This window comes from Peromyscus californicus, unplaced genomic scaffold, assembly GCF_007827085.1.
Source record: "Peromyscus californicus insignis strain IS unplaced genomic scaffold, ASM782708v3 Scaffold_10__1_contigs__length_136768540, whole genome shotgun sequence".
NCBI classification, from domain to species: Eukaryota; Metazoa; Chordata; class Mammalia; order Rodentia; family Cricetidae; genus Peromyscus; species Peromyscus californicus.
In genome coordinates this window covers 75,925,859-76,214,216 of record NW_026294391.1, presented here as the reverse complement: position 1 = coordinate 76,214,216, position 288,358 = coordinate 75,925,859, and the positions used below count along the sequence as shown (strand labels likewise).

Here is a 288,358-nt window from a genome sequence, read left to right as displayed (position 1 = left end):
GATCGTAACTAGTAGGCTGTAAGGAGGAGTAGCTGGTAGGAGGATAGGATGGAGGTGCAGTGACTGGCTGCATGGGGTAGCTCCCAGGTACCTGGGGATAACTGTAGTTACTCTGTCCATATCCTAGGCTGGGCTGGTTATATCCCCCTGTGCTAGATTGAGGTTGACTAGTCTCAGCGGGCTTGTTACCATCCTGTGGTCTTGTAGGTGCAGTGGCTGCTGGCTGCTGGTCATAGGCTGGGTAGGCAGGCTGGGTGCCATATGCAGACTGAGCTGCATAAGAGGCCTGGGTTGTGGTGACTGTAGCAGTGGTGGTGTCATAAGCACCAGTGCCATATCCTTGGACAGGCTGGCTGTATGCCTGGGGGGCAGTTGGAGTGGTATAACCAGTGGGAGGCTGTCCATAAGAAGTCACATATGCAGTCTACCCATAGGTGGCAGTGGTCTGAGCCTGGGTATAGCTGACATCAGTAGGCTGTCCATAGGTTCCATAGCTTTGTTGCCCATGTGCCTGGGTGGTCTGTGCATATCCTTGAGTTGACTGGGCAGTGTAAGCACTATAGCCCTGCTGTGCTGCAGCTTGGCTGTAGGTACTGTAATTCGTGGACGCCATTTTCTCTCCTTCCTCCTCGTTCTCTCAACATCCGTCTCGGCTACGTGACTTTTTAATGTGAGCTTCCTTTACTAATCTCAGACTGTCCTTGAAATCAAACATTTATTCTGATTTTTTCTGATGAACTCTTCAAGTAAGAAACAATCAAAAGTAAATCTTTGGTGCTGTTGAGATGGCACTGGCACAGGGGTTAAGAGCACTTGGTGCTCTTGAGGAGGACCTGCTTCAGTTCTCAGCATGCACATGGTAGTTCACAGCAATCTATAATGTCAGTTCTGGGGTAACCGACTCCCTATTCTCACTTCTGCAGGAACTGTACTCATGCACTTACAGGCAAGTAAAACACTTATACACATAAAATAAAGAAAAGTACTGTTTTGGTTTTTTTTTTGGTTTTTCGAGACAGGGTTTCTCTGTGTAGCTTTGCGCCTCTCCTGGAACTCACTTGGTAGCCCAGGCTGGCCTCGAACTCACAGAGATCCGCCTGGCTCTGCCTCCCGAGTGCTGGGATTAAAGGCGTGCGCCACCACCGCCCGGCTAGAAAAATACTATTTTTAAAAGTTTAGAATGACAGTTAATAAATAAATAACTACAGGTTGAAACTATCAACAAATTCAACTTTAGTTCCCCATTAAAAAGTGGAAAAATTCCCAGAAAAAAATTAAAATATTTTTTGATAATTTTATGTAAGAGTATTATATTTCATTATTTTTATTGAAAATAATTTTCATACAATATATTCTGATCATGGTTTCCACTTCCTCCTTTCCTTCCAGATTGTTTTCTACCCATCCAACTCCATACCTTCTTGCTCTCTCTCTTTAGAAAGCAAACAGGCAAATAACAACAAAAAACCCCACTAAGAAACCAGAATTCAAAGCAATGCATGAAACACACACACACACACACACACACACACACACACACACACACACACACACACACACACACACATATATATATATATATATATATATATATATATATATATATATACACATACACACACACACAACACAAACATATATACTCCATAACAAACATAAAATCAGAACCCATAGTATACAAGCAAAAGAGCAGTAAGGATAAAATTGCTGAAGTAAAAAAATATGAAACAAACAAACAAAAAAACTAAACCAAAACAACAACAACAACAAGCCTCCAAAGATGCCACTGAGTTCATTTCGTGTTGGTCATCAATGAGTGGGTGTGGAGCCTGCACTTATGTGTGGTTTGTATACTGAGTGAGACTCCCTTGGAGAAAATTAATTTTTCCTCTGCAAGTAGTTGTCAATTGGAGATAGCTTCTCGATCATGTCCACTTCCCCATCTCCAGACTGGGATCCTAACTGTCTTGAACTTGTGTGTGGCATTTTTGTACTGCCATGGGCTTTGTAGTTCATAATGCACATCAGTCCTGTCGTGTCTGGAAAACAGATTTTTTGGTGCCATTCATGCCCTCTTTCCCTATTTTCATCATTTCTAATATAATGAACTACTGAGAACTTATGACTTTAAAGTTTAATCATTACACGACTAAAATTGGGGTCAAGGGAAGTTAGAGAATCACTGATATTAAAGCAATGAAAAAGTTAAAATGTCAATTAACCACTCTTTAATAAAGGGCCTGATAAACTTAAATCCAACGAAGCTTCTAGATTAATCTGTCATTTTACATGTAGTGCAGAGTATAGAAGACCACATTTTGAAAAATCCTATCAAGAAGAGAAGTTTTACTGGCTAGTTTTAGGTCAATGTCTCCAGCTAGAGTCATCATGGAGGAAGTAGCCTTAACTGAGACAATGCTTCCATAAGAAATGGCTATAAGGAATTTTTTCAAATAGTGGTCCACAGAAGAGAGCCTAGCAGGTGGTGCCATCCTTGGGCTGGTGGTCCTGGGCTCTATAAGAAAGCAGTCAGAGCGCAAGCCACTAAGCCACATCCCTCCATCATCTCTGCATCAGCTCCTACCTCCACTTTCTTTCCCTGTGTGAGTTCCAGCTCTCAATGCTTTTGGTGATTAACTATGATATGGAACTGTGAGTGAAACAAATCCTTTCCTCCTCAAGTTGCTTTGGTCATGGTGTTTCATCACAGCAATATTAACCCTAACTATACCAGATATGATCAGTAAAATCTAGAAAATGTATTTTGTTTTGTTTCATTTGTTATTTTTTGTGTTTTTAGAAAACTATAAGAAAAAATAATTTAAATGAATAAAGTAAATAGGTTTAAGAGATGTATAACATGAATTCAATATTTGAATAGAGTAATTTGGATATAGATTTTAATAAGCAATTGAAAAAAGGCTATCTGAGGAAATATGAATGTAAATCATATATTTAATATGAATTTATTTATTAATTTTACTTTTGCTTTGACAATTTTATTTTTGAATTTATTCATTTTATTCTTTTATCATTTAGTACATCTATAAATAAATGTATTATATTCTTTGATCAAATTTCCTCAGGTTATTCTCCTTTATTACCTTCATGTCACACCAAATCTCTTCTTTCCAGGTGCTTACTACTACTCCCGTGCCTTTTTTTTTTTTTAACTCAAGGTATTTCATTGAGGTTGCTTGAAAGGTTCTGGATGGGAGCTGTTTGAGGGGGAGAAACATACCAGTGGATACACCAATGAGAAATATGACTCCCACTCCTTCTGCAACGTTTAACTTTAGCTCTTCTGAGAAGGTTGGGGTCTTATAATACTTTCTTCTGTGGTGGAGTGCTAATGAGCTCAATCTTATGGCAGTATTATGCAAACTGCTGTGAGTTTATGGGTTCATCAGCCATGCCATGTCGAGTAGATAACATTTTATAGCATTATCTGGATAAATTGGTATGATAATTAGGATTTTCTTTGAAATAATCCAAAAAAATTGAAGCAGAATTATTTCTTGATTAATAATGGCTACTTAGTTGATTTATGCCAAGGAGTTCATTATATTATATTATCTGCTTTTGCATGTCTTTAATATTTCCAATGATTAAAAACATGTTTCCACTTTTAAGTTTCATCACTAGATCATAGGCTTCTGAGGGCAGTGAAGATAAGAAATGAGCACCAGGAAGCTTGGTATTCACATAGAAAATAAACATTGTTTATGAACAGAGAGAGAGGAGAGAAAGAGAGACAGGCAGAGACAGAGTGAGAGACACAGAGAGAGGCAGAGAGAGAGAGAGAGATTGAGATTAATTCAAGCACAGTGGCCTCAAAAGGTGTTTAGATTAGTTTTAAACTCTTACTTGGTGGATAATTTTAAAAAGCTTAGATGATAACACATTTAGGGTTTGATGATAAATGCAGGATTGCCTACACGTAAATCAGTCACCTGCTTCTAAAAGTCCATAAAGATACTTCTAAGGTTCAGAAACTATAATTTAAATGACATTATTTGATATAGGATAGCTATTATAAGAACAAATGGCAAATCTATAATGTTTTATAGATTTGAAAATCGGATTATTTTTAACTGAATGCATGCCTTTTTATATTACTTATTTTTCCTCTTTTGTTTTAATTAATCACCCTTTCTGGATATTTCAATACACTCCTGTGATTTAGACTATTATATTAAAAACTGAAATAAGTAGGAACATATTTATTAAATCTTAGCCCATTTACCAGATTCACCACTTTCCGAAGTTGTCCCTATCTGGTTTCTTTGATCCCGGTTTATATTTGATGGATATACAAAGTCAGGCAATAACCAAAGCCAGGAAATGACTGTCAGTGTCTGCGCTATGGTATATTAGAATTAATTTGAAACCTGGATGTATGACTCTCAACCTGAGCAGCAAGCAATAGTTGGCCTATGAAGGTAAGGAAAGAAGTGTTCTACGGCAGATGAGGGCAGTATATACCAAGCCTAACTTACGTCTGGCCAAGATTCCAAATAAGCAGAGGAAAAAATGAAAATTCACTTGGGTTTCACAGTGTGAAACATTCAGATATTTCAAACTCTCTGCAATTTTCACTTTGCAGGAGGATATTAGGTTTACTCAGCTATAACAATATGATTCTATAGATAAATCCAAGAGTCTATGATTTCATGCAATTTGTTTAGCTGTCATGACATGTATCTAAGTGACAGTTTTTATCACTAGAAATGGCTTGTGCCCATGATTATCTTTTGAAAGCAATGGAGCTTAGCAGGGTTTTACAAAGAAGTAAATGGTATCTTTTTGAAAAAAAAAAAGTAGACTCAGAACATGGATTAGGAGAAAGAACAATGAAACGGCAGTTCAGACTCTTGGAATTTCACTATAATTCAACTATTTGTTAGCTATGTGATCAAGGGCAAGTTACTTCACCTCTTAACAGATTGCTAAGACAATCTCTACTTATGTTAGATTACTTCTACAATATTTTCAGTTCTAATTCATTCATTGAGTATATAATTATTAAATACTCATTGAAAAGGCACAACATAATAGCTGAGTTCATGCTTCTGAAATTATACTCCTTAGCTTTTAAGTCATGTTTTTACTTACTGTATTTGTGTGCAAATAAACTACATATTTTAACTTCTCAATGCTTCATGGACCTCATTTAAATATTTTTTATTTGTATTGAAAATAGATTATTTTCTCATACAATACATCCTGACTACAGTTTCTTCTCTCTCCACTCATCCCAGCACACCCCCACTCTCCTCTCATTCAGATCCACTCCCTCTCAGTTTCCTCTTCAAAGAAAAGCAGGCCTCCAAGAAAGGACAGCCAAACAGAACAAAACAAGATACAGTAAGACAAGGCAAAAGCCCCCTTATCAAGGCTGAACAAGGCAATCCAATGGGACAAAAAAGTCTCAAGAGCAGGCAAAAGAGTCACAGCCAGACATGTAGGGAAAGAGTCTAAATGGAGGTTTCCATTGGTTCCCTCCACTAGGAAATCAGGGAACTCCACAGAAGACAGGCAAGAAATACTGTAGGAGTAAGAGGAGATGGGTCACCAGGAGAACATTGCTCACTGAGTCAACTAAGCAGGGCTCTCATGGGCTCATAGAGACTTGAAGCAGCAAGCACATGGCCTGCATGGAACTACATCAGGTCCTCTGTGTATACATGATGGGTGTTAGCTTGATATTATTGTGGGACTCCTAACAATGGGAACAGGTGTTTCTCTGACTCTTTTGCCTGCAGCACAAATCTTAAATGGTCTTATTAATAAAAACAAACCCAGAGCCAGGTATTGGGGTAAACACTGAAAGATCAGAGAAACAGAACCAGCCACAGCCACCTCACCTTACTGGTTCCTCAGCTGATCCTGTTACCTCAGACTGGAGGCCTCTCAGTCCTTATCTAAATGGATCTCAGCTGAACTGCTTCTCGAACGCCTGAAGCTTAACCAGCTCTAGTTCCTGGTTTTCATGCCTTATGTACTTTTCTGCTTTCGGCCATCACTTCCTGAGATTAAAGGCGTGAGTCACCATGCCTGGCTGTTTCCAGTGTGGCTTTGAACTCACAGAGATCCCCATGAATCTCTACCTCCAGAATGCTAGGATTAAAGATGTGTATGCCACCATTTTCTGGCCTCTGCATCTAGTGGCTGTTCTGTTCTCTGACTCCAGATAAGTTTATTAGGGTGCACAATATTTTGGGGAACACAGTATCACCACATTTGCCTGCTCAGGGTTCTCATTTATAAGGGAAGCTAATAATAGTACATAGCTCAGACACTTTTCTGAATCAAAAGAAGTACTGCATTTAATGAATGAGTTTAGAAAATTACCTGATATTCAATAATTTTTAACTAATATTATTATAAACTAAGCAAAGAGACACAATAAAGACTATGGTTGTTTGAATGAGAGTGGCATAGGTTCATGTGTGGTTATTTCGTCTCCAGCTTGTGAAACTCTTGGGAAAGGATTAGGAAGTGTGGCCTTATTAGAGGATAGATGTCACTATGGGTGGGATTTCAGGATTCAAAAGATTTGTGCAATTCCCAGTGTTCTCTCTTGCTCTCTCCTGCTTATGGATCAAGAATCAAGATATGAGCAATCAGCTGTTCCCACTTTCATGGATTTGAATTCTCTGAAATGGTAAATCCAATTAATTTTTTTCTTTTATAAGTTCTCTTGGTCATGGTATGTTGTCACAGCAATATAAAAGTAACTATGACCTACGTTGGTTCCAGTAGTGATAGATTATTGTGATAGGCCAGGTAATACTGTTTTTAGGGGGAATGTGGAAGACTTTGGGACTTGGAATAACAGAGTGCTTCAACATTGTAAGCAGAGGTTAAAAGGCCACCCTATCAGGAGTTTGGAAGATAATAGTGCTGGAGAGCTATGTGGACTGTGGAGTCCTAGCTAAAGAGTTTTCAGAAGAGAACAGTGTTAAGACGGAAAGATTGTTTTTTTTTTTTTAAGTTCTACTAGGTGTATTTTACATTATGATATGGCCATGAGCTTATGGAGGGCAGGAAGTGGATTATGGTGATTTTATTGGCAATTGAATCCTTATTCTCTAATGTTTAAATACTTCATTCCAAGTGGGTGGAACTCTTTGAGAAGGATCAATAACTATGGTCTTGTTGGAAGAAGTGAGTCACTGAGAGTGGGCTTTGAGGTTTCAAAAGACTCTTGCCATTCTCAGTGTGTTCCCTGTCTCTCTCCATCTTCTTTGTGGATCAAAATGTGAGTTTGCAACTAGTTATGCTGCCATGCATTTGTTATTTCATCAAGTACTCTAATCCTCTGAAACTGTAAGCCTAATTAAACACATTCTCCTAAAGATGTTTTAGCTATGGTGTTTTCTCATAGTATTAGATAAGTTTCTAGGACAGACACTAAGAGTGAGGAAACCTTTCTGGTCAGGGAGCATACAAAGAAAAACAGAAAATGAAATGGCATGGTGGATAAAATCATAATAGAAGGAGTATCTCTGGATAAAACAGAAAACTAAGCTAGGTTTGGGGAGGGGTGCAATATAAATTGTGAAGAATATATTCAAGCCAAAAGAAGAAAGATACATTCATACTACTTAAGGTGGAGTGGATTGATAAGTTTCAGGCACAACCTTAGTTTATCAATTATATAGAATAAAACACGGTATATCAATGAAACACAATCCATACAGCAACCATCATATGTGAATTCTGCATCATAGCCTTTTGTTTATCAAACCAAACCATGAAAGAAAAGAAAGGTAAACACTAAATTGGAAAAAAATATATATCCATACTTCTCAAAGTAATTCCTTACCCCATATTCCTGTAAATAACCTCAATAAACTCATTGTTTCACCAAGCTAGGCTTTAGAGGAATCATCACTTTGATCAATTGCTAGTTCCCTGTCTGGAGTTGCTAGATATTTTTCATTTTTTTTACAGGAAAAGTTACATAGTAAGTGTAACTTTGCCTGTGTAACACACTGAATTTAGCTCTGTAAAATTTATTTCACACTTTTCATCTCCCAAACAGTAAGAGACAAAAGTTCTTTGGGTCTAACTGTATAATTCATGCTGATTTGTTGTAGCAGTCACCAAAGACTAATATGCCACTCATAGACCAAAATGGGGAAATATACCATGTTATAAGTATGTGTGCATGTGAATGAGATAGATGGAAATAGACTCAGCATAGGCATATGGTTTACCTTTATTTTCTGCCCTCTATGAAAGCTATCAGCAATTGTCTAGTGATGATGGGATTGTAAACACCACCAGCTTCAATGAAACCCAATGCCTAAAGCAATACTTTATATAAACCAAATGTTTTTGAAGTGAATGAATGATCCAGATGTGATTTTTTTCTGACATTTGAAGGTACATTGATCTCTAATCTCTGTTAGAATTATATTCTGACACATGCAGTTTAAACATGTTTTTTATTAAACTTCATTTTTTGTCAACATTTAGGATGCAGACTAGAACACTGGAAACTATTGTGAATTTTTCAAAAATACAGCTTTATAGAGTTCACCTTGAATCTTCTGAGTCTGAATCATTTAAGAAAGTCTCCTAATTATTCCTAGGCACATTAGATTTGAGAATCACTAATATATGAGGAAATTTTGAAGACATTATTTGATAGTATTAAGGACTTAATGTTAACATTTTAGTATTAATGATGACATTGGGCTGAGTCCTTCTAAACATACATATAGAAATATTTATGGATAAAATTAATGTATTGAATTTTCTTCAAGGAATTCTAATAGTAATAATGGGAAGATAAGAACATGCAAAGAACAATTTTGCCCATCAAGTAATAATTTATTGAGGATACATAATATGCACACGGAGGTTAATTATATTACTCCCTCTATTGTTAGATATGGTTTTCTAAAAGTTCAAATAAAGTAAATTATTTCTACTGTATGTCTCATATATGTTCATCAGTATACTTTCCTGACCTTACATATTTTTTCTTCTGCTACAGCCACGACTTTTCTGGAACAGAGTTTTTGGGAGTGAGATGTGTAAAACTGACATAAAAGAAAGTGTTCATACAGGATTCCTGAGAATTATGTGGCCTTCCTGGTCTTAGGAACAGTCTTTCCAATGCTTATACAGGCCCTCTGAATAGACTTTCCAAATATTTTAGGTACTCAGAATGCTTGACTAGAGAATGCAGAGCTCTAACTGCACAAACATCATAGGATAGACAGAATGGATAGATGTCTAAAAGGGATTTTCTAGTATCCCTTTAAGGAACAGTGAAAGTGAAATCAAAGTATGTCAAACAGTAACAAGAGATGCATTATTGTAGCATTTCCTTAACATTATTATAGAGAAGTATTTTATTGATAAATGTGGTACATTAGCTGCTTTGCAGGCAGGATTCCAAAAATGTGTGTTCCAGGTTATTTACTTCCATTTCTATGAGGCGGCTTTGCAGCAGTGGTTGCTATTCTTCTCTCTGAAAGTCTGCCTCTGTCGCTACTGCAGGAAAGCTGCAGCAGTAGTTTCTCCAGCAGTGATTGGTAGTTAGAAACACTGGTATTCTATCCTGAAACAGCACACTAAGCCCTCTTTTACTAGGCAGCAATGTGATCATCATTGCTGAGGCTTTGGTTCATCTTTCAGTTATGATTCAAAACTTCACTGAATTATAATAAGCTTGCCCACAGAAAACCAGAAGATTTGATTCTTCTCCTTACCCCATCTTCCTTAATCCCTTATATAGGAATATTGAGGAGGCATAATTATGACAGTGCTTTCAAAATTGTGCTGAGGGTTTTCTGCCTGCTCAGGAGTCCCTATTATTTATAACTTATCAGGTCACATCTAGATTGGAAGCCTAAAATAATAATAATAATAATAATAAAAGATAAATTGGTTACAGCAATAAGATTCTGATAGAATTTGCATCCTTTTTAGCTGCTTTGGGAGTTTAGAAGTAGATGCATGTCGCGAGCAAGATATGGGTTTCTCAAAAATAATATAATTATACCATATAATACAAAATTCAATTATACTCATTTTGAGATCAATTTAATGATACCAACTTTGTAGTTCTTCAAATGTCAAATCCCCTTCTCTCTAAAAGGCACTATAGATACTAATCTTTGAACTCAGCATATGAGAACTTCAGATTTTAACTCTTTCTTATTTTAGTCTTTAGCTAAAGACAGAGATCAGTTACTGTGGAAGGAGACCTTTGGATCCAAAGGCTGATCTTTTAGAATATGAAGCTGTCAGGTTTAGATAAAATGAAATATTGTTGCCAAAAGCTTTGTATTATCTGTTGCTGCATAGAATCTATCCATAGAATCTAATGGATTCTTACTGTAATTTCAAACCCTATCTCCAAAACCCCAGGGCATTGCAATTCCCACAAAAAGACGTTAAGTTCAGACTAAATGTCCAACATATAGGAATAAAGAAAATATGGAGTGTATAAGCACAATGGAGTGTTTTAAATCCATATTAAAGAACAAAGGCATCTGCTGGAAAATCCATTTAACTGCAGATAAGCATATTAAGTGACTTAAGTCAGTCTCAGAATGACACATGTTTGTTTTCATGTGTTTGTTAGTTTTTAAATAGATATATAATATCAATCATTTATATAAAAACTAAAGAAGGTGTACTCAATCAGGATGATATTTTCAAGTTCCATCCATTTGCCAGCAAACCTCATGATGTTATTGTTTTTCTCTGCTGAGTAGTACTCCATTGTATATATGTACTACATTTTCTTTATCCATTCTTCAGTTGACGGGCATCTAGGTTGTTTCCAGGTTCTGGCTATTACAAATAATGCTGCTATGAACATAGTTGAGCATATGTCCTTGTGGTATGATTGAGCATTCCTTTGTTATATGCCCAAGAGTGGTATCATTGGGTCTTGAGGTAACTTGATTCTCAATTTTCTGAGAAACTGCCATACTGATTTCCAAAGTGGCTGTACAAGTTTGTGCTCCGACCAACAGTATAGGAGTGTTGAGCTTGCACCACATCCTCTCCAATAAAACACCATTAGCAAAGACACTGAGGGAAACAGTTAATAAACAGGACCTCTTGAAACTGAGGAGCTTCTGTAAGGCAAAGGTCATGGTAAATAAGAAAAAACGACAGCCTACAGAATGGGAAAAAAAATCTTCACCAACCCTACATTTGACAGAGGTCTGATCTTCAAAATATATAAAGAACTTAAGAAAGTAAACATCAAAATACAAAACAATCCAATTAAAAAATGGGCTATAGAGCTAAACAGAGAATTCTCAAAAGAAGACTCTCAAATGGCCTAAAGACATTAAGGAATTGCTCAACATCCTTAGTCATCAGGGAAATGCAAATCAAAACGATTCTGAGATACATTCTTATACCTGTCAAAATGGATAAGATCAAAAACACTGATGACAGCTTTGGTGGAGAGGATATGGAACAAACTTGATTTTTTAAGCAATAATATACGATGGTTTTAATATTTATAACATAAATCTTATTAGGAAATACTTAGTCACAGTGGGGACAATGAAAGTATATGGATGAAAATTAAAAATCACATGTAATCATAGCACCCAGAGAGACACATATATACCATTTCATACAGCTTAGTCTGTTTTGTCAAATTTTAAGAGATATAATAAATTCTGAATAGCTATAGAAAGAGATAACATTTTTGAAAATTAAGAAATAGAATCATTTGTGGGTTATACCATTGTATACGTTGAAAATGTAAGAACATCAATTAAAAGACTGTCGGGCTTAACATGAGAGTTTAGCAAGTTGAATATATATATACTCAAAATTAAAAATAAGCAAGCAAAATATTTCTCCCTATGTGCATTTACAGAATTATACTGAGAGGATAATTCTATTCACAAAATATTAGGGGTGTAGGATTTATTTGAATAAACATTATAATTAATTGGCAGTGATTAATGGAAAGAAAACTCATGTTTCCAAGTAAGAATTACCAACTTTCTGTCAAATGTGTCCAAACAACTTCTGCGTAAACTATTTCTGTCATGCTTTACAGAATTGCACTACCAATTTAAAATTTGTTGTTGGATTTTCCATAAAATGGAATAGTAATTGCTTCTCAATTTTCATTCTTTCTGTATTCAACATAAACTAACATTTATGGGCATCTATGGCAAACAATGCATTACCTTAGGAAATTTATATAAATTATATACTTTAATTCTGACACTATTTCAAATAAATACAGGAATCTAAGACTCTATTAAATCAAGTAAAAACTATCTATAATGTTTACTTTTAATTTTTATATTGATTCAAATAAAACATGGCTAGATATTATTGAAAAATACTTCTGCGTATGTCTTTGATAGACTATAGAGAGATAAGTAGATTATGAAGTCTCTGAACTAATCAACAGATGAATAATCATTGATATGTTCATAATATCATGACATTTTAGGGAAGTGGTAAAAAAAAAAAAAGGAGAGGTGTAATCTGAGGAAGTATGTCCCTGGGAGCATGCCTTTGAGACCTAGTTCTTGCCCTGAACCCTTACTCTATTCTCATTTTTTCCCATCCATTGTGATGTGAACAGATCTGCTGGAACATTCATTGCCCATAAGGATAGATCAATACTTCTGTAACTGTGGTCAAAATAACTCTCTCAGGTATTTTGGACATGGTTAGGAAGAAATTAACTAATACAGTATTCAAAATCTCATCAGTTCCAAATTGTAGACAGAACATCCAATCTCAAGTCATAGAAGAAAGTCATGCCTTCTTCCCTTTCTTAGTCTTTTTAAATGTTAGATTTATGAGGTTGGACATGCTAACTTGTGTCTCAGTTTCTTTAGAATGAAAAGAAGAGAATTATAGTACATATCTGCATTGAGTAGAGATATTGACATTATTTGATCCATGCAATTGTTGTACATAATTAGTGTCCAATGCAAAATTAACATCAATATTATTATTAAAGTTATAAATTAACAAATGTGGGGAGAGTTATTACCATTGGCTTACTTACAATATTTGTCACTGCTACAGTGTTGCTTTGGTTCTTAATAGCACTTTTTAAAGTAAATATAAACAAATTTTATTATGTATCAACAGAATTCTAGACATACACTGTACATAAAATATAGGCATGAAAAAGAAGTGGGGTAGACATAATTTGCCTAAATTAGTAATTACAGTACATAGTAACATATGAATGTTACATGAAATAATCACCCTATTCACAGGACCATATTCTCATGTGTATGTTTCAAAATAGCACATGAACTAAGAATTTCTGTTTTCCACTTCCAGTTAGTAACAATAATTTATTCACACATTTGAAATAATTCAGTATCTATTGCCTAATGAAATGTTCATCTAAGTGCCTTAATTTCCCATGTGGGAAATTGAAATTACTTGTGAATTTTCCCCCAAAATGAAGTGATATTTAATTAGTTTCATCATGTTTTCTTTGCTTTCTTTATGAACTGGCTTAGGAGAATATATCTTATGGGCATGAGAAAATTAGCTATGCATTTTAATTTTAATTAAGAATGTTTATGAATAAAATGGCAAAAGAAGAACTCATGTAAATGCTCTAGTGCCAACAAATCATGAAAAACAACAAATAAATCTGTAATATGTTGTAAAAAGAGTGAGTTCCACATACAGAATGAGAAATCCAATCACCCTGTGAAAAATTAAAGTGATATTTAGGGAAGTCTTGAACATTCACTTTCCCTAAATCTGATTTCAGTGCTCCCATTTGATCAGTATTAAATAACATCTCTTAGAGGAGTTCCAAAATATAGTATTAATAGAATTGTTGTGCTCCTTTTCAATTCCATAAAGAGACTTACTTTTGAAAACCCCATCATTTAGGACTTTCCTTATAAGAAATGGCTATGACTCTTTGGAAATCTCATCATTTACAGAGTTGTAAATAGTTTTATTACCATCTGAGAAAGAAAAGGTCATTATTCTATTTTATTTTTGTTTTTCGTAATTAGTATCTGTTCGTAAGCATCTCCCACATTCCTGACTTAGTCTCCATGAGAAGGGGGTTTGTGTATTCTAATGTGTCTGTTGAGATTTGAATAGGGCCTAGTAACAGTAAAAATCTCAATTATTGAAATAATTCTTTCTTCTTAATATGCTGTGAATTTTTCACTCTCTAAAATATATTTCCCCAATGCTTCTACTTAATCCCCGTAATTACTCTATGACCTATCTACAATTCAGTCTTTGAAAATGTTTGCCACCTTAGATTTTCCTTCATTAATTTTCACTATGTTTCTAATTTGGGAAGCTCTGAAAAAAATTCATATTGAAGTTTGACTTCAGTGGAAATATTACCAGACAGCAGTTCGCAAATCATGATGAGGGTTCTGATTCCACTGACTCTGCAAACTTTTGCCCAATAATTTAGAAGTTTGATAATCTGGAAAACCAGTAGAAAAACAATAGTTTCCTTTTCACCTTTGTGTAATGCTTTTGGAAATCAATGAAAATATGGCATAGCTTCTATGGCTAGCATTGTGTCAGATAATTAAAATGTCTTCAACTTTCTGCCATTCTTTTCTATGTAAAGCATTGTCATTACTTAATTTAGAACTCTAAATATTTTGATATTTAATAGGCATATGAAATAACTCAGTCATCTTTGTTACCTATTTTCAACTCATCAAACTGCCATGATCCACAGAAATACATATTTAATTCACAAGTAAATTTGAAGGAAGGTAAATATATACTTATTCCTTTGAAGCTATGAAAATATTGACATTAAGTACTGAACAAATAAAATAAAGCCTTGATTCCACTATCCTTCTGATTTACACAGCCTTCAGAAATGCACTACACTATAGTAAAACTGTGGACCAAGCGAAGATTCAGCAAATTGTCATTTGACATTAAGCTGCTATACAACAACAAATCTGACACTCTCTTAGTCTTAGTTACCTCTGAAAAATGGAAGTTTTCCTACCTGTTTACTAGGCCTTTCTCTCAAAGTATTTGACCAAAATCTCAAAAATAATATATGTGAAATTATTACTGTGTTGTATTGGTGAAAGATATTAACTATCTGGATATATCTGTTATAACTTGAAAGTAGAATATCTCCCAAGTTCATGTATTGTTCCCTAGTGGGTGGTACTGGTTTGAGACAATATGAGACCTTTAGGAGATATGGATTCCACGGAGAAAATACGTCAGTAAGAGGAAAATTTATGGGTTAGATGCTGTGGGATGTTCTGTATGGCAAATGTGTTGCTAATTAGTCAATAAATAAAACACTGATTGGCCATTGGCTAGGCAGGAAGTGTAGGCGGGACAAGGAGGAGAATAAAGCTGGGAAGTGGAAGGCTGAGTCAGAGAGACACTGCCAGCCGCCCTGATGACAAACAGCATGTGAAGATGCTGGTAAGCCACGAGCCACTTGGCAAGGTATAGATTAATAGAAATGGATTAATTTAAGCTGTAAGAACAGTTAGCAAGAAGCCTGCCATGGCCATACAGTTTGTAACCAATATAAGTCTCTGTGTTTACTTGGTCGGGTATGAGCGGCTGTGGGGCTGGCAGGTGAGAGCGATTTATCCTGACTGTGGGTCAGGCAGGAAAACTCTAGCAACAAATGGCGTCCAACGTGGTGGCAAGAGTTTCCACCTAAAAACTGAGAAAAAAGATTCTAAAACGGAGCTAAAAACAGTTCCTAATTGTCTCTCAAATGAGCAGCAGCTGCTGGTTTGAGCTCCTTGTGGGTTTCTGGTGTGCGCGCTCAACCTGCAGTTTGTCGGGAATGAGACCTCTGCAAGTGGCACATTAAGCTGTGTGGTGGATTTAGACTTTGCTAGTACAAAACAAAAAAAGAGGTTTCTGGGCTGTACGCTGCTTGGATAAAAGCATAGACCCACAATAGCTCCCAGAGCTGGTGGAAAACCACCGCCATGTTGGGAAGCTGAGGTGGGCAGAGCCAGCAGCCACAGCTGCTGCAGTTTAAAGCAAGAGATTCACAATAAGACAGATTCAGATGTAATAGTTTACAATGTGTGTAAAAGATACGTAGGCTTAAAAGAGACAAAAAAGATGATATATAGAGTTATAGAAACAAATACATAGTTTTAAAAAATAAAGTCTTTAAAGAGACAGTAAAATTAATATAGAAAATAAGCCACATAAAGATGAATATTACACAGAGAATCTGGATTGTGTTGTCTTTGGAATTCTTAACTGCAGAGAGATATTTGATTGTAAAGGAAACTGAGTTAAACCAATATGTATACTTTAAAGATACCTTGACTTCAAAATTTGGATGTAAGGATGTGTTGCTTTGGAAAGGAGACTCTGCTTTTGTTTCCACAGAAAGCCAGAGGCTATGGATTTGTTCAAGATTAAGATACATCAGGTTTGACCAGCCAAGACCCCCTGAAAGGTCTCCGATGACACCATGGCCCAGATGATCCAACATCCAGAACGATTTGAAGGCAACTGGCTCAGACGATACACCCTCATGGACTATTCCATAATTCTAAAATTTTCTTTGTATCCCCATAAGATACAGCGACCCCCTCCAGCAGGAAGTAGTAAGAGAAGCTACGCCCAAATTCCCAAATTGTATGTAATTTTATTTTGTTAAGGTTAAAACCTTCCTTTTAGAAAAAAAAATAGGGGAAGTGCTGTGGGATGTTCTGTATGGCAAATGTGTTGCTAATTAGTCAATAAATAAAACACTGATTGGCCATTGGCTAGGCAGGAAGTGTAGGCGGGACAAGGAGGAGAATAAAGCTGGGAAGTGGAAGGCTGAGTCAGAGAGACACTGCCAGCCGCCCTGATGACAAACAGCATGTGAAGATGCTGGTAAGCCACGAGCCACTTGGCAAGGTATAGATTAATAGAAATGGATTAATTTAAGCTGTAAGAACAGTTAGCAAGAAGCCTGCCATGGCCATACAGTTTGTAACCAATATAAGTCTCTGTGTTTACTTGGTCGGGTATGAGCGGCTGTGGGGCTGGCAGGTGAGAGCGATTTATCCTGACTGTGGGTCAGGCAGGAAAACTCTAGCAACAGAGTCCAGTCTGGTTCCAGCCTATGCCTTTTCTTCTCCCTATTTCCAGATACACTTAACCGTGAGCAAGTAGCATCATATTCCTGTCATTATTGACTGAGCCATTCTCTCCATGAACTGTATTCTCTCAGATTGAAAGGCAAAAATAAACCCTTCTTGCTTTAAGTTGCTTCTTTCAGGTGTTTTATTACACCGATGAGAAATGCAACTAATATGCATGTCTTTTAAGCTGTAGGTTCATAATGGTTTTATTGCATACTGGTTCTTTGGCTCTCATCACTGGGTACCTTTCATTTTTTTCCTTTGGTTTTTTGAGACAGGGTTTCTCTGTGTAATAATCTTGGCTATTGGGGAACTTGTTTTGTAGACCAGACTGTCTTTGGACTCATAAAGATCTGCTTGCCTCTACCCCGAAATGCTGGGATGAAAGGCTTGTGCCACCACTACTCAGCACATCTTTCTTAAATTTTACATTTTCCAATGGAAGGCTTTTGAACTTTGATAACATAAACTCACCATATAAAACTGCTGGAGTCCAGCTCCGGATGAGGGCAGGGTCTGAAGTTGGGTGGATGTAAGAGTGGAGACTGAGGAATCAGACATGAGATACTTCTTAGTTCGCAACGGAGGAATCAGACATGAGATACATACTTTTTAGTTTCATTTTAGGAGGGATAGACAAAAATCCTCAGGCCAAAGGTGCATATGGGAGTCATTCCCAGTGGGACAGGTCCCAGCAGAGGATGTAAGGAGTTGGAGGAGGAAGGAAGTGACCCAGACCACAGTGGTCAGGAGAACCTTGCAGTCTGACTGACTAGTAGCCAGAGTGTTTTTTTATACAGAATTTAGTAAGCAGGGATACATTCATGATGTTCCAAAACATAGATCTTATCATTTTTGTTTTTGGACATGTGTTTCACTTCCTTTTGTTCATCTTTTAGTAATCATTAATAAATTATGACAGAATAGAGTTATCAATTATGACAGAACAAAGTCATCATTTCCAATAATTTTCCCTCAAATTTTGACATCATTAATAAACAGAGTTATCATTCTTTCTCATTAACCCCATAACCAAATTTTTAAGAATCTAGAGGCATATGACAGCCTATTCTCAGGCTGGTAGCTTTGGTTGTTTCAAGGACACTAGAACAAAACAAAATCTTCAAGCCACCCTGGGCATTTTGCCATGTCCCAAGCAGTGTATTATTAACTCTTAGTGATCAGAGTGCCCAGGAAAAATCCTCAGGCCAAAGGTGCAGCTATTATTCAAATTCTGGCATAACACAATGTTTATATTTTATATCTTTATAGAATTTGTCTATATGTATAATCCTGGCATTCTGTTGTTCCTTGGTCATAAGACATTATAGTGGCTCTTCATGAGCTAACTTTTCGAAGAAAGGGAGGTCCTGACACCTCATACTTTTATCATCTTTCCACTCCATATTTTGCTCATCAATATGTCTCTATATAGGGCAGAGTTGTATGCCATGTAATTGTCTGAGTGTATAGTGGGAAGAGGTTTGTAATCTGAACTGTGGACAACTCCTTTAGCCCACCAAATCTTGTTGACCTTTTTTAGGTTTACTTTGTTTTGAATACCTTCTTCCTGTGTAAGTATAGGGATAGATGTATCAAGAATGTCTCACAGCTTCATTAAGAGACCTCTGGCTTCTTTATGTGTCACAACCTCCAAGGCATAAGGAAGACCTTCAAGTAGATAAAGATACCTCCCTAAAAGCAGGGGAATTAATATGTTCAGGACTTTCCCGGGTTATCTTAGAAGCAGCATTCCTGGGAGAAGGAATAAATGATTCATAAGAAAATTTCCACCAATCCAATATCCCCAAATTGTACAAATATTAAAAGTGCCCCAAGTATGTAACAGGTGGAGATGAATACCAAAGGTGGCATGGCAGCCATCATGTGGCTCAGCTCTGTTGGAACTTTGTCAAGCAGCTGTGCTGGCTTTATGACTTCTGCTATTCCCAACAGATATAGCTGTGCTGTAAAACTAATCGATTACCCTAGCAGTACCTCAAATAATTAACAATGTAGCTGCTCTATAATATGTATCATTCACTTTTCATTTTATCTGTAGAATTTTTAAAATTTGCAATGAGTATAGGTATTAATGCAGTTATATTAATATATAAAATATTGACAAACATAAAATATTTAGTGGTGAATTAAGCAAAGTAAATTTCATAGTATCTTCTCTGTTATAAATTTTAGATAACAATATTTCAGTATGTGACATTTTATATTAGAAAATATATTTTTGGTGATTTAAATGAGAACTTTCTCCCAGAGGCTCATGTGATTGAAATATTGGTCTCTAGTTAGTGGCACTGTGATGCAGCCTTGCTGGAAGATCTTCATTGTTTCAGGCAAGATTTCAGAGTTTATTGCTTCCCCTTACTTACACTTCATTCTCTCCATTCTCTTCTTCCTGTTTTTTTAAAGGTGTGATCTCTCAGCTTCCTTCTCCTCCCTCATTGCTTCCTGCTCACTGCAAGCACTACACACACCACACACACCATGATGGACGAATTCCTCTAACTATAAGTCAAATCATTTTTCGAAAAATTGCTTTTGGTTAAGCTGTTTTGTCACAGCAACAGAAAAGTAACTAATATAGAAGTTGGTTTGTTCTCCTGGCTTTTGGGCTTGCTTTGGATCAGTATTTCCAAATATGCCCACATCACTCTCTTTTGAAATGAGAAAGCATATTCTGTGCCATTTTACGAAGTTTGTAATTTGTGTTTTGATTTTATAGGGGGTTCACAATTAAGAGATTGCCTTAAAGGCTCAGGAAAGATTCTGGACTTTTCAAACAATGTTGAGAGCAGGAAAGACAATGGGACATTTTAACATTGTATAAACCAGACTTTTTGGGGGGGGCCACCAACCAGCTCCCAAATTATGATATAGAGACTTCTCTTACTAGTTATAAATGCTTGGCCTAGACTAGGCTCATTTCTGGCTAGCTTTTTTAACTTAACCTGTTTCTCTTTATCTACCTTTTGCCTTGGGGCTTTTTACTTTTCTTTCTGTATATCTTACTTTCACTGCTTCTCTATGTCTGGCTAGTGGCTGCCTGGCTTCTTGCCCGAGGAGTGTCCCTCATTCTCTCCTCCTTCTTCTCTCATTCTCCTTCAAGCCTATATTTCTACTTATTCTCTCTGCCTGCCAGCCTCACCTATCCTTTCTCTGCTGAGCTATTGGCCATTCAGCTCTTTATTAGACCAATCAGGTGCCTTAGGCAGCTAAGGTAAAACATGCAATACATCTTTATATAATTAAACACACATCCTTACATCATTGAACAAATGCAGCATGAACAAAAGTAACTTACCTTTACACAGTTAAAGTAATTCCTTGCAGTATAAACAAATGTAACATATCTTTGCCCAGTTAAAACAATATTCCATAACAAAGTGGAACTACATATATTTTGCCTTATGATACTGTTATGAGTCTAAGGGACACAAGCAATGAAATGGGGTGATTTGAAAGCATAGCCTCATAGATTTGAGTACTTGGTCCCCAGTTGGTGGCACTATTTAAAAAGGTTTAAGAGGTGTAGCTTTGCTAGAGGAAGTATATCTTTGGTAGTAGGCTTTGAGAATATATAGTCTTGCACCACTTCTAGCTTGTTCTCTCTGTTTCATGCTTGTGTTTAGTGATGTAATCTTGCAGCTTTCTGCTCTTCCCCCTTTGCCTGCCACTTGCTGCCATGCCTTCCCACCATGATAAGCACAACCTTTTGGAACTATAAGCCAAAATGAATTCTTAAATTAAGTTGCTTTTGGACATGTTTTGTCACAGAAAGAGAAGAATAATTAATACATTATTTTGAAAAACAAATGTTACCAAACTCTATATATCAGTTTTGTGTAATCCTAATGATAATGAAAGAAGCCATATTTCTATCAGAGAAAATAGACTTTAAATAAAAAATTAGAAATACAGTAAAAATTTGATGATTGTTCAATATATGCAGATCTAAAATGTAATATCATCACAATTAATAGAGGAAAGTTCATATGATCATATCAGAAGATTCGACAAAATTTAAAAAATACTTCATGATTTAAAAACATACTGAGCAAATTGTGTATAGAACAAATATACATCACAGTAATATGGATCAATACAAAGTTGTCACTGACAAGACAATAGCAAACATTATATTAACTGGGGAAAATTTGCTTTGTGTCAAAGATCTCTAAGATCTTTTAGTACTTTCATTCAACAAAGCTATCAGTAAGGAAAAGCAAATAAGGGACACACAATTATAAAAAATGAAAAGTCAAGTTTTCAGTGTTCATAGATGGGATCACTTTTGATATAAGGAAAAGTTGCTTTAAAATGTCATCACCACCAAAACTAATTATTGAATATAGCAGAAACAAGTAGCATTGCTATTTGACAGTAACCAATCAGATAAAATGAAAATCAAGATATAATCCCATTTTTAGTAGTTATAAAAAGAAAATTATTCAGCACATATTTAATTAGAGGTAAAAAATGATCTACAATGAAATTTATGAAGTATTGATGCAGGTAGTTGGAGACGACACAAAAAAGTTGAAAGACATCCTGTAAATATTGTTTAGAAGAATGAATGTAAACAGTCTTGGTCAAAGGAGCTTCTTTGTGAAGCGAGCAACAATGAAGTCAGAGACTCATAACAGATCAAAGTGATGAGAATAATTTTCATCTGCATGTTTAGTCCTAAATAAGACATTTATATCATCTCCTCTTAGGTTCAGGTAACATCAGAAGATGGTGTAGAAAGAATATAAGAGCCAGATTCGGGAGGAGTACAATGAAATGATATCTTCTGGATATGAACTCATAGCAGCTGTGATTACTTGCTCAAGACCTGCACAAGAATGGGCCTCTCAAAATCTATCACAGGAGAGGGCCTCATATAGCCCTACTCCTCCCTGAGGAACTACCAACAGTTAATACTTCCTTGGTGAGGGATTGTCATTTTCCTCAGAGATGGAGAATGGGGAATGGATATAATCAAAACATATGGTACACCTTTATGAAGATATCAAATACAAATAATATTAAAATATTAATAGTGATGATACCTCTAATCCCAGAACTCTGGAAATGGAAATAATAGAATTGGGAGTTCAAGGTTATCCTTGACTATGGAGCGATGGGATGCATGAGTTCTTGCCTCAAACCAAAATTATAATACTCAACTGATGAACTGTTATATGAAAAAGAATAAGAGGTTCTAGTGTACTTCTATTGCCTAGTAAGTTGGATAGAGAAAGCCATAGTATACTGCACATTTCAAGTAGCTAAAAAGAAAATCATTGAAAGCTTCAAGTATGAAAACTGAATTTAGAAAACATATATATGTGGGGTTTTTTTTGTAATATACTCAAATTTAAAATATGTTTGTGACATTTATTTTGGACAAAAGTTATAAATTAAACTTAATAGTATTTTATATCACCATAAATCAATTTGTTTGAAGGATGTCAAATACATTTAAAGTGAACAGCTATAGAACAAATAAAAAGTAAAATGCCTAGAAGTTTAGTTTAAAAAATCAGTCACATTTTGCTTAGGTTAGCAAGTCCATTTTTTTTAAATTATGGCAATTTCCTTCATTTAAATTGTAGGAGTCTCTGGGTCATTTTATTGCCATTTTGTAAATTTTGAGTTTATGAGCATACTGTCAAGCTGTCTTTGTACAAAAACAGGAATCTAAAATACTGGTTTGCAGTCTTTTATTTTCAATGAAATAATTATACAAATATTGCTACATCTTTCTAAGACAGTGAACAAGTATCACATGATTAATAATTCAATGGCAATCTATTCTTGCATTTGGATTTCAGAGAAAATTTTAAAAGTATATGAGGCACTATGTAATTATCTTACAGTAGAGAATAAGAAGCAAATGGGACTCCCCCCTCACACAGAATCTCTACTTTCTGATTTCAGCATGTATTATTGGTTTATTTTCCTGATAGCTTGCTAGCGCAAGAGACATTCAATTGTTAGCAATGTTTTTCATCATCAAAAAAGAAAAACTAAAAGAGACAATGGAAACATTTGGCATAGCTTTTAAATATAGGAAAATTTAATGTGATATATTATTGATTCACTTTGTCTTAACACTTTAATGACATATCTAAGTAATATTTAAAGCACAGTAATTATAATTATACTTCACAAATGTTTCAGAGAAATTGAGAAGGATGATGATTTGAAATAGTGCTGCCACACAGAAATTATCTTTTAATTCTACCTTTTTTAAAAAAAAAGTGTCCAGTTTAGTTTTTATGCCTAGATTCTTGAGCAACAATGTAATGTCAACTAGTTTAATTTCGGTCTAGTCTTAATTTCTATAGTATATTTCCTTTGCAGAGATAGCATATGATTAGTAAGAATGAGAAACAGAAGTACAGAAGGTGAACACACTAAGGTACTCTATAATTTAACCAATACTCTTTTGAACTCAATTGACATTGATGAGTGCATTATGAGAGACAATATGTCATTGTTGTTAGTAAGCCCCTGACTTGGGCAGTTTTATTTGCACAGGGAGCAGAAGACCATAGAACAACAAGGTTTTACATTCAAAGGCATAACTCACAGGCAGATAGAATAAAAAAAAAAACCCAGATAGGTGATGCAATAATTACACAAGCTTAATTCCTGCTGGCAATCATTACTCATTTCAGTTACTAATATAGCTACCTATTCATGGAAGAAAGCAAAAGTGGTAGAAAGTGCCTGTTTTCTTCCAGCAATAAAATTCTGTATTCAATTTCCAACTGAGAAGTACATAAATGATATATATTATAAATGAAACCTTAAGTATTTGAGATCCTCAATTGGTATTTGCTTCATTCCTTTGTTCTACCAATTAGTCATTTATTTATTAATCATAAACAGTCAAAAGAGATCATTAAAACTTAGCATGGTACAAAATTCCACCAGGAAAAGAAACCCAAGTAGTATTATATATAATAAAATAATTACTGAATTTTAAAATTCAGAAAGTAAGATCTATTATTAAAATCTTTTGCCCTAAGTGACTATTAAGCAAAATGGCACTTTACATCAATAATTCAGTTTTGTACACTGTTTTCAAAATTTAATAAATAGGTCTGCATTAAACACACATTACTATTAATAGCCTTTATATAAAGTTATATACTCAGAAAGTAGTAAAATATTTAAATTCATAAAGAAGAGTCTCAAAATAATGTGAAGGACAAAATAAAACATAAAATAGTGTAATGCTAAATCACCATCATGTCACTGTTCAATACAGCTTCACTAAAAACCAATCTGTCAGCATCCCTATTTTGTATATGATGTGTGTTTTCATATATTATTTATTTACCATGTGTACATGATCTTTATGATTCATTCATTTTTATTTTCAGTATATGAGTGTTTTGCGTGCATGTATGTATGTTTAACATATACATGCTTGGTACAAGTGGAGGAGAGAAGAAGGCTTTGAACCTCCTTTATCTAGGGTTTCAGCCGTCATTAGCTGGGAAACTAATCTGGGTCCTCTAATGGAACAGCAAATCCTCTTACCCACTAAGACATCTCCATTCTTGATATTTATAGTTTTATATTAATTAGCATCTAAGTAACCACATAGTACTGGCTGAATTAGGTTTAAACTTAAAGCTCATCTGCCTCCTTTACCCCAGTGCTGGGATCACAAGGAAGTGTCAATGCATCAATTTGTATATAATATTTTATTTCATCCAGCTCTCTGTTCCCTTCATTTTCTCTTTTTACTTCAGCATCAGCCTCATTTTAATGTTACCATTTTCTCTGTTCAACTTTAACTTGTTGATCCATTTCATCAATTACTGTCATATTAGTATCCCTTACTCTCCTGTCTGTAAAATTTGCACTGATGATAAATTGCAAATTAGAAAACTTGCAACCAATAAAACTACTAATTATTTTACTTCTGTTTTAGCAGATTGAAATTAGATATCTTCCTATAAACATGATTCTTGATAAATCAAAAACTTATAGATTCCACCCACAGCTTACCTCTTAGGAAAATAAGATAATTTGTCCCAGTGTCTCTTGAAGATCCTTTTTCTATTCCCTACAATGTATCTTTCAAATATTTTCCCTACTGTATTCATCTGATAGAAAAACTTTGTTCAGGTAAAAACTATTGTTTTTATGCTTCCAAACTTTACATTAATAGCCATCTATAATTAACCTTATTTCTGTTGGTTCGGTCTCTTTCTTTCCAATGTGCATAGGATTCCAATTCTTCTTATCTTCCTTGAAATCTTGCTCTAACTGTATGTTTCCTCTTTTACTAGATAGCTACCCTAACCTTCTCAACTTTTTGGCCAGTTCATATTGGTCTATAAACCTTTTAATATCTCCCATGTTAAAAATGCAAAACCCTTGATCTCTCCATGTCTACAGTGGTTGTTTGAATGAGAATATCCCCCATAGGCTAATGGAATTGCTTGGGAAAGATTAAGAAGTGTGGCTTCCACCATCACTATCCAGTCATGCTCTCCAGCACTGCCTTGGCTAGCTCTCCCAATGCAACTTGCACCAAGGAGTGATGCCATTTCTTCTGCTCTCAGGTCCTCAGATCCAGCTAACCCTTGCTCACATTGCCAGGGCCAGCTCTACTCCTTTGTTCCAGTGAGGTGCAGGGTCCTTTCTCCTGATTGTTGTAGGGTGGATAAGAGGGGTGGGGATGCAGGCTCAGCTCTCCTGCTCTCATCTGTACCCCCAACAACAGAGTCATCTCTAGTGTGCTGCCCAGGCAGTGTTCACGGCAGCCTGCTCTCCTGTGTGCTGCAGCTGATGAGGGGCTGGGCTAGTTCTCTTACTCTCATGACCCCTAGGACCAGCTCTCTTGCCACAGGTAGCAAGGGGCAGAAGGGGAAGGGCATCTTTTCCTCACTCATGCCATCACATGGCAGATGAGGTGAAGTAGGGTTAGCTCTGCTGCTGGCACACACTCAGGACTGGCTCACCTGCATCCCTGACACCAGAGTCACCTCTAGTGATGGTGCAAAGCCAGCTCTATGAGTACTGCATCTGATGACGGTCAGGTCTAGCTTTCCCACTCTCCTGACCTGTTGGCAGGCTGACCAACATAGGCCCAGAAACAGGGCTATGAGTTAACCCACTCCAGTATCTATCTCATCTACCAACTATTGGAGTATGTGAAGGGGATGAACCTACAGATCCAAATCAGCATGATCTCCACAACACAGGACAACAACAGGATATGCAAGAGGAGCCCCAGAGAGAGCCCATTATCGATGGTGTAGCAGAAGCCAGAGGCCTCCAGCCACACCAATGACTTGTGACAATGAACACTTGTAAGCAAAGATGAATGGATTAAAGGGTAAACTCCTCAGGCCACACTATAGCTTCTACAAGATTCTCCTTTTTTTGAAATTTTGTTTTGTTTATGCTTTTTCTTTTAAATTTTGTTTTGTTTTTGGGGAGAGGTTACAAACGCGGAGGGCAGATGCTAGGGGACTGGGAGATAAGTGGGATCAAAATGCTTGATGTGAAACCCACAAAAAAATCAATGAAAGTTAAAAGATTTTTTAAAAAATTAAAATAAAAACAGTAAGAAAAAAAGGTGGCCTTGGAGGAGGTGAGTCACTTGGGGTGGGCTTTAAAGTTTCAAAAGACTTGTGTCATTCCCAGTCTCTCTCTGTCTCTCTGTCTGTGTCTCTCTCTGTGTCTCTGTCTCTCTGTCTCTCTGTCTCTCTCTCTCTCTCTCTCTCTCTCTCTCCCTCACTCCCTCCCTGCTTTATGCTTGGGTATCAGGTGTAACATGCCTGCTGCTCTGGAGGTTGGTAGTACAAGCCTTTAATCCCAGCAATAAGGAGACAGAGGCCTGGTCTGCAGAGAAAGTTCTGAGACAGCCTGTTACATAGAGAAACCTTGTTTGAAAAAACCAAAAGAAAAAAAAGGGGGAGGGGAATCCCTGCTCCTGGTCCAGTGCTATCCTTCCTGTGTGCTGACATGCATGCTGCCATGATGGTCATAAACTCTAACCCATGGAAACAAGCACCCAATAAATGCTTTCTTCTGTAAGTTGCCTTGGTCCCAGTGTCTCACTGTAGCAATAGAGAAGTCATTATGACATCTCCTTTCAAGTCTTTTTCTTGCACTTTCCTTACCTGTTATAACCGTAGACAAGGGATTTCTAACTCTTTCCATCTCCTTTCTTTCTATTTATTTTTTCATTTCCATTTATTCTGATGCCTCTTTGCATCACATCAAAACTGCATTCATTGTACTAGTGAGAATACAATAGATGTCACCATAAAATTTTGTAGTTTTATGAAAATAAATATAAGGAAACAACTTCAGAAACAGTGCTGATAGGAGTAGGTCACTTTTTTCACATTTAAACCTAAAGGAGCAAGAACACAAAGTGTAAATCTGGAACACAAGCATAATGAATATCTAAACCTTGCTCTTCTCCTTTCTGTGGATCTCTTGCAAGTGCTCCCCAACAGTTAAACCTAAATAAAAGCCTGTTAATTAAGATGATACCTATATTACGTGGAGATCCAGCTACCATCTTTCATTGTGTTATTTATTTGATATCTGCAATATTTGACATGTTCTCTCTAACCATTTTAAATTGCTATTATTTTCTCTATCACAGTTGAGGAATGAAGTTGAATATCGTATCTGCTTACGTTACAAGGCTGGTGATTGGCAGATGAAAGATGTAATGCACAGCTTTCTGAACTGAAAATTTATGTATCTGCTAATATGCACAGGGCCTTAGGCCCTGAACTTAAAGCAAGATTACTTCAGTTTAGTTCTCATTTTAGAAGCTTACTAATGGTCATGAGGATTAAAAAGCCATATCTATGTTGAACACTTACAATAGTCCCTGACATTTAGTAAGTATTTCCAAAATGTTAGCTACTATTATTAGACACTAGGCTTTCAGGTTTTCTGAGACTTGAAAGAGTTAATTGCTTTCTAAAGCCTCTACATTGATTGCTCCTCTCCCTTGACCTGCAATTGCTTTTCTGTAGGAAACTGGAACAAGAAATGGTGCTGATCCTCATTCTGCATACAAGGCAGATTTTGCTTGAAAAAGAACTGCAGTGTATTCTCATTAGAAATTCAAGACCACATTCGCCTGCAGCCTCACAGCAAGAACTCATCTTTTTGAGCAATCACTTTGCAAGACAACTTGAAAGGCACAAGTCCAGATATAGCTTCTCATTCTGTAGCAGTGGGGGAAGGGATCTGCTGTAGATTTTGTTTGTCTATTTGTTTGTCATTGGGGAGAAGAGAAAAGAAGAACCAAACTGCCTTTAGGTGTGTTTGGAAAAAGTACAACACATCAATATTGAATCAATGTGTGGGGGTGTTATTGAATTTATAACACACACACACACACACACACACACACACACACACACACACACACACACTCTTTTCTTTCATTCTCTTACCATACTCTCTGTCCCCATAACATGAGTGAATCATCCAGCATCGTGACTACTTACACATTAAAGAAACAGCAGTAGCCTGTGTCCCTTTTGTCATTGCCAGCAGCTCTGGCCCCTAGTGTCCATTTTTACCTGCCACCTGCTGAGGAGGAAGCAGCTGAATGATGCAGACATTTGCTTTTCTCTATTTGTCACATGAACATACGTGTATGCTCCTTTTCAGAATCTAGAGCCTTGTGAAAAACAATACACTTTGGTTTATGCTGATAAAGACCAATAATAAATTATGTATTCTTTCATTTTTGTTATGAGCAAATTAAAATATTCCTCATTTTCTTGAAAATTTTTCCTCAAATAGTTTTATTCTCACTAAAATCTATGGCATTGATAAAAATTCACATTAGAATAATATTCTCTCTCTTCCACTGTTTCTCATTCTTCCTCCCTCCTTATCTACCTATTCATTTATTTCCTCATATAACCTAGTAAAAGAAAAATGTACTCAATTAAAAAAGTATTTGACCAGATCTACTCTCTACCTTGAAGAAACTCCCATTTAAAGAAAAAAAATTAAGCCGGGCGGTGGTGGCGCACGCCTTTAATCCCAGCACTCGGGAGGCAGAGCCAGGCGGATCTCTGTGAGTTTGAGGCCAGCCTGGGCTACAGAGCGAGATCCAGGAAAGGCGCAAAGCTACACAGAGAAACCCTGTCTCGAAAAACCAAAAAAAAAAAAAAAAAACCAAGAAAAAAAAAAAAAAGAAAAAAAATTAGTATATATTTACGAGGTAGCTTTATTAGTGAAAAAATATATTGTTAAAACACTCATTTTTTAGGTAATGCAGAGATGGCTACAAAGAGAACATACAACACACTACTTTTAATTCATGAGTAAAAATATTAGCTAAATCCAATAGCAATATAAAATATATCTTCACAAATTGAATCAGCACCACAATGAAATAAGCCACATACAATTGTTTGCTCTTACTAGGATTTCAAACTTATCACTGTAAGTACCATTTCCATTTATCTCAAGGAACCCAAAAAGAAGAGATTTGCTAAAATAATCCATCAGAAATTTTTGCCTCCACTTAATGTTCATTAATCAGAAATCTTGCTTCTCTTCTGGACTAGAAGCACTTTCTCTTTTGTGTATAAAGATGAAACTAAGAGCCATAGTTGAAGTGATTCATGTTTGAGTGGGGAGTTGGATTAAAGCATATGGACATACCATGTCTCTCGTGCCCAATATGCCTTGAAATTGAAATCAGATATTGCCAATTAAAGGGTTGTTTTTTAGGGCTGGTAAGATGGCTTAACAGTTAAGAGCACTGGCTGCTCTTCCAGAAGAGGTTAAATTGGGGTTCAATTCTTAGTGCTCAAAACATGCAGGAAAAGCACTGATATGCATAAAATAATAATTAAATATTGTATTAGCTACTTTTCCTGACATTGTGACAAGAGATTGGACAGAAGCAACTTAAGAGGGGAAAGGTTTACTTTTGCTCAATGTTTTAAAAAGATTTTAGTCCATTACAATGGAAAGGTATAGAGAAGTGGTCATTTTGTAGTGGTCAGAGCTTGCACTGGTCATTTGTCCACATAGTATAAACACAGAGGCAGAGAGAAAGACAGAAAGAAAACAGGAATAATATATTCCCAAGTATCTTTGCCCAGAAGTCTACATCCTCTTTCTAGATTCTACTTCCTAAATATCCCAGATTGTTCCAAAAGCAACACCATTAGCTAGGGAAAACTTCTCAAACATGAATTTGTTAAGGTCATTTAAAACTCAAACCAGGACAAAAACAAATTAGCTGTTGGGACTATAAGGCAAAACAAAGGTCTCCAGTCTCCTACTAGAAATACTGCATTTCAAAGGAAGACTTTTGAGAAAGTCAACTATTAGCTTAGTATTTATGTTTTAAATATGCAAAGAGACAATTGGCCTAATACTTATAATCTTTTGATTTCTGAATTCTGACCAAATGCTATTTAGGATGAAAAATGTCTTGGCAACTAGATTGCAAAGCTATAGCCCTAACTAACTAATCCCTAGTAGGATTGATTCAACAAGGATACAAATGAGTTTGGTATATGTAAGTTCTTCGGGCCATATTAGTTTCTCATAGAAGAAACTGTATATTTGATGGTCATGAAGTATGAATAGTTGGTTGAAATGAAGATATTTGAAATTCATATTTTCTACTTTCTAATTTTGCTGATGTTGGAAGGTGCCACATCAGTTGTACAGAGCCTGGTAAGCCATGAATGAATGTATAAAGAACGATGAAGTCCTGAGTGAATGTGTATTATTGGCATGGACACAGACACGTTAAGGACCAGTGTCTCAGACTCATGGGAATTTGGCAAAGTCTTCTCTATGGATAAGGAAGGCTGAGAGGGATGGCAAAGTGATACTTTACTCAGAGTATAAATATTAAAAATGTGTGCAAAACTACAAACTGCAGATATTTACAACCTAAGGCTGCCTAGATACAGAGACCTCCTACTGAGACTATCCCTGTGCTGTATATAATAAGTTCACCAGGATTCAGATTGTGTGGTAGTGCATTCAGCTACATTAGAGTGCTCACAGCCTACTTGACCCAGACTTTCTATGTATCTGTCCTTTCTTCATTCTCTCATTGACCTTAGCCAGGTTAAAGTCCCAAGTTGTGGAGGACACGGCAAGCAACATTCAAAATCTATTGCCATATATAGCACTGGCAGTCATTCTTTTAAACTGTTTTGACTTAAATTTATATAAGAAACATGTTTTCTGTTTTAGCTCATTACACATGCCTACATGCAACACATATATTTGTTTTTAATATATGTGTGTATGTGTGTGTGCATGTACAGACATGTACATACATATACATGAATCAAAATATCCAAGAAGCAAAACATTCTTTTGCTACTTGTCACACATTTTTGTATTTTCTATTGTGATTCATTCCCTTTTAAATGTTTTCAAAGTCATACTATAAAAATATACTTCATAAGTTCTGAATAAAACTCAACTCAGATCTGTAAAGGATAGTGCTGATATAAAGTGATTTGATGCCATACCACAGAAACCTGTTTTCTTGCTCTTTGTTACTAAGTCATAAAGCCTACACAACTTTGATCATTCCTACTAAACTATCCTGATTACAGATCAATGGTGTCTTCTTCTTACTGGTTTAAGTGTGGTGATATTTTAATTATACTGAAATGTGATTTTATTTGTATGTTAATAAAGTTTGCCTGGAGATCAGAGGTCATTAGTGAGCCAGGAATAGAAGTCAGGTGGTGGTAGCCCACACCCTTAATCTGATCACATGGCAGGCAGAGTCTCTGTGTGGTCAAGGACACAGCCAAGTGTGGTGACCTTTGAGTCTTTTATCCCAGTACCAACCATAGAGACCAGGAAGTCTGTATAGGCAGACACTGACGAGGAAGTGATGTGGCTGGGCTTAGAGCCAATGAGAAGGCAGAAAAGGAAAACAATAAAACTCAAGACACACAGGAAGAAGGTCTCTCTCAGGGGAAGGATAACAACGAGTGGTAAGCTAAAGGTAGTCGTGGCTCTTGCTCTGATCTCTTAGGCTTTAACTCTGTATTTGCTCTGTGTTTCTTATTTAATAAGACTGTTTAGAATTTCGTCTACAGCTTAAGTACTTTGTTGTTGGTGTTTTTTCTCTTTTGGGGGCCCCACCACCCAGCTCCCAATTAAATCACATGGAGGCTTATTATTACTTATAAATGCCCAGCCTTAGCTTGGCTTGTTGAGTGCCAGCTTTCCTTAATTTATATTATCCCATCTACCTTTTGCCTTGGGGCTTTCCCGTTCTCTTACTTCTGTAAATCTTACTCCTTGGCTTGCTCTGTAGCTGGGTGGCTGGCCCCTGGAGTCCTCCTCCTTCTCTGGCTACTTCCTCTCCTCCTCCCAGATTTCTCCTTCTATATATTCTCTCTGTCTGCCAGCCCCATCTGTCCTTTCTCCTGCCTTGCTATTGGCTGTTCACGTTTTTATTAGATTATCAGGTGTTTTAGATGTGCAAAGTAACACAGCTTTACAGAGTTAAACAAATGCAACATAAACAAAAGTAACACACCTTAAAATAATAATCCCCAACAGTACTTCACTTATACCAAGACAATGAAAGGAAAAACAAAAATGCAGAGAGGATTCTTTGGTGCAAGTCTGGTTGTCACAGGTTTTCTCTCCTCAAGTTTTTGGCAGTATCTGTATCTAATGGTTTAGGATCTCAAAGAGTTAGGAAATGCATTGTTTAGATATGTTGTCTTTCTTAATCTCATGGTATAATTCATCTGAAGTAGAATTTGTTCTTGTTAAAGTCTACAGTTAGATGAAATGTGGCAAATGTAACCAACTTTGTGATCAACATCAAAAGATATAGAATATTTCCTTTACTCATGATCTCATGAGGTTAGACACCTTCTAGTAGCTTCCAGGCTCTTAAAACTAGTGATATGCTTTTTTTATCCCTACAATTTGGGCTCTCTAGGTCTTCATTTTAAAGAATAATTCAATATTACATCTGTTTGCCTGGTGTCTTGCATTTAACATCATACCTCCAAGATTTATTTTTATTACCTTAAGTTTTTCATGACAGCCCAAAGTTTGGATATGTCAATTTTTGATATTTATCCATTTCCTACTAATGAACAATTGTATTGTTTCTAGATTGTGACTTTTCTCAATAGTGCTATGTATATTGATATAAGCCCTCAAGTGAAGAAGTATTTCTTTATCTATTTGCTCTTTATACATTCAGATCTTCCTCAGCTCCCCACATTTCCCACCAGAAATTAATGAAGGCTCCAAATGCTACTCATCTTCACTAAAACTTGGCATTTCTGGTTGTTAAATTTTCAGTTATTCTAATTTTGTATAATACAATCTCACTAAGATTTTATATTAATTTTATAGTATTTGAGAAACTAATTAAGGGAATTATTTGAAAAACTAATTAAGCATGTGTTACTATAATTGTTATATTTAAGTTCATTGTTAGACTCATATCAGAAAGTATAGTATCAGCACAGGAACTCCCCTGATGACAGTTCCCATTGCTAAATCATCCTTCTAAATCTCTCTCCCCATAGGGTACAATGTCTGCAATGCTTTAAGGAAACATAGAGTTCAATACACTTGTTTTGTATACTGCAGCACTATATTTTAAATATTTTACAGGTATAAAATTGAATGCATATATTTTTCATCTGAGACTGTAATTCTTCCCTGTTCTTTCAACGCAATGTCTAATTCAAGAAATTGAACAAAATTATAATAAAAACAGGAAGAAAAAATCATGAGTTGTCAAACAATTCTGTTTTCTGATGAAAATACTGTTTACACTTTAAAATTTGGGGATTTGGAGATAAGAAATTATATTGGAAAAAAATAAGACCACAGATGATGCTTAATCTTAAATGCTGCCAAAGGAACAAAATATGAAATGAATTTTCATTGTGTTCATGTATATGTATGCATTCAATTTCTTTTGCTCAAGTCCATTTATTTTCTTGCATCCTTATACATTTAAGAAGTATTTAGTAAAATCTAATGTTGAAAATTCTTCTACATCTCTGGGCTGGAGAAATGTTTTGGAGGTTAAGAAAGTTGGTTGCTCTCAATGAGTATTTATGTTGTGTTTCCAGCACCCACGTGGTGGCTCACAATCATCTGTAACTCCAGTTTCAGGGCATCCAACACCCTCTTCTGGCCTCCAGGAGCATCAGGAACACACATGGTGCTCCTACATACACGTGGACAAAAAAACTCATACACATAAAATAAATAAATATTTAAAAAAGAAAATTTTCTCAGGTGCCAGTGTATTCCAGGCTCTTTCCCACATTCCCTTCATCAGATTCAATATATCTGGTTTTATGTTGAAGGTCTTTGATGCACTCAGACTTGGGTTTTGTGCAGTGTGATAGATATGTTCTATTTACATTCTTCTACATGCTAACATCCAGTTCAGCCAGTGCCATTTGTTGAAGATGTTTTTATCTTATTCATTGTATATTTCTGTTTCCTTATCAAAATTTAGGTGTCTGTAGGTGTGTGGATTTATGTCTGGGTCTTCAATTCGATTCTGTTGATCAATTTGTCTGTTTTTATGCCATGACCATGTAATTTTTATTACCAAAACTCTGTATGACAGCTTGAAAGCAGGGATGGTGATAACTCTAGGAGTTATTTTATTGTATAGGATTGTTTTAGTTTTGCTGTGTTTTTTATTTTATTTATATGAAGTTCAGGATTGTTCTTTCAAGTTCTAATGGAATTTTGATGAGGATTGTGTTGAGTCTGTTGGTTGCATTTGGTAGGATGACCATTTTCACTGCGTTAACTCTACCAATCCATGAGCTTAGAAGATCTTAACATCTTCTGCTATCTTCCTCTAATTTTTTCTTCAAAGACTTAAAGATTTTATGATATAGGTCTTTCACTTTCTTGGTTAGATTTACTCCGGGATATTTTATATTATTTGTGGCTATTTTGAAGGATGTTGTTTTCTTTCTTAGCCTTTGTCCTTTGTATACAAGAGAGCTACTGATTTTTTTTTTAGTTCATCTCATATTCAAATGCTTCAGTGAAGGTGATGATCAGCTGTAGGACTTCCCTGGTTGAGCTTTTGGGGTCACTTATGGATAGTGTATATCATCTTGCACATTAAAAACTGTATCCACTAAGTTATCTCCCTAGTCCATATGAGTATATTTCTTCATTTCTGAAATGGGATTGTAGACCAAGTTGTTCTCTAAAATGTTATTTTATCTGTCGATAAGAGGTTCCATATGTTTTCTCAAACTTTGCCTTCTTTATTGGCTTTGTTTCTAGAGTTGATATTCTGTGAGTAGAAAAAAAAAACCTGATATTTATATTTGAACTAGTAAGAGGGCATTGTGAATATTTTTTCTCCCAGAGCATTTTGCTCAAATTTCATCTTTTATCTTGGCAATATTAGGACAACTTATTGGATTATCCAATATAAATACTGTTCCCTTAGTCTTCTTACCTGGCAATTTTTATTTTATACAATTCTTTATCGCTGCCATGAGGACCAGCCTTTAGCAGATTAGGGATTGAGGGGGAAACATAGATTTGGCAGACTAATCACTCAACTTGACTTTATTATCTGAGGGAGTAAAACTTAATTCTCTGGGGCCAGCAAGGGGGGCAAAACTTAACTCCCTAGGGCAGGCAAAAAGGGAAACACACACACACACACACACACACACACACACACACACACACACAAACACACACACACAAACACACTCACACATACATCTTCAAAATATCTGGAGCTCACATAGGGTGCTGATGAATGGCAAGCCTTCAGCAGGGCAGAGAAACTGAAGTGGAGATGCAGAGCAGATGAACTACTGGACAAACAGATACATGAGGACTTTTCTAAGACCAAAGCTCAGTTCTTCATTTTATTATTCTTAATGTTGTTTGTTCTACTCTATTTCTTTTCTGTTCTATTTTTCTACCCTGATATTTCCCTTCTTTCTCTCTTGATGTCTTCCTTCTAATTTTATTTTTCCTTGCAGATTATATATCTCAGAAAAATCTTTTAAGCAGTATAAAAATTACAGTGTGGTTACAATCTATTTTTAAGTGAATGATTACAATGATTACAAGTAAAAACAGCATGTTTTCCATATTCCTTACATGATTAAACACTTTATATATTACAGGTGAAAAACAAGTTGTCCCAAAAACCCACATGCATTCATACCCAAGCAACATCTGCCTATATGCTTACATAAATGTACACTCACAATCATAAACAAACACACGTATACACAAGAACACATGCACATAAAAAGTAGCTCCATATAATTTTATAATGGAGATCTGAACAATTTGAATGTTATATCATCAGACCTGTCTCAAAATTTCATATTTGATTTACCTTAGATCATATCTGCTTGGGAAATACAAATATGTTTCTCAATGGCATGTCTAATAAATTGTATTTATTAGCTTATGTATATTTTAAAAACTATGAAGATACTGTATTGTACACAATGGAAAAACTGAGACAGGCTAGATAGCACAGGAGAAAAGGCACCTGCATAGATGCTGAAGGCTGATAAACAGCAGAGTTACATTAAAGCAGAGTATCATGTCACATCTCAAAGAGCATGTGTTGGTCAGTTTTTCCTAAACTTGACACAAGCTAGAGTTACTTGAGAGAAGGAATTGTCAATTGAGAAAATGTTTCCATAAGATTGTTTTCTTGGTGTGTCTGTGGGAGCATTTTCTTGATTAATGATTGATGTGGGAAGGCCCAGCCTACTATGGGTGGTGCCACCCCTGAGCCGGTGGTCCAGAATTGTATATGAAAGCATGCTGAGCAAGCCATGAGGAACAAGCTAGTTAGCAGCAGTTTCCCAAGGTCTCTACATCAGTTCTTGCCTCTAGGTTCCTTCATTGAATTCCAGCCCTGCCTTCCTTCGGTGATAGAATGAGACCTGAAAGCTGTAAGATGAAATAAGCATTTTCCTTCGTAATTTGCTTTGGTGATGCTGTTTTATCCTAGCAATGAAACACTTACAGAAGAATATTAAGACCTCTTCTACCTTGCCAAAACCAATGCGGTGATTAAGATTACTACTGGCTTTTGTTTCATCACAATGACGTCTCCATATTATTAACATTACACAGTCAACCTATTCAAGAAATCCATGCTTGTATTCCTTCTCAGCTCATGAATCATCTTGCTCAAAAGGCAACCAGACAAAATCATGGCGGGCACAACTCACTCCAAGAGAGCTGGGACTCACTCTGTGAGATTGTACTCTCACTACACTAATACAACTTTCAATTACAAACTGTCTCACATGTGGAATTCTTTCAAGACAGTGACAGAAATATAAAAAATTAGGTAGAAGTACCTGGCTACCTTTCTGTTTCTCTTTCTTGAGACCTATCCAGCCTTCAGCATAGACAGCAAAATCAGAAGTAAAGGCTGACTCTGAGAAGAGGTAACAAAAATGAGGGACAGGTAGGAAAAACCAAGACATAGAGATCCACACAGAGGGTAGAGGAGTCTGAGTTTCAAGAATGCATGCTGTACCAATATCGATTTTCCCTACGGATAGTCCTACAGTCTCTCAATATAAGGATCATCTAACAACTTTTCCAGTATGCTGAAAAACCCTTTGAGCAAGACTGGTGTTTGAGCATCTTCAAAGTATATAGAGCTGCCTAAAAATGTCCTAGTTTTCTGTTATAATTAAGGTCCTATCTGACATCATTAGAACCAATTCCTTTGTTCACAATGAGGACCATTACCATTACCTAATAGGGAGCAGAGGACAACTACTTGGTTTAATTTATTTCTTAAAGATTGAAAATGTATTTTACTGTGTTTAGAAATTTTAAGTATTTTATTCAACTGTTAATTACTTCAGTTGAGTTTGAAAAGAAGTCCCAGAACTCTAGCCTTGAAATTGCAACCAATTTATGAACTATATTGAAAATTCACAACGAGAATTGATTACTTTTAGAATGCTTTAAGGAATCTCATTTTTCCTTCATTGAGTTCTATTCATTAAATTATCTACTTGGATGTCACTCAACACAGAGATAATCCATAAAAACAGTCTATAAAGGCACACTACTACATAACCTTAATCTATATTTTTTTTCCTTCATGGAGATTTTCAAACTTGATAATATTTTTGTTTGCCTATTTTCCCCAATATTCTATAATATCCGTGTGTATACAAATGTTATTTTTACCACTGCATTCCCAACACCAAGCATAAATAATGTATGTCATAAAGCTGAAAGAAACATTTTTGTTACTTTGTCCTAGTTTGATTCCAGTTGTGAGAAAACTCGGACTAAATTCAACTTGTGGCTAACAGGTTTATATACAGTTCACTGTCAAGTGAATTCAAGGAAGAATCTCATGCAGGATCAGAGGAAGGAACATCAATAACCAATTAAGAAAATGTCCTGCAAACTTACCTACAAGCCAAACTGATGGGGGCATTTTCTCAATTGAAGTTCCTCCTTCCCAGATAACTCTAGCTACTGTCAAGTTGACAATAAACTATCTAGTACATATGTCATTGATATACAAAGTGCTATCTCTGCTGCAGCAGCATCCACTGGCCACCACTGTTTTGAAACTCATGAAAATATAAATTATTAGTCTCCATCCAAGATTAACTGAAGAATAATAGTCTAAACACACATTGTGGAAAATTCTTATTCATGCTTAAATTGAAAAATCATTTAGGAAAAACTAAGGAGTTAATGAATTCAAGGTCTGATTATTTTGAATGTGAAGACATCTGTATAATGACTTTCATTTTTTCTTTAACTCACAGTTAATTAAGCTAGAGCACTATGCATATCCATATATGAACAAAGGCTATATATTAGGATGTATGGTCATGGACTATTTGAAATATCAAAGTGCATGAGATAGACTGTATAAAATAAGATTTGACAATTCTTTCTTTCTTTCTTTCTTTCTTTCTTCCTTCCTTCCTTCCTTCCTTCCTTTCTTTCTTTCTTTCTTTATTTTTGTGGTTGAGGAGGTTTATTACCGGTATGACGGAGAAAATAGCTAGAGGCATCTGGAAGGACCCAGAATGAACTGGTCCATGAGAAGTGAGAGAATGGGAGAGAGAAAAATGAAGAGAAGATGAGAGAGAGGTAGAGGCCAAGAGAGGCCAAAAGATCACCTAGCAAAAGAAAAATGTCTGCTTTGATATGTTAATGGGCACCTCAGGAGGCCATTTGTCATGAGTTTTTTGCTACCTGACAAGGTCCAGGCAAACCCAGTATTCATGCTGTGAGAAGATGTTATCATACCACACTATTTTTATAGATAGAAAACTCATTATAGATTAAAACATAATTAGAAATCACCTTTTGAATAATTCTGCTCGGACACCTACATCAGAAAAATGTCTCCTTGTTGAAGAAAGGCAGTCTGCCCATGCACATGTGGCCAAACTGTCGTATTTTTATTTCATGGTTTGTTGGCATTCAGTGCTGTGACTGTAGAGTTCTTGTAGGAGGAGTGGAAATGCCTAGACCCTGCTCTCAGGGATTTTTTCAGAGATCTTCTCTTGGAGAAGTGCAGCAGTCTGATTATGAGTGTCAGAATAATTTTCTGGCAGTCTCCCTTGCTCCCCTTCAGGGTTCCTGGACAGACTACTCTGTGTGTGTGTGGGCTGTGTGTGAATGAAATTCCACATCCCATAAAGTTATATCCTAAGAGAAAAAGAGACATTTTCTTTGATATTTTCTGTCTTCTTCATGTTTATCCTTTGGCAGCTGTTATCATCTTTCATTTTTGTTACATGAGAAGTTCCAGGTGCTTTCTGAAGAATCTCTTTCCCACATGCAAGTCTCACATTACTCAGTCAGTCCTGCTCACCTGTGAAGCAGAACAAAGAGCCCTGGATGGTGAAGAGAACGGGAGACAATAGCAAAGGATCCAGGTATGCTAGAAGGATTGAGGAAGGAGTGGGGTAGGTGAACAGGACATGAAATTGGCTTTTGGCAGATTCCATTTTATTAATGATTATGGAAATTTTCACTGAGAATAATCTTTGATGAGGTACTATGAATTTGCCATTGTTGACAGTGTAGAGAGCAGTCAATTGTTCTCAGTATTTGATGAGTTAGGCATCTCTAAAATACCTGTTGCCCACTGAAACCCAAGTTTCTTTGACCCAGGCTGAAAGCAGCACCCTGGAAAAGGCAGGTTGAGTATTGTAGATGTAGCAAATGTCGGTAGTGGTTCTCTGCCTAGAGTCTGTGATCTTCCTTATCATTGCTTTTGCCCAGGTTCCCAGTACATCTATGAATTTCCTTCTGTGGAGTCTGTGGAGTTGGATTTGATACTTCTTAACTACCAGAGAGTAACATTACTGAATATTACTAATTATCTTCACTCACTCAGTGCCTCTACTGTCTCCCAATCCCAATGTCACGAAAATGATCTAATATGTGAGATGGATATGACATACTTGGAGCTACTTATGTCATTCACCCATTCAACAAAAATTTGGTAAGAATTTTACTCCTCACCAAACACTGTTCTAGAACGCCAAAAAACAAAACAACACTAAACCTCTTCCTTCATGAAATTTACCTTTAAATGAACCTTGGCAAATTCTCTCTCTCTCCCTCCCTGCCTCCTTCTGTCCCCAGCCTTCTCGTGTTTGGTGGGGGGGTGTGGAGGGCAGGTTTTGTGTGTGTGTGTGTGTGTGTGTGTGTGTGTGTGTGATTTGAATTAGGATTTTTGTTTCATAGCTTATAGCATTCAGGACACTTTGAAAAAAGTCTCTAACTTACTTTACTTCAAAAAACACCATAAAGTCATGACTAATGTGGACTAAGTCCTATTGGTCTTATACTATGTAATAATTCCAGACTATCAGGCATGAGAAACAACAGCCTGTGTTCTGAAGACACACATTAGACCTAGTTTCTTGCTTGTGATTGTTGCTATCTGCAGTAGTAACAAATAGCATGATGCTTACTATGTACTAGGTATTAGTCTCTTAATCACACATAAAAACCCCGTTATTGGTAATAATCACGTGACAAGACAGTTACCAAATTCTCAACCTAACGATTATAAAACTAGCCGGGTGTAGTGGTGCATGCCTTTACTCCAAGCACAGAGGAGGCAGAGGCAGGTAGATTTATGTAAATTCTAGGTCAGTCTCATAAACACAGTGAGTTCCAGGCCAAACAGGGCTAAAAAGTAAGATCCTGTCTCAAGAAAACAAAACAGATCAAGAAGATCAGAAAAATAAATATATACAAGGTAAGTTACCAGACTTTTACAAATATGGTGGGAAATTAAGATTCAAATCTCCATTAAGAAGTTGTGTTTGTAACACACAGTGTTTCATTGTAGTCTCTCAGGGCATTATTATCAAACAATTGTAAAGAAATCCTGGAATATTCAGAAAAGCAGCAATTTTCCCTTATACTATTTAGGACAGTGACTCTTGTGCTTTCAATGAAAAATAGTTCCAATAGGCTCATGTGTTTGAATACTTGGTTCCCTTGTTGGTGGCACTGTAGAGGAAGATTATGGGAGCTCTCTTAAGTGGAGTCTCTCCAAAGGAAATCCATCTATGAGAACAATTTTTGAGGTTTGGAAACCTGATGAGGTTCCACTTGCTGTTCTCCCTCTCTGCTTCCTGTATGCAGACGCAAAGTGATCATCCAGCTACCTCCTACTGTGAACATGCACTACCTGCCTGTCATGTTTTCCCAGCCATGGTGGACTCTAAATATCTAGACCTGTAAGCAAAAATCTTTTTTCCTCTAAGTGCTTTTTTCCCCCAGGGTATTTTCTCACAGCAACAGGAAACAAATTACCTTTGTGAACTGTTGACAAATTAGCCATCACCACTGCCACTAATGCTTTCTCTAATAACTAAAGCCACTCACTTATCCTCGGCAAATTCCTCATAGAGTCATTCAGCTTCTCATCCTTTCCTTTCCATCTCATTCTTTCTCTCATTATTTTCCTTTATGAACTTTTACTTATATTTTTGGATATGTACTGTTTTCTTTCTAGTTGTCATTTGCTCCCAATATTTACGCTCAAACTCAAACAAATGACATTTTTTTTGGGAAATCATGAAATAAGGCTGTTAATATTACAGCAGTTTTCAGATATCTTTGATTTTCTTTTTCTTTTCTTTTTTCTTTTTGTGTAACTGGTTTGAAGATTTAAGTTCAATCATAAAATCACATTAACTATTACTTAATATGCTCAAAGAGCTTCATTATTCTAATTCTGATCAACTACTATTAATGAATTACATTCAGAGGACAATGTCAATTTTTTAATGCAATTCACTCTTCAAAATAGCATTATTGGCCATGTTTACTGAATTTCAAATTTTAATTGTCTTTTATTCTTTGCTTAAAATGGTATTGCTTATTTAAGGCCAGCAACAATATTCTGCATTTTATATATTTTAAATTATAATGCTACATAATGAAGGCACCTAATAAATACTTGGTTTTAAATTGAATAGTAGAGGGGCTAAGGAGATGGCACAGTGGTTAAAAATCTATGCTAGTCTTTCAGAGAATCCAAGTTTGCTTCCCTGTGTTCACAGTCATATCAGGTGACTGTAATTCCAGTTTCAGTGGTTTCTTAAAGGTATGGCCTTTGCAGATACCTTCACTTATGTACACATATTTATGCACACACATGTAATTTAAAATAAAATAAATCTTAAATCAAAAGAAAATAATTTAAGTAGTATGAAAATCAAAGATTAGAGCCCTAGTTTTATGTAAAATATCCTTTCTTGTTCACTTAAGACTCAAATATCTAGACAAGATATAAAAACTAACAGAAAGAAGATATAATTGTCTACCTTTTCCCATTAATTTACTTAAAGTGTTGTTGTAGATAGAATTATACCCCCTAAATGTTTATGTGCAAATCTCACAAACCTGTGAAGTTGTTATTAATAGCTGATATATAATTTTGTGGCTGGAGTCAAAAGAAAGCACTTTTAGAAAGAATCAAGGAATGTGAGGAATTTTACCTGTTCTTGCTAGAGTGGAATACATGGAAAATTTGTGAGGGAAGGTAAAAAGCAGAACTTGGAAATTAATCACTTAGCTGAGATTTTGAAGCATACTGACGAAAATTTAGGCTGGTTTCTTCCCAGTGCTTCTGTTAGTATATGAAAGAGGAGAGAGAAATTAAGGGAAGAACTGTAGAGCAAAAAGGGACCACTTCAGATGTCAAAAGTCGTACAAAATGTTCAGAGGAGAGATCAAGATCATGACTCACAGATTCTGTCAAGGAAATCAAGAAATCCCTTGTTGTATTAACAGCGAATCTACAAAGTTCTTGAGAAGTTTATATCAGTGACACACTGTCAGCATGGCTTGAAAAGAACAGAGGAGGTACATAATTCAAGAAGGCTGGCAAACCTTCAAAATGCTGCTGGAAGTAACCAGGCAGTTAAGCAGCAAGCACATGCAAGCTTCCATGAATAAAGACGGATGGCTGAAAGGGCTGTGTGAACATTCTAAAAAGTACAACAAGTATACTTCAGAGAATAGAGAACAAAGCTGAGAGACACAGGAAATAGTGAACCATAGTGTATCGGTGATTCCTTTTTTCTTCCCTATCCTTTTTGCCTTTTTGAAAATGTGGTGCCTACACTTGCTGTTGTACTTTGACATGAAGTATTAACCCAGGCTTGTGTGTTTAAATACTTCTTTCCCTTCTAATGGCACTGCTTTCAGAGGTTGAAGGCTTACCTGTCAGGTATACCATTACACATCATAGGGCAAAAGTCTAGTCCTGATTTTAATGTCGTTCTTTGCTTATCATCCTGTGAGGCTCTCTGTTGCATGTTCCTGCAAACAGGGAACTGCTAAACTATGTCTTTTCTGTCCAAATGAAATGGGTCTCCCTTAAATTCTTTGTGTCTGGCATTTGGAAACAGCAACACAAATTAACTCATAGTAAACTTTCTATTTTATGTCTATTCCAAAAATGTATATTAGGAGCAGATATGTTGATTCTTTAGATTTACAAGTTTATAAACAAGAAGAACTATGTCCATTCAATTGTGCATACTAGACTGTTCTGACTGGTGTTCTGTCTACTTGACATAAGCTAGAGTTATTGGAGAGGAGAGACCACTGATTGAGAAAATTCCTCCAAATGATTGGGCTGAAAGCAAGAATGTAGGGTATTTTCTTAAGAACTAATTGATGGAGGAGGCTGCCTGTTGTGGGTGAAACCACACCTGGGTCATGGTCCTGAGCTCTATAAAAAAGCAGGATGAGCAAGCAGTGGAGAGCACGTCAGTGAGCTGTCAGTGGAAATAATGAGATGCTGGTGTGCTAAAGGTAAAACAACAGCCTTGAAGTCTCAGAGATAAAGGACATATAATTCCTGGAAAAGCTAGATATTTTGTAGATCTAAATTTTAGATTATCTATACTCTAAAGAGACTGGAAATAATCAGTATATCACACATCCCTAGAAATTACTTCAGTAGTAGTCTACTAACTTGCTGATTGAGAATAAAGGTAGAAAAATCTGAATCGATTCAGAAGTCCAACTTGAGTTTCTATAATCTTGGCTTCTTCAGAGATCCAGTGTTAATCCAGTCAAGGCTTTTCAGTTGAGGGAGCAAAGTATAATCTCTGAGGAGTATCCAGAAATGTGGTCACAGGCTAATACCATAAAATTCTGGCAATAGTTTCTTAGTGAAATCTGCAGTTATTAATAACTGAATGTGCACCATACAAAGAAAAACTCTGACCTGAGAATAGCTATGTGCCTGGAATTTGAGTAGTTGCCTGAGATTTCAGACTGACACTGTGTTCCACTAGTCAAAGACTAGTCAAAGCAGGAGCTTAGTGAAATGACATCAGTGAGGTTCCTTTCACAACACATTCATTTGGACTCTAAATCCACTGTGAATCCCCACCCTACCTCCTCACATGGTAGCAGAATATGTAGTGCGAAGAAATATGTGAAGTAATTGACAGGGTTACAAGAACTGATCCTTGTCTGATGGAAAAATAGCTATTATGGCAGAGAAAGGGGAGTGGGAGCTTTTCATGATAGAAAACCAAAGCCTCTGAGGAATTTTTATGTAATCACCACCATCAAATATTTAGGAGAAACCAAAGAAAATTTTTTATAACATTTCCTTTATCACACTTGTCTGGATGGTGCAAAAGCAAGTTGGGTCAAGGAAAATAACAATAGGTCATCACAAACAACTTAATAGGGAATGCAATAACAGCCATTATATCAAATGTGAAATCTTTATGACAGGAAATCAACACAGACCCTGGAATCTAGTGTATAACTATAGATCTATCAAATTATTTTGTTTCATTTTCTCACCAGGTGGGTTACAAAAAAACTACTTTACATGTTCATGGACAACAATATAATATTGAGTGTATCACCTTAAGGCCATAAACTTACCTATTCTCAGTCAAAATATAGTTTGAACAGACTTTGAGCAAATTGATATCCTTCAGAATATCACTTTGGACTCACCATTAGATTGATAATAGTATGTAAACTGTATCTATTGAGTAGAAAACATCAACCATTCTACATTAGTTATTGTCAAATTTCACTAACACTGTATCATTTTTCCATATTTCCAATTTAACATATTTGGAAATTTTATGATTCATCAATGATTTCTGCTTTTATAAAATAAATGCAAAATTCAAGTCTGCAAAGTTTTTGGATAAGTGTGTACACATTTCAGTTTCTGAAGTTATATTCTATTAGACCAATGTTAAACATTTCAGGAACTGACAAAAGTCAGTAAAGTGAGTAGCATTCCCGTAGATACTTCAGTACGACCTACAAATGCCAGAGAGTAGAAAACAAATTATACAGAAATTCATAACTTGCAATATTAATGAATCTCTGTGTGCATTGTTCTTCAATATATGGGGAAAGTTCCCTCCAAAATGAGAGTCAAGGTGCAAAAGTTTTCACCACCAACCATGAAAAACAATTGCAGTGTTTAGTCTATTTCTCAGGATTTGGAAGGCATCATATTATACACTTGTTAGGCTGTTTTAGAACATCTCTTGATAACCTGTAAAGCCTCCAATTTTAACTTGATGCCAGGAAAGAATGGTCTTTTCACCAGCTCCAAGCAAAATCACAACTGTGCTTTATAAACTAAAGGTACTGAAGGTGTCAGAAGTTTGTGGGGCATAAAGATATATATTCAACCTCTAGCAAACCTTAATGAGAAGATAACAATATATTTCCCTTGGTTGTAGGATACAGGTCTTATTCTACTTCATTCTGGACATGAAAATTGTTATGGTGGATGAATGAACTCAAGACAACAGTATTGCTGATTATCAAATAGAATAGTTTTAAATAATCATAAATTTGAATGTGCACAGTAACATGCAATTATAAATCAGAATGTGTACATACCTGGCGTAAATAAATCTGGTGAGAATTGTAAAAATTAGAGCAGATGATCCAGCAGTCGCACTTCTTAGTATTTGGTATGATTTGGATATGAAGTGTACCACAAAAGTCCATGTCTTTTGTCCCTGGCTGTAGTTGTTTGTTATATTCTTGAAAGTTTAGCAGAAGGGATGCCACTAACACAAATAGAACACATGGGATGGTTCTTAGGAATACCTTCATTTCTCAGTCTCCTTCTCTCTGATTTCTGTCTGAAATGAAATAAATAAATAAGCTCCTCTGCTGCATGTTCCCACTCCCTTGATACCATGCCTAAATACTTAAGGTCAAATGCTTCTGGAATGAATATGAGCCAAAATAAATCTGCCTTCCTTATGTTGTTTATGTCAGAAATCTTGTCCATAATAGCACAATCCTAATACTATATTTATCTCTAAGTAACTGACAGCTTTTGGTCAGACAAAACTTTGCACAATGATGTTATAGCAGCTTTCTTCATAGTTTACAAATTGGGATAAAACAAAGATATGTTTTGATGGTGAATGGATTGATTGTAGTATACCTTGACAATAGAATGTTACTCGAGTTCCAAAAGAAGTGAGTTAATAAAGATGAAGGTCCAGACAGTACAATTAAATGAAAATTGCCAAGTCAAAGTAGTCACCATGCAAAGACTACATTTTGTGATCATAAATAAAAAAATATTCTGGAAAAAGAAAATCTATGAAGACAGTAAGAAAAAAATCTGTTTTTTAGTATTTAAGAAGACGGAGGGATGAAGAGATGGGACAAGGATTTTAAGGCTGAGAAAATATTCTATATAATAAAATCGTGGTGGATACAAATGATTATTCATGTGTTCAAATCCTACAGAATGTGAAATACCATGAACTAGCCAAATATATTCTATGGGCTTTGAATAATAATGTGGTATCAATGTAGGATCATAAATTCAATCATATATGTCATTATCAAACAGGATACTAATAGTGTGGGAAGGTGCACATGTTTAAGAAAGGGATATTTACAGGATATCTATATATTCTGCTTAATGTTCTGTGAGTATAAAACTGCTCTAAAAATAACACCTATTAAAATTGATAAGCACACATCTTGAACTGTATTGGTGTCTTACAGAACTTCTTCAAATTTACTACTTTATGAAATGAACATTAAAATGTTATGCTAATTGGATGGAAGAGAGGGTTACAAGGCCTGACACCTAGCAGAGAAGCTGTTGGCAGTTGATGGCTGTTGAAGGAGGGAGCATCAGTTTTCTTTGGGTGTGTGGCCACTGATAGGTTGCCCATGCTCCAGAGGATGGCTCTATAACCATATGTGTTACCTGGACTCAGTGGGCAATTTTTAAAAAATGAGGAAATGGAATTAGGAGGGACCATGTTGTAGGAGAGAGTCCAGGAAGAGTTAGGTGGAGGTGTTGGGGTACATATGATGAAAACAGATTGTACACATGTTTGAAATTTTCAAACAATAAATAAGTATTACTTTACAATCAGTAGAATGACATCTTAAAATGTCTGTAGAGACCAGGAAGCTAGAAAGAAGCCAGGGTGAAAAGGGGGTGTCTGGCATATATCCAAGGAATGCTCAATCATACCACATGGACACATGCTCAACTATGTTCATAGCAGCATTATTTGTAATAGCCAGAACCTGGAAACAACCTAGATGCTCCTCAATTGAAGAATGGATAAATAAAATGTGGTACATATACACAATGGAGTACTATTCAGCAGAGAAAAACAATGACACCATGAGGCAAATGGATAGAACTAAAAAAAAAAATCATGCTGAGTGAGGTAACCCAGACTCAAAAAGACAAACATGGTATGTACTCACGCATAAGTGGATATTAGATGTAAAGCAAAGGATAACCAGACTGCAATTCACAACTTCAGGGAGGCTACCTAGTAAAGAGGGCCCTAAGAAAGACACAGGGATTGCCCAACGACAGAGAAATGGATGAGATCTACATGAGCAAACTGGACGTGAGGGGGTGGTAATGAAGGGCAAGAGTCGAGGGAAAGAGAGCTTAGGGGAGCAAGAGGTCCCAGCTGAATCAGGAACAGAGTGGGAGAACAGGGAAAGAGATACCATGATAAATGAAGACCCCATGTGAATAGGAAGAAGCAGAGTGCTAGAGAAGTCCCCAGAAATCCACAAAGATACCTCCACAATAGACAACTGACAATGGTTGAGAGAAAGCCCAAGCTGACCTACTCTGGTGATCTGATGGCCAAACACCCTAACTGTCATGATAGAACTCTCATCCAGTGACCGATGGAAGCAGATGCAGAGATCCACAGCCAAGCCCCAGGAGGAGGGATTGTGTGAGCAAGAAATATTGAGACCATGATTGGAAAAAGCACAGGGACAAATAACCAAACTAGTGGAAACACATGAACTGTGAACCAATAGCTGAGGAGCCCCCATGGAATTGGATCAGGCCCTCTGGATAAGTGAGACAGTTGATTAGCTTGAACTATTTAGGAGGCCCCCAGGCAGTGGGACTGGGACCTGTCCTTAGTGCATGAGCTGGCTTTTTGGAACCTACGGCCTATGCTGAGACATTTTTCTCAGCCTTGGTGTAGAGAGGAGGGGACTGGACCTGCCTCAACTGAATCTACCAGGCTGAGCTGAATCCCCGGGGGAGACCTTGCCTTGGAGGAGGTGGGAATCAGGGGTGGATTGGTGGGGAAGGCTGAGGGGTGGGAAGAGGGAGGACAGGGGAACCTGTGACTGATATGTAAAATTAAATTAATTATAAAATAAAAGTATATATAAAAAAGTCAAGAAAATGTGCTATTCAGTCCTTTGCAGGAATAAACCTGTTATGGTGGTACATGCCTGTCATCTTAGCTTTCTACAGGCAGGATGATGAGAATTTCAAGGTTATTCTTGGGATACATGTTGAGTTTTAAGGCCTACCTGTGATACACAGTATTTTGCTTCAAAAAACATTTTTAAAAAAGATAGCACACATTGATAATACATAATGTCCTTTTTGCAGCTCAGGAAGGAATGAAAAAGTCATTTCACCTCAAGTACAATACAAGGATGTTTCTGAATGTCTGCCTAAAATGTACATAAGGCACAAATTAAGATAAATAATCATCTTAAATAATTTTGTGAAATATAGCTGAACAGAAATGACTACTAAGAGCTCTGGAAATTGTGTAATGGCAAAGTGTTTTTGATAAAAGCATGAGGACCTGAGTTTGGATCACAAGCATTACTTCAAAGGTGGTATATATCTGTAATCCCAGTGTTGCAAGTGGGGTAGGAGAATTCTAGCAGTTCATTGGTAGCCAGCTTAGCTGAATCGATGAGGTTACAGTTCAGTGAGAGACCCTGTATAACCCCACCCAAAGAAATGAAGGATAGATGTCAACCTCTGGCTTACAATCATGCTAACCCTCACACACAATTCCGTACATACACAAACAATACACACACACACACACACACACACACACACACACACACACACACACACACGACTATTGCAATATAATTAACAATTGTAATAAGTCAAAATAAATTTATGATTGTAAAGTTATCACTAAATGCAAAGCCAGGACACTTGATTTTATTCATTCTCGTATCTCAACTTTATCTTCAGCCTGAGATCTTTCAGATCCTTTATGTGCTTGAAATTAAATTCCTAATCTAGATTGTACTGATTTTTCCAATCTCTCTTCTTATTGATGCCCTTGCTGTTTCCCTTACAATAGTAAAAGTGAGTTGAATGTTATAGTTGAAGCTTTCTTATTAATTACATAAGAAAATCATTAAAAAAATTTCAGTGCTTGGCAGGTGGAGATAATGCTTCAATATGGAGACTACAAGTTAAACATTCACTTAATCTGCCTAGTCTATTAATCCCTACGTATTTCTAGAGCACTTTTTCTATCATAACATTTACTCATACCTAAAAACAGTATTCTTCCTCATCAAAAGTAATGAGTATTTTAAAATAATTTTCCTTCTCAAATTGGTTCCTGGGAATTTGTTTAGGCTGTAACCAGAGGAAGGAAATATGATATAAAATCAACCTATTTCAGAGTCTGTATGTGAAAATGAATGCAAATAAAATGAACATGTTTTTTCAATGTGAAATATACGATCTCTTTTGGGTTAATCAGCCATCTGTGGAAATGTCTGATAAAGGTATTTGAATTACTTTTTAAATGATAAACAGATGTAAAGTCCTCTGTTATTGTTCAAGTTAGGTTAGGTGGTGATACAAAAAGAAAGGACCCAACATCTAAGTGACTGAACACATAACAATTTATTTATTATTCTTAAAAAGTTCATGGCAACTTCATCAGTTTTCCAGGACAAAACCTTTCTAAAATGTGACATAAAGATACAGCTTGCATCATTCTTGCAGGTTGGCCTTTGCTTTCCAGTTATGATGGAATGTAGAGAGACAGCTGAAGTGTCATGCAGGAGTTGTTTCTGCTCAAGGATAGAAATGGCACATCACTTCTGTTTTCAAGTCCTCTGTTGTAAGTAGTTAAATGGGATCCCCTAACTACAAAGAGCAGGGAAGTGAATGGGAGCACAGAGCTATAGGATGAATTGTAAATGTTTTTGACATATTCTACAAATAATATAACTTTTAAAAACATTTAATGAATACTCTTGAAAAAACTCTATATGGATACAAAATACCCCTTAAATGCAATAGTTTTATCAGCAATATACATATAGATATATTTTAAGAAACAGTTGTATTTATGAAACTCCAAGGTGATCTAGTATGGCATTACTACATTACTCCAAGAACAATATTGAGAGAGTCTAATATTACCCCTGCGACATCCTTCAGAGGTATCAAGTCATTTATCTACTAGATCTTTTATATAATTTTGCTTTTGATTCAAAGAATCTGAGGTTAAATCACCTGTCTGAATGAAAGAAACACTGAGCCTCTCTCATCATGCCAAAATACTTTGTACATTATTAGTGTATCTACTGCAATAGGTGTTTTTGAAACATAAGCTTATAATTTATGCTACTCTGATATAGAAATGTAAAGTAAAAATATTTTTCAACACATTTTTAATATTACTGGTGAACACAAATCAGCAACAGACACAAGGCACCGGATCTTAGTAATATGTGGACACAGGAAGATAAATGATGTCATTATTACCTAAATTTAACTTTCATTATACTTCAGTACTAATGTTTAGGACAAGAAACTTTTAATGAACATACTAATATTTTGGCAGTAGTTTATGTAACAAGACACAGAGCATACTAGAAGTCTGGCCCTCAACTTGCTTATTAGTAAACCAGCATCAATATGAAGGCATTACAATTTTTTAAAGACCTTCTTTTTACATGCTAAATATTTTGGCAAATGTGAAATTTAAATGCACTAATGAGATGAAATTAATACCCAAAATTTAAGATATGAAAAACTTGAACTTTATATCTTCACCATAAAAATTATATTTAAAAGGATCAACACTCATCATAAAGAATATCACTGGATAATTAAAATGGCAATATAAAGTGTGCAAAATTCATGTTTATGAATAAAAACAAAGAAACAAAACCAGGGACAGTTTAAAATGATTCTCCTTCAAATAATAACAGTGAATTCAAATTATGTAGTAATCAAATGTTAAATAGCATTTAGTACTAGAGAGTGAATAGTGCTGAAATGGAGGTAAATGTCATAGCTTTGGGGGCTTTATGCTGTAAACTGCTTCCTTGTTCTTTTGATACAGTACACAACAACATTCTACAATTTCAGTATGTAAGAAATAAATGGTTGCTGCACTGGCAAAAACAGGATGTGTAAGGATTAAAGGCACACTATTCAGCTAACCAGAGTAGCAAACACACCCCCCTCCCACTCCCTGACGTGAACCCTTCCCCAATGTAAACAAAAACGTCTTGAAAGAAAATGCAACACCAACTAAACATAGCTAAAAAACAAATTTTTGAATAATAATGCTGTCATATCTTCAAAATGTCAACTGTAATTGTCACCATGTTTCTGACTGTATTTTAAAGATATGTAAAAATTACATACATTTAACGTTAGATATATTTTTGGTCAAAATTATTCATTACCCAAAACATTTTAATTGAACTCCAAACATTTTAACATTAGTATGACAACTGAATTTTGGTTCCCAGAAGAGTACCTATTAGGCATAATGACAGACATTAAACAAACAAAACTCTCTATATAAACTGCAGGCAACGAATACAGCCTTTTCTGGCACAGTGGCATTATACTGGCAACTTAGAGTTCAGAATAACTTTATTAACACAGAGAATCTCATGCATTTTGGTAAATATAACCTAGCTTTTCACAGTTGAAGTTTCCTTTAGATTTTGCTTCATTTTAAATATGGGAAGCCTGTTTGGTTTTCCTGTCTGTTACACTGACTTGTGACTTGAACTAGACTTCTTCTTCTTTTTCTTACTGTGTTTCTTGTGATGTTTCTTCTTTTTCTTCTTTTTCACCTTTTCCATTTCTCTTTCCTGCTCATCGTATTTTCTTTTCTTTTTTGCCTGCACCTCCTCTTCATAATCTGATTCGAATGAGGATTCTGAAGAGGATGGCTTTTCCTCAGGACAAGTCTTCTTTCTTTTCTTGCTGTAGCTTTTGGTATATTTTTCTTTTTCGGTTTCATCCTTTGCTTTTTTCTTCTTTGGGGCAAGCTCCTTGCTTGGCGATTCTGATTCAGAGGTGGAGTTTTCAGATGATTTGTGGGAACGGTTCTTCTTTTTCTTTCTCTTTTTCCCTTGTTTCTTGGGCTCATCCTCAGAATCTGAAGAACTGCTTGACGAATCAGAGCTTGATGAAGAGGATGTATACCGACAAGATTTTTTCTTTTTCTTTTTCTTTTTATCTTTTCTTTTGGATGAACTGACATTTCCACCTAATACTTTCTCTCTGCTTTTCTCAAGCTCCTTTTTCCAATTTTCATTCATTTTTTCTTCAAATTCAGCCAATGCCTTGGAGCCTTTCTTTTTATTCTCTAATTGTTTCTTTACTTCTTCCCAGGTAGGCCTTGGTCGATTCAGATAATCTTGAATAGTTGGGCCTGTAGACTGGCTTGCACTCCTCCATCTGGCCAGTGCTATAGGATTCATATATGCCACGCGGTTATCACGTTTCCCCATGGTATGCCAGGTGGTTCTCAGAGTAGACTACCAGTTGCCAAGGGGAAGAAGGTTAGGCACACTCCTCAAGATCTTCATCTGCTAGTTTACCAAGTAGTCTCCATTCTGTGATAGAAGCAGATCAAAGAATTACCAAACACCTTTAAGACAAAATAATATATGTCTAACTGTTCATTTAATCAATAACCATTATGGAAGAGGAGGGGGAAAGTTTTATAAATGAAAGGTAGGACTGGATTAGAGCAAACCAGCATTTTCTGAACATGCAAAGATTGCTGCACTCATGAAGTCATAGTAGCTCCTGGACAAGATCAAGCAGTCAACATTCTTGAACAGAGCTGGGAAGAGCTCCGAGCTTTACCTCTAATAGAGGAGCTATTGAATTGATGGATTCGAGGGAGGAACAGCCAGTTTTTTAAGGGTGTGGCTCCTGGTAAGATGACCATGCTCTAGTGGTGACTCCATACCCATGAGTACTTGAGCAGCACAAATTAAGATTGATAGTATTAGTTTAAAAAGAAAACTCAAAGTTTGGGGGTAGAGGATGGAAGAGTAGATCTGTGAGAAATTAAGAGGGGGTAAATATGATCAAATTACACTGTATGAAGTTCTCCAAGTATTAAAATATTATATTTAAAAAATTCAAAAATGTTACATTTTAGGAAAAAACTATATATCAATTTATTTTGCATAGCAAGACACTATTCTATGAATTGTTATAAAATTAAACACATTTTATATATTTCATGTAAGAGACTGACAGGTACCAGACGTGTTTAATAACCATTTTCTTTTACATAGCATTTTACATACCATCTTTTCTTTTCTTTCATTATTGCCTTACATGGTACAAACAGGAAAATTTACAACTAAAATATACCAGGCAGATAGATATTCTTTAACCTAGGTAAGTACAGAAAAATCTACTCCACTTCTTTTGACAGAAACCCAGGTGTCCACAGAGAAACCCTGTCTCGGAGGAAAAAAAGAAAAAAAAAAAAAGAAACCCAGGTGTCATACCTGGGAGGTCCTTATTTCTCATCTCTCATGTCCAAACCATTACTAGATTGGGCTGTTTAAACCTTCATGATAGTTTTCATTCTGTTCCCTTCTTTCCAAATGTGTTGTGCTCAGCTTTGTCCAGGCCACTATTACTTCCCATTTGATTTCAATCTTTAGTATTTATTAAATATTTATAACCATAGACTTCTTTAATCACTACAATGAATTATCGCATTCTTTTTTTTTTTTTTTTTTTTTTTTTTTTTTGGTTTTTCGAGACAGGGTTTCTCTGTGTAGCTTTGCGCCTTTCCTGGAACTGACTTGGTAGTCCAGGCTGGCCTTGAACTCACAGAGATCCGCCTGGCTCTGCCTCCCGAGTGCTGGGATTAAAGGCGTGCGCCACCACCGCCCGGCGAATTATCGCATTCTTATCTCAGCCTAAGACTATGAAAAATTGAGCCTGTTATTATACCCATTTAACAGATAAACTAAGGCTTAGAAAATTTGGGTATAACTTTCATGAAGAAACAGAGCTAAAATTAAGGCATAAATAGGACTTAAATCAAAGCTGCTTTATTTTCAACCCCTGAGCACATAACACATTGTATTTCTCCGTCATGACTACTTTTAAATTAGTTGCCTTATTTTACTTCCTATCTTCCATTACAGGCTCACAGTAATCTGAGAGATCATGAAAAAAATCTAGAAGCTTTACATTTTATGAGAATTCAATAAAATTGTTATAAGTGTATTATTTGAAATACCGTGTTTCTCACTCTTACTTTAATCTAGTCACTAACTCTTGTTCCCAGTTCTCTTGGTTCATGAAATATGCCAATTTCCAAGCTTGAGCATTACAGTTGAATTCATACATCCTTCAAGTTTCAGTTTAAGTATCAGTTCCTCAGTAAGAAAAACTGTAGAATGAATTATATAACATCTCCAAAGTTATAAGACACACTGTTATAACACCAACAATATTATATAACTCAATCTTATAATGAAGTAACTTGCCCCGCCTCCCCTTCATCCTCTTTTTCAACATGTCAGCACCTTTTCCTTAATTTATGGGACATGTTAAATCAATAGTCATTTTTTTTTGTGCATGTGTGTGGACTTCTAAACATACGGCCAAAAGGGATACAGAACATGTTTGACTTTTCATATTTCTCATGGTGTTCCCATGAGAATGGGAATATAACAACATAATCTGGCCTATACTAAATACTCAAAATATTTGCTCATTTATAAATACAAGAATTGATACATGGATTGACTATGAGAAAGGAACATTCAGAAGGAGATTCCCAGAGGCAGTCTTTTTTATTTATTTATTTTGAGACAGTTTTTCTTTATGTAGTCCTTGGTGGCCTAGAAATCCCAATGTCAAACAGATTTGCCTGAAACTCATAGAAGTCTGTCTGCCACTGCCTCAGAAGTGCTGGGATCAAAAGTGTGTGCCACCATGCTTAATCAGTGTTAGTTATTTTTTGTACAGAAATCTGGAGAATAAACAAATTCACCTTGGAAATGAAGTAATCAAGGACATGTCAAAAAGGGGAAACAGTATGTGAAAAACCACTGGGATTACAAAGCATACCATGCAATTACTGATGGCATAGGCTAAAGAGAAGATGGTACGAGGTGCGGGGAGGTATGGCTTCATAGGCAGTTAGAAGCTGAGGAGGCCCTTCTGACTCTCAAAATTCTTTGTTCTGTAGTTGCTAAGAAACCAGTGCAACCTTTTAAGCAGAAGATAATATAGATTTTTCTGTTGGTCACTATCTTTACTTCTGACCTGTTAAATCAACCTATAATACCTACCTATCACAATATGAACTGTAAAGACATGTCAGTGACTAGGTGATAGTTTCCTGTGTTTTATTTACTGTGTTCTTAGTCTTATTTTTATCCCACTCTGTTATGTCCAGCTCCTATCAGGTATTCTGTCGTTTTCATGCTTACTTCTACCCCAAAGACCTGTCCAACCTTATTTTCCTTCTGATATGAACACCAGAAGCCCATGAGTACTTTAGTTTATATTGGATTTAATGGTTCATTATGTTACTCTATGCATACAATAACAAAATCTATTCTAATTTTCACTCCTTTAGCTTTAGTTCTGACATCAGTTAGAAAATCAGTGTAAGGTCAGTTCAAAAAGGATGTGGACCTATGCTAAGGAGGTTAAGGTTAAGTTTATCTAGGGATACATACATTTAGGTAAGTTAACGGTTAGATGCTATTTTAAGCAAGAAAGTGGCATGTTCATATATGTGAGTGTTTAAGAGACCATTTTTTTTTTTACAGAATGAATGATGGGTTGAAATCAGGAAAAATTTAAGGCAATGAAAATATTTATGCAGTCATGTAATTGGGAATGAAATACTTTAAATAAAAATAATGATGCTATGAATTGTTGAAATGGCAAAATGCATGTAAATTATTTGAATATTTTCATACGGAATTAGTGGACAATTACATATAAGGGACAGAGAAGAGAAAAGAATTAAGGTGAGACTCCAGTTTGAGATACTACATAAAAGTAATAGCATTTATGAGGTAACATAAGAAATGAAATAGTGCAAAGGCTCAAGGCTCCATTTTAGACTTATGCTATCTGAAGTACTCCTAGATACCTAAATTAATTCATATGTAGAATATTGGATATATGAATATTGAACTCTGAAAATGAACTGAGTTAGAAGTATAGTATCAGCAATCAGTCAGTAGTGGCAGAGGCCATGAGAGAAAATTTAAGTATACTTTTCAGGAATATTTCAAAGTAAATTTTATAAGATTGAGTCTTAGAGTTGGCAAGATAAGGATTGGCAGAGAAAGAAAAGCCTATAAAGACTACTCTATAATATTAGCCAGACTATAAGAGCTAGACAAGAAAAAGAAAACAATGTAAGTGTCTTAGGGTTTCTATTGCTGTGAAGAGACAGCATAACCACTGCAACTCTTACAATGAAAAACTTTTAATTGTGTGGCTCACTTACAGTTCAGAGGTTTAGTCCATTATCATCATGACAGGAAGCAAGGTAGCATGCATGTAGACATGGTGCTAGAGCTGAGAGTCAATACATCTTGATCCAAAGGCAACAGAAAGCAAACTGTCTCACTGGGCATGGCTTGAGCACATATAAGCCCTCAAAGTCTACCTCCACAATGATAAACTTCTTCCAAGACCACACCTACTCCAATAGTGCCACACTTCCTAACAGTGCCTCTCTCTTTGGGGGCCATTTTCTTTCAAAACACCACAATCTACTCCCTGGTCCCCAAAGGCTTGTAGCTATATCATAATGCAAAAAAAAAAAAATGTATTCAGTCCAACTTCAAAAGTACTCATTCTATAACAATCTCAAACTTATTTAAAAATCAAAAGTTCAATTTCTCTTCTGAGATTCATGCAATCTCTTAACTGTAATCCTCTGTAAAATCAAAATCAAAAGGCAGATCACATGCTTCCAACATATAATGGCACCAGATATACATTACCATTCCAAAACATAGGGAAGGAAGCATAGTGAGGAAATACTGGATCAAAGCAAGACCTAAAATAAGATGGGCAAATTCCAAACTCTGCATCTCCATGTCTGGTGTCAAAATGCTCTTCAGATCTCTCCTTTCAGCTTTGTTGACTGCAACATACTTCTTTCTCGGGCTGATTCCACTCCCTGTTATCAGCTTTCCTTGGCAGGCATCACATAGCTCTGGCACCTCCAACATCTTGGGGTCTCCAAGGAAATCCAGGCTTCACCTTCACAGCTTCATGCAATGCCCTCTTTAGGCCTCCATTCAGGGTCATATCTGACACATGCCTGGCCTCAGCCATGTTCCTTAGTGATGGAGGAGGGTTCCATAATACCTTTCTTCTATTCTTGAAGCCAGAACCACGTGGCCAAAGCTGCCAAGTTCTGCTGCTCACTGGGACTGGTACATGGCCCCCCTCGTTCAATTACATCTTCAACAGCTTTCTGTTTCCGATAGTTTCCTTCACTGCCTAAACTTGACTGTCCTGAAACTGGATCTGTACACCAGATTGGCCTTGAACTCAGAGATTTTTTTAATTATAACTTCATCAGTTTTCTGTTTTCCATGATCTCCTTCATTGTCTAAGCTTGGCTGTTCTAGAACTTGCTCTGTAGACCAGACTGGCCTCAAACTCAGAGATCTGCCACCCTCTGCCTTCCCAGTGTTGGGATTATAGGCATTCACCACCACTCCTGACTCTATGCTTTTCTTTAATTCTCTTTCACAAGTTAGAAACTTAGCTGGGTGGGATCTTGCCCTGAGGTCACCACCCATTTTATTTCATTTCTTAATCTGTTTATGTCCTTGAATATAGGACATAACTCCATTCCACTTAACTCTATTTCTGGTGCTGCTTTTCTCCTCAAATTGTTCTACATCTTGTATATTTTTTTTCTTGCTCGGCTTGCTCCTTTTCATTATAAATCTTCATTAGAGTTACTACTAATAACCACATGGCAGCGTTTATACTAGGCTGTTTTGAGATTTCCTCTGCCAATGAATTAATCAAAAACTCCTCACTTTATCGTCAGGCAGACTCTTCAGACAAGGGCAAAAAGCAGCCACATTCTTCACCAAAATACCACAAGAATGTAGGCCACATATTAATATTGTTCTCCTCTTGATCTAGCTCCCCATAGTTCAAATAACCCTCAGCACAACTGTTTTCCATGCTTCTAGGATGCCACATTAAAGCATTCATCTGCTTTTCTAACCCATAGCCCCATGGTCCATATTCTTTAAAACCAAAAACACAGTCTGGCCTATCACAGCATTACCCAAGGACCTGGTACCAACTTCTGTCTTAGGGTTTATATTGCTGTACATAGACTCCATAACAACTGCAACTCTTACAAAGAAAAATATTTAATTGGGGTGGTCCACTGACATTTCAGATGTTTAGTACACTATCATCATGGCTGGAGGGAAGGCAGCATACAGGCAGACATGGTGCTAGAGGTATGAGTCCTTATATATTGATGCAAAGGCAACAGGAAGTAAACTGTCTCACTGAGCATGACTTGAGCATATATGAGATCACAAAGTCCACATCCACAGTGACACACTTCCTTCAAAAAGACCATACCTACTCCAGCAAGACCACACTTCCTAATAGTGCCTCTCCCTTTGGGGGCCTTTTTAAAAAAATCACCATAGTAAGCAACACAAAAAAGATAAATAATTTCATTTAGAAAAACAATCCTCACAACTGTGTCATATACAGTTTCAGTGATAAGCAAGTACTTTCTACCTTTAAATATTCAGGAAAAAACAAAGTCTTAAGAAAGAATATTAAGTGCAGTAGATGATCAAGTAAATTTACATATAAAACTACCCACTGAACTCTTAAGAAACCAAGAGCAACCTCTAATGCAATTCTATTAATTAATCCAAATAATAACATGTTTAAGTTCATTTACATGTTTTAATGTCTTATTTAATTTCAGTGAATTGACTTTATATATGATTTTTTAAAAAATTCTGTTTCCTGGGGGTTTTCTAGTCAATTTTGATTGAAGAACATTTCTATAGAACTAGTGGATTTTGAAGGGGACATATTGTCTTGATCTTGTGTTTTTGTGAGGTGACCTGGGAATGTGGACTTCTTTTCTTGGTTATGTGTCTGGTATGACTCTATTGACTTAAGTTTGGTTCTATTTTTGCTGTTTCTTTCTCTCTCTCTCTCTCTCTCTCTCTCTCTCTCTCTCTCTCTCTCTCTCTGGTTTTTCAAGACAGGGTTTCTCTATGCAGTTTTGGTGCCTGTCCTAGATCTCACTCTGTAGACCTGGCTGGCCTCCAACTCACAGAGATCCACCTGGCTCTGCCTCTCAAGTGCTGGGGTTAAAGGCGTGCACCACCATCACCCGGCTTGCTGTTTCTCAAGCTTGGTTGATTTTTGGACTTGATCTGAAATCCTTTGGATACTTCATGTTGATTTTTGCTTGGAAGAATGGGTAACCAAGAAAATGACTCTTGACTGGGTCTGTCTGAGCTGGTGTACTTGAGCATATTTACAGAATGTTTAGAACACAGCTTCTTAATAGAGTAGCAGAAATGAAGGTTGGATCACAAAACACCTGACAACAGTAAAACATTTCTGAACATGCAGCAAACAAATTTTAATTTGAAATCAAATATAATGAATACATGGTGTTTCTAGACATACTTATCTGTGTTAAATTTTGTGATTTTACTACCATCTTGGTTTGTAATGTACAATATGCCCACTTCATGCTGCATATACTATCATGTCATGCAATGCCATCAAAAGCTGCCTGGAACACTCCAGGTCAGATAAGAGACTATTGTACATACTATGTTTGGTGGTTACTACTGTACAGTCAAAATTGGCAAAGCATATAGAAACATAATGACTTAATTATCTTAAACAAAGACTTCTAATATTTTCCTACCATGATTCCTCAACATATATCTAGCCAATGTTTCGATTGTATTGCCCTAGAATGATTAATTTGCGGGGAGGGTTTCTCTGTGGGTAGCCCTAGCTGCCCTGGAATTCACTCTGTAGACCAGGTTAGTTTGAACTCATAGAGGTCTCCCTGCCTCTCCTTCCCAAGTCCTATGATTAGCCACCAACACCAGGCTAGAATGATTAATTTTAGTTGCTACTTGAATTGCCTACTTGGGTTTCATAAAACAATTATGCAGTGATTTTTTGTCTTGGGATTAAGACAAAATTTCCAATATTTTTTAAATGACTCAAAATATATTTCTGCAATGAAACACCATTCTCTGCATTGATAAATGTAATACAAAAATACCAATTAACTCTAAAAAATGTCAATGACACTCTATGTCCTAGTATCAGTCAGCTAATATTCCATTTTCCTTGGAAAAAAAGCACACATATCTCATTAATGAACAGACTTCCTTTCAGTTTTATAAATGGTAAAATTATATATATACCAAAACTATTTAAATATAATTTCCTTATGATTTATGGTGGGTAAATATTTCATTTATATACTAATTTTATTTAGCTATCTCAGGTCATGTAAAAATGAATTTAAATGTAAAAAAAGAGGGATCACAAGTGAAAATGTTTGAAAAATTAAAGCCTAGAAAAATGACTAGTTTTTATAAAAGAAGGTAAGATATGGGATAACATGTGTGAAACCAAAAAATAATAGAAAACCAACAAGCATGGTAGTACACACCTGTAATCCTAGTTTGGGGAGGTAGAAAACAAGACAATTAGGAGTTTAAGATAACCCTGTGTTACACAGGGAATTCAAAGGTATGCCAGGGCTATATGAGACCCTAAGTCAAAAAAGAAAAAAACTAAAGACTTGATTTCAAGGTACCAGAACACTCCCTGTAAGCTTCTAAAGGACAGGAGCAATCAATAGTTCTTCCCACCTAGCTATGACAACAAAAGCAGCATGGCCTAAAAACCTTAAAGGTGTAGTAATGGCACACACATAGTTTGTGTGTAACCTACAGATCTCTAATTGGACTTAAGAAGTGTTCAAAAAGAGCGGAATCATGCCTAGCACTGGAAACCTAGCCAGTTGCCCAGGGCTAGTGAAGTGATGGATCATAGAGGGAAACCTATAATTGCTACTTTACCAAATCAGCATAATCTGAACTATGTTCTAAATATATGTCATTTTACCCACATATAAGTGCAGAAAACCACAATCAATTGTTGCTGAAATTTTCTCCAGTCCTGCCTGGCCCATGGTCAGGACAAATCTCTCTCACCCGCCAGTCCCGCAGCCACTCAGACCCAACCAAGTAAACACACAAAGACTTATATTGCTTACAAATGGCAGGCTTCTTTTTATCTAGTTCCTCTATATTAAATTAACCCATTTCTGTTCATCTATACCTTGCAACATGGCTCGTGGCTTACCAGTATCTTACATGTTGGTACTCATGGGCGGTGGCTGGCAGCATCTCCTGACTCAGCCTTCCTGTTCCCAGAATTCTCTTCTCTGCTTGTCCCGCCTATACTTCCTGCCTGGCTACTGGCCAATCAGCATTTTATTTATACAGAGCGATATCTACAGCAACCAATCCAAATGCATAGTTGTAAATCCCAGTCCCAACTGATATGTCTACAACACAACTCCTATACATAAGGCTCCAGTATCATTGTTAAAGAGGTGGCAGAAAGATTACAGGAACCATAGGGTCAGGAATATTTTCTGAGTCTGTGTCTCCTAGGGATGTCATAAGCTACACCTATAAAGTCTCACTAACATGATTGCCTAAACAAACTGAACAAGGAGAATAATAATAGATATTTTAAAGTCAACTGGGGCAATCTCATGAGACCTCAATGCAAGACAAGGAATTGCAAGTAACTAAGAAGTAATGAGAGGTAGAGAAATAATCATTCCCTGTAAAGTGCACAGCAATTGATCATTCAGTATCAAATGGTAAGTCCTGAAAATATATAAACATCAGTAACAATATTCAGAATGAGAATGCTGTACTTATGCACTTAGGAATATATGTGTATATGTATGTAATAACAGTTAAAGACTAAGAGGCCATGAATTTTAGAGAGAGTAATAGGGAGTACATGGGAAGGTTGCAAGTTATGAGAGGGAGGGGAAATTGAAGTAATTACATTATAATCCTCAATATATTTTGAAAAGCATTTAAAATACTCAAAAAATCTCAAAAAAATAAATGGAATCAAACCCACAAGCAGAGGGAATCTTTCCTTGTAAGAACTTAGATGAAAAACAGAACATAAGGGAGGTTGATTGGAGATAAGTACTCATGAATACACAGTGATGTGAATAATTTAGTCAATAAAAAAATAAGGATGAAAAGAAGTCTTTCATAGGGACATATAATTTATATACTTCTTCATCAACAAAGTGGAATATATCTTCCCAATCATTAAGTGTGAATTGAATGTACTGACATCTCTCAGGAAAATATATTTTACATATTATGTTGTTATAAACATTGGCCTTTGCTTTTGCTCAAAGATATGTGTATTTTAAGAGCAGATACCATAGGAATTTTGGGGCCCACTAATCAAAATTTGAAATAAAGACAGGGAAATGGAAGGCAGCACTGAAATCAAGAAAACATGTAAAATATGTGAGAGATCATTGGACCTACAAAATAAATAATCCTTTTCTAAATGATAATGTACATTTTTTATTTTTCATTTATTTATTTATTTGTTTGTTTGTTTGTTTGTTTGTTTGTTTATTTATTTATTTGGTTTTTCGAGAGAGGGTTTCTCAATGTAGCTTTGCGCCTTTCCTGGAACTCACTTGGTAGCCCAGGATAGCCTCGAACTCACAGAGATCTGCCTGGCTCTGCCTCCCAAGTGCTGGGATTAAAGGAGTGCGCCACCACCGCCCGGCTGATAATGTACAATTAATAAGAAGAGTCACACTAACAGTCTCCTGGTCATATAGTACAATACGTAATTTTTCCCTATTAATTAGGTTTATTTTTAAAACAATTTTATATGTGTATACACTGCATTTTAATTATTCCTTGCCTTTTCTATACTCTTATTTCCCTTCTATCCCTTTCTCAGATTCACAGCCTTTGGTTTTGTTCTGTGACCCATGCAGTTTAACCATGAACACCTTTGTTGCTACTAGATCAGGACTATTCATTGCAGCCTGTTGGGGAATCACCGATGGATGCACAACCAAAGACATGGACTGCCCCTTTCCATGAGTCTATCTACAGGAAGTAATTAAGCAGTGGCGAATAGGGAAACTGCAGTCCCCCATCTTTGCCTGACTATTTCATGGGAACATTCTTATGTAGAGGCAGTGCAGTTGAGCAAACTTTAGTTGTTGAAAATTTGGGATGGCAGTTGCTGTCTATTGCTCAGGGATGGAATTTTGAAGCCTTTTCCACTATCTTCTGGCTATTTTGATCTGTCAGTCAGGTTTTCCTCAATTTTCCCTGAGGCTTAGAAAGGATGGTATAGATGTCCTTTTTCAGTTTTGAGCACTCAACTATTAGTTATTGTCTGCACTTTATATATGTGTTATTCTCTGCCTTCATCACAGCACACAGGAAAGAGCAGGTTCTCTGTTTAAGTCCAAGAGTGGTAATTGGGTTCGAGAATAAACATGTTTAGAAGGAATCCACACCATTTAAACACTGCACTGTTGTAGGGGTGGTTGTCTGTACCCTGAAGCACCGCCCCTAGTAAGCAGAAGGTAACTGCTAGGTTCCCCCCTCCCCAGGTGTGGCTGAGACTGGGACCCTTTAAGAACTGAGAGGAGTATATGCTCGCTCTCTCTTGGCTATCTTGTGGTCTTAGATGCTAGATGCTGGTGCTGCAGATCAAGGCAGAATTCTCCAGACAAACTGCATTGGTCAGCAGCTCCAGCATCCAGCATCCAGTATCCAAGACCAGGAGGTAGAGTTCAGTCTCGGCCATGCCCCCTGGGGGGCAGGTACCTAGCAGTTACCTGCTGCCTACTAGGGGCAGTGCTTCAGGGTACAGCAACCACCCCTACATACTATAGTTTGACTTGCTATTTCTACTTATCAGGCACATAATAGTATCTGTTCATTGTTTCTTATAATCCCATTGTGGCCATCTATTATGTGATAGAGACTATATTGTATGCCATGGAGAATGTGGTCTAATAAAATAGTCGTTTCACAGATATTAAGCAAATGAAAATACAATTATAATTGTAATTAGAAAGATGAAAGAAATATAATTGATGTTAAGATAGATATAATGAGGCTCCCGATTCACAAGAGAAGGTGAAATCTGAGATATTGACACATAATGTTATACCTAAGTTAGGCAGATGAATAGTACCTTAGAAATAAGAGCCCAAACTAACTGAATATCTAATCTGAAAGAATACACACGGTAAGATCCTGAGGTGGAAACAGAAAAGTTGATTATAGTGCAAATTACTCATACTTTTATACTGCAATAAAGTAATTCATCCCCATTTCTTCCTTCTTGAAAGTGATTATATGTATGTATGTCATTTGTCAGTGATCATGCTCAGGTAGAACTAAGGATAAATGCCAGCTTTTATTAAAAGCATATATTAACATTTCATAGTACAGTTCCTACTGTACTAAAGCTATGTACTTTATAGATCTCTAGTTTACAAATTGTTATGCTGAATTTTCAGTGATACTTATTACTTGCTCATGAAGCCTCACATATAAATGCACTTGAGTTGACTGCATTTTTTAAAATGGTTGTCAATTGCTCTGAAACTTAGCTTGAAGGATCCAATTCTTTTGAAAAGATTTGGACACTGAAAAACGCTTAATATTTTTTTGCTCACTCTAGCTCATGTAAGATTAAGTACCCTGCTACTACAACCTCTTGGAAAGCTACTTGAAGGATTTTAGATAGCAATGATTCTACTAAATTATTAAATGGCAATACTTTAGTCATATATATTAGCAGTCTTTCAACACACTGTGTTTTGCCAATTTCCATTTGTTGATAACAAAGAAACACCAAGATACAATATAATACACAGGTCAAATAAGAGATAATGATTATTTATGGGCAAATTTAATGATAACTTTGAAATTCTTGGGAATCTTTAGTTCTAGCAAGTATGTATGTATAATCAGATATATTTTCTATGAAATAAAACTCTAGAATAAACACACCCTATTTTGATTATTTACATGACTGCTCTGAAAGAGGATTTGGTGCTCTTATCTTGACTCAGATCAGTATACTAGACAAGTATACTGGTCTGAGTACTTAACATATAATTACTATGTTAAAACCATTTTACTCCAGTGAATTCGCTGTAGCATAGCTCTGACACTGAATATTTGTTAGTCAGGAAAAACAGTATAGAAATTGAAAATGCTACTTCTAATTTCTTACTTTCTCTGTAATTGTCAAATGCCAGAGGATAAATTTCTACAGTCCTGAAGGTAATACCAGAAAGATTATAGTAGCAATGAAAGATTGTAGATGAAAGAGATAAAATATAAAACAATGGCTGGAGAAGGCACCCAGGCATACATTTAAACAGTTGTTAGAATTAGATAAATGAGTAAAACACCCTCTGATGTTTTTGAAGAAATACATTGTAAATCTAATACTTGGAAGATAAGACACAGTATACTGTTTAAATGTTTAAATTTTATGCTAATGAAGCAATGTCATTTCAAATAGTTAATACAAAATTAGCAAATCATAGTTGCACATATAGGGCACAAAGTAATGTTATGACTTATGAATGTTTTGAAGAATAATTACATCAAGCTAATTAACATGTCCATCACCTCACGCCCAAAACCAACACTTTATTTTAGATAGTTTTAAATTCATAGAAAAGTTAAAGATAGTACAAGGAAGTTTGGTAGCCCCTATTCATAGTGTCCCTTATGGTTAAATATATTACAATGTCATGGAATATCTGCTAATATCTATTCTTCATTTAAAGTGTCTTTGTTGCAAGCTAATATCAGTTTTCCCCCAGAAATCCATATCCCATTCAATTTAGTTATGTTTCCCATCATACTCTAGTTAGTGAGTGTTTCTCAAAGTACGCTTTTGTTGACATGTATATTTTGAAGAGTAATGTTCAGACATTTAATTAGTAGAATTTTATTTCAATTTGGAATTTTATGATTTTTTGACCACAGTTAGGTTTGAGTTATATGTTATTACAAATAAGAACACAGGGAGAAAGTACTATTGCCATTATATCATATTCATGATTTATATTACTCATAGGACTTATCACTAATGTCTTTGATTGTCGGACAGGTATTATGCCAGTTTAATTCTAATGTATAATTACTCTTCCTCATTTTGAATATTGCATTATTTTCCTGAGAGATGTCAGTACATTCAATCCACACTTAATGATTGGGAATGTATATTCCACTTTGTTGATGAAGGAGTATATAAATTATATGTCCCTATGAAAGACTTCTTTTCATCCTTATTTATTGACTAAATTATTCACATCACTGTGTATTCATGAGTATTGATATTATCCTTTATGTAAATATTAACTTGTCATTCAAAATATATAAGCTTTGGCTGTTAACAGTTTTTTAACTTAGCTCCTTTATATCTTGTGAGCAGGTATTAATTTATTTTGTTGTTTATATAATTTAGCATTAGCCATTGTAAATATTTGTCTCCCTTTTACATATACAGATCATTTTGTGTTCTTCAGTATTCCTATACTTTCTGACTCTTAGCAGGCAGTGCAGAATATTTTGTCTATACCCTGAATTATCCCCAGAATCAGCCTCCTCTACAAAGAGTTCTGGCTCTTTCACTTACAATAAAATTACAACAAGACGACAAGGGTGCTGATCATGTGCTCACTGTCATTGTGTATTGTGAATTTCAGATTTATCAACTAGACACAATCAAGAAACACTTGGGGAGAGAATATCAACCAGGACTTGTTGGGTTTGTTTCTAAGCATATTTGTGGTGTAATATCTTAATAAACTCATATGGAAAGACCCAGGTAACTCTGGATACCAGAAATTCAGAGCATATAAATAGAGTTCAGTGCAAATAGGAAATTGAGCATGTATCCATTGATTTCTTTCAGCTCTTGACTGTGGAGATGATGTGAATTAGCTGTTTGAAGTTCCTGTATTGACTTTCTCACAATGATAAACTAACCTGGAGTTATAAACTAAAATAATACTTTTCTCCTCTAAATTGTTGTTTTCTTCAGAATATGTTTATCACAGAAATAGAAATCAAACTATGACACGTACTATTTCTCTCAGGCTCTCTCATATACTGAACTAAGAAATATGCAAACTGTTTCTAATAACATATTTTATGAGCTACAGATATAAATTATTTACAGATGCTATACATACAACTTTACTGCCTATAATGTAATATCTAAGTATCAAGATTGATTCATCTTAACTAGGCTTAATCTTTTAGTTATTACTGAGGTAGTGGGGAAAGATTTCTGCATACATTTCTGAAATTGCTTGAAAACGACAGGAGTATGGTCTGAAGAAAAGAGCAAATGATATCAGAAAAAAAACAAAATAACTAATGTTAACTTTTACTTTGTTTTATCTAAGAAACCACTGACAAAAATGACAATAGCCTATATAGTGCCAATATGAATATTCAAAGCTGGATGTACACAAGTCCCTAATTTAATTAAGCATTTCCCCAAATTTTTATTCTGTCAGAGAACTTCACAAATTTTCTATGTGCACATTTTCATTCTTTGACAAAATATATTTTTCTAGAGTAGTGTCTTTTATGAAGTGAGACACAGTAGCTATACATTATAGATGCAAAATATTCTGAAAATTCTAGTTATTCTTTTTAAGAGATTATTTAACATAAACCAAAACTAACTGAACACTAGTTATTTTTCATCCATGTGACAATACGACTAAAATAAATGTATATCTCAAACAAATATAGTTTTTACATATCCTCTCCCATAATCCCAGTTTCTATTTAACAAATACTTCACAGTATAAATTTTATAGAAGTCCTTAACCAGAACTCTTAAATTAAAAATTTAAGACAGTATATAGTTCAACTCTAAGCACCTACAAATTAATTTAATTCATGACCAGTATGCAAATAGGATATTTTCAAAGTAGATTGACTTACCTTTAATTTATTCCATATTTACACATATATATTATGGGTGTTTGTTAAATGGAAGTAATATATGTTATTGTAAAGGACCATGAGATACTTTTAGAAGCCCAACACTGAACATCCAAAGAGATTTATATTATAAAATGTGTCAACTCTTCCCTAGGATCCAGTTTTACCAAGATAAACTTGTCATCTCTTCTAATGACTTATAAAATATTATGGCCCTACACAGAGGAAGCAAAATACCTTGGGAACTATTCACTATTTTCCAAATAACGCAGATAATTTACAAATGATTTTCAATCCCTTTACTTGTTTTTTCATCTATCAGTGCCTCAATGCTACCTTCTGCAAACCACTCCCCCATATGAAGGTTTCCTTTTATAAATTTTTGAAAACAGAACAGAGTTTTGTGATGCACATGTTAATATTCTCACAGTGAAAGAGGTAAATGCAATATAATTATCATTGAAGCTATGGATATTTATATGTCACAGGGCTTCTGGTAGAAATGACAGCATATGCACATTTCCTTAAAATTCCAGGTCCACAACATATCAATGTGACAATGATTTAATTATAGATAGCTACTAAAAGTAATGGTACAGTATATTTATAAGCATCAGAAACTGAAATTTGTATTAACATCACTTCATTATGCCAGAAGCAAAAGGTACATCATTTGCATATCTAGTCTAGTTTGAAAAACTATGCAAAGAGATCATTCAGTGTTCATCCTCGGGGGGATGGGGGGAAGAAAGCTGAAAACTGAGAAGAACACTAAGCTAAATAAAGCATGTTAAGACAGACAGTTCACTTCATATGATGGCCTAGTTGTTCCATTTTTGCTGAATGCTCACAGCCAAACCGTATAACCTCTCTCCATTTTATTTTCTGAAAATGGAATTGGTATAGGATCATTATTTTTTACAGTCCTAGCTACTGTCCCTATTTTCAAATAGAATGCTCTTTAGGATTAGTTTGAAAATTGAAAATGTTTATGTAAATATAGAGATGATATACCTATGACAGTTATCATCAATCATAGATAATGGTAGCCGCTATCAACACTCATGGTGAGCAGGTACTGTTCTGAGTGGTTTGCATGTATTGTCTCATTTAACTTTCGATAATTCTATAGATTAGGTACAACTCTTTTCCTTAATTTACAAGAGAAGAAACAATCTCAGAAAGGTTAAGTATTGTGTCCAAATTCCCATAGCTAGTAAGGGATAAAATGAGATTAGTCCTTCAGCAGTGTGATTTAAAGTCTGTGCTGTATAGGAATGTTACAAATAGAAGAGTGCCTGTATTATTTGTAGCTGTATATTGCACTTGGTGTTCAGGTCAGAAGTCAAATATTTCTTTGAGAGGGTAGGACACAGTTTAATAAAAGTAAAATATAAATTATCTGACAAAATCCATTTTTATACACTATGACATCTTAAAGAAAATGTCTTGCAAATTTATCAAATAAATCTAAAAGTTTCAGAAATTCATAGCAAAAAATCTTAGTGGTATGGCAGGACAGAGATGAGACTCGAGGCTAGATTTAGTCAGTGGATTATTCTGCATTGTCATATGAGTACTTGGAACTTAACTTTCACAGTAGTCTAGATAATTTTGGGGGAAAGGAGATAGGTAAAATATCATTTATTACTTTAAGTCTTTCCTTCCTTATTCAACTTGATTATAAGTACTGTTAAACTTACACTGATTCAAGTTTTCACTTGTCTTTATACCCATGAGAAAACTGATGGTTAGTTAATAGAGTTATTTTAATCAACAAAAGGAAAAGAAGACTACCTAATTCTGTCTAAATAATCTATACACTCTACTAAATATTTCCTCCTTTTCTATTCCAGATTACTACTTATATCTATCATTCAGCAAAGCAACATGTTTCTCCATTTAATCTTTAGATTATTATTTGATTTTTTTCTTTTGCCTCACTAGATTGACAGTCCCTAAGGATCTAAAACCATAAGCCCCACATTGTTCCAGATACACATCGTGAAGTTCCAAAGTGAGATGGCATCTGTTTTACATATGCCTTGTAGTTATTTTTCATCCTTTGACTGATATTGAACTAACTTGCCTGTATAGTTGCTGGAATTATGGATATAAAGTTCTCAATGAATTCATGTTGTTTACCCTAAGCCAGGTAACTTCTTTTTCTTTATGCAATAATTTAAGAATTTAACTTTTTTCCTTTATGAAATTAAGTTTTAAATTCTAATTCAGCAACAACCATGAATGTGAGCACACAGATAAATTATTTATTACCCTAAGTATTCTAATAAGCACCTCTATAAACATCTTACACTTTATTTGCTACATGACTCCAAAATGTGTCAATACAAAATTCCTCATCAGAATAAAATCAATAATTACACAAAACAGACAAACATGTAGCAAAGTGTGGCAGTAGAAGCCTGTAATTTTAGCATGTGGGAGAAGAATTCCAGCTCAGTCTGCACTATATAGCAACAGATTTTCTCAAAAATCCAAAGGGGACAAATAGAGAAACACTTTAAAAGTTTATAAACAGCTCACATGGAGGGCATCTTGCTTTTCATCACCTTAGAAAATGAATCATGATTATGTAACTCGAATACAACCAAAATCATTTAAAAATGGGAAAAATTAATTGCCCAAAAGTTTATCCTGAATGGCAAAACAGGCAATCAGAATTTTGGGGCTTAACTTTTAAAGGAAGGAATAAAAATTAAAAAAATTGGGTTTTGCTTAAAATATGTCAAAAATGAGTGGAACCAGTACTCTGTCAGCAAATAATCAGGATGTGTCATGCAAAGTAGACAGAGGAACAAGTTAAATGATACAGTGAGGAAGTGTGAAAAATACAGAACATTGAGATATTCTGTGAAACAACTAGTTACACAGAAAAAAGAGGACTATTTCAGAAAGGAAATATTTAAATAGGTATAATTAAATGGCATGGTTTGTTTTAAATTTGGTTTGATAAAAATATATATGAGTAAAAATATTAATACTCTGTGACTTTAGATAGTGCAATATATAACTGTAATAGTATTTAAAATATTATGAGCTATGAAATATATTAAATTACAAGAGAGAAAAAGCCACTAGAGGATATTTAGTGGTTCCATAGTAATTTGTTACTTATCATCACCAGAAACCTGTTTATTGTGTGATTTGAGCAGTTATAAAATCTCTCAATTGCTTGCTAAATTCTAAAAGAAATAGTTCATCACAAAATAATTATGAAATTGCAGATCTTCTTGGTAAGACATTCATGACTGCAGCATCATGAATATTGGCCACACAGTTCACCTTTCAATCTTTCTTCCTAACTGTTCTACCTTTTACTTTTTAATTTTGGCTGCTTCACTTTTCATGAGCTCAACAAATAAAACCAGAGACCTTCATGGCTCTTAGCAAACAATCCAAAAACCTCAACTGAGTCTATAATATCCAGCCTGAACAACTTCATCACTGTGTTTCTCTTCTACATTACCTTTTAGCACACTCATCCTTTCCTTTCTCTGTACTTCCAACTCAATGGTCTTCCATCACTATTTCAGATACACCACATTCTTTCTATTCTGCGCCTTTGCACATAGTATTTCCTTCTGTAAGCATAACTCAATTGTGTTTATTTTAGCTTCATTATCAGCACCACATGAAAACACATCATTCATCATTCCTCAATTACTTACCTAATTTGGAATCTGGGATAGCACACACTTCTTTTTTCTTTCACCTCTCCAGAATTTCCCTTCCAAATTCCTTTTCAGATTCTTTCCCATTTAACATATATGAAAGAAATGAGATAGTTTATTAAAGTACTTGTGGTGACTTGGCAATAAGATTTAGGTTATAGAATGAAAACTTAAAGTAACAACAATTTCAACTAAAATTAATGAAGAATGCTAAGAAAAAAAATGTTCCTTTATTCAGAAAAACCCTCCGAAAAAAGTGGATGAGTATTTCTCAGTATTAGTCATTTATTCAGTTATTTATTTCCTACTATAAACCAATAGCAATTACCTCCCCCTCATGTTTTTGTACCCATACTAATCTATTTCTTCTTCTTGGCTCATAAAATTCCTCTATCATCAATCACACATATGTCCACATTAAATTTCTACAGTGCTTTAAAATTAAGAAAGTAATAAGATATATCTATTTTAAAGTTTGTACTAGCATAAACTAATCATACTTAATAACAGATTTCATTATTACATTTTCATGAACTCATTTTATGTATTTTGATTATATTCAACTCCCATTGCACATTCTTGCCCCCTTCTACTCCCTCTTATCTCTTTCCACTTCCCAACTAGTTCCTTTCTACTTTCAAGGCTTTTTGGTTTCGTTACCCAGTAAGTTTATTAAGGGTTTGCGTACGGGAGTGCGGTTGAAGGGTTATTTATAGAATGGGTAACTTACCAGGATATACTCCACTAGAGAAAATGTTTCATTTTCTCCTAGCAACTGTTAACTTACTACAAATTGTCAGGGGGTGGGGCCTCTTGAGCCCCTCCCCCTCTGTGATCTCATGAACAGGCAACTTAGCTGCTGAGAGTTCAAGAATGCCCTGCCATATCATGAGTATAATACAGTGGTTTACACTACTTTAAACTTCATGTTCTTATATTCATTCTGCCCTGCTGTGGGATGTCCTGTATGCTGTAAATATATGTTGCTATGATTGACTGATAAATAAAATGCTGATTGGCCAGTAGCCAGGCAGGAAGGATAGTGTAGGCAGGACAAGGAAGAGGAGAATTCTGGGAGGTGGAAGGCTGAGGCAGGGAGATGGGACCAGCCACTGTGAGGAGAAGCATGATGTAAGACATCAGTAAGCCATGAGCCACGTGGCAAGGTATAGATAGACTTATGGAAATAGGTTAATTTAAGATATAAGAACAGATAGCAAGAAGCCTGCCACGGCCATACAGTTTATAAGTAATATAAGTCTCTGTGTGTTTACTTGGGGGACGCTAGTTGGAGAGATTTGCCCCAACTGCTGGCAGGCTGGGACACAGGAAATCTTCAGCTACACTTGCCCCTCTTTTCCACAATGTTTATTGACCACTTGAGTGGTTGATAAAAACTTTACTTTATGGAGTAATTAATTTTCTATTTTCCATACTGTTCCTAAATTTTAATGTCCAATATAAATTGATTAATATAGAAATTTCTAGTAACAGTAACACATCTAAGACAGAACCTCAAAGTGTCATTGCAATATATATGTATCTTCAAGATTTTTCTCTTCCTAAAATGGTATGACAAATAAGGCTTGACTGCATTTATGTACTTCAGCTAAAATATACCTTACAAGAGACTACATGTAAAGAAGATATGAAAATTATTAAGTTGTATATTAAAGAAAATTGGAAAACATAAAGTGCTATTTTCTCAGCACTATTTTCATTTGGAAAATATGACATTTAAACAAAATTGTATCTAGATTGCACATAGTTTTGTGATTGTTATTTTAAGTGATTAAAATATGTATTTCAGTTTTAAAGCCACAAATTCCAATTGCAATGATATAGATCACAAACTATTTACCACATAAAGAGATGCCCCTTAAGGTCCTCAGTAATTTGTCAATAATGGAAAATAATCCTTATCTGGTAAAGATTAAGAGCCATGGCTTTGAAAAAAATTGCTTTTCAAATAATGTCCAGTGAACACCTGTACTAGAGTCACGTGGGACACTATAGATCTTGGAGCTCTGCATGATGACAGAAACCTGTCATCCCAGAACATAGTGTGGACAAAGGAAAATTACCCGCTTGATGGCAGCTTCAGGCACAGAACAAGATCTATGCCCACCTAGATTACACTGAGAGTTCCAGACAACAAGGACACTGTGTTGAAGTCATATTTCAAAAACAAAAACAAAAAATTATATATAATGAAACCAGCTCTGCATGCTTATAAACCTCAACATTATATTTCCCTTCTCTTATTTTCCCCTACCATAAATCCTGGGCTGTCTTTCACATACATACTCAATAAAAGACATATTTATTTAAGGAGGCTCAAAATGGTTTACTTATATCACACAAGCTTTAGAGACTGCAACACAGGCTTTGGGAAAGGCTAATTTTTATGTTTTTCTTTCCCTGTAGTCTCAGCCATCAAGGAAGCTGAACCAGGAGGAATGTTTAAGCCTTGAGGTGGAAACACAAGGAGACCCTGTGATAAACAAACTATGCTTTCCTTTTAGTTTCAGTGGCAGTAGGAAGATTTGGAAATTTCACAAGAGGCATGGGATATCATAAAAGTGTACAAGGTGGGATCATTCACTGTGGAAGAGAATTCCGCATACTAGAGAAATTCAAGCACTGAAAGAGCTCAGATTTCCAAGGATAGGAGAGATCTACCCATGGTGAGGTACAGAGTTACCAGAGCAGAAGGAATGCTCAGAATTTGAGGGCAGGGGTTTCAGAATCATTGGGTGCTACAGAATGTGTGAGCTGAAGGATTGAGGAGGAGGTTCTTTCCAGATGTAGGGGTTTATGGGGTGTGTGATGGGGGCATTCTGGAGGACAGGTGTCCAGGAGCGCAAATGTTTTTTGATGTGTGAAATTAAAAACATGAGGGGCACCCAGAAGTTAGAGGAACTGGAAATTTTGAGACTTAAGGCATTTCCACAGGAGGGTGGTTAGGGGATTCTGGAGGGTGAGGGCAGTGATCAGCGATTTCTAGCAGGGTGTTTTAAGGTGTACAGTGCTTCAGAAGTGACGGTGGCAGTATTACATATGTGGGAGAAGCCATTTTCAAGAAGGTATGTAGAGCAGATTGTATAACAGGAGTTGTACACTGTTAAGGAGTGAGAAAGGAAGTGGGAGAGCAAGGAAAGAGAGACCATGATAAATGAGGACACCATGGGAATAGGAAGAAGCAGAGTGCTAGAGAGGTCCCCAGAAATCCACAAAGATACCTCCACAATAGACTACTGGCAATGGTCGAGAGACAGCCCAAGCTGACCTACTCTGGTGATCTGATGGCCAAACACCCTAACTGTCATGATAGAACTCTCATCCAGTGACTGATGGAAGCAGATGCAGAGATCCACGGCCAAGCCCCAGGGGGAGCTCCAGAGAGGAGAGGTTATATGAGCAAGAGATATTGAGACCATGATTGGAAAAAGCACAGGGACAAATAGCCAAACTAGTGGAAACACATGAACTATGAACCAATAGCTGAGAAGCCCCCATGGAACTGGATCAGGCCCTCTGGATAAGTGAGACAGTTGATGAGCTTGAACTGTTTGGGAGGCTCCCACACAGCTGGAACTGGGACCTGTCCTTAGTGCATGGGCTGGCTTTTTGGAGCCTGGGGCCTATGCTGAGACGTTTTTATCAGCCTTGGTGTAAGGAGCAGGGGACTGGACCTGCCTCAACTGAATCTACCAGGCCGAGTTGACTCCCCAGGGGAGACCTTGCCTTGGAGGAAGTGGGAATGGGGGGAGTATGGGAGGGGAAGGCTGGGGGTGGGAGGAAGGAGGACAGGGGAATCTGTGGCTGATATGTAAAATTAAATTAATTATAAAGTAAAAAAAAATGTATATATAAAAAAAAGTAGTGAGAAAGGGAGCATAGGGTTTCAGAAAGTAGGGGACTAAAAAGGTGTTGTGTGTCAGGGAGTAATAGGAGAGGCAGGAATTCAATGGTCACATGGCCAGGTGTTTTGTGAAGTGAAATTGGAGAGGATGGAGTTGCCAAGGTGGTGGATTTTTCTTAGAGAGGTGTTCAGAAGTGCTTAATCCAGTTCCCTAAGATGGTAGTCTTTGAGAGTTGAAGAGGTAGTAGTGTATCCCTGGCAGATCCTGGGCACCTGCACTTATTGTTTACTTCTGCTAATGAATAGGGAAGGTCTGCACACACACAGAATCTTGGAAGAATTCCATCTAGGGATTATTATATAGTTTTGAGACTATTATCATATGGTAATATTTATTAAAATTATAAACAAAACAGAAAATAATATCCACTCACATCAAATAGTTCTTTTATTGCTTACATACAGCTGAATGTTGTCATATACATGATCATTCATCTAGACATAATGTTTACTTCCTTTCATGGAAATACTTATCTACCATCGTATCAGCATGCCAGTAGTAATCAGGAATATGAAGGCTAGTTCATGCTAGCTAGCATGACAAACTAAGATAGTATAAGTCAGAGTACTCTTTTTCAGCTTATAAATAAAAATTAGTGGAACACTGATGTAATCCTAACATGTGGAAGGCCAAAGCAGGTATATCATGTTCAAGGCTACTGCGAGCTACATAATGAATGTCAAGTCACCCTGGGCTGTATGTATAAGTATATGTATGTTTGCATGTGTATACAGGAAGAAAGAGAGAGGGGGAGAGGGGCGGGAGGGGAGAAGAGAAGAGAGGAGATTCTGGACAGCAACAAAGACCAGTTAATTCACATGAATAATTCAGCATAACCCACAGTGATTCCTTTTACTTTTGCTTTTCATTTCTCTGGTTTTTGTTTGGTTGGTTGGTTAGTTGGCTGGTTTTTCGGAAGCAGCATCTTCTTATTCAGTCAGACCAGCTGTGAACTTGAGCCTCCTTTGTCAGTCACCTCAGTGTTGGGATTATCAAACTGTCACCAAGCCTGCTCACTGTGATAATTTAATCATCACATTAAAGTCAGAAAAATCAACTAAATATGAATACTGTGAATCCTGATATGTTGAAACCATAGATCTTCCACAATTGTTAACATTAATACTGTTTAGCATCCTGAGTCTATGTTTTTAACTTCCTCTCTCCTCAAGAACAAATTCCATATACATTGTTAATAAATCAGTCATTTCTTAAGGAAGCTCAAACATTTCACATATCAGTGAACTTTCAGAGGCAGAAATATAGATCACAGGAAAAGGACTTTTCCTTTTCCTTCTATTCTCTGTTATTTTAAATACCATGTGCATATATATATATATATATATATATATATATATATATAATCATGTTTTATCACTGAATCGTATGTTAAAGTCTTTTTTCTAGATTTAAAAACCTCTATCACTGTTGATCACTGATTAGTGTTATTTTCTGTAAATGGACCAGTTTATTTAATTGGATTATTGCTGTTACCAAAAATTTTAAACTGGAAAAGGTTGCTTTACCTTTTTGCATTAAATCTAATTTTATAGTACTGTTATTAAAAATAATTTTCAATCCATATGTTCTACAATAACATTTTAGTATTTTCTAATTTTATCCTTTTATCTCAAAATTGCCAGTCAGCTGTACCTCAGATTTATCTATTTAAGCCTTGCTTTTAATATCATCTCAATAGCACCGATATATAAAATTTACACATGGCAGTCTTAACATATTTGAATAATGGATTTGCTGTACCTTGTGCTTTTAATTATTCTTTTCTAAATTCGATTGTAAGCCATTACTAAAGCAAATTTCAAGTTGGTTTTAATTCTGTACCTTCAAAGCAACTACTACATTGGTGAATATATAGTATGTGACCATTATATTAGTATTAAGTGTTGATTTAAATGAATGATTTACATTATTGTATTCAAGATTGTGAATGCATACCTTTTTATGAGCTTAACACTAGAATAAGTGCTATAAAGGTAAAACAGAGTATATGACATCTGATCATGTCTCTCCCGCTTATAAATCTAGCTATGAAAATTAAATCACATGAGTGGTTAAACAAGATTTTCATTCCAAAATATAATCTATGATTAAGAGAGAATGAAGAAAAAGCAAATCAGTGACTTAAGTACTGAAAAATGTGTATGTACTCTTGAGCCTTAAAATATATTCTGAGCCATTTTTAAGCAGGAGAAATATACTGAGTAACAAGGAAAGATGTGAAAACTTGGGGTTTATGCATAAAATTTGAGAGAAAGTTAAACTCCCAAATGCTGAGGCCAAAAAACAAATCACCATGAATGCCAAACAAAGGAGTCTATACTTCTTAATATAGCCAATTACTAAGCACTTACGTGAATTGTGCTTTTCATGCATAGTGGACATCTATTTTGTGATAGATTGTTGGACAAATTTTCTTATAACAGTCCAATGGCTCATGAGCAGAGGCTTACCCTACTGTCGCAATATACCAAGTAATTAAGTTGACAATAAATGAAGTTCTAGTGTATTTCAGATTTGACATTATGATTCTTTTATTTATTAAAAACTGATGATGTCCTCTACATGATTGTTTCATGTAGACATACTTAACTTCCTTCCATGGAGACACTATCTTATCAGATAAAAGGCAGAGAGAGGAAAATTAGCAAAAGCTGCTATCTAGCAATTAACAAAGTGAATGATGTATTAATATTTAGAAATTGGTTGCTAAAAGAATACCATAAACCTGAAATTTTAGTGCACTAATGTGATTTGTTGTGTGGCAGTAATAATTTTAAATTAGGCAAATTAAGTGGACAATTTATATACAAATTATGATGTGATTAAATGACAAAATAGCTTACTAAAAATAAGTATTTTCTTTTACAAAGAAATTCTGTGTGAGAATAAAGGTTAATACATGAGGAAATAGCTTGCTCTTTTCCTAGGGGAGCTGAACTGTATTAGAAAAGAACATAGGTGTGCAGGTATGAAAAATGACCTATGCAGTTCTGTTATAATGTTTAACACACACACACACACACACACACACACACAAACACACACACACACACACACACACACACACACACACACACACACACAACCTGCCATATAAAAACCCTGCCTCATTGTAGAAGCAAAGAACCAATTCCCAGAAGTTGTTCTGTGATCTCCACATATAGTGTGACACACATGCACATGTGTGCACATTACATACCTATCTCTCAACTCCCACAGACAATAAATACATAAATCATTAAAAACATGAATTAAGAAATATACCTATGATTATCACCAGATAAAAGAGATGGTTTATAACTAGGTCTTACTCTGGACAGTGAAGTATTGTTGGAAGTAGAAAATTAGATATGGCTGGAGACATGGCTTATCAGATAAGAGCACTGGCTTCTCTTCCAGAGGATGTGGGTTCAATTCCAAATGCTCATATGGTGTAACTCCAGTTCCAGCCTCTGCAGGTACTACACACATGTGGTACACACACATACATGTGAGCTAAATATTTAAACACATAAAACAAATAATGTTTTAGAAGAACACATAGAATTAGAGAACATATGAAATGTATTTTTAGGATGATTTTTTCAAAGAACTGCATACAGTATATGTAAAAACCTAGGGAACAACTTGGAAGCTTCAGTAACCATAGTGGTCAACTAGTTTAAAAATTTGTGTAATTTTATTCATAGCTAATATTTACTCCAAATTAAAAAGAAAGGTAGAGACACTCTCATGATGTCAGATAATGAAATAGTAATGATTGGAGTTTCTGGTTACTTGAAATCAGAGAACACTTCATTAACAGATAATGCTTATAAGAGCAGCACATTCAATATAATGATTTAAAATTGTTTATAACTGTCTTAAGATATTCATTTAAGAAGTAATATAATCAGAGAGATTTATGACTCTTTTTCCTGTTTCTTTCTCAACAATTAAGAGTTTTTTATGAGACTTGAAACAGTTAATGATTTATGAGACAACTTTCTTATTTAGTACTTGTATTCAATCATGGTGCACTCGCCCTTCTTCCTTCATTACTGAGTTAAAGAACAATAATGTATAAAGTAACTTCACATTGAATGCATTAATACTAGATTGCTGAAGCATTGCTATTCTCTACATGCAAGAATATAATTTAAGAGAAAAGCCTGCCAGAGGACAGAATAAGTGATCCAAAGACTCCAGTTGTCATCTAATAAAAAATATGACTTTCAGTTACAAGGAAAATTTTACCTATTCCCTAATTTTAAAGATGTGGCACACTTGTAAAATATACCAAATACAGATCAATTAAGTCCATTAGCCTTAATGCTGGATCATACATATTTAACTGAGATGAGAATTTCTACATATCCTTGCAAAAAGCATAATAGAGAATACTTATTGGTATGCAATTTACATAAACCATCAACATTTATTTTGAAATTAATTAATTAATTTTTGTGTATGGGTGTTTTGCTTGCATGTATGCCTATGTACCACATGTATGCCTGGTACCCACAGAAGCCATAAGAGGCATGAGATACATTGGAACTGGAGTTACAAATGTTGTGAAGCATCATGTGGAATCTGGCAACAGAACCCAGGTTCTCTGGAAAAGCAACAAGTGCTTTTCACCACTGAGCCATCTCTCTAGACTCCATTATTTTATTTCTTATGTAGTTACCAAATGGTACAATTTCTATATTTATTTACTTTTTGGATAAGAAAACTACTTTGGAGAAATGTGACTTATCTAGGGCCATAAAAGCAATAATATGGTAAGAATTAAATCCTGGCACTTTGTCTCCAGAGCTGTTCTAATGTGAAACTCACAGGGATATGGATCATTATAATGCACCTTTCTAAGTGAAAATCTTACACAGGACTAAGAAATTTGATTCCATATAACAATTAGTATTAACAAATTGTAGAAAATAGTTCCAATATTCAAAATAAAATTATATTTAACTGTGTAAATCTCAAAAGAGTTTCACATTTTTTATAGGAAGCCTCATTTGCTCAAAGGAAAGGGCCCTTCTGTTCCTAGGGATAATTACGTGCAAAAGTTTGGGGGGTATTTTTCACTTAATTTTGAATAAAATACTTTGGTATTACCTTTGAATGTATTAGAATTAATGAAACCTATCTTTTTCTCTAGGTAACTTTGTTTTGGTCTCCCTTGTTGGATCACTATACAACTTTTGTATAAATCTGAGAAACTTGAGGACTGCTGCTCCTAAAGCTGAAGGTAAATAAAAGGTATGAATGCAATAAAAGAGTGGCCATGACTGTAACATAATAATTTCAGTTCTAGTTCCAGGAGTCCACTTTTGTTTATTAAACTTAATTCTTTAATAGAACATATAGCCGGGCAGTGGTGGCACACGCCTTTAATCCCATCTCTCAGGAGGCAAAGCCAGGTGGATCTTTGTGAGTTCGAGGCCAGCCTAGTCTACAGAGTGAGATTCAGGACAGGCACCAAAACTACACAGAGAAACCCTGTCTCAAAAAACAAACAAAAAAAAATAGAACATACAATGCCAAACCATCTGTTTTTATATCAAGGTTGTTTTAATAATAAAATATAGGACTTTGAGAAGTTAGAATATCAAGGAACCCCTTATTGTGTTAACTAAAATGTTACAGTTAAAGGAATGCATTTAATCAAATACTACAGTAAAAATGATGAAGTTGGATATTATTGTTCAATCACAGCTATGACCACTTTCCACATAATGTTGATAATAAGTATTCACTATTAGTGCACTTGAAAGCTGGATTTATTCTATGATCTACTTCTAAACCGAAATCCTAATAACAATTATCTATTAGATACATAATAATAAAAATAAGTATAGTAACCCCCAAATTTTGTAGTGATGAGTACACAGAACCACCTAGAATGTCCATCCAAAGTTCACTCAGTGGACATTAGATTGAACTGGATAGCTCTCAAATACCGCCCACTTCTAAGGACAACTGATAACTCTGAAGTTCATATAATCAACAGAAAAACTTACTCTGCTGGGTGTGGTGGCACATGCCTTTAATCCCAGAACTTGGAAGGCAGAGGGAAGTGGATCTCTCTGAATTTCAGGCCAGTTTTGTCTACATAGAGTTTCAGGACAGCCAGGGCTACATAGACACCTTTTCTAAGAGAGAGAGAGAGAGAGAGAGAGAGAGAGAGAGAGAGAGAGAGAGAGAGGGAGGGAGGGAGGGAGGGAGGGAGGGAGGGAGGGGAGGGAGGGAGGGAGGGAGGGAGGGAGGGAGGGAGGGAGGAACTCCAAAAAAAAAAAAGCTAAATTTTAGTCATAGACGAAGTTAAAAAAAAAAAGAGGTCATCAATATCAAGAACAGAAGCTATTATTTCACAAATTTGGTGCTATTATATTTTAAGATATAGGTAATTGCAAACAAATTTAATTTTACATCTTTATAATGGAATAAAAAATATACAAAGCCTTGAGATCCTGTAAATTTGTATTAGATAAGATAGACCGTGTAGCCTAGAAGTAGGAAATTTTCACGATGAATGGGGACAAATTATAATGGGCAAATATTAAATGAATATTTATTTTTATTTAAAGTTACTTTATTATTATTTGTATGTTTCTTGTTTTGTTTTTGCCTGAATGTGTGTCTTTGCACCATATGTGTGTTTGGTGCCTGTAGAGATTAGAAGAGAACACAGATACCAAGGACTGCTGTTGCAGAATTTTGTGAGCATTTATGTGGGTGCTAGGAATCAAACTTGGGTCCTCTGGAAGAGCAGCCAGTGTTCTGAAACACTGAGACGGGCTGGAGAGATGGCTCAGTGGTAAAGAGCACTGGCTGCTCTTGCAGAGGACCCAGGTTCAATTCCCAGCACCCACATGGCACCTCACAACTGTCTGTACTCCAGTTCCAGAGCATCTGTCACCCTCACACAGATATACATACAGATAAAACACCGATGCACATAAAATAAATAAACTATTAGGGGCTGGGGAGATGGTCTCAGCAGTTAAAAACACTGACTGCTCTCCCAGAGGACCTGGGTTCAATTCTCAGCACCCACATGCCAGTTCACAACTGTCTGTAATGCCAGTGCCAGGGGATCTGACACCTTCACACCAATGTACATAAAATAAATTAAAAAAAACCACTTGGCCATTTCTCTAGTCTCAGATATTTTATTGTAAATGTGATTTTGGGGGGTGTTGAAATGAAAGAGGACATTCGATAAGTAAATATTAGACAGGCTAACTGTTTAATGACCTATAACTGTCTGGATCAAATAATGTTATAAATCAAGAGATTCTCACCATACATTGTATTTCTACCCTCAGTCAAATTACAGTTTGAAAGGATTTGTCTGTATATAGACAATTAGTGTATGTACAGGAGAAATTGCAAAGTGTTTAAAATCATAACAAGAAAGGTTTTGTACACAAATTAATGATAACAGACAAAATGCAAAATAGCAAATATCTCTATTTTATGATCCATTATTAACACTCTTTCAAAGATGGAGACAGATGCAGGAAAGTGAAATGAACTGTCCAATATTTAGAAGAGTTAGTAAAGGAAGAAAACAGAATCCAGCTCTGGGAACTATTTTTATGGAAATAAAATGTTTTTGTTGTAAATCTCTCTACTTTAACTCAAAGAAAAGTTTCTGTGTACTATATAATATATAATATATATATTATTCTGTAAGAAAATGAACAATGGAAAACATGCTGGTTTTTACTTGTAATAATTCACTTAAAAAATAGAATGTAACCACATTGTAAAACCAGAAAAAAAAATGAACAAGTTTGAATAGTAATGCATATGTATTTGTTTCTATCTGCAAGGATATCCGCACTACCATGAGACTATTTTTCCTTCAACAAAGCATAAAATGAAATTAACTATGTTTCTTTTATTCTGCCTTGAAGTTGACAGATAATATCAAGCCATTATGCTACTTCTATCCACATAAATAGTAATTTTTGAATAAGTTATTGGGGTTAAATACATATTAACACTATTCACTACTTAAATTCTTTGACATTTTCCTGTCTTCAATAAATTATATAAAATACAAATAAACTTATAATTTAAAATATACAATTTATTGGAATTATACTGAGAACACTTTAGATGGGTATTGTGAGAAAAAAATTTGAATACCCCTGTAAAAGTATCCCTCTGTGATATGATGTTACATCCTTTAACAGTGTATGCAGTTTTAATTTGAAAATTATCATTAGTAAAATTAAAAATAAATAAACAAAATAGACAAATGGGATTATAATAATCTGAAAAGCTATGATCGGCAAAAGAAACAATCAACACTGTAAAGAGTAAAACTGTAGAATGGAAAAATACGTTTGCAAACCATTGATCTCGTAAGTGACTAATACTCCAAATAGATAAAGCATTCAAGGAATCAAAAAAAAAACTAGTTGAAAAATGAATAAAGGAACTAAATACACATTTTCAGTGTAAAACATTCAAAGACAACAGATACATGAAAAACAATGTTGTATTTTATTTATCATTAAGGAATAAAAAATTAAAACCACAATGAAATATCATTTCACTCCTGTTGAAATGGTTATCATGAAAAAGAAAGACTACTAATCATTGTTAAGGATGTGGAGCAAAGGGAAACCTTTAACACTCTTGAAACAAGTACAAATTAATAAGCCATTACAAAAATGAGTATGCTGAAGAAACAATATCATCATGTCAGGAAAATAGCTGCTGCCTGTGTTCCCCATACCATTATTTGAAATGAGCAAGATATAGAATCATTCTAAGTGACTATAAACATAAGAAAAAATTTGAAATGCATATAAAGTTAAGAGTAGTTAGCATTTAAAAAAACAAAAAAACACTAGAGATCTTGTCATTTGTGAAAACACAGATGAGTATGGAGGACATTATGTAAGAGAAGTAACAGAAACATGCACCAAAAGCAGGCACAGAAACATGGACAGATGTTCTAGCAGTCTATGACCTAGCTAGCTAAAATGCTTATGTGCACATATATGCACACATATGTGTCATGTTATGTGCTATACACACAATTTTACTTGACAATTCTTTTAAATTATATCAATTATTCAAATCATTGATTTTTCTTTATCTGCTATTGCATTAACTATAACTTTAGTTTGTACACTTCACTGCACATTGACTAAAATGTAATTAATTCACAGGCAATTACTTTTAAAAAATCAAAACCCATGTCTATACACATTCTGTTCCTTTGTATATTTTACAAAGGAATGAGAATGAAGTATAACATACTGAAAATAATTTTGTGAAATAACGAACTATAGTTTTAATATTACTTTTCCATCACAATCTATATCATCTTAAAATTATTTGTATTTTAATTGTAGTAAACAGGTGTTTCTGCTGTAAGAAGGACAAAGGCATTATTTATGCTCCTGAAAAGTGCTAAATACTATTTCTATAGTTATACTGTATATATCTATACACTGACAACTCCATAAAATCAACTTCTCTTTTTGTTTTTACTTGTTCTCTATATTTATTCTGCTGTTGTGTATTCCTATATCTCAAAACTTTGGAGTAGAACTGAAAGATCAATGATGAAATTTTTGTAGCTTAATTGTATTGTAATGAAATTCTGTTATTCCACACTGTGGTTCTTATTCCCTACTGAATATATCTAATAAATGCATGCCTACCAATTAGGAGATTAAAACCAGTAGACACTGGAACATAATGGACTATCATAAACCAACACATATACAGTCAATTAATGTTTGACAACTGTGCAAAGTCAAATAAGTGAAGAAATGAAAGTCTCCTGACATTGAACCAACTGTATATCTTTATGAAAAATATTATATTGACTTCAACCCACATATTTCTGTCATACACCAAAACATCAGCTTTAGTATCACACTGAAAAGCATTAAATTTCTAGAAAAAATATGAAAAAGAAAAATATCTGTGAGTTTGGATGACACATGGTACCTGGAAGAAAATATTACATGGACTTCATAAATGTAAAAAAAAAACGTTCTGCTTTTTGAAAATTATGAAGGACAGTGTTGAGAGAGGATAAAATAAGTTCAGACTGGATTTGCTAATGTTTTAGTTGATGAAGGATTCATGCGAAAAGTATAAAAGACCACTCAAAGAATAACGGCAATGCAAATAACATGCATTTTTAGAAAGGGAAAATATGAGTACACACTTCATAGAACATATGTGATTGGCAAATCACCATATGAAAAGATGGTCAACATCAGTAGTCATTAGGGAAACGCAAATAAAACCACAAGACTATGCTACCACTTATCTATTAGGATGGTTACATTTAAAAACACTGACCATAACAAATATTTTTACTGTTGGTAGAGCTGAAAATAACAACTTATTTGAGAAATAGGTAATTTCTTTTAAAGGCAAACATGTACCTACCATGTGATCCAGCCATTCCACTTCTAGGAATGTTTTCTAAAAGAAATGAAAACATATGTCCATTCAGATACTTGTACACAAAGGGATCATAGCAAGTATATTCAAAAACTCAAAATCATGCAAATGAATGAGAATAAATTATTGTACTTACAGAACATATCACTACTCAGTTAAAAATAGGGAAAACACTCTTGGTACATACAAAGTGGATAAATTTCAAAACATTTGTGCTAGAGAAAGAATACAGGCAAAAAGTTGTGAATATCCAAAGATATTGTTTATTTAAAATTGTAAAAAATGAAAATTGATCTATAGGAACATAAAACAGATTAGTGGTTGCCAATGGACAGAGGGAGAAATCACAGATGCATAGATATATGAGAAAACTTTTGGTATGACAAAAAAGTCCATTATCTTAGTGGCAGAGATGATGTCATATTGTAGAGATTTATTAAAGTTTGTTGTGTATATTATATTTTAATAGTTTTTTAAAATAGGGAATGTGAGTTTAGTCAGATAAAACTGTCAAGATGATCCTTCATCCCCAACTGACACACCAATTAGGAAAAAAAAATGAACTAGTGTCTGTAGCATGGCTCATTGGGTAAAGATGCTTGCTATGCCAACTGAGACACATGGTAGAAAGAGAGAAGCAACTCCCAAATTTGTCCTCTGACTTCCATATGCACTCCTGGGTAGTACACACACAGACACACAGACACACACACACACACACACACACACACACACACACACACACACACACACACAATTTACACAATTTTAATTTAAAAGCTTAAAAGAATTAAGCTGCTTATGCATAGCTTCATAGATATTTGTAACTGAATACAACACTGCCATATTTGTCAGTGTGTGTGTGTGTGTGTGTGTGTGTGTGTGTGTGTGTGTGCACGTGCTCGTGCACATGTGTGAGAGAGAGATAACAATACAAGGGACTATGTATATGTTTATATCAGGAAAGCTCTAAACAGTTCTCAAAAAGCTATGTATGGCCTGAGTAACAAATTTTGTGACAAATATTATCTCCTGTAAAGAATGAGAATTTAGTATCTGCTAAAACATCACAAAATAATAGAATCGACACAGCATTCATTGGGCAAGAAGTTTATACATTATCTTTTGATGAAAAGCAGGCACATAATGTACTGGAACTAAATCATGTAAATATACTTACAGTAGAAAATATATGCTGTATATGGTGTAACATAAATTGCTTACATGAAGAAATGCCTATGGCTTTAAAATATATATATATGTATATATAATGTTATATAATATAAATAATAGACAAAAAATGTCACATAATAACTAAAGAAGAAGATATACACATTAAAGTATACTATGAATGGAAACTGTCATCTAATTTCAAAACTCACAGTTTATTGAAAAAATTCAAAAAATCATAAAAATTCATATTTTGTATGAGTTATTCATGGGTTTCTTTCTCATTTCTTATCAAAGAATTTCCAATATAAGTTTGTGAATATGAATTTATAATTTAAAGAGATAATTTTAAATTTAATCCTACAATAGAGTATTATATGGTATATTAGAGCAGTGATATTTTCTAAAATATTCATGGTTGCCTTAATTCAAGGCCCAAGTCACTTTACTTTTTGGATTTCAACACTGATTAATTCTTTTTTTCATTCCATTGGCGATAAGACGATAACAAATAATTGCTGAATAGAAAATAAAACTATGAAAAGATATTGAATCTTACTGCTAATCTATGAAATGGATGTTTATAGCATTGAGAAAATATTTAGGAAATATTAGTTAAACTGAGATTAGTAATAGTCTCTTGCAATATCTTGAGTTACATTTGATTTATTATTTGTATTTAATATACCAATTTATTTCAATCAGTTCATATAATTTCAAAAAATATAAATTGACCTGAAAAGTCCCTTACTGTTGAAGCAGATCTGCAATACACAGAAAGTTTTGAGGCCACTTGGGACTCTAAAAACAACAAAGATTTGCCCCATTCCATTATTTGCTGAAAATTTGTGTCCAATAAATCAAAAAAGAGAATGTAGAAATAGATCTAATCAATTCAACTTACATGGTAAATAAGTGGATTCAATATGAACAGAAGGAGAGACTACTAAATAAATATTTCACAAAGAAACAGGTAGCTACAAAAATAAAAATTTAAAATACCTATGGTTATAGGCATATCTCAGTGATAAAGCACCCTAACATGTGTGATTCCTGTATTCCAGACCCACCTCAGAAAAATAAACAAACAAATCTAGATCTTAACTCATAACTGACTCAAAAATAGTTAACATGTAAATTACACCATTAAAACAATATAAAATATAAGTACCTTTATTTAAAATATGTCTATTATTATAAGTACAGATAAGTGGTAGTACAATTTTTATCATGCAAGACCTCTGATTTGAATTATTGTTGACACAGTGTATGTTTACATTAAAATTACAAAACAAGAAGTGAAAGGTAAACACGTTCTATTTAGCATTATATTGTCATCCATTACTAGTGTGCCTGTCACAGGAAAGACACGGGCATTATTGGTTGAATGTTGGAATGGATGACTCTTATGTACTTTAAATTATAAGAACCTTCATGGACATTTGTGATAGGCACAAAATAACCATAAGACTTAGTTCATACTCCAATTTCCAGGAATTTATCCTATGTTAATGTTCTGAAGTGCATACTAATGCATGCTATAATTATTCAGGATATATATCTTCCCCACAACAGGACTCAGGTTAAATATGTCAAGGCAATTATTATAATGGAATATAGATCTATTTAAAAATAAGGAATTGATTATTTCCTATGAAACCATAGCCATAAATCAGCCAATTACAAACCATCATATGATGTCACACAGACAAAACAGTAGACATAAAGATGCAGGTGTATACAAGCATAAGGAAACTTCTAGAAGGAAATGCATAAAATGTTAAAAATGGTTATCATTTGGTTGTTAAAATTAAATGTTGACTATCATCAGAATCTTCTATACTGAATTTTAATCTTTAAAATGTACATATAATTTGACAGTTACAGATAAATACAAATTTATTTTCAAACTAAATGCATTTCTTAACTTAAAAATGTTACTAAATGAAAAGCACAAACTCTATAATGAAAAGTACTACGCAAAGGCTAGTCTCATTTTAATACATTTCTTAATTTGAAATTAATAATGGAGTATATTTTATATTTTAACATAGCACTTATAGTCTATGACCAAGTTTAGAGAGTGAATGTGGCTAAGTAGGTTATTTTCTCATTTGTATGCCAAGTCACCTCTGTGGATTTTTTTGCTTGTCTGGAAATATAAAGATATCTTCCAATCAAATCTTTAACAGATTATAGCCTGTGAATTTTTATTAAGTACAGATGGACAATTCTGGTCATTCATAAAAAAGGGGCTAATATGTCCTTACCTTTCAATGAAAAGTAAACACTGGTCTTTTTGGTTGTAGCAGAACTGAATCCTGTAAATAAAAATAGCAAATATCTGTTTTTAAACTTCATTTAGCAAAAGTTTGTTTACATATTACTGGACTTGTAAATCATTCTTTAATATGGATACAATTCAAAATTAGAAGGAAATTGGTAGCAGATGACACCTTAAACACTTACAGATGATGCACTTACAGATGATGCACTTGCGTTAGAACAAATCCCCCCTCCCATCCTGCTGTTCGTGGAATTGAAACCTGCTGCACAAAAGTCTGAAACAAATCCTCCGCTTTTAAAAAATATTACCTTACGTTTGAATACCCTTTTGTTTTATCTAAAATTTTGCTACAAGCATTGAAAAGGACTACGTGGCAATTTAGCAATAAGATTAGAGTACATTTTATGCCATCTTTAAAACAGAAATACGATTAAAAAAATGGTGTAACTGACTCACGGCAACATGGGTTCGCAAACCTTGTAGATGGATATAAACCAGGCTTGCCAAACATCACAGACAGCACTTATTAAATCTGCTACGTGGAATGCAATATGCCTGCTGTCTAGCCCCTCCCCCCTCTGCCAATAAACGACTCCCCCTTTTCCAGTGTGAAAACACATGCTCATAGAATATTTAGAGAAAATCATGTTTGTTTGCGTGTTTTCCCCACGTCAGTCATCCACAGTCACACTATCCAATGACGCCACTTAGAGCGTTTTCACTTTTTTTTTTTCTTTCCATTAACAGTTTGCGGTGCGGAAGCCCTGATGAACCAAATGGGAATTCAGAATGGGCAGTTGAGCTAAAGGGAGCGTTCTCTTCCGTTGCTAGGAACTATAGCTGGCGTTTTTAGCCTCATATCTACGCTTTCCCCCCACCCCCCTCTCTCCCTTTGAATTAAAAACCACATAGGGAGAGAATTTGGGGAGGGGGGAGTGACCCGACTTTCGGGGGTTTGTGCCTCAGCCACCAAGGCTCATCTGGGAAGGTGGGAGGAGCCGCGAGGAAGAGCGGCTGCCTTCGGCCATTTATTGGCTGTAACGCTAGTCGATCAAGGCTGTCCAACAAATGAGGAGCGAACTAACGGCATCCTGGGAACGAAATTAACGGGAGGGGTATCAGCAAGGGGAGGGGCTCGCCATCCTAACCCAGAAGACCATTCTGTATTCGGTACTTGCGCCATTCGACTGCGGCACGTCTCGGCCTCTGTCTATTGCGGCCTAAACAGGCCTTGTCGCCAAGGCTCCCGGCCGGCTTCCGCTACCGCGGCTTCCTGCGCGCGGCTGCCGTGGCCCCGCCCCAGCCGCACCACCGCCGCAGCCGCTGCAGTCCCTGCTGCTGTGGGTCGCCTGCCGCAGCCACCTCCACCACCGCCACCGCGACCGCCGCCGCCGCCGCCGCCGCACCCGGCTGGGCCTTCGCAGTCGTCTCCAGAGCATCCGTGAGTCATTTCCTGCCCATCTCTGGGTGAGCGATCTCTGTTGTCACCACTTTAAAGAGGTGTACGGGGCTAGCAGCATGGCAGAAGCGGATCCTAAAATGGTCACAGAACCTGCCGCCCATGGGGTTGCTGAAGAGGCGATGGCTAGCTCAGCTAGTGATTCTGGGGAAGAATCTGACAGCAATAGCTCTAGCAGTACCTCTAGTTGCAGCAGCAGCAGCAGCAGCAGCGGCAGCAGCAGCAGCAGTAGCAGCAGCAGCAGCAGCAGTAGCAGCAGCGGCAGCAGTAGCAGTGGGAGCAGCAGCCGTGGCAGTCAAGTATACCGAAAGAAGAGGGTACCTCAGCCTCCCAGAAGGGCCCAGCGGCCTCCCTCCGGGAAACATTTCCTGGATAACCTGCCTCAGGCAGTGAGAAATCGGGTGCAGGCACTCCGAAATATTCAGGATGAGTGTAACAAGGTAGACACCTTGTTCTTAAGGGCAATTCATGATCTTGAAAGAAAATATGCTGAGCTCAATAAGCCTCTATATGATAAGCGTTTTCAGATCATAAATGCAGAATATGAGCCTACAGAAGAAGAATGTGAGTGGAATTCAGAAGAAGAGTTCAGCGGTGATGAGGAAATGCAGGATGACACACCTGATGAAATGCCTCCCTTAGAGGGTGAGGAAGAAGAAGAAAGCTGTAAAGAAGAAGCTGGAGTAAAGGAAGAAGAAAAGGATGTTCCAAAAGAAGTACCTGAGGCAAAAGTTGAAGAAGACAAAGCTCCCAAAGAAATTCCTGAGGTGAAAACTGAAGAAGAAGAAATTCCAAAAGAAGTTCCTGAAGAAAAAGTTGAAGCAAAGGAGGCCTCTGAAGAAATTCCTGAGGTAAAGATGGAAGAAAAGGAAGCCTCTGAAGAAATTCCTGAGGTAAAGATGGAAGAAAAGGAAGCCTCTGAAGAAATTCCTGAGGTGAAGATGGAAGAAAAGGAAGCCTCTGAAGAAATTCCTGAGGTGAAGATGGAAGAAAAGGAAGCCTCTGAAGAAATTCCTGAGGTAAAGGTTGACGAAAAGGCAGACTCTACAGATTGTATAGAGATAACTCCTGCAGAAAAAGAAGACCCCAAAGACGTTCCCCAGGCAAATGCAGAAAATAAGGATCAGCCCACAGAAGAATCTAAAGCAAGGGCTCCAGTAAGAGAGGCTCAAAAAAGGGTTCCTGAGACAAGGCCTGAAGGAGGGAAAGTTAAAAGAGCTCGAAAGGGAAAACCTAAGAGAGAAGATCCTAAAGGTATTCCTGACTATTGGCTGACTGTTTTAAAGAATGTTGATAAGCTTGGGCCTATGATTCAGAAGTGTGATGAGCCCATTTTGAAGTTCTTGTCAGATGTTAGCCTGAAGTTCTCAAATCCTGGCCAGCCTGTAAGTTACACTTTTGAATTTCATTTCCTGCCTAACCCATACTTCAGAAATGAGCTCCTGATGAAGACATACATAATAAGGTCAAAACCAGATCACTATGACCCTTTCTTTGCTTGGGGATGGGAAATTGAAGAGTGCAAAGGCTGCAAAATAGACTGGAGACGAGGAAAAGATGTTACAGTGACAACCACCCGGAGTCGCCCAGCTGCTACTGGAGAAATTGAAGTCCAGCCAAGAGTGGTTCCTAATGCATCCTTCTTCAATTTCTTTAGTCCTCCTGAGATTCCTTTGATTGGGAAGCTGGAACCAAAAGAAGATGCTATCCTTGATGAGGACTTTGAAATTGGTCAAATCTTGCATGATAATGTCGTCTTGAAATCAATCTATTACTTCACAGGAGAAATCAATGATCCCTACTACCATGATGTCAGGGATTATGGAAACAGGAAGTACTACAAGTGAAAAAGGCAAGCTAAAAGATTTTTCAAGAATGTTAAAAAGTCAAGCAAGCAGAAGTGAAACAGATTCACCTAACCTTGTAAAAGATAAAACTTGCCCTATTACCTGAACACTATTACTCCTTATAGTCTGGTGTTTTCATTTTTCCTGGTAATGTCCTAAAAAGTGTCTTAAGCATCTGTTTATTCTACCTTGCCTGTTGTATTGTAATATTCTTCAAAATATGTAAACTGCTGTTAATTTTCCAAAGCATGGGTTTTTTTTGGTGCTACAGTGTTGGTTTTGTGAAGTCCTTTTGTCATGTTCCTAGTAGATTGTACCTGTGCAAATTGTCAGACTTGTTAGACAAATCTTTGCCTGAAAAAGCAAAACTTTAAATGCCAATGTATAAGTGTTTTCTCTTTCTTTTTTCAGCCCAGAAATTTAAGGACTTAAATCTGCTTGCACTAGTCGTGCCTTCATTACTTTGCCATAGAAATGTAGTAATAATACTAACTAAAACATTCTGTTGTGAAGTGTAGTTGCTCGAGAAAAAAAGAGAATATATTTAAAAATATCTGTCAGTGCCACATTAGAGTTTTGTGGGTTTGTTTGTGATGTATTGGTCTATAAACAAAAGTATTATTTACCACTAAGGTGTTAAATATGGTATAGTATTTTAAGAAGTTGCATCATTGTATATTGTGTAATTGAAAACTAAAGAAACTATTTTATTTGTAATGTGTTCTGCTTTGCCTTTCGTTGAAAATTAATACATTATTTGATACTTTTTCATGTTCTTTTATTGCACCCTAAAATAAATAAATGTCAAATAAATTGCCATGCTATAAAAACGTGCCATTTTCTCTTAATTATAAAAATGTGTTTATCATAAAAAGAATAGATTAATGAGTTTATGACTGTTCAATAAATATATGACTATTAACATTCTGATATATTTCCTAGATCATAATTCTTCAACTGGAGGATACCAATGGAGATATTGGAGAGGAATGGGACAGGAGAAGGAGGAGATCATGGGAGGTAGAAGAGGAAAGTGGAAGTAGATAAAGGGTGAGAAAGAAGTATATGGGGAAGAAGAGGGAGAAATCTGTGTATAGGGAAGGGGAAGGGAATGAAGTAGGGGAGGGAACAATTGGGAGGGGAGGAGGAGAGTATCTTACTCAGAAAGATATGAGCTGCTGGTTTCAAATGTCCAGGGCCTACCCTGTCCTTTGATCTGCAGGAGGTCACAATATCATGACTTTTGTTTTTTTTATAGGTGACATCATTTTTCATCTGTACATCACAGCTGGTCCCAAGGTAATCACATCCTAAAATTTGGGGTTGAGTCTAGCCAGAGGACTAGGCTCCTTAAATTCAGTTTTACTAAAGTGCTCTGTACTGGGTATTAAGACTATAAAGACATAATAAGCACTAGAAGTAATAAAGTACCGTATTTCACATTACTATTTCTCCATACAGATGTTTTCCATCAAGATGATATGAAATAACTGTGACAGCAAAAAGACAGGATTACAAGATTTCTGGGTCTTTGAGCATAAAATTTGGAAATAATCATCCCAGATCCCACCATGTTTCTGTGTATTTACCTTTTCGTTATGAAAAACAGAAAAGCTGCTAAACTTTAGTAAGAGTTCTAAGAAGGATGTTGCATGCCAGGTAAAAGTTTTAAAGGTTCTGCTATAAATGTTGCCTAGCAGCTACAAAATATATCCACTTTGGCAACCTATGCAGCCACAGAACAAGGCATATTATATAGTTCAGTGTCTTTCTTTTATTCTTGCTTAATAACAGTTTTCTATCCCATTTATGTAAAAAGAAAAATATGTATAACCCATGACATGTATACATAACTAGTCAAGTATACTTGGATCTTTAGGTTATGATATAAATGTCAAGAAACAAATTGTTTATTTTTACAGTACTGTTAGGCAGCCAAGAATGCCCCTTTTAATTGAGATTTTTGCACTCATCAAGAGTCCTTAGAACATAGGTGATCCATCTTCAGATGAGCACTCAGTTATTTATAATCAGCACTTAGACCAGTTATGGACCTCTAAATTAACTGTTATCCAATGCAGAAAGGAGCGTCTCTGACCAGAGTTGAAAGCAGTGTAAATCTATGAGAATAAACAAATATTTATAATGCAGTTTGTCGGCATGACCAGGTAGCATGTGCATATGGACAACACTAGCAGGACTCAGGGTTATAAATATCAAAGATATATAAAGATGGGAGGGAGATGGGGAGGAGAGATTTGGAGGGAATTGGAGGGTGGTAGTGGTGGATGGCTATGGTTAAAACATATGTAAATATATGGAACATTCAGAGAACATAAAAATTATTTTAAAAAAAGAATTTATTAGGTAGATTTACTTGTATGGCAGAGCCAAAATGAAGACTAATAAATATAATATGCTTTGTTCTGTGGCTGCATAGGTTGCCAAAGTGGATATATTTTGTAGCTGCTAGGCAACACTTAGAACCTTTAAAAGTTCTACCATGAATGAACATCCTTCTTAGAACTCTTACTAAAGTTTAGCAGCTTTTCTCTGTGTTTTTCATAATGAAAAAATAAACACACAGAAACATATTATATTGAAATATGACTTCCTTACAGATGCTGTTTCATTCTACCAGTCGTCAACTCAAGACCAAAGGTGAATTACAATGGATAGGTGTAAGAGAAGCTAAATGGAGTTTCCTGCTATTTGTTTAACTTTTAACTATTGAGAATGGAGAAAGGGATGGAATTACAAAAGAAGGTGTGTAATGGTAACATTAAGATTCCTGAAACACAAGCAGTCTGTGCAGGATGCATCAACTCCTGGGGAAGATTAAGAAGAGCAGGGAAACCTATTAGCCTACACAATTCATTGGCATGCATGTTTATCTATTGAAACTCATAAGCCAATGGATGTTGTAAAAAAAAATCTCCTGAGAATGAAGCTAGTGGCACCGTGAAAGATGCTTAGCAGGGTCTTCCATACCTTTCTTATATTCTTTTTTGCTGCTATTCAAAGCTGAAGCCATCTGCCAACCTCAATGCTGCCAACCTGAGCAAGAAAGTGACCTCTGCCACTTCATCCTTTCGCTCTTCCTTAACAGTTAATACCATCTGTTCCATGATGAGTTTATTCCTGTCCAGAGTTGATCCACCCTGGTCAATCTAAACATTGCTATTTTCTTTAACAGGCCAGGCTGCGATGACAAGAGACTGTCAGCAGCAGTAGCAACAGCAGCAAGAGCAACAGCAGCAAAGTTTGCTAAAGAAGTCATAGAAGAGCACTTAGAAGTGAGAGGCAGGAAGGTCAGGAATCCTAAGTTATACTTGGCCACAGAGCAAGTTCCTGGAGACTAGCCTGGGCTACTTGAAAACCTATTTTTTTTTTAAAAAAATAGGGGCTAGATGTGACTCAGTGGTTAAGAACAATTGCCTCTATTTCAGAGCACCTGGGTTTGGTTCCCAGCAGCCATATGCCTGTTCACAACCCTTTTTAAGTCCAGCTCCACGGGATTTGTGCTTTCTTCTGGCCTTGGGAAGCAGGCATGCATGAAGTGCACATATATACATGCAGGCAAACATGATACATATGATTAATTATTGAATATAATTAAGTTATAAATAATGAGCACTATGTGAGGTTTACTGTTATAACAGATAAAAAGCTGAATATCCTGAAAGTGATAGGGATTTAGATTTTAAGAGGAATAGTAAAGTTGAGAAACAAGTGGCAAAAATTGAAAACAAAATTAAGAGGAAAATTGTTCAACTATACATTTATGTTACATCTGGACTTGTATATTTCAAAAGAAATGTGTAGCAGATCTAACCTAATTTTACACTGAGATTTAATCTTCAGAATATTCCTAAATTGTGAATTGTAATAGTATCAGGAGACCAGAGGGAAATAAAGAATACCTTTCTAAAAACCATGATAATCACATTTTAAATGGGATGTTCAGCATACAGTGAATTTCCATGTTTCTTCTCTTGAAATTTTACCGTGCTTGAAATTGGAATTCATGTAAAAAGAGAAAAGAGTGTTAAATTGTGACTTTTTGTGAGCTGGGGTTTATTCCGCATGCTTTTCTAATTCAGAGAAGAGAGAATGTAGCTCTAGGATGAGAACAAAGTGAAAGACTAGCTGAGATCCTCACTGAAATGTTTATGAGCTCCATGGGGAGTTTTCAGTATCTCAAAAGGATTTTCAACATCTGACAGTAGTGCTTGATAGAAATTGGCAAAAGCAGATTGCCATTTCTTGCAGTACAGCTTCAACAAAATCACACAATATTTAAAGGGTTTGTGTTTTTTCTCTTTGAAGATTGTGTTTTAAAATAGCAAAAATGAAATGCTATGTATTAAAACATATAGGACTTATGAGAAACAGTTGCAGCAAATTTCTTGAAGCATCTTCAGTCATTACTATGTAATTTAGTTATTACAGTGTCATAAAACTGTAAGAGGAAAGCAGAAAATTCTCAGAACTCTCCATGAAGGTGACATTTCCTTGTGGACAAATACACTTAGAGAGCCATTGGAGGGGTTTTGGTTTGCTTTGGTTTGGGTTTTGGCTCTAGCTCAAAAATAGGAAGAATTTAACCAACTTGCATCAGATTTACCTACATTATTTTGCTGTAAAGGCATTATTATACAATGGTACTTTATTGGGGAGATGCAATATTTTGAAAATATCTCAGTTTTTTTAAATTTTTTTTATTTAATTTTTTAAATTCAATTTACATACCAACCACAGATCACCCTCTCATCCCTCATCTAGCTCCCCTGCAGGCCACCCCCAAACCCACTCCCCATTCCCTCCTCCAAAAGAGAAAGACCACCCATGGGGAGTCAGCAAAGCCTGGTACATTCAGTTGAGGCAGGACTAAGCCCCTCCCCCTGAGAACATGAGGATCTATTTAGTTCTTAATGTACTTTAGCTGAAACTCACAGCCAGAGTTAATACACCTTGAGGTCGCTTAAGACTGCTAACCTATTCTGTACTCTCTTTAACTAGCTTTTAAGAGAACTACATCTTAAACTAGTGGGAAGGCATGAATTGTGGACCAATAGCTGAGGAGCCCCCATGGTACTTGACTGGGCCTTCTGGATAGTTGAGACAGTTGTTTAGCTTGAACTGTATAGGAGGCCCCCAGGTAGTGGGATCAGAACCTGTCCCTAGTGCATGAGCAGGCTTTTTGGAACCTAGTGCCTATGGTGGGACACTTTGTGCAGCCTTTGTGCAGGAAGGAGGGGCTTGGACCTTCTTCAGTTCAATGTACCAGGTTTTCCTGACTCCCCAGGGGAGACCTTGCCTTGGAGGAGGTGGGAATAGGGGGTGGGTTGGGGGGAAGGCTGGGGGGCTGGAGGAAGGAGGACAGGGGAATCTGTGGTTGGTATGTAAAATGAATAGAAAATCTCTTAATAAAAAATGTATTTAAAAAAAGAACTACGTAACAATTAACCTTGGATTTCCTATGTAATCAGCTTTTAAAGCCTAAGCTAATACAAAGCTGCAATCTAAATTGCATTCTAACATGCCCCAACCCAAAGCAGTGCATGTATTTCATTTGCTGAAGACAGTAAACACAGAAGTTGAAAATAACTCCTAAAGTCTACCATAAAGTTTGAAAGGAACTTTTCTGGATATCAGTTGCTAAACAATGACATTTATTATCTGAGTCAATTACGATCAGTTTGAGCCAGTGAGAGTTCCTTGTAAAGCAGTTAAAAATTTCTGTAAAGTATCTCATTCCTTCCCTGTGGGAGCCCGTTCTCGGGTTCCTCGTGGCTTTACCCAGCATGTCCGCATAGAGGATGATTAGGACCACGGGCCTGAGTGCAGGTGTCTGAGATGGTCTGCACTTGGCTGTGCTGGGGGAGGAGGTCTTTTGCTCCACCCCTTGGTGTCTATAAAAACCCTGGGGCAGAGACAGTCGGGCCCGTTGGAAAAGGTTCCAGGCCCTCTCGAGACTATCCTTTATTTTCTATCTGTTTATCTCCGCAAGATTCTCCATAATAAATCCTTCTATCTAATATTTCCTGCTGCTCGCACTCAAGAAAACTCTGGGGAACTGTGGGGGTGGTTGGGTAAACGCCCCACACTTCCCTATAGGTTGATTTCTGCTTTTAAATGAAGATAAAGTGAAGTTCTTTGTTAGGGACAGACACCACTCACACAGATACACACATAGTCATGTGACAGACATATGTAAGGACAGACAGGGACAAACAGATCCATAAGACAGCCTTCAAGGGGACAGAGATTCACAGTCATGCAGACAGGATGGAAGACACAGGAAGTGTGAAGTAGTGAATTCAAATCTGGAGTCTCTCTTCAAGGGGACAGAGATTCATAGTCATGCAGACAGGATGGAAGACAAAAGTGTGAAGTAGATAATTCAAATCTGGAGTCTCTTGGGTAAAGGAGTTCAAGGGGAAGTGCTTTTCTTTCTTTCCTTAATGGGACACGGATTCATTATGGGTGATTAGGAGCTAATCACTAATAAGTATAGTCCACACACTACAAATATTTGTCACTTGAATAAAGTAGTAAAATATGGACTTAATTGTGTTGCATAGCATAATAGATCTATCTATAATCCCAGTACTTAAGAGGATGAGGAAGGGGGATCAAGAATTCAAGGTTATTCTGGACTACATAGTGAGTTCCTGGCCAACCTGAACTGCATGAGACACCTCTCCAAAAATAATGATAATAATAATCATAAATTAAAAATAAACAGTGGAAAACTTTTAGAAACAAAATAATATAAATTATTGTATATAATGTATTTTTGCATGTACTTAGATTTATACAGAAAAAAATTAATCAAAATGAATTATTCCCCACAGTGGTTTAGGAAAAGTGTAAATCTTTTTATTTAAGTTTCTCTTTAATAATGTAACCAAATGATTAGACATATTTTCCTTGCAATAACACTTATATTCAACTTCATGTTCTGATTAATATGTTTAGCTGTAAAATTCGGAAAATGTACAAAGCAGTATAAATACTTCTCTACATTTTGAGCAGTTGTGGATCTCTGTGGTAGTCTGCATTTGTTGCAAAAGGAAGCTTCTATGATGAGAGTTGAGAGCTAGACTTATGTGGGCATAAGGATATGTATTTAGAATACAGTTAGAAATGACATTAGTTTAGGGAAATAGAAATAGGTTCTCTTCTAGGGTCTGTGACCTCTCCAGCTACAGATAGCTGGTTTAAGTCCCATTGACAACTGTTGCTTTCCCACAAGATAAAAATGCCATTATTATACCATTGGGAATATCCTGCTGGATAAGTCATTGCGGTTTATAAGCTTGAATGCTACATAGGACTATTCTTTCTCTGTGTGGTCTCTTCAAGTTTGTGAAGGAATGGCCCAAGTATTCACAGGGTACTCTGTAGCATGAATCTTAAAGAATCTTATTAATAAAATAAAACCTGGAGCTGGGTATTGGGGTGAATGCTGGAAGATCAGAGAAGCAGAACAAGCCACAGCCACCTCGCCTTGCCAATTCCTCAGCTGATCCTGTTTCCTCAGACTGGAAGCCTCTGAGTCCTTATCCAAATGTGTCTCAGCTGAACTGCTTCTAGAAGCCTAAAAGCTTAACCAGGCTCTAGTTCCTCGTCTTCATGCCTTAAATACCTTTCTGCTTTCTGCTATCACTTCCTGGGATTAAAGGCATGTGTCACCATTCCTGGCTGTTTCCAGTGTGACTTTGAACTCACAGAGATCCAAACGGATCTCTGCCTCTGGAATGCTAGGTTTAAAGGCGTGTGTGCCACTATTTTCTGGCCTCTATATCTAGTGGCTGTTCTGTTCTCTGACCCCAGATAAGTTTATTAAGGTGCACAATATTTTGGGGAACACAATATCACCATAGTACTCATCACCAGTTGATACATCTGCAGCTGAGCCCCTATGCCTAAAGTTCAGAAAACATCACAAAAGAGGTCACAGGAGGATTGTAAGAGCCAGAGGACTAATATGCCTCTTGCTAGATATTGTCCCCTGTACATGACAGGGAAAATAAAACTCAAAATATGGTTGCCTGAACAAGACTGGCATAATCACAACATGAGTTGACATGCTAACATGGACAATGGAAATTCCACAAGGTCCTCCCACAATCTCTAGAGCTTCAAGTGGTCTGGTGGCTGAGAAGGGATAATCAGTTCCCTTGAGGGATGAGCTCCCACACAGTTTATCCAAATCTCAAGTGGTCAGCCCTGAACACATGTACATATTGACATGTTCCGTGTGTGGCATACAGTTTTCTTTTTTATATTTTTTTATTATTAAGAAATTTTCTATTCATTTTACATACCAACCAAAGATCCCCTCCCCTCCCTCCTCCCACCCCCCCCCACCCCTACCCCCGGCCTCTCCCCCATCCCATCCCCCATCCCACCTCTTCCAGGGCAAGGCCTCCAGTGGGAAGTCAGCAGAGCCTGATACACTCAGTTTAGGCAGGTCCAAGCACCTTCTCCTGCACCAAGGTTGTGTAAGGTGTCCCACCATAGACATTAGGCTCAAAAAAGCCCGCCGACGCCCCAAGGATGGGTCCTGATCCCACTGCCAGAGATCCCTTAAGCAGATGAAGTTACATAACTGTCTCACCTATGAGGAGGGCCTAGTCTAGTCCCTTGGAGGCTCCACAACTATTGATCCACAGTTCATGAGCTCCCACTATTTTGGTTTAGTTGTCTCTGTGCGTTTCCCCTTGATGCCCTTTGCTCATTAGAATCCCTCTTCTCTCTCTTCGACTGGACTCCTGGAACTCAGCCTGGTGCTTGGCTGTGGGTCTCTGCATCTGCTTCTATCAGTTACTGGATGAAGGCTCTATGATGACAGGCTGGCCTTGAAGGCAGAGATCTACCTGGTTCTGCTTCTCCAATACTAGGATTAAAGGCATGAGCCAACACAGTTGTTCCTAAGACTTGGAGGTTTTTCTCCTACACTGCAGAAGAGTTTTAATTTTGATATTGCCCCATTTATCTTTTCCCATTGTTGAATTTTACCAATTCTATTATAAATATCTTAGCACACCAAAATATTTTTATTTGCTTATCTTTCTAGAACATTTACAGTTTTTACTTGCATCATAAGAAGTTTTATTAATTAACTGTTGACTAGCAAATGTAAAGAGCTAGTTCTGTCATTGTCTAATTCATCCTTTTATGGTATAGGACCTATTTCTAATTGTTCATTTTCAGTTATTTTTTGTGATAGTATACTACTATAATATAAGGTAAAATAATGTCCTCATCACAGTTGTTTTATAATTTTTTTGACATTTCAGCCTACTTTTCCCCACAAACTGCAGCACCATTGGTTTTACAAGACTGACTTCTTTCATCTAACAAAGATAGTTAATATTATGATTGGGGTCTGTTAGAATTTGTAGTTTAATTTACAAAGAATTGGGTGCTTCACATCCAATCTTTACATCCAAGGGCCAGTGTGCCTTGCCATTTTAATCAAGTCTGTCTTAAGTCCTTCAGGAGAATTTGTTTATCTTAAGTGGTTTGTATATTTTAGAAGTCTTTTCCTGGGCTATTCCCCCCTTTTTCTCTGCCTTTTGCTTGAACTATTTTCCTTCTTAATGTTAAATCATCTGTAGTTAGAAGCTTCAATCCAGATTTGTCCCTTACTGGTCTCTTTCCAAATTGTCACATCTCCTAAAGGCCATTTCTCTGTTCAATTGATGCTGCTCTTTACATTCTCAGCCTTCATCATGAGCTATAGTTCAGCATGATTCAGTAAAACACTGCGAGTCAGAGATGTTTCTTGTTGATCTTAAAGTTAATTTCTGTTCAACTAACCAGCTCTTATCTCTCTAGCTACTTGTCTCTTGTCTCTATAGTCTCTTACAAGTGAAGATGATATGCTGCTGTGATTTCTTCTTTACTTCTGCTCCCTTTACAAGTTGTGAAACTGTTTCATCAAACAGCTATTCTCTGCTGCCACAGACCTTAATTGAATGGTCTTGGCTTAAGTGAAACTGTACCATGCTTGAGATGTGAAAAGAGGCATTGATTTGGAATTCTACATCATTTTGGCCCAAATTTCACTAACTAGAAGGAAGTCTCTTTAAGAGGCAAGTTTGTAGCAGTCTCCAAATGTATTAACTTGGAAAAAGTTTTATGCAGCACAGCTATTAACTACTTATCTGACTGAATAATGCTGCAAAAATAATGATTTTGTGAACAATGGCTTTATTCAACTAAGTAAATCAGCTCAATTTTACCTATAGGTAAAAGCATCCTTTGTCACTAACATTTTAATTTGTTTTAATTTAAAAAAAAATCATAGACGTTTAATAGAAAGTTCCTTTTTGTGTTTCACTTGTCAGGCCCCAGTGGTAGCATCCTACATTACTACATTCCAATACAAAATGTAGAAACTTAACAATGGAGCAATATTAATGTACAGTGATTACAATCATAAAATTGACATGTGTGTATGTGTGCATCAGTGTCTGTCATTCTATGTAATTCTTTACATATGTAGATTTGGGTAATTACTATCAAAATTAAGAAACACTTTATTGCCATAAAAACATCCTCACTGCTACTAACTTCTCTCCTCCTGTATTTTCTGATAATTACAAATTCTCTCCCAACCCCCACCCCTCTCTTGCTCCATTTGTTTTTTTCTTTTTCTTTTTCTTTTTTTTTTTTTGAGACAGGATCTCATGTATCCCTGGATGGCATTTAAGCCACTAAATGCCTTAAAATGGACTTGAACCACTAGTCATCTGACTTTAGCCTCCCTAGTACTGGGATTTCACATGTGCACCACTATGTCCAGCTTAAAGGTCATCCTTTCTAAAGTCTTAAAGTTTAATATCATCAGTAACAAAATTAATATCATGATTTCTGTATAAAGACATAAACGTTACTATGGCAATCCTCTCTACAGTCCTATTAAATAAATAAGTAAATAAATAAATTATTATTATTATTATTTCTATTTAACAAATGAGGAAGTGCAGTATATAGAATTTAAGAAATATGTGCATGCTCATACAACTGGTAATCATAAAAGCCAGACTGTAAACTTGGCAATCTATCTAGAGGCCATGCTTTTAAACTATTATAGCATGCAGCCATTCTTTCATACTACTCCATGTAGGAAAACATCGTCTTCTCCACACTCAGGGTAAAAACCAAGAGAAATAGCAGAGAAGTAATAGACTATATTCGAGGGGTATGCTTCTCTAGAGGATATCCCCAAATTCCAGCTTATTTAGAACTGGTGGTTTATTGAATCCTCCTGTAACCCATGCCTAAGTCATTCTGTAAAGTTGAATGGCTTAGTGGTACCAGAGTAGCATGGTATGTAGTTCATAAACATTAGATGCAGGGGCACAAGAAATGCCTTGGCAAATTTCTATTTCCATTAAATGGAGGAAATCTACTACCAATTATTATTTGTCTTGGCTTTCCAACCTTCTATATTTTTTCTCACCTCTTTATGGTTATCAACAAACAAAAGTGAAATCAGAGGAAAAGCTTACTTTGGGAGAACTCTACGGAAAATTGGCAAGTAGTACATTTGGTATTGACTCACACTTTTTCCAACTACCACTTTTTCCAACTACTGGTTATGTGATTATAATGCTAATGTTAATTGTCAACTTGGTAATATCTATTATTGCCTGAAGACAGACCTCTGGGACTACTTTGGGGGGATTGTCATGATTATGTTAATTGACATATGTATACATCATATTATTATGATTATTAGTTATGTGCAGAAACAGGCCCTAGGCAGGAGATCCTGGACTGCTTAACACATGTCAAGATAGCTGGCTAATAATATGCATGCATTCATTGCCCTCTTTTTATTTTTGAGGACATAATGTGACCAGCTATTTCAAGCTTCTGAAGCCTTGAGTTCTCCACCATAACCCTTGAATAGTGACCTAAAATATACTCTCAAGTTGCTTTTATAAAATTTCATCTTCTATTCTATATGAAAGGGCTAATTACATAAATAATATGTTTAAAATGATATTAACTCAGTAGTTAATATTTTACTTCAAGAGAAAAATATCCCCTGATTCTCATGGACTTTTATGTAAATATTCACTGTTTTCCAACTCAATAGGACTTAACTAATGATCTGGTGTAGTTGCCTTGATTGTCAACTTTATGGAATGTAGAATCAACAGTGAGACAAATTTGGTATATGTGGGAGAGTGGAGCCAGAGAACTTTAACTGATAGGAGGCAGCATGCCATGGACTGGAGGGTTTCTTACTGGATAAAAGGAAAGCAAGGGGCGCATCAGCATTCATTATACCTTTTGCACTGGGTGTCATGTGACCAGTTAAATCACAACTCATCCTGTGCATTCCCTGCCAGGATTGAACTATTCCCTCAAATCACAAGCAAAAATAAACCTCTCTTCAAGTTGCTTTTGCCAAGGATTTTGTCACAACAATGAGAAAAGTAACTAATGTTCATGCCAAGCTCTTAATGTCTGTTATCTCTATCTTCAGTCTTTCAAAGCCATATTGAATTTTTATTTATTCCTTCAATTGGTCAGGATTTGCTGTCTGACTGAAAGTCTACTATTTACACTTTTTAGCAATATGAAATGACAATGTACCTTTTTGTAGCCCTTAGCTCCCATTTCTTTGTTTATATTTTAGTAATAGACACCAACGAAATGGTAATATAAGCATTTGAAACCAATTTGCAAAATAAATGCTTTTTTCCCAAACTCTTCTAGTTCTAAGCAGGATATTATTAAGGGAGACAGAAATGGGTAGATAAATTTCTGACATGGATTTTTTAAAAGGAATTTTTTTTAAGAAATTAATCTTTTTTTAAATTTTTCCCATTTTTATTAAGAAATTTTCTATTCACTTTACATACCAACCACAGATTCCCCCCTCTTCCCTTTTCCCGCCCCCCCATCCTTCCCCCCAACCCACCCCCATCCCCACATTTTCCAAATCAAGGTTTCCCATGGGGAGTCAGCAACGCTTGGCACACTCAGCTGAGGCAGGTCCAAGGCTGTGCAAGGTGTCACACCCTAGGCACTGGGCTCCAAAAAGCCTGCCCATGCACCAGGGAGGGATTCTGATCCCCCTGCCTGGGGGCCCCCAAACAGTTCAAGATAAACAACTCTTTCCTGTATCCAGAGGACCTAGTCTAATTTTATGGGAGCTCCATAGCTATTAGTTCACAATTCGTGGGTTTCCACTAGTGTGGCTGGTCATTTCTGCACGTTTACCCATCATGATCTCGATGTCCCCTGCCCACAGAATCCCTCCTTTCTCTCATTGATTGGATTCCTGAATCTCATCCTGGCACCCAGCTGTGGATCTCTGCATCTGCTTCCATCATCTTTAAGACCTAATTTTGTATAGACATTTAAGACAATACAGGAAGTATAAGGCAAGAATGTCCTACCAGATGATCCCTATTTAAAAGATTCATACCACACCAAGTGAGAAATGAAATACCAGAAAAATAATATATTCCTAAAACTTTCACTGCTATTTAAAACTTCAAGTAAAATATCACTATTATAGACTTGCTGAATTAGTATTAGCTCAACCTATTTTTACTTCAAGTGAAAAAAAATCAATAGGAAAAAAAACCTCTGTGAGTCCCATACATTACTTATACATATCTAGGTGTACATTTTAATAAGCCTCTTCAGGCTTTGAATTGAAATACAGAAATAAAATGTGTGAAGACTGATAAATTTCTTGTTTATTATCTTGATTATTGCTGAGTTCAGGGTGCAAGGAAAGCACATAAAAATATTTAGTATACTTTCAAATACTGAAAGAGTTGCATTTTCACAGCATAGTAACTGTGTCATATTGCAAGTTAATTGTTTGAAAATATTTTCTAAAAACTGCTATATTTAACTGTGCTGAATAACTAGAGAAAAAACACCTATTTTTAAAAGCCTGTATTTAACCGATGATGAAGATTTAGCAAAAGGAAACCTGACTTTTTGCAATTTGTTGTAAGTAAAAAGTCTGTAAGTAACATATTAGACAATTTTGTTGAGGAAAATCATTTGTTAATTTTCTAAACAGTCTTTGAAATGATATTTTAAAGTGTTGGTTTTTGGTTTGTTTAGCTTGTTATTATCTCCATAAGCATAATTAGTACTGATTTAATGACTTTATAAGATCAGACAAAACAAATGCTATACATTAAAGGATGGGTTTAAAGACATATTTACCAAGCACTCTGATGTTGATTTTTAATATATTTATGTATTTGTAGGTTTTAAGCTGATGTTAATCATACATGTGATTGTTCAGTATATCTCCGTGGTGGATACACATACCATGAGTTGTTCATATCCAACCATGATTCTTCTTCCTCAGCTTTCCATACCCTTCCTCAATCTTCCGTAAGTGCAGTTCTACTTTCAGGCAAGGATTTTCTAATGTCCATGAATGAAGGAGAACATAGGGTACTTCTCATTAACATGTTTTCTAGTTACATCCATTTTGTTGCAAGTGACAAGTTTTAACATCTTTGTGACTTAAACAATATATATATATATATGTATATATATATATGTATATATATATTATATATATATACATATATATATACACACACACACATATCACATTTCCTTTCTTTTTTAAAAGTACTTATCTTTATTTTTGTTTATGAATGTTTGTCTATGTAAGGCTATGTGCAAATGAGGACATGTGCTTGTGGAAGACAGAAGATAGTGTCAAATTCCTGTAAATAGTATTAGCAGACCTGAGAATTCACAGTATTTTGTATTAAGAATTTGCAGGAAATAAAATATAAATTGATTTATTTGAACATTAGTTGACTATAGATTAGAGTGCTAAGACAAGAGTTCACCAAAGGTTTGGTATAGTAGAACAGTTTTTAAAGTACTTGTTGCTTCTTGGATTTGTGAGTTTAGCATATACTTAGGAAGATGGAATAGGTTTTTTTTTTTGTTCTTTTGATTTTGGCTATTTTCATACTTTGAAAGAAAAAGGCTCCCAAAGGGAGTGGCACTAACGGGAGATGTGGCATTGTTGGAGTAGGTATGGCCTTGTTGGAGGAAGTGTGTCATTGTGGAGGCAGGCTTTAAGATATGCTCAAGCCATGCCGAGTGAGTCAGTCCATTTCCTGTTGCCTTCTAATCAAGATGTAGTCAGCACCATGTCTGCCTGCATGCCTCTATGCTCCCTGCTATGATGATAATAGACTAAACTTCTGAAACTAGCCACCACTTTTATTAAATGTTTTCCTTTATAAGAGTCACCATGATCATAGTGTCCTTCACAGCATTTGAAACCTTAACTAAGACAGATGTTGGTACCAGGATTGAGGTATTGCTGTGATAGGACTGACCATACTTTTGTTTGAAGGAATATGAACCTTTGTAGACAGATTTTTCTTTCGGCCTCCAGGTCACAAATAATGACGGAGACTTATTAATTATGAAAGCTTGGCTTTGGCTTAGGCTTATTTTTACCTAGCTCTTATAGCTTAAATTAACCCATTTTTTAAAATTTTTTTAAAATTTATTTTATATACCAACCACAGTTTCCCCTCTGTCCTCTCCTCCCGTTTCCTCCTGTTTTCTCCCCCCACCTCCTTCCTACCCCCATCCACTCCTCACAAAGGGTAAGTCATCCCATGGGAGTCAGCAAAACATAATGTATCAAGTTGAGGCAGCACTAAGCTCATCCCCTCTGCATCAAGGCTGAGAAAGGCATCCCACCATAGGGAATAGTTTCCAAAAAGCCAGCTCATGCACCAGGGACAGATCCTGGTCCCACTGCTAGGGGCCCCACAAACAAACCAAGCTACACAAGTGCCACCCACCTGCAGAGGGCCTAGTCCAGCCCCATGTAGGCTCCCTCATTGTTGGCCTAGAGTCTATGAGCTCCCATAAGCTCAGGTCAGCTGTCTGTTTTGGTTTCCCATTCATGACTTTAAACCCCCTGGCTCAAACAATTCCTCCTCCATCTATTCAATGGGACTCTTGGAGATCGGCCCAATGCTTGGCTCTGGGTCTCTGCATCTGCTTCCATCAGTTACTGCATGAAGGTTCTATGATGACAATTAGGGTAGTCACCAATCTGATTACAAGAGAAGGCCAGTTCAGGCATTATCTCTACTATTGCTATGAGTCTTAGCTGGGATCATCCTTGTGAATTCCTTGGGTTTTTCCTGGCACCAGGTTTCTAACCCCATAATGACTGCCTCTATCAAGATATCTCTTTCGATGCTCTCCCTCTCTGTCCCTCCCCCAATTCAACCTTCAAGATCCTTCATGTTCCCAACCCCTATCCCCTCCTCTTTATCCACTCCCCAGACCCCCAGTTTACCCAGGAGATCTCATGTTTCTCCTTCCCAAGGTGACCCATGCATTTCTCTTAGGGTCCTCCTTGTTACCTAGTTTCTCTAGGGCTGTGGATTGTAGCCTGATATTAATCCATTTCTATTAATCTACATTCTGTCATGTACTGCACATCCTGCTTCTTCCATGTCTCCTGGCATCTCTACATACAAATTGCTGGCTAATCTGTGGCCAATTCCTATCAGCTAGTCACCACCCCCACCCCTGATTCAATGTATAACTCTATTGGGCAGTCTAAGGAGTGTCAGAGTGTGATAAAACTATCCCACAATAGACCTTGGGACTAAAGATTAGAAAAACAGTTGAATGCTTTAAGTGCTGCTTAATGGGCCATACTAGTAGGAACATGGGAGATAGGGACTGGGGCTGATAGGGTGTGGGGCTGGCTCAAGAGGTTTCAGAGGAAAAGAATTTTAGTAAGTTGCCTAGAGATTTATCTTGTGATATTTTGATGAAGAATGTGGCTGCTATTTGCCCTTATCTGGAGAGTCTGCTGGAAGCTAAAGTGAAGAGTTTTGGATTAATTCCATTGGCAGAGGAAATCTCAGAACAGCCTAGTGTAGACTCTGTTGTGTGGTTATTAGTGATAACTCTACTGAAGATTTATAATGAATAGGAGCATGCTGAGAAATTAAAAGCCCAAAATGTACAGATTGAGAAAAGGTGCACCAGGAAGTAGAATAGGGCTCAATCTTCTGTTCAAGGAGATAAATGGTTTAAGAAATGCAATAAAGTTATGACCACAAGGCAAGATCCCACCCATCTAAGTTTCCAATTTGTGAAAAGGAATTAAATGATTAGAGCCAGGTGTGGTATTGCACACCTTTAATACCAGCACTATGAAGGCAAAGACTGGCAGATCTCTTGAGTTTGAGGTCACCCTGGTCTACAGAGTAAGTTCAAGAATGGCCAACCTTAGGCAATAAAGAAAAACAGAAAGCTGGTGAAAATGTAATGAACTGAGGGGTTCATGTTCCAGCTCCAGCCAGCAGCAGAACTTTGCAGCTTCAGCCACATGATTCTGGAGTTAAAGATAGAAGAAAAGGGCTGGGGTTGGGGATTTAGCTCAGTGGTAGAGCGCTTGCCTAGCAAGCACAAGGCCCTGGGTTCGGTCCACAGCTCTGACAAAATAAAATAAAATAAAAATGAAAGAAGAAAAAGGCTATGGAATTTGTCTCTGTGACTAAGGAAAGCTGCTGAGGCCAGGCATGTGTCAGGGCTGTCTCTGAATGGAGACCTAGAGAGACCATTGTGTGAAGCTGTAACATTGAAGCCTGGATTGCCTTGGGGAACCCAATACATTGGAGACACCAGAGCCATGGGATACCTGCCATGGAGAGCTGCTAACAGGGAGTTTAACCAGCTCAAGAGAAAGAAGCGTGTTGGAGTCAACAAAACTGAAAGGACTTAGGGATCTGAAGAGCATTTTGACATCAGATATGGAGATGCAGAGTTTGGAATTTGCCCAGCTGGTTTTCAGTCTTGCTTTTGCCCAGTATTTCATTACTATGCTCCTTTCCCTATGTTTGGAAAAGTAATGTATATCCAGTGCCATTATATAAGTATATGATCTGTTTTTTATTTTTATTTTATAGGGAATTACAGTTAAAGAGACTGAATGAATCTCAGAAGAGACTTTGAACTTTAGAATTTTAAATATGTTTGAGACTGTTATAAACAATGGGGACTTTTGACAGTGGACTTAATATATTTTTGCATTATGATATGGCCACAAGCCTTTGAGGGCCAAGGAGTGTAATGTTGTAGATTGAAAGAAAATGGCTCTTAAAGGGAGTGCTGCTAATATGAGGTATGTTCTTGTTGAGGTAGGTTGGTCTTGTTGGAGGAAGTGCATCACTGTGGAGGCAGGCTTTGAGGTCTCATATATGCTCAAGCCACACTCAGTGAGTCAGTCCATCTTCTGTTGCCTTCTGATCAAGATGTAGCCGTCACCATATCTGTTTGCATGCCACCATGCTCCCTGCCATGATGATAATGGACTGAACCTCTGAAACTGTAAGCTGCCACACCAATTACATGTTTTCCTTTATAAGAGTTGCTGTGGTCATGATGTCTCCTCATAGCAATAGAAACCTTAACTAAGATAGTCATCTATCTTCTTGCCTATGACTGAATATAGGAAGCTTTTCACCTGATGATTATCTTATATTATCTTTCAAATACCTGCTTTGTATGAATATTAACATCTTTCTTGGTAACATAAAATGCTGTGTATAATTATCAAAGGGATTTTTTGTTTACTTTTATTTAAATTTTTTCATACAAAATACTTCTATCACTTTTCCCCTGCCCCATTCCTCCTAGATCCTCCCCAACCTCCCTACAGAACCAACTTCATGTTCTTTTTTGCTCTCTCAAAAAGATAAAATCAGGAAAAACAACAAGAAAAAATAAAATTAAAACAAATATACTAAAAGAGAGAAAAAACAATAAACCAAACAAAAACAACAAAACAAAATGAAAGGGCACAAAAAATGTATGGAGTCAGTTTTGTGTTGGCCAACTATTCTTAGACATAGCATATGCCGTGGAGAATGGTTGATGTCCCCAGTGAAACTCTATTGGAGAAAACTCATTTTCCCTTTCCTAGCAGGTATCAATTACAAAAAGCTTCTTTGTTAGGGATAGGATTTTGTGTCCACTTTCCCCTTTCAGTGGTAAGACTGCATTTGGAGTGAACCTGTGCAAGTCTTAGGCTTGCTGCCAGAGTCTCTGTGAATTCATGTGTATATCAGTCTTAATGTGACTGGATGGCACTGTCTTTGGAGTCATCCACAACCTCTGGCATGTACAGTATTTCTACCTCTCCTTCTGCATAGAACTCTGAGCCTTGAGGGGAGGGATTTGATGAAGAGATCCCATTTAGGACTGAGTGCTCCAAAGTCTCGCCCTCTCTAAATATTGCCCAGTTGTGGGTCTTTGTGCCATTTACCATCTCTTTCAATAAGAGGCTCCTGTAATGAGTGTTGAGTGATGTTCTGCTCTTTGAGTATTGAAATATGTCATTATAAGTCATTTAATTGCTATGTTCATTTAGAAGAATAGTAGTACTAAGTTTTCCCCTGGGCCCACAGCCTATCTGTTTATAGGTTCTCTGACACATTAGTAGTGTCAGGTATAGGTTACATCTTATGAAGTGGACCTTAAATCCATTCGAGAAGCAGATGACTACTCCCATAATATTTATAACCACTGTTATACCAGTATATCTTACACGCTGGTCTCTGTTGTTGGTCACAAATGTTTGTATCTGGGTGAAATTGAAGATTACTTTTCTCTTCTGGTCCTATGCAAAGTACCTGCCAGCACCATAATCACTAATCAGTAGGGGTAAATCTTCTAGCTGGAGACTAGCTGGATTTCTCCATATTCAAAGACATAAGCAAGTTTTATCTTCAACTATAGTGCCTTACCATCAGCATATAGAGAGTAACCAATAATTTTGTCAGTAGCCTGAGGTGCTTAAGAAATCTATGGGAGCCCTTTGAGCAACAACTCAACAAGACATAACACAGTCCTGGTGTTGAAGGTTTTACTTGGGGCATAAAATATCTAGTTGAGGCATTGTCTCCATTATATAGTAACGTCATTTAAATTTCTTTCATACACACACATATATGTGTGTGTGTGTGTGTGTGTGTGTGTGTGTGTGTGTGTGTGTGTGTGTGTGTGTGTGTATGTGTGTGTGTGTGTGTGTATTTGAGGAAGCTTCTACAATAGTACATATTTTCATATGGCATTTCAAATAGCCTTTTGTGTTAGTTGTTCCACCCCATATTCCATCCTTACCATACCTTGCCATTCATCCACTTAATACTATTATTCTACTTTCCCCTTTATCTCTTTATAACATTGTACTCTATTTCCCTTCTCTTGGAAGATCTCCTCCAGGCCCTAGTCCCTTAATAGCTACCTAACCTCTGTGGTTATACAGATTGAAACACATATATCTAAACTTTAATGTCTAACATCAACATATAAGAGGAAACTGAAATATTTGTCTTTTGGGGTCTGGGTTAACATATTCAGGATAATTATTGCTTTTAACTGCATATTTGATTATTTCAGTTTTCTTAACAGATGAATAATATTCCATTGTATTAATGTACCACATTTTCATTATCCAATTATCAATTGATGGACATCTAGGGCGTGTACATTTTCTGGCTATTCTGAATAGAGCAGCAATTAACATGGATGAACAACTATCTCTGTAGTGGGATGTAGAGTCATTTGGGTATATGCACAGGAATTCTATAGCTAGATTTTGTGATAGATATATTTGCAACTTTCTTTAGAATGGCCATACTGATTTCTATGGTGGCTGTACAAGTTTGCACTCCTACCAGCAATGAAGAATTATTCTCCTTGCATCATCACCAGCATGTGCTCTCATTGTGCTATTGACATTCCCCATTCAAACTGAAGTAAGTTGAAATCTCACAGTCATTTTATTTTGCATTCCCCTATTGTCCAGATATGTTTAACATGTTTTTTAGTGTTTCTCAACCATTTGTGTTTCATATTTTGACAACTCTGTTTAGTTCTTTACCCCATTTTAATTTGATAATTTTTTATTGATATTCACTTTTAGTTCCTTATACATTCTAGATATTAAACCTCTAGCAAATGTATAATTAGTAAAGATTTTTCCCATTCTGAAGGCTTCAACTTTACTCAAATGATAGTATGTGGTGATATTTTATTTGTGCTGAAATGTGATATTTTATTTATATGTTAATAAATAAGGTTGCCTGGAGATCAGAGGTCACATAACGAGTCATAAACAGAAGTCAGGCGGTGGTAGCACATACCCTTAATCTGATCACATGGCAGGCAGAGTCTCTGTGTGGTCAAGGACACAGCCAAGCGTGGTAACACACACCTTTATTCCCAGTACCAACCATAGGGACCTGGAGGTCTATATAGACAGGCAGTGACGAGGAAGTGATGTGGCTGGGCTTAGAGCCAATGAGAAGTCAGAACAGGAAGGCAATAAAAGCACAGGTTAGACAGGAAGAAGCTGTCTCTGGGGAAGCTACGACGTGGTGGTAAGCTAAGGCTAGTTGTGGCTATTCTCTGATCTCTTTGGCTATTTGTTATTTCTCTGATCTCTTCGGCTATTACCCCTGTATTTGGCTCTGTGTTTCTTATTTAATAAGACTGTTTAGAAATTCATCTACAATAGCGTCCTCTGATGCACAGAAGCTTTTAAGCTTCATGAGCTCTATTTACTAATGATTGGTCTTAATGCCTACGTTAGCAGTGCTCTGTTCAGAAAGGCCATTCTTGTGCTAATGAGTTCAAACCTTTTCCCTCTCAGATTCAGGTTATCTGGCTTTATGTTGAGGTTTTTGATTCATTTGGAGTATTTTGGTTTTTTTGGTTCTTGGTTTTTTTTTTTCAGAGTGATAGACGTGAATCCATTTTCACTCCTCTATATGCAGCCATCTAATTTGATAAGCACCATTTCTTGAAGATGCTGGTTTTTTTTCTCCAGTGTGTATTTTTGGCTTATTTGTCAAAATTCAGGTGTCTGTGGAAGTGTGGAGCTATGTCCAGATCTTCAATTCTATTCCATTAATTAATATGTCTGCTTTTATACCAATACCCTGTGTTTTTATAACTATAGCCCTGGAATACACTTTGAAATCTGGGATGGCAATACCTACAGCAGTCCGTTAATTCAGCCTAGTTTGAGCTGTCTTGTTTGCTGGTTTTTGTTTGTTTGTTTGCTTGTTTTTGTGTGTGTGCTTCCATACAATGGTGAAGATTATTTTTCCAATTTCCATGAAGATTTTTATTGAAATTTGTATTGGGATTGCAGTGAATTGCTAGATTTACTTTGGTAGGATGACTATTTTCGCTACATTAATCCTACTGAACCATGTAGGCCCTATGCTTGCTGCTTTAGTCTCTGTGAGTTCATATGCACCCTGCTTAGTTGATTCCAAGGGTCTTATTCTCCTGGTTGTCTTCATTCACTCTGACTCTTACAGTCTTTCAGCCTCCTTTTCCATGGGATTCCCTGAGCTCTAAGAGGAGGGATCTTATGGAGACCTTCAATTTAGACTCTCTCTCTCTCTCTCTCTCTCTCTCTCTCTCTCTCTCTCTCTCTCTCTCTCTCTCTCGTGTGTGTGTGTGTGTGTGTGTGTGTGTGTGTGTGCACAAGTGTGTGTCAGGCTGTGGGTCTCTGCATCTGTTCCCATATGCTACCAGAGGAAGCCTCTCTGGTGATGACTGCATAAAGCACTGATCTATGAGTACACACTTACTCTTATATGCATAGATAAGTACAGTTCTCACATGTCATCAAAGATTTTGTTTTTCAGCAACAAGGGCTACTATAGAAATCAACAACTGCTTAAAGGGGAAATAATAAGTGACTTTGGGCCGCTCAGCCTCAATTGGGATATCTACAATATAAGCCCTATGTCTGAGGATCAGAGAACATTACAGAAGAATGGGTAAATAATATTGCAAAAACTAGAGAATTGAGATCCTTGTTGCAAGATAGTGTATTCTAGACATGACACTCAACCTATGAACTGTAAACCACATGGTTGCTCACATAAGGCCTGCATGATACCACACTATTTCACAGACAAACATGGATGGAGGAAAATTTATCAATTCCAGGTCTCTGATAAGGAGCTACAGGCAGTCAGTGGCTACTGCGTGAGTGAGAATTAGTTTTCTCCAGGGATGAGCTCATTGATAATTTTCCTCTTCCTACAGGATCAGATTTAAACAAGTGTATGTGGACAACACTAATTGGCCTCAAGAAGTTGAATAGACATCTGTATGTGTCTGTGTGTGTTTGTGTATGTACACCAATAATAATAATAGAAAAGATCTTGAGTTTGAGAAGGTATTGTAGTGGAGACAAGGGAGGAGTTGAAGGAAGTGAAGGTGTGGAAACTATGTACATGTAGTACAGTTGCATATGAAATTCTCAAAATTTAAAATTAAAAAACAATTTAAATACTTAATTTCTTTGTACTTAATATTCTTTATTTTGTCTGTCTTTCCTTAAAAATTGTCTTATGATTGTTTTACTGTGAGTAACTTTGTACATAATAGTTGTGTGCTGTTTCTTGAAGACACAAACAAGTAGGGTATGTATGACAAGCCAAGGAAATATTTCCATCCAGGTTCAGTTTGGAGAACCTCAGTGTTTACCATCATTGTATACAGGAGCATGAATGAACACCAATGAATGTTTCAATACTATGGCACTCTACACAATTTTCAGGTAGCTCTAAAATAAAATCTACTCTAAGACAACAAGTTTTTACTGCTTATATATAGCTCTGAGTGTGGACTCCTGAGTCTTGTAACTTCTGAGCTTGCAGAACTTTATGAGCCCTCTCATCTCCCAGGAGGGAATACTGAAATTCAGAAGTAACTACAAAAGTAATGAAAATGTAGAAGATATAGAACTCTAGGTTATATTTTTCATCATATTTTAGGATTTACTTTGATATCTTCAACTAAAGTCTGTACTTACACCACTTGCAAAACAACACGCAACATGAATGATAAACTTAGAAGGAAACTATTTACTAGTGGAGGCATGGAAAATCCAGGGAACTTAGCCTAATGAAATAATAGTAAGTGAAAGCAATTACAGCATCATTTCTTTCAGTGCTGCTCTTAATTCTGAAACATGGGAATGAATTTAAATGTCCAACAATATGTCAGCTTTTATGTTATTCATAAGATTGAATAAGATGAAAGCATTTATCATAATAATAAAGACATGCCAACATTGCAAGCATTTAACATAGATCAATATCTTCATAAAGATACAAAATAGATGAGATAAATTGTTTAACAAAAATGTTATAAAATCTGAAAATATATTCATATATATATTGTGTATATGTATATATATAAATTATGTAGATGTTTATACTGGATTTAATGCAAAACATGTTTGAATAAAATTGTATTTGCAAATTTTGGTGTTCTAAATGTTAAATGACCAGAATTTTCCCTTGTGATTAAAAAATTGTGGGAAGTACAGCGATATGCAATGATAGCACATGCTCATGGAGTCTAGGAAACAATTCTGTGGGGCTGCAGACACAGAAAAGAGGCATAGAAATATAGATGCACTCTATGGGTATCAGTGCAAAGTAATGCATCAGAAGGACACACATAAGTGTTGTTCTTTTCATGGTGAATACCTATATTCATTTATTCTAAAAATGCTGATACTAAGAGAATGTTAAATATTCCCTAGTTTATCTTCTCATAGATAGAAATGTGGGGCTCATTTCATTGAAACACTCAAGGCCTAACAATAGGTACCTATTGGATGGTCCTCAAAGCTGTATGCTTTTACCTTCACATTATTTTGTTAGCAAATAACTTTTACTATACGTTCAGTTTTCCAACAGCTATGCTTTTCAAGGATTCAGATGACCATATACTCCCTTTAATATCTTAGAAATTTTCAGCCTTCTTCTTCCAAGTAACCAAACTAACCTGACCAAGTAACCTAGTCCCAATCTTCTTTTTGTTCAATTATTTATGGATAACAACAAAGATTACTTGATTATATATTCCAAAAGTGCATATGCATTCCCTTTTAAACTATTTCTTAGGACAAGTGCTTAAAAATATTTTTACTAGTAATTCTATGCTGTTTCATGAATACCTCGGCATATTTCTGACACTGAAATCTGCATGACCCTGAGAACTAAAATATCACACTAAGGAGCAACTCCCTCAGTCTGAGTTAAGGTATAAGTTTAAAGCTTGTACATTAGCATTAGTTTTCTGATAGTTTGGGGGCAGTGAAAGTAATATGAAAAGGCAGAAAAAAGAAATATTCAAACAGGCTGTCAGAGATCTGTTGTCTTTATCTTCTCACATGTGTCCCTTAATCTCAGTCTGTCCAATGACATTGGCACTGCAAATACAAACAAGTTTTCCACACTCTGAGTCCCTTGATCTCCTTTCCCAATTGTCAAGAGACTTTGTTCTTGGTGCTTAGGGAACAAAGGAGTATTTCTTCAATCTAAGTTTAAGGATTGGTTTTTCAGTGGGAAACTGAAAACATGATACATTTAGTTCAGTTGAAAGACCACTCTTGCTATAGCTAATCAAGTCACTATATTCCAGACAAAAATTATTGCAAGACCACATTTCAAAGTCTATGTTATTGTAATATATGTGTAGTGTGTGAATTTCCTTCAATGGGCTGACATGAGGACTTTAAATTATACAGCCTGAACAGGATTTCCAGATGGCTCTTTATTTCCTGCTGGCTCTATTTCACCTGATTTCTTTCATGTTCCCTCAGGTTCCACTTTCTCACTAACATTATTTGCCTTTACTCTTCTCTCTCTTCCTTTTATACACCATCTTGTCTTTGACTCACCAGACAGATGGTTATGTCCATTTTGCTTTGACTACTACTTTTTGTGCTATTTCTATGCAAAGTTCAGTATGTTGTAATCTATAAAAAAAAATTACCTCGTAGTACAAGCCATGGAATTTGTTTTACTTCTAAAGTGGGTAAGGTAATAAGTCTATCAGTCAAATTAATATAATTCTATGAACTTCAGCCAAGTAAGCATTTAACATAGATCAATACCTTCATAAAGATACAAAATAAATTAGCAGAAAATGACTCATATGTACCTAATGTGACCTTTGCTTTTTAAATAATTCTGAAGTGTATACCTTTATGAAATGAAACCAATATAGCAAAATGTCACCTGCACTTCCATGCTTATCACAATACTGGTCAAAATTCCCAAAATACAGAGTGAGTCTTCATGTCTATCACCTCAAGAATGGATTTTAAAATGTGGTACATGTATACAATGAATAGTTATGTGGCCGTTAAGCAACAGCTTAAATGTAACCAGAAAGCATTATGTTAAGGTAAATAAGCCAGACACAGAATGATAAGTATTGCATGATTTTACTCATATGTGAGATATAGAATGTTTATTTCAAGGAAGTTCAAAGTACAATTGTTATTAACAGAGGTTGAAATAGTAAGAGGAAGAGAGTATTAGAGACGCATTTAGTTCTTATGTTTTTGTCTATGATAAATATGAAATTAATTTTGAGTATGGTAACATTTAAAGGTTGTTTTTCTTGTGGATGTACAAGAATCATTTGTTGAAAAAATATTCTCTCCATTGAACTTTCTTTTGTGCCTTTGATCATTTGTCTTGTTGTCATCTGGACTTTATCTGGGATCAACCAAGAGGTGATTCATGAAAGTATTTCTTAAAAGAATTAGCTGAGGGTAGATGATCAGATACTCACCAGGAATCCTCCACACTTCAATTCCTAATTGGGCTACTGAGGCATCCAGCCTTGTAGATTGGGCAGCTTCTGGTTTTCAGTCTCTCAAATGTGCATTCATTTTTGTACTCTCCAGCCCATATTAAGAAAACCCATTTAAAAGGTTTCCTTTGCAATATACATTCACATTATTTGTTCTATTCCTCTAGAGAACCTGAATAATAGAGCACTCTTTATAAAAATCAATTAATAATGTAAATATTTCTGTATCAGTTTTCTTTAATTGATTTATATGCCTTTCCTCATGTCAGTGCTACAAAGCATTATTAGTGTACTTTGTAATGAGATTTAAAATCAGAAAACTTGAGTGAGCCAACTTTTATTTTCTTGAAGAATCTCTCTATATCAATTTTGGTGTCTGTTGTATAGCAATTTTCTAAAGATGATAAGATTCTACCAAAGAGGAAGACTAATTAAGACTTAGGAAGTAAAGGATTGACAAGTCTCAGGAAGTTTCTGAAACTTACAAGACTTGTAAGTCCCCTCTCCAAAGCTTATATAAACTATAGCAACTGCTGGAGAGGAGAGACTTTCCAAATTATAAAACTGCCATGCTGGTGAGTGGTTTTTTTTTTTTTTGTGTGTGTGTGTGTTATAGAGTCCTTGAGTCATCCATGTTCCTGTATCTAACCCCTGCACAGACTCATGTAAGTAATGTCAGTGAATTCCTTGTTTTCTGTGGATGAATTTTAGTGGAATCATTGCTTTGGTCCATCTAGAGTGATGGTTCTCAACCAGTGAGTTGTGAACCATTGGAAGTTGAAAAGTTCTTTTACACTGGTCGCCTAAGATCATCTGTATATCAGATATTTACACTGATTCATACCAGTAGCAAGATTACAGTTATTAAGTAGTAATGGAAACAGTTTAATGGTTGGGGGGGTCACCAAAACATAAGGAACTATATTAAGGGGTCACAGCATTGGGAAGTTTGAGAACCACTATTCTAGAGTAAGTAGATATTTGTCTAGGTCTCTCCAAGAAAAGTCAGACATCAGTTTCCTTGATTTTCACTATGAATTTTTAAATCAGCATCTCAAGTGCTAAAAAGGAATAAATTTGCTTTTATTTTATTTTTTATTGAAAATAAATTTTTCACACAATGTATTCTGATCACCATTTTCCCTTCCCTGGAACTTCTCCAAGATCCTCCTCACTTCTCTACCCTCCCAACTTCATTTCTTCTATTTCCTCTCTCTCTCTTTAAAAATCACATAGGCAAACAGAAAAGCAAAACAAACAAATAAATAAATGAATACAAAATAAAAATAATAGAGAAAAATAACAAAGAGAAAGCACAAAAAACACATTCCTACACAATAAAAACATAACACTAGAAATCATAAAGTCCAACCAAAAGACCAATAAAACAAAACTAAATAAACAGATAAATAAATAAAATAAGTGCCCAAAGCAATATGAGAAAAAAAATTCTGTGAACATACTATTGAGTTCATTTTGTACTGGCCATAGGAGTTACACTTAAGTGTGGTTAATAGACTCTGTGAGACTCCTTTGAAGAAAATTAATCTTTCCTTTGCAAGCAGATGTCAGTTGCAGACCGTTTCTTGGTTAGGGGTGGGAGCTTATGTTCACTTCCCCATCTCAGTGCTTGGATTCTAACTGGCTTGAATCTGTGTAGGCCCTGTGCATACTTCCACAGTCTCTGTGAGTTCATATGTACATCAGTCCTGTTTCTGACTGGACAAAACTCTTTCCTTGGTGTGATCCATCCCCTTTTGTGCATACAGTCTTTCAAACTCCTGCTTTTCATAGTTCCCTGAGCTCTGAAGGCAGGGAGGAATCTTAGATTTTACAAAAGGATACGTGGATTCATAAATAATGTGGAAATTATGGATGCATTGACAATCTGAGGTCCATAAATGCTCATAAATCCAAAAACATGTGATGACTTCCATCTACTTAACACAAATTTCTTATTAGACCTTTTTGATTATTTTTTTCTATGCATTTCATTCTACTTGATGCTATTGTAAATTGAATTAAATTGTTTCTTAATTTTATTTCAGACTAATATTCCATATCTTAAGTTATGTATGTATGTTATTTATTTAGATTCTGTACATTTTCTTTCTTTTAGTAAAGTTTGGGGAATTTAAAACTATTTGTTCTGATGAATAACATACTTTAAACACCAATTTATATAATACACACTCTTCTTTGCATACTGGTATAATACAGATATATGTTAATCTGTCAAATGTATTCAAATTTTAGATATAAGGAAAATGTAGAATGTGCAAATTTAACAGTTGTGGAAATTGAGCACTCTTTAGGCATGGAAAATGGAAACTTTCATGCTTCACTATTATTCTTTCCATAGTTGGATTGCACAATAATGATAAATTAGTGAGCCTTTGGAAATGCTTTTGATTATCTGAATACTTTTCATTTTCTTGAACCAATTCTCTTTTTAAATGTTCTACTTTGCATTACCTTATGTTTCTATTATTTTATGTATGATATACATTTCTCACTTAAAGGAAATTACTAATTACTCATTTGCCTCATCTTGGGGAAGAAATAAGAGGAAATGTAATCAAACATGAAGTTATGTGAGAGTTCCCATTCAAAATATCACTTTTCCTTTAATTCAATCACAGAAAATGTGACTGTGATATTTTAGATGACTTCCCCTCTGTGTATTTCTTAATTAATGCTGGACTAAGGAGATGGAAATTGGTGATGCTACTATTTTACTGGGCAGTATTTGTTTTTGTGCAGCACAATACTGACTCCAAGATGCAATGCTTAAGGGTTATGTTACCTATGCTACTCTACTAATTATACCACTCGGGTGATTATTATGAATACTTGAGTTGTACAAATTCTTTAAGATAAATATTTAATGTCAGACCCTTAAAGTTTTACATACCTTATGGAATTATATTTTAAATTATCTATCAGTTGGCAGTTTCAAATTTATCACAACATTTCCTCCCATCGCCAAGAGGATTATTTTAAGAGGATTAGTTCTATCAAATCACCACTTTAATGGTTTATAACCAGTGTAATTATTAATTTAATATTTCACCTTGTCTAGGCCATGAGGTGCTCACATATTTGATGAAACATTATTCTAGCTTTATTTGGTTAGTGATCTTGAGTAAGGCTAACATTTGAATTGACAAACTAATTACAATGGATTGTCCTCACTAATGAAAGTGGGTTCTATCCAATCACTAGGAGACCAGGAAAAAAAAACACTAAATTGCTGACTCTACCAGGAATAAAAGAGAATTTCTTCTGCCTGACTTTTTTAAGTTAGACATCAGCATTTTCCTGCTTTCATACTGGAACTCAAACATAGGCTCTTCTTTTGTCTCTAGTCTGCAAGAATTTGGATGCAAGCTACATCATTTGTTCTTTTGTTTTTCCAGCTTGCTGATTACAGATCTTAAGACGTTTCAACCGGTATAATTATTAAAACCAATTCTTTAAACAAATATCTCCATTTATTTCCTCCTTGAAATATATTTTGTTGTGGAATATTACTCTAACTATGCAAAGATGTGTTACATTTGTTTATGCTGCATTTGTTTAACTATGTGAAGTGTGTTGCTTTACCTGTCTGAAGCACCTGATTAGTCTAATAAAAAGCTGAATGGTCAAGAGCTAGGCCGTAGAGGGATAGACAGGGCTGGCAGGCAGAGAGAATGTTAGAAGGAGGGATCTAGGCTTGAGTGTAGAGTGAGAATAAGAGAGAGAACAAAAGAGAAAGAGAGGGAGATGCCTGGGGCCAGCCAACCAGGCAGCTGCCAACCAGCCAGACACTGAGTAAGACATACAGAATGAAGGAAAGATAAAATGCCCTGAGGCAAAACAGATGAAGAGAGAAAGGTTAAATTAAGTTTTAAGAGCTAGCAAGAAATGAGCCCAAGCTAAGGACAAACATTCATAACTAATAATAAGTCTCTGTGTCATGATTTTGGAGCTGGTTCGTGGCCCAAAAGATAGCCTGATACAATATTTCTTACGGATTCTCATTCTTTGTAAACAAAAACAACAACAACAAAACATGATCAATACAACCAGTATCATACATTTTTTTACATTACCTCTACCCAACACCTATAACTACTGTGGAAGTTTGAATGTAATTGGTCCCCATAATGTCATAGGGAGTGGCACTATTAGGAGGCATGGCTTTGTTGAAGGGGGTATGGCTTAGTTGGAGGAAGTGTGTCACTGTGAGGGCAAGCTTTGAGGTTTCCTATGCTTAGAATACCACCCAGCATCTCAGTCAATGTAGGACTCTCAGTTAGTTCTGTAGTATCCTGTCTGCCTACCTGCCACAATGCTCCCTTGCCATGATGATAAGGGACTGAACCTCTCAAACTGTAAATGAGTCATGCCAATTAGATATTTTTCCTTTATAAGAGTTGCCATGGTCATGGTGTCTCTTCACAGCAATAAAAACCCTAAGACAGAAGGAGACCTTTGGGATTTTGGAGCAAGGCGCTGCCATATCTGCAGACAACTATTATCTCTTTGAAATACAGTTCTTTGACTGCTATTGGGACTTAGAAGAAACTGAGCAATGGGCCACCAAGTTACCATGCAACCTGAGCTTGGTGTTATCAAACCTACCAAGTCATAAAGTAGGATGTGCACATCAGCAATCTATTATCAAATGGAAATGATATATAAAACATCAGGTCTGAGCAGGTACTGAAGGCACAGCAAGCTACATGAAGAAGTTGCACAAATTCCTATGGTTTCTACTCCTTTATAATGCCATCTTCTGCCAAGCATTCACCTGTAGCCTCATGTGGTGTTTCCTGTGATTGGTTGACTGAGGAAGAGAAGACTAGGGCCTGGTTTATTAATGGTTCTGTACATTATGTGGGCACCACCCAGATGTGGACAGCTGCAGGACTACAACCACCTTCTTGGACAACTGTGAAAAAAACTCATGAAGGAAAATCTTCATACTGGGCTGAACTTTGGGCAGTACACATGGTCATACAGTTTGTTTCGAAGGAGAAATGGATACATGTGTGATTGTTCACTGATTCATGAGCTGTAGACAATGGATTGACTAGGTATTCAGGGTCTTAGAGTGAGCATGATTGGAAAATTGGTGAGAAGGAAATATGAGGAAGAAGCATGTGGATAGATCTCTCTGAATAGGCAAAAGATGTAAAGATACTTGTTTCCCATGTAAATATTCATTAAAAGGTGACATTAGCTGGGGAAAAGTTCAATAATCAAGTAGACAGGATGACCCATTCTGTGGACAGTTAGCCTCTTACCCCAGCCATCCCTGCCATTGCCCAATGGACCCATGAACAAAGTGGCCATGTTAGCAGAGATGGGGGTTATTCATGGGTTCAACAACATGGACTTCCACTCACCAAGGCTGACCTGGCCACAGCTTCTGCTGAGTGCCAGTTTTGCTAACAGCAGAGACCAACACTGAGCCCCAGATATGGCACTATACCCCAGGTTTAACCAGCCAGCAACCTGGTGACAGGTTGACTACATTGGACCACTTCCTCTGTGGAAAGGACAACACTTTGTCCTGTAGACAAAATTCTAAATGGTCTTATTAAATAAGAAACACAGAACCAAATACAGAGTTAATAGCCCAAGAGATCCGAGCACTAGCAAAGAGCCAAGACCACCTTATCTTACCACTCGCTGCCATCCTTCACCTGAGAGACCTTCTTCCTGTGTATCTTGTGTTTTATTGCTTTCCTGTTCTGCCTTCTCATTGGCTCTAGGCCCAGCCACATCACTTCCTCTTCACTGCCTGTCTATACAGACCTCCTGGTCTCTATGGTTGGTACTGGGATTAAAGACTCAATGGTCACTAAGCTTGGCTGAGTCCTTGACCACACAGAGACTCTACCTGCCATGTGATTGGATTAAGGGTGTGGGCTACCACCACCTGACTTCTATTCCTGGCTCGCTAATGACCTCTGATCTCCAGGCAAACCTTATTTATTAACATACAAATAAAATCACATTTCAGCACTATCAAATATCACCACATTGTCCTTACTGGAGTAGATACTTATTCTGGTTATGGATTTGCCTTTCCTGAAGGTAATGCTTCTGCCGAAACCACCATCTGTGGACTTACATAATACCTGTTCCTACTGACATGGATTCCACACAGTATTAGTTCTGACCAGGGAACTCACTTCACTGCCAGAGAAGTGCAATAATGTGCTCACAGTCATGGAATCCATTGGTCTTACCATGTTACCCACCATCCTGAAGCACTTGGCCTGATAGAAAGATGGAATGACCTTTGGAAGACAGTTACAGTGCAAATTATATGGTAGCTTCATGGAGGGCTGAGGTAGGGTTCTCCAGAAGGCAGTACTTCCTCTGAATCAGTGTCCAATATAGAGCATGGTTTCTCCTGTAGCCAGGATCCACGGGTCCAGCAATCAAGGGGTATAAAAGGGAATAGTTCCACTCAAAGTATCACCCCTTGTGACCCACTAGGGAAGTTTTTGCTTCCTGTTCCCACAACTTTAAGTTCTGGTGGCTTAGAAGTTTTGGTTCCAGAGGGGGAAGTATTCCTGTCAGGAGCCACAAACAAACATTCCATTGACCTGGAAACTCAGACATCCCCCTGGCCATTTTGGGATTCTAATGCCCTTAAACCAACAGGATAAGAAAGGAACAATAATGTTAGGAGGGGTGATTGATCCAGATTACCATGGGGAAATTGGATTGCCTCTCCACAATGGAGGTAAGAAGGATTATGTCTGGAATGTAGGAGATCCTTTAGAGCATCTCTTGGTGCTACTGTGCCCCATGATTAAAGTTAATGGGGAATTACAACAGTCTAATCCAGACAGGATGACAAAGGGCACAGACCCATCAGGAATGAAGGTATAGGTCACTTCTCCAGGAAAGAGCCAAGGCCTGCTGAGGTGCTTGCAGAGGGTAGAGGAAATACAAAATGGGTAGTAGAGGAAGGTAGTTCTAAATACCATCTAAGACCATGTGACCAGTTGTAGAAATAAGGATTTTAACTGACATGAGTGTTTCTGATGTACTTTGTTAAGAATGTATTTGTATAGATATTTGTGGGGTTTTTTTCAGTTTCCTTATCACATGTTGTAACATCAATTAAGAGAAAGTTGGTAGTTTTCATATGCAAGTTTGAGATACTAGAAATATGTCCCCCAATGGACATTGCCACTATTTTAAATTTATAATGCATTTGCAGTTGTATGAGGGATAGTTATATCATGTTAGTTGTAATTATAACCTAGTTAAATATGTAATGCTTTTATAATTGTACCTGAGATAGTTCTATTATATTTAGGCATAATTATGACCTGGTTTTTCATTAGTAAATTAATCATGATATAAGGAGGTATGATTATGTGTCAAGTTGACAATGGTTGAATTGTTATGGTTATTCTTGGTTGTCAACTTGACTATGTCTAGAATGAACTATAATCCGGAAATGGAGGGCACACTTGTTATCTGGACCTTGAGGAAAGAAGACATGCCTTCAATCTAAATCTTGAGGCTGGATGATACATGCCTTTAATCCAGACCTTAAGGCTAGAAGGCACAACTTCAATCTGGGCCACACCTTCTCCTGGATGGACATGGGAAGAAGAAAGGTAGTGTGGTGATACTTTATTTGTGCTGAAATGTGATATTTTATTTGTATGTTAATAAATAAAGTTTGCCTGGAGATCAGAGATCATAACAAGCCATAAAACAAAAGTCAGGTGGTGGTAGCACACTCCCTTAATCTGATCACATGGCAGGCAGAGTCTCTGTGTGGTCAAGGACACAGCCAAGTGTGGTGAGACATGCCTTTATTCCCAGTACCAACCATAGAGACCAGGAGGTCTGTATAGACAGGCAGTGACGAGGAAGTGATGTGGCTGGGCTTAGAGCCAATGAGAAGTCAGAACAAGAAGACAATAAAAGCACAGGTTAGACAGGAAGAAGCTCTCTCTGGGGAAACTACGGCATGGTGGTAAGCTAAGGCTAGTTGTGGCTATTTGCTATTTCTCTGATCTCTCCGGCTATTACCCCTGTATTTGGCTCTGTGTTTCTTATTTAATAAGACTGTTTAGCAATTCATGCACAAGGTGGTATGTTCATTTTTCCCCTGCTTGCCCTGCCTTGTCAGCATATCTATTTCTTCACTGGCATTGAAGTATACTTCTTCAAGATTCCAGAATATGCAGATCAGATGAGACACCCAGCCTCATGGGACTGAGCAACTCGAGATTCTTGGACTTTCCATTTACAGCTAGCTATTGTTGCAGCCTACAAGTCATTCTAATATATATATATATATATATATATATATATATATATATATATACAGAGAGAGAGAGAGAGAGAGAGAGAGAGAGAGAGAGAGAGATTGATTCATTCCATAAGTTCTGTGATTCTAGATAACCCTAGCTAATACACCTAACTTCAGAAAACTCTTATTTTTTATTTGTGTTCATTTGCTTGCTTAAGAGTCTCACTATGTACTCCTGGCTGGCCTAGAACTCTCTATGTAGGTCAGGCTGTTCTTGAACTCATAGAGTTCCACCTACTTCTCCCTCCCTACTGCTGGGGTTAAAAATCTGTTTCACCACATGCATCCTCTTACTCCTGTTTCATAACTCTTCTCAATTTTTTATTCTTCTTACATCTCAGTCACAGTTTTTCCTCCTTCCCCTCCCCCTCACCTCTCCTGTCTTATGTAATCTCAAACTACAATTATTCTTTAGAGAAAGATGATTCTTAGTTACTCTTGGAGTTCCAATATCTGTAATCCTGCCCCCTCTCTCTTTCTCTGTGTGTGTGTGATATGTGTATATGTAATGTGTGTGTGTGTGTCTGTGTCTGTGTCTGTGTGTGTACTCATGTGTGCTGAACTTCCATTAACTTTACCACTTTTGAAGGAATAGGCCTCTTCTTGGTGGTTATTTTGTATTTTCTATAAAATTCTCATTTTTAACAATATTTAGCCTTTCTCTTGGGATTCTAGTTGGAAATTCTAATATAATGTTCAACTGGAATGTTTTGTTCACTAGTAAAAGAAGGAAGACATTTCATTATTATTATATTTTCTTCTGTGATTATGTCTCTAATACACATATGTTCTCCACACAGAATGATCTACAGTAATAGTGGTTTGGGTTTTGAATGAGCAAGTTTATTAAGTATCCAGCAAACAGGAATAAAGCAATTAAACATAAAGCACCAGAAATACAGTAGAGCATTAGGTCAGATCCATATACTATCCAGCAGAAACAAACTGGAGAATCCTTGAGAACCAAATCAGTCAGCTAGAGCCTTTGACTAACAAAAGGAGTCCCAGGCAGAATGTTTTTCCAGGGGTGAGTGGATGGGGGGGGGCTTCCAATAATGGCTTAAAGGTATCATCACCACAATCAAATCAAGGGTTTACAAACATCTGGAAGAAATTCACTGAAGAAATTCTGTTAAGGCAGCCACCTGTAGTCCCCCAACCAGAGTCTGGTCCAGGGTCAAGTGCCCCCCCAAGTGAGGCTTGCAAATAGCAAGAGAAATGACATCATCAACCCTGTGCTCATCATATCCAGCAGGATTCGACTGGGGAAGTTGAGACAGTCAACTGGAGTTCCCAATTGAGCTTTCTCTCTATAAATGAACTTTCAGTTTCTATTTCCCACTGTAGACTTTTTATGTTGTGGTATAAGCAATTGTAACCTCCTTTGGAAATAGTGCACCTTCTAGCTATTCTCAAGCACACATTGTTGTTTCTCATGAGTTGTCTTGCTGTTCTGTTCCTCCCTGTCACAATTAGGTAAAGAAACTCATCCACACAGAAAGGGTCTTTTTTTGTTTGTTTGTTTTTTGTTTTGTTTTGTTTTTTCAAGACAGGGTTTCTCTGTGTAATTTTGGTGCCTGTCCTGGATCTCACTCTGTAGACCAGGCTGGCCTCGAACTCACAGAGATCCACCTGGCTGTGCCTCCCGAGTGCTGGGATTAAAGGCAAGCACCACAACCACCCAGCCAGAAAGGGTCTTGAAGAAAGGTTCACAGTCCCACATACAGAGCCAGCTTCTCAAGGAACTCAAACAGCACATGGGAATTGACCAGTATAATGTACTGTAATGTACTGTAATGAGAAGACTTCCTTAGGACTCAGACAAATTCAACACCAAGATAGGTGAGGCAATTTCATTTAATTTCTCCAAGTTGAGAATTATTGTAAGTAAATTTTGAATAATGGTTGCACCTGCCTCATGTTGTGTGAAATAGCTGAGGTAATAAAATTTTTGCCATAATTATTATTATGGCAAATTATCAATAAATTATAACTGTTATTAGTGAGATATCTGTGCTATTCAGTAGATTAATTAAATCCTATTCTTACTGTTTCTAGTTTATTCACTAGTCACTAAGATACATTTTCTTCATTTTGTATATAAAATTGTCTGCAAAATGTAGTTCATTTTATTTCTCTCTGCCTGTAAAGAAGGCATACAAAGATTGGTGAAAATCAGAGATGATTTTTTATCCACCCTAAATAAGTGACAATAAACTTCATCTCTTAGAATATGTGATGAATCAAGATGGATAACAGAAAGAATTATTTATGGTTATAGAAGAAACAACGAAATTATTTATCAAAAAGTGCATACCTAAGACATTCTAGTTGAAAATTCTGGTTAAATATAAAGGAATTTCAGATATATTTTTCCAAAGTAGTCAACTTTAACGTCACCTATCATAATACAGTCCCAGTCCTTGAAGAGTTTCTAAGAAAGCTGTTAATAATATGATATTCTAGTTGTTCACAGAGAACATAGTTTTGTATTTTTATGAAAGTAAAATTAATTGCCTAAATAATTTTGCAAACGTCTTTGTAGACATGGGTACATGTACATTCTCAGCAAAATGTTTATTATTATTGGACTGTTATTATTGGAAAAACACTTATCCTTTTTGAATGATATACTTTTATAATTATGTTTAATTTTATTTTGATTCTTTTTATTTTTGAAATTAGTGTTATAGTCTAGTCAATTAAAATATAATTACTATAGTCAGAAGATTTCCTGTGTCCCGGCCTACTGGTGGTCGGGACAAATCTCTCCCACTTGCGTCCCCCAAGTAAACACACAGAGGCTTATATTAATTATAAATGAATGGCCATGGTTCAAGCCTTTTGCTAACTAACTCTTATATCTTAAATTAGCCCATAACTATTAATCTATGTATCTCCACATGTTCTGTGTCTTACCTGTGTCCCATTACATGTTGCTCCTTGGTTGGCTTGCTGGTGTCTGTCTCTGCCTTCTTCCTGTCTCTCTCCTTGAATTTCCCACCTGCCTCTAAGCTGCCTTGCCATTGGCCTAACAGCTTTATTTTTCAACCAATCAGAGCAACACATATTCGCAGCATACAGAAAGACATCCCCCCATCAAACTATATCACTTCCCCCTTCTTACAGGACCTCCCATGCTACCCTTCTTTTCAAATTCATGGCCTCTTTTTCTTTAATTATTATTGTTACATATGCATCTATGTTATATATATATGTGTGTGATATATATATATATGCTATACACATATATGTTACACATATATGTAAGTGTGTGTATATAAATATTTTATATATATATATATCTATATATATATATGTGTGTGTGTGTATGTATGTATATAAAACTTGCTGAGTCCATTTAGTGTTGCTTGTATTTGTATGCTTTTAGGACCAACCACTTGGTATTTGATAATCAATTAGGAGACTCATTCTTAGAGTAGACTAATTCTTTCTCCCTTCAGTAATTAATGGCCTATAGATATTCATCTAGGGTGGTGTCCCATGAGTTTACTCCAACCACACTGGCATGTCAACTAGTATTGTCATTGTTCAGGTCTTGCTTAGGTAACCATGCTTATGAGATTTAATGGGTACCCTGTTATATATAGATACAAAATTTCAGCAACCATCTTGATACTCTGGCTCTTACAGTTGTCCCATTTCCTCTGACCCATAAAAAGCTGTGTTGTGTTTGTATCAGTTGGAGTTAAGAACCCCATAGCCAATTACTTTCTGCATTGTGAACAGTTAGGGATTCCTGTAATGGTCTGCATCTGCTGCCAGAAAGCTCCTTTGATGAGAGGAGAGCTACACTTATCTGTGGTTATAAGAATAAGTTTTAGAATGCAGTAAGGAATTAAACTGATTTATGAAAGTGTTGGTTGTAGGATCCATGAGTTCAATAGCCTTGGGTAGTTAGTTGGCTATATTTACAGAACCAGGCATGAATAACCTGTTGAAAATACCTTAATGCTAATAAACAGCTATTGGTTACTCCCAATATATGTGTGACTATTGCATATTTAGGAATATCAAGCTATCTCAGTTAGGGTTTCTTTTGCTATGACATGACACTATGACCACAACAACTCTAATAAAGGAAAACATTTCATCGAGGCTGGCTTTGTTAAGAGGCTTAATCCATTATCATGTTGAAAAACATGCTAGCATGTAGGCAGACATGGTGCTGGAGAAAGAGCTTAGAGTTCTACATCTTGATCCACATGCTACAGGAAGTGAACTGTGTCCCACACTGGGCATAACTTTAATATAAGATACCTCAAACCCTACCCCCAGAATGACACACTTGCTCCATCAAGGCCACACCTACTCCAACAAGGTAACACATCCCAATAGTGCCATTCTCTATGAGTCAAGCATTTGAACATATGAGTCTATGGGGGCCATACCTATTCAGACCACCACACAAGCCATTTTTGTCACTATTGTGGTTCATAGGCTTTAAAGCTAAATAGGATTGTTGATTGTTTTTCTCCCTTGGACATTTGCATTGCATATCCTGGTACTATGAATGTTAGTTCTCAGAAGCAGGCATTAAGCACAAATCCTCCAAGTCCTCTGTCCAAACTGCATGGTTTCTTTAGCAATAGTAACTTATTTTCAACTTCCAGAAGGCAACATAAGTAACAGCAATAGCCTGTCTTGCTTGGGAAGTCTCATGAACTCCTCTAAGCAACAACTTAAAGGGATTTCCTATACTTGGTACTGGGGTTTTTGTTACATAGTCCATGGCTCTTAGGGGATACATTATTACTTACCCCGAGTGGTATAACTTCACTTAAACTATACACATCTATCTATCTATCTATCTATCTATCTATCTATCTATCTATCTATCTATCTATCTTCTATCTCTGCATACATACTTACAGGTATTATATATAATTTTTTGGGTTTTTTTTTCCTTGACAAGGTTTCTCTGTGTAGCTTTGTGCCTTTTCCTGCAACTCACTCTGTAGCCCAGGCTGGCCTCGAACTCAAAGAGATCCACCTGCCTCTGCCTCCAGAGTGCTGGGATTAAAGGCCGGCTATATATAATTTTTTTAACATTGTTAGTGTGACTTATCCCTCCACTCTTCTTTTTCTTTATTGTTCTCTCACCACACGAACCAAATAAAGACCACCCTGTTTTTTCTCCTTCATTTCACCTTTATCCTGCTATTCTCCTCTCTAGTTCTTACCCCATCTCATGTTCCCTTTGTACTTTGCTTGTTTCTGATGTTACTGCAGGTGATATACTCACATCAGAATATTTGGAGTTAGAAGCCTAAGATGAGAGAGAACATGGAGCATTTGTCTTTCTGGTTCTGAGTTACCTCATTCAATATAATATTTTCTAGTTCCATCCACTTACCTACAAATTTCACAATTTCATTTTTCTTTACAGATGAATAGTATTTCATTGTGTGTGTGTGTGTGTGTGTGTGTGTGTGTGTGTGTGTGTGTGTGTGTGTGTGTGTGTGACATTTTCACCATCCATTCATCAGTTGAAGGCAGTTAGGTTGTTTGCAGGTAATGAAATGCAGAAAATAGGTTGGGTTTTGGAAAATGGAAGATATCAAGTGGTTACTAGAATACTAAGTTTTTCCAAGAGAATAATGAATCTATGAAAAAAATTCTTGTCAATTTTCCATAGACATTGACTCATGCCAAACAAAGAGACAATTTTGGACAAGCAAAACAAAGAGAAATATTAACAATGATCCAAAGTTGGGGCACTGGTGTGCTATTTGAGTATGAATTATGTGCAAGGAAGGAAGTTCTGCACTAAACTGATGCCCTATAATGTCTTTTTTTTAATCTCTTGGATGTAAATTGGTGTAGTAGGATGCCCTTGGGCTTCGTAGTATCAATGCCCAGGTTTCAAATAAAATTCTTCCAATTATTCGTCTTTCTGTCTTTGTTAAGTGAATCATTTTTAAAATCAAGGAAGATATAAAGTTAGGAAAAATGCCTCTGGGTTCAAATTATTTATATTGTGCATTTTCCTTCTGCATTAAAATTTTAATACATGCATGGACAATTCATTTATATCATTAAATTGATTCTGTTGTAGGACATTGTTAGAGAGCAGAGAATCTATTATATAAAATACTATTAAACTAATTAAGAATTATTAGTTCATATATATACAGAATTTTAAGTATATACATATCCAAATGTTTTTTAAGTAAACCAGCCTGATAGCTCCAAATCATGACGTTGTCTGTTTTCAAGAATGTACATAAATGTGGTAAGATATTTCCAACAGCCAAGAGCACACCTATTGAATAAATTATTCTTCAAAAATTCCATTAAAAATATATTTGCTATCAAAATGTATTTTTCAATTAAAAAATTTAACAGTTCTACCCACCTGCAACACCTACGAACCATGACAATTACCAGCATGGCAAGATATGCATAAAGGTACAATAAGTGGCTTTCACATGTCAGTAGCAATGAATAGCTCACTAATTGCATTTAAGGCTCATTCCACAGGAGGGAAATAATGCTTGCTACTGGAAACCAAGCCAGCTTCCTGGCGCTAGTAAGGTCATGTAACTTAGAAAAGAATCTTCTACTGCCACTTTGCTAGACAGGCATAATTCCTTACTATATTGTAAACCATTTCCTTATAATCACAGATAAGTATACCTACCATCCCTCATCAAAAAAGCCTTTCCTTACAGCATGTAGAGAACACCAAAGAAATTTAAAAAAAAAAAAACTGGACATAATGCAAAGATCAACAAATTGTGGTGAGACTAGCCCCACTATATATATATCTTCATTACAGTTCCTGAATCTATGGTTCAGGGAACATCACAAAAGAGTTGGCAAAAGATTGTAAGAGCCAGAATACCAAGAAATCTGTGAAACAGTTCATCCTAGAAATGGCCTCATAAACAAGACTGGGCCAATGATAATATCAGTGGACATGTTATTGTGGAAGGGAGGAAATTTCATGGATTCCTACCTCTAGACAAAGAAATACAGGAAATCAATGACTGTTCAAAGAAAGATTAGCCTCTAACAGTGATTAGCCTGCTTTTTGGTTGTCCAATGCAGAGTGGTCAGCCCTAAAACCACATGTATACAAACAACAAAAATGATTTATATATATATATATATATATATATATGTGTGTGTGTGTGTGTGTGTGTGTGTGTATGTGTGTGTATACATATATATATGTATATATATATATATATGCTCATGTATGTGTACAAATAAAAATAATAAAAGAAGCTATCAGTTTGTGAGTGAGGATAAATTGGGCAGGTTTTGAAGGAAGGAATTTGGGAGGGTCTAGAGGAAGGAAAGGAAGGAGAAGGAAATGATGTAATTTTACTTCAATTAAAAACATTTTTAAACAAAGGACATTTTTGTTGTATTATTGGCACTGGGAGGACATATAGTATTGATGTGTATTTGTGAATTGTAATCTAACCCTTGTTTTTGTGTGTGTGTGTTTTTGGTTTTTTTTTTACAAAATATTTCCTGAAGAATCTAGGATTCAAACCTTCATGACCATTTTTGGGATGTTTCTTTAACATCAGTATCAACTGCAGCAACAGCTAAATCTGTCCTGTTGTTTACTGTATAGTAAGTTATAAATCTATTCCTTTCCTTTAAAGCAAATAAATTTTGGAGTCTACCTGTCAAATTTTAATTCCAACTTGGCCACTAACTGATTGCATATTAGTAGACAAGTATTTACCCTATCTTAGTTTCACTTTCCTCATTTATTAAAAAATAGGAATGATAGTAATGCTTGATCTAAAAGTTGTTGCATTTCTGTACATCTCACAAAATATAGTTATTTATGCAGCATAAACTTGCTTAGTAAATGGCTAATCAAAATGAAAACAATAAAAAAGTTATGACTTAATGTACTGTTTTAATCCTGGTATAACTCAACCAATGTCATTAAATATTTTTAGTTTTAGCTCAGTCTTAACTGATTTCCTTGTTAAGTAAAATATTCTGCGTAGTTTGCAATTTCTCTCTTTCTATAAAAAAAGAATCAACTGAACCATCAGCAGTTATTTTTATTGCATACTTACTAGGTGTCCAGCATATAATTTTGCACTATGTGGAATACAGAAGAAATACATGCTGCAGTCCCTGCACTTAATGAACTCAGCATCTAATTAGAGAGGCAGGATAAAAATCATATATGCATGAAAAGCTAGAGTAATACAAAAATATCAGCAGAAACTGCTTGAGAGAAGAATAGGATGTACTGCTTTTGGGTATTTTCCATTGTATATTATTTGTCATTAATGATTACTATTTCAGTATGGTTTGATTCTATGTAATAAAAAATTATGAAAAATTACAAATCAATGTTATAATGAGATGAAAATATCATTGCAATTTAATTCCATGTTTTTGAACTTCACAGAGTAAGATACATTCACTCATTATTTAGAAAGCAAACATTTCTGGAACACTGTTCTGATAACATGATTGGAGCTGAGATTTGAGCAGAAATGAGAATATCAAAAGAAAATCTGCCTTATTTCTATATTATTTTATGGAAGAGGAAGACATACAAACAATATCATCTGGTAGTGACTTTAATTGGGGTGTTCATGGAAACATACATGAACAGAGCTGAAACTTGTGAGTCTGACTCATTAAATCACTTAGGATTCTGTGCTGAGCTCCACTGCATAAAAAAAGCCTTTCTTTGGTAAGAAGTTGGAGAAAGGCAGTGCATGGTGCTATGGTGTAACTTAGGATGTCTGCATAAGGAAATCCAACACATTTATCCATTTTTATCCTGCCTGCAGTATTATTTGCCTTGAAATCTTAGTACTCCAATTTCTACAGTGCCCAGAATGTTTTGAGTCAGTAACCTGCCTCTCTCTTTCTTGTTGACTAGCTTACCTGATTACCAGGCAATTTCATTTCAATCCTATTACTTGCTTTAAGACTGTCAGCTTAATTACCTAAGGGTAGAGGTGAAGAAGAAATACATAGATACTACAAATGTGGGGGACAAAAAATTGTGCCTCATGTCATGGGTAATTCTCTTGACAGCTACCACCTTTGCTGATCTGTATTCTAACAGAATATTTGTATGATAAAAATATTAAAGTCTTAACTAAGGACTTATTTTCATCAATATCTATTAGAAGAGACTTCTGTTACCCCATGTTAATAAAACTAAACAAACTGCTTCTTTATATGTTTTTGATAACTATATGTATCAAGACATGAAAATGTCTGTTTCATAGTAGCTTTCTTTTCCAACTAATACACAGGTACCATTTGACCTTTATGGTAACAATAGGAATAAATATGAATTTTCTGGGATAAGTGTCTGTGAAGAAATGATGTTCTGAATTTTTTTTTAATTTGGTTGGTTGTTTTTGAGACAGAGTTTAATATATCTCAGACTGGCTTTGAACTCACCGTGTAGATTAGTGTGGCTTTGAAATTCTCATCTTTTTGCCTCTACCTCCAGTAGGCTGGAATTACATGGGTATGCTACATACCCATTTTTTTTTACGTTCTTAGATTTTAGCAATTTAAGCACAGTCCCCATATTAAAGCACACATTAGACATAATTGCCAGATTATTAGAATTTGAAGCCTTAGCAGTTGTATACAAGATAATTTGATTACATCCAGTTTCACCATTGTACATAATCCTCCTAGCTATTATTTCATGAAAAATTACCTCAGAGGTTGAAAGTGAAAACTTGAAAGTAACTGACTCAACTTAGTCATTAGCTAAAGAAATTTTGTTGTTGGGGCTGAAGAGGTAGTTCAGTGGATGAAAGCACTGGTTACTCCTGCAGAGGCCATGGGTTTGATTTTCACGCACATGTGGCAACCCACAACTGTCTTTAACTCCAGTTCCGGGGGTTTCACACTCCTTTCTGGCCTCCATGGACACTGAACACATGCACTGAACAAACATGCAGGCAGGCAAAACATTTACAAATATAAAAAAAAGTAAAGAAATCTTTTTGTAAAAGTAAATCTGTTGTTTACCCTGTGTCTTCTGCAGTTTTTTTTCTACTGGAGGGAAAACAACATGTGACTGTTTAGCTTGGTGAATCACAATAGAATGTATTCAAACTAGGTTTAAGTGTACAATGACAGAGCATAGCATGGACCAGGCTATGATCTTTGTTTTCACAAGTTACAGGATTATTGTGATACTGCAACTTTTGTGCCCATATATACACTACTTTAAATCTTCCTATTGTTGTTAACTACAAAATAGGTAGGGTAAAAGTTCTAGATGTAAATTCCAAACTTGAAAGCAAAATTACTAATGTTAATATATAAGGTTCATGATGCCCACATCCAAGGATGGAAAATTACAATCTTTAAAAGTTACAAAAGAGTAAGTTTTAAATTTTTAAATTACATTTATTTATTTATTTATTCATTTATTTATTTGTGTGGAGAAAGAACTATGTAAGCAAGACCATGCATATGATAGTCTGAAATGTTAGCAGTGCTGATACAAGAGGAAACAGGTTTTTGAGAATTATGGGTACTTTCTCCTCTCAGATAGGCTTTATTCAGGTGCCAGGGTGTCAGGCATACATGCTCACCAAAGTCTCCACTGAAGTCAGCAGCTCCTGGTCCTTTGCCTTGTGAACTCAAAGAATGAATTTCATGAATTAGTGAAGAGTGAGTTTAATGAGCAGTTTAAATTGAGAGAAAGTTTGCAGGAGGATGTATTGGAAAGACACATAGAATTCCTATATAGCAGGAAGGTTCCCCAAAAGGGCCTTTGTCTAGTAGTTAATAAGGCTTTTTATTTTATTTTATTTTTTTACTAAGGAAACAAATTTGTCTTTGAAATGACTGGGCAGAGATAATTGGAGTTAGGCTAGACAGTCCAGCTAGCCCAACCATAGATCTCAACAAGATGTCCATATGCCTCTCCACTTAGTGACTGGACTAGGGTTCCATAGCATATCTTCAAGGGCCAGAGAAGTGTCTGATCACACATAATTTTGAGACAGTTGTGTTCATCAGGTTGTTGTACAAAAGAAGAAGAAGAAACAAAAACAAAACAAAAACCAACAAAAAAATCCTCATGCGTCACTGTCTCTAGCAAAAACATTTCTGGTATTTTGGGCTTCTAGTTAGAACAGAATTTCCAGTAGAACCAAGGGCATTTCTGGCTTCTTTTCAGGATGGAACTGTCTGCTTTCAAGGTCCCTGCCTTAGGTTTTTGATGATTTTATTTCTCCTATATTTATCAGGAACTTTTGTCCTCTCCTCTCTAACTCTATACAGTATCAACAGTCTTGTGGTAGTTTTTTTTTCTTGGTCATCTAATGAATTAAACAGGCACCTTCCCTGACTCAATAAACAAAATGGAACATTGTATGCTTGTCAGTGGTAATATTATGATTAAACTATTGCCAAAGTTACTACTAGACAGATGCTGAACCTTGACAGCTCCAATAAACCAGGTTTGACCACCCAACTTTAATAAGCAAACTGAGCAAACAAGTAGAGTCAAAAGCAGAAAAAAGGGTATATCTTCAAATTCGTGACATTTGGAAGACAGACAAGATCTCTAGTAACCACCAAGTACATCTTTAGGTTGAGACCCAAGGTTTAGTTTTTTGAGGAACACAAAAGAAAGTCATAATTAATCAATCTTCATCAAGATATGGCCATGCCCATGAGTGAACCTTCATTATCTGGGCTTCAGTCTCATCCTAAAAGGTAGTCATTAGAATTGTGTGAAATAGCTTTTTAGGATACAAGTTCCTCATATGGCTGACACTAAACTGCATTATTTTGTTTCTCTCAGTATAAAACAACTGAGAAAATTCTAATTCTTTAGGGTCCATTGTTTCAATAATAATCAATAATAGTCAAAGGTAGGGTCAGAGGTGCCTATTACTATTATGGCATATTTCTCTCAGGTCACTTACAAGATAATAGAGAGCAATCACAAAAAAAATACAATGCAAGAAACTGAAAATAAGATGGATTGTATTTAAAATGCTTTCTTGGTACACTTTTTACAAAAGCTTGAAAGATAGTATACATATTACATAATTGCAGAAAGATATGGTTGCATATGTCCAGTCATAAAACTAACTTTTAAAGAGGATGTAGTTTTTTTTGAGAGTTACACATAAAGATGCTTTACTCTGCTTTCTTTCAATATACATATTTCTTAATGCATGTTCAAAAAAGCCATTTGCTTTAAGATATATTAATAAAACCCTTAACCCACATCTGCATTTTATATCCAAACTCTAAACAAAGCAAAGGGAAACCTTGAACTACAGTGATAGAACAATGCCTTTTTTTTTATTTTGAGGTTATTATTTGCAAGTTTTTTGATTCATATACATGCTTTTAACCATTTTTAAGTAAAAAATGAAATCCACCTACATTACTGTTAGAGTAGCAATAAAGGTTCATTAAAAGAAAACTCCTTGGCAAGACATTAGACTCTAAGGCCTGGATGGTGCTCTGACTTTATAGTTGGGCTAATTAATCACCTGGCCAAGGGACCAACCCCAGGAAGAAGGGACAATCCGTATGAAGGTGGGCTTACCTCAAGCCATGCTAAAGAGATAGATGGAATAATTAGTCTTTTCATGAGATACTATACTTTTCTTTCCCCAAATTCCTGTCCCATAGCATGGACCCTGAAAACAGCTGTGAGATTCAACAGTGTCTACCCACATTACTCAGAAATGTATAATTTCTTTTTTTTCTCTTTTTTGTCTCTTTCTTTTAGACACTGGCCAGAACCTCTGTATGTTTTATTCTGATACTTTGGGCTTCTTTATTTTTTCTCTAAAGCTTCCTTTCCAGTCGTGTTGCCTACTGCCATGTGATGTATCTCCATGTAAGTAATTCAAATTGCATGACATTTTTTCATTCAATTTCTTCCTCCAGGCAGCTGCTGGGATTAACAGTATGCCTGCTTGTGATTTTTTAATTTAAATCTCTCATTAAATTATTCTCAAGCTTAAGTTTGAATCTTTCTTAAATTCTTTTTATTAACCAGACTAAGAGCCTCCAAAGAGGAACCCAATTGCCTCTGCATCACTATCAGAAATCAGCTTGTTTCATAAAATACTATTTTCTTATTAAATAATTACACTAAAACTGAAACAATTAACTGACATATTTCCATATGAATTGAACAACTGAGTAGGGTGCCAGGATGACACATTATTTGAAATAGCATTTTTTTTCAGTAGGAGCCATAACACTGTTAGTGTGAGTGACTTCAAGTCTGAAATGAGAACAATGAAAGCAGGGTTCTGGTGAGCAAATGGTATTTTTTTCTGTGAGTGAACAATAGGCCTAGAGTTACTCAAAATCAACAGTCATCAAAGCCATCCTGGTCAAATGGATGGGGGTCCTTTGTCTTGTGAATAAATGTTAAGGTCAATGGGGAGACTGAATGAGTTTTTAGAGAGGCTCATAGGTGAGAGCTGAAGAGATGGGAAGGAAGCAGAGCTCTTGCGTAGCAACAGCAGGTCCCCAAATGGGATGCCAATGAGCTGCTAGTTTAGCTCTTTTTTAAAAATAGGACTTATTGCAGAAACTGTGTTAAGTTGTGTGTACAGGAGTTTTGGCCACCCCTTCAGAGTTTCTAGGCAGCTGTTTACAGAGATAACAAGAAAACAGCACACCAATCAATGTCCCTCAAAGATTTCTGGCCTCTGGCAAGGACAATAATGTTAACAGAATCAGAGACATTTCTAGACTCCAGGAGAGGACAAGAATCAGAATTGGTCATTTTCTGGGTCCTGGCCGTAAAAATTTCTGACTAGTTTCTGTCTCTTGTTCTGATCAGTAGATGTTTAAGGCATTTATTTGAACAACAAACAATAAACTTTAAAACAGGCTGAACTATAACTATACTTATTTGTGGTTCAAAGTTTCAAAATAAAGAGTTGCCCTGGAGTGGACAAGACCGTTTGGGATGAGCACAGGATGCCCTCTTGTGTTAGTTCTCCAGTGTGCATGAAATATCCTGCCTATCCCCTGGATGCTCCTAATTTCATGAGGCACATTTACCATGTTTACTACATGATCACAGAAGGAGAAGTGCATATGGAGCTCATGTGGATTGAAGAGACAGAAGAATACTGCAGTGTCAACCTGGTTCATTACCTCAGTGTAGCAAAAATAAACCATTAGTTTGGAATGAAATACTCAGTTTTAGTAGTAGATAGAAAAAAAAGTCTTTTAAAAAGAGAGCTGTTTATTTTTTACAACTTTGTTCTTATTGGAAGTTAACATAAAGCACATTCATGCCAAAAAATTAAAAATAAAAATTAAATTCCAAAATACATTATTCAGTGTAGGCAGTTGAAAGTTAGGGAAGGATGAGAAAATTAGTAAATTGTTGTTACTGCAGGGATCACTACAGAACAATGAGTCTTAGTCTATGCCATTTATAGCCTTTTAGAGGCTGTGGTATACATTACAGAACATAGTCCTTGATGAATACATGACTTTGGGGGTGAGGACAGCGTGGAAAGAGAGATAGATTGAAGAGAGAAAGAAATGAATGATATATCTTATGTATTTATATTTAAATAATTGCTTGTTCTCTTGGAGAACTTTTCTCTAGACTTAAGAGAGACATGGCCATTAGCTCCACAGGTATATAATTTCCAAAGCTCTGTGTTTTTTTAATTGATGCCTCCATATATGAACAAATATTTCTTGATCTTTCTTATTAAGATGCTTGAAGGTTAAAGTTTTATCTCTCTTATTCACTGTGGATTTCCTGGTTATTATAATAGGGATCAAATGAAAAGAAACATGAAAACTAATGAGGAAATGTCATGGATTTATCATAATTCCTTAATTATTACATACTAATTTTTCTGAATTTGGGGTTTATGGTAGTTTGAATGAAAATTGTCCGTATAGGCTCATAACTAGTGACATTATTTCAAAGGATTAAGACATGTGCCCTTGTTAGAGTAGGTGTGACCTTATTGGAGGAAGTGTAACAAGGGGCCTGGGCTTTGAGGTTTCAGAAGTTTAAGCCAGGCCCAGGGGATCACTCTCTCTTCCTGCTGCCTGATGATTCAGATGTAGAACTCTTTCTCTAGCACCACATCTGCCTGTATGCCACCATGCTTCCTGCCATGATGATAATTGACTAAACCTCTGAACCTATAAGCTAGTCCAAATTAAATATTTTCCTTTATAAGAATTGTTGTGGTCATGTTGACTCTTCACAGCAATAGAAACCCTAACTAAATCAGGATAATTATAACTAAATCAGGATAATTATAACCATTTCCAACAAGTTAGATGTAATAGACAGGTTTCTCTAGAGTAACAGAATTGGTAGAATGAATGTGTGTGTGTGGGGGGGGGGGGGGCGGGGGGTTGGGTGTGTATGTGTGTGTGTTGATTTATTAGAGTACTTAAAGGCTGTAGTCCAGCTAGTCCAAAAATGGCTATCTACAAATGGAAAGCACAAGAATCACCATATTTATTTATTTCATGAGCCTGTATGTCTCAACTGATCTTCAGTATATTCCAGAATCCTGAAGAAGTGGGATCTAAGGCCAGTAAAGGAATAGACTTGTCAGTTAGAATGAGGACAAGCAGGAAAAAGAACAAAAGCTTCCTTCTCCCATGTCCTTTATATAGACTGCCACTAGAAAGTGTGGCCCAGATTTAAGGTGGATCTGCAAACCTCAAAAGACCGGAATTAAGTGTAGGTCTTCTTATTTCAAATTATTTAATTAAGAAAAAACCCTCATAGGTGTACCCAGCTGCTTGGACTTTAGTTAATCCAATATGCATTCTAGTTTACAACTAAGAATATCCATCACAAGTCCACCCTTTGTCACCTTGACACACAATTATATCTCCTTATGTTAGACTTAATTTACAAATGAAAACAATAACCAGGTCATAATTATACTTAACAGGATATAATTGCCCCATATACAACCACAATTACATTACATATTTAGCCAAGTCCTAATTACACCTAACGTGCTGTAACTATCTCTTGTATAACCACAAATGCATAAATTTAACTAGGCCATAATTGTCCTTAATGAAATAACTATACCATGAACAACCACAAATGCATTCTAAATATTAGAACAGGTGGCAATGTCCCATGTGGGACTTTCTTCTAGTATCTTAAAACTTAAACATGATAACCACTGATATTCTCTCAATTGATGTTCTTTTACATGATAAAAAGAGAGGAAAAAACACAAGTGGCTGCACAAACACATTCTTAACATAATATGACAGAAACACTCATGTCCATTAAAATCTTCATTCTGCAAGTGGTCACATGACCTTAGCTTGTATTTAAAACTACCTTCCTACCTTCCTCTACTGCCCATTCTGTATTTCCTCCACCCTCAACAAGCACCTCATTAGGTCTTGGTTCTTTTCCTGGAGGAAGGACTCATGACTTCATACCTAAAGGGTCTGTGCCCTTTGTAATCTGGCCTATACTGGATTGTTGTAGTTACTCATTCACTTTATTCACAGGATATGGTAGAATCAAGAGATGCTTTAATGGTTCTCCTGCAATCCAGATCATCTTTCTTACATAGATTATGAAGAAGCAATCTGATTTCCCCTTGGTAATCTGGATCAGTCACCCCTGCTAACACCTATTTTTCTTTACCTGTTGGCTTAATGCAGTGGTTCTCAACCTGTAGATCACAAACCCTTTGATAAACCTTTGTCTCCAACAATATTTATATTACAATGCATAAGAGTAGCAAAATTACAGTTATGAAGTAGCAATGATAATAATTTTATGGTTGGGTGTCACCACAACATGAGGAACTGTATTAAAGGGCTTCAGCATTAGGAAGGTTGAGAACTACTGACTTAAAGGATTCAGAAACCCAAAGTGGCCAAAGGGAAGTCTGAACTCTAGAACAATGATATGTTTGTTGTGCCTTCTGGCAAAAGCGTTCCCGCCTCTAAGTTATGACACAGGGCTGAAAAGTTAATACATCTTTGAGATAAAATTGTAAATGTATGATGCTGGTCTTGCCAAATGAAAGGAAAATGCTTTTGGTGGTCCTTATGGAAAGGTACGGAGAAAAAGACATTTGCTAAACAATAGCTGCATACCGTGTACAAAAAGATATGCTAAGCTACTTAAGAATAACACCACATCTGGCACAGCAGCTGGAATTTGAGTCTTTACTTGATTGAGTTTTCAATAGTCAGCTGTCATTCTCCACAATCCTTCTGTCTTCTACCAAGATAGAAGGAATGAATTGCTAATGAAAGGGAGATCAAGAAAACAAAGAAGGCAAGTTTCCTTCTTCCATGTCCTTTATATAGGCTTCCAGTAGAAATTGTGGCCCAGATTAAAGGTAGATCTTCCCACATCAAATGATTTAATTAATGAAAATGCCTCAGAGGTATACCCAGTCATTTCAGGTTTTAGTTAATTCCAGATGTAGTCAAGTTGACAACCAAGAATAGCCATCACACTGGTACATCAACATGACATAAAAATTACTCTCCTGTATTCTTTAAAAATAATGTGGCTGATCTAAAAAAAGTAAGAAGTAATAAAGAAAAAGTCATAAGTAATGTCAAGCCTTTGTGGGTCAGAATTCCTGGAAAGAAGCTGTGACTATAAAGGCTATTTGACTGATTAGAATTTCAAAGATTAAGAGAAGTTGGAATGATATAAGTCCAGAGTCAAATTATCATGGAACATCTGTAGTCTGCTTAATAGCCATTTATATCTATGATGGTTAGTTTTAAATGTCAACTTGCTACAGCCTAGAATCATCTAAGAAGAAAGCTTCAGTTGAGGAGCTGGATTATGTTGGCCTGTGGGCATATCTTTGGGGGATTGTTTTGTTAAGTGATGTATGAAGATTAGCTCATTGTGGACAGCACAATTCCCTGTACAAAAGGTCCTGAATTATATAGAACAGGAGAAAGCTAGAGGAAAGATCAATAAGTGACAATCAGGCAGACTGGAGTTATTTGTTTCTCTCTTCTCTTGACTACTGATGTTGATGTAGATGATGAGTTTAGCTACTTGAGTTTCTGCCTTCATTTCTCCTCAACGATGGTTTGGAACCTGGAATTGTATTTCTAATAAACTCCTTATACCCCTGTTTTGCTTTTTTTGTCAGAGTATTTTAATCACAGGAATGGAAATGAATCTAGGACAATTACTCACATATCTTTTGGTAGTCTAAAATCTTGTAACACTAAATAAAAATCTAAGCATCTGAGGCCTGTAGCTCAAACTTCCCAGCTTCTCCATAAACCCTCTGCCTAATGGTCTACCAATGTATTTGAAAAATATCTAGATTTATTAGTTTATTTTGCTTTTTCCTGTTACTATTACCTTCATAATATGACTTTTATGTTGGACCATGAAATTTGGGGTGAAATACTTCTGTGTTGCCTAGCCATGGTCAATCATATTTAGCTCCAGAATAAAAATGTCCCTTATAAACTTTGAAGTGAGAATTTTGTTTCTTGTATGGACAATATTTTACACAAATTATCTCAGTCAGTTCTCAGAACAACTCTGGAAAGGACAACCTAGTATACTACTATACCACTTGACAGATGAGGAAATAGACTAAAGAAAGTAAATTTCCAGTTACATAGCAGCACTGAAGATACCAAACTCTGAATCTTATATTAGGCTGCTTTGTGTCTTCTGTGACAGCTCACCCTATGTGTGCTAGCTAGTTTTTGGCCAACTTGACAGAAGCCAGAGACATATCTTTGAAGAGGGAATATTAATTGAGGCATTTCCATAAAATTTACCTGTAGGCAAGTCTGTGGTACACTTTCTTGATTGGTGATAAATGATTGTGGGCCCAACACATTGTGGGTGGTGTCACCCCTGGAATGATGGTCCTAGTTGTTATAAGAGAGAAGGCTGAGCAAGCAATGAGGAGCTAGCCAGTAAACAGCACTCTTTCATGGCCTCTGCATCAGCTCCTGCCTCCAGGGCCCTGACTTTCCTCAGCAATGGAATGTGACCTGAGGGCTATAAACTGAAGTAATCCCTTTCCTCCTCAAGTTGCATTTGGTCGTAGTGTTTATCACAGCACTAGAAACCCTAAGTAAGACACTGTTTTCAAAAATCAATATGGCATTCTAAACACCAAAGACCTTTTTATTCCCTCAAGTATGATCTAGACTGTGTTATCTCTTTGAAAATCATGGACCTTGAATAATAAAAATATTTCTACTACCATAAAAGACTTGCAAATTGCACAAGAATTATTTAGAACCTTGTTATTGATAGCCAAAATATGAAACTAGTCTAGATGTTCAAAGTTAGAGAATGGTTAAAAAGCTGGCATAATAATATAGTGAAAATATCACTTACTAGTAAAAAGTCATGAACTAATAGACACAATATGCATGAATTAAAGAACATTGTTTTGAGTGAATGAAGTCTTACACAAATTATGAACTATGTGAATTTATTTATACTAAGTTATAGAGAATACAAAACTAATCTGTGGTGGAAATTAACCAGTACGATAGTTACTTCTTGCAACTGGAGCTGAAGATTCCTACTAATAAAATGATAACAATGAAAGTCAAGGGCAAATTGCATTAACTAATATAAAGAAGTTAGAAAAAATGTCTGATATCTTCATTTTTATTCTGAGACAGGATCTCATGCAGCCAGACTGGCTTCACATTTGGGCTATGTACCCAAGGTTGCTCTTAAACTTTCAATTCTCTTTCTTTCACTTCTTGAGTGTTGGTACCTAGGACATATGCCAGCACAATTATTTTATGCAATACTGGGGATTGAATTCAGAGCTTTTTGCATGCTAGACAAATACTCTACCAACTGAGTTACATCTTAAGCCCCTGGTAATTTCTTACTCTATTGAACATAAGTCTGATTGTATAGTGAAAAATATATGTTCATTATCTTTATCTTCAGAATTCATGAGCACTGAATGGAGGATAACTGGAATTTTGAATAAACTTGGAAGAAATATCAATGTCAATGGTAACATTGAATAAAAAGTTGCAAAAGAAAAGCTTCTTGAGCAGATTTTTCCTACAATGTCTTGGAAACCATACTGAGAATCAATGGGATAGTACTAAAGAAAACTGAAATTAATATTAAATCGAGGTCTTTGGTTTACATGAAATAAATGCATACAGAATATTGCCTAGAAATTGAGAACCTAAAAGGCAAACATCTTTGATGTGTGTAAGCTCATCAACTCAACATTGGTTTGCAAACATTTCTTGGAAAGTTGAAAAGGGAGGGATGGTGGTGAGGACTTTCTGCTATGTTACTATATCTGCTACATTACTATATGTTCCTCAGTGACTGGCTCTCTGAGAGATGATTTACAAGGAATGTTTTGGAGATTTGAGAGTGGAAGAATGAAACAAAATTCTTGATTTCAGCACTCAAGCTTAGGAACATTTCAGAGAGCTGTAAAGGACTACTCACAATAACACTGGAAGACACGATGCAGCTTTTACACATAACAATAAGAGTCTTTTTATTATTCTTCTATTCAGGAAGATAAATCTTCTAGGCCAGGTCAAATTTATTGTCACAGTTGGATAGTCCAGGGCCCTTACAATCCCGGGTTAGAGAATACCTCTACAACATTTAGCTAAGCATTTTTTTCTTCTCATCAATCTATCAGTTACAGAAATTGCTCCTTTTCTCCTGGGAAGGAGTGAATGTTCTTTCTTCTATTTTCCTATAAGAGAAAAAGAGTATAAATTTCCTCCTTTTCATGTTCCAATCAGACTTCATCACCCTGCTGAGGATCAAATTCAAGGCCTTGAACATACCAGCCAAGCTTTCTACTACTTGACTATACTTCTTAGCTATCACAAGTCATTGAGGATGAACTTCCCACATTACTTCAAGATGTTTTGGAAGGGTCTTAATTTAGAGGCACACGTTTCCTTCTTTGTGCTCGCCTCCACTTATATACAAACCTTCCAGTCTGCCACAGGCTTGCAATATGGCCTGTTTCTAAAATTCTTTGTTTATTCTCAAAAAACCTTCCTGAGAGGTATATAGCATATTCATTATCATCTCCATTTCACAAATAAGGTAATAGAGATTCAGAGAGATTGATTTATTACATGGCAAGATTGGAACTAGACCAACACACTCCTGAGTAATGCTTTTATGCAAATTCATAAATTATATTCAATTTTTCAATGTCTCATTTATTCTCTTACAGATTTATTAACTTATTAATTTATTAATCATTTTCCATGTATTAGACAGTATATACTGGATTTATTTTGATATGCATTTTATACAGAAATTTGTTGTTATAGGTCTATGTTTTGACAATGTAAGTTAACAGTTAATAGTTGATGAATCAAACTGTTCTTTATTTTCAAAGGTATTGATTCATATTAATAAGCTGAGGTTTCACATTGTGGCAGACAATTTTATGTTGAACATTTCTAAAGCATTGAAATATCACATTATAAAAATAATAAGACATATTTTAAAAAATTAGACACTACAGAAAAGAAAAATCTCTGTAATTTCTCCAACGTAAGTACTGTTACTGTTTTTATTCAGTTGTCTCTGAAAACTAGTATTGGAAGGATTTCTCCTATCAGGATTTGTGTACTGCGTTCATGTTTTATTTAATTCTTACAATAATCTCCATCATGAGCAATGTTTTAGCTCTAATTTAAAAAATCAGTTACAAAACTGAAAGAAAACAGGACTTTTAAACCTACAGTTCTCATGAAAGCTTGCTGAACATGGGCTAAGGAACAAGTGCTCTCTACTAAAACCCTTTCTGGAGTTCCTCAAAAAGAACTGTGTGCTGTCATCCTGTTACTGCCCATTCATCTTATGGCAATTAAGTCCCTTCCATAATCAGTCTACTGAAGTAGCCTCAGCACTGCAAAGCCTTCAATACCACCTGGAGGAATGAAGATGTGTTTGAGAGGCCGGAAAGAAGGAGAAGCAAAGAGACTTTTCTATTGTGGTGGTGATTTGGGGGGGAAGTTGTTTTGTTCTTGCTTTTGTTTGCTTGCTTGCTTACTTTCTTTTCTTTTCTTTTGTTGGGGGACACAGCAGGGATGAGGGGAGGAAATGGGGGGGATCAGGAGGTGAGCAGAATTGGGGTGAGTGATGTGAAACTCCCAAAGAGTCAATAAAGAAGTCAAATAAAAAAAAGTAGCTTCTGGAAATTTCACTAGTGACCTTGGAAACACCAAATCCCATAAGCAATTTCCCATAAACATTTTAGTTGGCTGCTGGTCTACAGAAATTGACACCTTTAATCTCTGCCTTCTTGAAACTCTTATCTTGCTTTGTGTGAAAGGAATGACTCCCATTTCTACTCTGCTGTCTGCAGTTATCAGAAGTGTTTATGGTATGCTTTTCTTCCATTTGAATTCCACAACACTCTTATTCTTGAATCCAGTTTTGGTTAACTTTTTCATCTAATTTACTCTTAAAGACTGTCATCCACATAATTGGCTTACCCTGTATTTTAAATACTAATGACCTTCAAATCTAGTCCACTCATTAAAAAGAATATATATTCATGGATGTTACAAAAACATTTATCCATTGAGAAAAATTTAGAGCATGCAGAAATGGGGAAAGGAAAGTAACGTGATCCTCCTATCAGCTAGAAATAATGATTGTTATTTTTGTGTTTCATCTTTTAAAATATTACTATGTGTTTCTTAATAGGTCTTCATTGTAGTATATATATATATATATATATATATATATATATATATATATATATATATATATATATAATTCTAATTTGCACAAATGAAAATATCTTTTCCTTGCCTTGAAATCCTATTACAAAACTAAGCTACATTAATCAGAGTTATTCCACTTCTAAGAGTAAGATTTCTTCCAGAAACGACAGAAGAGTGTTCCAGAGCCCATTCTACAGAGTAGCTTCTGAAAGTTGCTTTTTAAATCTGCTCCTTTTCAGGTCTCTCCACTACTCCCTGTGTTCTCTTTGGTGTTAGACTGCTCAAAAAAGGCTGTTACTCAAAAGCTCTTCAGACAAAAATTTTTCTTACCTTGTTTTTGTATATCCTTCTCTACACTTAAGTAGTCTTAACATATCACAAAAATATGATGAGTAACAACAGCCAACTTATTGCTCATTTTACTCCATATTACCAATTTTAAAAAACATTTAAGAAGAAAATATTCAGCCTGGCAGTGGTGGTGCACACCTTTAATCCCAGCCCTTTAAAACCCGGCAGAGGCAGGCGGATCTCTGTGAGTTCAAGGTCAGCCTGGTCTATAAATCAAGTTCCAGGACAGGCTCCAAAGCTACACAAAGAAACCTTGTCTCGAAAATTAAAAAAGAAAATTAAAGAAGAAGAAGAAGAAGAAGAAGAAGAAGAAGAAGAAGAAGAAGAAGAAGAAGATGAAGAAGAAGAAGATGAAGAAGAAGAAGAAGAAGAAGAAGAAGAAGAAGAAGAAGAAGAAGAAGAAGAAGAAGAAGAAGATATTCTAGATTACACATTTTTAGTTTGTTTAAATAATTATGTGTATTAGTGTTTTACTTACATACATGTATGTGAACCATGTAGAGGTCAGAAGAGGGCACAAGATCCCCTGGAACTTGAGTTACAGATAGTTGTAAGCCATCATGTGGGTGCTGGGAATGAAACCTAGGTCCTCTTAAGGAGCAACAAGTACTCTTAGCTAAGCTACTTCTCCAGCCCTGAAACTTATTACTTATTGGTGACTCTCTTTCCACCCTAATTGCCTTAATGATAAACTTTAAACTTTCAGTCTAGAATGTAAATCCCTTTAAGACATAAATGAAATTGTGTGTAGTATTAAGTCTAGTACAGTTTACCTGTCTTCTTCATGATCTGGCTATTGTCCATCAATCTGTGATTATGTCTCCTTATACTGCCTGAATCTTGCACACCAGTAATTCTGAGCTACTTTGTATTTTCCAGAACTTTCTATTTTCTTGTTATTTGAAAGTATGAAATGTACTTCAGGTGGTTCCCCTTTCTTTGACTGCCACTAGACATGCCAACTCAACAACGCATAACGTTAGTGTTCAGCAAAAATTTTATCATCCCTAGAGAGTCTCTGCTATCACTAGCTACTTCACGTAATTCTAAAGGACAGCCATGTAGTTATTAAATATTTGGATGATTAAAATTTTGTGGTCTAGAATTGCCTATAGTATATTTATAAACAAGAACAATAAAAATCACTATGTATAATTTTATTGCTTACATCATTCTATTTATATAATAAATGAGAAAAATATATAAAAATGTTATAATAGATTAGGTTTAGATGGCGTGTTATAGAGTAATTATATTTTTATACTTTTAAAAATTAAAGTTTACATAATGCTTATGTTTTGCATATATCAAAAATGTATTTCAAAAGCTTTCATACTTCATTCAGCAGAATATTTAGAGACCATCTTTGTATCTCCAGGAGCAGCTTACATAGGTTTTGGCAGAAAATAGGAACAAAAATATAAGACATCAGCTAGTTTGCTTTGGAAAACTTCTGAAGTAAGATTTATTCTTCATTATGGCTCACATAAACACTTGAAGTAATGAAAATTAACATCAAATGAACTCACCTGTGTGTTTTTAAACTGAACTTTGAGTGGGGAGACAGGAGGTGAGTAAGAAAATGGCAATTTTTTTATTATGGTAGGTTATTTTTATACAAAGAAAGTAGTACACCATAGTTCCAAATACAGAAGGATATAGTATGTGGAGTTATATTCTGTTAGCTTAAATTAATTAGCTTCATGGACTAGTGCTTTGGACTGGTTACTAATGATGGTGTTGGCTGAAAAAGAGATAGCTGTCAAATTACAGAATCATGACAGGAAAATAGAACCCACTTAAAGATATGTAATGTATTGATTTTATTGCTTGTAGAAGGTGTGATTGATCATTTGAGTTTAGTTTTAAATCATTTCTAAAAGGCTGTCACTGACAACTATTTCACACTATTAAAACCCCCAGTCATTTGCCGTGCATTGATTCAATTCCAAATTCCATATACCTTTTATTATTTTAATTAAAAATTTTCTTTGCCAAGTATTATATTCTCACTCTGAAATATTGAAGCAATTCAAATACCTATAGAGTAAAAGGTGAGGTTTTCTTCACAGCTCACCTAACTTCCATTCCCAAGTGAATGTTTTCTTCTAAGAGGCAGTCATCATTAAGGTTGATATGTGTCTTTCCAAAATGGTGCCTATGGAACTAAATATATACATATGTGCAAACACTCATGTATTTTCACACATAGGTATTTATTTGCATATATATTTATAAAAATGCATATATTTGCATTTGTATACATATATAAATATACATATACAAATAAACATACACAAAACATCTGCAAGTATGTGGTACTCCTACATTCTTTAAATGACAACATCTTGTATAAGGAAGTCAACAATTTAATTTTCCACTGACAACTTTTAACCATGTCAGTACAAACAGAGCTATCCCTCTTTGTTTCTATTACTTCGAAATTAATAATATCAATGTGTTATCAATGTACCACAATTCACTAATCACTCTCTTTTTGAATGATAGGACTTTTTAAAAGGTTTGTTTTTATTTTATGTGCATGGATGTTTGCCCACATGGATGCAGGATCATTTAGAGGATAGAAGATGGCATCAGATGCTCTACAACTGGAGTCAGAGACAGTTGTTAACTGCCATGTGGGCACTAGGAATTCAACCAAGTTCCTCTGCAAAAGCAACAAATACTCTTAAGTGCTGAGGCATATATCCAGCCTCTTGAGTAATGGTTTGATGCTGACTCGCTTATTTGATAGTATTTTCTTATAGAATCTTGCAGTAAACATACTTATACATGTTTATTTGGGTTCAAGTTCGAATATTTCTTTATCACAGTTTAAAACTACTATTGCTAGGTCCACTTTTATCTTTACAACATACTACAAAATGTCCTTCAAAATCATATCATATCCCAACTAACAATTGATGGAACTATCTATTTCTAATACTCTGGCGAACTTTTCCCTCGACGGGGAAAGGTTGTTTTCTTTCACATCAATTAATAGGCACTTACTTAATGTTTTAGGTCATTAAAATTTGGTTTAATGGTGATGTATATATAGAAAATAATTTTTCCCAGAATATTGCTTGTCTTTTCTTTCAACGTCTTCAGTTTACACTCTATTCTCATTTTGCTTTCAGGTTTCAGACCAGAGTCCATTCTTTCCTTTATTCTTGTACATTTAAGGTTATACTTCCTTCCCTACCTGGTTCCTATAAGAGTTACTTTGCTAGTTCATTTTCTTTAGTTCCACTGTCATATAGCTGTATCTATTTTTCTTATGGGTTTGGTAGTGTTTCTGGCATTATACTACTGTGTGCTCTCCAAGCTTCCTGGTTTTTTAGACATTTTGTCTGGTGTTCAGCGTTAATTTACTAAAAGTTTCTCACTCTCGAGGGCTGAGGATGTGTGTGTATGACCCTGGTTTTAAGCTCCTGTAACATACTGCTGTGCTGTGGGATGGTCTGTATGTCAAATGTGTTGCTGATTGGTCAATGAATAAATCACTGATTGGTCAGTGGCCAGGCAGGAAGTATAGGCGGGACTAACAGAGAGGAGAATTGAGAGAACAGGAAGCTGGGTGGGGGAGACACTGCCAGCCGCCATGATGACAAACAGCATGTGAAGATGCCGGTAAGCCACAAGCCATGTGGCAAGGTATAGATTAATGGAAATGGATTAATTTAAGCTGTAAGAACAGTTAGCAAGAAGTCTGCCACGGCCATACAGTTTGTAAGCAATATAAGTCTCTGTGTTTACTTGGTTGTGTCTGAGTGGCTGTGGGACTGGCAGGTGAGAGAGATTTGTCCTGACTGTGGGCCAGGCAGGAAAACTTTAGCTACAAATGGCGCCCAACATGTTGGCAAGAGTTTCCACCTAAAACCTGAGTAAAAAGATTCTAAAACAGAGCTAAAAGCAGCTCCTAGCTGTCTCTTTCAAGCTAGTGGCAGCCTGTGTGTTTGAGCTACTATGGCGGGTTCCTAGCATGCGCGCTCGACCGCGCTCGACCTGCCTTATGGCAGGAATGAGGCCTCTGCAAGTGGCACATTAAGCTGCATGGTGGATTTAGACTTTGCTAGTACAAAACAAAAAAAGAGGTTTCTGGGCTACATGCTGCTTGGATAAAAGCATAGACCCACAATAGCTCCCAGAGCTGGTGGTAAAGTACCACCCCCATGTTGGGAAGCTAAAGTGGGCGGAGCCAGCAGCCATAGCACCAGCACCGTTTCAGGCTTAGAAGGCTTCAGTTTAAAGCAATAGGCTCAAGCTAATATAAAAAAAATAAGCCACGTAAAGATGGCTACCACACAGAGAATCTGGATTATGTTCTCTTTGATATTTGTAACTGAAGAAAAACATTTGATTACAAAAGCTGTTGAGTTATGCCAAAATGTATATTTTAAAGGTACCTTGACTTCAAAATTTGGATGTAATGATATGTTGCTTTGGAAAGGAGGCTCTGCTTTTGTTTCCACAGAAAGCCAGAGGCTATGGATTTGTTCCAGATTAAGATACATCAGGTTTGACCAGCCAAGATCACCTGAAAGGTCTCCGATGACACCATAGCCCAGATGATCCAACATCCAGAACCGTTTCAAGGCAACTGGCTCAGACGATACACCCTCATGGACTTCTCCATAATCCTAAAATATTCTTTGTGTCCCCATAAGATACAGCGCCCCCCTCCAGCAGGATGTAGTAAGAGAAGCTACGCCCAAATTCCCAAATATACCAAGCTGACTTGGGAGATGTGTAAAGGTTAAAACCTTCCTTTTTAAGAAAAGAAAAGGGGAAGTGCTGTGGGATGGTCTGTATGTCAAATGTGTTGCTGATTGGTCAATGAATAAATCACTGATTGGTCAGTGGCCAGGCAGGAAGTATAGGCGGGACTAACAGAGAGGAGAACTGAGAGAACAGGAAGCTGGGTGGGGGAGACACTGCCAGCCGCCATGATGACAAACAGCATGTGAAGATGCCGGTAAGCCACGAGCCATGTGGCAAGGTATAGATTTATAGAAATGGATTAATTTAAGCTATAAGAACAGTTAGCAAGAAGCCTGCCACGGCCATACAGTTTGTAAGCAATATAAGTCTCTGTGTTTACTTGGTTGTGTCTGAGTGGCTGTGGGACTGGCAGGTGAGAGAGATTTGTCCTGACTGTGGGCCAGGCAGGAAAACTTTAGCTACACTGCTGTGCCAAGCTTCCACCTTGGAGGGAAGGTCATTATGACAGAAGATGTTCTGAAGAAAGGTGAGAGAATTCCATCCTGCAGGGGAGTTCCATAAGAAACAGGATGTCCTGCCTGTGTCATCATTGCCCCAGTACATTAAGCAGGTGAGAGTGGCCAACCAATATCTGGTTTAACTTGAGGCCCATGCCACAAGAAAGAGCCCATATCCTACTCTGAGACTGGATATGAGAGACTGGATAACACAGAGACGTAGTGAAGACCAAACATGATTAGCAAAAAAGGAAGTGAAATGATTCCTAATGATATTCTGCTATACTCAATAGGGTAGCTTGTTCAATCATCACCAAAGAGAATTCCCCCAGCAGCATATAGGAGCAGGTATGAGCTCCATAACCAAACATTATGCTGAAAGAGTATAAATTGGAGGGCTCCACTGGGCTCTCCTTGGAGCTTGGGGAACCCCGCAGAAGAGGAAGAGGAAAGACTGTAGGAGTCAGAAAGGATGGAGACACTAGAAGAACATGTCCCACTGAATCAACTAGGTAGGGTTCATATGGGCTCACAGAGACTGAAGTTGCAAGCGCAGGTCCTGCATGGGTCCTCTGCATATATGTTATGGCTGCTAGCTTGGTGTTTTATGAGAATTCTAACAGTGGAAGTGGGCGTACCTCTGACTGTTTTGCCTTTCCTTGAGACTCTTTTCCTCCTATGGAGTTTCTTTGTCTAGCTTTGATGTGGTACTTTTGCCTTGTCTTATTGTTTCTTATTTTGTCATGTTTGGCTGTTGTCTCTTAGAGGTCAGCTCTTTTCTGAAGAAAAAAACGGAGAGGGAGTGAATCTGAGGGAGAGGGGAGGGGGAGGGAGTAGCTGGAAGGAGTGGTGGTGGGGGAAATTGTGCTCAGACTGTATAGTATGAGAAAAGAATATATTTTCAATATATAAAAAAAGGAAACATGGTGTTCAAAGATGATAGGGTGAAGCAACAGGCTATTCTAAAGGGAGGCAGAACATTTCATCTTGTAGGAAACTCCATTAAGATCAGTAAGCAAAAAGCTCAATAGCTTCATTTATTGAAAATAACCAGGTTTTCTAAGTCCCTCATTATCCAAGCATACATAAGCAGTAAGAACAGCTAAATGACATTTTCAGAACATCCAAGGTACCTGGAAAAATCACAGACAAAATGAACTGACTTGGGGAGTTTCAGACAAACTGGGCTGTCTGTAAAGAACGTGCTTCAACCTGTTGAGCTGCCAGCAGGGTTTGCAGTGCACTTCAGGCCTCCAGCTTTGTGAGGTACTGCATATGCCAGTGTGCTTTCAGCAATGCCACTGCCTTTGAGTTATTTCTACTTCTGTAAGCAACCACTCACCAGTATTCCTATAAATAACTCCAATAAAACGCAGTGGTTCACCAAGTTGACCTTAGTTGGTATCCACAGTTTGATCTGTTATCAGTTCTCTGTCTGGGGGTAGTTCATGTCTCCCCAGGAATAAGTTTCATAAAATACACATACATTTCTTAATACTGTCCCTTCAATGTCATGTGCTATGTTCTATAAGCTCCTTATATTCCCATTATGAATATGTTTAACATTTTTACAATTGTCCCACAGCTGATTGTTTTTTATTATTTTATCTTTACCTGCCAGAGAAATTTATGATTACTAATTCTTTTCCATATTCTTGGATTCTCCATGTCTCTGCCTATTTGCCTCTTCATGAATGCTGTTTGCATTTTCAATCTATGCCCTTAACACATTAGTTACTACTGTTGTAAAATTCTGATCAACTGTAATAAATGTGTCATATCAGAGCATGGTCAGATGCATACATAAACTGTTCACACTGTTTCTTATGTTAGAACATTCTCTGTGATTTTTCTGCATGTGAAAATTTTATATGTTGTATACACGGTGTAACAGAAAATGAGGCTAGTAACCCTATAGAGAATATCACCATGTGAACATGGTGAAGCATTGAGTTTGTTTCATGTTTTAGCTGGAGAGGCTGAACATCTTTATGTGTCTCCAGTGACATTCTTTATCTTCTTTATTGTTTTTGGACTTCCCCAGAACTCTACCTAAAGTCAGGCTCTTTAAGTTCTTTAACTGAAAAAGTCCATTGTTACTAATGTGAGCTCTGTGGTCAAGTATAAGATATGGAATATTATCTGTCATTCAGCTTTACATATCTTGTATCATATCATTTAAAATCTATTATTTTGTAAAGCTGAATCTATTATTCTTTCTTCTCATACTTTCTGAGATTTATTGTCTTGTTTAAGTTAACCTTCACCACTTTAGTATTAGCCCAAGATTTATGTGCTGTCAATTTTTATCTTTGTGGTTCTCCACATTTACTTTTTAGACTGTGTGTGTCTGGATCTAGGTATCTGTGAAGAGAATATATCTACATAGCTAAAAAAAAAGATGAACAAATAACATGTATGTATGAATTTGGCACCTGGGTTCAGAAATGAGGTATTTTGAAGTGAGGTATTATCAGTAATTTAAAAGGCCCATTTCCCTTCATGAAGTAACTAGTACCATGATTATCATAAATGTTATTTTCTTGTCTTCTTTCTTTTCTCTTTTAATATCTTTTAACTATTGTTGGTGTTGGTAGAGGTGTGTGCTTATGTGTGTGTGCAAATGTACTTGCCTGGGAATATATTTTGGAGGACAGATGTTGATGTTAGATGTTTTCTTCCATCATTTTCCACCTATTACTTTGAGATACAGTCTCTCACTGAACATGGAATTTTCCATTTAAGCTATACTGGTAAGCCAGCAAGCCCCAGGGATCCTCTTGTGTCCATGACCAATACTGGTACCACAGGTGTGCTCTTCCATGCCTTGTTTTTTTCACATGAATTATTGGGTTCCAGATGGAGACACTCATGCTTACTCAGCAAGTACTTTGTCTGCTGAGCCACCTCCTCAGCCCCTGTATTTTTTTTCTGTATTGTTTTACCACTTGTATGTGTTCCAGAATGACTTATTTTTTACTTACTTTGTGATTTTATGTAAATGAAATCATAGAGTATCATATTAGTTGTGATGCTTCAGAAGCAAAAGAATGTTGGATTTTATAGAAGGAGGTTTTTGAATAGGGTATTGAAGGATGTGATGCTCTAAATCTGCTGCATAGATCAGTAGCTAGCCACTCAGAAAAGGCTCGGTTGTAGTTTCAGTAGAAAGCTAGGCCATCTGGATTCTCGAAAGAACTGATATTCCAGTTCAGATATAAAGGCTGACTACTATAAAATAGGAAAAATTGATATTGTAAACAATGCCCAAAGAGAGGTTTCTGGAAAATTCTTTCTTGATCAGGTGAAGATGATTTGTTGTTGTTTTTATCTATTAAATCCTTCAGGTCATTAGATAAGGCTTATCTAGCATATAGAAGGCAATTTTATTCATGATTAATAAGGCAGATTAAATAGTACTGTCTCCTCAGAACATCTTCATACATCTGAATAATGTTAGGACAAATATGTGGACATATTATGAACCAGCAAAATTGACACATAACATTAAATCCCCTATTAGTTGCTTTTTTGCCTAAAGTTACATTATTACAGATCACAGTGTTGGTAAATGTCAAAGTAATTGTTTTCATTCAGATTGTAGACTGTGTCACAATGGTTAACAGACATTTGGCTTGTCTCATGTATTTATGTGTGCAAAATTTATCATATCTCTTTGAATGTGCATGTGAAAAAGAATTTTTGTAGTACTGAGTATTGAAACAAGACAAGCAAGAGCTCTGCCACTGAGTTACACTTTGAATCTTTCAAGAGTTACTATTAGGTATACCTAGGAGGGGATATGCTGAGTTGAAGGTATATACATGTTCCGTTGACTAGGTAACAGCAAACTGTATTTCAAAGTTGTTTAAAATAGTGTTCACATTCCTCCAACTTCTTCTAGATTGTCTTTCCTGTTCCTTTCATTTTTACTCTTCCCTGTAACCTTGAGATCATCATACTGAGTGCCAGTAAATCACTTATTCTTTATTATAGCTTCTGAGGTTTGTACTTTGATTAAGAATCCCACTCTTGCACCCAAAGTACAACATATAAACATATACATTTTAACCCATTACAGTATTGCTTGTGTGCTATACTTAAGTTTGGAATTAATTTTTTAAAACTCCTCCATTACATTTTATTTGATATACAGTATTTACAATAGTTATATAAATAACCACCTTTATTGGAAGGTAAATTTATATATAATTGATAATTAAGTTTTCAATTTTCTTCCAGAACAATATTTTACTTGCTAACACTTTTCTGAATGATATGGCCTCTGGAGGAACATCTTTGTGTTCTTTTGCTTCTGCAACCTTTATACTGTAAACTTGTTGGCTTCAAACAAATTTATTCTTTCATAATGACCAGATGCACAAAATTAATGTGTGGTCAGCACCACTTGCCTGACAGTCTGCAAGTGAGGTTTTGTTCCATGAACAGTCCTGCTTCTGAGGGCCACAAGCTTTTCTTAGCTCGTGTCTAAATGACTCCAGGGTTTTATTTCCAGCTTTACAAGGTTTTCTCTTCTTCTGTGTAATAGCCTCTTAATTCACATCTATATGCACATTTGTCATAGATTCATTGTCCACCCAAGCAATCCAAAACAATTTCCTCATTTCATTATCCCCTTCTTATTACATCAGGAAAAGATTTGGCTTCAAATAAAGTAATATTCAGAAGTTCTGAAGATAATGATGTGAACTGGTCTTTCTAGGTAAGTTGTTTAACTCTCTTTACAAAAATAGGTATATTAATGTGTTGACTGTAAACATATGTATGTATGTGCATCACATGTATATCTTGGGTCCATGGAGGTCAGAAGAGTGTGTAAGGGACCCTGGAACTTGACTCCCAGACAGTTTTGAACCACCATATGGTTCCTGAGATCCAAACCTTGGTCCTCCTGAAACATAATAAAATGCAATAAAGTGCAAAAACAGCAATAAGTGCTCTTAAGGGTTGAGACAACTCTCCTGACTAGTTTAATCCTTTAAAAGAGAATTAAAAAGGTGAAGGATCCTTGAAATTTTCCTCATCAGAACATGATCCATTTTATACTCTATATAAATCTTAGATGATTTTGCAATGTCCTTAATATATTTTATTATTAATAATGTATTATAATGACACAACTTATAGACTCATTAGACAAATTTCATGTTCATAAATGTGATAAATCTCTCAATCTTTTCAGGACTTCTTTTCATTTGTTTGAAATATTATATTGGAAATAGGAGAGATTTCTCAGTGGTTAAAACACTTATTGTTATTAAGATTCCTGGGTTCTTTGTCGAAAATCATATGTTCATATGTGTGTGGATTAATGTCAGGGTCTTCAATTCAATTTCATTGATCCACGTGTCTTTTTTTGAATATTTTTATTTTATAGTTAATTTAATTTTACATATCAGCCACAGATTCCCCTGTCCTCCTTCCTCCCACCCCCAGCCTTCCCACCCAATCCACCCCCAGCCTTCCCACCCAATCCACCCCTCATTCCCACCTCCTCCAAGGCAAGGGCTCCCCTGGGGAGTCAGCACAGCCTGGTACATTTAGTTGAGGAAGGTCCAGTCCCCTCCTCCCTACACCAAGCCTGCGCAAAGTGTCTCAGCATAGGCCCTAGGGTCCAAAAAGCTGGCTCATGCACTAAGGACAGGTCCTGGTCCCACTGCCTGGGGGCCTCTTAAGTAGTTCAAGCTAATCAACTGTCTTACTTATCCAGAGGGCCTGATCCAGTTCCATGGGGGCTCCTCAGCTATTGATTCACAGTTCATGTGTTTCCACTAGTTTGGCTATTTGTCCCTGTGCTTTTTCCAATCATGGTCTCAATATCTCTTGCTCATATAATCACTCCTCTCTCTCACCGATTGAACGCCTGGAGCTCCACCTGGGGTTTGGCCGTGGACCTCTGCATCTGCTTCCATCAGTCACTGGATGAGAGTTCTATCATGACAGTTAGGGTGTTCAGCCATCCGATCACCAGAGTAGGTCAGTTCGGGCTGTCTCTTAACCATTGCCAGTAGGCTATTGTGGAGATATCTTTGTGGATTTCTGGGGACCTCCCTAGCACTCTGCTTCTTCCTATTCACATGGGGTCTTCATTTATCTTAGCATCTCTTTCCTTATTCTCCCACACTGTTCCTGATCCAGCTGTGACCTCTCACTCTCCTAAGCTCTCTTTCCCCTGACCCTTGCCCTCCATTATCCACGCCCTCACCCCCAGTTTGCTCATGAAGATCTCATCCATTTCTCTGTTGTTGAGCAATCCCTGTGTCTTTCTTAGGGTCCTCTTTACTAGGTAGCCTCCCTGGAGTTGTGAGTTGCAGTCTGGTTATCCTTTGCTTTACATCTAGTATCCACTTATGAGTGAGTACATACCATGTTTGTCTTTTGAGTCTGGGTTACCTCACTCAGGATGATTTTTTTTCTAGTTCCATCCATTTGCCTGCAAACCTCATGATGTCATTATTGTTCTCTGCTGATTAGTACTCCATTGTGTATATGTACCACATTTTATTTATCCATTCTTCAGTTGAAGGGCATCTAGGTTGTTTCCAGGTTCTGGCTATTACAAACAATGCTGTTATGAACGTAGTTGAGCATGTGTCCTTGTGGTATGATTGAGCATTCCTTGGGTATATGCCCAAGAGTGGTATAGCTGGGTCTTTGATTGATTCCCAATTTTCTAAGAAAGCACCATATTGATTTCCAAAGTGGCTGTACAAGTTTGCATTCCCACCAACAGTGGAGGAGTGTTCCCCTTGTTCTACATCCTCTCCAACATAAGCTGTCTTTAGTGTTTGTGATCTTAGCCATTCTGATGGGTGTAAGATGGAAGGGATGGCCAGACTGCAATCCACAACTCCAGAGAGCTAATAGGGAAAGACCCTAGGAGGGACACATGGATGACCCTGCAAAAGAGAGGTGGATGAGATCTACATGAGTAGACTGGGTGTGGGGGGGTGGCAGAGGGCAAGGAGTGGGGGATGAGAACATAGGGAAATGGGAGGGTCAAGCTGCAACAGGGACAGAGTGGGAGGGCGGGGAGGGAGATACCATGATATATGAGGACATCATGGGAATAAGAAGAGGCAGGGTGCTGGGGAGGCTCTCAGGAATCCACAAGGATGACCCCACCTTGGTCTGCTGGCAGTGGTCCACAGGGTGCCTGGACTGGTCTACTCTGGTGACCAGTCTAGCAAATAACCTAACTGTCATCATAGAGCCTTTGTCCAGTGACTGATGGAGGCAGATGCAGAGATCCATGGCCAGGTACCAGGCTGAGCTTTGGGAACCGAATCGATGAGAGAGGAGGAATTCTGCAGGAGAGGGACATCAAGATCATGATGGGAGGATATGCAGAAATGACCGCCACACTAGTGGAAGCCCATGAACTGTGGACTGGTGGCTGTGGAGCCCCCATGGGACTGGACTAGGCCTTCTGGATACAGAAGATGGTTGTTTGGCTAAAACTGTTTGGGGGGCACCCAGGCAGGGGGATCGGGATCTGTCCCTGGTGCATGGACAGGCTTCTGGGAATCCGGTGCCTGTGGTGCGATGCCTTGCACAGCCTTGGTGCAATGGGAAGGGGCTTGGACCTGCCTAGGCTCAGTGTGCTGGGCTCTGCTGACTCCCCATGGGAGACTTTGATTTGGGAGATGTGGGGATGCGGTGTGACTTGGGAGAGAGGACTAGGGGGTGGGAGGAGGGAGGAGGTGGGATCTGTGGGTGGTATGTGGAGTGAGTAGAAAATTTCTTAATAACGACAAATGAAAAAGAAAAAGATTCCTGGGGTTCAGCTCCTAGCACATGTATGGCAGCTCACAATTGTCTATACCACCAGCTCCAGAGTTCTGATGCCCTTTTTGGCCTCCACGGGCACTACATACATCCAGGGAAAACACTTACACACATAAAATAAAGATAAGCAAATCTTTAAAATAAATAATGGGACTGGAGATATGTCTCAGTAACTAAATAGATTAGCCGTCCTTCCTGAGGACTTAATTTCAGATCCTAGCACCCACATGGTAGCTGACAACAACCTCGATCTCTGGTATCAAAGGATTCAATGACCTCTTTTAGTCTACATGGGCAGCAAGCAAGCACATAGTACACAGATCTTCATGCAGGAAAAAACACAAGCATTAAAAAAAAGGTTTGTTTTCTTATATATTTCAAATACTCATATATATATATATATATATATATATATATATATTCCATTATATAGGTATTTTAAAGAATCATTTTACTAATTTTTTGTAGATTCTTTGCTCTAGAGAATGAGATATTTCTTCATATTCTCAAATATAAAAAAGCTATTGACTTCTTATAAGTTTACTAAATTTACAGATGTTCTTTAGCTTTTCAACTGATATAACCAATGAGTTTTCAAGAATACAGAATGTCTGCAAGTCATTCTATTCCTTCCTTTTTAATATTTATATGTCTATCATAAGTTATTTATTCTCATTAATTTTATTTGGTGAGGCTTGTTTGTTCTACAATTTCAAATATGTTGGATATGGGACAACTGTTTTGTTATTTATATTAAAGTGAATGCTTTCCACAGAAGGTCAGTGGTATTTAATTACTATATTAATTGGAATTTTTCAATATATGATCAATAATAGTACTTTAGTGCTATGATATCGGTATAAATTCTTTAAATATTTCATTAATAATAATAATTTACTATTTTTCATACTAAATTAAATATCATCCAATCTATTAAAGGGGAGTAACTCAATCACTTTGGTTATTTCAAAAATCATAAACTCCTTTTCTTTATTACTCTTGATAATTAATAGCTTATTATGGTCCATTTCAAAACGTATTCATTTTCTTCTGTAGAGTGATCAAAGTACCAGACAAGAAGTAAAGGAAGGCTTGATGTAACTTGGATTTAGATAGGGTTTCAGATACTATGTGACTAAGGTGTTTATACTTGTGTGACTTATATTAAAATGAAGTTTTATTCTTGTATCAATACTGGATGCCTTCATTATGCTTCTCAGATTTCTAATAAGACACTTCTATTCTTGTAACCCCAAGCAGTGTTTCATGTCATCTTGCCAAGTCACATCATGCCAAAGTTTTCTACTAAAATAACTGTATGTTCAGACACATCATTTTATGCTCAGCAAAAGGTCTATCATTTTGACTTAAAGGATCCAGCACAGGGATTTGCAGGCAGCAAATACCTCCCCAATACTACATTGTCCTAATTATTGTAGCTTTATAATAACTATTTAAATTACATAGTGTCAGTTTTCACTATTCTAATTTCTTTCCTTTCCGGTGTCAATTTTAGGGTATGTTTGATGATATGTATGCAACATTTTTCTTGGAATTTTGATATAATTGCACTGTACTATAGGCAAATTCTTAGGAGATTTACTTCTTAACAGTACTGAGAATCCATGAACACAGTGAATCTTTTTCACTTCTTTCTCTACAGTTTTCATCATATAGCTCTGGTATTGCCTTTGTCAAATTAATACCTATACATTTCATATTTCTGCACTACAGTAATTTATCACTTACTAGTTCAATTTCCATGTGTTTATCATCATATAATATATTATTGATCTTTCATATGTTGAATTTTTCTCTGGAGATATTTACAAGCTTATCTATGTATTTAGAAGCACAGGGGCACGTGTGTGTGTGTGTGTGTGTGAAATAGTTGGAAATTTTTATAGGTAATTTGGTGTTAATAAATATTTTTATAACTTTTCTTCCTTTCTGTAAACCTTTAAAATGTTCTTATCTTGCTTCCTCAGGCATTATAATAAATAGCAATGTAGAGATCAGACAGGCTTTTCTTGTTCCTTTTCTGAGGAGGAAATCACCGAAGCACTCACCAGTTAAATTACATACACCATCCAACCTTTTGTGGCTACCGTCCATCAAACTGGGGAAACATATTTCTAATTTTCAGAGTTTTTAAAAATTATGAATAGGGGAATAATTTTTATTAATCTACTTTTGCATTAGAGATCATTGCCCTTCTTTCTTTTGTAGTTCACGAGATCTTCACTATCTCCCCATCTGACAGAGGACTTATTTCCAAAATATATAAAGAACTCAAGGAACTAGACAACAAAAAACCCAATTAATCCAGTTAAAAACTGGGCTATAGATCTAAACAGAGAATTCACAACAGAAGAATTTCAAATATCAGAGAAACATTTAAATATTCCACATCCTTAGCCATCATGGAAATGCAAATCAAAATGACTCTTAGATTCCACCTTATATCTATAGATTCACTAAGATCAGAAACACAAGTGAGAACTCATGATGAACAGGATTTGGAGCAAAGGGGACACTCATCCCTCATTGGATGGGCATGATTAGGAATGCTGACAGTGACCAGGAACTCTGACAGTACCTGTTGCTAGGCCCTCAGGCAGACTCCGAAAGATCAGAAACTCTGACAGCTAGGAACTCTGACAGTACATGTTTCAAGGCCTTCAGGCAGACTCCATGTTGGCTCATAAGGAAGAACATTATATGCATGTGGTGGTATTGTGTTCCCCAAAATATTGTGCACCCTAATAAACTTATCTGGGGTCAGAGACAGAACAGCCACTAGATAAAAAAGGCTAGAAAATGGTGGCACTCACACCTTTAATCCTAGCATTCCAGAGGCAGAAATCCCTCTGCATCTCTGTGAGTTCAAGGCCACATTGGAAATAGCCTGGCATGGTGACACACGCCTTTAATCCCAAGAAGTGAGCCTTTAATCCCAGGGAGTGATGGCAAAAACAGAAAGATATATAAGGCGTGAAGATCAGAAACTAGAAGCTTTTAGCTGGTTAAGGTTTCAGGCTTTGGAGCAGCAGTTCAGCTGAGATTCATTCTGGATGAGGACTCAGAGGCTTCCAGTCCGAGGAAACAGGATCAGCTGAGGAATTTGCGAGGTGAGGTGGCTGTGGCCTGTTCTGTCTCTCTGATCTTCCAGTGTTCACCCCAATACCTGGTTCAGGTTTGATTTTATTAATAAGAACTTTTAAGATTCATGCTACATATGCATGCCTTGGCAACTGGTTTGAGCCAATTTCCTTGACCGTATTGGCCTGTCCTACTACAGTGGGATACCTTGCACAGCCTTGATGCAGTGGGGAGGGGCTTGGTTCTTCCTCAACTGAATGTACCAGGCTTTGCTGACTCCCCATGGGAGGTCTTACCTTTTCAGAGGAAGGGATGGGGGGTGAGTTGGGGAGAAGGCTGGTGGGGAGCGGGAGGAGGCATGAGACAGGGATTTGTGGTTGGTATGTAAAATGAGTAAAAAATTTCTTAATAAGGAAAAAAAAGAAACCTGGTGCAAGGGAAACTCCCAGGAATCTACAAGGAGGACCCCAGAAAAGACTCCTAGCAATTGCCGGTATGTAGCCTGAATTGCAGATATGTATCTCTTGTGACCAGGGAAAACTTCCAGTGGAGGGATTGGGTCAAAACCCAACCATATGACATTTGATCTACAGTCTGTCCCACCTATGGGATGTGCTAGGGTAAGCGTGGTACAGAGATTGTGCGAGTGGACAACAAATGACTGGTCTAGCCTAAGACCTATGCCATGAGAGTGAGCCCACCACTGACACTGCCTGGAGTACCAGGACATGGAGATGTAGGATAGAACCAAACATGACTGGAGGAAGAAATGTCAATGTAATGATGCTTAACAATATTCTACTACTCATAGATTGGTGCCTAGCGCAATAGTCATCAGAGAGTGTTCATCCAGAAAATGGTGGAAGCAGATACAGAGACCTACAGTCAAACATTAGGCTCAGCTGTGGAAAAGCTGCTGAAGAGAGAGGAAAGATTGTAGGAGCTAGAGTGGTTGAGAATATCACAAGAAAACCCATAGAATCAAGTACTCCTGAGCTCATACAAGTTCACAGAGACTGAACCAACAACCAGAGAGCCTGCATGGGACTGACACAGGCCCTCTGCATATATGTGACAGTTGTGTAGCTTGGTCTTCTGGTGGGACTCCTAACAGTGGGAGCAGGGACTGTCTCTGACTCTTTTGTAGGCTTTTGGGAACATATTCCTCATACTGGGTTGCCTTGCCCAGCCTTAATATAAGGAAAATGGTCTTACTACAACTTGATATATAATGTTTTGTTGATATCCATGGGAGGCCTGCCCATTTTTTGAATAGAAATGGAGGAGGAGTGGATGGGGACAGAGAAAGGGGAGGTGGGAGAGCTTGGGAGGAAAGGAGGGGAAACTGCAGTTGGGATGCAAAATAGATGAATCAATGAATGAATGAATAAATAAAAAATGAAATAAAAATGAATGTGTTTGGTTCATTTAAGATTAATATTTCTTCAACAAATCCCATATGGTCAGATGGACAGATGGATGACAGATAGATAGATGGATAGATAGACAGACAGACAGATAGGTGTCTTGTTACAGAATAGACTAGAAATTATAGAGAGGAAAAAAATTAAATTTATAAAGTGTCCTAAGCCTTAAGAACAATAGCCTCTCCTCTTTTCTAGGCTTTGATATGAGTAGATAAAACAAAGCCCTTGTGTTTACTTAATCTTCTGTAATAGCTTACCCCTTTCACATGGTGCTGAGTTCCAAGATTCCAAGGAAAGACTTCTAGCTCTGTTTTCCTATCACTTTTTTCTTTTCGCTTGCAAATTCAGTATGTTGCCAAACTCAGATGATTGACCTAGAGGAGAATTTTTAGGTAAAGTAGAGCAGGCTTTCAATCAACAAATCCATCATAGGACTTCTCTGTGGAAGCCCACAGAGGTTGTGGAGGCCCACAGAGGTTTCCTAGTGAGATCTGATTAGAGGATGGCATGACCACCTGCATGGCTACCATGGGATTGGAAGGGTCTGCACTTGGCTGTGCTAGGGAGAGGTCTTTTGTTCCTCCCCTTGTGATTCCTATAAAATGCCCTTTTGAAGAGACAGAAGGGGCTGGTGGATATTGATCTAGGCCCTCCTGAGGCTATCCTGTGTTTCTATTCTTTCCACTCCCCTCTATCTTTCTATCTAAATATCCCTCCTCCCTCCTCAAGAGTACCTTGGGAAAAAAGTGAGAGCTGGCCTCCCATAGAGAAATGGTCTCCAAGGAGAACAAAGAACTTCTCCACAGGAGATAAAGGATCTTCTCCCTGGAAGAACATAGGGCTTTAACCCTTTAAAAACCCCTAAGTTGAGCTCCAGGAGTCCAGTTGAAGAGAGGGAAGAAGGATTACATGAACAATGGGGGGTCAAGATCATGATGGGGAAATCTACAGAGACAACTGAACCAAACTCAAAGGAACTCAGGAACTTTAGAACTACAGCTGTGGAACCTGAATGGGACAGGAATAGACCTTCTGCATAAGGGAGACAGTGTGTAGCTGGGTCTGTTTGAGGAGCCCTGGCAGTGTGATCAAGATCTGTCCTTGGTGCATGAGGTAACTTTCTGGATCCCATTACCTATGGTTGGACACCTTGCTGACCCCTGATAAAGCAGGGAGGAGCTTGGTCCTGCCTCAACTGAATGTACCAGGCTTAGCCCCCATGGGAGACCTTACCCTGTTGCAGGAGGGAATGGTGGGGGAGTAGGGAGGGGCATGAGAGGAGGGATAAGAGGGGAATCTGTGGTTGGAATGTAAAATGAATAATAAAAAAAAACCCTAAGCCTACTCTACTTTTGGAAATGGGGATGATTTTACTCTAAGGCTTGTAGTCTCTGTGCCATTTTCCCTATTGTGATTTGAATAAAACTCTCCTACGTCAATTACTGTGTCCCAGTATATTTCAGTAGAGGAGGTATATAGTAGGATGTCCCCCTCCCCCGCATCTGGGCCAGGTAACAACTTGATTCCATTTGTTATTATTTTATTTGGAACTTCATGTCTGTTCTTTAATGTTTATGAATAACATCAATTTGTAGTTGCAAATGGATGCTATATTTTCTGCCAATTTTCTATCTTCTGGTACTCTATTAGTATGCAGATTCTGTTGACTTATCTATACATCTAATCATGGCTACTACATATAATGAGCACAAAATTTATCTTTAATCTCCAGTTCATTACAGGCTATTTTTCTTATTTTCTTTAATTGTTCTTTTTGCTTATTTGAGATATGGTCACGCTAATTATGACAGTCTGGCCTAGTATGTGGAGTCCCCTCCCTCTACATCCCAAGCCTGGGATAATAAATTTGTATTATACAGATGCCTATCTTGTTTTTCATTCATGAATTATTCATGAATGTATGTTGACTTCTACCAAATATTTCCCTACATCAAAATGATCAAACTTTTTCCTCACATAGAATAGTAAATTATAACAAACACACACACACACACACGTACACACACACACACACACACATCACATCACATCACATCACATCATATCACATCACATCACATAAAGCATTTTTAACTTCTGGGTTATAAACCAACCCTTCCATGGATTATTTTGCAGTCTGAAGAATTCAGCTATCCTTTTTTTACTTAGGATTATGCTATATATAATTACAACTGAAATTGTTGACAATTCTTTTACTACCTTGTATGAATTTGTCATGATTATGGCAGAATCACATTATCACCTATAATGTTTTCTATTTTGCATAATTTTAAGGAATTTACATTAGTTTAGAAGGACCTACCTGTTTTTCAAAAAAAAATTTGCTTGTAAAATTTTATAGGACTGGTGTTTAATTTATCCAAGTTTTTGCATGACTGCTTTAATTTCTGTTTTAGTTATTGGAAATATCATTTATATTTCTCTGTGGGTTATTTTCAGTTCCTATTCATTTATATTTTAAAGTAAACTGGCAAAGTTTATGTTATATCTTTCTCATATATTAATTTCATCTTTAAATGTGATCAAATTTCGTTCCTCATTTATAATAAAATTATGCCTCCAATTTTTCAGAAGAAAAATCTTACTAGCTTTTCTTATTAATACTTTTGTACTTGAATCCTATTCTTAAGATTCAGTGATCACAGTGACATGCCTACTTGTGGCATATCTTATATGCTCTAATAATAGCTAGGGCCTAACTGTTTGTATCCAGGAAATAGTGAATAAGTTTGTAAAAGGAGATGATTAAATGCAAATCTTAGCTCAGAAACTTAAGGCATTTTCTTGATTTTTTTGAAAATTGCATTCCATTTGTCTGTTTTTGACATATTAGTATGTGTGCTTTCAACTACACTAAACATAAAGTAAAATTGCAAATGGATGGCAATACTGTGTATGTACTACAATATTTAGGAAGGAACTATGTCATTGTCACTTTAGTGTCTATGTACAATGTACACTGGAGACGATTCATTTTGAAGATTTAAGCTCAGTTTCTTCCCATTTAATTAGCTTATTATGGACCAGAAAAGATACCTGAAAGAGCCTACTTTGTTTGAGAACTATACAACTATAAGTAGTTTTTAAAAATAACAAACCAAAATTATGATTTGAAAAACTCAAATATGAATAAAATTTTACATTATGGTGAAGGCAAGGTGAGAATGAAAGAGATACTATTTGTTCTTCAGAAAACTGACATTAACTATATTATTCTTTCTTCCACATGACAAAGTCTTTCTTGAAACCACATTGTTGTGGACTTCCCAGTAACATCTTCTCCCTTTTTATTTATTTATTTATTTGTTTATGTATTTATGTATTTATGTATTTATGTATTTATGTATTTATTTATTTACTTGGTTTTTTGAGACAGGGTTTCTCTGTGCAGTTTTGGAGCCTGCCCTGGATCTCACTCTGTAGACCAGGCTGGCCTCGAACTCACAGAGATCCACCTGACTCTGCCTCCCGAGTGCTGGGATTAAAGGAGTGTACCACCACCACTGCCCGGCTCATCTTCTCCCTTATATTAACGATCATTCAGTAGCAATAATTTGAATTGTCATTGCAGGTAAAGGTTTCCTGTATCAACTTAGACCAGGCTGTGAGTTAAGACTATCTTGGTTTGAATCCTGTCTCTATGACTTCCTATGCATCTGGAAGCTTAGAAATAAATTACACTCCATGATCCTTTATTTAATGAAGGAGAGTTAGACCTATCTCATATAATTGTGAAAATTAAATGAATTAGTCCATGAAAGATGTTCAATATGGTGCTTGGAATTCAGTAAATTCTAATTTACTGTTCTCAGGAAATGAATGACAGAAATAAAACTTTATTAGGACTACTGTTAAGGCTCTGTATATTGGTGAGGGGTTAATTTCTTTCTCCACTCCCATTTTCCCCCCATCGCTCCCTGCCTCTTGGCTGGCCCAGATCTTGCTATGGAGACCAGACTGGCCCCAAACTCACAGAGATCTGCCTGTCTCTATCTCCCAAATACTGGTATTAAAGGAATATACTATAATGCCTGGTTTCAGTTTTTAAAAATAAACTCTCATCAAAATGTTAGAATGTCAGAATAAAGAAGCTATAAATTCTCTAAAATACAGGGTAGAAATTACATTGTATAATTTAGAGGAAAATATGTAAAAGAAACAAAAGGAAATAATAGCTATGAAAGTAAAATGTCCTTTAAAACATGTCCTGTAATACATGTGAATAATATTACTCAATATTTATTGTGTTTTAAATTGAAATATAATTGTATAAACTTATATAATATAATGCTTTGAGGGTGTGTATGTCATAGAAGGAACAAGTAAGTCTACTTAACATATGCATCACCTTCCATACTAGTTTCTTTGAGGTAGGAACATTTATTTCATTTTTAAAAATGTATTCTTGTTTGTGGAAGGGTGAATGTGTTGCATGGTATGTAGAAGTCAGTTCTTTCTTTCTACTGTGTGGATCCTGGCAATCATAAAACTTGCCAACAATGCCTTTACCCACTTTACCCACTAAAATGTCTTGCTTGGCTTATTAATTAATTTATCATCATCATTATTGTTATTGTTAGTGGTGTGTGTGTGTGTGTGTGTGTGCACGCACACGAACGCGCATGTGCATGTGCACCTGTGCTATGGTGCATGTGTGGAGAAAAGAGGACAACTTTCATGATTCAGTTCTTTTCCACCTTGTTCCTTTTTTTACTATTTTACTTTTGAGATTATAATATAATTACTTTTATCCTTAACCCTTCCTTCTGACAACTCTTCCCCATATAAACCTTCTTTCTCCCCTTTATATGTATATTCCTAAATATAATCTGCTTAGCCCATATAATGCTAATTGTATGTATGTTTTCAGGACTGATCGTTTGGCACTGAAAAACCAATTGATGTGCTTTTCCCTAGGAAGATCAGCTTTCTTGCCCTCAGCTTTCCTCTGTGCTATGGACTTTAGACTAGCTGGCTGGGAAACTTAAAGGGGATTCTCTATTTTCCATCTTTCAGCAAGAGTGCTTTGAATAAAGATGTGTACCACTACATCCATTTGTGTGTGTGTGTGTGTGTGTGTGTGTGTGTGTGTGTGTGTGTGTTCTCAGGTCATCAGCTTAATCTGAAAACAAAACAAAATGAAATCAAAGAAAACAACACTGGCCTTGTGATGGCTAAAAAGATCAAACCAATGTTACATGTTATCTACATAAAAATTGGAGTGTTTAGGCAATCAGTAACAATCTGATTTAAATAATAAAAAGAAAGGACTATCTAGGATATCCTTTTTCAAAGTTCTGCTTCTTCACATGAAGCATGTTATAATAGCTTTGTAGCACACACACCTTTTAAATATATTAAGCCTTGTTCTTATTGCAGTTATCCGGAGATGTTAGGAAAATCATTACAATTAGCATGTTAAACACAGGGAAAGTGAAGCACTCACATGATATTGGTTAAGGTGTTATGAAGGGTTTCAAAAGGAGTTTTGCTTGAAGTCAAAGCATCATTGCAAACACTTGTCTCCTGATTTTACCAAGCCAAAGTTTATATCTTTCTCATACACCATGCCCTGAACAGGTCAGAGTAATGCTAAAGACATAAAAAGCAGTACATAAAAAAAAAAGCAGTACATTTACCTAAGGGTGTAGAGAGGTTCATTTACCTAAGGATGAAGCATGCCTAATTGAACCAGAATGATTACACCTGTATCTGTGTAGTATTCCAGGGGATGGCTTGGACATTGTGTAAATACAGGAATGTTGTATATTACATTAGAGAAGCTGCAATTTAGGAACTTATGCTAGTTAACAGCTGTGACCTCAGTGAAGAGGCAGTAGAGGTTTTCATTCAGCAAGCTGTGCATCATGCTTCTTTGGCTAAAGCTATGTATATTTAATTAGTGTCCTCTCACCTTCACAGTACATGTTTTTCCACTTGACAATTTCTGGCAGCACAAGAACGTCCTTGAGAAAAAAGTCAGGCCTATTGACTGCTAAGCATATTATTTGACTTGGTGTTCAACCGTTCTGAAGAAAGAATTGGGAAGAATGAAAGACGGGGGGCAGAGAAGCACTCTAAACGAGTGTCAGGGCGGTCGAAGCTATTGAACAGTTCCTATTAAATGAGCTTAGCTTCATCTCAGCTAGTTAAAGCTGGCGTGCTGACAAATTAGTTTCTATCTGAATTGAAAAAAGAGAGAAAAGAAAAAGAGATTCACATTTGGGGGCTTAGTGATAGTCACATCACAAGGTCAATAAGAACGTGTCCATCATAGAACTATGCGTATGTCATATCAATAAAACGATCAGCTTCAAAATGTTCACCAGGCAAGCATGTTCTTCACAATGAAAATTACTTTGTTATAGTTTAATTATATTTTTATCATATACAATTGTTCTGATGATTGTTGGACCATCTAAATATAAATTTTATTTAGTATTTCCATTAAAAAGAATTGTGGTACACAATTATGCACCTTCATTTAAAAAGCACAAATAAACATATTTGTTTTATTTTTTAATACTCAATTTTTCCTACTATATTTTTATTCTGTGGCTTATATGTACACTGACATCTCATTTTACTGCACTTGTGTTTTTCAGCTATTGTGTGTTAAAATTGAAGGTAGTTATAACCCTGGGTTGAACAAATATATTCATGTATTTTTACCACAAACAATGCTCATTTCATGTCCTTGTCATATTTGCCAATTCTCACAATTTTTAATCATCATTATTATTGCATCTTTTATGATGAACTGTGATTGGAAATCTTCTGTTTTTGGGGAACAAAATTCATGCATATATAAGGTGTGTATGTGTTGTTTTGCATTCAATACAGTGGCTACAACTTAAGCAACTGCTGTCTCAACTGGCAGGGGTTCAGCTACATGGGCGACAGCCAGGTGGGAATTCTGTTCTATCACAGCTGCTAAAGGGAACTTTATCTAAATCTCTATCCTTCTATACAACTCAGGATTCAAAGTTTGAGGTGAAATCTTGCTAGCTCAGAGAGGCTGAACAGCAAGTAGCTAACCTCTCCTTGTAGATGTAACCAACCGTCTTATTAAATAAGAAACACAGAGCCGGTTCAGAGAAGAAAGCCGAGAGGTCAGAACTAAGAGCCTTACCCTTCCTGCTTCAGCCAAGAGAGCTCTCCGAAAAGGACCTACTTCCTGTGTGTTTGTCTTTAAATAGTCTTTCTGTTCTGCCTTCTCATTGGTTGAAAATCCAAACACATGACTGTCTCGTCACTGCCTGTCTGTAGAGACTTCCAGGTCTTCTATGGTTGGGATTGAGATTAAAGGCGTGTGTCTCCAATGCTGGCTGTATCCTTTTACACACAGAGATCTACCTAGCTCTGTCTACCAAGTGCTGGGATTAAAGGCGTGTGCCACCACCGCCACGCTCTTGCTATGGCTCTAATAGCTCTGACCCCTGGGCAATTTTATTTATTAACATACAATTAAAATCACATTTCAATACAAATAAAATACCACCATATCTCCTTTCGAGTTTCTCCCAGAAAAGGGGGCATCCTTCTGCTTAGCCCCTCTTAAGGAACCATCACAACATTTAGTTCCTTCCTACCACTTCCTGTGAGCTAGTTGATGCAGGCTCCTGACTCAGGTTAATTTTATTTAATCAAATAAATGTAACACCTTTGTATCTTTAACAAAAGCAGCATTAACAAATGTAACACACCTTTACACAGTTAAAATAATATTCCATATTTGTGTGTGTGTGTGTGTGTATGTTTGTGTGTATGTTTGTGTGTGTGTGTGTGTGTGTGTGTGTGTGTGTGTGTGTGTGTGTGTGTGTGTGTGTGTGGGTTCTGACTGGTTCATAGACCAGGGAGTCTCCCTGTCTCTCTAGTTCTGTATAGAGTCTGCTCTACTGCCTGATGAACAAAAATATTAAAATTAGGCCAGTTAATAATACTATAGTAGCTTCTGGTTGTTAAGTGAAACACAAATCTCTCATAATAAATCAAAGCCAAGAAATGATTAAAGTTAGTGAGCAAGGCATGATGACAGTAGATACAGGATGAAAGCTAGGAAGGGTTCTTGTGTCAACATATTAACTAAATCATAAGAAAAGAGAGGTTCAGAAAGGCAATGAAACCCACATCTTAGAGCACAAAACAGCATTATTGATGAAGTAGGGAAACATTTAGTACTCTGAATAGACAATAAAACGAGCAACAGTGTTTTCCTTAACCAGAGACTAAACTAGAACAAGATACCGACTCACTTCCTTTCTAGGAAAAGTCAGAAGCCTTCAGAAGAAAAATTTGAAACAAGCAGAGTTTGGTTTAAGAGGTTTACAGGAAGAAGTTATTTCTGCAACAAAAAGAGACCAAAGTGAAGCACCAAGTGCTGAGTGAGGTAATAGCTGCAGGGAATTTAGATAGATCTACTGAAGACAATAACAGAAGGAAGTTGCTTACTGTAAGCAACAGATTTGCCAGTAAAGAGCAGCCTAGAAGTTGGTATCTAGAACTTTCATAACTAGGAAGTAAAAGTCAAGGCTGAGCTTCAAACCTTCAAAAAATTGTCTGACTCTGGATATGGCTAGATTAAATTGAAACCAATGTTTGTTTTTCATCTCTCTGATCCTAGAGCCATTAAGAATTATAGTGAATTTACCTTTATTATATTCTGTACAACAAGCATCAAATCCATAAGAAGAGTCTACATGCTAACAATGTGATGTTATTCAATATTTAGAGTCAGTTGTTGAGACCAAATTGCTGGAAAAATATTCTTTTCAAAATATCACTGTGTACCTGAAGTTTTCTTTTGTTTCTGCCTGCCAGCAGGCAGGACAAATCTCTCCCACTTGTGTCTCCCAAGTAAACATACAGAGACTTATATTACTAGTAAAATGTATGGCCATGGCAGGCTTCTTGCTAACTGTTATATTTTAAATTAACCCATTTCTATAAATCTGTAAGTTGCCACGTGGCTCATGGCTTACCGGTATCTGAACATCTGCTTCTCATTATGGCAGCTAGAAGCGTCCTCCTCCAACCTTCTTCTACCCAACATTCTCCTCTCTCCTTGTCCAACCTACACTACCCTTCCTGCCTGGCTACTGGCCAATCAGTATTTTATTTATCAATCAATCATAGCAACACATATTCACAGCATAAGGGACATTGCACAGCAACACCGTTTATTAATAAAGCATCAAACAATTATAATGAAGATACATAATATATTAGTCAATATTCTGTTGTTGTGATAAAAACGCTTTTACCAAAAACATCTTAAGGGAGAAAGGGTTTATCTGGGATTTTGGTTCTAGATGGGCAAAGTCCATCATGGCAGAGATTGTATGGCATTGCAGCAGAAGAAGGAAAGTGACTGATTTCATTTTCAGCTGCACACAGAGAACAGAAAGAAAAAAAAACAGAAAGCAAGATGAAAGATATTGTTAAGTCCATCCTCAGTGATATACTTCTACTAGCAAGGCTTCACCTTGTAAGTGTACCATAATTTCCCTAAATGGTGACACTAACTGAAAACTAACTATTCAAGTATGTAAGCCTATGGGGTACATTTCTTTTATTCAAACTACAATAGATAATCAGATTTATTATTTTCCACAATTGCTACTCTAAAACAGACTTTGGAGTTCATGAATTAAGGACTTTCAACTCTCAAGACTTATTAAGAAATATACTTTGTATTACTATAGTTGTCATAGATGGGGATTCCTCTGACTGATGTGGGAAAATTAACAGAGTGCCTCATGGAAATTATTTACTATACTAAATGCTAGTAGGAATATTTATGACTTAGGGGAGATATCAAAATGTTGGCACCAACTGGAATTTGGAAGTTTATGATAATAAAAATGGTATTGAAAGGACTCAATATTTTTGTGAATAAAGTAACTGCAAATGTGGTAGAAAAGGTAAAAGAATGAGAATTAGAAACAACAGAGAGCTTAGAAACTCATGGAAGCTGAACTGGTCACTATTGAATGAAAACTCAGTCAAGACAGAAATTAAGAAAGAAAGTGAATACTTTCTGTAATTCAATGAAAATCAATACAGAACATTCCCATCACATGGGATACATTGAAGGCTGTCCTTAGAGGCAAGCTCAAAGCACTAAATGCCCACATTAAAAAAATAAAATATTGTATAGATCTCTTTTGAGTAACTTAACAGCACATTTGAAAGCTGTAGAACAAAATAAAGAAATATCAGTCAAAAGGAGTAGAGGGCAAAAAATAAACTCAGGGCTGAAATCAATGAAATATAAGCAAAAATATACAAAGAAGCAATGAAAAAATAGTTGATTTTTTGAGAAAATCAGTATGTTTTAAAAACCCTTATCCAAATTAACTAAATGATGAAGAGAGAATATGTAAATGAACAAAATTAGAAAATGAAGAATGGGACAGAACAACAGATGCTGACCACATAAAGACTCAAAATAGAAAGAGTTTTGAAGACTAATTTCTCTTATGTTCATACATGGAAATAAAATATTTACAAACTGACTCCAAAAGGATATTAGAAAGATCATGTACCATGATCAAGTAGGCTTTATTCCAGAGATTCAGGGATTGTTTAATATATGTAATTCACTATATAAACAAACAAAAAGACAAAGTCATATGATCATCTCATTAGACTCAGGAAAGACCTTTGACAAAAATACAACACCTTTCATGATAAAAGTCCTGGAGAGGTTAAAGATACCATGGACATACCTCAACACAATAAAGGCGGATTACAGCAAGCAATAACCAACATCAAATTAAATGGAGAGAAACTCAAAGCAATTCCACTAAAATCAGGAATAAGACAAGGTTGTCCACTGTCTCCATACTGTTCAATATAGTACTTGAAGTCTTAGCTAGAGAAATAAGACAACTGAAGGTGATCAGGGGAATTTATCTTGGAAAGTAAAAGTCAAAGTATCTTAATTTGCAGATGATATGATAGTATACATAAGTAACTCTAAAAATTCTACCTTGAAATTCATATAGCTGATAAACACTTTCTACAAAGTAGCGGGATACAAAATTAACTGACAAAAATCAGTAGCCCTCCTATATACAAATGACAAATGGACTGAGAAAGAAATCATGGAAACACCACTTTCACAATAACCTCAATTAATATAAAATATTTTGGGGTAACTTTAACCAAGCAGGTGAAAGACTTGTATAATAAAAACTTTAAGACATTGAAGTAAGAAACTAAAGATGTAAAGAGCTTTCATGCTCATGGATCAGTAGGATCAGTAAAGTAAACATTGCCATCTTATAAAAAGAAATATAAAGATTTAATGCAATCTCCATCAAAATTCCAACACAATTCTTCATAGATCCCAAAAGACAGTTTTCAGCTCCGCATTGAAACACACACACACACACACACACACACACACACACACACACACACACACCACACACACACAAGAGCAGAATAGCTAAAACAACTCATGGTTGTTTTACATGAGTAATAAAAGAACTCCTAGAAATATGACCATCCCCTACCTCAAATTTTGTCCAATTCCAATGTATTAGTTTTTGTTTTATCTAATTATATTTTATTATTATCCCCTATATGCCTGTTTGTTTACTACTGAGTGACAGAAAGGGAGTGGATCTGGTTGAGGAGGAAGGTCTTGAGGAACTAGAAGGAGTAGAGGAAGGTGAAAGCATCATCAGGAAATATTATATGAGAAAATATCTATTTTAATAAAAGGAAAAATAAGTAAAATAGCAAGTAAGCATCCATAATATCGCATGAACTTTTAGTTGATAAAGCAGCAGTACAGTTTGAAACGACTTAGCCTGATTTTCAAAGAAATTCTACTGTGGTAAATATGCATCAAACAGCCTCATACATTTCGGGATATCTTTCATACCATGAAATTTAATCTGATTAATATAATGTATTAGCTACTTTTTATTGCTTGGATAAAACACCATGATTAAGACAACATAAAAGAAACTGCTTAATTGAGCTTACAGTTCCAGAGGTCTAGAGTACATGATGGAAGAGAGTAGGCATTTCCAATCACAAACAGGCTAAAAGAATACTGGACATGGCAGGATGCTTTGAAAGCCTCAAATCCTGTCCCTTTGCACAACTCCTCCAGCAAATCTGCACCTCCTAATTATTCCCAAAGAGTATCACAAACTAGGGACTGAGTATTCAAACATATGAACCCATGGGAGTTATTCTCATTCAAATCACCACACACAACAAACCTCATTGCTCTTTTACCTTAAGAAAATTCCACAGCTACCTTACCCGGGGTAACCACTACTGTGATCAGTCAGTTGCCATTATAAGTAAGGAAAAGGCTCAAGCATGAAAATATTTAAGAGTTACTGAAGGCTAAGATGATATTTACATAATATAGGCTGTAATATGTGGTTTCATACTAACACAATGTTTTTGTTTCTAAATTAAAAATCTCCATTTTTGTACTCTTGAATTTTTCTTGTCTCTTTTCTCTTAGATGAGAAATTATGTAAGAAATGCTTGCTCAATGGAGGGTGAAAAAAATCAAAGAAATATAACTCACCCTTATTTATTTATTTAGATATATATTTATTTAATTCTGAATATGACACATTTTATGAATGGTGAAACATGAAATTTACTCTAGTAATAAGTTATTTCAGGTGACAAATTCTAAAATCTCGGCATTTGTCTATTATGTTACCTTACCTCCTTCTTTTAAGACAGTGTCATAATGTTTTGATAACACTTTTAAATAAGAATGATGCTTATAAACTTAAAATATATAGAAAAGAAAGAAAAATACACTGTTACTGTCAAAATGATGCTTTGAGTTCTTGACAGACTGTCGAAAAAACATTGCAGTATCAAGTGCTTCAAATCATACCAATCAGAATATTTTATTTCACCTGTAGATAGCCTTGGCTAATATTTAAAATCCATATGTAACAAGTTGGCATATTTAACAAGCTAAGTTTAGAAATATGATAGAAAGAAAAGTGTCTCCCAATTATGCATACCTTACCTTGGCACATGGGAATACATTGTTTTAACAGTGTGATTTTTTTCCTCCTGGGCTCAAATCATCATCCCATTGTAGTTGGTTGTTTTTTCACTCTTTACTTGTTGGAGGCCCACCACCCAGTCACTTGGAGCCTTATTATTACTTATAAACTCCCAGCCTTAGCTTGGCTTGTTTCTAGTCAGCTATTCTTAAAGTATCCCATATATCTTTTGCCTCTGGGCTTTTACTTTTCTCTATTTTCATATATCTTTTCTTTCCTTCTTATTCCATGTCTGGCTGTGTGGCTGGGTGGCTGTCCCTTTCTTTTCTCACTTCCCCATCTTTTCTTCCCAGATTTCTTCTCCTATTTATTCTCCATGCCTGCAAGCCCTGCCTATCCTTTCTTCTGCCTATCTATTGTCTGTTCAGCTCTTTATTAGACCAATCAGGTGTTTTAGACAGGCAAAGTAACAAAGCTTCACAGAGCTAAACAAATGCAACATAAAAGAATACAGCACATTTTTGCATCATTCCACAGCATAAACAAATTAAACACATCTTAAAATAATATTCCACAACATCCCATCACCATTTCAGAATAGAGATATTACCTTGGCTCACTTGTCATTGCAACAGAATAATCAGAACAATGATGTGGTAGGTTGGTCTATGGTAACAGTAATAGAGATGTTTAACATCTAGTTGAAGTAGAGAAGAGTCACAAATGTCTTCATCATGAATTCCATCAGTTATTCCCTTTTTCTGTCATACCAGCTGCCAGTGATCTAGAGAGATGCTAGATTACATAGGAACTAGAATTTTGAATAACGGAGGGAATTTCATGATGCTGCTTCCATGAGGTTTTTATTCATGATGTGATGGACTTCACAGTGAAGAAACTTTTTTTGAGGTAAGTTCTTTAAAATAACCCCACTCTTGTCTGTAAGTAACTCAATTAGTTTACCAAGCTAGACTTGGTATAAGCATTACTCTTTCTGTCCTAGGTACTCTATCTGAGGTCCACAGGCATTCGTTTATATCTTCCTAGGAAAACATAACAGAGTCTTCCCTTGTAGTAAAAGGAACTTTGTACATGTAGTTAAGTAAGCATTGTTAAATTAGCAATTATCTTTCATTGTATGAGATATGATGTGTATGAGTATGAGATATGAACGTAATCATTAAAAGTATTCCCTAAAACTAGAAGACAGAGGCAAAAAAAGAAGAAAAGTTGATAACAAAAATAGAAGTCAGAGTAATGGTATTTCTGACTTTGAAGATGTAAGGAGCCATGCGTCAAGCAGTAGAGACAATTTCTAGAATAAGTAAATGGTTAGGAACTCAATTATCTACCAGAGACTTCTAAAATAATAGAGCCTTATCCATATCTAAGTTCCAAACCATAAAAATACACACTCAAATATTAGCATTTAAGCCAATAAGATAATAAATGCATGTTTTTATTTTATTTCTCTTTAGCATTTTTTTTCAGCAGCAGCTTCATTCCTTTAAACTGTCCCTTATGTTCTATTTCTGATTTTTCATGTTTTCCTTTTTCCTTTTATGTAAAAGACTTTTCTTTGGGGTTTGGACATATTATTCTGCATGTAAATATGGTATTGAATCTTTTTGGTGAATTTTTTATTTCTATCACTGTGTTTTATAATTTCTGAATGATTTCTATTTGGTTTTTTAAATAATTTTGATACTTTTTAAGATTCTCTTTAGGATTATTGTTTTGTCTTTTTAAAACTTATTTTGGGGGCGTGTATTAATAGAAATTGGACCTGTAGTTTCATGCATGGTAGACAAGTATTCTACCACTCACCTACATTCCTATCCTTTTCCTTAGTTTTTTAAACATAAAATTTAATAACTGACTTGAAGAATTTACTAAGTCCAAAATCCTGTTTATGTTCTGTATGTTTCTATCTGTTCATTCCCTCCCCAAGTGTGGCATATTCTTGTTTCTTTACTGTTATGCAATATTATTTCAATGAGGCAAAGATACATTTGTTTATGCTGTGGAGTATCACTTTAAATGTATAAAAGTGTATTACATTTGTTTATGTTGCCTTTGCTAACTATGTAAAGATGTGTTACATTTATTTCACCTTGCCTAAGGCACCTGATTGGTCTAATAAAATGCTCAATGGCCTATAGCCAAGCAGGGGAGGGCTAGGTGGGGTTGATGGGCAGAGAGAATGAGTAAGAGGAGTAATCTAGGCTCGATAGAGAAAGGAGGAGGACAGAATGAGAGAGAGAGGGACACGGCTGAGACCAGAACCTAGGCATCTTCCAGCCAGACATGAAGACTACAGGAAAGTAAAATAGAAAGAAAGAGAGAGAGAGAGAGAGAGAGGGGGGGGGGGGGGAGGGAGGGAGGGAGGGATGGAGGGAGAGGGGGAGAGAGAGACAGAGAGAGAGAGAGAGAGAGAGAGAGAGAGAGAGAGAGAGAGAGAGAGAGAGAGAGAGAGAGAGAGAGGTAAAAAACCCCAAGGCAAAATATAGATAAAGAAAAACAGATTAAGTTATAAGACAGCAAGAAATGAGCATAAGATAAGGCTGAGCATTCATAACTAAAAGTAAGTCTCCATGTCATGATTTGGGAGCTGGTTGGTGGCCTGAAGGAAAGCTTGGTACACTTTACTCATCTTTTAGGGTTTTTCCCCCCAGAACTAGATATTTCAGCTCACATTTAATATATTCTAATGCTGTTGGCGTTGTTTTTTTTGTTTTTTTTGTATTGGTTACTTTTCTTGCTCTTGTGACAAAATATCTGAACAAAACCACTTAGAGAAAATTATATTTTGTCTCACAGTTTGTAGGTACAGTCCATCATGGTGGGGAAGGCATGACCCTGAGAGCATAAGAAAACGGATCCTATTACGCCCAGTCATAAAACAAAATAAGTAGAATGGTGGTGTTCAGCTGACATTTTCTGTTTTTCCCCTTTTCATTCAATTAAGGACCCCCGCAAAGGGATGGTGCCAAACACATTCAAGGTAGGTCTTCCATTTTCAGTTAAACTTCTCTGGAAGCACCCCCTAAACCTACTCAGAGTTGTTTTCCCTAGGTGGTTCCAAATCCAGTCAAGCAGACAACAACTATTACTGTGGCCCCATGTATGTTCATGATTATTTATTTAGCACATTCCTGGGATAATTTTCTAAATGTTCTTCTTGTTGACACATGACAATTTAGATTTCTATTATTTTTAAAACATGTTCTTGTTTTTATTTTAAGACTGGGTTCCTTAAGAGTCACACTTGTGTCATTATAAATTTAATGGTCAGCAACTGATTGTTCACAAGTTGTCCATAAATAACTTCTACCCTTTGCCAACAACATGTTTGTTAGAAGGCATGCTTTCACATGTTAAAGATTTGTAAAAAAAATTATCTTTCATTGCTGTGGGATGGTCTGTATGTCAAATGTGTTGCTGATTGGTCAATGAATAAATCACTGATTGGTCAGTGGCCAGACAGGAAGTATAGGCGGGACTAACAGAGAGAAAAATTGAGAGAACAGAAAGCTGGGTAGGAGAGACACTGCCAGCCGCCATCAGGACAAGGAAGATGTAAAGTACCGGTAAGCCACAAGCCATGTGGCAAGGTATAGATTAATAGAAATGGATTAATTTAAGCTGTAAGAACAGTTAGCAAGAAGCCTGCCACGGCCATACAATTTGTAACCAATATAAGTCTCTGTGTTTATTTGGTTGGGTCTGAATGGCTGTGGGACTGGCCGGTGTCAGAGATTTGTCCTGACTGTGGGCCAGACAGGAAAACTCTAGTTACAAATGGCGCCCAACGTGGGGACAAGAGTTTCCACCTAAAAACTAAAAAAAAAGATTCTAAAACGGAACTAAAAACAGTTCCTAATTGTCTCTCTCAAATGAGTGACAGCTGCCGGTTTGAGCTACTGGCGGGTTCCTAATGTGTGCGCTCGACCTGCCATATGGCGGGAATGAGGCCTCTACAAGTGACACATTAAGCTACGTGGTGAATTTAGCCTTTGCTAAAAAAAAAGGTTTCTGGGCTACACGCTGCTTTGATAGAAGCATAGACCCACTATTTCTGAGAGTTGATGGCTCCCAGAGCTGGCGGAAAATGTATCACCGCCATATTGGAAAGCTAAAGTGGGCGGAGCCAACAGCACCAGCCCCATTTCAGGCTTAGAAGGCTACAGTTCAAAACAATAGGCTCAAAATAATATAAAAATATAAGCCACGTAAAGATGGCTACCACACAAAAAATCTAGATTATGTTCTCTTTGATATTCGTAACTAAAAAAAAACATTTGATTACAAAAGCTGTTGAGTTATGCCAAAATGTATATTTTAAAGGTACCTTGACTTCAAAATTTAAATATAAGGATATGTTGTTTTAAAAAGGAGGCTCTGCTTTTGTTTCCACAGAAAGCCAGAGGCTATGGATTTGTTCCAGATTAAGACACATCAGGTTTGACCTGCCAAGACCACCTGAAAGGTCTCTGATGACACCATAGCCCAGATGATCCAACATCCAGAACCGTTTCAAGGCAACTGGCTCAGACAATACACCCTCATGGACTACTCCATAACCCTAAAATATTCTTTGTGTCCCCATAAGATACAGCGCCCCCCTCCAACAAAAAGTAATAAGAAAAGCTACGCCCAAATTCCCAAATATACCAAGCTGACTTTGGAGATGTGTAAAGGTTAAAACCTTTCTTTTTAAGAAAAGAAAAGGGGAAGTGCTGTGGGATGGTCTGTATATCAAATGTGTTGCTGATTGGTCAATGAATAAATCACTGATTGGTCAGTGCCAAGCAGGAAGTATAGGCGGGACTAACAGAGAGAAAAATTGAGAGAACAGAAAGCTGGGTAGGAGAGACACTGCCAGCCGCCATCAGGACAAGGAAGATGTAAAGTACCGGTAAGCCACAAGCCATGTGGCAAGGTATAGATTAATAAAAATGGATTAATTTAAGCTGTAAGAACGGTTAGCAAAAAGCCTGCCATGGCCATACAGTTTATAACCAATATAAGTCTCTATGTTTATTTGGTTGGGTCTAAATGGCTGTGGGACTGGCGGGTGTCAGAGATTTGTCCTGACTGTGGGCCAGACAGGAAAACTCTAGTTACATTTCATCTTTGGCTGTACAGGGTGATAAGGTCAGATTCAGGCAAGTGACTTGTGCCTTCTCATTGCAGGATATGTACATACTATTGCAAATGCATACAGCATTTTAAATTCTCAGGAATGTTTTGAAACTTTCCTGTGGTCTAGTGCTCTTGGGTTTACATTTAAATTCCTAGTCAGATACTTTTATGGCCCAACTGTAATGACAGCCTTAGGCAGCTGAGATTTTTCTCAGCAATTTGTGTTTTTATTTTGGTTTGGCAAGGTTCTATGCTATACTCAGCACATTTTCTCAGTAAGCTAAGCTGTGAGTCAAAAAGCTGCCACACTGAGACAGACTTTAAGGAAGCTGAAAGTTCAGAAAATGAAATGGCTTTTTGGAGCCCATTGCCTATGGTGGGACACCTTGCACCACCTTGATGCTGGGGGATGGGCTTAGAACTGTCTCAGATGAATGTGCAGGGCTTTGCTGACTCCTCATGGGAGGCCATACCTTTTCAGAGGAGGGGATGGGAGGTGGGCTGGGGGGGAAAGCTGAAGGGATGGGCCTGGAGGAGGGATGAGGGAGACATCTGTGGTTGGTATGTGGAATGAATAAATTTTTTCTTAATTGCAAAAAAAAAAATCTGCTCTCTTGACTTTGTGCTCTAACTCACCAAACTCCCTGTGTTGCCAAGATCTGAAGTCCTGGCCCTTCTTTGTACTATATTTATGTTATTGTTCTCATTCTCTCGTATCATTTCCTGGTGAGTCATTGGAAAATATTTCAAAATTACATCTTGATTTATTTTTATTATTATTTTGAGACAGGGTCTCACTATGTAGCACTGCCTGGACATGAACTCAAAGAGCTGCCAACTTCTGCCTCCAAAGTGCTAGCATTGAAGATTTGTGCTATCACACCTGGACTATTTTGCTGTGGATATTGCTCAGTATGCTGTGTATGTGTTGCTCTGATTGGTTGATAAATAAAACTCTGATTAGCCAGTAGCTAGGCAGGAAGTATAGGTGGGATAACAGACAAGAAGAATTCTGGGAAGAGGAAGGCTGAGTTAGGAGACACCAGCTGGCCGTACAGGGAGTACCATGTAATGGCACACAGGTAAAGCCATGGAAAACGTGGCGACACATAGATTAACAAAAATGGGCTGAGTTTAGGTGTAAGGGCTAGTCAGTTGTAAGCCTGAGCTAATGGCTGATCAGTTTTAATTAATATAAGCCTCTGTGTGTTTACTTGGGTCTGAGTGACTGCAGACTGGGTGGGACACAGGAAAACTTTCAGCTACAAATGGCTACACTATCCATAGTGTCTTTTCAGTATATTGTTTTATGTCTCTTTTAGTGTTTTTGTAAGCATATAACAACATTATCTATCTATCTATCTATCTGTCTATCTACATATATTTACACTTTGATGAAATATAGAAATTTGCTTTAATTTAGGTCACATTATTTTCTATGTTTACTTAATATAATTACCTTATGTATTTTCTATATATTCACATGGATAGCTGCACCAGGTAGCAGTACAGTTTTCTCCTTAATTATCAACTATGCTTTGAAAACTTACAAGCATAATCTATTATATTACATTATAGATGGTGCATTTTCCTTTTGAAATTTCAAATTTTCTGTCTCATTCTCTCTAAAAAGTTTGTCCTTCATACCTGAAGGATACTTCTGCTGGATCTAAAATTTTGGTTGAGCAGTTTTGTACTTGTAACATTTGAAGTCACCAGTTCTTTTTGGCCTCTTTGGTTAAAAGTGGAGAACCTACTGTTACTCAAGTCATTATTCATTCTTAAGTAATGGTTTTCATTTTATCATTATTTTCAGGAGTTTTTCTTTGTCCTTAATCTTGAGCAATTAGTTTATGGTATCTAGGCAAGGGGTTCTTTATTGTTTAAAATTTACTTGTAAATTTAAGGATTTACTTGAGTATTTGAATTCATGGCATTAATTGTATTTAGAAGGTTTTAGGCCACAATTTGTTGAATACTCTTAGGTCCACTCTTGTCTCTTGCTCTAAGTGTTTAATGATGGAGACACTAGAACTTCAATTATTTTCCTCAGGATACTAAGGGATTTACCCACTGTTTATGGTTTATCTTCTCTCCATGCTGATATTAGCTAAATTTTTATTTTCTAATTTTAAGCCTATTTATTCTTTTCCTTTCATCTTCAGAGTGTTGAGCCTATTCATTGTGCTTTCACTTAAGTTAATGTAGTTTTCAAGTCTATGAATTCTACTTGTCTATTTTCATATACAATATTTGTTTATTGTATATTATAATATTCTAGGTTAGCATGAAGCATAAATATAATTAATCTTATAAATATAAACCAGGAGTCAGATATCGGGGTAAAACCTGAAAGACCTGAGAAGCAAGGGAGCAGCCACAGTTACTTCCTACCTCTCTAGATCCTCCAACCAAAAAGGGCCAAAATCTTGTCTCCACCTCACCTTATCACTTCCTGTTTCTGTTAGTACAGACATTCAGACCTCTATGGTTAACTAGTGGCTAGCTCTGACCTCTGACTCCAAGCAAACTTTATTTGTCAGAACACAAAATATCATAGAACATCAGCATACAGGGTACTGTGCTTCACCCCAATATTTTCATGCCTATTTGCTATTATATTTTGTTTTTAAACACTAGCCACCCCTACTATGATATCTCTTCTCTTCTAAGTGGTTCCCTCTCCTCCAAGTCAATCCTCCATTCTACTTTTTTTTACATGCATTCTATTACATTCATTTCCTATTTCCTTTAAGATCTTTTCCCCTTTCTAATTTTGTGACCTACAAATATACATATATAGAAACTTAGACACATTTCTGTATATATTTTTTATTTAGGTTCCATATATGAGAAACATGTGGTATCTATCATTCTGAGACTGACTTATGTCACTTAGCATAATGACTTCCATTTAATTCACATTTCTGATATTCCAGGATTTCATTTTTTATAGCTGCATAAAATTTCAGTATTTACATATATTATTTTGTTATTCTTCTGTTGAAGTATATTATCTTAGTTACTCTTCTATTACTGTGAAGACCAAAGCAACTTATAGAAGGGAGAATTGAATTGGGGAGGCGGGGCTTGCTTACAGTTCCAAGGGGTTAGAGTCCATGACTATCATGACAGGAAACAAGAAAGCAGTCAGGAAGGCATGGTGTTGGAGCAGTATCTGAGAGCTTACATCTTACTCAAAAGCAGCAGGCAGAAACAGAGACACAGGGCCAAGTGTGGGCTTTTAGAACCCCAAACCCACCCCCATTGATATAATTCCTCCAAGGCCACACCTCCTAATCCTTCTTAACAACCTACCAATTGGGAACTAATGATTCAAATATATGGGCCTATGGGGGGCATTCTCATTCAAGCCACTACAGATGTACAGGCTCTATTACTTGACTATTTTTCTCCTAGGATTTTCGATTTTCCACTTGTTCAAAGATTATATCTACTAGATATAAATAATCCTTTTCTGTAACTCCTTTTATACCATTTCCATTTACTCATTTTTTTTGTTTTTTTAGTTAAGGGATAGACATATCTGACAGGATTAGACCACAGGTCCAAGTGCTGTCCTTTCATCTGACAACCAAACACTAGTAAGGTCAGAAATCACCTGTCTAGAGCATCTAGTGTTACTGGCAGGGGAAAAAACAATTATTTGTCTCTTGTTGCCTCTGCACTATCATTGTTACTAAGGGATGAAAATCTCACCATGATTCACATGCTTCTACCAGGGGTTGGGTGCTATTAGTAGACTCTGTTGTTTGTTTTTTACTGTTTACTTTTTGGGTGGCCCACCACCCAGCTCCCAAATAAATACACACACAGAGTCTTATTATTTCTTATGAGTGCCTAGCCTTAGCTTGGCTTCTTTCTAGCCAGCTGTTCTTAAATTATCCCTCTGGGCTTTAACTTTCTCTATTTCTGTAAATTTTTTCTTTCCTTCTTATTCTGTGCCTGGTTGTGTGGCTGGTTGGCTAGCTCCTTCTTTTCTTGCTCTTTGCTCCTTCTCTTTTCAGATTTCTCTTCCTGTCTATTCTCTCTGCCTGCCAGCCTCATATGTCCTTTCTCCTGCATTGCTGTTGGCCCTTTATCTCTTTATTAGACCAATAAGGAGTTTTAGACAGGCAAAGTAACACAGCTTCATTGTGTGTTGATATATTGTGTACCATAATAAACTTTACCTGAAGATCAGAGAACAGAACAAGCCACTAGATTAGACATAGAGGCTAGGCAGGGGTGGCACATACCTTTAATCTTAGTACTCAAGAGGTAGAGCTCTGTCTGGATCTCTGTGAGTTCAAAGCCACCCTGGACTACATGAGTTTGACTCAGTCTAGGAGATAAACAGAGCCAGGAGATGGTGACACACAACTTTAATCCCAATACCTGGGAGTCACACACCATTAATCTTAGAACTTGAGATCTCATGCCTTTGCTTGGGAAGCATACACACATTTAATCCCATAACATGATGGCTGGGTAGAGAAAGTATATAAAGGCTTGAGGAAATAGGAACTAGATGGTTTTCAGGCTGAGGAATTGGTGAGGTAAGAGGTGGTGGCTGTGGCTTGTTCCTTTGTCTCTCTGATCTTTCAGTATTTACCCAAATATCTGGTACCAGGTCGTTTATTAAAAGATCATTTAGTAATTTTAGTAATATCTGGCACCCAACTTGTGGGGCATAAATTAATGAAAAAGTTGCTTGCCCTGTGGCCTTGCAGTCCCTGGCTCTAGCCAGAGCTACACATGGCTGGAATCTTTGCTGTACCTGGGCCAGGAGTCCCTACCCTGCTGGCTAAGTTTTTGTTGCAGCCTCTCTGCAGCAAACTCGATAAGTTTTTGGACTCTAAAATTCACAGGAGTTAGCTACTTTCATACACTTCCCCTGTACAGATGGCTAAATCGTTCACTTCTTTCCTCTCCTGGTAGGTTTTGGCCTTCTCTAGGCACCCTCCTCAGACTGCTGCCACACCATCATCAGAATCATCACTGTCAGCAGATTTGGTGAGTCAATTGGGTTTTCTTAAAGGAAGCAATTAATGAAAAGAATCTTTTCCCACATTAAAAAATGGGAAACATTTTTACAATGGAAGGCATTTGGTCTATGACTATACATTACACTGTCTGAAAATGGAACAATTAAATGAGAGGATAATTAATGTTGATGGGATAGATATAATGTCAATTATAAATATTATTCATTTGATCATTTTTGTTTTATCATTAAAAATGTTGGTTAATATGAGTCCCAAGATAAAAATTTTAGAAAAACTTGTTAAAACAGATCATAGAGATATTCAGACCCAGACAGAAGAATTTAAAGGAGAACCAATCTCAACATTGCATTATAAGTTTACAGAGAAATAGCCTAAGGTTTTCAAACAGCCAACCTTAATCTATCCAGTAACTTTATAGGAACTAGCCAGTGATAGGTATCCTCAAGGCTGTGAAAGAACTGACTGGACTCCTGTGCAAATGTTAGATTTGAGGAGATTCAAAGAAGTAATAGTCTCATATGGAACCCATTCATCTTTTGTGAAGGAGGTGTTAAATTCATGGTCAACTTGTAATAGATTATCTCTCAAGACTGGAGAGATTTGGTTACAGCAGTCTTAGAGGCCGGTCCCAAATTACAATGGGAGAACTGCTGGAAAGATGAGGCTAATACTATTGAACAACAGAGTAGGGCTAGAATTATTGAAATTTGCCAAGATCAACTTCTTGAAGAAGGAAATTATGCTGACATACAAAGACAATCTTTATATGATGACCACACCCTAGCATTGTGCTTGGGACAAAAGTGAAGAAATAGGAAAGAAAATTGAGTCATTTACAAAAGTTATACAGGGCCCAAAAGAAACCTTCACGGATTTCTTACAAAGACTGACTTTAGCAGTGAATAGAATGATACCAAACTCAGAAGCTAGACAGACAATAATCAAATCTCTGGCTGTTGAAAATGCCAGTGGACAATGGTAATTAGGCCATTAAAGGTAACATCAGCACCCTTGGACTGGATCCCAGATACAATTAATATTGGATCTCCTGACCATGATGATGCTTGGATAGGAGAGGTGATTTCCAGAGTTTTGAAGAAAAATAGTAATGTCAAATATTTCAATTGCAGTAAACAAGGTCACCTAAAAGGGACTATAAACATGGTATTCCTAGAAACAATGTTTTTGCTAAGAATAATATGAACAGAATGCCCCTCCTTTCTAGATTATGTAGAAGCTGTGGTAAAGGTAGACATTGGATTAAAGAATGTAGATCAACAAGGGACAGACAAGGTAATCTTTTGCCTTTGCTGTAGGGAAACATCCTGAGGAGCCTACTGCAGGCCCCCATGTAAAATTCTGTTCAGTCCTTTCCTGTAATTATGGAAGAAACTCCTTCCCAGAACAATTAAGGAGCCTGCCTATTGACCACATTCCTCTGGATGATAGAACAAAAATAGAAAAGAGAACAAAGAATCAGGAGAAACCATAAATCAAATATGGTAAAGATTAGATTTGGAAACTTCCACAAAGTTCGGGGTGGGGAAGGTTTTGTTTTTGTTTTTCAGGAAAATGAAGGCATCCAGATAAGGAATCTGAAGACCACTGGACAAATGATACATTTGAAGAGACAGGATGAATCATCCAGAAAACTTGTCCCAAGAAAAAGATTTTCTGTAGTGAACCAATACCACACTTAACAGTGCCCTTTGAAGTATCGAAAAAGATGATGGGCCCACACAACAATGATTCCATCAGGATAATAATACCACCATTAAGCTGACAAACACCACCCAAAGATCAGCTTTGGACTACAGACTGCTCAGGACATTTATCAAGATGGCTAGTTGAGATGATACAGCCTTAGACCACTCCAATCAGGACTTGACCATAACCTAAATTTTATTTGTGTCCCCATAAGACTCCCAGCACCCTCAATCAATAGGAAGTAGCCTAGAAAACTATGCCAACATTTCCAAAAAAATGGATTATGGATGTTTGTCTTTGTTTTGGAGTTGGTTAAAAATTGATATTGGTCATAGTCAATCTCTTTCTAGAAGAAGAAAGGGGGATATGATATAGAAGTATATTATATAGAAATGATAGACTAAAAGGTAGATTATTGAATCTACTCTGAACAAAAAAATACAGAAATAATAAGCTAACAGGGTAGATTATTGGATCTACTCTGAAAATAAAAAAGGGAGAATATAGATATGATAAGATAAAAAGGTTTTAAAAAGCAACTACTAGTTTTAAATATTTTACATTTGATTGGATTGTTGTATATTTTATTTGAGATTAATGTTACAACATACTGTACATACACTTCTAATCTTGTTCAAGGTATTGTACCTATACAGTACTTTTAACAATGTAATGCAATTTTCTAGTCCTTGAAAGTTATTATTACCAACCAACTAGGATATAAAGAAATGCAAATTAGTAGTTAGTCACCTATTACAATTGAACTTGTAGTCATATTGAGTATGTATTCAAGGTCAAACAGAGATATATTTTAGGTAGACAGGTCATCTTCAAATACTTCAGAGATCTACAGAAGATGACATGCTAAGATGTTTTAGTAACATAGATTTGTTTTTTATGACAATGAGACATGTCTGCTCCTGACAGGACCAATATACTTTAGAGAAGATGATGGGCATCTTCATATGGAGTTTACTTTTGTTTTAACAAAAATTAGTCACTGGGCAAGAAAATCCCCTTGCCTTAACTGCTGACAGTATACTATCCAAAATGGACAAGCAGGACACAAAAGAAAGGGCAGCCGAACCTTGCCAAGACAAGGTAGGAAGGCTCTTCAGAAAATCCTGCTTCACAGAAAAGTCTGTCAGATGTTCTAAGCCTGTTGGCTGAAAATGATGCCACAATGTTGCAGAGGAACCTTGGGTGACTGTCCAGGCAGCCAACTGTTTCTGTCATTTCTCACACTTTTTGGAAGTCACTTTCTTGTACTTCCTGCTTACTCAGTGAATATAATTTCCTTTTCCGGTCTCTGAGGGAGTTGAAGATTAGATAGTTATAATTATAGTTTTCCTTGTTAACAAATTCAGAAAAAAAAGTCACTAAAAGAGGTGTAAAGTGTATAATTTTGAAAGACATCAAAAGATAGTTTAGTTTTGGGTTGGTAATACAAGTTAGGATAGAAAGTGAATTAGGTACAACATTTTGGACTCACTAGAATAGGATAGATAATGGAATATTTTCTCTAAATCTGTCAAATGTTAATGGACTGGACATTTTAATGTAATTCTAAGTGTATATATTATATATAGTTATTGTGTATAGTTTTTCTTATATTAATTATCACCTTCTTTTATTATTTTAGACAAAAATGAGGAAATGTGGTGATATATTTTGTACCCTAATAAAATCTCCCTGAAGATCAGGACAGAGCAATCCACTAGATTAAACATAGATGCCAGGTAGTGGTGGCACATACCTTTAATCCTAGCACTTAGGAGACAGATCTCTTAGAGTTCAAAGCCACCCTGGACTACATGATACTGACTTAGTTTAGGAGAGAAACAGAGCCAGACAGTGGGGGCACACACCTTTAATCCCAGTACATGGGAATCACATACCTTTATTCCCAGGATGTGATGGCTGGGTGGAGAAAGGTATATAAGGTGTGAAGAGACAGGAACTAGAGCCTTTTCAGCTGAGGAAGTTCATTCAGCTGAGACTTTTTAGACTGGATCTTTTCAGGTGAGTACTCAGAGGATTTGTGGAGTTGGTGAGGTGAGACATGGCAGTGGCTTGTTCCTTTGTCCCTCTGATCTTTCAGCATTTACCTCAATATCAGGCTTTAGCTTTTTTATTATAAAACTTTTAGAAATTCTTGAGTTAAATAAATGCAACATAAAAGAATGCAACACATCTTTGCATCATTAAACAAGTATTCCACAGCATAAACAAATGTAACACATCTTAAAATAATATTCTACAACAAGACTCCCTGATTTGTTTCTAATGTAAGACTAAAGGAATAAAGAGAGTATATTATTGCACTTTAAGCAATGGAATTCATTGCTCAAAATCTCTTTTGATGTTTCTGCATCAGATGAGACTAGATCATTCACATATTTGTCTGAAGTATCCTGGTTTTGTGAAAAGACTCATGTTAGGCTCTGGTGTTTCTTCTCTAGTCCTATGACAAAAGGGGACAGGTCTTTAAGTCTTTTATTCTGAAACTACTCATGGTTTCATGTTCTCTAAAGGACATACAGAAATAGGGAGCATATGATAGCTAATCTTCATTGTCAACTTAACTGGATTTAGGAGCTAGAGGCACATCTCAGGGGGATGTCTGTAAAGTCACTTCTAGAGGACTATCTGAAAGAGAAGCTCTACCTGTTATGTTGGTGGCACCATTACATATGCTAGGGACCCCATCCAATATAAAATGGGAAAAGGAGAACTCTTAAGAAAACCAATATCCCCCTTCTCTGAACTACACTGCTATTCTCTCTGCACCATGATGGAAAGAGCCCTTTAGAACTGTGATCCCAAATAAATCTTTCCTCTTGCTTCTGTTGGAATATTGACTGCAGTGATAGAAAATAATTAACAGGAAAAAATAAAAGAAACTCCAGTATGTTCACTGTCTTTCCGGTGCTTGTGCCCAGTGTTACTTTGCTTGTCTATCTTTTTGTAACCTTGCAATTGTCATTTATGCCTAGTTTTTGGTTAAGCAGGAATACCAAGGAAAAGTTGGTCTTAAATCATCTTTTTTATACCTGCGAGTCACTATAATATTTCTGTGGGATTTAATACTTTAAAAATAATTTTGCAGCATATTTAATGTACATTCTTCGTTTAGAAGGCTAAATCAAGTTATGCCATTTACTGCTAAAATTATTCTGTTTTTTCTTTCAAAGACGTGAATTTGATCTCTTTTCAGATATGCTTGTCTTTTGTTTTTAGGTGTCCTATTATATTTTACTTTAACATTTTATAGTTAACCATATTCTGTAATTTAAGTATACTTTCTAAAACTGGCTATTTATTCCCATTTATTTTTAATAATTTAATATATGTTAACAATTAAATGTGATCATATCTACCCTAATTACCTCCTTCAACTTTCTCAATATTCTCCCATCATACCTTCTCACAACTTTATGTGATAAAACATAAAGTACAGTTAGTGCTGCCCTTAAGTGCATGTATGTGGAGCCATCCACTATAGCATGGAAAACACACAATTGTCCATACACTTAAAAAAAGATTCTCCCTGCACCAACAACTATCCATTGTCAAAAACTCCACAGTAAGGGATAGAACTTGGAGATCATGCATCCCATCTGTGCTGGAATTTTTGCTTCCTTGACGTTGTGTATGTACAGATAGGCTCATGTGCTACGCGTTCATATCTGACAGCCATGTCACGCACAGAAGACAGCATTGCACAGTACTCCTCCTCATCTTCTAGTTCTTAAATTCTGCTTCCTCTTCTGCAATGTTCTCTGAACCTTTGTGAAGTTAATATACATTGTTGCATTCAGAGCTGAGCTTGAGACTTACTCTCAGTGTTTTGAACAAGTTATGTGTCTTTCCATTGACTTCTGTTCACTGCAAAAAGAAGCTTCTGTGACTAAGATTGAGAGCAGCTCAACTCTATGTATATAAACATACATATTTACAAGGTATGTTGACACCATTGCCATTTAGCAAATAATGATAGCATGTTTAGACTTGGGCCTTTAAGGGTTTTTATTTGTTCTTTAAACATATTTAACAGTTATTTTTATATTTGCAGCTTTTGAATCATTTGCAGATAAAATTTAGCTGTACTGCCTTTTCTGTTCCATTTTACTCAGTTTCTTTTGTATATTTTGTGATCTTTTTCAACATTGTGCTCATATTTATTAGTGCTAGAAGCATATAAATTACTCTATAATTTTCATTAAGTTTTTAAAGACATATCTCAAATATCCCTCACTTCTCTAATGTTCTTTAACAAATAAAATACATCTTGGAAGAAATAAATTACTCATTAGTTTCAGTTATTCTCACAGGGAAGTTTGGTTAATATTAATACCCTAAGAATGTTATATAGTTAGTAATTGGGTCTTGGTTTTTAAAAAATTTTCAGAATAACTTAGTCTGATTAGGAAATTTGCTTTTATTCTGAGATTAAAATCTAAAGTTAACATATATTTTACATTGTTTCTAAATAAAACAGTAGCCTGGTATAAGATTCATTCAATCCAATCACTCCTCTCTTAATTTATGTTGCTGTACATAGTTTCTAATCGACAAAATATCTATATGTTAGGAAAAGAATCTTTTCAGGATTTCGAGATCCCACTCTCAAGAATCCTTTAATTTTGTGACCCTACTTCACCAAAAAGTTTTGCAGAAGTGATTGAATTAAGCAAGGATCTGGAGGTATGAATATCCTGCATTATCTGGACAGGCTCTAAAGGAAATCATAAGGATCTCAAAATATGACAAAGAGTCAAAAGTATCAGAGCTGATATGATGATGCGAGTAGATAATAGATTGTGAATACCAGTTCTGGTGATATATGAAAGGGTCATGATACAAGAACTACAGACTGCTTCAAGAGAAACAACAGCAAGGGAATAGGTTCATCCTTAGAGCATTTTGAAAGAAATGTAGCCCTGTTAACAATGTGACTTCAGTGCATTTGATTTCTCACTTCTAGAACTGTGAAATAATCAATTATTACACTAACGTATTAAATTTTCTCAATTTTATAGCAACCATAGGAAAGTATTATTGTTCAAAATTAAGTTTTTGATAAATTCTGATTTAGATTGTTTTCTATAGCTGTAGGATGATGAAAAGTGTATTATTATGAATGCTGTCATTACTATTATATAAGTGTGTGTTATGTGTGTATGAGAGAGAATAGGTGTATGCATATCTGGGTGTGAGTGAAGGTCAGAGTACACCCTTCAGATGTTTTAGCCTTCCACCAAGGAATCTAGGAACATGCTCCATCTTGCTAGCCTTATTTTCCCCCCTTTTAAAAAGATTTATTTGTTTTTATTTTATGTGTGTACATGAGTGTCTCCATGTTTGTATGTGTAATATTTTCAAGTCTGGTTCCCTTAGAGAGAAGAAGAGGACAGATCCTCTGGATCTGGAACTGGAACTGTAGTTACATAGGATTGTGAGTTATCCTGTAGATTGTAGGACTTAAAACTGGATACTCTGTAAATAGCAAACAATCTTAACCATTGAGTCTTTTCTCCATTGTGTCATTTCTCCAACCTCTTGTTTTTTGTTTGTTCTGTTCTGTTTAATTCTGTTTTCTAATCATGATGTGTGCATGCATGTGCGTGTGTGTGTGTGTGTGTGTGTGTGTGTGTGTGTGTGTTGTGACTGTGTATATGTATAAGCATGTGCTTTTGTATGCATGCAGAGGTTAAGGGACAACTTTAGACATTGGTCTTCTTTGTCTTCTTCTTTGCTTGAGAGAGCCTCTCCTTGTTTGTCAATGTGTATGCCAGACTAGTTTGCCCATTACGTTTTTGAGAATTCTCCTGTCTGTGCTTCCCATCTTGCAGTAGGAGTGCTGGGATTACAGTACATTGCAGATATGTGCGGATTCTAACTCAGATCTTGACTCTTTATTTACCCACTGCACTATATCCCCAACCTATAACAACAATTTTTTTTAAAGAAAATTCAATATTTCATGATAGAAAATAAGTATATACAGGGTTTCAGTGTGGACTTTCCAGATTCTCATTTGCCTGTACTATTTACAACTTATTTGTTCAAGTTTTTCAATTCCTAGATGGCTTTGTTTCTCTAAATATGGCTGCCGGTAATAATATTATGTAGTGTGTATGTTTGTGAGGATGAAAAAAAAAACTAATCTGTGCAATTCGTTTATTTCAATACCTGGCACATAGTAAGCCCTTAACTATGATGTCAAGCATAATAGCACCAATGAGTAGACATAGTGCTACTGAGGTACCCCTGGACAGGCCACAGACTCCCCTTTGTATAATTCTCAAATGAACTGTATACTCTGTGTTGAATCAGAATGAAAAAGTAAATAAATCTACAATAAGAAGCATTCTTCAAACAACTGGTTCATATTATTCAAGAGTCAAAGTCATTAAAATTGAAAGACTGAGGAACAGTCCAAAGGGCATGACTACATGTGATATGGGATCCAGCATTACTTTTTGGAGCATATGCACTACATTAGCAGAAAAATGGTTAAATATAAATATGGGACACAGTTTAACTAATTGTGTTCAATTGGTATGATTTTTTTTTTTTTTTTTTAGTTTTGATGATCGTGTTCTGTTCCTGTAAGTTGAGGACAATGAAATGAAGCTAGGGTGAGTAAAGGGTTTGTGTAATACAATTAAATTTTACATTTTTGAGCTAGGGTCATGTGTCTTCAAAGCTTGTATCCTAGGTTGGCTACAAACTCCCTATATATTGAACCTTGAACTCTTAATCTTCCTCTTTCTACCTCCTACTTCTGTGATTACAGGTTTTTGCCACCATGATTGGTTTATGTGAGGCAAGAATCCAGGACCATGCACATACTAGGTAAACATTTTTCCAAATAAGTTACATCTCTAAACCCAGCAACATTTAAAAATAAGTTCATTTTAATTCAAAAGGCAAAATGAAGATAACAAACAGAGATATAATATTACTTGAGATAGGAAGTATCTGTATAGTAAGCATTCACTCATTTATTCAAACAGACATGTATATCTTGTCTGACATGTATAGATAATATACTAGGTACAAGTCAAGCAAATATAATCATGACTTATTTTTCCACTGAGAATTTTTTCCATTGAAATAGAAAATTTTAAATTGTTAAAAATTATAGTTAGTGCTACTATTTTACCACTATAAGGCAAATGCCTTAGATGTTAGGTCATGATAAACTACATAACATATATATTTTGAAATATGTTACCCAATTTCTTTTGTTTAAAACTGTTGGAGCTTTTCACTAAAATTTTATTCGTTGAATTTCAGAATGTGATCGCATTTGAAGATAACCTCTTTAAATAAAGCAGATTTTCATTTCTTTGCCAAGAAATTTTTTTCTCCTTTTTTATTAAGAGATTTTCTATTCATTTTACATATCAACCACATATTCCCCTGTCCTCCCTCCTCCCACCACCCAGCCTTCCTCCCTCAACCCACCCCCATTCCCACCTCCTCCAAGGCAAGGTCTCCCATGGGGAGTCAGCAGAGCCTGGTACATTCAGTGAGGCAGGTCCAAGCCCCTCCTTCCTGCACCAAGGCTGCGTGCAAAGTGTCTCACCATAGGTACTAGGTTCCAAAAAGCTGGCTCATGCACTAGGGACAGGTCCTGATCCCACTGCCTGGGGGCCTCCTAAACAGTTCAAGTTAAACAACTGTCTCACTTATCCAGAGGGCCTAGTCCAGTACCATGGGGGCTCCTCAGCTATTGGTTCACAATTCACACGTTTCCACTAGTTTGGCTAGTTGTCTCTGTACTTTTTCCAATCATGGTTTCGATAACTCTTGCTCATAGAATCCCTCCTCTCTCTCCTCAATTGGATTCCTGGAACTTCACCTGGGACCCAGCCATGGATCTGATCTCTTTATCTGCTTCCATCAGTCACTGGATGAGGGTTCTATAATGATAGTTATGGTATTCAGCCATCCGATCACCAGAGTAGGCCAGCTCAGGCACCCTCTTGACCATTGCCAGTAGCCTATGGTGGAGTCATCTTTGTGGATTCCTGGGGACCTCCCTAGCACTCTGCTTCTCCCTATTCCCATGGTGCCTTCATTTATCATGGTATCTCTTTCCTTGTTCTCCCACTCTGTTCCTGATCCAGCTCGAACCTCCCGTTCCCCTAAGCTCTCATTCCCCTGTCCCTCTCCCTCCATTAGCCCCCTCACCGCCAGTTTGCTCATGTAGATTTCATCCATTTCTCCATTGCTGGGCGATCCCTGTGTCTTTCCTAGGGTCCTCCTTACTAGCTAGCCTTCCTGGAGCTGTGGGTTGCAGTCTGGTTATCCTTTGCTTTACATCTAGTATCCACTTATGAGTGAATACATAAGAAGAGAATTATAATGAAATTTCAACACACTAAAATTATGGGGAATGAATACTCTGATTAATATGTCCTTTGTCTACATGAATACTTTCTCTTATTTGTTTTGTGTGCGATATGTGTATCTGCATATGATGTGAATGTATATGATGTGTGTATATATGACTTTGTGTCCTATTTAAAAAACTTGAAAGTCAGATTTTGCCTCCCATATGCTCTTGCATTTGAGGCCTCCCAATAGAGAATAGTTAACCTACCAAGGGTCACACTCATAAAGAAAATTTACTCTCAGTCTTCTAGCAGCTATCAATTGCCAGTACATCCTTAACTATATGTAGAACTTCATGCCCTCCTCTCCTGATTAATCCTGGGAATTATCTAGCTTTAGCTTTCCAGGGTCTTGATATGGTGTCACAACTATTGTGAGTTCACATGTGCAACTTTTCTATTGAATTTGGAAAACACTTTCACTGAAATCATCTACTACCTCTGGCTCTTACAATCTTTCTGTTCCTTCTTCTGAAATGATTTCCCAAGTGCTGGGAGATGAGGACTTGATAAAGATTTCCCATTTAGCGCTGAGAACTACACAGTGTCTTATTCTCTGCATGTTGACCAGCTGGGAGTCTCTGTATTAATTGCCATGAACTTCAAGAAGAATATTCTCTGATTACGGTTGAGAAATTTACTTATCTGTTTGTAGAAGGATAACTCATTAAGGGTCAGTTTAATACTATGTCAATTTACCAGAATAATAATAATCGGTTGTTTCTAGGGCCTGTGACTTATCTTGCCTAGGGTTCATAGCCCCATTAATAATGCCAGGCATGAGTTCAGACTAGTGGGAATAACCTGACAGGCCAGTGGTTATTATAGCTTTCAGAATTTTAAGCTGAGTAAGACTGATGATAATTTTTCTCCTGTGATAGGAAAAATAAAATCTCTGTACTGAGAAAGAAGAAATACAGATCAAGCTTCCAACTTAATGCCATTTAAATTTTTTTCATGTTCTATGAATCAGGTATGTGGTAACTTCAGAATAGAATAATAGAATTCTTATTAAGTTTTGGAGAATAACAGAAGTAACGGAAATAGCTTGTAATATCTAGGTATCTACATGACCCCATTGGCCAAAAACTCCAAAAGAAATGAACCATTCTTGGTACTGGATTTTTTAATTTGTTACTGGAATTTTTAATTTAAATTGTTAATTTAATAGAGACATAGCAGAGCTAATTCATTTAAATTTTTTCTACAGAATAGAAAAAATACACTACACATCTGACAGATAGTATCTAGAATATTTAAAATCTAGAAAAAATAAGTCAAAACCAAACAAAACCAAAATCCCACAAAACTAAACAGGAAGAAACCAAACAACCCATTCAAAAATTGTGGCATGGAGCTAACAGAAAATATCCAAATGATGAATACAAATGACTATGAAATAGATTTTGATAAAAACTTAATAAAATATATGTATTTTAAAGTTCAGTTATCATGTAAATGCAAATTAGAATTACTTTGAGGTACCATTTTACCCAATTAAGAATCCTTAAGATTGAAAAGCAAATTATGAGAAATACTAACACGAGTGTGGGAAAAGGAAAACATTTATTTATTGCTGAAAGGAGTGCAAGTTGTTGCAGCCACTATGGAAATCAGTGTAGAGTTCTTTAGATAGTTAGAAATAGATCTACCACATGACCCAAGTATATGAGTAGTTTAAAAAAAACCTCTTTTTCCCTCTTTCTGTTGAAGTATTTTACACATATATGAGTAATTAAGGTTTGGGGGTCATTAAGGGATTCTTAGGACATGAGGTCTGCTGCCATATGTGTAGGATTAACACTATAATTTCTATAGTTAAAGTATTTATTATAGCCAAATTTCAAGTTAGAAATTAATTCATTTGCATTTTTGATGTACAAATATGCTGTGTTGTATAAAGAAGTAGTATTTAGTAGTTTTGTAGTAAGTCTATTTCTTCTGTCTCAGTAATAATAATCACATAATTAATTTTTCAAATTTGTTTCTATTGCAATCCATGAGAACCAGCCAATTAGTAGTTACAGTTAATTAACTATTCTTTTGAAATGAAGAGAAAACAGTGGTCTTTACCTATATTTTGTTTGAACAAATATGTTTTATATAAAGACATACAGTTCCAAGTATAGATTTCTACTTGATGTACACTGATATTCTGACTTCATATGTTTCATTCACATGTGGGAATGAGGCAAGAAAGTTAATGTATCTCTTGTGCCTAATCAGTGAGCATATAGTAGTGCAATATGGAAATCCTGAAAATCCAGTTGTTTAAATGCAAATGTCTAGTCTTCAAAATGAAAGTTTGTTCTTTTGTCAGTATCTTTTCTTTATACTTTGAAAATGAAATGTTGAAATTAGGAGAATTTGGACCCCAAAATGTCTATATACTGAAGTGGTTTACTAGATAAGAGATTATGCTTTTTAAAGCATGAAAACAATGTAGTATTAATGCTAAATATGTAGGCTCTGGAGAATGAAAACTTTATTCTGGAATCTGCTCAAATAATAATTCTGGATTTACCAGAGGCCCTCCTGTAAGTTTCCCAGGGATGCTAAAATGATTTGCCACAAATATAGTGGCTTAAGCAACAGAAATTTATTCTCACAGTTCTAGAAGGTAGAAATCCAAAATCAGGATTACTGAGGTGAAAGCAAAGTCATCGTGACTGTATTCCTTTATGAAGTCCCCAGAGGTGATTTTGAGCACGTGACCCTTCCATCTTCTGATATCAGCCAAACATATTAGGCTTTTGCTGCATTATTCATGTCTGCGTTTCTGGTTATGAAACATTCTCCTATGCTTGTTTCTGATCTGTCTCTGCCTCCTTTTGGTCAGGAAACTAGTAATTGAATTTAGAGCTTACATAGATAGTAGAGTAATCTCCTTTTATCAAGGAATTTGAGGTTCTAACCACAACTACAAAGAGCCTATTTCTATATCAGATGTTAGGAACAAATTCCTGGGATAAAGGAGTCACACATATGGTATGAAACATATTTTGTCTTCCATAGCACATAAGCCTTGCTGCTCCTCCATTCTCTTTGCCTCCACAGCAATGTTATATTAGCAGCATCTACTTCATAGGCATTTGTGGAGGATTAATGAATGGATGAATTGCTATAAGTTCACTAGCAATACAAAGAGTTAACAGATATGTTAGCATGAGACTAATCTTTTGGATAATTAAAAAAAACAAAGATGGATTGGGCATATAGCTCAGTTGGTAGAGCACATACAAAGCCCTGGGTTTGATACTTAGTATCTCAGAAACTGGACCTCATGACATACATACATAATCTCCAGCACTTGGGATGTACACAAAGTAAAATCACAAATTCACAACCATATTGGGTTACATAGAGTGGTTGATGCTAATTTGGAATATATAAGACTCTGTTTCAATAAACAAACAAAAGCAAACAACACATTCAGAAACAAGTTGGTCATTACGGCTAAACATTAGCACAGGAACTAAAAAAGTGTAGAGGAGACAGTAAAATACTGCTTCAGCATCTACATAAACTCTGAACAATGTCACCTATGTACTTTTAAAAAATGATTGTTTTAGATTATAGTATAATTAGAGCATTCTCTCCTCTTTCCTCCCTCAAAATCTTCCCATTAAAATACAGATGAGTACCATTTGATTTATTATAGTAAATTTTTACTATATATTTTTGTAGAATATTATTTTAAGATGTGTTACATTTGTTTATGCTGTGCAAAGATGTGTTGCACTCTTTTTTATTGCATTTGTTTAACTCTGTGAAGCTGTGTTATTTTGGCTGTTTAAAATACCTGATGGTCTAATGAAGAGAAGAATGGCCAATAACAAGGCAGGAGAAAGGATAGGTGGTGCTGGCAGGCAGAGAAAATAAATAGAAGGAGAAATCTGGGAGAAGAAAAGAAGCAAGAGAACAAGGAGAGGAGGATGCTAGGGGCCAGCCACCCAGCCATCCATGGAGCAAGAGTGAAAGTAAGATTTACAGTAGTAAGAGAAAGGTAAAAGCCCAGGAGCAATAGGTAGATGGGATAATTTAAAGTTAGGAAAAGCTGGCTAGAAAGAAGCCAAGCCAAGGCTAGGCATTTACAATTAAGAATAATCCTCCTTTTCTGATTTATTTGAGAACTAGGTTGTGGGACCCCAAAAGAAAAAGAGCAAAATAGTAAAACAACAACAACAATATGTCACATCTCTTAACTGCTTATAACTCAGCTATCATCTGTGTATCTGTCTATCTATCTGTCTATCTATCTATCTATCTATCTATCTATCTATCTATCTATCTATCTATCATCTCTATCTATCTATCTATCTATCTATCTATCTATCTATCTATCTATCTATCTATCTATCTTAACCTGTGATAAAATACAAGATTTGTCTTACTACTAACTGGCTTATTTCAGTTAGTATATTGTCCTCACTGTTCACTAATGTTGTAACATGGATCAGAATTCTTTCTGTAAGATTAAAGTTCCAACACATAGCTTCCATTAATTTTTAAGTTTGTATACATTAAAGAACACACTTTAGCTTTAAATTTCTTTGAGATTTGAGAAATAAATAGTATTATACATATACTATTGTGATGTCATACAAGAAACTTCATTTTTAAAAATTTTACATCTTAAATAATTTATCAGTGAATGTCATCCTTTTCTTTTAAATCCTAAGCAGAATTACAAAATTAATACCTAATATTACAAGTGTTTTGAGTAATGCAATTTGTAGAACTCATAAGAAGAATGTAATGTTTATATTTCACAGTTTGAAAAGACACTTTGTAAATGTTTTCTCAACTGATACAACAGATATAGCAGAATGGTAAGGTAAATATTAATATCCTCATCTCAAAGAAAAGAAAGCTAAAACATTTATAGGTTCAAGAATTTTAAAATCAGATAGTCAAAATTAGGTGTTATAGGACCCAACACTTAGGAACTTTGTGCAGTATTGTCACATTTATATAATATCCTAGGGAGAAGATATTTTCCTGCTTTTTTTTTGCTATGAAACCATATATTTGGGAACATGAAAGCATTTTCTTCTATGGTATTTGGTTTTAAATTTTTCATCTACTAACTTGGCCTAACCTGTTAACATTTCTCTTGTAAGAAAACTATGTAGGAGTTAGAGAGATGGTTCAGCTATCAATAGTATCTATTGCTCTTGCAGAGAATCCAACATTCAGTTCCTAGCACCCAACTCCAGTGGCTCAAAACCACTTGTAACTCCAGCTTCAGGAAGCGTGATGCATCTGGCCTCTGTGGGTACCTGTGCTCACATGTACATGTCTCAACACAGTTGTGTTTCCTCTCTCTCACATATACATAAAAGTAAAATAAACCTTGTAAGAAAAATAAAAAGCCTCTTTAAGTATGTCAGACTCCAATACTGCAATGTGAAAATAAAGTCCCAAACAATTAAGTTAGAACAGTTAAAATTTGATAAGGGGAATGGATTAAACATATTAGTGTTTTGTCCTTTCTTTGTGACATTCCTTTAATATCTTAGAGTCCTTTCTGACTGTAGCTGAAAACTTGAGCAAATGGGTGTCCCACAAAACTGAGGTTAACTAGAGTAAAAAATGAGAGTACAAGGTATAAATAAATTAAAAAATTGAGACTCTTAACACATTACATTATTGGTCTATGAAAATGATAGTGCTTATAAATGAATTTGGATATAAAGTTCATATTCTCAGCACTCTGACATTTTCTTATGGCTTTTAAATATATGTTTTTGCAATATGGTAGATGTTTTCTGTATGCTGCCTGTATTCCTGTATATTTATTGTTGATTGACAAATGTAGTAATTTTCATGCTAGTTACTGATTTCTGACTTTTTTCTTTCAGGAAAATGGTGAGATTATATTTGGGATTTTTTCAAGTTTGACTGTGGCTGAATGGTCAGCCTTGCCAATGAATCCTGCATGGAGGAATCAAGTTTCCATTCTAGGCCCAGCATTTAATTACTGTGAAAAGATAAATACTGCTTTCTTTTCTAGCATGGTCACTAGTGAAAATTGCAGACTGTGGTTAGTTTCTGTAAACTTTAATTCCTTGATGACTATAATGAGAAAAATTTCTACAAATTCATGATAGACATATAGTGTGAAAGACAAGTCTTTGTTTACTGCATCACAGCTTAGGTGTTTCTGACTGTTATAGACATCCATGTAACACCTAATTTAATCCTAGGACATGCAGAATCATTTATGCATTATTTACTGTATTTTTATGAGCCATATGATACTGTGTTAGGCTTCATTTAGGAAGGCTTATAAAATAGGTTTAGTCTTCTCATTCAGATCATAGCTTATAAGAAGAGACATATATGTAAAGATATAAATAAAACTTGACCAAAAATAAATAAAAGGGTCTATATACAAAATGCTATGAAAAAATGAACTAGAGAATATTCAACTAAGCACGGGTAAAAGAAATCTCAGAATGTAACATTTAATCTGTATCTTGAAAGATTAGTTTTTGTTTCTAGATAGAAATAGCTGGACAGAAGTATTCTAGGCAACAGGAATATGTTATGTAAAATATATGAGTAATTACGTCATTCAAGAAAGGGATATTTTTCTTTCCAGGCATCTGAGCAGTTTTGTTATTCAAAGCTAAAAATTATAAAAATACCATGACTAACTTGTAAGATAAAACATTTTTTTAATTTTTTTTAGTATTTTACATACATGCAGATTGAATTTCTTAATTCATCTACCAAAATTCTCCAATATCCAATACTTTCTGATTGCTACACAATAGCACATTCATAAAATTCTCTAACTGACCTCATATGATATAATGTAGTCCAAGTACAAGGACACTAAAAATATTGTTACAAAATTACCTTCAAGCTGTGCATACATGTTATATACAAACTGAATTTCATGTTCTTTTCTCCCATTAAAAAGCAATCTTATTATGTACAGGATAAATGAATATTCAAAAATCTCAAAAAAAAGAAATCCAAAATAATTCTGGTCCCAAATATTTTAGACAAGTGGTACTCAACCATATTATACTTAATACTTGTATATTTATGTTTATACAATATACCCTGAATTAAGCAATTTAATGTTTGATACTAAAGTGACATTAACATTTGCGATTATTTGACATATATCAGGTTAATGTCCCTGGGGTAGTTTGAAGGAAAATGAAAATGATCTCCAAAGGTTCATGTATTTGAGTGATTTGACCCCAGTTTTTGGAACTGTTTAGGAAGGATTAAGAGGTATGGCCTTGTTGGAGGGGGTGTGTCACTGGGGGGGACTTTGAGGTATCAGAAGCCTATACCATTTCTTTCTCTCTCTCTCTCTCTCTCTCTCTCTCTCTCTCTCTCTCTCTCTCTCTCTCTCTCTCTCTCTCTCTCTCCTCTCTGTAATCACTGTCTTTTAACATCTAAGCTCTCAGCTGCTGCCATGTTACCACAATGATTTTCATGGTCTCTACAACCTTCTGGAATGGTGAGATCTTAATTAAATGTTTTCTTTTATAAGTTGTCTCTTCACATCAACAGAAAAGTAACTTAAGGCAGTCCCTGATTTTTTCAAACAGATATGAATTGCTACTGTGCTCACAATGCTGAAACACATACTAACTGTTGAATAAAATACTATCTGTGGTCCTTCATCTATCATTTAATCCATCATCTAATGTCACTTTTTATTAGTTTTTGAAATTCTCAAACTTGTATACAATATATCTTGGTGAAATTCTGCCCTTCTCCAAAGAAATATAGCTGTCCTTCCCTCATCAACTGCCATCAGCTCCTTTGTTAGGAATGAAGCACTGGGAGCTTTTCCTTTTTCCAGGTTGGAATTTTAACTCTCATGATCTTGCACAGATCTTTTGCAGGTGCAAAAAGCTGCTGTGAGTCCATATCTATAGCTTTCATATTATATCAGTAGGCAGCTTTAAATAGTACTTCTCCTTTCCATCCTCTGAGTCTTCTGTTCTTCCCACTTCTCTGCTTCAGCGATGTTTTCTTATTTCTGTGTTTTAGGTGGTGATGACACAGAAGTTCCACCTATGGCAGAAAAGTCACCACCTCTTATTCTCAGTAGTTTGAAAATGTAGGAGTCTCTGCATTAACTACTGTCTTCTATAATCAGAAGTTTTTCTGGCCAGAAATGAAACGATCATGAATCTGTTGGCACAGGGAGCTGGGCCCATGGCCCGTTTCTCTTTTAGAGTGACTTCAAGGCTCGTTATACCTCAAACTTTAAATTCTTTTTCAAAACCATCTACTTTGTGTTTCAATTTCCTGACATAACCCACTGAAACATTATCCAAACAAAAATAGTTCCTCAGGGTTTACTTTCAGCACTCTTATATGATGTTATATTAGGAAATGAAGCTAGACATTTTGGATTTTTTAAATTCTGACAGCAAACATTCTTCTTAAGTACTTACATGGTTTATAGTACATTTGATAAATATCTTAGAAACTTAAGTTTGAAAAAGTGAGTGAAAAAGTCTTCACAGTTGCATAATTCAGATTCTTAAAGTTGTCTTAATGAACTTTTAGATTGATAGTTTTCCTCCCCACTACCTCTAGAATATTGGCTTGGCTCTAGCTTCAAAGAGTTCTAAAATGCATAATATCATCCTTTAACACTGTAAAATGAATAATTTTATTGTTGATTTGGATGGATCATGATTTCCAGATATTTGATAAAATATTATGGATATTTCTGTAGGGTGATTTTTGGAGGAGTTTAAAATTTAAATTGGCTTACTTCAAAGAAAGTATTTTATCCTTTATAATGTGCATGGACTTCAGCCAATCATTAGGAAGCAATACTAGAACAATAAGGATGATTTCTCTACAGCAAATAGGAATTATGCCATCAGAATAACTTGTATTTGAACTGTACTTTTTCCTAGGCCCATTTCCTCCTATACTACTCTTCATATTTTGGACATCTGAAATATTCCTAAGCATGTGAATTAATTCCTTAATATATGTATATGAGAGCATTCATCATCCTGCATGTGTGGAAGTCAGAGGAAAACTGGTGGATGTCGGTTCTCTCCTTCTGACATGTGGGTCCTGGGGATCAAAAACAGGTCATCACACTAGCAATAATTGCTTTTACCCACTAAGCCATCTCTCCAGTTATGGAATAGCTTAATGTTAATACATTTGGTGAAAATTCTTTAAGAATCAGTACAGAAATCATGGCAGTATGCATATCATATCCTTAGAGATACCCCAACAAATAACAAATATATGAACTCATTTCACTCTTTTGCTTCACTCAGTAAAATATCTTCAAAGTCTTCAGACCAGAAAAGAATACTAAAACTTTCACATATACATCCAGTTTACTGTGTGGTAGATTGTAAGTTGTATAATAGAAACATGCAGTAATTGTGTAGAAGATAGAAAAAAAACTCATCTGTACAATATAGATAGAGTTACTGTGGGTCACAGCTGTCCTAGAAGGTATTAAATATTAGTCTCATTCATAAATAATCATTATTTGGGGTTTTTCAAGTAGGGATGGATAGATCCTAGGCAAAGAACACTGCCCTCAAGAGAATGCTTGATTTGGACTTGTTGACAAACTTTGCCAAGTCAATTTCAAGAATGCAGTAAGGAAGTGTGTAGCATTAAACTCATTAATTAGTTTTCTTGTATATTTCAGTGAGGGCAAAATGTCAGACCCACATAGTAATTAAAAGAGATTTTTAATTTTTCATTAACTATAATTAATGTTGACTTTTCATGTTTCATTAACATTACTTCTGCTGACTTGGGAATTTATCAAAAGTACAGGAAGGATCATCAGTATATGCCAGATAATGTATTCTGTGTATGGAAAGAAGGGTGAAACATTAGATTGTATTTTAATTCTAGAATCAAGTGAAGTTCAAGTAACCTCACCAGCAGGAAAATTGTAGGCCAAAAGAAAACATGGAAAATAAGCATCCCCTGCTCCTAGTTTTGGGAGGCATTACTATTATTTTCTTATTATTAGTCTAATGCCCTGTGGTTATTGAAGAATTCACCATCAATTTTCTCCAAAGCAAGAAGTGTAGGATAATGTGTTTGCTTAATGGAAATCTCTCAGGACAATATCTTTTTGAAAAATATTGAATGAGTAGATATTCCTACTCTACCTTCCTTAGTACAGAGAGAAACAATATAATTTATTGCTCACCAGCAGTTGTTGCTGTAAACACACTAGATTGCATGGTTCCAGGGAAGGGTTAAGGATGAAAGCTCAAGGGAAAGGATAGATTCAGAACATAGGAAAACAATGAGCCTTTTGAAAATAAATGAATTACAACTAAAATTTATTGTACTATGACAAATCTCTAGGCATTGTGTTGGACTATTTACAAAAATACCTCACTTTATTATTACAACACTTGTTCCAATGATATAAGTAATACAATTATATACATTTTATAAATGAGAAAAGTATAGGACAGGTTTTTTATGATTTAAACCGTTTATTATTGGTATCAGTGATGTGAATGGAGTAGGGACAGCACCATTTACATGCATACTCAAATAAAATTTTATATACCTCCATTGTCAACTCATCTGTAGAAAGTCTTCTCATACCTCAATAAGATAATCCTGAGGAGATTCAGGATTTTTAATAATGATATTAAATATTAGATTTAGTATTTGAATCCTGGATACAAATCTGGATGAAGTGCTGGCCACCCTTTCCACTGTCTAATGTAATAAATTCAAAATCTATATAAATGTTGGGGTTCAGTGAGAGTTCTAACAGAGTGAGGTTATCTGTTTGGTAAAATATTTTAGATAAGGTTACTTTGAAGTACATATTAGAGAAATTAAATAACATTGAGAGTTGGAAAGAATCTTTTACACGTGAAAAAATTAGTTCAGATTAGTCATACATGATACATCAAGGAATGTAGTGTGAATCAATCAACTTGAATGAATATCACTAGATACTGTTCCTACTCATGATACGTTCAATGTACACCTCTGCAATGATCACACAACTAGTTACTATCAAAAGGAATTATTTCCTCATTTTTTTAATCAGTTGCAAAACATTTTCTTAAACTCAGTTCACCAGAGTTTAACTCTCATTGCCTTTCATTATTAGCTGTGACACTTCACTTCATCCACTGAATGATGATAATAACAGATTGTACATCATGGAGTTCTTATAGAATGAAATGGTGGGATGTCCCTTTTTGAACACAGAAAACATTTTGTAAATGACATTGACTATGAAGTAATTGGGACTAAAATGAGAAAGTAAAAGTAGAACATAATGCAGAAGAGAAGAGAGAAAATACTAGTGGGGAATAGGACTTCTGTCATTAATTAGTTTGAGGCATACTATGAATAGAGACAATTAACTCTCCTAAAGGAGGAGCTTTAAATAGTTTTAGGGCAATTATTTCCAAATGATATATGCAATTATTTTATAATTTCCAAATTTTTCTTATATATAATCCAATATACATTTGCATTTATTCTTTGTAACACTTATTTGTCTGTGTGTGCATGTGGTCGGGGGCTTTATGCTGCACAATGCTCATATGGAAGTCACAGGAGTTGATGGAGTTGGTTTAAATTTTCTTCTATGATGTGAGTCTCAGAGACTGAACTCAAGTCATCAGTCTTGGCAGCAAGTGTTATAACCACTGAACAATCTCACTAGCCCTCTGTCAAATATATTTAAATATGAACTATAATATACTTTCTTCAATTGAAGATTTATCCCATTTAAATTTTCATATTACATTTGATCATTGTAACCACTTTTGTTCTATAAAAATTAGCATATCACTTAAAGTGTGCTTATCTCTTAAAAAATAATTCAACATAACATAATTAGAGATTCAAAGGAAGCAGCCCAGATTCTACTTTATTTAAAGATTAACTGACAAACAAAATGAGAATTACAAAAAACATTCCCAAATTTTTATTTGTATTCATTTTTCTCACAAACTTGAGGTTTATTTTATATACCATAATATTCACCTAGTTAGACTCGAAGTTACATATTGTAACAAAAATAGGGAAATATAAACCTGATATAATTTTAGAATATTTTAATACCTCAAAGTACTACTGTATTCTTTAGCTGATTCCTTCTCTAGGATTACCTATATTTGGCTTTCATGGAAGTGTTATAACAATTATGGTTGTTTTACACTGAATTCTTTCTAGTCAGCATAATGTTTACATTATTAACCAATTTAATAGCATGTATCATTACTTGTATTTCTTTTTACTGTTGGATAATTTTCATTTGTGTATGTCTGCTACATATACCGCATCTTTTCCACTGCTTTTCAATTGTTGGGCATATGAATCATTTCCAATTTGAAGTCATAATTAATAAATCTATATGAAAATTATGGCATAAAACTTTAAATGTACATATGTTTTTATTTCCCTTGGATAAATAATGAAAAGCATAATTGTTGAGTCATATGATTTTGTATATAATTTTAGAATGCATCAAATACTTTTAAAGAGACTTCACCATTTTATAATCCTGTTAGCAATGTATAAGTAACCTATTTCCCTATAACCATACAGACATTTATCACTGTATTACTTCTTAATTCAAGTCATTTATGAAAGATGAGAAATTTATTTTATTGGCATTCCTCATTTTTCTGATGACTGGTGATGTTGGACCTATTTATGCTTTAGCTGCAATTTCTCTATATTGGAGTCATGCCTATTTAGACACATTGATATATTTTTTAACTTGGGTTTCTTACCTTTTCGAATTTTGTAGTGATATTATGATATATTTTCATTGCACATACTACTAGGTTTCAAAATGACTAAAGCAACTTTAAGCATATTATATATTCAGCTTACATAGCCTCCAATTTCTCATCTCCCCATTCTCCTCCCACAAATTTTTTGCCTTTTCCTCAATCTCCCTTCTGTTTCCATGTCCTCTCTTGCTTTCTCTCCATGACACACATACACACACACTGAATAACTCACTCATTTGATTTTATGTATCTATAAAAACCTAGAAGCCTCAAGTTAGATAAAAATGTGACGATTGCATTTGCTTTTATAAATTAAGCTTTTTATGCTTAATGTAATGATCACTTGGATTCATTTTTCAGAAAAACACATCTCTTCATGATTGAATAACTCTTTCTATCCTTTTATCTATCTTTATAAATAAATATATATATACATGTATATATATATATATGTGTGTGTGTGTGTGCGTGTTTATATTATATTTCTTTCATTCATCTGTTAATGGACATCTATGCTGCTTCCATAACATAACTGTTATTAATAGTGGTGCAAAAACATTTGTGTGCAGGTATCTCAATGGTATGCTTACTTAGAATTCTTATGGTATATATTCAGAAGTAATATGACTGAGTCAGATGACAGCTCTATTTTCCCAGTTTTTCATCTTCTGAGGAAACCATACACTGATTTGCGTAATAGCTGAAGCAATTTGCATTCCCAACTGCAGTATATAAGGGTTCCCTTCCCCCATTTCCTCAACAGAGTTTTATATATATATCAGGAGATTGAGGGCAAGAATGGGTACATCAACCAACCCTATCAACAAAGTGTGTCAGCTAGTAACAGCTGGGCTGCTTTGTATTTTTTACCTCAGCTATGTGTCCTTTTAATTTTAGATTGTTTTCTGGAGTTTTTCATCTCAAAGCTATTTTCAAAACATCTGATCTTACCTGAAGTTATTTTAAGGCTTTGTTTCAGCTAATGATGCCATCAACATATCTCCCAACATTAAAGTTAAAAGAATTTAAACTAGCTTGGCTACTATGACTCAATTGCTTTTCTTATCCTAAACCACATTGTCCTAAATCACATCCTAATTCATTATCGTAAACTACAACCTATATGGTTCCTCAATAGAAACTCATCTGTTCTAGCTGTGTGATACTTCCTTGTTATATTTTTTTACTGTTAGTACTCTATTTAAATGAACATTATTATTATCAATTAGACAATACAGCTTAATGAGAAATCATCTTCATAATAATCCAAAGGTAAAAGTGCCAAGTAGAACAGGATATTTTGATGAGATAAACACACTACATAACAGGCAGTGGGGATCTCTCCACACCCATTCACACCATGCCAGATCCAAGAGAAAGACAGAAGCAGCAAACATCTAAAGGCACAGCAGAAGCAAAAGACATTTCAAGGCCTGTGGTCTCCCGGGCCTTGCCAATCTGAGATTCATCCATTAGGGAGTTGCCTCCTGGTGGGCTGACACCTTGAACTTCAATTGCCACCTGCTGCTCCTCTGACATGGCCACATGTGAATTACAGCTGATTCTTCAGCTCCTGTTAACCAGAACTACAGGACTGCTTCAGTAGTTCTGGAATATTGTTATAATCACAGTTGATTCTTCAGCCCCAGCTAACCAGAACTACAGATCTTAATTCAAAATAACAAATGGCCTGGATAGAGTCTTTAAACTTCCTTCTGAAATTTCACAAGTCAGGCCTCCATCTTCTTCATTGCTTTTAACATTCTTATCTTCCAAGCTCCTAAAGAACACCCCACTGAGCTCTTAACACTCAATAGTTCTTCTAGCCCAAAGTTCAAAAGTACTTGCACAATCCTCAGGGACTGAGGTATTGCTATTATAGGCTTGACCATGTTTTTGTCTGGAATAATATGGACTTTGGGACTGTGGATTAGAAAAGAAGTTGAATGTTTTAAGTGCTGCTTAATGGGCCATACTAGAAGGAACATGGAATACAGTGGTGCTGAGTGTGATTTGATGAATTGTGGGGTTCTTACTCAAGAGGTTTCAGAGGAGAAGAATTTTAGTATGGTGCCTAGAGATCATTCTTGTGATATTTTGGTGAAGAAAGTCAGTTATTTTTGCCCTTGTCTGGAGAGTTTGCCTGAGGATAAAGTGAAGGGTTTTGGATTAATTCCACTATCAGAGGAAATCTAAAATAGCCTAATACAGACTCTGTTTTGTGATTACTAGTGTTAACTCGAATGAAGATATATAATTAGAAGGACCAAGCTGAGCAAAGAAAAATACTTGAGGAGAAAAAGAGCACCAGAGAGTTGAATGGAGCTAAATTCTATGTTCAAAGAGATAAACAGATTAAGAAATGGAATAAAGGTTGTGGTGACCTCAGGGCAAGATCCCACCTAGCTAAATTTCCAATTGTGAATAGGAATTAAAGAAAAGTTTAAAGCTGAGTATGGTGGTGCTTGTCTTTAATCCCAGCACTGAGAAGGCAGAGGCTGGCAGATCTCTGAGTTCAAGGCCAGCCTGGTCTACAGATCCAATTTCAGGACAGCCAAGTTTAGGCAATGAAGAACAGAAAGCTGTTGAGGATGCAATTGAATGAGGGGGCCATATTCCAGCCCTAGCAAGCAGCAGAACTTGGCAACTGCAGCCAAGTAGTTCTGGCTTTAGAGTTTAGGATAGAAGAAATGAGTTATGGAATTTGCCTCTGTACCTAAAGAAAGCACTCAGGCCTAGTAGAGACGTCATTGTGTGATGCTGTGAAGTTGAAACCTGTATTGTCTTGAAGAACCTAAGATGGTAGAGATGCCAGAGCCATGGAATACCTGCCAAGGAGAGCTGTTAACAGGTAGTCGAACCACTCCAAGAGAAAAGTATATTGCCGTCAATGAACCTGAACAGAGTTGGAGATCTGAAGAATGTTTCAACATTAGGCATAGAGATGCAGAGTTTGGAGTTTGCACAGCTGTTTTTTGGTTTTGCTTTGGTCCAGCATTTCTTCACTATGCTCCTTTCCCTGCATTATGTATATCTTGTACCATTATATATTGAAAGTATGTGATCTACTTTTTGAGTTTGATTTTTCAGGGGGTTATAGTTAAGAGATTGCATGAATCTCAGAAGAGACTTTGAACTTTGGACTTTGAAACATTGTTCAGACTGTTATAGATTATGGGGAATTTTGAAGTTGGACTAAATGCATTTTGCATTATGATATTGTTACAAGCCTATGGGGGCCAGAGATTAGAATGTGGTAATTTTAATATAATTGAACCTCATAATCTCATAGGGCGTGGCACTATTAGAAGGTATGGCTTTGTTGGTATGGGTATGACCTTGTTGAAAGAAAGGTGTCACTGTGGGAGCAGGCTTTGAGATTTTCTATGCTCAGTACACTACCCAGTGTCTCAGTCAACTTCCTGTGGCCTGCTTATCAAGATGTAGCCAGCACCATGATGATAATGGACTGAATCTCTGAAACTGTAAGCCAGCCACCCTAATTAAGTGTTTTCTTTACAAGAGTTGCCATGGTCATGATGTCTTTTGACAGCAATAGAGACCCTAATTAAGACAATGTCTATATAGGAATTTGTCCTTTTTGTAGGTTTTTCCATTTACTGGAGTATAACTTTTTAAAACATGCCTTAATCATTCTCTGCATTCAGTGCTATCTATTTTAATGTCTCTTTTTTATTTTATTTTAATTTATTTCTAATTTTATTAATTTGGGTATTCTTTTTCTTTTGGTAAGGTATTTTTTCAATCTTGTTCATTTTTATTCTTTTCATTTGTTTCATTTCTTTCTCCTTTTGATTTTATCATTTGTTTTCATCTATTGATTTTGAGTTTATGATGCTGTTTTTTTTACTGATCTTGTAGTGAATCATTATCTTAGCTAGTTATTTATGAAACTGACACAACCTAGAGTCATCTGAGAAGGACATATCCTTGGGGAATTACCTAGACTTGGGAGTATGACTGTGGGAAATTGTCTTAATTGATGCGGGATGGTCCTGTCCACTGTGGGTAACACCATTCTCTGGGCAGGTTGTCCTGGGCTGTATAAGAAAGACTGCTAAGAATGAGCCTATGAGGCAGCAAACATCATTCCTCCATGGTTACTGCCTTGAATTCCTGCCCTGTGCTCTTGAAATATAAGTAAAATGAATCCTTTCCTCTTCTAAGTTGCCTTTTCTTCAAGAGAGGAAACTAAAACATTGTTTTTTTTTTCTTTCACTTTTAGATTTCACTTATATGTCAGTGTATGCATATAAACTTACTACTTAGAATCCGGGTCCTCTGGGAAAGCAGCCAGTGCTCTTAACCACTGAGCCATCTCTCCAGCCCCCAAGAACTGAATTTTGTGTACCCCAGGAATTCTGGTATGTTGTGTATTTAACTTTCATTCAATTCTGAAAATTTCTTAATTTCCTTCCTTTTTGTTTTTGGTGACACATCATTGAATTGCATAAAATCTATCCCTGGTGCATGAGCTGGCTTTCAGGAGTCCATTACCTATGGTGGGATGCCTTGCTCAGCCTTGATGTAGGGGGTGGTTACTTGGTCCTGCCTCAACTGAATGTACCAGGCTTTTCTGACTCCCCATGGGAGGATTTACCCTTTTGGAGGAGGGAATAGGAGGGTAGATTGCGGGGGGAGGCTGAGGAGGAGTGGAAGGAGGGATGAGAGGGGGATCTGTGGTTTGTGTGTAAAAAGAATAAAAAAAAATTTAAATAAAAAAATAAATCTCCCCAACTATGTGTATATTCCATTGTTTCTCCTGTTAATTTCAAGTTTTACTTCATTGTGATTAAATACAATGCAAAAATTATTTCAATTTTCTTAAATGTGTAACAAATTGCTTTATAATATTATGTTGAAATCAGTCTGTGACTCAGGGATCTGTCTGCCTCTGCCTCCTGAGTGCTGGGATTACAGTCATGTACCACTACTGCCCAACTTGTATCTTTCAACATTTCTTCTGTATTATACATACTCAGCATCTTAACAATAATATGATGGGGGTGGTTTGTAGTAAGATTTCCTGTTTCCCGACCTGTCTGCAGTTGGGACAAATATCTCCCACTTGCATTCCTTAAGTAAACACACAGAGGCTTATATTAATTATAACTGCATGGCCATGGCTCAAGTCTTTTGCTAGCTAGCTCTTAGATCTTAAATTAACCCATAACTATTAATCTATGTATTGCCACATGTTCCATGGCTTTACCTGCGTTCCATTACATGTTGCTTCTTGGGCGGCTCTCTGGCATCTCCCCCATGCCTTCTTCTGGTCTCTCCCTTTGAATTTCCCACCTGCCACTAAGCTGCCTTGCCATAGGCCAAACTGCTTTCTTTATAAACCAATCAGAGCAACACATATTTGCAGCATACAGAAAGACATTTCCCCCATCAGAGGTTCTTTTCTAGTCTTATCAGGTTGGCATTCTCAATGCCTCCTCTATCTGGAGAGTATTCTTTTTCACCAGATTTGGGAAATATTCTGCTTTTTTTTGTCAAATATACTTTCAATGCCTTTAGCTTGAACTTTCTTCTCTTGCATGCACATGATTCATAAAGTTAGTCCTCTTTTAGGTTTAATTTATTTTTAAATTATATGTGTTTGTTTGTGGGTTTGTGTACTTAACCATGTGTACTCATGGAGGGTGGAAGAGAACCATTGATTCCCCAGAGCTGGTGTGACCATCAGTTTTGAGGCAACTGATATGTATACTTACAACCTAGCTTGTGTCCTGTATAGAAGCAGTACGTACTTTTCCCCCATATTTTTCTTTTATTGAAAATAGATTCGTTTCACAAAACATATTTTTGTTATTGTTTCCCCTCCCCTAATTCCTACGAGATCCTCCCCACCTTGCCTCCCATCTGAATTAACAAACTTTCTTTGCTTTTCATTGGAAAACAAACAGCCATCTAAAGAATAATAAAATAAAATAAAATAAAATAAAGCAAGACAAAAAACAAACAAATCAGAATAGGAAAAAGCAAACAGTAGAAAAAGAGCCATAGAAAAGCTTAAGAAACACATATTAGACACAGAGACACGCATGCTTGCACACACAGGAATCCCACAAAAACACACAGATGGAAGTCATAATATATAGGCAAAGGACCTGTAGGGTTAAAAATTAAAATGCTCTTTCTTAGTTAGGATTTCTGTTACTGTGACAAAACACAATGACCAAAAAGCAAGTTGGGGAGGTTTATTTGGGATACAATTCCACATTGTTGTTTATCGCAGAAGAAAATCAGTACAGGAACTCAAAAAGGGCACGAACCTGGAGGCAGGAGCTGATGCAGAATCCATGGAAGGCTACTGCTTACTGGCTTGTTTCCCCTGGCTTACTCAGCCAGCTTTCTTATAGAACTCAAGACTACCAACCAGCCTAGGGATTGCACCACCCACCATGGGCTGGGCCCTTCCCCATTGATCACTGATTGAGAAAATGCCTTAAAGCTGGATCTCATGGAAGCATTTCCTCAACTGAGACTCCTTCCAATCTGATGATTCTAGTTTGTGTCAAGTTTACACACAAAATCAGCCAATATATGCCTTAACCAAACATTATGAGACAATATCTTCAAAGATGCCATTGAGTTCTTTTTATGTTGGGCATCTACTGCTGTCCATGCTGTTGTATAGAAATTTCTTTTGAATTGAAGTACTCTATTTGGGAAGGAAGAGAGAGTTAATAATAGGATAGGTGACACAAAGGCATTTTCATCACAAAAATGTCCATCCCAGCATGGCTGACAATTTATAAAAACAAAAACAAACAAAGGAGCAAAACATGTAGCCTTGGACTCCTTACATGACTTGCAGGCAGGTCAGCTGGTCAGGGTTTCTCTTCTGTCAGTAACTATTTACTGCTTTCCCCTTATTAATCTTGTATGTGTCTGTTCCCCTAAAATTGTAAGTTTTATTTAATGCCTGAGTATTACGACTTTTTCTTTACCCACTATGAAAACAGTAATATTGGTTAGGAATAATTCTTTCTTCCAGAGCATTGGTTCTCAACCTGTGGGTTGCAACCCTTTGGTGGATGAACAACCCTTTTATAGGGGTTGCTTAAGACCATCGGAAAACATTGATATTTACATTATGATGCATAACTAGCAAAATTACAGTTATGAAGCAGCAACAAAGATAATTTTATGGTTGGGGGACACCACAACATGAGGAACTGTATTAAAGAGAACTTCCTAGTGTTGCAAACAGCATCAGGAAGATTGAGAAGCACTGTTTCAGAGCAACAATTTTGGGGGGAATTTAAGAGCAAACATAGAATGATGTACACTAAGATATTAGTTATTAAGGGTAGGAATAGCTGGTGGTTTGAATAAGAATACCCCCCCCCATAAACTCATATGTTTAAATGCTTAGAGGTGGCATAAAGAGGTATGACCTTTTGGAATAGGTGTAGCCTTGTTGAGGAAGTGTGTTACTGCGGGGGGGGTGGTGGTGGTGGTGGATTTTGGGGTTTCAAATCCCCAAGCCATGCCCAGTGATTCACTCTCTTCCTGATGCCTCTCGAGGGACATGTCTGCCTGCCTGCCTGCCTGGATGCTACCTTGCTTCCCATTATCATGATAATAGACTAAACTGCTGAACCTGTCAGCCAGCCCTGATTAAATGTTTTCCTTTATAAGAGTTGCTGTGGTCATGGTGCCTCTTCACAGCAGTAGAAACCCTAAATAAGAGAGAATGGAAAGAAATTAGTATTAGAGCAATAAAGAAAAATAAAAGACAGAAAAGTAAATAGATGACAGGAACAATAAAGACAAAGGGAAGAGGTAAGATAGATACAGCTGAAGATAAACTATGGGATGAGAAAGAGGTGAAAAAAAAAGTGTCAATCAAGCAACTTAAAACAATCCCGAAACTCAGGAGGGCGAAGCAAGGAAGAACAACTTAAAACAATCCTGAAACCCAGGAGGACAAAGCAGAGAGATCCTTAAATTCAGGCCATATAATAGTCTTTGGGAGTGCCCCTCCAACCCCCAAACATACACACAAAGGATAAAGGAGAACAGATCAGGGCATAACTGGTCTAATAAATTGAAATTATATATTAAGTAAGAGAAATGAGAAATGATGTAGTGGTGCAGAGTCTGTACGCAGTCCCTCACCGGTGCATGTGAGCCAGGTCTTTTGTCCTTGTACAGTCCTTTGTGCTTGCTCTGTTTCTGTGGTTCATTGATGAATGCTATAGAGGTACTGAGTAGGCTTTGCTGAGGTCCCTCATGGGATTCCAGGCCTAGATTCCTTGGTGGGTGGAATATGATTGCTGGGCTTGCTTCTCTGTGGTATTTTTGTGAGAGTGCACCTGCCAGGCATGTCTCTTTGCTATCTTTCGTAACCTTGTAGTTGTTGTTGGTCCAATCTCTTTACAGACCCTTGGGTGCATGGGAAGCAATTGCTTGTTCCAATTCTGTGCTGTCCTTCATGTGGGCAGGGTATCCTTGCAAGATTTGTCTCAATGAGGTCTGAGGCAGATAAGCAGAGAGCAACCTGGGACAGCACCTTGGGTTATTAACACTGCCATCTTCTAATAATGCATGTACTATGCATAGATACTCTTCTCTAAACAATGTACCTAGCAACCCAGATAGCCATGTGCTGTGGTACATATGCATTGCATTTCCAAAACAAGGTGGGGAGTTTCTCTTCCCTTCATGAATACCAAACTTCAAAATTTTCTTTCTTTCCATGGTACTAATGTATCTGATAGCAAGAATACAAAGCCCAATTTGGCCTGAACTGGTTTGGGGTGTGTCAACAATAAGACAAACTGTCTTCAAATGACTTTTTAGGGTGATTGCCCTATTTATCATTTTATGCGTATTCATAATTGGACATTTATATGAGTAAAATCAGATACACTATGTGAAAGGACATGCACAATAGAAAAAACTGCTTACCTAATATAGCAGTCAAAACAGATCAGTTTATACGTGTACAAAATTGTCAAAAATAAAAGAGAAAAAACGAAATACCCTCACTGTACCTCTTGGTAACCAACCTCCTCTTGAACTCTATTTTAAAGAAAGCCATAAGCAATAAACAGGGCCTTGGATTATCTTCACTTACGTTGACTGTTCCCTTGCAGTGTATTCTGGTCTTTGATTTAAATAAAATTTCCAGGCTACTTTTGTAAATCTGTGAGGGCTTTTATTTTAGTTCCTTAAATAAGAGGCCAAGAGCCTGGAAATGTGTGGTCCTGATCCCTGACTATAGGTCTACTCCAGAGTAGTCTTCCCTTCAGACTTCCAAGTTGTGGAACACTGCAAGATTCTAATTCAAAGATTTCATCCTATAACTATGTCCTGCAGGCTGGATCTCATATAGTCTCTTGATACTTCTCCAGGCTCCTACAGTCTAGTGATTTTACTTTTGCATTCTAAATTTCTTCAATATTCTGGTTAAATATATATCATCATTTTATTTATATATTTATTATCATAATCAACATCTTGCAAGTACTTCATCCCATCTGCCTTTGAACGGCTGAATATTTTATTAGGATAATACTGTCTTCTTAATTCTTGTAGGCTAGGACTGAATTAATGTTTTTGGTATTACGAAAATTCATTATGTGGACTCCAAACTATGTTATCTGGGCAATGTGAGTGCCACCACTTCCTCTGTGATGCTAAGGAAGTATTTTATGTTGATGATATACATTTTCATTTGAATGGTGTGACTAATATGTTATCTTCATAAACTCGTGAAATTTTAATACAGAATCTTGTAAAACTTGAAGTATATAGCTCGGTTCAGAGTATGTACTCAATTAATTTTAATTACTGTACTAAAGTTTATTTTTAAATATAAATTAATATAATTAGAGAAATCTATTCCTTTAGACACTGCAAAATCTACCAACCTGTCTATACCAATTTTGAAACCAATTTTTATGCAGGCTAAGATGAATAAGAAGCTTGCCACATATGCACACAGGGATTTTCTTCCAAAATTCTCAGTACTGCTTTAAAAAAGGGACACACACACACACACACACACACACACACACACACACACACACACACAGAGAGAGAGAGAGAGAGAGAGAGAGAGAAAGAGAGAGAGAGAGAGAGAGAGAGAGAGAGAGAGAGAGAGAGAGAGAGAGAGAGTTTGCTTTCTCTATTCTCTTCTCCTGACAGATTTTTCTCTAAGAAGGGTAGCTGACCATAGAAACCAATTAATCTCTCTCCTGAGGCAAAGCAATCATTTACAAAAGAATGCACTCAAGTGCCCTCCCCAATAGAGCCAGCACAGCTAAAGAGGAAAAAAATGCTTTTTCTTTGATTTCCTTGACTGATGAATGCAGTTAACTTGGGAATTGTGTGTGTGTGTGTGTGTGTGTGTGTGTGTGTGTGTGTGTGTGTGTGTGTGTATGTGTATGTATATATGTATGTATGTGTACCCTTAGTAGAAAGAGCCTTCGAATTCCTATACAGCTTACTGAATAGACAGGCTGGCCATTATGATTTTTCTAGATATAAGCAATTAATTGTTAATTGTTACCTGGTCTTCCTCACTGACCACAGACTCATTTCTCTTTGTGCCACTGATTCCAAAACTTCACCAAGAAAAAAAAAAAAAAAGAAAGAAATCTTGAATTTTTTAGTCAGATCAGAGGTTAAATTGGTTGAGAAAATGGATTTCTGAGTTACAAGCCAGACACCAATTCTACCACTAATTGGCTTGCGCTAATCTTAGGTAACTTACTTAGTAAAGTAAAAGACACTTTACTCTTTTTTATAGTATTTTTATTTTATAATTAACTTAATTTCACATAACAGCCATGAATTCCCCCGTCCTCCCTCCTCCCATCTCCCATTCCTCCCCCCAATCCACCCCCCACTCCCACCTCTCCAAGGCAAGGTCTCCCCTGTGGAGTCAGCCCAGCCTTGCAGACTCAGCCAAGACAGGTCCAGTCCCCTCCTCCCTACACTAAGGCTGAGCAAAGTGTCTCAGCATAGGCCCCAGGCTCCAAAAAGTCAGCCCATGCACCAAGGACAGGTCCTGGCTCCACTGCCCGGGGGGCCTCCCAAACAGTTCAAGCTAATCAACTGTCTCACTTACCCAGAGGGCCTGGTCCAGTTCCATGGGGGGTCCTCTGCCTTTGGTTCACAGTTAATGTGCTTCCACTAGTTTGGCTATTTGTCCCTGTGCTTCCTCCAACCAGGGTCTCAACATCTCTCTTGCCGATTGGAATCCCAGAGCTCCACCTGGGCTTGGCCGTGCATCTCTGCATCTGCTTCCATCAGACACTGGATAAGAGTTCTATTATGACAGCTAGGGTGTTCCGCCATCCAATCACCAGGGCAGGTCAGCTCAGGCACTCTCTTGACCATTGCCAGTAGTCTACAGTTGGAGGTATCTTTGTGGATTTCTGGAGACCTCTCTAGCACTCTGCTTCGACACTTTACTCTTACTACTTAAGCAATAGCTCAAAATCTGTGAACGGTCTGAAAGTTGAAATGAAGGGATGTAGGTAAAGCACATACATGGTACTGTGAATCACGGAAAGCACACAAGAATGAAAGCTCTGAGAACCAAGGTAATGTTTCTCAACTGAATGAATGCATAGCAGTGTACTGCTCACTTCTTTGTAAATTATAAACTACATGACAGTGAGTTTTGCTTCAGGAAAAGGTAGGTTACATTGACTCATTCTTCAATGTATATAGTATAGTGTGAAAATTAGGATGATAAAACTAATGAAAGCCATATCGGATAAAAAATGCAGTTGGGGTGTATATAAGGTATAATAAGGGCTCTCATAAGTGTGTCCTCTAGGTACATTCACTGTAACCTTCGTTACACTTCATTTAAAAAATTGAAATATAAATTTAAAAAAATCGAGGAATTATATAATAGTCTGTACACTGGTCACCTGTAATCTACAACTAACATTTAACATATTTGTTTTATCACTTATATGAGCACTTTACATTCATTCATTCAGACACAAAGTCTGATATATTTTGGCACATTTTGAAGTTGCTGATATCTGTACACTCAACTGCACAGAATACATATCATTAAGTGAAGTTAAATATTTACTCATGTTCCCTTTCAAGAGGTAAAATTTACATAGTGAAATGCACATATCATATGTACAAAATGTCTTCTGACAAAATTTAATACCTATGTAAATCAGCAGCTGTAAACGTCTGTAATATAATAACAAGGACAACAATTTCCTTAAATCACTTGCCTGCCTTTTTTTTTCATAAAGTCGTCATCTCTCCCACAGTTGCAAATATACTTTTGATTTTTTAAAGAAGGAAAGGGAAAATATTTTATGCACCATGCAAAGGTTCATGTTTATTCCTCTATACTGAAAGACAGTTGACAAGAGCAAAACTTACACATTTATTTGGCATGTTATCTATTACATGAGAATCTTTAATGACCTGAATAAATACAAAAAACTGTGGAATTTTGTAGAATGTATATACAAGTATGTTTGGAAGACAAGGGGACATGCTCTAATGTCTATAAACTGTATGGGGAGTTGTTGTTTAGAAAGGACTGGGTGTTAAGGTTCTTCTCTGTCTTAACCTTCTTTTGTTTCCTTCAAAGGGAGGGGTCCCCTGCAGGGAGGATTGCCCTGGAATAAAGATTGTGGATCTTCTTCATGGGAAACTTGGCAAGGGGAATTCTAATTTCAATGATCCCTTTTAGGAGACAAGGTGGATGGGTGAAAGTCAGCTCTGAGGTCTCACATATGTGTATTTTTCTATTTCCTCCAGTTAAAATTGCTTGCTAGACTGGGATGTCATATTTAGGGCCAGTGTGTCCTGAACTACATGATCTCTTTTTAAACTTTAAGTAGCCTCTTGAGAGCACGATGGAGTTCCTATTAAAATATAAACAGTGTTTTCTACAAAAATATTATCACTCGTGGAAACCTGAAAGATTTTAAATTAAAAAACAAAAAATAAAAACCCAAGTTTCTCTTTTTCTCCATTTTGGTCAAGAGGGGAACGTTTTGATCTGTCATATACTGTGACCATAATGTAGTGCTTCTTCTCAAGCTTCCAAACCATGAAGCTGACATATCATGAATTGAGATAACTGAAATTTATGACTAAAGATAAACCATTTTGTTTATAAAGTGATGATTTTAAATATTTGTCCTAAATATTGAAGGTTGAGTATATCATATTCCAGATCATTTCCAGATCAAATACCATGACTATTATCTCCTTTCTTTTTTCCTGGAAGTAATATTTTCACAGGTCTTTCACTTAGATCTTTCAATTTTTTAAGCTTGATTTTTGTATATTGGGTAAGCTAAGAATTTATTTTCATTCTTTTCCACATAGATAACATCACTTTTTGTCATATACTTCTTGATATATGTGTTTATTTTTGGAATGCCTATTATTTGGTTTATATGACTGTGTTAATGCTACTATGACAATCTCTTGAGTAATATAATTTTACTATAATTAATTAATCATTCATTTTCTTCCAGCTCAGAATGTCTTCAAACTCATTGTGTAGTCTGTTATTACCTTGAAATCTGATGCTCTTGCCTCCATCTATCAAGTGTTGGGGTTACAGAATGCTCTCTACTACACCTGGCTTTCTTAATAGGTCTTGAGTTGGAAAATATGAGACCTCCAAATTTGTTCCTTCTGTTTAATATCATTTTGTGTACTTAGAATTCTTCTGGTTTTCATATGAATTTTAATATGTATGCAGAAAGTGCTGTTTGTATTTTGATAGGAAGTTCATTGAATCTAGATTATTTTGGATAATTCTGACATTTTACCCATAGTAAATTTTCAATTACATGAACAGAGTGAATGTTTTTCAATTTTTTTTATTATTAAGAAATTTTCTATTCATTTTACATACCAACCACTGATCCCCCCTCCTCCCTCTTCCCACCCCTCAGTCTTCACCCCAACCCACCGCCCGTTCCCACCTCCTCCAAGTCAAGGTCTCCCACGGGGAATGGAGTCGGCAAAGCCTGGTACATTCAGTTGAGGCAGGTCCAAGCCCTCCACACTGCACCACGGCTGCACAAGGTGTCCCACTGTAGGCACTGGGCTCTAAAAAGCTCGTTAATTTATTTCTTTGCTCCCCAGAAGTTTTGTAGCTTTTAGTCTATTTTTTTTCTCGGATGAGCTTAATCTGAAGTGATTATTCTTTCTTTTTGATGTTGCTATAAGTGTATTCTTTCTTACTTTCCTATTCCTATTATTACTTTAGTGAACATAGGATGATCATAACATTGTGCCTACAATTTTGCAAGTTCTTTAAATGGTTTAGTATACCTTTGTGTACTTTTGGGTTTTTCACATGCAAGATCATGCCATCTATAAACAAAGATTAATTCTCTTGTTCAAATTGGATTCCTGGCTTTTATTTCTGTTTCTACCTTAGTAACTCTGGTATTTCCTTGAGTAGAGAAAATTATCTTACTTCTGATCCTAGAGGAAAAAGCTTTGATTGTTTCACAATTGAGCATATATAGGCTTTATTATATTGGCATACTTTCCTTTTATTTCTAATTTGTCAAAGGTGATTTTTTTTAAGATTGGAAAAGGTTTTATAATTTTGTAGATTGCTTTTGTGCATCAACAGTCCCCTTATCTTTGCTGCCAAACAGTGTTGTATTGTATGTATATAATACAATTTACTTAGCCATTCTCATTTAGCTGCATACTGGTTTGTTTCAAGTATTTGTCTATGATGAATAAATGACCATATTTTAAAACATTAAAAGTCAAGCCAATTAGTTCCATCTGCTATTTCCTATGCAATACACAATTATACTTATTAGCTTTTTACTGGCTTATACATGAAATTTGTCTCAGTGAATGATGTTTTCATAATATTTGCAAGAGTCCAAACTATAAATGTACCTAATTTGTTTTTCTATCATTTTAACTTTTAGAAGATTTTCCTTGAGCTCTTGTTATTTCTTAAATAGTACAAACTCATTTTCTTTCTGTGTCTTTGCTTTCATTTGTAATTGAAAAATAAGAGTAATAGATGATACTTGGGTTATTTTTCTGTGTTTGATTAAAACTCTGTATCTCCTGGAAAATCCATTACAAGTTTGTAGAAACCACACATGCAGTTGAAAGATTGTTTAATCATGACTCAGTGTAGATTAGCATTTAGTGCCTAACAGCTTCTTTTGGGTATCTAGTTTTTTGTTTACTGATTTATTCTTCCCTTCATCAATTTATGAATCCACATTGAGTCCTATACTTTGTGGCTTTGGACTTAAAATTGTGATTTAATATAGCTCATTCCTTTAGTTAATAGCCTAACAAAGGAGGCAGACATCAATCTAAATATAAAATGTTGATTATAATGGAGCTGATAATAAGGAAAGGTACCCAGAGCTATTATAATACAGAGCACAGGGATATGATCTTTTTGGGTACAGGGAAGGGGGATGACTAAGAAATAATTCCTTAAAGACATCTGGGCAGAAATATGAATGTTAAATGGAAGTTAAACAGATGAAGCAGAAGCTGGAAATGGAAGTGCAGCCAATGCAGGAGGAGCAGCACATAGAAAATCCCCAAGGAATAAAGATCATGAAAAGTGCAAAAACTGGCTAATGGCCCGCGTGGCTTGAGCACCAAAAAGTATGAGGAGATTTAGGGATTTCAGGCTAGAGCAAAAGGATTAATCATTTGAGGTCATCAGAAATCAAATCAAAGATGTTGGTGTGCATCCTTCCACCAGCTGAAAGGTATTAATATTTTGTGTTTCATACTTTCACTTTGGCTGTAACGTGAGGAATAGATTTCAGAGGGAAAGTATGGGAGCAGAAAGAAGATTTAGAAAACTAAGGCTTTAGAAACGGACTAGGGTATTGGAAACTGAAAAAAAATATAGGCAGAATCTAGATCATTCTGAAGGATAAAAAAATGAAAATTGGGCATGAGATGTGGCTATGAACTCATCTGTGTGTTCTAGACTCTGTATTAGGGATTTAACTCACATGAGTGGATGAGAATATCACCATTTACTCTACTCATAGGATACACTCCCTTGCAAGGTCTTACTCTATACACTTATACACAAAAATCTCTAATACCACCAAACTTTATTCCTTAAAGTTGCTGCAAATTTGTGCAAAGGGATTTTAGATTTCTGATTATGCAAGTTGAGACACTGACACTGACCTAAAGACATTTTTGGATGAATTGGAGAAGTGAACCTGAGCCTCATCTTGTGACACATTAAAATGGAGTTCACATGAGTGTTACAAGTATGACACTTTGAAGACTTATTCCAACATTATAGTATGGTGCTAGAGAGCCTGGAGCAATACTGTAATGGGCACCTCCTTGTCACAGGTGAAAAATTTGGTCGTTATTTTATAGTTCAAAAGGGACTTTGTTATGCATGAGGTGCCTTCTAGTGGCCACTTAAGAAAATTGTTCAACCTGTACACAAGAAAAAAGGCAGTGAACTGGTAATGGGCAGTGATTTGAGAATAGATGGGCCAGTCACTACAGTTAGGAGTTTTGAAAGATGGCAGTAAGTCCAAAATATAAGGAAATACAAGGTAAAATATTGAGCTTAGAAGACTCTTTACTGACTAGAAGCCTAATTCCTACTTTAACACAGCAGGGATTACCAACAAGGAAGGAAAATAATGTGTTAAGTGGAGAAAGCAAGTTAGATTTGATGATCAGAGATCAAATCAATATCTACATTAAATAATTCATTGCCTGGTAAAAAAAACTTTGGCAATCTTCACAAATCTATGCTCTTTTTAACTGGAAATTGGATGCCTTAGTACACTATGACTCTTATTTTTTTCAGAATTTTTATCCTTTGTTTCAAGTGGAATCCTCATGAGAGGAAAGATCATGGGGTTTCTGAAAATCCCATCTGCTATATGTTTTCTTCCCTCTCTGCACAACCTGGTTGCTTTCAAACTGATACTCAAACAAGACAAGCATCCAGGTTTACCTGATGCCAGCTGGCTTCAACAATGTTAACATAAGTCAAAAGGTTGAGTCATAGTGGGGAATTTATTAATCTGTTTTAAAAAAAAATAGAGACTATCTGCAATTCATATCAGGGCTAGAAATTCAAGTTTCAGTACATCAATTTGACATTCTCATTATTCAAAATCAACATGGGTGGTGATAAGCAGCCATGTACAGTTTGGTAGCTTAACCAAGGTGCCCAGGTGCTTACAGTACATATCAGTCTAGAAATCCTTTAGCTTTACCTGTATCCAGGAAGAATCACAAGAATGAAATGTGCCTTACAGTTATATAGTAGTTAGGTCACTGAAAGAGTTGCTTTCTTAAGCATGTAACTTGCTACCAGAAAAGATAAGGAACCTATAGCAGGTTACAGAATGACAACTTTTAATGAGAGAAACAATCATACTACAGAACAGTCAGTCCCCTGAGAACTGTTTTCCTACAAATCTGCCATGGGAAATGTCCCCATCACCTTGACAACTACCCATGAAATTTATGTGAGAATTATGATGATGGGTTTTATTGGGACTTGTTTTTATTTATTGTAACATTTCTTTACATGAGTCACCTTTAAAATTTAGTCTTCATAATGCTCTACAAACAGTGAAAAGTATTATTGACTGAAAAAGATATTTAGTTGTTTTCTACATTAAAATATGGTAAGTGAGCACATTCAGAACCCTGCAACTAAGTTACATATTCAGGAAATATATGTATCTGGAAGAGAAAAACGTTGCTTGGGTCCCTTCCAAAGTAAGTACATTATTTGCTATTGCAAGGGATACTGAGGTTGCTTCACCCAGCGATCTCACATTCCACAAACTTTGTTTTCTTAAGGATTGTTGAAGATGCATCTATATTGTCTTCTTATATAGTAATAGCCAGTTTTAAATTCCAGGGTATAAGTAGCTGTCCCTGATTTACAATTCATATTTTGCCCATTTTAATGATCTAAGTTTAATTTTCAAAAGTAATGACTTCTTAGGATTGAAATATCGACAAGCCATATGACAATTCTCTCTGAAAGAACCATAGAACAAAGGTGACAAGTGAAACACACTTATTTTACTGCAACATATCTAATTGTGACAGGATTTTGCCTGAAGCTTTGCCCTGTAAGGTGCTGAGAGTTGATAGATATCTTTATACCTTTGAATCAAATTTTTTTCTTCAAATGCGCAGAACTGTTTTAAAAAATACCTTTTTAGGTAATAAATTTGATTTTTCTGAATTACCCTGTCATCAGTGGAGATACTGATCTTAGAATATATTGTGACTGCTGCATTGAAGAAGTGTTTTAGGATTATATAGGTGTACCTTCATTCTGTATAATACCGGTACTTCTCATTACTTTTCAAGGGAATTAACGACTTTGGTACCTAATACTGATGCCATACCATTTACTGCGGTAGAAAGCAACAACAGATCCACAACATCCACCACCTATCTTATTCTCTTACTTAAATTTACTTCCACCCTATAGGAAAGCTACTGAGTAATACACCAGTATCTCATCAGTGTATTACATCCTTTTCTGTTCTACAGCATAAGTGCTCATTTTTAAATCCCGAGTTACAGTGCAGACAGCCTGGTAGATACAAGGCAAATGGAGAGATACAGGTCACCTCAGAGGAGAGTTCAAAGGCATAAAGGCCTGGTATATTTTGCCAGAAAACAGTATTGAGCAGTAATCACAATCCATTTTTCCTTTTGTGAAGACTTCATAGAATTTCACAACACTTATAGAAGTAATCGAACCGAGACCGGGCTAATATCTTGATAAAAAGGAATCACCTATTTAGAACACTTAGAAAATATTGAGATAGTCATAGATAAAGCTACTGTAAATTTATTTATTCATTGGTAGATAGTAAACATTTAATAAAGATTTTAGCATTAATCATTGCATTAGGCTATAATTTTTTCTTCTTTCTTCACAATTTTATATTTACTCAAGCTTCTGATGAACTCCATTGAACTCAATACACCGTCTTTACATGGGAGAAATACAGGACGGAATAAGTTGTGCTTCTACTGAATTATGGTTTATCTTTGCAACGGTAGTCATGTAACAGTATCTTTCCTCATATATACTAGAAAGCTTAGAGTCAATACTGTGTTCTATTTTTCATATTGTATAGAGTTTCATGGCATCCTTTCCTTGCTAATATGGCACTTTTAATTCTCTCTTCATTGCTCTCTTTTCTCCTTTATTTAATAGTCTCCTTTACCTTTACTTCATTTTATTGGTTCACCTGGTGTTTATGAACTTCTGATTTGCTTTATAATGTTTTTGAAAAATGAGGAAAGAGAGAGAAGGAAGTAAAGATGAGAAAGATAGAAGAAAATAGTTTGCCTAATCAACACATTTTATCTCTTATCTCCAGAGTGAATTCAGATTTCTGAGAGGAAAACAGGACAGCAATTTCAATGAAATAATCAATTGCACACAACATTAACATACAAGAAAAGCTCTTCAAGTAGGAAAAAAAAACATCTTGGAAAGTATTTCTTACACTAGAGCTGGAATTGACCCTCTTGTCTCCTCTACTTTTTACTGTAACTGTGTTATGTATTTAATTATTCAGACTCCTCAACTAATTGTCACTGTTTTCTTCTGACTCAGAAAAAAGGCAGATAAGAAGAAACAGGCTCATTTCTATGATCTAGTCCTTAAAATTAAGCTGTTATCGCAATATGGTCTTGTGTATATTATCTTCAACTAATTGTTCATGCTACCCCCTTCGTTTTATGTGTGATGATTACTCTCCTTTAAATACATTAATTTCTCACCCAACAAATTTGCAAACTAGCAATTTTTCTAGACACAGCTTAAATTATCCTTTCCTAGGTAGTCTTTCTGAACAATCCACACTGTTTGAATGCTTGCCTAAGTATTGCCATAATATCCTTTACCTACTTCTTGGCACATGTTGAATCTGTTTATATATCTTTCTAATAGATTCTATGCAACTTGAGGGGACAAGAATGTCATCTTTATTCATTGCTGTTCATAGTGCCTTTATTCATATCTTTTTGCAAGATGTATCTAATCAAATGAGTTGAGGGAGAGTCTGAAAAAAATTGTTCAGCAGTTTAAACTATTACTCAGATGACCTAAACACGTAGAGAAAACTGTAGATTCTTTGACAGTTTTATCATTTGACTAATTTTGAAATAGACAAAGCCATAATGTCATATATCTGTCTATATGTTTCATTTAGTGCCTGTGTAGTTGGAAAAATTCTATGATACAGCCTAGTTGTTAGATAAGCTTACAAGGGCATTCTTCTGTGGGTGGCAGCTGTCCCACAGAGTACCTGCTTTGGGCCTATCTTTACTAAGCCTCAAATCACTAGGTAATTTTCCCTCCAGTGACTACATACATTGAAAAGCCCCCAGTAATTGTTTTCAACCCTACAGAGGCAGTTAAACTCTTCAGTTGGTAAGGACATAACCCAATTATAGCTAGAACTGCTACATCTTTTAGATAAAATCAGTATTGCTGATATTTACTAAGGCACTGGATGCCTGAATTCTGCACTGTGCTGTAGAATTTTTCCTCAATATTGTGTTATAAGATCCATTTCTGAAATGCAAATATCATGAGATGCCCTGATGTGCCAAGTTCTTAGCTATCAGTATGTTTTTAATGGGAATCTGAAAGTTTAAAATTCTCATGCAAATAGACTAATAGAAATCCTCATTATTTTAAAGTTAGCTCAAATAGGTTAGGTGTCAAGAGTTCCTCTCCTTGGTGAATTTCTGAAAATACTTGTCATTTACTATGGTCACATAATTGTACACTTAGAAAATATTTTTTCCTGAACATGTGGCAGAGCAAATTATAACACAGGAGGGGGGTTAATGAAATTGACTGCCAGTGGAGTAAATAATCGAGGAACAGAGAACTGGGTATTAGGTTGATTAGCAGCTTCGTGCCCTAAATCATGCCTTGTTAGAGGTAGGGAGTCTATTCAAAGTGTTTAAGTGGAAACAGATGACTTGAATTAAGCAACACTACACACCTAATGCTTTTGTGATGATGAGCAATTTTCTGGTTTTCTCTCAAATTGTTTAATTATAGCTGTAAAACTGTACTGATACTAAAAATATTTCCTTTCATTACTGTGGGATGTTGTCTGTATGCTGTGAATATGTGTTGCTCTGATTGGTTGATAAATAAAATGCTGATTGGCCAGTCACCAGGTAGGAAGTATGGCGGGGGGGATAAGCAGAGAGGAGAATTCTGGGAAGAGGAAGGCTGAGTCAGGAGTCACCAGCCAGACACAGAGGAAGCAAGATGACAAGGCAGAACTGAGAAAAGGTACCAAGCCACGTGACTAAACATAAATAAGAATTATGGGTTAAATTAAATGTAAGAGCTAGTCAGTAATAAGTCTGAGCTAATGGCAAAGCAGTTATAATTAATATTAGCCTCTGTGTGTTTACTTGGCGGTCATGAGTGGGAGAGATTTGTCCTGACTGCCTGCTGGCTGGGACACAGGAAAACTTCTCACTACATTTCTTATCTGTCATAATCTATTTAAAGGGTAATAGTGATGACTTTTAGAGATAGTTATGAAAATACCAATAAATATGTACTCCCAAACAAGGTACCAACTAATTATATAATCTATAAAATTCAAAACCTTAGTTTAAAAAGCATGTGATTCTTATTTGGTAAATATTTGTGTACTTATGGGCTTACATGAAGTTTTGGGGTATTTTACCTTACCCTTCGCTACCCTTACTCTAAATGAGAAGTGACTTTTGTAAAGTCACATATCTCCTTGGTATCACATGGACAGCCACAGAACAAACTTGATTTAAATATTGTCATTTTGATTATTTGATTTTTGAAGTTGCATTGTTCTAGCCCTTTATTAATAGCAAGGCTTCCAAAATAATGACAGTATTGATGAAGACAGTTTCAAATTGCATATATTTGCTTTCTAATATCCTATATTCCTAAAGTATTAATAGGGCAATTTTGATGTTTCTTAGTTCATAGAAACAAGAGATGGTTTGACATCTGTTCCATAATTACCAAATATATTTTTAGTATGAGTAATTTTATCTAGTTCTTGCATTATTTTGGGGCACAGGGGATGAATGTTTTCAAGTAGATATACTATAAAAACAAGTATAAATGTTAAGATACAAAAAATCTGCTGATAGTAATTAGACATTAGAGTGAGGCAAAAAGGATATGTGATATTCATGTTCCAAAGAAAGAGTAAATGCATGAATGTCTTCTGGATTAGCATGAGATAAATATTTTCCATATAATAATTAATAAATGATTTAATAATAGAATGTAGCCTCAAAAATAGGTTGAATAAATATAACATAAAGAGATTTTTTTGTTTTGGAAGAATAATGGCTAATACACTGAGAGGAGAATATGCTAGATAAGGCAAATAACGATTCATGCACTCATTCAATAAATATTTATTGTGTTCCTACCCAGAGAATGTCATGCATTGCTCAGAGCTCTCGGAATGCAGCAGTGAATGGGGCACAATTATCCTAATTGGCAATGTGGAAATTTCTGAGGAAATTTTTTCTTGAATATTTTAGTTCAGTATTAGTAAAATATATAATCAGTGTTTACTTTGTTCACTAAAGGAAACTATTTTTCACAAGCCAGTAGCCTGTTCCTCTATATTTAAGAGTTAATTTATCTATGAATGATATTCTACTATAATCATAAATCAGTTCCTTGCTCAGCCATCATCAAAGAAGCTTCTTCCTGCTGGAGAAGGGAACAAATACAGAGACCCATAGCCAGATATTATACAAAGAGAGAGACTGTGGAACACACACAGTTTTATGTGAAACATCTCCTTCAAATCTCTCCCCTCAGAACTCAGTGTATTGCAAGGAAAAGCAGGCAGAAGGAATGTAAGAGCCAGAGAGGATGGAGGACCCAAGAAAATGAGGTCCTGTAAATCAACATGACCAAAGTTCAAATGAGCTAATAGGGACTGAAATAGCATGAACAAGGGCCACATGGGGCTATGCCAGGTACTCTGAATATATATTTTAGTGTTTTGATGGGATTCCTGAGGATGTGAACAAGTGGGTCCCTGATTCCTGTGCCCTTTCTTGGACTCTTTTCCTTCTGTTTGTCTACTCTGATATGTTAATTTTTGTTTGATTTTATTATATTTTATTGTTATCCTTTAGAAGCCTGTTTGTTTTCTAATGAGAGACAGAAAGGGAGTGGGTCCATATGGGAGAAGTTTGGGGAGGAATTGGGAAGAGTAAAGGCAGGGGAATATTTAATCATGATACATTATGTGTGAAAAAATATCTATTTTCAATAAAAGGAAAAATAAATAAAGGTTAGTTTATTTGTAAGTAAAATGACCAAAGCCTACTAGTCATTCCATAAAATAATACTGATATCATGCTAATTATTTCGAAGTAAGGTAATAAAATGGTAACTAAAATGAATCATCCATGCATTGTCAAATTCAATAAATTGTTGTAAATACATAGCTCTTACTCCTGGCTTTATACTGTAAAACAAAGAAATGCTCTGTAATTTAGAGTGAAATGCTGAAAATAGACTTTAACATGCTGATACATATATCTACATATGAGCATGAGTTTCATGGAACTGTATGAAGGATGAAAGGCAAACTTTATAAAAATGTTTTGGTGCAACAAAATAAAGAGCAATATAGTGTGATGTTGAAAAATTTCCTTTCTGAGGAAGTGCTGTTAGACATGTATGTGCATGTGTGTCCACATGTCCAGGATGGGATTTGTTGTGAAATGTTCTATGAATAGTAAAAACATGCATGTGAAGATTTTAAAAGGATTCGCATGGGGATTGATAGATGTCTTGGTGCTTAAGAGTACTTGCTACTCTTGCAGATGAACTGAATTTAGTTACTAGGACCCATATAGCAACTTATAACTCTATGTAACTCCAGTTTCAGCAGATCTAACACTGTCTTATAGCTCCTACAGGCACTGGACACAAGCTGCATCTGAATACATGCACGCAAAATGCTCATACACATATAGAAAAATAAATAATAAAACAAAAAGATCAAAATGACCTGTTTGAAGAACTAAGAAAAGTGAGCATATAAATAAGTTGCTAAAGAACATAAATTGTCTTATCAGCATCATAACTAATTCAACTATGTATCCATATTCTGAAAATCTGAAATTGCTCTAAAATCTAAAATTATTTCTAGCCTCATATGATATGTTAAAGTTTTAGATTTTGGACCATATTAGATTTTGTTACATTTTAGATTTTTGATTTTTAGATTATGAATGCTCAACGAGTAATGTGTAAAAGAATATTCTAAAAACATAAATCTCTAAAATATGAACCACTTTCTGTTCCAAACAATTTGAATTTAGATAACTCTATAAGATGAATATCATCTCTCTTTTAATTCTGAAATTTGGATTGACTGGTGTCTTGGTGTAGCCTCCTCTGGAAACTTTGACTCTGAGTAGGGCCATTCTATTTTTACATTGCTTGATATTAGGGTATAGCATGGAGTGCTCTTGACATGAAAAATATATCGAGACAGTATATGCTTAATCTAGTATGCACAAGCATGCAATGAACTTCAAAAAATCTTGTTTTGTCCTACAATGTTGTGAGAAATAAATATTTTAAAAAAATGAAAATTTCATTTCATTCCCCTTTTGTAATTTCTAGCTTGCTGTTTTTCCTTAGCTTTTTGGAAATAACTTTTTGCCAGAGTAAACTGGATATTACATCTATGCTGCAACCTCCAACCATTACCTATACAGAGATAATTTTTATTTTACTGGGAAAAAACCAGTAGGAGATATGTAAACAAATAAGAACTGTTGAAGACATACTTGCTAAATGCAGGCACTAAAGGGGTATCCTGGATTTGTGATGTTGGAAAAAGAATGGACTACCTAAGTAGATGCATAATCTTTATTTTGTTATATTTTTGTGTGTCTGTGTGAATATTTGCAATGTTATGTGTATTCTGTCTGATGTCCACAAAGGACAGAGGAGAGGAGGGTGTCGGATCTCCTGGAACTGAAATCACTTTTAGTGGAGTTGTCTGACTTGTGTTCTAGGAACCAAACTTAACCCAGAACCTCTGGAAGAGCAACAAGGTCTCTTAATAGCTTAGCCATTTTTCCAGCCACTGAAGTATAATTTTTCAATTGAAAAGTATCATATATTGTAGAAGAATTGGGGATGAGGCATAGGAAAATGAGAGAGGACAACAAAAATGTTTTTTTAAATGATAACTAAAACCTGGCTTATTAATGCCAACACATAGAATGGTAAAAAGTAGTACTCACCAATTTCTGAGATCAGAGTTCTGACCTATTTATATTTTTAGGTAAAACCATTGAAAAGCTACTCAAGAAGACCAAAAGCATCTGTAATCTAACAAACTTGAGAATAATGGGACATAGTCAATGGATAAGTTATTTATGTAATAAGATAGAGGGAAAGGTAGAATACCTTATTAAGTATTCTTCAGAACACTTTTCAGATTTCACTGATGATTCAAATTAGGGAACTTGTCTGTCCCCTGTATAAAATCTATTCCCTGTGTGCTATTTGTAAAGCTTTTACACCTATTATTCTGCAATCCAATTTCAGTAAAATTTTATTTGGCTATCTCCTATCAAACATCTGGCCTTCCTATTGAGCGTGGCCACAGACTAGGATAGTAAGAGGATAAATTTAATATGTTAAAAAAGAGGATAAACACACAGAACTGTGTGCAACTGTGGTGGACTATAGAGGCTTCACATCTGGGGTAAATCAGGAATGTTATGAGATTCAGCAATATTAAAAACACAATTTTAAAAAGCTTTGAAATAGTCCTTATTCCCTGTTAACCCTATTCCATCTATAAGTTTAGTTTCTGTAAGATATGTAATGGTTAACATATATTCCTGCTCCTTATCCCCTCCAAACATCTTTAAAAATTGCCGAATTGTTAAACAATGGAGAGAGACCTTATATAAAAAGTTGGTCTGCTGGCAGTGGTCCAGAGGGTGCCTGGACCGGTCTACTCTGGTGGCCAACCTAGCAAATAACCTAGCTGTCATCATAGAGCCTTTGTCCAGTGACAGATGGAGGCAGATACAGAGATCCAGGGCCAGGTACCAGGCTGAGCTCCGGGAATCCAACTGATGAGAGAGAGGAGAGATACTGCAGGCGAGGGACGTGGAGATCATGATGGAAGGACGTGCAGAGATGACCGGCTACACTAGTGGAAGCCCATGAACTGTGGACTGGTGGCTGTGGAGCCCCCATGGGACTGGACTAGGCCCGCTGGACATGGAAGATGGTTGTTTGGCTCGAACTGTTTGGGGGGCACCCAGGCAGGGGCATCGGGATCTGTCCCTGGTCTATGGGCAGGCTTCTGGAATCTGGTGCCTGTGGCGTGACATCTTGCACAGCCTTGGTGCAGTGGGAAGGGGCTTGGACCTGCCTAGGCTCAGTGTGCTGGGCTCTGCTGACTCCCTGTGGGAGACCTCGGTTGGGGGGATGTGGGGATGTGGGGATGTGGGGATGTGGGGTGGCTTGGGAAAGAGGGCTGTGGGTGAGAGGAAGGAGGAGGGGGATCTGTGGATAGCATGTGGAGTGAGTAGAAAATTTCTTAATAAAGAAAAATGAAAAAAAAAAGTTCTCCAGGGATAAGTCAAATAAACATTTCCCAGAGCATATAAATCTATTTGAAGGAGTTAACTTAATCACTAAGATGTTGGCCAGACCTCAAGGAGGTGATAAGTACATCAAATAATTCCATGAAATATGAACTTTTGCTTGACCGATTTGACCTTCAGAATGTGTTTGCAACAAAGGTTCTGGTAAAATCTTCTGCTACATCAAGCGGGGTAATGAATTATGAATCTTTAGAAGATAATGATTAGAGGTAAGACAATGGGATACAATTAGAAACATTATTGCTGATCTTGAACATTTACTTTTCACAGATGCTTTATTAACTCGGGGACATTAAGAATGCTTTCAAAGTAAACCTACAAAGGATGGCATAGGAAAAAAAAAACTAGTAAAGTAATACTTTATAAGCACATTTCTGCCACATGCTAGATAGAAATTCATTGATATGTTTTGAATCCTGGAAGCCTTTTGGTTATTCTTTGTGAATGTTTAATGTGTTTGAGTGCTCAGCTTAAGAAAAGAAAGGAAAATAATTTCCCATAAGATGTATAAGTATATTGGTGCTATATTCACAATTCTATCCAAAATGTTGGGAATTATGTATCTCTATGTCATTCTGAATATTTCAAATATACAAAGGAATTAAAAGGTAGGTGAAATTAAGCTAGAGACTATCTTCTGAAACTTTCATTACACTTTAATGGCAAACTTCACATTTTTATTTCAGGCAGAATGCCAGTGCATTCCCAGCCAAAGGCATTCATCATTACATTGCCTCTTTATTACTTTGTAGAAATTAATACATATGAGAAATAGTTCCTCTAGGGCAGTGAAAAATTCAATTCATATATGTTAGACAGCAGCTATGGTGACTTACTGTGAAAAGATATCAATTAGTTATTGGAAGTTCTCACAGATGATGATTATGTGTATGTCTAATCTCTCATTTGTTTAATGGACAGCAGCCAGGATTAAGAGTCAGAGTATCTGGGGGAAGGGGGCAAATTTGAGCTTTCACATACATTACTTGACTATGATGAGGTAAATTTTTATGCTTGTTCCTGAAATTCTTACCTTGAGGCCCTAACTCCTGACACCTTAGAATGTAGCTATATGGGAGATGTGGACATTCAAGATGTAGTCAAGTAAATATAAGTCATGGGATGGACTTTTATCTAATATGACTAGCTTCTTCACAGGGAGAGGAATTTTGGACACAGATAAATGCCAGAGGAACCTCTTGAAGCTAGAGAAGATAGCTATATGCAATAAAAGGGAAAAGGTTACTGGAAAAAATCCTGATGACACTTTTATCTCGAACTTGTACCAACCAGAACTCAAGAAAATATATTTCTGTTTAATATTCCAAGAACTGCAAGAAAATATGTACTTCAGAACTGTAAGAAAATATATTTCTGTGCAATACTCAACAATCTCGTGTCTGTGGTACTTCGTTTGAGAGCTTTAGCTAATCAATGAAGATTTTAAAAAAGATTATTTTTCTGTGTATGAGTGTTTTGTCTGCATGTATGTCTGTGCAGCACAAGCATGGCTGGCATCTTCTGAGGCCAGAAGAGTGATTTACATACTCTGGAACTGAAATTGCAGATGATTGTGAGCTACCATGTGAGTTCTGGAAAGCTGGGTCATCTAGCAGAACAACCAGTGCTGTTAGCCTTGGAGCTACCTCTCCAGTCATTAATGTACTTGTCTTACTTGTTAGTTTTAATTTTTCATTGAAGATGATGATAAAATATCTAGCTCACACTAGGCACTAAATAAATGTAAGCTGTTTTGTCACTGTGCATTGCAGAGAGATGCTCTGATCTTTTTTGTTTTACATTCCCTTCATTCATTGTAAGTGGTATAGTTATTGGTTATTTTCAGAATATTGTTTAATAATCATATCTATAGACTCAGGATTTTTCAACTGCAATTGTGTTATTGGAGCCAAATAGTCTCATGTACACCCCTTGCTTAAAATTCTTTAATTCCAAGTTTGCCAGAATATTTCATGAATCAGTGGAACAGACTCATTTAGGGCTGAGAACAAACATTTCCTACATTAGCAAATTTTGATGGAGAAAAGTAAAAGCTCGTGAGATTCAAAATAGTGATGGTTAGGACTTACTTTCATGTAGAAATATTCATTCCATGACTTTATTTTATTTACTTTAGCTTGGCTCCAGTATAAAAAGAAACATGAGAAAGAGTTTGCTTATTTGTTTGTTTGAATGTGTCCTCTATTTTTCATGAAAGTGCATATGCCTTTGCCATTGTATTAAGACAAATGAACTTTTGGCACTCAATTACTTAGTTGACTGAAAGACCAGATATTGAATCCAGTCAACCTCAGTAACTGTTCATGAAACAAGAGAAAAAGCAGAAACCTTGGTAGACCAGATGGTATACTCTGGAAATAATCTTATCTTAATTTTGCCAGATTAGATATTATCAGTGCATTTGATCAGATATAATATTCTGAGATTTACTTCAGTATTATTTGACTTCTCTGTTGTTAATAAATGATCTCTTGAGGAAAATGACTTATGATTTTGACTTGTCGATGCTTTAATGGGCTATTATTATTACTGTTTTTAGAAGAGTCCCTAATAACACTCAGCAAAATATTCTGGACTGACTGGACCCTCCATACATATTTCTATAAGGAAAATAGATGAAACAATCAAAGGAGAACGGATAATTTCAAAATGGGGCTTACCTGATAAATTAATATACTCTTCATACCCTTTAGCTTTCTCTCTGGGATCTGATGTGACAGAAATATCTTTTTTATTGTATTCAAAGTGCTCAGCACTGTCTTTAACTATGTTGTTCCCACAATGGTACCACCATAATTGTTACCAGCTGTAAAGAAATGTTTATTAACAGAGAAAGGATTGATTTAGGAAAATAAATTCTCCTCAAAGATTGATATAAACTATAGCATGAAGTGTTCTGTAATCAATGGTTGGTTAAAAAGTGAAGAAACACAATGTTCACATCCACATGATTCTGAATGAACAAAGCATACATAACACAAATGACTTCTGTAAAAAGTATGAACATATGCTCAGCTCATATGTTTAGAACCCTGTTTCTTTATTTATTTTTAGTATGGCTAGGGAGTGCCTATAAAACTAAATTCCATGAGCTTCTTGCAGCATGAGATAGCTACTCATAGAGGCATTCTTCTTTTCACATCATTTGGATAAAATAGATTACACTGAAGTGAACAGTAGCACTTGTTCGGAGAAGATTCTGACCTTTTGACCTAAAATTTTCTATTATGCTTGTTTTTCCTTTGCTGTTCTCTTTTTCTTTCCTAGTGCTGCAAGACTCAGATACTGCTTTGTGATATTTAATTCATGTCTTTTTTTATCAATATATTTCTTCCTATAGACAAAAGAGTTGGACAGGTGTAGTCTATATAATATTCAGCATAGTAATCAGTCCTGTCAGTGAACATTTAATAAACTGAATAAGTACAAATAATTAGTCTCCCACACTCTAATGCATAATGCAGTTACTGAGTGAACTAAACAACTTGATTCAGCTATAAATGTTATCTTTCCCTTTTATTGAAAATAGATTTGTTTTCCTCACATAATATATCCTGATTACAGTTTCCTGCCTCCCTGCTATTCCCAGTTCCTCCCCTCCTACCTGGATCTACATTCCCCCCTTTCTGTCACTCATTAGAAAACAAACAGGATTCTAAGGGATATTAAACTAAACTAAACTAAAACAAAAACTCACACATCAGAATAGGAAAACAAACCAAAAGAATGAAAAGAGCCCAAGAGAAGACACAAGAAACAGAGACCCACTTGTTTGCACAATCAGAAGTCCCATAGAAACACTAAACTGGAAGCCATAACTTGTACATCAAAAGAAACTGAAAACAAATATGTCTTCACTGGTATGGGATATATACTTTTGAAAAGTAGCTTAATTAAGCTGCAAGGGGACTTTTGTTATTGTTGTTGCAGCTTTTATTTCCAGAGGATATCAGAGAAAAGTAACATGGTGTTAAGTATTTATCATTCAGAGGGTGGTCGTCCTAACTTACCCACCAAATGCATAACACCAAATGCATATAATGTCCCTAGTGAATGTTAATCAAATGAAGAAGTTATTCCAGGATTTTAGATCTATAAGAGACTGTGCTTTCTTTATGGGATCCCTTCTAAAAGCTGAATCCTTATCAGAATTCATCAGAGAGTGTCACAGAAGGTTTATATAAATCCATAAGCTCCCAAATCATTCTCTGTCTTAATTTTTGTAGCAACCAGGAATCCAAGACAGAAATCTAAAGATAATGCTTGACATCACCCTCTTCACTTCTTCATCTTCCACAATGTTTCTGAGCCATGTCTTTTATTTTTGGTTCTCCAAATATCTCTCAAATCTGTTCTCTATATGATACTTTAAAAGTTCTTTTAGTTTTGGATGCCATGAATTCTTTCATGGATAACTGATGTGCATTACTAACTCTTTTTACTTGTAGTGATTCCCTTCTTCAATGTATTTTGACCTCTTGATCTGAAATGGACTGTTTCTAAATCAAATAGGATCGTGTTCCATACCTTCTTAAAATTTGTCTCTTATTGCTTTCTTGAGCAATTTCAGATTCCCTTAAAATGGCAAATGAAGTTTTCCTTGGCCTTCTAATCTTCTGTGTGTGTATTTCAGTCACATTCAATTATTCAGTTTTTTTTTTAAAAAAACATATTTTTCTTGTTATGATTCCTCTCACTTTTACTTTAGTTTGGCATATTCTTATTTCTGCTTCTCATTTTTTAACCAAATTTTGTTTGTCCTTTGAGTCTCAGCTTAAATGCTCATCCCTGAGGGGAATGCTGGCAGACCTCTCCCAAACTGCTCCTCCATAGCACTTCTTGCTTCCTCTCACAGAACATGAAAGCACAGCATATTGATTGTTGTCAGACTGTTGTGGATTTGAGCATCTGCTCTGCCAGCCAGCAAAGGAGTGACATTGGGCAGGTTGTATTATAATAACAATATTCTGCTTATATTGATAAGATCAGATGCTTTTAGTATAGCATTATAATATGGTGTTTAATAAATGCTAGCTATCATTGATACTTTGCTTACAGAGACTATTTTTCTAGATTTCTACTACACTTTTAGGTTTGTGAAACATTTATCTCTTCTATAACATTCAGCTTTTTTTTAAATAAGTGGAAGGACCCCTATTCATGGTGACAAATACTCTGATTTTCCTAATGCACCAGCCATTTTTATTCCATTCCTTTGGAAATGTTTAGTGAAACTGATCTAACTGAACAGAATATTTTCAACAGATAGAACTCATGTTTAACATTTTGAACTAACATTTTGAAGGCACAGATCATTGTGTCTCTTAATTATGGAGGTGTCATTTATATGCAGAAGGCATACACTCTCTTATGCGTAGATATTAAGATACCATGCTAAGTGATTGTCTTGGTCAATATGCTAGGTTGCCTATACTTTATAGAGTAATTTCCTATGCTTAAATAATCCCATAGAGGCTCCATTTACCCAGTCTTTGGAGATCAGCTGCTTGACTAACTATCAGAGGAAGTAGCTAATAGAGTAAAAAATATTTTCCATACTATTTGAGATGGAACTGTATTCCTCTTAGAGTACACTCTTTTGCCAAATGGTTAGCAAATATCCTCAGAGTAACCATAACTGAACAAAATTACAAAGGCTTGTGCTTAGCCCTCAGAAGACCACATCATATAATTTCTTTGTTTAACAATCTGAAATTTCTTTTCTGACTATAGTTACATGGTTTGATGTTAAGGTACCAGAGACATGCATATCATTGCTACCTTTTATATAACTTAATACCCTTTTGTTATTTGGTAGTAATTCATTAGTAATCCATTATAAATGAAATAGAATTAGTACCATGAGATATGATAAGGTTATCAAATGGCTGTCCCTAAATTTCCCATAAGCCTAGTAAATGTTCTTTGACAATTTATTTTATTTTGGGTACAATGTTTAATACAAACATGAATAAGTCTGATGCATAAAAAGCCCTCTGTGAAGAACATGAAATGTAGGCTTTGTCCACAACTTTGAAATCAACAAAGGAAAACCAGTGAAACCCTTAATCTAGCCATGGATAAGTGCCCTTTTGGTGCCCTTTTTCTGTTATTTCTCTTTAAGCCCATGTATTACAATGCTAGTGGGAGGAAACAGTCAGATGTCCAGATTTCGACCACTTAGTTGCAAAGGTCCTTGCAGCCTTATAGCTGGATCCGTCGTGAGTCATCCCTGCAGAAGTGAGCATTAGTGAGTCCAAGAATAAAACCTTTGTATTTCTCTGCTAACATCTTCTCCATCCACTCTTCCAAGGATGTATAAACTTGTGAAATATGGCTCTTTTCAATGTGTTACCTTTTTATTATTTTTTGTTGCTGTTCATTTGATTGGGAAACACAAGGTTGTCCTTAAGAAATTTTATTTTACCTTCTTCTTACTGTTAAACAGAAAGTTCCAATACAGAAGACTGAATGATTCGGTTTAATTTTGAACACCACTACAAAACACACTGCCATAAAATAATTTGAAGAAGATCAAACTTTTTTTTTTGCTTTCCATTAGAATGTTATAGGGAAAAGCATAGTCCTTTGTGCCGTTCATCAAAGCTTCACCAGTGAAGTGAACTGAGCTTTAGATATATTTCTACCTTTGTTTCGAAGTTTTAAAATGTGCAATACTTCAGACTTACCAATAGGTGGCAATATAAGATAAGGAAGATAATTAGCAGCCAACCAGGCGAAACAGGCCTTTGTAAAATCACCTAGGTAAGGCAAATTCAGAAATAAAAAATGTGAAAACTGCATTTAATATTATTTTCCTAGTTAGATAAGGCAAAACCATAGATTTTTTTTTCCAGAGAAACATTCTAAGATGTGAAGACACATCTGATTTGCAACAATTAGTAATAGTAGTAGCTAGTCAGTTGTGAATCCCTTCTACTGTAATTTAAATTTTTACCAAAGGTTGAATTATTAAGAGCTATGTGTGGAATTTCAGCAATTTAGCACATGTTAGGCTTTTGAAAACATAGCACAATCAAATGAACACACACCCACATACAAAGATGGCCTTGGCAGCTTTGACCTTCAAAGAAATGACTTATGAGCTAAGAAATGCAAGCAGGGAATGTGTTACTTAACTAACCATTTCAGTAGGACACACTTTTATAACTTGGAACATGTGTAGTTAGATTTTATTTCTTTTATATTTTGTCTTATTCTTCCTTATTCATGAATTTGTTATTTGCTTGTAAGTGTCCAATAAGCAGTTAGCTTTTAGGATCAATTTCAAGCTATTTAACAGAAATAGGAAATAAATAAGAGAGTGGGCTACATATATTTGAAGTTTGTTTTGGGACCACGTTTTTAGCCATTTAATTGAAAAGAATCCTAATAAAACATACTTCATGCTGGGGATGCAGGCAGCTAGCTATCAACAATGAAAAGCATGCATTCATGACAAATAATAATAAAAAAGAAGCCTTAGCTTAAATGTTACTTTGTAGTTTTGATTCTGTGATCTCATGACTGTAAGAGAGTCATCTTACTTTTCTTGCTATGATTTTTCAAATAGCCTTTTCCTTTCTTTCTTGTTTTCTTTTTCCCCTTGTTGTGTTTAGGAAAAAACCAGTATGAAGGGGGCAAAAAGGTTAAAAGAACTTAAATAATTGTTTAACCTTCTTAAACTTCTAAAAATAGACCCGGACTTTTTTTTATATGAAGACACTGTTAAAAATGAGCTTTTCATCTAGTTTTGGAAAGATATGTCAGAATGTTGAGACCTCCTATAGTTTTATATTCCCAATATTTACTCACTAGGTCTTGGGAGATTACTCCCTTGGAAAAGTGAATTGAAGTGAATTGGGGCGACTATTTTAGTTGATTCTCTGCATCTTAAGGCAGTAATTCTCAGAGGTACCATTCTGTTCTAGGAGCCAGAAAAGAAATAGAAGACTTTCCTGGATAAATGACTTTGCTTCACCTATTCCTTCTCTAGCTGTCTGAATACAAGTGACTCTTGAAGGTAGCTATTGGGTTTTGTCTGTTTGTTTGTTTCCTCAGGATTGCATTTGCTGCATTTTTCTCTTTTGTTTTTTGAAATGTGCTTTGGCTTCACAGTCTAACACAGTGCACAACATAAAAGCAACCTGAATACATACATACATACATATATATATATAGTTGCAAAGAGCTGTTGTTGTACAAGTGTTCCCTTGATAGCTGAGGAAGAAACCACAACAAACATAGTACTCAATGGGTATGTGTAGAATGCTGTTCTGGGACAAAATGTAAATGGGCAGAAGTGAATTTGTTAAAATTGCTCTTTTCTACTTCTCTATCAGTGCCCATTACCTTCCATGTAAGAAAGCAATGATATAATGAGAAAGTGCGGCCCAGCGGTGGTGGCGCACACCTGTAATCCCTGCACTCCGGAGGCAGAGCCAGGTGTATCTCTGTGAGTTTGAGTCCAGCCTGGGCTACCAAAGTGAGTTCCAGGAAAGGCACAAAGCTACACAGAGAAACCCTGTCTCGAAAAACAAAACAAAATAAAACAAAACAAAAAAAAGAGAAAGTGCATGGGTTTTCTGATCATATAAACTTTCACTGGATTCTAATCCTAGATTGATAATTTACTACCCAGTGTCTTTCAGTAATTCACAAATTTCAGTTCCTTTGCTGAAAAAATAAGAATATAGATATCTAAGTATTTGACTTGTCTTCTTTCCTTTCTTCCTTCATTCCCTCTTCCTTCTCTTTCTCTGTCTGTCTGTCTGTCTGTCTGTCTGTGTCTCTCTCATATTTCTCTCACTCCTATCCCTATCTCTGTCTCTTTCTCTCTGCCCTTCCTCTCTTTCAGTTTCTTTTTTCTTTCTCTTTTTCTTACTTTCTTTATCTGTTTCTTTCTTTCTTTCTTTCTTTCTTTCTTTCTTTCTTTCTTTCTTTCTTTCTTTCTTTCTTTCTTTCTTTCTTTCTTTCTCTGTTCCTTTTTGCTATTTGCTTTCTTTCCAGTCCTTGGAATCAAATAGAGGACCTTAGACTTATTAAGAAAGCTTTCCACCACTGATCTTAGATAACCTCTCTCTAACATATACAGTTCTCTAGATGACTGAAAGATTCCCCCCAAGTTGCCATCACAGAATTTGGCATCTGTTGTTCAATAAATATTATTTCATTTCCAAAATTACTAATACTGTCTGCCAAAACAATTCCATGAGATATACATGTATGTACTTATGTGTGTGATTGTGTACATTTATGCTTTTATTATTACTAGTAGTATGATCACTATCAGTGGATAGCTGGGGAACTAGAGGTTCAATGAGATGAAGTGACTTAAATAGACAAATGATAAAAGAGATGGAATTTAAACCTTGACGTTCCAGAGTTTATGCCTTTAACTGTCCAGTTAATATTTTCACTATTAATGGTTATTCTTGGAAATAGGAGAGTAAATGATGACACACTGCCAGAAAAAAAATATTCTGTAATTTTCCATGGAGTGCGTATGTGTGTGTGTGTGTGTGTGTGTGTGTGTGTGTGTGTGTGTGTGTGTGATAGCAGTATTTTGTAGATTTAAATTTATCTTCAGAAGTCTTTCCTTCCTCACATTGTTAAGGAACTATGAACATAGCCTAGATTATTGAAAGATCAAACTAAGAATATCATTAATGTTTTCTGGCTTGACTCTGTTGTTAACATCTTTTAGCCCAGTAACTTAATGCATATTCTTTGGATAAGTTTAATGAGGACAGACTTATGTAAACTAAAATTACATCACATTTGTTTACTGAAGTGTAAGGTACCCATTAGGCAAACCAATCTAATTTAGAAAATGTTGAAAGATGCAAAGATTAGGAATGAAAATAAATGTGAGTCAGCACTTTATAATGTGAAGGATTTTTTTAGAAAGAAAAGACATATTTAGTACTCAGTCTAGAACATCTTAATAGATTACCCATGGTTTTAAATGATTGTAGAAAAACAGAGTGTATGATTAAAGCAGACATGGTTATTTAATAAATAACATTTTTCCAGACTTTTGAACTAATAGTTGTATGAACAGATTGATTCCAAATGAACAAATAAATAGCTCAAATTCTGGAGCCACACATATGATTTTGCTTTATAATTCCATTATAACATATAACACATCCAGAAATATGAGTTCTAGTAAGAAATCATAGAGATAAAATAGCACAAGCAACTTTATGTTGTTGGGTTAAAAGAGCAACTGTTTGTATATTTCATGGGGCAGTTGTACATATAAAGTGATATATATATATATATATATATATATTGCTAAAGCACAATATGTGTTAATTGTGCTAAGTAAGGTGGATTGTTTGAGCAGAGACATACTTTTCTTTGATACATCCTAAATCAATTGATCAATTTTTATTATTTACAAGAAACAAATTCTAGTCGAAAGAGTTTTACCAAAATAGCCAAGAAAACTTCTCTTCAAGAGTGTTAGTTAGGTAATAACGGTCCTAGTTTTTCATCTTTCTCCTAGTAATTTATCTTTTTTTCAATTTGTTCCAAAGTTCTAACACTGAAGACACTTCCCAATGCACTTTACCCTCTCCCTTTGGTCCAGAAGACAGGGATCATCAGTAGATTCAATATAGTCACTGTTTCCCAGAGTGCAAGGTCATCCACTTTTGTGCCCTAGAGAGTTGACAGTGATTAACTGGTCCTAACAGCAGTTGCTCTCCCACTTAAGGTACAGATTTTGTGTTACTTATGGCCTCTAAAAGAATTATTGCATTCAAGGAAATGAAAAAATATTCTCATAACCTAGAAGACATAAAAAAATCCCTGGATAACATGTTATTTTCTTCGAATGCTTTCAATAATACATTATCAATTGTGATTAAAATAGCCTATGTAAGAAGCCATCTTATGAGCCTATGGATCAGATACATGTTTTTCTTCCCTTATCAAAAGATGATTACTGCATTGAAAATGACAATAAAGCCATGTCTTGGAACATAGTATGTTTCATAGATTCATGAGTACAGGAGGAGGAGAGATATTGAAAGAAAATCACTGCTTAATGACAAGACATAAAGCAGTGAAATTTTGAATTACTGCCTATTTTGTCTTTTCCATAGCTTCTCTGTTGAAGACTAAACATTTTGTTCCAAACAAAAATTTCTTGATTACTATACATCAATCAGCTTTATAATATACAGTATTAATAACAGCTGTGAAAACAATGTTTTACCCTAAAATACAATAATTATGGAGTCACTGAGTTATTTATAATCAACTCATTATATATTTACCTATGTGGATAAATTATGCTTGTGGGTCAGGTTTCTTTTTCCCCTTTTATATAGTTTAGTCCACACTAATTTTTTTTTCTCTTATAGCTCTGGGTTAGAAAAAAAAAGTCTTAGAAATTTGCTAACCGCACAGTGTAACTCATGCCATGGGAGTCAAACCATGTCCTGAAGAAAAGCAAGAGAGGTTTTACACGTGTAAAAATGTCTAGAATTCTGGAATATTAGTACCTTTTAAGGATAAACTTGTTCATCTGTTCTGAATGTTTCTGGATGTGCCTGCTTACTTCCTTGAACAAGTAGTATATTTCTCATGTTTGTTATACTACCATGACCTTTCAATTCTACAGTTGTTTTTGTTAAAGACTGAAATATCTCCATGAATCCAGTTAGTCAAGGATGTTCATTAAATGCCATCTATCATCTTATGCATGGAAACTAAAGAGAACAAGATTCTCATTTTTCCTAGTAAAAAATGGGTATAGGATTCAGAGAAGAGGTAAGAGTGGATGATGACAGATTTAGCTGGTAGATATATAAAGCAATGTTATTAAGACTGGCTCCAGTCTCGGACAGTTCATGTTAAAGCAGAGTTATGCCATTCCCAAATTCTCTGGATTCTCTAAGTAGAGTATTTCATCAACATATACTTAGTACCTCTTAACTCTTGTACTGTTTTTGCCCAGGGGACATTGCTGCTTATTATCTGATTGGTAAACAACTGCTAGACTTGGCCTAACTGTTCGTTTTTCTTTGTTAGAGGAAATTACTTGTGCTCTGCCCATTTAGAAAGGGAGGCCTGTCCTGCTTAATGCTGCTGCTCTGAACTGATGAATAAATGTCTAACTATAGAATGTGTGATTAACAAACCCACCAGATTAACTGAACTAATGCTACGTTCTTAACCCTTTATCACTAACTCTCCTTTGTTCTGTTTTTCAGTTTGTTCAGAAACTGATGAGGTAAATCCCCTCAAATCTCAAATGCAAGCCAAAATATTAAACTAAAATGTTGAATGAATACCATATTTTATTGTATTTACACTTATTCATTTCACTACTGAAAAAATTCAAGGAATGAATTCAAATTTTAATATTAAACTCTGGAAAAATATCATGTCATATATATGCTTCAAATTCATTAAATGCTTTACCTTAAGTGTGAAAATCAAATTAAATGCTTTAAATCCAAGAAAGCATTGAACCAGGAAACCTTATAACTCTACAGTTATTATGTGAACTTTGTGTTGGAATTTCACGTATTTTCACAGGAATGAGGTATAGAAAGAATAATGTTGACTGAAAATATGCTGTTGGTCTCTAAGATTTTCAGTCTTCCTTTAGATAAAAGGGATAAAATCATTCTACTGATGGGGATATTTGGTTAATAATTAAGATACCTTTAAAATATGTCATTGTAACACCTACAGGTAAACAGACACTCACACACATGTCTGCCTGCAAAGCCCATAACACAAATTTTATTTCAAAGTTAAGCAAATAGCAGAGCATTTTTTGAGGAAGTGATAATAGGAAATCAAATAATCCCCTGCAAATCCTCAAATTTCAGAAAGATTGTAACACAATCTTTAAAATAATGATGAATATGAATCTTACATGAAAGAAAAATTTATTCGGTATAACAAGATGTGTTAAACATAAATTGATAATATTAGAAATTGTCGAAAATGATATTGACCCATTCCACAGTTGCCTTTGCAGGAGTGGGCTGACAGGCAGGGAAATCAGAAGATAAATTTTACCACATAAATTGTCATTTAGGACAGGATGATGTGGGATGGTCTATATGTCAAATGTGTTGCTGATTGGTCAATAAATAAATCACTGATTGGCCATTGGCTAGGCAGGAAGTTTAGGTGGGACAAGGAGGAGAATAGAGCTGGGAAGTGGAAGGCTGAGGAGAGACACTGCCAGCCGCCATCAGGACAAGGAAGATGTAAAGTACCGGTAAGCCACAAGCCACGTGGCAAGGTATAGATTAATAGAAATGGATTAATTTAAGCTGTAAGAACAGTTAGCAAGAAGCCTGCCACGGCCATACAGTTTGTAACCAATATAAGTGTCTGTGTTTACTTGATCGGGTTTGAGCGGCTTGGGACTGGCGGGTGAGAGAGATTGGCCCTGACTGTGGGCCAGGCAGAAAAACTCAAGCAACAACAGGAAAGTCTTTTTATTAAAATTTTAGTTAAAACCTATTTTACTCTCCCATAAAAATACCTCTTTTAAGATTTTTTAAGAATATAGTTGATTCTAGTCTGTAATTTCATGCCAGAGTAATTACCCACTGTGGCTCATTTAAAGATTTTTAAAACATTATGAAATAACTTACAAATAAATACCTTTTAATCTTTAGTGCTGGTCTTAGTTGCCTTTGGGCAATACCTCATTAAGAATAGCAATATGCACGTTGTACTGTCTTAAATGCTAGCTTAGGTACAGGTTATGGCTCCTTAACCATTTACAAACTTCTATAATTTTCTTCTTAAAAGTGCCTGTCATATGCTAAATTGTAACATAGAGAACACTGAATAAGGAATCAAGGGAACTTGACTATAGTCCTGATTATATTATTTTTGAACTATATGGTCTCAAGACAACCACTTAGGATTTTGAGTTTCCATTTTTACACACATGAAATACGACATAAGCTTTTTAATATTCTTTTGCCTTTTGAACATACTAATTTTAATACCTACTATGGGTGTTATAATGAAAAGAATAAAGACAAAGAGACAAAATTGTGTGATTTAATTATTGATAAAATTACGCATAGGAATCTGGGGACATATGTATCTTCCACTGATCAGCTAATTTCGTGGCATTAAAACTGGGTCTGTATGGAAGACACAATCATCCTATATACCCATATTTATATGCAAAATATTTTATAAGCTTAGCATTTGTAGGATGCTCAGCAAATGCTAGATATTGCACTACTTATTTAAAATTTTTATCCTTAACCTTTTATCTGCATTTTGTTCAAATGGAAATGAAAACATCCTGTTGGTGGCAGCAATAATTTAATTTTACCATTTACAAAACAAATGAAGAATAAGATTTATAGGCAATTATGTAGAAGCAAGTCACCAGTATTATAAAAGAGTTTTTCAACTCCAACATCTTGAAACACAATTTAGTCTACCAGTGTTTGAGACCAGTCAAAGGCATTACATTGTTACATATGTATATCCATCTATGTCATGTAGCTCCAGAATATAAAACACCAGTGACATTTCCAGTGCTGCCTGAATGTTAAAATATTTTATATCCAGTCTTAATTATCTCCTTTGTATTGGTCCATAAATAGCTGAATATTTTACTAAGATTAGTTTACACATCGAGAATTACATTCTAGGGGGACAATACTGAAGAGCCAGCTTAAGGGGAAAATGTTTGGATTTATAAGCTATTTCAAATCTCCTTGACCTTTTCTCTTCCCTTGTTTTATCTTAGCTCCAAAATATTCCTTTCTGTATTTATGGACATGACTATGTATTTGTGTTATCAATGAATATTGGTTTTATATTATGGACCTAAACTAAAGATATGCAAATTGTATGCTCTGTTCTTCAACAAAATGAACCACAGATGTACATAGATACAGCACAGAGTCAATTTCTATAATTAGAGAAACAATGATCATGGCTCTTACTACCCAGTTTGTATCACTAAAACCAAGTCACAATTTTATTAGTGGGACAGTGAGAAATATGAAATTTCATCCTATCTGATGAATCAGTCTATATTTGTACAATTTCCTCCAGATGGTACATATTCAAATTAAAATACAAAGAGGAGCCACAGGAGATAGTTTAGCTGGTAAAGACTCTTGTTGCTGGGCCTGAAGACCTGACGTTGATCCACAGGACACATTGGTTAGAAGGAGAGAACCAATTGCCAAAAGTTGTCCCTTGACTTCCACTTATGAAGATGTGTACACACACACACACACACACACACACACACACACACACACACACACACACACTAAATAAACAATAAGTAAATAAATAAACAAATAAATGTAGTAAAATTGAAAAGCTTTGGATTAAGCAATAGGTTTGTGCACACATGGTTTTCATGCAGCCTCACCACTTAAGAATATCAGAACATCATATTAAACCACAATATCTCGATAATAGCATAATACATAATACTTAGTCCTAGACACAGTATTTGTAAAGCTTCTCCTAAGAGACTCCTGCACACAACCAAAGTTGAACACAACAAATTTATCAACTTCCCACTTTTAATTACTGGGTACTAGACATAATGAGATGCCAAATATATGAAGAAAACATCTACTATAGTTATTACTGTGCAAGGTAGACTGGGCAGCACAGGATTGTAGTTCTGCAGTGAACTAGGAAGGAATTGTTCACTAACGAAGTTGGCATAACTTGGTCTTTTAAAGTGTCTGCAACTTTGAATTCGGTTTCAGATGTTAAAGCATCAATAAAATAATCTAAAATCCTACCACACACAAAACCTGTGATTTTTCCTCAAATATATCACCCTCATTCTTAGATGTGAGTTTCAGGGAACCACCTAGCTGTAAATATATTATGCTTCTGTAAGTAACCTAGGTTATCTGTTGCTTTTCTCTTTCTCTTTGTCTGTGCTATCAATATTTAAAAGACATAACCTATTTCTTCTTGGAAAAGAATCATCAAAGAAAAAAAAGCTATTTTGATAGCAAGGACTGAAGGATTTCTTTAAACTATTTATGTACGTAGAATATTCTGTCAGAAAGAAAAGAGAAACCCTCACAAAGTAAAATAAGAAGAAATATTAAAAGCTGTGGAAATGGGGAAAATGAATATATGTGTTCTTTCATTGTACCTTTAGGAAACTTTTGTAAACTATAACAGCTCTTAGGAGCCATAACAAAAGTTCTGACCATTTCAGCTTCCTGTCACCAACCTCCATCAGAGATTTATGGAGTTCTTACTTTAGAAGCAATAAATGTAGGGACTCATCTCTGCCTCCTTTTCTTATTTGTATCTCTCAGTAGTGTCTTAACACCTAAACCAGTCGATTCTGCAATGTGTTTCTATCAAGTTCTCTGAGCTACTCAAACAAATTACCATAGGACTGATTCCTTAAAAGTGAAAATTTATTCAGACTAGAGAGATGGCTCAGTAGATAAGACCACTAGCTGTTCTTGCAGAATCCCTGTGTTAGATTCCTAGTACACATGGTGGCTTACAATCATCTGTGATTGCAATTCCAGGTCACACATATGACACAATGACATATATGCAGGCAAAACAATCACACACATAAAAAAGAAATTTAACCTTTCATAGTCTTGAAGGCAGAAATCCAAACTCACTACCATTGGGTTGAAATTAAGGTATGGAAGGGTGCTAACCATTGTCCTGTGCAGGCTCAAGAGGAAAATCACTTTTTTCTCTGTCATGATGGTAGTTGTTGGCAATCTGTGACTTGATTTGCATCGTCACCCAAATGTATGTTCTGATTTTGTATTGCCTTCTCCTTTGTGTTTTTGTATGTGTGTATATTCTCCCATGTAGCTAGAGTTTTCCTGCCTGGCCCACAGTCAGGACAAATCTCTCTCACCTGCCAGTCCCACAGCCGCTCAGACCCAACCAAGTAAACATAGAGACTTATATTGCTTACAAACTGTATGGCTGTGGCAGGCTTCTTGCTAACTGTTCTTATATCTTAAATTAATCCATTTCTATAAATCTGTACCTTGCCACGTGGCTCATGGCTTACCGGCATCTTCACATGCTGCTTGTCATGGCAGTGGCTAGCAGTGTCTCTCTGACTCAGCCTTCCACTTCCCAGAATTCTCCGCTCTCCCTGTCCTGCCTATACTTCCTGCCTGGCCACTGGCCAATCAGTGTTTTATTTATTGACCAATCAGAGCAACAGATTTGACATACAGACCATCCCACAGCAGTCCCATACTCTCATTTTCATAAGATTGTTGGGTTTGTATTTAGGTTCAATTCAAAAACTCAATATATGCCATCTCAACACATTTAATTTAATCATAGCTGAAATAAATTCTTTGTCTCAATAAAGCAAGATTTATATTTTTTCAGGGATTTCTTTAAGCAATAGAAAGGACTTCCATGTATAAGGAAAAATTTATGAGTGATAGTTACAATTATCATATATATAAAAAAACATGATTTCTTATGTAAAACAAGATTCATTTTTTTTCCAGCCTATTCTTTTCTGTCTAAAAGTCCCCATCATGTTGAATTGCTAATTTCACCCTGGTTCCAACAGTACTTTTCCTTTTTCAATTATGTACCTGGTCTAGCTTCCAAAAATTATTCTGTGTGATGCTGGTGTCACTAAAAGTAAAAGCATGATCTGGTTCCATTACAGAATGTTTTCCCTAATATTTAAGCAGCTACTTCTAGCCAGTGTCCACTGTTATGCAATATAAGACTGATGAGATCAATTCTTTGTAAAGTTTCTAACATATCTTAATCATGAAGAATTTATATAGACTCCTTAGTATAACAATTGACTTTTTTTCTTTTATCAGCCTCACATAAAATTTTTCAGACTAGAAATTGATGGATATTGTACTTATGTCAGCTGTGTTATTATACTCACAGGAAATAAATGCTCTTGGAATTACATGAACAAGTAATGACATCTCTTTAGTTACAATTAGCCTATGAATATGATAGTTGAGTCCTTCAGATGCTCCAATTTCTCTTTTACTTTGATCGGTATTATTTTTATGGGCCAGGAAAATGGCTCACCAGAGAAAGATGGTTTGCTGAATTATATTGCAGGGACCAGTAATTGGAAGAAGAGAACTGACTCCTACAAGTTGTCCTCTAGCCCCTTTATGCACACCATGGTGTTTACACACACACACACCACATGATAATGTAATATTATAAAAAAATATCTTCTACATGCTAAGAGACTAGAACTTTTACTGCACTTCACAGCCAAAGTTAATAATATACTTTGATGTCACTCAAGACTTAAATCTGCTGTTCTACTGTATACTCCACTTGTTTATTTGACCTGCCTTTAAGAGAACAATGTGAAAATCAACATTACTTGCCTTGAATTTCCCATGTAATCAACTTTTACAAACTAAGCTAATACATAGCTGCAATCTTACATTAGCACTCTTCCATGCTCCTGACCCAGACTAATGCATGGATATCATTTGCTGAAAACAGCAACAATAGAAGTTGAAAGTAATCATATAAAATGAACATCAACTATAAATATTGAACATAGCATTTATAGATATTGGTTGATAATGATGTTTGTAGTACTGTTTTTTTATCTGGGTCAGTAGGGTCAGTTGGAGCTAGTGACTTATTCCCTTGTAAAGTTCAGTTAAAATTTTCTGTAAAGCATCTTATTCCCTCTCCATGTGATACTCTCTGTGCTAGTCATAAAGTTAGAGCAAAACCCTTTGTGAAGTACAGACCCACATGGTCCCACAACAAAAAGACATAGAGAGACACATGGGTACAGATACAAACACAAACACAGGGACAGATTCACCAGACAGCCTTCATGTTGGCACATAGTAATATTCATATAAAAGACAGAATGTGCAACACACACACACACACACACACACACACACACACACACACACGCCAGATAAAAGGTAAATGTAATAAAAAATAAAGACTATGTTTGCAGTGCTTACCCAGGGCCAATCTCAAAATAGTTACTTGAAAAACATTTGCTGACTCATTTTAAAAGAGCAACTTGTTCAGTGATTGAAAAAGAAAAAAAGACTTTTGTTCTAGGGAAATTCTGGCTGAATTCTTCTTGAATTATGATTTAAAAAGACTAGTGTGACCTGGCAATAGTTATGATCACTTCCCTTGCTCAAATTGTTCTAAAAAAACTGCTTGTTAAGGGTTACACAACTTGGTTTCTTTCTTTTTTTCCCCTCAAGAAATTCTAAATATTTTAAAATTAATTAGCACTTCAAGACATGGTTTTAATATAATTCCCATCCACATTGTCTACATCTCATTCTATGGAATTATCCCCATTTGAAATAGTGTGAAAGTAGCTGAGATGTTAACCATTCACCTTTTTCTGATTCACTGGTTACTTCTTTTTCAAAAATTTCACTATTTGTCCAATCTACAAATGTATAAATATATATGCTTTTTTCTACTAATAAATACCCAGTGGAAAATGCATATGTAGCCAACAGCAATTATGTAAGCTGTATCTGAAAAAATAGGTAATAAATATTAGGAAAGAGTAAGTATGTCTAATTTTGATGACATTTGTATTTATTATAACATGTGGATAATAAATATATTAGGAAAGAAGAACTATATCCAACTTTGATGGAATTTGTGTTTATTGTAACAGAATACTGATATCTAGTGGAATAAAATAATATTTTCAAAATGTAACCATTATAAACAAACATTATTGAGTAACTAAAAAGTCTGTTTATTTTTCCCCAAATGCAGCCAGTTTCACTACCCAGTGTATGGGATGAAATTTACAATTGTGGTAATGCCTTGAATTCAAACAAACAAACAAACAAATAAACATTGCAATATAAAACTTAAAGATCATGATTGAACATGTGGTATTTTTTTTTCCTTTGTTACAATTTCCAGTTGAAATTACATGGGTTTGAAATACTTAGAGAGGATGCTAATATCTTTTTATGCTCCTTAACTCTTTAATACATAGATAAAAATGAAATTTTTGATTTCTTAAGACACATTAATGCAATCAAATAAAGCAAAGTGAATTGCAATCCTGGGTGCTAAAGAAGTGTACAAATAATTCCATTATGCTCCTTTCCCACAGTTTATAGAGTTTATTCCACAAACCTAAGGAACATAAGACAAATTGTATAGCTATGATTGCCATATAGCAGGTTAATTCTCTATAGGCCAGAGTGTTGTGTCCTGAATGGCTTGGCTCCTTGACCTTACTATAGGGCCATGAAAAGATGAAGAAAGGACAGATATACAGGCACAAATGCAGAAAAGATGGAGTCAAGTGGATCATTCACACTCTGACAGAGCAGCATCTACTAACCAGCAATATCAAATTTTATTGTGCCTATTATTTATAGCATAAGGGGGATAATTAGCCATTCTCATTAGAAGGTTTCTATAGACCAGCAGTCTCTGGCTCTGAACATCCTGGAGGGGTCTGGGGTTGCTGGTTTTTGAACACATCATCAACATTCTCACCGAGACCAGAAGAGGGCTTTGCAAAATTCCCATGGGTCTGAGGCATTTATTCTTGACATGGTTTTGCCCATGTCAACAATACACATTCACTCAAGAATTCCTACACTCCCTACACCAGAGCTTTAGTTCACTGAATATCTGGTTAAAATTTCCTGAAATGTGATATACATGCTTCCTATCCAATTAAATATGTTATGCTGTCATTTAAGTGTATATTAATGACTCAGAATAATTATTCTAAAATGTAGATTTGCTTATAGTCTAGAAGCTGCAGTGACCTCAGCAGTGTTCTGGTACTTCTTTTTGTAAAAAGACAGTGATGTGAGCTTTCATTTGAATTTCTTCCTTATTTCTCTGTATAGAGGTAAAAGAATTTAATATTTTGAGCAACATGGTATGGCTCTCTTTATATACAATTAGTTATTGGACTGAGTATTAAAACTGAGTGTTTTCTAATTCTCCATATGACCTTCTTATTTACCATGCCCATCATTTCCTTCTGAGTTGGCTGCAGAATTCAGAACACTAGCTCTTATTTTTTATACTTTTCAAAACACATCATGGACTTCATGAACTTGTAGGTATATTCTTTATTAGCAATATTAACTCAGGATTTAAGCAAATTAACCATCACCATTTAAAAAATTAAAATCATGACAAGTGGAGGGTATATATTAAGAGTGACTTATTTGTCACAATCACCATCATCAGATAACAGCAATCCTGTTGATGAATTCCATACTTAAATATTTTTTTGGCTTCAGTTATATTTGACTGATGGGAATGTCTTTCTGTATGCTGTGAAGGTGTTGCTCTGATTGACTGATAAATAAAACACTGATTGGCCAGTAGCCAGGCAGAAAGTATAGTACAGGCGGGATAAGGAGAAAGGAGAATTCTGGGAAGTAGAAGGCTGAGTCAGGAGACACTGCCAGCCACCTCCGTGAGAAGTTAGATGTAAAGTACCAGTAAGCCACAAGCCATGTGTCAACTTATAGATGAATAGAAATGGGTTAATTTAAGATATAAGAACTAGGTAGCAAGAAGCCTGCCACGGCCATACAGTTTATAAGTGATATAAGTCTCTCTGTGTTTAATTGGGTCTGAGCAGCTGCAGGAGCTGGCTGGACAGAGGATTACTCCAACTACATTTGACTGCTAATAGAATTCCAGATAAAGAAGTATTTTCTGTGTTAAAATCAAAAAGAAACCCTTGCGTTATCCTTACACAATGCACTGATTTTTCCAAGAAATGTCACCTTTCTTATGCATCATATCCTGAATACCATGCAATTTTCAAAGGAGCAATGAGGTAATTATCATGAATGAGGGAGGGGGCAGACTGAGTAAAAGAGTGAATACACATAACACCTACATATATACTATATGTATGTATGTATGCATGAATATATGAATTTATTGCTTTTGAAAAATGTATATTGCCATTTCAAAATGAAAACTACAGAGAACTACATCATTCTTGCTATGTAAAACTGTCACTTGTTAATGTGTTAAATATAAGTTCTCTGAAATTTAAATTTAATATGAGGTAACATCCAGAACATTACATTTTTAATAAATCCACCAGATGGTTCTGATACATGTGATACAGTGATGACACATTGAGAAGCAATGTCTGGACTGACAGTCTGTAACCACAAATGCACATTTGAATCATCTGAGGAGATTTAAGAAATCCCAGAGCTTGAGCCTCATCCCAGACCAATGAAATCTAATCTGTGAGTGTGAGGCATGGGTATTGTGATTTTTGAAAAGCTGTCTAGGTGATTTTGAAATGTAGTTATGATGGAGAACCAAGAGTATAAAAGTAGAGAGTGTATTTTTCCTTTGGTTCTAAAGGACACAAAAGATAATGGGGGAAAAACATGGGGACGAGGGAGAACTGGAAAGCAAATGTTTCAGTCTGTCCATGCGTTGGCTCGTGCTTTGTCACCAGGGGAAAAGGTGACAAATTTTACTTTGGAAAAATCGAGGATGATTACACTTTCCAAATTTTCTTTCTTGAGATTTACAGAAATAAGCTATAAAAAATCTATTCTCCAAATTGCTTCCAGCTGATTTCAGACTGGTATGCTGTGCAGCTGCAAAACAGTTCTAACCTAACTGTAATGGTGGACTTGGTTCCCAGCCCATACTAGCCTTCTTTTCATTGAAGAACCACTTTGCTGCTACATAGAATTTTCAAAATCTTGTACTTACCTGTCACTAGGCAGGAGGACCATACAGAGTTTTACACTTGGAAATCGCCTACTCATTGCTTCTCTTTATATATTGTACTCTGGTTTTATGAATTGAGTTTGCCTTCTTCAATATTGACTGGTAATTGTTTTGAACCCTGTATATGAAAAAATGTTTTTCCCATTATCTGTTGTATACTTAGGTATTATGATGGATTCTGAATGTAATGTCTTCTTATAACAGATACTCAAAAGTCCTGATGTGCTTAAGGTGGAATACCACAAGTCTTACCCTTGTATTTGTTGGTGTTAAATGTTTATTTTTATTTAAATTGATGAGAATACATGCAAAAATAATTCAAAGAAAATCCATATATCCTTTATTCATATTCACCAGTTTTTTGTATTGTTTCTCAGTCTCTTAGAGGGAGGGGAGTATTGGGTTGAGATTATATATAATACATTCAGTTCAAACAGATAGTTTCAGTTCCAATTCAATATTCCACAGTGCATATTTTATTACCACCTTTTAAAGAAATGGTGTGTTCACCAACAGTTGAGAAACTTCATTCCCATAACCTTCAATAGAGTTACTTTTTAAAGAAACCAGAAATAAACAAAGGTAGTTTTAAATTTTCTCACTCATTCCACTATAAAAACTTTGTCTGGAGTTTAAAATTTCAGTATCAGTCCTTTACAACTAGGATCCTGCTGGCCAATATCCCAGTTTGCTTTCTCCTGGGGTTAGAGTCTTTATCTTAACAGGTTGGTAAGTCATAATCTCCATTTGATGTTACACTTAACAGAAGTTGAATGTTCATTTCCTTGAATTTTATCTACTACCAGTTTTTGAAAGCATTCTTAAAACCCTAGTACCGATGTTTTTATTATGGTCTTTTCATAATTACTTCAGCAGATCTGTGTCACATGTGAGCCATTTCACTTCTAGGCAGGTCCAGTTTCAGGCCAGTATGTGAAAGAATTTATAGTCTATTTTAATCCATGAAAAATTTATATGTATATATTGTTTATGTGATTATGTCTGCATGTAGAGAGAATTGTGAATGTATTTAGAAATGATTCATTGACAGGCACTAAAGAAAGTCAGAGTTAGCAAGTATTGCCAAAAGTGTTCATTTTTCTCAGTGTTGCAAATATATAATATATTCAGGTGATTTTCAGAAGATAAGACTTTTTTCTTGGAAAAATTACATTCTTTTGCAGCATCATAAATTTCTGTCTTTTTTTATGCCAACTATATGTATCCTTCTAATGCTCCATCTCACTTTGAAATGTCAAAGTCATCCTTCTGAAAAGTCACACAATTAGGTCAAATATATTGCCTAATAAATTTTTTTTTTACCTTCTCCATGAGCACTGGAATAAGTACAAGAGGCTGTTAAGAACCATTCACACAGCATATGGCCTTACCCTATTTAATTTGAATACACAGTGTTTAAATGATTTGAAATATATTTGAAAAAAGTCAAGCACTACTGTTAGTTGAAGACAGTGAGGGGAAAAGATAGCACTGAAGATTAAAACCTCTAGAGTCAGAGTAAACCAAGTACAAGCTATTTCTGTAAGATTCATTTGTATCTTCTGTAAAATGCTTATATCATGCTTTTTTGTTTGCAGTTACTACATTAAATGAGCTTCCTGAGCCTTGAATACATGGCTCTACCCTAACTTTCCAAACACAGAAATAACAAGGGGTTTTATTTTAACAAATAAGGCTCCAGATGTTCAATTGTTGATAACACATTATTAATCCAGTTTCAGAGTCAATTAATAAGGATCACTGTGAGTAGAAGATGAATATTAAAGTATCCAAGTTATTAAGGTGTTTTTGAAGCAGTGGCTTATCATCACCCTTTTGCAGTCATGGAACTGCCTACCTGAAGGTAAATTTGATTCTTTAGAGCATGCCAATTATTCAGAGTTGCTGTCTCACACTAGTCAGATGTGAAAGCTGGAAGAATGCTTAAAAATTTCAGATTCTTGACCCACTACCATAATTTAAAAACAATGGCTGTATGCAAAATCCACCTTCTAGGTTCCTTACTTTACATCAATAGAATGGAGTAAGTGGTAGGTTAAGGGGCATAGAGGCTAAATTTTCTTCAGCAAAACCAGGATTAAAGAGTAAATATTTCCCCTAATACTTCTATAGTTTAGAGATTTACCCAGTTACTAATGTATTAAAAATGACAGATTGAGGCTATAGTTAATCTGTACCTTTGTTTGAAAAGTAAATTGTGTGAAAAGAAGCCAAACTTTTTTTCTTTTACTTGATAGATGTATAATACTTTCCGTGTCTATGCAGATATGGTTTTGAGGTTAGTTTTCTGTTCAAATTAATGACCCTTACTTAAGTTCTTCTGAGCTGAATCTTTTACATGCTTATATTTCATGATTATTCAGCTTACTCAAGAGAGATATTTTATGGAAATGTAGCTTGTCCTTCTAAAACTCATGTGATTAGTCCTATGGGAATATGGAAAAGAGACAGGGCGAAGAGAAGCATAACAATGACCTACGTGTGTATAAAGCTCTCTTGTTCATAATCACAGAAGAGGATACATATGTGCAAATAAATGGAGATTGAACTCACTGTCACTTTCAGTGTATGGTGATTTTAATTAAATGGAAAGGAAAGGGAACCCCTCAATTTTGGCATTTGCACTCTAGAGTGCAAATCTTATTTGATGTTGACACTACAACATCAATAGTAATAATGAAAATATTAAACAAAATTTCAATAGCTATTATATCAGTCACCATCCTGATTGTACATACATTATTTTATACTATTAGAAATCATATATTATATATGCTGCAACTTTTTTGTTATTGTTGATAACCTGGAACCTTTGCTCAGAGTATTTGTATATCTTTTAAAAGGTTTGTAGTCTAAGTTGAATTACTGACAACTCACATTTTTCTTCTTTAAAGACTTTTCTATAATATATATTATCTGGCTTTCTGTTACTGTAACTGAGATACTCATCCTAAAAGGAAGAACAGGTTTTCTCAGCTCATGGAGTCAGTGTTTTCACTCAAATCGCTGTTTAGCCCTGTTGCCAATGACCTTAAAGAGGTACAGTCAGTACATTATGATGGTGAAGTATGTTGTGAAGTAAGCCTACTCACTTCATCACACCTGGGAAGCAAAGGGAGCTAGAGAGCAGAAGGGGTTAGGATCACAATAACATTTTTAAGGGTCTCCTTCACAAACTTTCTTGCATTAGTTCTCCCCTTTTAAGTGCTCTATCACTGCATCCCAACAGTGGCATAGCTAATTGGCCAAGCACTTAAAATATTGACCTTTTAACCAAACTACAATAAAGCCACTATTTTCTGTCTTCATAAGTTAAGATACAGATTTTCAATCTTTTAGTGCTTCTGTATTTTAACAACCTGAGTATTTAGGTATAATCTGTTCATGAATTTATTTACTCTGGATCTTTATTCATATTTATCTGAAACTTAACAATATTCGGCCTACAATTTCAGCATGTTCCAACCCTCCAAGCTCCTCATAGACCAGTGAATTATGATGGTCATCTCACTCTGCTACAGCAGCTTAGTCATCCTGGTGTACCTCTGGACTGGATGTTAAGGGGGCTTTGTGAAGTAATATATACATTCTTGTGCTGACCAATTTTATGTCAACTTGATACAAACTAGAATTTTCTGAAAGGAGGGAACCTCAATTGAGAAAGTGGCTCCACAAGATCTGTCTGTGAAGAATTTTCTTAATTAGAAACTGGTGCGGGGAGTGGAGAAGAGGAACCCAGCCCATTGTGGGTAGGGACATTTCCAGGCTTGTAATCATGGGTTCTATAAGAAAACAGGCTGGGAAAGTGTTGAGAAGCAAGCAGTACTCTTCTATAACTTCTGCACCAACTCCTACCTCCAGGTTCCTGCCCTGCTTGAGTTCCTGTGTTGACTTCCTTAAGTGATAAACAATGATGTGTGCTGTGGGATGTTCTGTATGTCAAATGTGTTGCTGATTAGTCAATAATTAAAACACTGATTGGCCATTGGCTAGGCAGGAAGTGTAGGCGGGACAAGGAGGAGAATAAAGCTGGGAAGTGGAAGGCTGAGGCAGAGAGACACTGCCAGCCGCCACGATGAGAAACAGCATGTGAAGATGCCGGTAAGCCACGAGCCATGTGGCAAGGTATAGATTAATGGAAATGGATTAATTTAAGCTGAAAGAACAGTTAGCAAGAAGCCTGTCATGGCCATACAGTTTGAAACCAATACAAGGCTCTGTGTTTACTTGGTCGGGTCTGACGGCTGTGGGACTGGCAGGTGAGAGAGATTTGCCCTGACTGTGGGCCAGGCAGGAAAACTCTACCTACAAATGGCGTCCAACGTGGTGGCAAGAGTTTCCACCTAAAAACCTGAGAAAAGATTCTAAAACGGAGCTAAAAACAGTTCCTAATTGTCTCTCTCAAATGAGCGGCAGCTGCTGGTTTGAGCTACTGGTGGGTTCCTAGCGTGCGTGCTCGACCTGCCTATGGCGGGAATGAGGCCTTTGCAAGTGGCACTTTGAGCTGCATAGTGGATTTAGCCTTTGCTGGTGCAGAGCAAAAGGGGAGGTTTCTGGGCTACACGCTGCTTGGCTAAAAGCATAGACCCCCGATAGCTCCCAGAGCTGGCGGTAAACCATGGCCATGTTGGGAAGCTGAGGTGGGTGGATCCAGCAGCCACAGCTGCTGCAGTTTAAGGCAATAGATTCACAATAAGACAGATTCAGATGTAATAGTTTACAATGTGTGTAAAAGATACGTAGGCTTGAAAGAGACAAAAAAGATGATATATAGAGTTAATAGAAATAAATACATAGTTTTAAAAAAATAAAGTCTTTAAAGAGACAGTAAAGGTAGTATAAAAAATAAGCCACGTAAAAATGGATATTACACAGAGAATCTGCATTGTGTTGTCTTTGGGACTTTTAACTGCAGAAAAACATTTGATTGTAAAAGCTGTTGAGTTATGCCAATATGTATATTTTAAAGGTACCTTGACTTCAAAATTTGGATATAAGGATATGTTACTTTGGAAAAGAGACTCTGCTTTTGTTCCCACAGAAAGCCAGAGGCTATGGATTTGTTCCAGATTAAGATACATCAGGTTTGACCAGCCAAGACCCCCTGAAAAGTCTCCGATGACACCATGGCCCAGATGATCCAACATCCAGAATGGTTTGAAGGCAACTGGCTCAGACGATACACCCTCATGGACTTTTCCATGATCCTAAAATTTTCTTTGTATCCCCATAAGATACAGCGCCCCCCTCCAGCAGGAAGTAGTAAGAGAAGCTACGCCCAAATTCCCAAATTATATGTAATTTTACTTTAAGGTTAAAACCTTCCTTTTTTTTTTTTTTTTTAAAAAAAAAAGGGGGGAAGTGCTGTGGGATGTTCTGTATGTCAAATGTGTTGCTGATTAGTCAATAATTAAAACACTGATTGGCCATTGGCTAGGCAGGAAGTGTAGGCGGGACAAGGAGGAGAATAAAGCTGGGAAGTGGAAGGCTGAGGCAGAGAGACACTGCCAGCCGCCACGATGAGAAACAGCATGTGAAGATGCCGGTAAGCCACGAGCCATGTGGCAAGGTATAGATTAATGGAAATGGATTAATTTAAGCTGAAAGAACAGTTAGCAAGAAGCCTGTCATGGCCATACAGTTTGAAACCAATACAAGGCTCTGTGTTTACTTGGTCGGGTCTGACGGCTGTGGGACTGGCAGGTGAGAGAGATTTGCCCTGACTGTGGGCCAGGCAGGAAAACTCTACCTACAGATGTGGAAGTATAAGCCAAATAAATCCGTTGCTCTCCAAAGTGGCTTTGGTCTTTGTGTTTCATCACAGTCATTGATTGTAACCCTAACTAAGACACACTGATTATAATTTCAATGACCTTCATTTTTAACTGATATATAATACAAACAATATACATATTAATAGGATACCATATAACATTTTTAAATATGTACAGGTTACCTTCTGTTAAATCATGTTAAACATATATGTTTCCTTAAATACCTATGATTTCTTCCTGGTGAAAACATTTAAAGTATTTTCATATAGTTTTTTGAGATACAAAATACATAATTGCATTTATAGTCACTTATTACTCAATAAGACATTAGCTAATTAAATTTCTTAACAGATATATTTTCTGTGACTTGAAAGCAATTTACTCTACACATCAAAATCCTACCCAGGTGATGCTTTATGTGGGAGCTGGACAGTTAATACAGAAAAAATGCATTCTGACTCAGGTTTAGAAACAGAGGGGGAACACAGTATGTCAGCAACAATGTGCAACGTTTTGCCAGGGTCACAGCTATATAACTGGCTACATTCCCTTAAATTTCCTCAAGAGTTGACTGTCAGCTACCACACAGCTCTGGTACTTATCACTGCAGGCTTGGAGAAGCATCTGGGTCAATCTCATAATTACAGAGAATGGGGACTAAGGTTGTTCAGGGCTATTGGGTGCTGGATTTGAGTGCCAGAGAGTGGAGAGTAAATAGATTGGAACGTACAAATTAGAAAGACATTCAAGTGGACTGTGGCTTCTGTTTTTGCTGTGGTAGTTCAGTGAGGCAAACCTGCTCTGGTATTTCTACTTCCTAACCCATGGCTACACTTATTATAAATATTATCTTATGACTGGCACTGCTGATATTCCTTTTAGTATTTTAATTTCAAAATGAGATTTAAAATTTTGAATGACATTGGAAGAGCAGTGTATGCTAAAGTGATTTTCTGTTAATATGTAGACTAAAGCATTAAAGACTTTATTCTTTTGGTAGATGTTAATAGTTCTGTTACCATGGAACATTTATTCCTTTAATTTCATGTAAATTTAAATTTTATGATGTTTGCTTCGCCAAGATTATATAATCCATTTTTATTATTGAAAAGAATCACAATTATGCAAATGATTATATCCAAGGAGACAAGCAGCAATTAACTGTGAAAGACAGGCTGTTACTGTAAGAATTGTATTTGCACTGAACGGAATTGGACTTTTCTTAAAATAAACCTTTAATAAGAAAATTCAGATTTTAAAGGCAAGTAGTTCGTTGAGACAAGTTTGTACTCTTGCCATAATAGTTTTGCATTTTAATATTTATAGTTTTCTTTTACTCTAGTATGCTTTTAGCTCCTGCCTTATAAAAAAAAAGAACTGCTTCAGCAAGTAAGAAATATGCACTGAAAAGATCTCACTCAGGTTTATGTAACTTTAATCTAACTACTCACTCTCATTATTGTAAAAAACTGGGCAATAGTAACCATTTTAAAGATTTTTAAACTAACTTAATGTGCTTCACTTTTATTTATGGCACTTCTAAAATTAAAACTCATTTTCATTATGGTTTACTAACATATATTGAGTCAGAAATTCCTGTGCTACTACTCTTTGGTAGTACATTGAACAAAGAAGGAAGGGCTTTTTCAGCTTTAAGTGGTGAGTGAGATTTCATTTACTGCCTTTCTTCAGCTCCTATTACCACTTGCTAGGTCCAAACAGGAAATTAAGGTAGTATAGTACACTGCATAATGTAACATCAATCTTAAAAGGTCTTATTAATAAAAAACACGGTGCCAGCTATTGGGGTAAATTCTGAAAGATCAGAGAGACAGAATAAGCCACAGCCAACCTCACCTCGTTAGTTTCTCAGCTGGTCTTGTTTCCTCAAACTGGAAGCCTCTTGAGTCCTCATCCGAATGAATCTCAGCTGAACTGCTGCTCAAAAGCCTAAAAGCTTAAAAAAGTCTCTAGTTCCTATTCCTCACACCTTATATACTTTTCTGCTTCCTGCCATCACTTCCTCGGATTAAAGGCATGTATCTTTCCCAAGCAAGACATGAGATCTCAAGTGCCGGGATTAAAGGTGTGTCACCATGCCTGGCTGTGTGTGGCCTTGAACTCACAGATATCCGGAATGATAGGACTAAAGGCATGTGCTACCACTGCCTAAACTCTATGTTTAATATAGTGGCTGTTCTGTTCTATGACCCCCAGATAAGTTTATTGTGGTGCACAATATACCAACCACAACCTAAAGCAAGCATTATTTTAGAATGTGACAAACAGAGCTTCAAATACTCATACTTCTATTCATTATGTACCTTGGGTAAATTATATAACCTTTTGTAATCTTAGTTTCTCACAGCTTTCTGAAGTTTAGCTGGGTATCATATGTGTGTCAGGAACATGGGAAGTGTTCATCATTGTATCTACTAGTATTATTATGAGCCATATTAGAGACTCATAGGAATCTGTTTAACCGCATTTAGAAATGCTATTCTGGAAGCTTTCCTTGGTTAAAGCAGTGCTGTGCTTAAGAACTACACTTTGCATTCAGACTGAACTTAATGGATATACTTGCGTGCATTAGGTGGTGATTTCTCACAATCAGTCGCAGAGAAGGAGAAAGCATGGGGCACAGTTACAAAATCTATCACCTGCTGGGTGGTGGTGGTGGTCCATGCCCTTAATCTAAGCACTCGGGAGGCAGAGGCAGGCAGATCTCTGAATTCAAGGCCAGTCTGGTCTACAGAGAGAGTTCTAGGGAATCCAGGGCTATTCAGAGAGACCCTGTACTGAAAAACAAAACAAAACAACAAAAAAAGAAAGAAATCTATCACCAGTTGCATCAATTCACCCCCAGAGGTGACAGCATATGTTGATAAGGACAAGGAACTCATATGGCTTCTAACTAGCACACTTGAATTTCCATTTATTTCTTTATTTGAAACTATATAGTTTAAATGGAAGAATTATAGAGGTAGACATATATGGTTACATTTTAAGTGGAGAGGTCTTTTTATAGAATGCCAGAACAGAAGAAAACAGTTGAAGAAATTTAGTCTCATTTGTTGTCTTGGGGTCAGTGTGCTATTGGGTTCCAATTTAAAACATAAGACATGAATATGTTGGAGGAATTGAAGATTTAAAGATAGTATCAGCAATTCAAAACCATCACTGCCACCAGCACCACCACCACCAGTTCACAGTTATGCATATGAATTTCAGTTAACCCCATACATCTTAAGGAGAAAGCAAACAATGGATCAGAGGCATGACCCTCTGTGGGGCCCAGGCACATATTATAGAAAGAAGCATATCAGGAGAAAAGCTGCTACATGACGTTTGCTTCTTATTCACCATCCTTTTTTTTTCTTAATTGTCATCTTCATATTTTTCTGTCTGAGTTCCAGTGTTGAATTGGCCCCTACCACACTTCTGCTTATGGGCAAGTCACTCATGTCTATGCTTTTTTAGGGTTCTTTATATAGAGAACAAGCGATGAATAAAGTTGTTCTTACTCATGACAGCTTAAGATCATGACAGACGAGTGAGAAGGATAATAGTTGAGATGAGAAAGCAAACATAAGTGGAGAGGAGAAAAGACAGTTTTCAGAGTGTGATATTAGAGATGTGACAGTGAGTAACACTCCTCTCCTCCATGACATCTTCCTCATTTGCCAGCTCTGGTCAGCTGCAATGCTAGTTTGTGTGAGTGTGTGTGTGTGTGTGTGTGTGTGTGTGTGTGTGTGTGTGTGTGTGTGTGTGTGTGTGTGTAGCAAGTCAAAGAGAGATCATTAATGACAAAATGCACACCTATTGAGAAAGAAATGGAGCTGAATGAAGAAATTCAGGCTCAGAATATTTTGAAAAATGTTTCCTCTTACACTGCTATTCCTTCTGGGTCCCTGAAGGAGCTCTAACTTTAGAATCACACACAGATTTAATTAGTTTTTCTTCCAAATTGTTAATAAATTATTCAAATCAAACCAGATCGTCAAGCTCAGTGATCTTCCCCAGACAACTGCTACCATGGAAAACATCCTCCAGCCTGATCAAAAAGAAGCAACAGAAGTACTCCAGGGCTTTTCCCACTTATCCATGAACAGACCTAGATATGTGCTTTTCAGAAAGACCAATTCATTAATCGAGCAAACTGTTAATAGCTCTGGATTAGTTACTTGAGAGACCATCTGTGTCTTCTATGCAGAAGTAATGGAGAATGACTGGGTAGGGAAAGTTGTATCCTTTTCATATAGGTCAGAGCCAGGACCTCTAGGAATTAAATATTTTTGGCTGCTCATCCTCTTAGTATTTACAGAAGATTGCCTTTTGTCTCTCTCAGCTCAATGGTCTTACAGTCATATACTTTGCCAAAGTATTTGTTTTCATAGCTGAGTATGGACTTTCATGAACTGAGACATGTGCATAAGACATAGGATATTTGCTCTTTGCATTGTCTTCACACATACTTCATTGCAAAAAGTGATTATTACTAGATTACTGGATACATTTATTTCTGTTTTAGTTTATTTTATTCATGTCTAAGGATAATTACACTAAGGTTGTATTATGTTTTTGGAAGCACTTGTTATCTTTAATAGCAACTATCTGAGGCTTAAATATCAACCTATAACCTCCCATGCTGTCAGGAAACACTTCAGTATGCCAGTTATGTACTTTGGGTATATATATTTTGGTGTGAGACAGATAGTGAGCCTATCTTAGTCACTAGATCTGAAGACTGTTCTTTCATCTGTAAAGCAGGTTGATTAAAACTACGATTTCATATTTCTATTTCTATTTATGATTTGTTTGAAATTAAAATTTTAGATACTTGGAAATTCCCATGCATTTGTGATAAGTACTTTTGGCTAATGGCATAATCCTGCAAAATGCATGATAATCATGCAGGGTCGTGCTGTGTTATAATTTCATCAAATACACATATTCAGGTATTGATGTATCTTTTACCACAAGCAAGATACAAATATTTAAATTACCACAGGATTCTCCCATGCTGAACTTTTATAGTCATACCAATCTCCTACTTCATTTGTATCTCTACCATAGGTAAGCAACAATTTACTCACCATTTCTATAAATTTGTCATCTGAGAATACTGTGTTAAATATAATTATGCACTATTACTCTTTTGAGTTTTGATTTTTACACTTAGCATATTTTCCCAGCAATTTACTCAAGTTATTAAAGTTTATCTTCTTTCTTCTTTTGATCCTACTTCATAGTATTCTAGGATGCAAATGTACAACACTCTTTTATACCACTCAGCTTTTGAGGGAAACCATGACTATTTCCAGTTTTACAAATTAGAAATAAAGTTATATTAAGCTTTTTGTATACATTTTGTTTGGAAAGTTTTTGTTTCTCTGGTATGAATGTCCAAGAATAAAATAATTGGGTAAAATGCTGACTGTATATTCAGTTTTGTAAGCAACTGTAAAATTATTTTCCTGAGTAAATGTTCCATTTTATTTCCTCATGAACAATGTATGGGTAATCTCGATTCTTTATATCTTCATCATTATTTTTCCCCTAACAACCAATTTTGGGAGAATTGACATGACTGTTAAATGTTTCAAGTATGAGCAGAGTATGTTTATACATTTTTTTAGATTTTATTGTTGTTTTTAAAATTTTTAACATAAAGCTCTTGTAGTTCTTGTTTGCTTTATACCTAAGCATGCCATTTTCTGTGAAGTGACTGTAAGTGGTATTGTGTACTATTTTTGAGACAAGATGGTTTTATATAGTACAGGGTGGCCTATAATTTACTTTGTAACCCAGGATGACTTCAATTATTTTATCCTCCAATTTTTACCTTCCAAATAGTGGGTTTTCAGGTATATGCCACCAGGCCTGACCTTAAAAACAAAACTGTCTCAATCTCTCCTTTTCAATTTCATTGATGTTTTTGGCTCCATTGATTCCTTCACTTTCTCTTAGTTTGTTAATTTCTTTTTGGATGTTGTCCTGTAATTTATCTGGACTCAATTTTAAAATTATTCTCTCTAGAAGACTCTAAAATCACCTTTCTTGTGACTTTTCATGGAGCTATTCAGTAATCCCCAATAATTAGTTAATTTTTAACATCCCTCTGTGGCATATCATATATGGAAACACTGATATAACTCCAAAATCTATCTCATGATGGTATATGACTTGCTGCAAATTCAAAATAATAAGTATCAACTGAGACTTCAGTATTTTCTGTTAGTTCTTACTCTTGAACTCTGTCAATTCCTTGTAATTCTTTTCACGTTTATTCCATTTTTTTATCATTTTTTTCAACTCTACTCAAACTTTGATTCACACTTTTCAGCATATGACAGAAATAGGGATACCATCCTGTAATTTGAAATCTCTTGCCTATAATCTTGTTCTTGACCCCAAGAATTATGTGAATCTTCACATAATTCCATTCATTTTCAGATCACTTTTGCTCAAAGGGAACTCCTCTGTCCTCATCCTTTCGCATCTCTTCTGCAAACTTAAATAATTTCCTTCCAATATACAGGTTCCTTTCTATCTGTAAACATACTAAACTTTCTCCTACTCCTAAGGAAACATCATCCAACCTTCCCCTATCTCAGTAAACACCCTTACACTTTGGTTTCTGAATTTATCAAAGGTTAATGTTTGTCAGTACCTCTGTTTTCAAACCTCACACTCACTCTACGTACAGTGGTTCTCAACCTTCCTAATACTATGATCCTTCCTCATATTGTGGTGACTACCAACCATAATATTATTTCATTACTACTTCATAACTTTTTCAAATTACAATATTAATAGCTGATACACAGGATATCTGATATGTGACCCCAAAAGGATTACCACCCACAGGTTGAGAACCACCACAACCTACTTCTGTTTTTAACCTCCGTGTTTCCCATTAAACAGTCCTAACAGGAATTAATACTTGCTTTGTAAGTGTTCTGTTCCTCTCTTGTTCATGTCTTATTGGACACAGTAATGTACTTAACATTGTTATTAACATTATTAGTCCTAAAATACCACTGGTTTCAGTGAGACACAATGCTCAATAATTTTATTGTGATATAATACAGACTTTCAGTCATAAACATTATTGAAGTATAGTTTGTTTCATAAAATGTCTCCTAATCAAGCATATATTTCATTGATTTGAACAAATGGGCATACTCCTGTAGTTTCCACCACAATCCAGTTATACAAAATTTCCAGCACTTTATTCTACCTTGTCACATTCAGTTAGTCCTCTACCAGCCACAGTCTCTAGCTCCAGAAAACCACCAACCTTTTCATCACTTTAGATCATTTACGTCCTTTAAATTATTTAGCATAAAATAAGTCATATAACATTTACTTTTGTTTTTTCTATTTCTTTTATTTCATTTATAAGGTTTTAACTTAAAGATAATTACATCAATTATCCCCTCACTTTCTTCCCTTCAGATTCTCCCAGTTACTCAGTTACCTTTCCCCAAACCCCTCACTTGTGCCCTACTCTCAAGTTGATGGATTCTTTTCTTTGTATATATATTATATGTATATATATAATATATTATACAATATATATATTGTTTAAATATTTATACATATAATCACACAGATATGCCTTTGTACTAATATATTTAAATAGAACCTGCCTGGTCCATTTTTCTTTTCTGTATGCGTATGATTTCCAGGGTGTTTATTCGCACTCATCCCTAGAAGTTTTTGAGATAGTGCCTCACTATGTAACCCAGGCAAGTCATGAACTTGTGATCATACTGCCCCCATCTCCCAAGTGCTAAGATAAGAGTCATGAACATTTAAGTCTGCCATTGACTTCTTTTAATTATTCTTATAAAATGAATTTCTGTGGTTTGGATAGGAGTAACTCATTTATTGCTGAAAATGTTTTATTGAATGAATATATCACACTTTGCTTAATATTTTGCTCCTATTGAAGATTTTATTGGTTCTGGTCATTGCCTATTAAAAGAATCTAGGATGTAGTTTCCATTATATGCTTCTAGTTCTATTTTTATTATTCTGTCATTTTATTATTATGGTCTTCTTTTAATCTGCTTACCATCAAGTGTTGGTAGTCTCTAAGGTTATATTTAGAGTAATCATAAAGTAATTCTTATTCTATAAATTCTTTTTAAATAATATTTTTATTAATTCTTTGATAATTTCTTAGAATATGTACTTTTTTGATTATATTCACCATTGCTATTTCTTTCCATATCCACTGTTTTTATTCTCCCCTCCTACCAATCCAGTTTGGGTTTTCTTTTCCTCCTGGAGTTCAGTTTATGTTCTTCAACTCCACTTGGGAATAGGGCCTTCTCTGGACTGTGATGTACATAGCAGGGCTAACATTAAAGAAAGGTCACCCTCCCTCTCCCAATAGCTCTCAAACTGCCAATAGAACTATAGCTAATGCTGAAATTTCAGGACAACCTCCAAGGCTGATGTGGAGATTTTCATCTGGCTTGAGTTTGCATAAGTCTTGTGCATTCTGTAACAGTTTCTATTAATTTCACCTATGCAACTTCCTTGTTCTCTCCAGAAAACTGTTTCTTTAAAGTCATCGTCTACCTCTTGCCTTTACAATCGTACTATAAAGTTTTCTGAGGATTGAGGATTGAGGGTTTATGGTTTGTGATATGTACTTCCCATTTATGACTAAGAATTCACAGTCTCCTTTTCTCTGCATGATGACCATTTACGAATTTCTGTATTAATTGTCATATACTGCAAGAAGAAGCTTCTCTGATGCACTGTTTTATGGGTAAAGCAATAAGACATTAGGAGCAGTTTTAATACTATGTCCATTTAGCAGAACAAAAGAAAAACAGACTCTCCTCTAGGACCTAGGACCTATCTAACTACAGGCTGTTGGTCCTGTTGACAGTGCCAGAAATGGGTTCCAGCTCATGGAGTAGGACTTAGATCAGTTTGGAAAGTGATTGATTACTCCTGTAACATTCATACCACTATCAAACCTATGGGTCTTTCTTGTAAGCCCAATCATTATTGTAGTTTATATGGTTCACATCTAGGTGAGATTGATGATGACTTTTTTCCTCCCATAGCATATGTATCACCTTCCAGCACTTTGAAAGCTGTATAGTAGGAGTGAAGCTTCACAGTGAGTACAAGCTTGATCTTTTATGTTCTGTGTGTCTAGTATATGTTGTGTTCAGCAATAATATCTTATTGTCACGCTCTGGATTGCAACCAAGTGCATTCATAATTGCATGTATTGATTGTAGGTATATGAGACCTCATGGTCCAACAACTTCAAAAGAAATAACCTAGTCCGGGCACTAGTGTTTTTATTTGTTAGTCTATATGTGCATGTTAGTATGTATGTACATGTGTACGTATATATTTTGGGTAGTATATCTGCAGTAGTAGGATTCTGTATGGCTTTTTCAAGGCCTTTTATGTCAATTATACTGCTCCATATTCCCTCCTCTAACCAAGCTTCTCATCTCTACCCCAATTCAGCCTTTCATGTTTCTTTATTCCACTTTAACCTTGTATAGCATTGTGTTCTGTCTTCTTTCTCCTATAAGCTCTCCTCCTCATGGTCCCTTACTAATTTCCTGATCTCCTCAAGTATTTTAAATGCAACATATATTTGAAGATTCAAGTCTAATATCCACAAATAAAGAAAATGTGCAATGTTTGTTTTCTCTTTTGGGCTTGCCTCACTTAGAATGATTATTTCTAATTCTATACATTTATCTATTAATTACGTATTTCATTTTTCTTAACAGTAGAATAATATTCTACTCTGTAAATGTACAACATTTTCATTATCTATTCATAAGTTCATGGATATCTAGGCTGTTTTGTTTTGGGGGAATAATTATTTTATTGAAAAATATTTTTCACTAATCCAGTCACTGCAGTAGACCAGTCCAGACACCCTCTTCACTATTGCCATTAGTCCAAGATGGGGTCATCCTTGTGGATTCCTGGGAACTTCCCCAGCACCTTGCCTCTTCCTATTTCCATGATGTCTTCATTTATCATGGAATCTCTTTCCTTGCTCTCCCACTCTGTCCCTGTTCCAGCTCGAACCTCCCATTTCCTTATGTTCTCATCTCCCATTCTTTTCCCTTCATTACTCCCACTCACTCCCAGTTTGCTCATGTAGGTCTCATCTATTTCTCCTTCCCTGGGCTATCTATGTGTCCCTCTTAGGGTCCTCCTTTTTATCTAGCTTTTCTGGAGCTGTGGGTTGTAGTCTGGTTATCCTTTGCCTTTCATCTAGTATCCACTTATGAGTGAGTACATACCATGTTTGTCTTTCTGAGTCTGGGTTACCTCACTCAGGATGATATTTCCTAGTTCTATCCATTTGCCTGCAAATTTCATGTTGTCATTGTTTTCTACTGCTGAGTAGTACTCCATTGTATATAAGTGCCACATTTTCTTTATCCATTCTACGGTTGAGGGGCATCTAGGTTGTTTCAAGGTTCTGGCTATTATGAGTAATGCTGCTATGAACATAGTTGAGAATGTGTCCTTGTGGTAAGATTGAGCATTCCTTGGGTATATGCCCAAGAGTAGTATAGCTGGGTCCTGAGCTAGGTTGACTCCCAATTTTCTGAGAAACCACAATACTGATTTCCAAAGAGGCTATATAAGTTTGCATTCCCACCAACAGTGGAGGAGTGTTCCCCTTGCTCCATACCCTAACTGTCATCATAGAGCCTTCATCCAGTTACTAATGCAAGCAAATGCAGACATCCATAGCTGGGCACCAGGTTGAGCTCAGGGAATCCAATCAATGAGAGAGAGGAGGGATTTTGTGGGCAGGGGACATCAAGATCATGATGGGAAAACATGCAGAGATGACCAGCCATGCTAGTGGAAACCCATGAACTGTAGACCAATAGCTGTGGAGCCCATATTGGACTGGACTAGGCCCTCTGGATATGCAAGACAGTTGTTTAGCTTGAACTGTTTTGGGGGCCCTCAGGCAGGGGTATCTTGATCCATCCCAGGTGCATGGGTGGGATTATTGGTGCCCAGTGCCTAAGGTGTGACACCTTGCACAGCCTTGATTCACAGGTTTGGACCTGCCTCAGCTGAGTGTGCCAGGCTCCGCTGACTCCCCATGGGAGACCTTGATTTGGGGGAGGTAGGAATGGTGTGGGTTGTGGGGGAGACTGGGGGTGGGAAGAAGGGGGATCTGTGGTTGGTATGTAAAGTGAATAGAAAATTTCTTAATAATAATAAAAAGAAAAATATTTTTCAGACAATAGACTCTCACCACAGTTCTTCCTTTTCCTATTCCTTCCATACCCTCCATACCTCCCCATCAACCAACTCCATAACCTTTATTTCTTTAGAAAACAAACACATATAAAAAACAGAATAAATGAAAACAAGGTGAGAACACAAGTACACACAGAGACATGAAAACACACATAAAACAAATGAAGCCTATATAAACACAAAATCAGAAAGTATAATACACAAGTGAAAGACCAGTAAGCTTAAAAATAAATAGGAGATTGAGTGTTCCAAGGCCTCTCACTCTCTGCACACTGTCCAGCTTTGAGTCTCTATATAAGTTTCCACCTATTGCAGGAGGAAGCTTCTTTGAAGGTGGCTGAGTAAGACAGTGATTATGGCTATAGCAGAATGTTAAGAGTCATTTTATTTCTATGTTCTTTTATCTAATAATAGTTTTCCTTATCCCTTAGGCTTATTGTCTATTCAGTCTCATGGTCTGACATGGGGTCCATCTTATGGAGTTAGCCTTACCTCCAATCAAAGAGTGATTGGATACTCCCACAATGTTTTTAGTACTATCACTGTTGATTTCCCTTGTCCAGCCAATTTCAAGCATATTCTATTTCTGTTTCTTCTTTTAAATTTAACATTCTCTTTGTGTAAACCAATTCCTCTAGTCCATCTTCAAGACTAATATTCTTTCTTCCAATTGATCAATCTGTTCATGAGAATTTACTTTGAAGTTTATGTTTGACTTCCAGAGATTTCCTTTCAAGTTTTATTTAATTTTGGCCTATTTTTTGGAGATTTTTGTCTCTTTGTAAAATTTTATTTTCATATCTTGAATTGTTTTAATTATTTTATTCAATTGTATTTTTGTAGTCTTCATTCAGGGATTGTTTTCTATCCTTTCTGAGTTTATTAACATACTTATAATTGCTGATTTGAAATCATTGTCTTCACCCTTAGCTAAGTTGCTTTATTTCAGTGAACAATATAATGGGGGTGCTAATTTCTGAAGAAAATTGTAGCTGGAAGTTTTCCCTGTGTCCCAATCACATCCTCTAAGTAAACACACAGAGACTTATATTAATTATAACTGCTTGGCCATTAGCTCAGGCTTATTACTGACTAGCTCTTACACTTAAATTAACCCATAATTCTTATTTATGTTTAGCCATGTGGCTTGGTACCTTTTCTCAGTTCTGCCTTGTCATCTTGCTTCTTCTGTGTCTGGCTGGCAACTCCTGACTCTGTCTTCCTCTTCCCAGAATTCTCCTCATCTGCTCACCCCACATATAGTTCCTGCCTGGCTACTGGCCAATCAGCATTTTATTTATCAACCAATCAGAGCAACACATATTCACAGCATACAGAATGAAATTCCACAGCAGAAGATATATTGTCTTGGTAATTCATGAAGTTTGTGTTTTGAGGATGAGATCTAGACACTTCTCACAATGTTTTTGACCTTTTTTTTTTTGATGAGTGGTTGTATTTTTGTTTAATATTACCCCAGTTTTTCATGTTATGGAATAGATGAGTCATGTTTGGCTTTTAGTCTTGTGGTTGGTCACTATGTGTTGGTGTGTGAATGGAGTATCAGAAGTGCTCTTAGATGAGCTAGAAATAGGTGAAACTTCTGAGCCTAGAACTTTCTACAGGCTTAGAATACTCTCTTTTTAATATCTGAAGTTTGTAGAGGTAATTCTGGGTTCTTCAGATTGTCCTTGTGCAACAGAGTAGTGGGAGCTGGAGTCACATTGAGAGTGGGAAGTGCTCCCTGCTGACAAGGCACAGGACACCACACCTCATTTAGGTGGAGGTAGGTCAGGTAAAGCCCTTATCTGCAGTCAGGGCATAGAACACTCAGTAGATCCAGGTTGTCAAAATAGTTATGTGGTAGAGTGTTTCTGGTGGTACTTACTCAGAGTTCTGGTTTGGGCTCCACATGGTGTCATGAAGAGTGTTGGCTAAGGTGACTGATGGGCAAGGGTAATCTGCAGATTATGTTTTGGGATCTATCTGGAGTTCCAAGTCAGACTCTGAGCAGTGCTGACATTTTAGGCAGGGTGGTAGATTAGATGACTAATAGGCAAGCAGGCAAGGGAATGGGTTTGGTTACCAGGAGTGCCAGGGAAGACTCCACATGGAGCTGGTACAGGGCAGGATGATGGATCACTTTAAATTCTTATACTACTTTTACAATTTCTATAATATATGCATGATGATCAAACTTATCATATTTTCATTTACTTAATAAGTATCAAATAAACAGTTGGGTCATGTACTCAACTAGGAGCTGGGAATAGATACATCCATCCTTTTTTTTTTTTTTTTTTTTTTTTTTGGTTTTTCGAGACAGGGTTTCTCTGTGTAGCTTTGCGCCTTTCCTGGAACTCGCTTTGGAGACCAGGCTGGCCTTGAACTCACAGAGATCTGCCTGGCTCTGCCTCCCGAGTGCTGGGATTAAAGGCGTGCGCCACCACCGCCCGGCGATACATTCCATCCTATGTGGAGTCTGTGGTATGAAGGGAGAAGAAAGCATTCCTTAACATCAAGATATATACATAAGTAAATATCTGATGATTACATATGAAAAATATGAAGAATTATGACAGAGAATTTAACGTAAAGGATCTGACATTTGGAAGACCATGGAAAAAGAGGCTTAGGCAAGTTTATTTAACTGAAATTTAAAGGACAGTTAAGAGATTAGCAGGCTAAAGAGTCCAATATAGCCGGGCGGTGGTGGCGCACGCCTTTAATCCCAGCACTCGGGAGGCAGAGCCAGGCGGATCTCTGTGAGTTCGAGGCCAGCCTGGGCTACCAAGTGAGTTCCAGGAAAAGGCGCAAAGCTACACAGGGTTCGAAAAAAAAAAAAAAAAAAAGAGTCCAATATAGAGATCTGAAATCATGTCAGTTCTTTTCTACTCCAAGAAATCTTACCTTATAGTACCAGATTTGGTGCATACACTTACTCTAATTTCTAAAACAACTTATTTTTGCATCTACTATCACTTGTTTCTTTATTGCTTTAACATAATAATGCTTATGGATCTGTTTCCAAACTAGGTTTGAGATCTCTAAATGTAACATTCTACATTCACTTATTTCTATGCCACGAAGAACAGCATAGTGCCGTTTACTAATAAGCACCAAAAATTGACTCTTTATAGGAACAAGATATGTATTTCTTTCCTTGGGAGTTAGGTATGGCAGAAGTAATGTCTCTGACATAAATCAAGCTTTCTAAGCTGTGCATCGATTTTAGTGGCATTGTTAGTTTATGTAGTGTAGGTGAAAATATTAATCCATTTATCTTTGGGTAGATTTATATATTTCACCCTCAGGACTACAGTGCAGTTTCTTTCAGTAGAATGAAGACAAGATTCTATAAGGGTTTTCTTTCTGTTCCTAAGAGTAATCCTTGTTCTTTTCACAAATCTTTATTTTCCTCCTCAGTCTAACATTACAGAACCTCTATTTGAGTCAAAGATTACACTTGGTATCAGCAATATGTTGATATGCTATAGTCCTCACTCCACAAAATATTTCAGTTCTGCTTTCTTTAATACTTGTTGATGCCACCACTGTCATTCATTTGTGGTATAATTAAATGGAAATATTTCAATAATATCACAAATTGAATGTTTCCTTGGAATGAGAATAATTCCAAGGAATAACAAAATAGCAAAAACATTTTAGAAAGCTATCCAGGTGGTTTCATTGATATAGGTAACTGTTCTGTTGTGTCTATCCTTAAGTAATAAGCAGACATGGAGTTACATAGACAAGAACTTATACTCTGGGCCAGTTTCTTATCTGTTGTGTGGTAATGATTATGTAAAGTCAATGAAATTTTGTCAGCTACAAAGTGAAAACAATGATGTCTGCCTTTAAGAAAGTTTTGAGAGTGAAATATGGTAATATAAAACTATCTATCTCCCTCTCTGTCTATCACCTATATCAAGTACTAGGAACATAGTGAGAACTCAGTAATTGTTAGGGCGACAATCCAAAGCTTATCTTCACCCCACTGTGAGATGTTGATATCCTCATTTTTAGTAATATTACAGTTTTACTGTAACAAGACTGCTTCTTTAAAATTTACAATAGCAGGCCATAAAATTGAAAACATCAAAAAAAATTCAGAACATCAACTTTTCAGTTGGAAAACAAACATTTTGCAAGCATGAGTCAAGGTGATGCTAAACTCCTCAGCTTCATATGCCATCCTTGAGTGCTGTGCCAGGACATTTGTGCTCTCTGCTTAGGGCTTAGAGAAAGGTATTTGCCAATATGAAATCATTGGTGTCTACTTATTTTAGTTTAAAAAGAATATGTCACCTGTGTAAACATATTCTGTACAGTTTATCCTACTAGATTTGTCCATTCCAAAGATGGAAGATGGCAAGCTTGTCAGTCTTGTCAGTTTATAAGCCTTGGAAGAGAAAAGTGGAGCCATTTAGCTGACAGGTTCAGGAAAACAAATCTTGAAATCTTGAACTCGCAGAATTTAGCTTCTGTACTGCGTGTTCACCTGAAATAGATTTACAAATGAAAGGATGATATCTTTGGACATGGCAGCTCATCTAAGAGGCTCAATCAATCAGTACAGGCTGGTGACAATGGTTTAGTGAGAAAGAGATAAGTTTGTGTTGTGCTTGGCTTGTAGTACCTCTTTATTCCCCCTTCTCATTCTACCATGTTTTCTTCTCATATTCCATCCCAACCATCCAAATGCGCTTTCAGGATAAAATGAGTGACTATTATTGAGATCGCACTGTCAACTTAAGTGAACTTGATTACTTCTAGGGATTTTTTTCATTAAATCTTATATTGATATTATTTATTTTATTTAAAAATATAGAGTATAGAGTTATGTCTAACACTCTTCTGGGACGTGGGGTTGTGTATACAGTCCCTGCTATTATGGAGTTTATGGTATGAAAATGGATGCAAGCATTCATAGAATCATGGTGTATATATAGGCACATATATTTTGATAATTCAGTGAGGAATATGTGTAAAGTGATGTGGCAAAGAATTTAACACTAATTTTAGGTTTTAGAGGCCATGGAATACAATTCTCAGGCATGTTCACCAAAGCTGAAACTTGAAGAAAAGTTAGGAAATCATAATGCTAAAATGATAGCATGTAGAATTATAGATGATATGCTGAATGTTGAAGGCAGAAGGATTAGAAGATAAACAACACATAGAAGGAAAAACCTTTCTATAGCTATGTGTTCTTCTCCTTGATACACTCTGTCTCATTCTATACATATCTTTTGCTCAGTAGAGTCTGTTAGGGCTTTTTTTCTTAATAGATAGCTTACAAATAGGCTTTATGAGCATCCTGTTCTCCTTTAGGGTCTTTATGCAGTGCTTCCTTTCTATGAGAAAAACATTATGAAAAATATTATAGCCTTTTTCCTTGTATACATCCTACATAATGGATATTATTTTTATCACATGTGTGGTACAGAGGAGGGAACCAAAGTGCATCAAAAAAAAACCTAACTTGCCCATAGTAAAAGCAATTTATAATTGGCAAAATGCTAATTATTTCTCCCATAATGTTTGCTGCAAACTGGAATTTAATTTACAGTCACATTTCACTATCATATCGGTACATAAGAACACATAGTAGTTCTTCACTATATAAAACTTTATCAGAGTAGTCTTGGTCTTTTTGAAGTTAACATTTTATTGGTGAAGCAATGACTAAGCTAATATATTTTAAGGCAGTGTTGACCTTGCTGCCAAATTATAATGCTGATAAATTGTGGTGCTTCCATGTATACAGCTATGATTCCATGTGGCAGTACCTCAAATATATTAGTAAATGTCAGAATATGATCTTTTTGG

The 288,358-nt window shown here is 36.1% G+C and overlaps 2 protein-coding genes, 1 long non-coding RNA gene and 1 pseudogene across 23 annotated transcripts; 2 read left to right on the top strand and 2 right to left on the bottom strand.

Annotated features, from left to right (window-relative positions):
- LOC128108513 (RNA-binding protein EWS-like) overlaps positions 1–636 on the bottom strand; it is a 2,162-nt pseudogene extending 1,526 nt beyond the window's left edge.
- A 50,216-nt stretch (positions 637–50,852) lies between these two features.
- Fam133a (family with sequence similarity 133 member A) lies at positions 50,853–91,480 on the bottom strand. 9 transcript variants are annotated; one of them, XM_052735196.1, is made up of 6 exons: positions 91,369–91,480; positions 90,876–90,926; positions 87,421–87,456; positions 80,316–80,499; positions 73,055–73,135; positions 50,853–53,840 (listed from the first exon to the last, which is right to left on the bottom strand). In XM_052735196.1, exon 6 carries the CDS (start codon positions 53,733–53,735, stop codon positions 52,986–52,988), a length of 750 nt encoding a protein of 249 aa, XP_052591156.1. In that variant the 5' UTR covers positions 53,736–53,840; positions 73,055–73,135; positions 80,316–80,499; positions 87,421–87,456; positions 90,876–90,926; positions 91,369–91,480; the 3' UTR covers positions 50,853–52,985. The 9 variants fall into 9 exon arrangements, with proteins under 9 accessions (XP_052591156.1, XP_052591130.1, XP_052591145.1 ...); XM_052735170.1 differs by having other exon boundaries at positions 91,349–91,461; XM_052735185.1 differs by lacking the exon at positions 91,369–91,480 and adding an exon at positions 91,075–91,342.
- A 761-nt stretch (positions 91,481–92,241) lies between these two features.
- On the top strand, positions 92,242–280,382 carry LOC128108548 (uncharacterized). 13 transcript variants are annotated; one of them, XR_008217513.1, is made up of 11 exons: positions 92,242–92,359; positions 95,141–95,248; positions 95,457–95,497; positions 96,820–96,964; positions 114,907–115,035; positions 162,205–162,275; positions 193,002–193,076; positions 201,367–201,420; positions 201,579–201,637; positions 220,192–220,330; positions 227,162–241,597. It is a non-coding gene; the product is annotated as an uncharacterized LOC128108548 (long non-coding RNA). The 13 variants fall into 13 exon arrangements; XR_008217519.1 differs by lacking the exons at positions 220,192–220,330; positions 227,162–241,597 and adding an exon at positions 280,324–280,382; XR_008217520.1 differs by lacking the exons at positions 201,367–201,420; positions 201,579–201,637; positions 220,192–220,330; positions 227,162–241,597 and adding an exon at positions 194,638–199,049.
- Positions 92,354–95,122, top strand: Nap1l3 (nucleosome assembly protein 1 like 3). The gene has a single exon (XM_052735130.1). The coding sequence runs from the start codon at positions 92,411–92,413 to the stop codon at positions 94,196–94,198; it is 1,788 nt and encodes a 595-aa protein (XP_052591090.1). The 5' UTR covers positions 92,354–92,410; the 3' UTR covers positions 94,199–95,122.
- Positions 280,383–288,358: the final 7,976 nt, after the last annotated feature.

Coding starts and splice junctions, on each gene's coding strand:
- Fam133a (XM_052735196.1), bottom strand. CDS start 53,735: ATGGGGAAACGTGATAACCGCGTGGCATATATGAATCCTATAGCACTG.
- Nap1l3 (XM_052735130.1), top strand. CDS start 92,411: ATGGCAGAAGCGGATCCTAAAATGGTCACAGAACCTGCCGCCCATGGG.